The following is a 282,615-nucleotide window of genomic DNA, read 5'->3' on the forward strand; positions in this document are numbered from 1 at the left end:
AAACGCGGGTTTCGCCCTTTTTTCGAGGCGAAGGGGAGGCGGGGGCGCCTCCCCCCGCCGCGCTCCTCCCAGCACCCCGCGTTGCTCGGCGGCGTTTGCCCTGCCACCAAGTTGCCACAAGTTGGAGCCGCCCCTCCCGCCGCCGGGCTTCGGCCTCGGCGTGAGACAATACCGCGGGCTGCGGGGGAGGAGGAGGAGAAGGAGGGGGCGGGCGGACCAGCCCTCACTCGCCGCCGATGGGGCCGGGCCGGCCGGCGCTGCGGGGCGGGTAGGGTAGGTGGCTCCGCGGGCGGCCGCCGGCTGGCGCTCACCGGGGAGCGGCTGGCAGAGGCGAGCCAGCCCCGGCGGCGGCGGGCGCTCCATGGAAGACGTGGGGCTGCGGGGCGGGCGGGAGCGGCTGGCCGTCGGTGACTCGCGGCTCGGCGCCGGGCTGGTGGAACCGGGGCCCATGATGGTGATGGTGGAGCAGCGGGCAGCTGAAGGCTACAAGCTGGTGGAGGTCCAGCTGACCGGCGGAGCTCCCTGGGGCTTCACCCTGAAGGGCGGACGGGAGCACGGGGAGCCCCTCATCATCACCAAGGTGAGCGGCGCCGGAGCGGAGGGGAGGTGGGTCCGGCCGGCTCCATTTTGCCGTGCCCGCGGCGGTGACAGCCTGGCCGCGCTGCCTGCCCGGAGCCCGGGGCGCAGGTACCGCGGGGCAGCGCGCCCAGCGCAGGTGCCGCCGGGCCGGCTCCCTCCGGGGGTGCTCCGGGGCCCCACGACCGCCGCCAGCGCCCGGGGAGCGGCACCGGAGGGTGAGGGGCTCATTCCAGCAGCTCTGGGGGCAACAGGTTGCTGGGCGCAGGCAGCCTGGCGGCTCCGAGCTGCTGCTTCTGGCCGCTTGTATACCCCAGGAAAAAGCCGGCGCCGTCCTTGTGGGCGCTGGTAACTGGCTGGGGGACCCGAAACCCTCTGCTGGGCTGTGCCCTCCCTCTTTTCCCTGCGGGCTCCTGGCGCAGGAGGGTATGGGGAATGAAACTCCCAGCTCCGAGGCTGAGTTTTCTCCGCTGCCGTTGCACTTGCAAATTCTAAGTAATTAGGGTAGCCTTTTGTTTGTCCCTTCTTCCTTAAACAAAAAAGTCTTGTGGATAGTGACCAAATCCATGCACCGAAGACGGGGGGAGGGGGACGTGCTTGGGTATATATGCACTTTCTGGTTGCCTTATTTTTTTCTTTTTTGGTTTTTTTGGTGTTTTTTGTTTGTTTGTTTGGTCCTTGTATACTTGCAGGTTTAATCTCAGTGTATTGGATATGAGTTAAAGAAATGCAATGCGTTTTCTAGAAAATGTTTTTCATCTGGATGTGTTTTGACTTAAGAGCCCCCATTCTTAGTAATTGTTGGGTTTTGCAGTTAAGACAGCTTTCATGTTACACAGTGAAAGCACATTAAAATAGATCCATATGTTGTAGTGGAAAAAAGTCACATTAGCAAAGCACATTTTGCTCAAGATCTGTCAGAAAGTTATATATATGCTTTTGTCTACAAGTCCTCTGGACTCAGCCTGTTCCCGTTTTGAAAGTGCCAGAGAGTGTCAGAGGTCAACAAGTCCTGTTTTATCCGCAGCAGAAATTATACTAATCTTATTTTTCAGTTGGTTTTGTTGTGAGTTTTGTAGTTGGTTCCCTTCTCCCACCCTTGAAACAACTGTGTTACGAACTTTCCAAGTGAGGAATTCTCAAACTATCTGTTTCTAGATCACTTCCCTAGTGCTGTTTTTCGAGGAACAACAGTCAGTGTCAGATGTATATGCTGAAAAATGACTGCAAGGCTATTGGCTGCTTACTACTGTCCTGAATTACAGACTGGGAAACCTGGGAGCATTTGAGGAAAGGAGAAAAGAGCTATTTTGCTTTGTATGTACTAGCTATTAAGTGCCAATTCAAATAATTCCACCTTTCTGGTAATGGCCAATAAGTGCTACATCTAAAGACTGATCAGTGATACTTATTCATAATGTTACTTAGGTATTAAGTAACAGGCTTAAGTATTTGTGGCATGAGGATGTGGCTGTGGTATGTGGAGAGAAGTGTCTGTGCCTGGGAACCTTTTAAACTGGGTCTGTTGCAAGGGACTAATTAAGTGGAACCACACAGCTGTGCTGCTGTGTTGAAGAGAAGTCTGGGTCCATCTGTACAGACCTGGGAAAAAGAAAGAACCTGGGTCCTTGGGTTTAAATTTTTGTGTGTATTTTCATTTGCCATTGTTGGATACACTGATATAAAACTAGTTTTGAAACCAGGGATTGGAACTTGTGTTCAGGACTACAGCCCAGGACTACAGCTCTTAAGCTGCAAAATTTTCCATTTTGATTTGGTCTACCCATGTTTTGTTTTTTTTACTGTACTGTTTCTAGTGGTGGAAAGCTACTTGGAAGAATAATTTAATACTGAGTGGTTAAAACAGTCCCTCCTTGCAGGTGATGTAAAGTTTCTCTTCTCAGCTGAAGACAGCCCTGAACTTGAGTTACCCTGTTCCTGAGTGAGGATTATTGGGCTGCCATGGATGAGGAGATGCCATTTCACCTGTGCTTCTCTCTCTGTGGTGTGTGTCCTTCCTTCTCAGGTAGACTGATGGCTGGTCAGTGGGAGACCCAAGAAAACCCAGTGGACTAAATCCTTCGGGACACCTGTGGAAAAACTCCTGGTTTTGTGGATTCAAACTGTGGTTAAGCACTAGCTGGCTATGAAGCTCTGTCTCTCTCTAGTCCAGAGCATCTCCGGGGAAGTGAGGGTGGATGAGGACAACTGCCAACTCTGAGAGGAATGTGACAAGGTGTGAATGGAGTCTCAGATAGCAGCTGCTTAAGAGGGATTTCTAAAATTCTGCCTGTCTCTGTTTTTACAGTCTCAAAAGCAAGATCAGCCTTTGAAGAAAATTGCATCTTTATGTAAATGCTGGGAAGTCTGTGTTTGTAAATATTTCCCTCTTTCCTTAGCATATGTGGCACAACTGCCAGAGAAGTAGCACCAGAAAATACTGTAATTGAAAAATTCATGAGCAAGCGTGTATGTTGTTCACTTTTCAGCACTTTCTGTGTAATACACTTCTCCATTTCTCTGGTTGTGTGGATATTTCACTTGCTGATAGGAAGGGAAATTTATTTTTTCAGGTATCATAGGGAGAGTCTAGGACAAGTACTAGCTGCATATACTATTTGGGAATTTTTTTAGCTGGAAGTCAAGTCAATTAAAACAGGAGTGTCTTTTGTTCCACTAAACTGCCAATAATCAGAGAAGGGAAGGCATGCTAAAGAGGAGAAAATGTGTCCAGCCTTCCCAAAGGTGTAAGCCTGTGCTCAGCTGCTGCAGTTTTGTCTCTGCTCATTGCAGCAGGGTTGCACTGGGTGACCTTTAAAGGTCCCTTCCAACCCAAACCGTTCCATGACTGATGCTGTGAGGGAAGTGCTTTGCCCCGGGAGAGGTCAGTGCACAGTCACAGTGCTGGTGCCCAGCAGTGGGGCCAGCCCTTGCGGGGTGGGCAGACTTCGCCATTTCGCAGTATCATTTCTTTCTGTAACTGAAAATTGGAGAAATAGTCCAGAAATAGTACCAGGTAGGCAGAGTATGAAGTTCACCTGCCAGACGCAAGCCTTCTTATTTAATTTTTTTTTCCCTTGCCCTTTTTGTTATTGCTGCAATAGGTACAGAGAAAAATGGTGCATGATACAGCTTGCTCAGTCTTTAAACATAGCTGGTCTTCTAAAACTTGCCCCACCCAAGTGCAAATGATTTTGCTAATATTTAAGAAAAAAGTCTTTTAGCATTGTCACTGTGTTGCATACCATTATTTTTTAATGTCCCTTTAAAAAAATGCTTTACATTTTTTCTGATCTCTGCGTGTGTGTGATAACATTCCAAAACTAAATTGCCCAAAGGCAACTTGTTCTTGCCTAATTTGACATCTTGAAAGAAAGGACTTGCTTTTTACAACAACATGTGTATTTCAACAGAAGGTGAAATGAGAACTTTTAGGACATTAATTATAAGTCTCACGAGCCTCAGTTTGTATTTTCCTCTTTTTTTTAAGAAATAACATCTGAAGAGGGAGATCTTACTGGAAATAATGAAAATGAAAAGTCGGAGTGCTCAAGTGTGAATCTTGTGAAAATCTCCCATAGCTGCATTATCTTGATTACTTTTACTTTGAAAGTGCTCTTATCTGAGATGCCCAGCATGCAGTGTCAATCATACTGTTGATTGTGGGTGGTGGATAGAAAGTCATTTCACTTCCTGTACTAACAATATCCTTAGGAACTCTGAAGTTGTTCTGCAGTCAGCTTTATCCATATTACATTAATAAATATGAGAATATTCTAGTTTATGCATTTCAAGGAAGGTTGCTGTATCATTTAAATAAATTTCTCTTTAGTATCATCTTTACAAGAGCCTACAGTTATACATCCTCAACCTATGATCTCATTGCAGTCTAATCGAGGCTGGGCTTGGCTGGTATTTCAGCAAGACTTCCAAGTGAAACCTGGACTGTTGCAAGAAGTTTTGTTGTTGATTTAGTAGATAGTTTTGTCTCCTGATTCAGTGCTGAATTCATGCCCCAGCTGGAGGGGCATGTCTTTTAAAAAGAAGGAGTATCAGACAGGCTCAGAACTTTTATTTTCTTTATTCCACTGTGCTTTCCTAATGTGCTGTCTATGGTTAGGTGTGAACTGTAATTTCTTTAACCTAACAAACATTTAAATTGTATAAAGAAGTGCTTCTCTATTAATTGATAGTTTCCATGTGACTTGTATTAATTTGTTATTTCAGTAGTAAGTGATTGCTGTTTTAGTTAGGTAATTCATCATTCTTTGGCCTTAAACCTGTAACTAAAAGCAATTACTTGCATTGCCATACTGCAACAATATTTAGGGTGGAAAAAGAGCTTTAATGGTGCTGTATATAAACAAATCAATAAAAAAGACATAAACACAAATATCAGTTTCTTCCCTCAAGTTTGGTGTTTGAGGTGAGCTGCATTGTTCGTAGATATTAACAGTTCTTAAACTTGGCTGGGAAGCTTGATGTCCAGAAAACCAGCATTTAGCAGTAATCCTGTGAAATTCCTGACTGCTTCAACTTAAATGCAGCCATTCGTGTAAATAGCTGATTTATAAGGTCTTACGAGGCATTGTACTGTGGCCAAGAAGGAATTCTAATCTAGGTCTCCATATCCCAACAAATTTCATTCACTTCCTTCAGTTCTAGAAAGATAATACATGGAGGATTATTTGCTCTATTTTGTTTTCTACTAATTTTCTCTTGGTCATCAAACCCAGGCAAAATTACTGATCTGTATGGGTCAGAATTTTAACAAGCATATTAATGAGCAGTTTTGAAAGAATGTATCAGATCATGTTCTGTGTTTCTTTTGAAACCTTTATTCATCTTCTTATCTTGCAAGAGGGGCTTATGGTCTGAGTTGGACCTCTTTGTGTTGTTAAATTTGATAGTTGAGAAACATTAAGAAATGTGTGTACATTAAAATGAATGTTTTAGGCTTGAAATAGTATCATGTAGCTATTTATATTTTTTTTCCCCCTGCCAAATATGTTAAGAATTGGGCTTTTTTCAATGCTATAGAAACTATTCTGAGTGGTGTTTTCCTTGGAGCCTGGTTGTTAGAGCCCAGGTTTCTCTTATTGGAAGAGAGGAGTTGGCTTGCTTTGATGCAGGAAGATCTTATTGCTTTTAATTTGGTAAGCTAATTGATGAAGGGAATGCTCTCAATTTTAGTGCTTTAATGGCTGTTGAATGACCTCTTTATTATGACTGTTAATTTACTGGCAGAATGGAGCCCACCACCCTCCTGTGTGGTGTAAATGATCTGGCTGTGGAAGTCTGGTGCTTGAGTGGTTGGGTTTGCAGGTGGTTTTTTTTGTTTTTGCAAGAGCTTTAACAGTTGAAATGGCACCACTTTTGGAAATTGCATTTGAAAGTTATCTTGGATATTGCCACATGTGTTCTAAAAACCGTGTAAGGAGTTGAAAGAATGGATTAAAGGTTTGTGACTCCAGAAGTCTCAAGTCAGTTGCGTTACCTGCTTAGCAGTCGAACAGTGTGAGAGTGGGGTTTAACGGTGTGTGTGCTTGCAGTACTGAAATTGCAGTCTTCCTTTGTGCATGTCACACTGCATTTCAGGAGAAAGATCTTCCAGAGGACTCAGTGTGCTCTTGTTTAAAATCAGAACTAAGCACCTTCCTTACAAGCAAACTTCTCAACTTTTGGAAATACTGATTGCTTCCAAATTGTTGTTTTTTATCTTCTCTGCATTTCCCTCTTTCAGCTACTTGGGCAAAAACTGTGAAATATATCATGATTTTTTAGTTTAAAAGAAAACACAAACAAAATCATTCATGTCTGTGGAGTCTGCCAAAGGAATTGGTGTGTTTTGTGGGAATACGTACTGCAATAGGAGTGAGACAGCTGGATTGACTATTTGAATGTTTATTAGTTTGGTCTGTTTAAAGGACAATTTAAACTTCTCTGGTTGTTCATACTTTTCAGTATGGATTTTGGATGCTATCATAGACATTAGCCTGAAAATAAGAGATCTGCAAGACACCTCTAGTTACTGCTTGCTGTTGTCAGAGGTTTGCCAGTAATGCAGTTTATTATCTAGATATCCATCATGTTTATGGTTTTGTTTGTTTCTTTTTTAAGAGGAAAACCAGTGTGGGTATGTGTGGTGTTTATACATATGCTACATATGCTTTACTCAGTTATTCAATAGTCTGTACTTATTTTTATCTGCAGACCTTGATTCCTTGTATGTTCTCCTGCTTAATGAGTGCTTAAAGTATGGGAATGTGGAAAGAATAAGGTAAATGGGAAGTGAAACGTGGTCACGAATAGATTAGAGGAAACAACTGTTTAGTAGTAACAAAGCCAGTATTTTATTACGTGAGCTTCTTTCTTCTCAAGAAAAACCATTTGTATTTAGTCTTCCTATGCATTTGTAATCTATGCATAGGATACCTGATATGTATATGGACCTAGTTTTGTGGGTCAGTTTGTTATAGAAGTTTGAGACAGGTCCTAGATATTAAGGAGACTTTTTACTTGCTGTGCATTTAAGAGATATAGTGCATGAAGATTTTCACAGGTAAAGTAAAAATTGATGCAGTTGTACTGAGACTTCATTTAATCTCTGAGGACTTGCTTTTGGCTGTCTGTTTTGAACCCATTTGATACTGATGCCTCTATAAAACTTAACATAATTCTGGACTTTTGGGTTTGGGCTTGTTTTTCATTTGGAGGGTTTTTTTTTTTTTCGGGTGGGGGGCGGTGTTTGCTTATAAGAAACAATCTTGGAAGTTTTCTAATTCCACAAAGCATAGTATTTTCAGTTTCTTAAAGGTTATGCAGGAGGTATGCTGTGCTCTCCTCATCCCCTCATACCCCCCCAAGAATATTATCACTACTCTGTGGGGAATTATTGGAAGTTGTAATTTTTGTACAACTTCTAACTTCACAGATATGGTCATATAAAAGCAAGAAGGAATGTACGGTTTATGGCATGGGTAACTGAGTGGTTTAAATGCATTCATTCAGTGACAGGAATAGTCTACAAAGTTTTGATCAGGAATCAGTTTTCTAAAATCAACTTGATGGACTTTTGAATTTGTTTGTAACCTCCATGTATGTTTTGCCAAGCAGCAGACTTCCGCTGGTGTTCATGTGGGTTTTAGATGAATGTTTAATAGAAGGAGATCGTTTTGAAAAGTGTTTTGTAGTGTTTAAATTAGACAGAACTTAAGTGCTCTGATTGCTTTCTGAAGGTGCTTACCATTTGCTGTCAACTGTGTGAGAAGCTGAGGAAACCTGTGGTTCCTCAACACATACCGTGATGCTTACATGGGTACTCGTAATAAGATGAAATATTAGTGAGCAAGATAATTCTCTGTATTTGCAGCATGTGTGCGTGCATACACTGAAAATATTTTTAAAAAATTTCTTTCTCAGATTGTTCCTGAGCATAGCTTTTCAGTTTGGTTTATCAAGCTGATCAGGGGATAGTTGTAACCTACCAAAGACAACAACACTTATGAACTTAGGAGGGAAGTTCCTTCCCTTCTCAATAAATTAATACAATACTAGTGTTCAGTCTCTGATTAATTCAGGGCATTTTTGGTAATCACAGATCTCTTATTGCAGATAAGAGAATGGCATCTGCCACATAACAGATTTTTGTGGGGTCTTTTTAGTGGCCTTTGTGTGCAGGTCATTGTGGTGTGCTGGTCTCCAGGCAGAAAGATCCAACTTGCTGGTAAATGCTGGAAATGCAGCAAATTGCAACTTTGAGAAACCGAATAGCTTTTATCAGGTACACAATTCTTGGGTTGGCTCTTAGAGTAGAAACAGATGGAGTTGAGTGTTTGATGATAGAAAAGAGGTAGTTATTTCAAAGTTCCTCTGAACCTTGATGAAATGCCAAAATCTGCTGAAACCTTTGAGCTGTGTAGTCGAAAGCTCAGTAGCATTGGCACTGAGGGGAATGCCTCACATCCTGTCCCTGTACTTCTCCTACCTCAACCCATATAGAAAGGAAGACTTCCCCTCTGCCACCAGCCCTACTTTCCCCCCCACTTAAATCTGTTCATTTCTGAATTGTTAGATTAATTGAAATGTTTAAATTCCTCTTACTTACTTAGCAACAGCTATTAACTGATAAATGAGCTAGGGAATACGTTGTCATGTTTCTTAGATGCGGATTTTCTGAAGAACTGTACTTAGTAATGAGGGTTTTTTTAAAGATTTAGAGTGGCCTGTTTTTCATTGTGGTACAAGAAAAAATCTGCGTGTCTGAAAGACAGAAATAGGTAGCATAATAGGGAAATCTACTGCAGTGCTTGAGAGGCTGTATCCCTTTGGATAGCTAGTAACAGTGGATGTTCATCCATTCTTGCAGTCATTTCTCTAGCTGAATGACCTTTCAGAAAGAAAATGGATCATGATCAAAGGTGTTCTTGTTGTTGTGATTGTAGGTGGCCTTATTGGCTCTTTTATTTACTCCAGGCTCTTTGCTGTTCTGTCCATCATGTTTCTAAGATCTAGACCATTTCTGTACTCACAGTACAGAAAATACTCTAGACTTCTGCAGTGCATTTGTGTCATCTACAACAACAGGGTGTTTAATGTTCTGGTAATAGCAGAGAAGCATCTGAGAGTTATCTCTGAGCAGTTTGGCAGAGAGTCTAAGAATGCTTTTGCTGGTGTGTGAAGGTGAATTCAGTTTGGTTTTGTGGAAACTAGCATAACCTACTGAGACGAAGACAGCTTTTTATTTTTTAATAATGGAAATTCATGAACTTCATTTTAAGTTGTGATTTGATTGTTTGGGGATTTTTTAAATGGAAAAAGATCATGTAATCATGAAACTTACTTGAGACAATACCCAGAGCCTTTTAACATGGCCAGACTTTTTAATTGTAGAGTAACAAGTTCTTCGTCCTCAGTCCTTCTATCATATTCTCTCTGTAAGAGACTTGCAGTCAAGTTTGGATAGCTGAAGGAGGGAGGGATCTGTCAATGGGGAGCATGAAAATACAGTAAATTTGTTTAGAAATGATGCACAGTTACCTACTGCTTTACTTGAAATTGCCATTTCAGTACTTTTCCTCTTCAGTAAAATATGTGATTGTTCTCAAAAAACCTTCACGAAGCTATACAAACAGATTATTTTGGATTTTTTTCTCTTGAGATAAAACATGCTTAGTTACACAGTTGCTTTGAAGGCTTCCAACATAAATTATGAAATAAAGCAGTGTCTCCCAGTTTCCCAAATACATATAAACTAGTCAACGTTCTTTAGGAAATAAGTTTCTGATTTGGTTCAGTGAATACTGTAAAAAGTTACTGCTTGGGGATAGCAATACTTTATTTGGAAGCTGTGTATTTTTCAGTAAAATACTCTTAATATTTTAGGCTAGTATCATAGAAACATGATTTAATGATAAAGGAAGTGAAATGCTTCCTACACAGTGTCAGTTAGTCATCACTATGTTAATTTTCTTAAACAAATTACATGCAAAAATGGGTTTGTGGGTGTCTAGCTGGCTGATATCTGATGTAGTGAATTATCCAACTCCTGATGAGTATTTGGATTCTAGATAATGCAGTAATTACAGTATTGTAAATGGCTTTATTTTCTCTACAATTACATATTTTGCTGACCCAGAAGCAAGCAGAACATTAGATTTTCAGCAGAAGCATTTGCAGTTGTCTCCTTTTTTTTTAAATGGAATAACAAAACATCCATTTCACAGCCATTCTTTCAAGTAAAAGAAAGATGCAAACATACCATGTTGATATAAAGTAGTGTTCTATTGGGTGTTTATATGTCGAAAGAATTTTAGGATAACAGGGAAAACTTGAAGCTTCGGGTGTCTGTTTAACATAATTAATGTTTAGAATAGTTAATTCAAGATTTAAGAGAACTATATACTTTAAAAACCAGATTTTATAAACAGTTTGTAATCTGTTTCTTACATGAGTACTTCGGTCAAGTGTCTTTATTTCTAAATAGAAAGGCTCCTGTAAAATTTTAATAAGTGTCTTGTTCTGAGGCTGGAAGATATGATATAAATACTGAATTCTCTTAAATGCAACTCTAATGTCATAATGCTTCTTCTAAATTTAAAAAAATTGGTAGAACACAACTTTTAATTTCCAAGGTAATTTTTTCCCTTTAAACTATGTATTCTTAGTATGTATAAGAACTTTTTTACTTCTTACTCTTTTTCCCTTTATCCTGTTTTGTAAAAGGTAACACTGAACAATTTTCTCCCCTGCTTATAAAATGGAAACTACAGTGATATATTAGTAAAATAAGTTTTTTCCTACACTCTTTACCTTCTGGGAACTCGATGTTTTTCCTGTCTGCTGGGGAAGATTGTTATCGCGACCAAGGAGCAGGGCTGTGCCTTTTCTGACACCGTGGAGACCTGAGGAGTTTGTGATTACTCAGTCTCTTGTTAGGGAGGGGTTTAAGACAAGTCTTTTGTTGCTCAACTGAATTTCTTCTGTCTGATTCAGGAAATCGTCATCTTAACAAATATTGTAGCCATGACCTGTTATGTCAAAGGTGTTGGTGCTTAGAATATGCAAGTAAAGATGCATGTGGCTCTTTGGTGGTGGTTTGCTTCCTTGAAGCCAGTAATGGGTCTGGGTTGGCAAAGCTTCAACACAGAATCCTATCAAAGCAAGGAACTGGAAATTTAGTGCATTGAAAATTGGGAGAACTAGTAAATTAATTACCTCTTTAGCCGTGGGTTGCTTCTATACCTCTGTGGAATTGTATGTCAGCTTTGCCTCTGATGATGAATAGAACTAACCATATTTCATGTAAGTCTGTTTCTCATGAAACAGACCTGATGCAGAAGGGCTGAAATATTACAATGACAAAGACTTTATACTCTTTCTAGTAAGACCCAGAACACAAATATTTGAAAGCCCTTGTGGTATACAGAGTTGTGTCAAAAGGCTATAGCTGTGTAATTCTGTAAATTTTTCTTCATGGCAGTTGCAAGCACAAAGTATTGTTTTATCTACAGTGTTCATCATAAATAATGTACTGAAGTGTACAATTAGATCTCTGTTTACAAAATTAAACCCACTACCTACCCAAAACGCACAGATGCTTTCAGTGCCTCAGAAAAGTAGAAGAGATGAATGGAGTGAGGTGAGTCAGCACCTGAGTGTGAGGCAAAAAAATCCAGAATATGGACTACTTATATAGTAGGCCAACCAGCCATTTGAAACATTTGTTGGTAATAAAACTTCATAAGGAAATATATTTTTGTAGCCAAAATGCATCCTTGCTGACCACTTGAATTTCCTTCAATTTCTGATGATTATGACCCACTTACAGCTCTATAATAGAAAGATACTGTCAGTGATGAAGATTGATGATGATTTATAGTTTATAATTGTCTAAGGTGATAACACAGAATACAGGTTTCTGCAGAATGAGGGGAGAATGTGCATGTTTTCTTCTAACTGCAGACAAAATAAAAAATTCAGTTTGCCTGCACTTTACCAGCAGTAATTGGAGACTACTGTCTGTATTGTGTCAATTGGTACAATCACCCTGCAGTTCAACCTAAAGGTGTTGGGCTGGTGTAGGCTCCACCTTAAATCCAGTGCTGCAAACATCAAGTCTTTAGTAACCTGGTTTATTTTGCTGAAAGCTGACTGGGGAAATGTTGCATGAGCAATTTAATTATCTGATTAGAGGGAGTGGAGATGAGCAGCAGGGAGTGGCAACATCGTGGTATACAGTCACATGCTCTGCAGTGGCTTAAAGGCTTTAGTCCAGCTGACTTCCAGTGAAAATTAAATTGAAGTATGGAAATAATTTGAAAATCTTTATCTCCTGTTTTCATAAACAAGGATTTTGAATCTAAAATGTGTTTGGCCCTCTTCTGAGGACAAAATGGACATAACATTAATATCAGAGTGAAAAGAAAATTACTTTGCTTGTTTTATTTTTTTGCTACCAAAAAATACTTGACATTTGACTATCTAGGAGAGCATGTTCTCTTAATCAGCACTAAATTAAGTCATGATGTATTGTAGCTGGGTCAGCCTCTCTTATAGGTACCTCTGCCTAAAACCTTGGAATTTTCTGGTACATTTGATTGATACTGGCTGCAATTTTTCATGGCCAAGTTTTCTTTGAGTTCTTGGGAAATTTCTGTGAGGACTTTTTTTGTACATCTTATTTTGATACTAAATAAAATTGGTTGTATACCTTTCAATACCGTATTGCTAGTAATTACTGCTTTTTAAAATGCTTTGGAACTTTGCAATGAGTTTTTTTTTAATTTTTCTGATTTAACTTTGTTAACTCTGGATGCCCCATCCCTTGGAGTGTTCAAGACTACGTTGGCTGGGTCTTTGAGCAGTGTGGTCTAGTGAATCATGTCCCTGCTGATGGCCAGGGGTTTGGAACTAGGTGATCTTTAAGGTCTCTTCCAAAGCAAACCATTCTATGATTCTATTTATCCATGAAATTTAGCATTAGAATGTTATCCTGTATGGTTGTAAGGAATGTGGGCTAGGATTGTGTATGTGTAACACTTAATTAGAGAAATCTGAAATAATTTTACGGAGTGATTTGGTCTTTACATTTTATATTTTTTTAATAGCTTTTGGGGTTTTTTTTTTTTGCTTTTACTTACTGGTTTTTTTTTTTTTTAAGAGAAGGCAAAAGAAAAGTTGCATCCTAGTGTTGTCTGTGTAATTTTATCAGCTGAACTGCATTTTCCAAGTAATTTTCCTGTGGGAGTCAGCATTAGAAGGGACTGGGGTACCTTGTGCACTGGGTTTAGGTAACATTCCCTTGCCAAAGGAATGTTTGGATTCAAGAACTTGTCTCCAGATTCTGGAGGGGGGTGTGTTGTAATTTCCTCTTTCTGGTGCTTGGGCCCAAGACTTTTCTGAATTTCCTTAACCCATTCGAGTGTTACCTCTTCTTACCAAAAGTCTTTTTCCCTTATCGTTCTCCACACGAGCGATTCTGGATTCAATTAAATAGTCAAAATCTTCTTTATTTACCAGTTTCTTTCACTATGCTATTTCTTACCCTAGCTCCAAAGCTTGTCTTGCCTTTAAAGCCCCAAGCATTCATAATGTTTAGCATGAAGAATCTTCTCTCAGGACTTGCAGTTGATTGAGACTTCTAATAGCTGGGCACTTTTAAAGGTCAAGTGACCTAAGGCATGACATCGTGGATGCTGAATACTCCTTTTCCTGAAGCAGGGGTCACTATAGTGTTTCAAATGTAGTTGCCAGTTTTATTTCTTAACACAAGGATTTATTTTCTTAATTTTATTTCTTCATTTGTTTCCTGGAACTGAGTGAACCATTTCAGTTGAAATGTAAGAAAAATCAATGTTTAAGGTTTACATGCTCAATGGAGAGTTTCTGCCTAACTAATTGAAGAATGGCGAATTCATCAACCACTGAAAGAAAATATGATCTCATAATGAAAGCACTGAATGACTTTGATTAGTGAAGTGGTTAATACCACCTGTGATTAATTACTGAAATGGATCTTGGAGTAAGATGAGGATACAAGATGATTTTTGTAAAACCTTGGCTTAGGTACTACTTTATTAGAAAGGTGTAATATGTAAATAACAGCAAAAAAAAGATGTCTGTACTTTCTGTACCGTAAATTTAAATACAAACGAACAGGAACTCAAGAGCTTGCAGGAAGAGCAGTGATTTTTGTTTTTGTAGTTGTATTTGAAGTTAATCAGTCTGGGTTTTTTTTAATTCAAAGCCAGAGTACACATAACAAACTGTGACCTGAAAAAGTATCCTGTGAATTTTGGTATGCAAGAGAGCACATTGTTTTTTCTCTGTGACTCATGCAGCTAAAACATCTTATCCAGCTTTATTTTTGAAGACAAGAGTGTCTAGCAAGATTAGGGGATTTTTTGTAGTGTTTGATGATAGTTGTCCAGGTGCTGATTAAATTTTAGTAAAGCACTAGAAAAATGTGTCTCCTTTCTGAGATATTCGGATAGTTATTTCCCTTTCTGATTAGGCTGTGAGTTGAGGCAGAAGGACTGTGATATAGTAGTTAGGCATTTTAAACAGCAGAGCTAGCTTTAATGTACAGTGTCAGAAAAGGAATTTTCCATTCTTGAGTACGTATTATTCAAGGCTTGAAGTTTTGGAAGGAAAGCAGGAACACCTTATGACCTCCAGCATATTCAGGGTTTTGATTTTGAGGTTTTTTTCTTTTAAAAAAACCCTGGCATTTCAAATGCATTTTGTTCTTATCTGATTTATGTTCACAGATCCATTTCCTGAACTGACCAAAAATCTGATGATGGATGCCAGTTTCTTCAAGGGTTTCAAAGTTACGTATTAAAATTAAATCTTGAAGTTCATAACCTTTGCTTACTGAATGCTGGACCTCAGTCTCAAAGCAATGGGAAAAAACCCAAACCTGTAAGCTGTACCTTGATTATGGCACTTCTTGTAATGCAGTACAGGTTGTGCACATGAGATGGGGACTTCCCTTAGAAGGCAAGAAGAGACCAAGGTTTTTAATGTGAAGTTTAAGATGCAGTGGCATCAAAAAAAGGGATAGTGCAGGGTCTTGGGTGTTACAGTCCAGGTTGCAGTCACCATAAATAGGCAGGTTTTTTAATCTGGGCATGACAGTGGACACAAGCTTCCAGTTTATTAGAAGTATGGAAAAAATTGAAATACTAGTTGAAAATCTAGTATGGTGCTGGAGAACAGCCTGAGTTACTTAAAAACTGACAACATGTATCTTACTCAAGGAAATTGAAACGCAGACCAAAATTCAGTGGATTTTTAATCTTAACAAACTTGAAGACTTGGCTGTGTTTGAAATAACAGTAGCAGTTTCTAACCTTTAGCAGTATGTCTTGGAACTTTGTTTTTACGTTTACTCTTGCTTGGTGGCTTGTTGTTGGTTTTTTTGTGGGGTTTTTTTGAAAGATATTTGCTTGATGTGAAACAAGTTACTGGCTCAGTGTCGGTGTACCTGGAAGAAAGCAGATCAAAAATAAAGTTGGATTGTGAACTGACAGACCCTTTTAGTATTCTGTCCATTCACCGTTTCTGAAGAAACCAAAGGGTACATTTGGATTCAAAACCAAAACGTTTTGAGTTTTATGGTGGCAGAGTAAATCCTAGTCAATCATAGGATCTGTAATCTATAAAGTTCTTAAATAGTCACAGGGCAACTGAACAATGGAACTTTTGATTGATACCTTTCAGGTTAAGTACAGGAAAGAATGGGTTTTGTTTTGTATTGCATTGTGTTTGCAGGATACTCAAATGAAAATATGTGGCTTTGTTGCTAGTTAAACACAGCTTTGAATCCCTGTTTTTCCATGATCATAAGATTGTTTATATAAGATATGAGATCAGGTCCTACTCTGAAATAGTACAATATTTTCATTTATCAGTTAAACTCCAGATGACTTTTGAGATTATAGTGGACAGTGTTGGAATTTCTTCAGTTGTTCTTTATATTTTATCCCTATTTTCTTTTTTAAAAAGACAATAGCTTCTTCAGTAGCTCTGGAAAAAATTACTGAGATTACTTAGATACAAATTATAATTAAATGATTATACTTAATGTCATACCTCTGTGATTATGAATATTGTATTATTTCCTGCTCTTCTTAGTGATTCTTAGCCTTATGCTTAGTGTCATAGTAGTGTTTGGAGGTAAAGCTTTGTCTGTCCTTCTCCATGGTGTAGAAAAATTCTTAACTCTGTCCATTCTCTTCATAAGGACCACCTTAGCAGTAAAATAAACTCCTTAAAATCTTTAGAGATGAAACCAAAATTATATTTACTTTTTAATGTGGATTCCCTACTTTTCTCAGTACTGTAGGGTGGTTTTAATTCCTTCTCATGGAGTTTGATGCAGTGTCTGATGGTGTGTAAATGTATCTGAGTCATAACCTGTTTTTAATGAAAACAAAAGATTGAACAACCTATTGTAGTGGAAGGTGTCTGGGCCCATGGCAACCCGCATGGCAGGGGGGTTGGAACTAGCCCTTCCAACCCAAATGATTCTGTGATTGCTGTGCACTAGGTAGGAAAATGTTTAAAAGTTCTTTAGTGCTGAGGGTATAACAAGCCTCAGTGGCTATTTCTTCCAAGATACTCCTCTTGCTTGGGGCTGCTTTTGGGTGGAGACATGAGGGTGTGCAGCAGCACTGGAGGTGGTTATACAGGATGACAATAGCAGCAATTTGTGGTTATCTCTGTGGCTGTATCAGTTTTGTGCTTTTAATTCTCACAAGGAAAACTTCCTGCGGGAGGCTGCGTCACACTGATGCATGGTTCCTCTGTTGTAACCTGGCTGGAACCAGCTTGTGACTCCTTGAGCATGGGACTTGTATCAGGGCACGGTTTCTGGTTGCTTGGTAGTTTCAGAGGGAAAGATCTGTGGGAAATAAATGTGGCTAATACACTTGCAAATGTGATGAGGTCTTAAAATGAACATGAACAATAATGATGTATTGGCCATCCCTGCTGATGAGGAAAGCATCTTGGTCTTGCCAATCAAAGATTTCCATTAAGGGCTAGACATACTTTTTCCTGATTTGGGCAGTCTCTCTGTAATGATTGTTGCAGGAACATCTCTGTGTATTCTCAGAGAGCAGCTTTTAATTTGTTTTATATTTAAAATTTCATACATTTAGAGACAACCAGTATTCTTAGGTCTAGAAGAACATACTCTGGTGGTTCACAGAGGGGAAAAAGTAGTTATAGGTTACTTCTGGAAAAGTTAGGAGACCAGTAATTTCAGCTGAAGATCTTTTGCCTAGGAAGATTTCTGTTCGTTTTATTTAGATGTGCATTTATGGATTCACTGCAAGTAAGGAGAAAACTTGTGAATTATTTTTATTTAGTCATAAATTCATGTAATTTTGCTTTCCCATAACTTGGCCTTGGTATCCTGAGGTTTTGCAAAAACTGAGTATTTGTCAGTTTATTTAGGGATTGGAGTTGCAATTTCCTCATGAAACTTTAAAATTCTCAGCTGAAATTCTTTTATTTCATAAGTGGTAACTGTTGGCACCGGTAGAGTCTGTTGGTGATGAGCCTGTGTCAGTATGTGCTGACAAAATGGTGATTCATCTACTGTTCACTCCAAACCAGAGACCCTGATAAGTTAGCAGTGCTTTCCAGTCAGTAATATTGCCTTTTTAGTTTTAATAAATGTAATAAATAGCAATATGGATTTGTACCAATTCATTGCATTTTTCAAAAGCTTCTGTTTGACTTTGGCTTGTAAGTACAGTTAAAATAGTCTTAGTGCTCTGCATGCAATGTTGCTATGAATATTGCAGGCTAATTGGTACCACACAGTTTAAGGATTTTTATATATTGCCTTTATTTTTTTTCCTTTATCATTCAACGTTTGTTCTTGTCTTCAGAGTTAGACCTCTGTTGTTTTTGTAGCTCCTTCATTTGAGATCACGATCCTATGAATATCTGTTCTATGGATGCAGTCTTCCAGTACTGTTTTTCCAAACCTGTTTACTCTTGAAAACAACATCTGTTGCTCCTGACTATCACAATGTTGCTTAGAGACGTCATGACCTTATACCTCTTTCTGAAAATGCCTTACGTGTAATTTTTGACAGTAGCCTCTACTCTCAAATCAAAAAAGAAACTATTTTTTGTTCTTCTCGACTTGCTAACATGGATTTTGTAGTAGCTGCTGTATAGCCAGTTTAATGTACTCTGTGTTATGGATTGATTTCCTCCATATTCCTCCTTAGCATCATGAGACAGGGATATTGTCTGGGTGGACATGTCTGCTGTATCTAGGAACATGAGGACAGCTGTACCAAGTAGGGACAAAGTCTACTGGACCCACTTTCCTGTTTGTGGAAGTAGCTGAGGAATAGTTCTGATAATAATAACTGAGAAATAGTTCTAAGAAGCAGGAGAAGTATAATGTAATTTAAAAAATATTATTTCCCTTCTTTCTTTTACTTTTGATACAGTTTTTTAGTAGAGAGAAAGGTAGGGATATCTGAATTATTTGTGTTTAAATTAATTAACAAATTCGTGGTAGGACAGATTTTTTTGTGTTTTTAAGCTAACTGTATTTTTGAACTTCTGCCTTTGCTGGTATCTACTAGCAAAGTTTCATACCTGCTTTTAAGAAAATGGTGCTATTTTACAGAGCTGTCTAATTGGCTTTGTTATAATTCTGAGAAATAACTGGCCCTCTCCATTTTATGGATTCATGATAGTGTTTTATAGTCTAGTATATAATAATTCTTCGCGTTACATCTTTTCTAAGCTCAAGTCTGTCCTGATTAAATTCACTAATATTTTGGGTCAGTATCTCTGACCAGCCTGTTCTTTGCTCTTATGTTCTAAACTCTGCTGGATTCTAGTTTGGGTGGGATTACATGAAACTTTCAGTTTACCGTAACACAGAGAATTGAATGACACAGGAGCATCGTGTGAGTGAAAAAGAGCAAGCCATTCCCTTTCTAGTAATTCCGGATGTTTTATTTACTTTTTTGGTGGTGACCACTGAACTGCTGTTTTCAGAGCACAGCAGAGCACATGATGCAAGTGATGATCTCTGGCATGCCCAGAGCTTGCCTGTGGGTCATGTTTGTTGTGTGTGGGGAGTTTTGTGTGTGTGTTCCCTTATCTACAGTGACTTTAAGCAATTCAGTCTCCTTTGTATGGCTCTGTGCAGCTTTGACTAAGCTGGGTAGTCTTACATCACTGACAAAATTTGTTCGTCCTCTTGCAGATCACTTAAAAAAATTACTAAAAGCAACATGAACAAAAACTACAACCAAAACTCCTAAAACCAGACAGACTGAACAGCACAGTCTATAGTGTAGATGCCAGTGAGATGCTTTTGGTATCCTTTCAATATTTTAAAACCTTTTTATTTCTGTACCTTGTTTTCTCCTGACTGGGCTTTTAGAGAGGAATTATTTTTAATCCTATGACAGCATAGTTTCTTGTAAAAGTTTTGGTAAGAAACACCATCAAAAAAGTAAGAAATGCTCTGTGGGGAAAAAAAGTATAGTGTGTTGTTCAGATAATTCTCTGTTGAGTTACAAAGAATTTAACTCGGGTACAAGACAGAAGCCTGCAGAAATCACACTTTGCTGTTGCTTGCTGTGTTTTACTAATGCCTTATCTTCTGTAGTGTGTAAGTTGGTAGAAACTAGTAGTCATGTACTTGCCTTCATTTTCTCAGGACTTTTGTGGGGCTGCTGTAGACATTATTGTATTAGCCTTCATTTTGTGAGATAGCAAGTTGTTTTAAATGCGGGATCATACTCTGCAGTAGGAGTTGTTTTAAAACATAGCCTGGTCTTGATTTGTTGAAGGTTGTGGTGGGTTTTTTTCCTCCCTCTTGCTTTTGCATCAGTTTGTGACTACAATTTCTACTGATTCTCCATTTTGTAAGAGATTACTCTGGTATATGGGAATTTCTAGGTTTGTCTCTGAAACTTATTTTCTTTACAATTTTATAAAATGCTCCACTTAACTGTTAGTGTCAATGCAACATCGTGCTGAGTGTGTTTATTGCACATAGATTGTTACTCAGGATCTGTAAAGATTGTGATTGCAGATCTAAATTATTTATTTTGACTTCCCAGGTCAAATACTGAGGCACCTTTTTGATGTCCAAAATTTTCTAGTTCAGTTCTTGACATGTGTTAGAATAGCAGCATTGTGCCTTTAAGGGAGCACGAAAGACTGTATACAAAATGAAGTTGCATGGTCCTGTTTTTTAGAGAATGACCTGAAATAAAACCTGTCTTGCAGTGTGAGCAGTGGGTCTGTTCTCACAGATGCCTGGCCAAAAGCAGATTTTACAGGCAGCCATATTTTCATTATGTAAGTGCTCCTATACCTTGTTTATAAGACACAAACATAATCCATTTTATGAGCAGGGATACTTACCAGCAAAATTTGAGTATGTTTTACTCCAGAGTTTGGGGCTTTTGTGCGTGTGTAGTCTTATGTAAAACAGACCGTAGAGTGTTTTGCTTTTATAAATTATTAAGTATATTTATTGCTTAATTGGATAGTTGACCTTGTCTTTCTAGGAGGAAGCTGTTTCTCAGTATGACAGTCCTATTTGTTGGACTCCTGTCCAGCCAGTCCTGGATTTGTTGGACGGTCCTGTCCTAAAAGCTTTTTCAGATCATATTCTGACTCTGAGGCTTGACGTTTGATAACCGCTAGGCCCAAACCTGTTTGCATGTATTGATAATGCTTTCTGTGTTTCTTCAGTGTGTTCATTTTCTGTCTGTGGTGTAGAATTGCCTGGCTGTATTCGTTTTCTTTCATTTCTCTAAGGGCTTGGGCAACATAGTTCACTTATCTGGCATTGACTGGGTAGGAACATCATTTGCTTTTCTCAGGCGCAAGGAAGCAGCATGTCTTTTGTTCTGCGTTTAAGCCAGAGTTACAGTGTTGCTTTCCTTATTTCAAGAAGAGTTCTGAGCTGTGAGTGAGCTTTTTGAAATGACAAGTCTTTGCTAATTGGGGTGTTTTTCAAGGTAACTTGTGCCAAAATTGAGATTATTGGAAAATAAGGGCATGTAAGGTTATGTTGTGAACTAGATTTTACCCAGGGGCCTGGATCCTGTTTCAGGATTTTTTAAAAAAACCCCACTTCTTTCTTTATATCTCGCTTTGGCAAAGGAGACTTCAGTGTAAGATTCAGGCATTCTTTGTAATCTCCTTTTGCTGTTGTTTTGTCACACCCGTGTTCACTTACAGGAACTCAGCTGTGCTCAGAAGAAAATACTGCTCCCAACATACTGTGTGGGCTGGCTGATTGGAGAACACAGCAGGCTGGCATCTTAGCTCAGCTGTGTGCTTGATTTGCTGTAAATGGGCTGATTTAACCATGAGGCACTATACTGCTGTATTTGTTTGCCGGGAAGCTACATGGGGGTAAGCCTGAGTTGCTTACAGTTTTTGGTTTTGTCCATTGATTTGTTGTAGTTAGAAATAAGGAGGTAACAGTTGTGAAACACAACTTGAATTAAAATGCAGAGAATAGGTAAGACAGCTATTTTGTGAGCTGCTCAGTTTGTGTTCAGCATTTCTGGATGTTTTTAAAGTATAATACAAGCTCAGATTCTTGTGTTTTATTATTAAATAACTGAAAGAGGTTTGTCATCTGTTTTGGAGAGTCTTAATAAAGATTAATTGATATAAGATCTGGGCTTTTTAACCCTTTCATGCAGAGAGACTTAACAAGCTGAGTATTCTGGTACTTCAGAAGAAAGAATAGAGCATCAGTCAATTATTACTATGATTGAGGCAAATTAGGCTGCCTTAAAGGTGTCATTATAAACCCACTCTCTTTTGGTATTTGGGCTGTTTTTTCCTATTTGAACAACAGAAAAAAAAATTTTCAATAATTTTGTAGTTGCTGGACTTCTCTTCTGTAACTGAGACAAGCACTAAAAATCCCATACTAGCAAAATTTGCATATCAGTCTGTTCATTAAAAGACAGAAGTTTGCTCTCCAGCCTTATCATTCTGCTATTTTGTGCCATATGTAGCCAATTAAAAAAAACAAGGTAAGAAAGTATTGCTTGCTTTTTGTTCTATATAAATAAATGGAAGTGAGCATAATAGCAGCCAAAGGAAACATTCCTCTGTGATTGCAGCAAGGTTTGTCCAAAATAATAGGGTTTGTGTTTTGTAAATGTTTGGTTTGCCTCTGATGTTTAACATTTTAGGCTCTTGAATGTATGTGGGTGTATACCAGGCCAAATGTAAAATTTCAAAATCCATTGGTGGAAGTCTTGTAAGACGGGACCACCTGCTGTGTTTGCTCGGCTGTTTCAATTGCTCTGTTATGCAATTTCTTCTGTTGCAAGTTGAAGATGGAGGAGGTCACTCGGTTAAAGTATTACTTGGCATTAAGTGTTTGTGCGGGTCACCATCTTCCTCATTTGGGAACAAAAAGTTTTATACATATGACTTCTAAGTCTTTTGGATCCACAGAATGATGGATCCTTCTTTATGTGGATCCAGCCAACTGGTGTTTTGTGCATATTTATTCTCAGGCTTTAACATTGGAGTAGCTGTTGAGGCTGTGTATGAAACTAGTCCTGTCACTCTAGTCATAGCTGATTAATGAAAATTGTTGAGAATAATAAATTCTTTAGGTTTTTTATGTGTCTTTATGTAAATATTCTTGCAGAAGTAATGGGTACTTTGTTATGGGATTTTAGGTAAACCATGCAGAACTGTATGGTAAATGGTAGTAATTTTGGCCAAAAAGCATCTGAGTCAGCAGGGGAGATAATCAGAAACATTACTTTGTGTTGGGTGAGAAACTTCCTTTCAAAGGACTTTCCTTGTACTGAGAGGACAGTACTGGTCAGCATACCTCTAATTTTACAAACAGTCTTGTGTACTTGTGAAAGAAAATAAGATTTGTGAACATAATCCAAATGATTTCATTGTCTCTGTACTTCAGTGTGTCTGTGACTGTCGACTAAACCAAAAACGTAGTCAGATGAGAGCCTCCAGAGTTCATAAGCAAAATTAGATCTCACCCTGGTCCAGTCCTTCTCTGTATAAGGCCTCTCAAACCTTTGTAAGCGCTGATACAGGATGACTCACTGATGTTTGAGACATTTAAAAAGCTTAGCTCTAGCAGCATTTCAAACAAAAGCTGCCTCGAGGAGCTGTTCTCCAGGGTAAGGTGGTGCCAGTGTGGGAGACCCAGAAATCATCCTGTGGGAACTGCTGTGTGCCCTCTTAGTCACAGTTAATGCTGGGCAAATACTATCAGTTGATGGAATGTGCCCCTTACAAGATGTAGTGAGCAAATCATGCTTTAATACAACTTAAAGTATTAAGATAAATCACAGGCAATTTAATGCCATTTTAGAGGCAACTCAAATGCATTCTGCCACCTGGGTCTGTCACTTAGCATTGTAACGTCCTGGTAGCAAAAGCACTGTGCTGAGAACTCAGTAGTGGAAAACCAGTGGGTAAAGAGAGCATAAAAACTGTATGGAAGAAGCCCTGGGAATATTGACTGTTAAGAATATTTTTAAAGATCTTATTTTGTCCATCTCTGAGCTGGGTTCATATAGGAATGACAGCTTGAGTAAATCCATCTTGAATCAAAAAATTTAACAGATCTAAATAAGAGGCATCTTCAGTTTCCACAAAGAAAGCATCTGTAGCTCATATTTTTTCACACTGAAAATAATGCTGCCTAGTTAGACTGGATTTCTTTTGCAACATTAGTCAGAAAATACTCTAGTGGCTAATGATGTGGGTTAGTGCTAGGATGGGTGATTTAGAAGCCATTAGCTTGTGCATTCCTGGTTGTCTTTTCATAATTTTTGTAATTCCTTATATTTAAAAATCTATCTGAAAATGGATAAAAAAAATTGAGATTATGTCCAGGTGTCCATTTCAGGAATGGAGATGTTAATCTTTCAAAGAGATAATTTTAGTTTAGTTTTGTGGGGTTTTTTTCTTTTTTTTCCCCTGTTTTTTTCTGTGTGTTTTTATTCTTAAGCTCTTAGTTGTAGTCAATCCACGTCCTTTCTACCCCAGCCCCCAACTCCAACACTGAAACGGCTCAAGGTCAAGAATTTGGCTGTTAAAGGAAACTGTTTTGTTTTGCATTAAGATTAATGGAGCTTTAAACTAACTAGGAGGGAAGAATTGTTCTGCTGAAATTATTAAACACATCCACCCTTTTCAGCAGACAGGTTTTTGTCCTCAGTAGCGCTGGAAATAAGTTTTTAATGGATTGTACCAGCAGTAAGATACTCAGTGCAAGTGCATAATGCCATTTTAAAATGAAAGGTGAGATTGGATGTGTGTAAATGTGGCAACCACAATAAAAACCTAATCCCTAGTAGTGCTCAGTAGGAGATAAGTCAGTTAGAAGTAATCTAAAGTTTATACTCCTATGCCTTTTTTCCGTGTGTATGCTTTATATTTGATTGCTCTAACAATGAGATATTTGAAAATGTGAACCATAGTCACTATGATTTGGTGGAAATATGGAGAGAGAAGGGCCAACATGCAAGGAAGGGCCTCTGAGCCTTCCTTATTGTCTATTAAAAAGACATAACGGTTCCCACCTTTTGCTCTAAACATCTTCAGGAATCCTTTTGGGAGCAATATGGGAGCTGCTTAAGTAATTCTGGAACAGAAAAATCTCAAAGTAAAAGTCAAGGGGGGGTGTTTTGTCAGCAGCATATTTTTCGTATGTGATAACTTCTGATGCTTTTTATTCCCCATTGCCTTGGAGACACAGGTTGGTGGGCATTCTGTCTGGCTTATACAAGCCTTGAGAAGCATAACCAGCAACATGGTTCATGCCTTCTCTGTTTAATTCCGTGTGCAGTACTGGAAGTAAAATATGGTATTGCCAGTCCGTTCTGGCTCAACCCTCTGTAACTTTGGCTGACTACAACAGGCAATAACTTGCTAGTTTTCCTGATGAGTAGGAGTTCACTGCATGTGTGCTGACCACAGAAGCCTCCACTGTCATTTTTCACTGAGAGATTATGCAGTCCAGAGATGAAATGTTAATGTTTCAGCCAGATACTTCCAAATTCTTGAGGACATTTTTAGTCAGCTCACTTGCATTTATTACTGGCTAAAGTATTAACAATATCCTCTGCTGTGCAGTACTTTGGAAGTATAATTACCTATTTTTGTTTTCTCCCTTTAGGACAGGAGATAACCTTAGTTGAGTATAAGACAAAGACCGACAGTTGGGGGTTTCTCCTGCACTGAAGTTTTCTAAGGAAAATAAATCAAATCTGAATTTGTACAGGAATGTTTGCCTTGCATTCCACACACTGAGTCAATTTATCTCAGGGGCTCTCTTTTTCCTCCTTCCCACCCTCTTTAAAGGCTTGGTGACTGGAAAAAAAAGGAGGGGTGTATGGTAGATTGTAAAAAGAGATTTTTGTAGCCAGTGGTGCCAGGAATCATCAAGGAATGCTTAAGTAGTGCCTCTTGTGACAGCATCCAGTCTATTGGAAAAGCATCATATGCCATCTGGCTTAGATTTTGACTTAATTAAATGCATGCAGCCGTCTTTAACAACCCGGCTAAGATTCAGCTGTCTTGACGTTTTGTAAAGAGCTAGAGTTCGGATTTTGTTGGGGAAGCTGCAATAGTCACCTGATTTATGTTGTTTAGTTCCCTTTCAGTGTGGTCCATGCAGTTTGCTGATATTTGAGTGACAATTCTGTTTAAATAAACTCTTAAGACTTGCTGACTCTTAGAAGTCTAATTCAGTAGGGGTTTTCCACACTAGATTCTGGGATTTTTCTTAGAACTGCAGTTATTGTGGAATTTTTTAATAGTGAAAGGAGTTTCTTAAGTTCATCCAAGTCATTTGTCTGGGAAAAAGGCAAGCTGCTTTGTAAAAGTTTGGTTACTCCACCCAAAGACTCTATACCAATGGGATTTTAACTTTGTATGGGGAGGGGGGATAGGAGGAGAATGCTTTCTTTGCTGTTAGCCGGTTATTCTTAATGCAGAGAATAGCTAGGAACTACTTTTCATGGGCAAGCAAACTATCTTGCACTCATGAGAGCCTATCTTTTTAATTACCTGTTGTTTCATCTTGCATCTTCAACAGCACCTTACCTACGTGGATAAAGGATGTTGAAAAAATTGCTGCAAATTTCTACCTGTGCAGTTGTAATTAAAAACCACACTTCTGTTGTTGTGAGTGCTAGTTATCTTCATTTTTGAGGTTTTATCACTTTGATCTTTAAAATGTAGGAAAAAAAAGAAATCAAGGGAAAACAAATGCACAGAAATAGTATTTTTATTTAGCATCTAGGTGAGATGAGCAAAGACTCATTCAAATTGGCTTTTCATTTTTGCATAGAGTTTTATCAAGTTGACTAGTGATAATGGTCCAGTGTTAATTTAAAACAAGTCTTCTACTCTATTCCCAATACTCCTCAATGGTCAATTTTTATCTTTTTCATCTAGCTATCAAGGATTACCCCATTTATTCCCTTTTTTTAATCAGTGGAAGTGTTACGTTCTTGAAAGGCCCTTCAGGAAGAGGGAGTCCTTTTAATAGTTATATGTGCAGGCTTATCTAGCCTTTTTCTAGTTCTATATTGGAAGAAATGTTTTTGCTTTTTAATCTTTCTAGATCTCTTATTTTTAGCAAGTTATCCTTGGCTCATTGCCACCCATTGTATGAATGGAATTCTACAGTTCTCATTACGAACATCAGTTTGCTTAGACCTCTTTAGCTGATTCACTAAGTACAATATCCAGATCCCTCCTGCTGTGTCATAACAGCTGTGCTGCAGGCTTGGGTTGGACATTCCCCCCTGCCCCCCCAGGCCCCCTAACCTATAACAGGCACTCCGGCCTGCTTGTTGAAGAAAGAAGCTTTAGGAGCTGCTTAGCTTACCTTCACATCTCCATTTCCCTGTACCCCATTCATGTTTGAAATCAGGATTAATGAAAAATTTGCTATTTTGATGGCCTTGGTGATTGGTTCACTATCTGTAGAAGAAAAATACCACGATGAGATAGCTGTCAAATTTCCTCATGCAATGCAGCTAAACAAGTCTTAAACCTGGCCTTGAGAGCCCTGTTCACAACAGTAAGGGACTGTTGGACTTCTGCTTTCATACATGTTGAATTCTTTGCCTCTGTCTTCAGGTGGCTGAACGAGGTTGCAAATAACATTTCTTGCAAAGGAAGCACTTACCAGTGATAAGGAAGAACATCTTCGTTCTAATGTTAATCTGATTACTGCAGGACTAATTGCCTCAAAGTAGTTGAGAATCAAGGAGCTTTAATTTCCTATTGTCCGCCTGTACATGTAAGCATCAAGATAAGAAGAGACTATGCATTTTTAAAAGCTTGGATTGTTTGGAATTAATTTCTTAAAATCACATGCTAGTATGCATTGCTTGTGCATTGCTATTTATATTTACTGCTAAGTTAAATACTTGAGAAGCCCTCCCAAACTTTCTTGTTGTTGGATATTAATTGATTGTCAGAGCACTAGTCTCTTTCCTTGCTGGGAATGCATTTAGATTGTTTTGCTTGTGTTTTAGTGGGAATGGTGCATAGTCTCTCTGGGCTTGAGGATGACATTGAAGTGGTAGACATGCTCTTTTATCATTTTATGAAAGCATTTGTCTACATTTCTCTGGTTTTGGAGACATTTTAGAGGCGATGTAATATATGCAAACAATGTTGATAGTTTTACCTACCATGAAACAGGTAAGCAAGACAGTGTAAGATGGAGTGCTGGAAATAAATCCCCTTCAGGAAAGCTGTCTGATTGTTCTGCCTGTTTCCTCTGTGTCCACATTTGTTTGAAGGAGACTGTAAGATAGAAACTCGAGCCGGAATTAGGTTGGGATAAGACTAGAGGAAATGATTCAAGCTAGCAACTCTTACTCAGTTGAATTGAAGTTGGCCACAAATTCCTTTGGCATCTCCTGTGAAGTGGGATTGTGGGGCATCCCTTGAAGACCCCAAGAAAACTAGAGAGATGCCTGAAAATGTAGCCAGGTCATGAGTCCCTGATCTGTATGTGCATCCATGCTTGGGAGCCCTTTCACAGCTGGTGGGGGTAACAGAGGAAGCTTTGCAGTTGACTATACAGAAGATCTGACAGTTGAATCTTTTGACTGATTCGTGGCTCAGCTTTAATGTTAAGTCAAGGTGGGTGTAAAGCAGCTGAAACCACCATTACTCGAGTAAGACTCCCTCTCTACTCTTCTATTCGTACATTGCTTTTGTATGAAAGGTAGGGAGCATACCTTCTCTAACCTGTTACAGAGTTATTTGTACTTCACCCACAGTTTTAATTTCAGTTTCATGCTTATTCTAAGGTGTAGCAAAAATGTTTGCTTGTATTGTACTTAGCTTGTAGTAGATGCTCCCTATAAAGGGCTGAACCAGTGCTTAGTGTTCGGATGAATCACAGTGCGTTTTCTTGTGCCCTTCAATTCTAATTTCTCTGGATGGAGAAACAGTCACCTTAAACTATGTTGTTGTAGTGCATGGTAGACAGGTCTTGGTGCTTGACTGAGTGTCTAAAAAGACCCTGGTGCAAGCTTTTCATTGTTTGTATAGTTAACTGTGGGTCTGCATATCTTATCTTTGGCGGAACTGACTTTTGAACCTGAAGATACTTCTGCTGTTTCAGTTTGCTCCACTTGAGGTGTCTACAAGCACATGCATATAGTTTGAAATGGGGGAGAAGGGCCCCCCAGGTGAAGATATTCACATAAAGGTAATCTCCATGACCCCTTTGTATTTCTGTTTGTTCTGTGGAACAAACACACACTTAGAGGAGGGAATTCTGTCCAAATAAACAATAGAAAAACATAAGGTCTCAAAGTTCAGGAGCCTGACCACTACAAAAAATAAGGAAGAGAAGAGCTATATAGCTTGACTTTTCTAGGATTATTGATCTACTTTCATCCAATGTAATTTGTCATGTGAAAATTTGAAGGACTTTACATTGACTACAGTTTAAATTTTATTCAGAGCATCAGCACTGCATCTTGTTTTACAACTGTACTTTGCACTAAGGAAAAACTTAACATCTTTTGTGTGGCACAATTTACTTGGTTGTGATTTTTAAAAGTGCTGATTGGAAGACACAGGACACCTACTGAAAACTGGAAGTTAAACTTAGGTGGAGGTTGAAAACAGGAAAGAAAAAACCTTTTTTTCTCTCTTCACCACCTTTTCACTTGGCTGCTGGAAAAGAAAGGGGGTCAGTGCTTTAATGAACAGCAAGGAAAGGTTTTTGAATAAGTTCTCAAATACTTATAATTTTCAAAGAAATATGCTTTTAGGTATGTTTTTGAAGTAGAATATTTTGAACAGCTTCAGTCCTATGTTTTCACAGTAGAGAATTTTAAGGACAGTAAAAACAGATTTCAGATCCTTAGGGTTTTAATAAGCTTTTGATAAGGAGAGTATCTCTGTGAGAAGAATGAGTTTAAAGCAAGGAGGTCTTATTTCTTATTAAACGTTTGGAGATTTAGACTTTAGAGAAGAATGAGGCTTCTGTCCAGTGTGGCTAGCCCTTGAATTTTCTGGATTTTGTTGGTTGAAACCTGCCTTGTGACACATACCATCTGTGAAGGTAGATTTGCTCCTTGGGTGAAACAGAAGGTAGAGTGAACCATGCCACCTCCAGGATGCAGGTGCATTTGTTGTGGGCAGACAAGTCCTGTGGGGCTTAAGGTGTTCCTTACAGCACGGAGTACTACTCCAGCCCTTGCATCTTTCATAGGCTGTAATGCAGGCAGCTACAACATACAAACTATTTTTGTATTTACCAGGCAATGAGCACTGCGGAAACTGCAATCTCCTCTGAAACCATACAGCACGTGTGCATGTTTTGTAGGTAGGAATTTGGGCTGCAATCAGCTCCTTAAGTTATGTTGCTCAGACGAGAAAGCAAAATATAGTACAGTGACAATAGTTGAGTGTGCATATAGTATATAGATCCCTTTTAAAATATGGGAGGGCTATGACCTCGCATTCCAGAGGAGATTAAGTAGAAAGCATCAGTAAAAGCCATCTGTAATCAGATTCTCTGCACAGTTTTTCCTTTAGTGCTTTTGATCTGAGATGAAGCCAGTGAGTGATGTGAAAGTTGCCTTAGCAGAGCATGAAACTTCTGAGATTCATGCATTTGGCACATGTTCAAATGGCTCTGTGTGGGGTCAGTTGTACTTCAACCTTGAGCTTTAGGCATGCTGCTGGAGAGTCCAAGCGCATTTATTTATCCTCCACTTTCCTCAGTTAATATATTCTGTCTTAAAAGTGAAAATATTTAACAGAATGACTTTTTTTCAGTTTTTACACAAGTCAGATGTTAAATGTCGTAATCCAGATAGCTTTTCTTCTTTTTTTAAACCACTTCCAAATTCAATCTAATATTTCAGTTTGGGAGCTGGCCAGAATTAGCTGAGGAGTTTCTTATCTAGCCTCGTCATTCTGCAAGCATTCCCTTAAAACTCTCCTTGAATCCAGAGAAATGAACTGGTAAAGTCTTGCTGTGTCTCAACTCTGCCTGCCCTGCATCTTGGCAAACTATGGGTTTAATAGAAATGTGCTTTAGCATTACATATCTTGGCAATGATCCTACTTTGGTGTTGCTCAATGCAACAAAGAAATAGTAAATATATCACAGTATTGCTTTCATGCCAATTAAAGCAATAACTATTTAATATTTGTGGTCATGCCATGCTATGGGACATAGCTGGATATGATCATCTGCAGCAGTGTTGTTTGTTTATCCATATTGTGCAATCTGTCCAACTTCTAAAAATAAGAGATTTTGATTGGTGTTGTGTGGCATTTTCCCCGAGTCTAAAAGAAAGCCTGTTAAATGTCAACATGTTTAGGCATTGGCCTAAAATAATTCCTTAATGCTCTCAAATGTTGCCAGTGTGTTCATTTAACAGAGAGGTGTTGTCTCTTCAGCCACAGGACAGCTGCTGACAAGTACACCTTGCTTGACTTGGTTATTTTGCTGTCTTTCATTTTCCCCAGTTGATTAATTGATTTGGACTTTTTTTTTTTCTTGCTTGGCCCAGTACTCAAGTACAATTGGTGTACAGTCACATTCATACTTTTTGCTATGTTTTTTCATGCCACAAAAAAGTGCTTTTTTTTCCTCTAAAGCTCCTTAAAATGCTCTTTTGCACTTCCCTGCTACTGACCAAGCAGACAGGCAGATTTTGAATGCTAGACTCTGTATTTCGTCTCTTCCGTCTATCACTTTGTTTAGCCTCTGGGATGTGATCATTGGCAAACAATGCATAGCCAGTACAAACTATTGTAAATTTGTCAATTGCAAACCAACAGAGAGGATACCTAACTCAAATTTTATACATGGTAACCTCCCCCCTTCCCTCCAGGACAAGCTGCATATTTGATAAGTTTAGGCAAAAAATATTTCAACACTATTAGCATTGCAATGCTGTAAATATTTCAGTGCAATTTATACTTGAGATACTTAGATAAAGGTAGTATTTAGTATGGTGCAGAGTAACAGTCCAGTGTAAAAACTTTGTTTGAAAGCACAGGGAAGGGTCTGTATTTTAGGGTGAAAGAGAAAAACTGTTACCTTTTATGTTCTTTAATTTTTCTACACTGTAGTTTCCTGATGTTAGATCTGAGTGTTTCACCACGGGAATGGCTGGGGTGGGATGGTTGTGAGCGCCTTCAAGGAGGCACAAGGCTGTGTTTGGGACCACCTGCTCAGCACCGTGTCTGCACAAGCAGGAGCACCCATGTTCCTGTGGGACCTCAGGGCCGCTTGGAGCAGCCTCCCCTGCTGGCTCCCATGGGCTGGTGGCCAGGAGCTCTGGGAAGGAGGTGACTGTGGTGAGGCCAGCAAACCTCACCATGGCCTCTCACTGGGGCGAGTTCAGCTTTGCTTTCTGGTCCAGTTCCAGGAGACTGCTTTGAGTTATACATCGACTGATGGAATTGCACTTTGTTTTTCTACCTTTGGTAGCAGGGCAGCATAAAAGCAAAAGAAAATTACCAGGTAAGGGAATATTTTTATTTAGCGTTATTTTTTCAGTTTTCTTTTTTTTTCCCTTGTTAAATTGAAAAACTATCTTTTGGAACAGCTCATACAGTGTTGTAGGTTACGGGTGGAGCTACTCTGTGAAATTTCGGAAGTTGACTTAGGATTTTGGAGTTAAAGTAACTTCTCCTACTGTGTTCTTCAGAAAATTATGATGTTGCAAAATGAAGTTGCCTTAAAGGTGTTTTTTAAATGTATCATTCACTGTACTGAAAAGATCTGTAATGTTGAAATTGAATAAAAAGTGACTTTTCCTATTAGTTTTGTTTTGCATAGAATTTGAGTACATGCTGATAAATCTTATGTAAGGTTTTTTCATCAGCAAATGAGAGGCACTTTTTTTTACTTGTCTCTTATGGTAGAAGACTAATTTTCTAAATGCATGGGGTTTTTTTCTGGCCCTATGCTGCTTACATTTTAAATCCTTTTGACAAGCAGAGCAACTGTTGTGCTCCGTCTGCATATGTATAATTAAGAGGCTGATTATATTGCCTCCTAATTTAGATTATCATCCTGAAGAAAAAAATGTGTTCCGTCTGCAAAAGAAATGGTGAAAGGCAGAGGATGCAACATAATACCAGCATGGAGGAAAGCATTACCAATTAATAACACTACCAGGAGAAGCAGTAGTGTGTTCCTTATCACAAGACCATTTTTTAAGTTGCACAATTTGTAAAACTCAGCCAATTTTTCCTTGCTTTCTCTTGACAGACACTGTAAGAATCCTGAAAATTGGTTTAGGGTGAAACAGGCAACGTTTTTATTGAGGTTTGCGTCGTAATTTCCTGTTTGTGGAAAACTTGTTAAATTACATTTTTACAGCTTTAAGCCATTTTAGTGAGTACACTGTAGCATTATTAAGTACACTAACTCAGTAGTTTGTTCACTGTTTTGTGCTAAGCTCTTGGAAAATTGATACTGAGGTAGCAAGATATAGTTGTGATGCCAAATGATATAGCTGGCTCTGTGGCAGCACACTGTCTGGTCCTTTATCTTTTAGAAGATCACTGTAGAGAATATAGCATGTCCAATAGAGTTTATGCTCTGTGTATACCTCTGGAGATTTGCTTACAGTGAAGTAATGAATGCGGAAAACTAGTAGCATTTAATGCCACTGTGGTGGCTGTGCCAGGTAGCACTGAGAGGGTGAACTTCTAAAGCAGAGCGCATACTCTTTGTAGACTTCCTGTTTTGGTCCCGCTAAATTGCTAAACAACATAGTTGTGTATTGCACCGCAAAAGTGCTTCATTCACTTTTGTCGATAACAAAACTCTCCCAACCAAAAGGTCTTTTTATTGCATGTTCGGCCTCAATGATAAATCAGCACTGCAGAATTAGTGTGTGGATATTTCTCACAGCCTTTAAACTTCGTGGAATAACCACCGTACCAAAAAAAGTTCTAAAATAGGAATGGTAAAACTGAAGTATTCAAAGGTTATTTACTAAAAAGACAGTACTTTCAGAAAATTCACGCAAATTTTGAAATAATCTTGAAATACACTTAATAATTATGGTAGATAACTGATAAAGGAAGGAGGGGAAAGGAATTTGCATTTGTAATGAGAACTATGATTATAAGACAGAAACTTGTGGTTTGGATAACCATATGGAAAATGAAGTGGAAATTTTATCTGTAAACTTAAATTGGATTATGCCCAGCAAGAAAAAACCTATGACAGATAATGGTTATGGATCTGCTGTAGCTCTGAAATCTTGTATGTAGCCAGCCAGTCTCTCCAAGTAACTAGCTAATATTTCAAAGTAAGAAAATTCCTGTATATTCTGTACAGGAACATAAGCCGGTGGCTTAGAGAAGGAAGGAAGGAAGAGGTACTGTCTAGCAGATACCCCATGCTTGCTTTAACTGGTGGTATCCATGCACTTGAGAGATCTTCATGAAATGTTTTTACTTAGAGTTACTTCACGCAGCTCAGAAAATATGTGAACGCAGCAGGAGTCTCTGCAGCTTTCCTCAAATAATGAAATGGGAATTTTAGGTCTTTCACTGCCGAGTTATCTAACTTCCTGCACTTCAGTCTTACTCATGCTCCGGAAACTCCCTAATGTAAAAAACTGTGGTTCTTCCCTCTCTTGAGTGGCTCAAGAGGTATCAACCTCAGCCCACATCAGCACAATATCACAGCTGCTAATATCTTGCTGCGTGGTGTGGACCCAGACCAACTTAAATAGGCTATTGCTTTGCCCATCTCTGCCTTCCTGTATCTTGGCAAGAATAAATGTGCTGTTCTCCACAGTTCACTAGAAATTGAGAGTGTTGTTCAGCTTAGTGGGAGGAAGCTGAGAGTTTTGGGATGTGCTCCCAAAAGGCACATCTGCACTTCCATTGGATAAGAAAAATCCAAGAACACCAGTGCAACTTTCCTCCAAATTTGTATCAGCTGCTTGTATTTCTGGTGTATCTGTGTAGTGCTTTTCAAGTGCTTGTGAAGGTACAGACCCTTGTTTCTGAAACATGAGATGAACACAAGTCATGGGAATTCGGGCTTCTCATAGTGCTTAACTGCTCTTGAGGTAAAGAAACGAAGAGCAACACAGGAAGTATAGGAGTAGCTGTCTAATAAAAACACAGTGGATTTGTACTGACTGACCTGCTTAATAAAAGGCTTGCAGTACATTCTTAATTTCAGCAGTCCTTAATGATGATATTTACTAATAATACACTCTTCTAATAGTAAAAGCAAGCAAACAAAAGCAGAAGCTCCAAGTCTACATTTAGGAATACCATTTTTATTATATGTTAAAAGGACAGTTGTCGTTATTAATAAAGATAACAAGATTCATCTTTTGCAGCTGAGATTGGACACATGCTTAAAAATAATTCATTAACTGGTCTTCAAGTCAATAGCTAGCTAAACAAAAAACTCTAGAGGTTTACAGATTGGTCATTACAGTGTCTGATGTTTAGGTCTCAGAGTGGCTATGCAGTTTATAGTAATTAAGTGCTTGAAATAGGTAATCCAGAAACCTCCCTGTTAAGCTGTTCAAAGAAGTATCCCAACATGAACATCTGTGCAGAGAAACAGTCCAAATTCTCTGAGATTAATTCAAAGGGGAGAGTCAGGACTGCAGTAGCAAAGCAAATTTACAAACCTCAAGCTTAGGGTAAACGTCTACTTCTTCCCCCCTCATCCCTTTATTTTTTCCTTCCTTTTTTTGGGGGATTGTGAATTACTCTCCTTTTAAAACAAAGCCAAACAAGGCAGCTGCAGAAGTGGTGTTTGCTCATCTTTTATGTTCTATTCAAATGTTGAAATGCATGTCCAGAAAACAGGAGATGTTTTTTGGAGGTGATTTGACCTCCAGTCTATGACTGGGAGACTGCCCTAACCACCACGTTGTGTGTTGGGACATGCAGTGCTCCTCAACCACTGTGTGGAAGCAATCCCAGACCAGTAGGGCTGGGGTGAGAGTACAAAGGGAATGCGATGTTTATTTTTTTTAAACACACACATATGCACGCGCTTTTTTTTTTTCTTTCTCTGTTGCAGACTGTGATTAGGATGCTTTTTGGAGAAGAGGTAAATGGACAGTCTTAGGTAGAGATTTCCATTTCCAGCATTTGTAATGAGGAACAAAATGTGTGCTAACACTTGTAGAAGCAATTGGTGATCCAGAATGGAGGCATGAGGCAAAGGTGCAGGCATCTTCAGGAACCAAAGTACTGCTAGAGCTACATGTCTCCAAATGTTGTTTTTATTAAAAAAGTTTTCATCCTAATGATTGAGTTTATGATGCAACTAATGTAATGCTGATCATAGTCTGAGATGCATAACAAAACCTTCACCAGACACTACAGTTTCCCAAATCACAAAATGTCGAATTATGCTACAGAAGGCTGGCCAGCCTCTGACCCCAGAACAAATTATGCAGAAACAGAGTAGCCTGTTAATTTGGAAAGCAGAAGGCTCTCCAGTTGCTACTTTAGCCAGACCTTCAACTTCATTTTACTATGATAAATAAAATTTTAGTAAAAGCTTTTCCTACAGTTTAGAGTGTGAAAATTAATGAATTTGGAGATAATTTAAATACAGTGCAAACAAATTTTTTCAGTATGCCACTGTTGCTGCATATTATGTAACATAGTATGTGATTTAAGTGTTTATCATTCAGAAGAGTAGATTGTTTCTCTGCTGTTTTTAGTGATTGATGCTTTTCTTGAACTTAAGATGTAGCTAAATCTTGCAGTAATATTCCTACTTTGTAATTCAGTCTCAGCCTACATGCATAGCTCTTAAGCATAAAGCAAAATTCAGGGGTTTTGTCTAGGGGATTCTTTGCACTTCTACCCTTTAAAGAATCAGGTTTCTGCTCAGAATATGCTTTTGGGGAAAGGCAGGTTGTGGTGATGAGCTTGAGGAAAGAAAGGCAAGTTTTGAATGGAAGTACTGCTGACAGTGGGCAGGCTCTACAGAAGACTATGTTGCTTTTCTCTGGAGATGGTCATGAGAATATCCCTGTGGAAAATACTTAGGACTATCAAACAGTAGGTTAAAATACTGCTTTGTTCCCAGCTCTTGCATGCTTTGGTGTTAGGCTTTTAAGATGTGTCTTCTCTGAAAGGAAAGCAGCTGTTGCATGACATTCGTAAATACACAGATGGGATCTTGTGGGTCCCACAAAATACTCAAATTCCTTAGGCCTGTTAGTGGCTTCTTTCAGAATGTCAATACAGGCAGTCTTTAAATGGTCTGTCAGTTATCAAGATGAGCAAGTTCAAAAATCTCCAATGTGGTATTTGAACATTCAACCTCCTTCCAACACTGACATCCTAAACGGGCGTGCTCAGGCATGAATTTTTCATTAGTGCGGTTGCATGCTGTCGGAATGCACGCTCCCGAGAAGCGGTTCATGTTCGCTGGCATAGGCAGCAGTGGGAGACAATAAGCTCTGTATATGATGCTTGTGTGCATATGCAGTGGTCCCACCACCAATATCAGAAAATAGAAGTGTAATTATAAATTTTTCGCTCGTGTTGTAAGAATTATTGTACGAACATTTTTTTCTCAAAATTCTACTCACTTGAACGAGTGCTGCACAGTGAAGTTGTGAATTGTGCTGCATGAGCAGGATGTGTCTTTTAATAAGTGCATCTGCACAGATGACAGATACTTTTGCCAAACAGAAATACAGATGTTTGTCAAACTGAGTCGTTTTGTTGTAATTAAATACACGTTTTTAATCGGGAAAAGCAGCTAATTGTGTGTGTAATGTTTTGATAGTCTTTATTTTTTTTGAGCCTTTGCAGTAATGTGCCTGCTCCTAGAGATAATTAGGTCAGTAACATGTGTAATACAATAAAGCTTTTGAAAAAGAGCCGCAAATGAAAGCCAATTTGGAAAATGTCCATTTAGAGTAGTAAGCATACTCTAACTTCTGAATATAAGAATTCTCCAGTACGACAACACAATTTACAGTTAAATCCATGCAGCTTTTTGAAGCTTCTATTTGTGTAGATTTATAATCCATGGTGATTTTAGTGCATTAATTGATAATTCACAGCACAATCCTGTAATTTCCTAAGAAAAAATAACCTTTGTCATTGACCCAGTATAATTATCTTACTGGTTAATTATGTCTCATTAATCCTAGGAAGAATTAGGCCTCTGAAATAGAGAAAAGGTAGCAGGATACTCACAGAGATGCCAAAAATGGTTGCATATCTAATTCAGATGGTAAATTTTTCATGAGGAAGGATTTTCTTCTAATGTTTTGCAATGATATAAAGTAATGAGGTTTTAAGGAATGGTATACAGAATAATCTACACAAAATGAAGTATTTGAAATTAGTGACATCTAGGCTTGTTTAGAAAAAAGGAAAATTTCTTTTAAAGAAAACGTTGGGTTTGCTGGGGGGGGTGGGTTGTTAGCTTTTTTGTTGCTGGTGGTTTTGTTTGGTTGGTTTTGGTTTTTTGTTAGATCTAAAATACATGGTAACAGAGTACCAATGGCTAGGGAGAAAAAGGCATGGCTGCCATACTGTGATTGATGCCTGGGGTGTAAATTGCTACAGATTAGCTCCTCTCCACAGAACTGAATTTTGCTTTTTTCAGGTTCCCAACTCAGAACAGATTTAAGATACTGGTGCTTAACTCTAACTGCATGAATGTTTCATGCCCTGCTCTGCCAGGTATGTGCCCTGGGAAGGCAGATGAGTACTATTCCATCTTGTCAATAAACTGCATAAAACACTGGTGGTTTTTTATTGACATGCTCTTTTTATTACTGGAGCATCATGAGAGATTTACCTTGATTGTATTAACAATCTGTCTTCAGAAAAGCAGCCCCCTGTCTGACTGTACCAGGCAGCTCAGATACTGCAAGCTGACAAAAGTGGACCTCATCAGGTTGAAACTGCCATACAGTCCTTTCCAACTTGCTTTGTGAACTGCATTTGGTAATTTTAGGAGCAATTGCATTGCAGTTTCTGTCCTAGAAAAATATATTCAATGCTGTATTTAGTGTTTGCTTCATCTTTTCATGTTTAAGTTCTGGGTCAAAGTGGAGTGAGGGAAGCTCTTTTCCTTTACTGAGACAGTAATAAACAGGAATAGAAGAGAAACTAAGGGCAAGGTTATCCAGAACTGTTCTGTTTCTGTAATAGTATGCCTTTTTGTTTTCTTGAGGGTCATTCCACTTGCTTCCGAGATTTTATTGCTCTAAGAACAAAGAATTGAAATGGCATGCAGAGTGCACAGCAGAAATACAGCTTTCATACAGTGGGAGCAGACATCTGCATGTATTCAGTTTGAAGTACTACGTACTTAGAGTAAACGGGGTTGTGTAAATTATATAAAGGTTGTAGGTTACGGGGGTTCTGGGGTCCTGTCGGGACGGCCGGACGTAGACGGTGACGGATGGAGACGAGAGATCTCTATAGGCAGGTCTTGGGACACAGCCGGTTTATTGTAAAGGGCGTGGGTATTGGGGCACTGCTCAGAGCTGGTAGACTCAGCTCTGAGCAGGCCCAAGAGAGCAAGAGAGTGAACGGGTGAGAGAGAGAGTGTAAGAGCAAGAGTGGAAGAGAGAGCAGGAGAATAGAATGGAAGAGAGAATGAGAATATCTGAAGTCCTGGTTACAATACAATAAATCATCTTCTGTACTGAATATTCTAATTGTCACTAACCAATCTAATACAAGATACAAATCCTATAGCATTTACATACAGCCTATAAGAGTTCTTATATTACCATAGAGTGTTACATCTTAACTTCTAAAAACTACTCTTTGGACCCCTTCTGCTGAGCTAGTAGGGTCTGCTCTGACCCTTGGACCTGTTTGCAAGCAGAGGGTATTGTTCCATCAAGAGGGGATTACTTCAGTCGGCCATACCATTGTTTTCTAGTTGTTCAGTAACTAAGACCTGGTATTTCAAAAGTGGCTTTCATTTCGATGTTGCCTGTAGTTTTCATATTCCCAAAATCTTTTGTCAGGCAATCATATTTCCAAGGCTTTCCTGTTTCATCTTCCCCAACATCTCCCCCTTTCCGACGGACAATTAAGATATTAGACATAGTCTTATTCGTCATTTTTTGCACACACTGAAGTATACAAGGTACTGCTACTAAAACTGTAATTATTACTACTAGAATAATCAAGCCTATTTTACAGAGTTCCCTTAGCCAAGGTGCAAAGCTCCAACCATCAAACAAACTGTCTAGCCAAGACGGGTTATCTGTTGTAATTTGGTTAGCTAGGTCCCTTAGGTTTTGTAACTGTTTGTGAATGGAAACAGAATGATCGGATAAGTTCATACAGCATAATCCTTCAAAATCTTCACAGCCATGCCCATGTGCTAATAAAAGATAATCAATGTAAGTTTGGTGTCTATGGCTGGAAGTCGGAGAAATGTGATGATTATCACATGGCTAATACTTATCAAAAGTAACATTACTAAAACCTTCTGGAAAAGGCATTTCAACTAAACAGGTTGAAAAAGGTTTGTGTCAGATAGACAGATGGTATCGGAGCCTGCAGATTTGGCTAAAGCAACCCAGACATTTGTCTTTGGTTGATTTACAGGTAAAGCTTCATTATAAAAACAAAAACAAAAGGTTAAAAGCAACATGCATCTACACAAATAATGCTAAAACTCCATTCTTTTCTCGAGCTGTTTCTGGCAGACAATCTTCTCTCAGTGGTTCTGCCGAGTTCACATTTCAGTGCCGGCTTCTCGGCTTCTACTCGCGGGGTCACTGCCTGAAGTGGAACAGACAGTGGGCTTTGATGCGTGGTACAGCTTCACGTTCTTTGCTGGAATCCACTTGGTTCCTTCACCTGTGGAGAGACATGCAAATCCCTTTCCCCACATTATAAGATCATAAGGTCTTTCTATTTTTCCTGATGCTAAATTCTTAATTAAAACTGGAGGGTGCTCTTTCAGTTTTGCTTTTTTGTTGTTTAGGAAATGTCTATAGATGGGGGGTTCAGGCTCTTCTGCAGAGCTGTTCAAGAAATTAAAAACATACAAGGCTTTATTCAACCTTCTTTGAGGTGTAGCCTGGGCTTTTCCCCTTTTCTGTTGATTTAAAATGCGTTTTAAAGTTTGATGTGTTCCTTTTAGGGTACTTTTTGGCAGTTGTTTAAGATACGGTGAGCAAATGCCACTGTATCTTACAGCACTTTTTAGTTCTTTAATTTGGAGAGTGGAGATGGGAGCCCACATTTTAGGACTGTCAGGCTGTTGGCTAGCTATCACAGGCTTAGTTAATAGACTAAGACTTTCATCTTTATAGATTTGGGGTCTTATTTCATGGCAATCTGTTAATTTAGAATAATCTGAGCACTTTGGAGGATTTTTTGATTCAGAAGGTAGCGCTGACAAACTTTCAGAACTCGTTTTCTCTTTCTGGGTTGCAAGATCCCCGCCGCTTGCCGGCGGGACTGGCGCTTATTGCAAACAAATCTGGCTGCTTTTCAGAGTTTACTTGTGTTAGATTTAAAGCATCAGCTCCGGCAGAGGGGCTCTCCGTCTCCCCTGCCACTGGAGCTGCATTATTGCTCTCGGTTCCCCCCTTGCTCGCGTCTTCTGAGGCGAGGCTGCGCTGCGCGGAGGGATACGGCTGTACGGTGTCGGGGGACCCCGGCGGGGGCGGCTGCGGCGCGGGGATGGGACCCGGCAGGGGCAGCAATGGAACGGCAGAGTTCGGGAGTGGTGCAGCCGATCTCGGTGGCGGCGGGCGAGGAGGCGGGGTGGAGCTGCGCGGCGGAGTCGCGGGAGGATGCGCGGCTGGTCCCGGGAGCGGTGCTGAGGTTGGAGAAGTCTGAGCGGACTGATACCACTGGTCCGGGAGTTGCAGCAATTGGGCATGCGCGTGTTGCGTCATCAGGTCCGCGCGGTAGGCTGTAAGGGCAGCAGTCCGTGTGGCGGGCGGTTCGGGCAGAGCGGGAGATGGCAGGACTGCAGAACCAGGGGCTGGGGCTGCGGTCGCGGGAGGCAGGAGGGCTGGTGGCTGGATCGCGGCGTGCTGCTGCTGGAAGCTTGTAGGCTGGGCTGGGGTGGGTGGTGGTGGGGCGGCGGTGCCGGGAGGCGTAGCTGGAGCAGGGGCAGGTACGGGGGAGACTGCAGATCTCCGTGCAGGCAGCGCGGCACCGGCATCAAGTGGCTCGCGGAGCTGGGGCGCTCCCAGCGCAAGCGATGGTGTGCCGGGATCGGGGAACCGCACAGAAACGGCAGGAGGAGCGGGAGTAGACACAGGCGGCTGCTGTGCCGCCACGGGGCCGGGGGACCGCTCGGGGCGTGCTGTGCGCGCTTGAACGGCAAGGTGGGGGGGTAGGGTTCCTGCGGTAACGTGCACAGGGGATGCCGGAGACAGCAGCGCGGCCGTGACCGGCGCTGTAGGCACCGGTGTTTCGGGAGCGGCAGGGGACTGTGAAGACGCAGCAGTGGCGGACGCAGATGGAACAATGGCTATCATCGGCGCCGTGGGGGGGGGGGGGGGACCTGGGGGGCGGGAAGAAGGGTCGCCGCTTGGCTTTGGGGGGGGCCGGCTATAATGGCAGCCATGGCCATAACCGGCGCGGCTGGGGGAGGGGTAACACCCGTAGGTAGCAGGGGGGTAGGCGCTGGTCCCGCTGGGGTACCGCCGGGGGGCGGGGCCATCATGATGTCAGCAGCGGGGGGTGGGGTAGCAATGACGGCAGCGGGGGGGGTGGAGCCGCGGTGACGGAACCGGGGGGGGGGGGGCACGGAGGGGCAGGGGCAAGGGGCGGGGCCGCGGAGACGCTGGCACTGAGGGCGGGGGCCGCGGGGGATGGGGCAGCGGGGGCCGCGGGGGATGGGGCAGCGGGGAGGAACGGGATGGCGGGAGGGGCGGGAGGGGCCGTAGGGTCCGGTGGGGTGGCTGGGGCCGGGGGTAACGGGCGCGGGGGCCGCGAGCGCGGGGGGCGGGGCGGCGCGCGTCAGGCGGACCGCGGGTACCGGAGCCGCGGGGTCCGGCGGAGGGGCGGGGGCCATGCTCCGCTGCGGGCTCGCGACGGCAAGGGGCGGACTAGCAGCTGGAACCGGGCTCGGCGGGGTGACTGCTGCGGGCGGCGCCACCGCGGCAAACAGCTCTACCAGCGCTCTGCAAGCTGGGAGCAGCTGCGCGGCTGCCATATCTCGGTAGGAGATATTATTAAAGAGCTTAACTCCAACTGTGTCCCAAAAGTCTCTTGTAAAGACGGCTGAACGGTCAGCATTTGGGAAATTAAGTCGGGTCCATTCTAAAAGATTTTTTAGCTCGTGTTTAGGCAACTGACTTGGACCAGAGCTTATAAGTAAATGCTTAAGTTGCTTATAGAGATCTCTGTCATGGGCAGAGTGGGTTTGTCCCATTTTTTTTAGACCAGTATGATACTCACTTAGGTGATGTCGCAGGAGCAGCGTCCTTACTCAGATGTCTGTCGTGGGGGGCTGGCCAGGCACTCCACTCAGCACTCAGGACGCTGCTTTTCGGTCCTTTCCCAGAGCTCCGGTTTCAGGCGTCGCTTGGCAACGGCTTTCCGTGCTCAGGACCTCACGGGTGGGTCCGCACTGAGCTCCAGTGCGGGCGGTGCTCAGCACTACTCGCCTGTGCTCGGGGCGTGCGGCAGATTTCCCTCCGCAGAGCTCCGGTCAGTACTGCTTAGCAGCGTGTCCGTGCTCGAGGGGTGATACGGCAGACCTCCTCAAAGAGCTCCAGGGGGCCGCTGCGCAGCAGTGGCGGCCCGTGCTCGAGGACTGCCAGGCAGTTGCCTCCAAGAGCTCCAGGTAAACCCCGTGCTAGAAGGCTGCCTCAGCAGAATTACAGAGCTCCAGCTATTACGATGCGCAGCATCGGTATGCCGTGCTCACGACAAGTTCTAGGTGGCTATAACTGGTCTTTTAGTTACCGTCCATGGAGAAAAGTCCTACAGATGGAGAAAGCTGAACCGGGCGTTCAATCACGTTGTGCGCCAGGCTGCAGGTGCTGGGTGTGGGTTCGGCAATCACGTTGGGCGCCAGACTGTAGGTTTCGGGTGTGGGTTCGGCAATCACGGTGGGCGCCAGACTGTAGGTTATGGGGGTTCTGGGGTCCAGTCGGGACGGCCGGACGTAGACGGTGACGGATGGAGACGAGAGATCTCTATAGGCAGGTCTTGGGACACAGCCGGTTTATTGTAAAGGGCGTGGGTATTGGGGCACTGCTCAGAGCTGGTAGACTCAGCTCTGAGCAGGCCCAAGAGAGCAAGAGAGTGAACGGGTGAGAGAGAGAGAGAGAGAGTAGGAGCAAGAGTAGAAGTGGAAGAGAGGAATGAATAGAAGAGAGAATGAATAGAAGTGAGAATGAGGAAGTGAGAATGAGAATGAGAATGTGAATGTCTGAAGTCCTGGTTACAATACAATAAATCATCTTCTGTACTGAATATTCTAATTGTCACTAACCAATCTAATACAAGATACAAATCCTATAGCATTTACATACAGCCTATAAGAGTTCTTATATTACCATAGAGTGTTACATCTTAACTTCTAAAAACTACTCTTTGGACCCCTTCTGCTGAGCTAGTAGGGTCTGCTCTGACCCTTGGACCTGTTTGCAAGCAGAGGGTATTGTTCCATCAAGAGGGGATTACTTCAGTCGGCCATACCATTGTTTTCTAGTTGTTCAGTAACTAAGACCTGGTATTTCAAAAGTGGCTTTCATTTCGATGTTGCCTGTAGTTTTCATATTCCCAAAATCTTTTGTCAGGCAATCATATTTCCAAGGCTTTCCTGTTTCATCTTCCCCAACAAAGGTGAATTAAGACAACTTTAAGTTTTGTTGACTATTTTAGCACTGTGGGGGGAGGAAGGAATAAATGCCTCTTCTTGTTTGAACTTGGCTTTAAGTATTTGAATTGTTGAGGAGCATGGTGGCAAAGGATGGCTTCAGTCTGTAATTTGGATGCTCTGTGAATGTACATATCAATTCTGAACAGAGATGAAAAGCTAATGTAAAGAACAAATTCTGTTGTTAAAGTTTAAAGCACTCAAATTTTAAGAGGAGCTTGACCCTTCTTTTGAAGTCTTTTGTTTGTTTTCTTTGCAGAGGAATGGGTGAGGGAATCAACAAATAAGACATGTTTTAAAATTCAGCACCTTACTGAGCCTCTTTTTTCTTTAAAGTTGAATAATATTGCAAACCAGAGAAATCTTGCTGAAGAAATTGCTCTCAGTTATTATGAAAGCAGGTCATTCTTATTGTTTGCTAGATTTTTGTTTAGATGTGTAATGTTATGTTCTGTTCACTCCACTACATAGTAGTTGGTTCTTAAATACTTCTGCAGTAACTATTAAAAATAACTTTTACTTTTGGGATAAAATCACATTTTTGGGAGTTGTTAAGAATATTCTTACAAGAATTATTGAGAAATGTTATACTTTCTCACTGTCTGAAAAGTGAGCATTTGTGCTATGACAAAAATGGAAGGTCCCAAACAGCAGCTGTGGTTAAAACCAAATACTGGTATGAGTTAGTCAAGATAAGCATTCTATTAAAAATGGGCTGTTCAAGAGAAAGTATTTAAAATGGCAACCTAACACTCTGTAGAATTCCTCTGGCTTTTGGCAGACTCATCACAGAGCTTTTTGAAACTAACAGGCAGTGAAGCACTCTTTCTGGCACTGGGTCTTAATCAGCGCTACCTGTGTCTAAAAGTGTAGCTTTTCGGTTTGGGTTGGTTTTTTTTTCTTTTTTGAAACCACAGCAATCTGTAGACATAGGCATAGATGTAACTTTGTAAAAGGTCACATTTAGACTGATAGATGGAATGAAATAGGTTAAATTTATTTTTGGTAGGTATACTGTTGCCATCCACTAGGTCTGTTAATGTCTATCTTTCAGGCGTGGTGAAGTTCTTTACAAACAAAGTGCAAATTGATGAAACTGGTCTTTTCCTTTTTTAATTAATGCACAGTCCTATTACATGATCATACAGACACATTCAGGGTAATTTTTAATTTGATTTGTCAGTAATTCCTACCTTTTCCCTAATTATGCAGTGGTTTTGCAGGCATTTGCATTGGATTGCATTCAGTCTGTTTTTGTCAAGGGTGCATTGGCAAACATGACATTATTTTCCTGGGATGGACAGGAAGGCAGAAAGATAAACCAGCATTGTTGAAAGCATATGATAGTTGCAAAGTAAAAAACCTTGAACCTTATGATCATAAAGATTACTTTGTCAGGTCATATTTTTCCTCTTGGAAGTCTGTTCCTGTTATCAGTTTGAATAGATAAAATACAAGTTGTTTCTAGGCATAACCTCTTTATAAGCCATTCTTATCATTGTTCGTAGTAGCTGAAAGTACAAAAATGTAAACCTATAAAAATGCTTAATGGTAACTGCACAGATTGCATATGTAAACAGACTATATATATAATCATCCATAAGTAAACTTGGACATGTAAATATGGATAATCCAACCCTTTCAAACTTGTCTGGTAGGGGGTTTGTTAGAATAAGTAAACTGCATATAGAGAAAGTAGTTCTCTTTTAGCCATCTGGCTATTTCTTTTCATAGCACAATTATTGACGCTATTCTTGTACAGATTATTTTGTCATTTGGAAGGAAAAGCAAAAAGATAACAAAATATGTTTAAAAACAGTGTAAGGTATCTGACACTGCAGATGGGTTCCTCTGGGCTGGATGTGCCATTAGCTTCTGTAAAATCCAAAACCAAACTCATGGCTAAAAGTAAATGGGAGTTATTTCTCAGTAATTTTTGAATAAGTTGTGTACAGATGGTCTGAATGAATGCTGTACCAAACAGCAGTAGGAAGGTGTTTAGATGTTGGTGGTGCACTAGGAAAAAAAATCAAAACTTAAGCTTACGCTTTGCAAGTGTTATTTTGGTGTGAGGGAGAGATGGGATTGGAGTTGTTTCGTTTCAGGATCAACACTACCAGCAGGCTTCTGCCATCACCCCTGCTTCCAGAATCTTTACTCACTTCAATCTTTTCCACTCTTGTCTTGTCCTTATTCTTACTCCAAGTAAGCTGGGTCTCTTTTGGCTTTGCTCTGGCCTGAGTGCCTGTTTAGGATTGTGGGAACTGTAAGAGCTAGGAAGCTTCCCTGATGGTTTTGTGCTGCCGTAGAGGGGCTCTTGCATAAAAAGATTTCCAAAGACTACAGTTTGTCTGTGTTTAGTTGCTCTGTAGAGATAAAATACATGCAGGTGTGCTGCTCTGGGTTATGTGCAAATATTATTTAGAAGTTGTAAAATGTGACTAGTTAAGTTTAGGTACTAATAGCAGAATAACAGCTAAGTTCTTGACACTCAGCAGCCCCACTTTTTTTTTTTTTTTTTTTTTTTTTTTTTTTTTTTTTTTTTTTTTTTGCTACATTGGCTCTATGATTTCCAAACATCAAGGGCTTTTGGGTGTTTGGGATATAAGTTTTTGTTGGGGGTTTTCTTCTAATTATTTATTTCTAGTAGAAGCATTCAGCAGTGATGAAAAGTTTCCAACTTCTGTTGCTGAAACAATGGAATCACTTTGAAAAAAACGTTTAAAAATAAACATCTGTTGTTCAGTTTTTTAAAACCTACAAATCTACGTGAAGTTTCTCTTCCTGATACTTTTCATCTGGAAATTGTTATCATTAGTTTCTTGGGGAAAAGCTTCATTAAATTTTTAACTTCAAGTACTTTAATTGGTCTGCAGTCCATAACAACCCTGTGATTTAAAGAAACAGATAATAACTGTAACCTCTTTAGAAATAGTAACTGATGATTTATAATTGGAAAGATTTTCTCACAGGGTTGTGGTAGGTATTATTTTGAATGTAGGTTCAACTAAAATATTAATCAGTTTATGTATGAATTGTTGAAGAGGGAAGTGCTGGATGTTTTATTATACTTCTTAAACATTTCTGGCTTGAGGAACTTTGAAGGTAGGTTTCAGCCTGGAGTCAGTTTTTACAGCTGTAATAAATCCCCCCCAAAAATGGCCTGTTCTAGTGGAAGTGACGGCAGCCCTTAGTCAAAACAGTGGCATGGACACAATTATAAAAACAGAATAAATACTTAAAGAACTCTACCAACAGTTGGCTTTTCAAAATACTATGCTTTTTTTTTTTTAAAGCAAAAAACAACAAAGAAAGGAAAAGATTGCTGGGCGAATATGCAAATATTTCAATACACTAAATAACAAGCAATTAGAAAGGGCTGTGATAGAACCGTGTGCTATTACTGAACTCTACCCTTTAAAAAAATGTTTCCATTTTGATTTTTAAGAATCACTTGTTGACAGAAGGCAGGGCTCCTGCCAGCTCAAGATCTCTGCAGCACAATGGGGAACACTTTGAAAGAGCAGCTGGATGAGGGGGATTTCTCTGCCTGTTCAGTGGTTTTGTGACAGTGACCATGAACTGTTTCCCTCAGGTCTAGGGAAGAAAGAAACTGCTGTTAGGGAAATACATTGCCCTGGACTAAACATTCCTAAAACTTAATGCGGTTTGCTGTAATGTTTAAAGATAATGTCAGGAAGAGCAAGTATGGACAATGGCTGTGGGGTGTGAATTTATGATACCAGGCAAAAGGGAAGTTCTGGTTTCTGTGCTGAGTTAGTGTCACCAAATGCAGCAGACACCCATCTGCCTGATCGAAGTGCAGTAATTGTCAAGTTAATAATATTGGATAGTATTGCATAGGCCCAGAGTTTGCAAGTTGGTAGTCCATCATTAAGTTTTCTTTTCTTTATATGGTGGTGTTTAAAGTTTGTGTTGGGTAGTTAATGCTGATTGTTTAAGCTGCAGTCTGTGGGAAGAGGTGGTTCAGGGTTACAGGTACCTTCCATTAGCATGAAGCTTTGTGTGGAATTCCTTGCACTGTTGCAGCCATGCTGCATTGTTTTGGGCCTTGTTTCCATATATGCTTCTGAGCCAATTTGTAAAACGGAGCTGGAGCTTCTTGCCTGGCAGGTGTCCTTCCAGCAGTCTCTTTCAAAGTCCAGGTAGAGTGGGAGAGAAAAGATGTGTAGGAATGTAAAGTCAAATGCATTAGCATTGCCCAGCTTCTAGTGTATGCATGCCTGTGTGTGATGCCTTGCATATACACACCCATTGTCTTTGGACCAGTTAGGTCCTGTTGCAGTTTGCACCCCTCTTTTATCCTGCCTCAGTCTGAGCTATGAGTGTTGCTGGTGAATGCAGCCCTTGCCGCTCAAGAATGCATTTGCAGAATGTATAGCTGGAATTAGGTCGGTTCCGTTACTTTTGGTTATTTCTGTTACTTTTCTGTTCATTCCTCAAAGTTACACAAATGCCAGGCTTGAACTGTAGAGGTTTTTCTCCTTTGTTTAACTCTTTGCAAATCAAAATAATTGATACTTTCCACATTTTATTTGTTCTGAAGATCATCTACAAAGATGGTTAGGTTTGTGGAAAAACTGTATTAGATGATACTCATAATACAAACAACCACGGAAACATTTCTTGGCTGTACAAGAAATGAATTATGATAAAATAGTTTATCACAGCTGATAGCAGAATGCTGATAAGTGGTGGTGTTTTTTCCTGTGTTTGTCTGTGGGTTTGGGTTTCCATGCTGTCTCCCACCCTGTCCAAAGAGAGCATGGACAAGAATCTGTTGGCTTTGTAAACAAAACTAGATCTCTCATATGACACAGCGTTTCCCCAACCTGTCTCCTGCTTGTTTATACAGGTGCCTATAGAGGAATGTGGGTATTTTAAGTAAAGCATCAGACCTGATAAACACAGAAGTGAAGGGGTCACATGCTAGAATTGCTCCCCATCTATACTGCAGCAATTCAAAGCTGGAAAGATAGGCCATTATTTCCCCCTTTCTGTTTATTACCAACAGGGGGAATAGAGACTTGTAAGTATTCTTTGAATGTGTTCGTGTATCTAGCCGTTAGACATTTTCTCCATGGCGCAGTTCTTCCCATGTTTCAAGGCTGTATCTTCTTTTTACAGGAAGAATTTCACATCCTAGATTTACGTGTGTGTTGTTTTTTCAATAATTTTTAAAAAAATCCTCATATCAACATTTTTAATCAGTGTCTTCCTGTTTTGTGGATGTGATACAAGTGAAATAAATTTGGGAAGATGTGACAATTAATTTAGATATTGTTATGATGGCAAAGTCTGCGCTCACAATCCTCGCAGATGCACAAAAGTTTGCTTTTGCTCTTGGCTGTAGGGAGGTCATCAGGGACAGCAGGGTGAGAGATGAAGACTGTCTAAGCAGATGCTTTCGGTCAACAAACATCTTTTTCATGTCCTTTTGAAAACACTTTTTTTGGTAGCATACCAACATCACTGCTAAGGATAGGAAGTCAACATGTTTGCACTTGTTAATTTAGCACAGTATGAGGGTATGATTTTTTAGTACATAACAAAAGCATGGTTTGAGGGCATTTCTAGAACCCTTGCTCATTCAAGATAAGCTGTGTAACTATATATGTTTGTTGAAGGCTTATGTCTGTTATTTATAAGAAAATAAGGTGTCGATTGTTTTTCTTCTATGTCTTTTGTTTCCTGCTATTGCTATAAAAATGTTAAGATGTGTGTGCTTACGGGAGTTCAGTTCCTGCTGGGTTACGTCCAGTCGTATCTGCCAGCTGACAGGGGTTGAGGCAGACCTCTTCTTCCTGACTGTTCTTGAAAGGCTTCATCTTAAAACCTCCCTCTGCATTTTCAAGGCTTTATTTTCAGCTATTGATCTAGTTTTTCTGTACACCTGAAATCCTAAAAGAAATCAATTCTAGGTAGGTAAGTAATACAGGCTTCAGTCTTAAAAGTTGGGCTTAAATCCTGAACACAGCATAGCACAGCTGACTCTGAAGATAGTGAGTGAAATACATTCATGGTTGAGGTGTGACAAATACTGACATTTTTGAGTCTATTTGCTAGTTCTAAAATGTTTATGTATTTTGGTTGGTATTTACACTTCTAGTTAAGTCCTGATGAGGTGTAAAGTTACTCAGTGGGTGAATAAATAAAGACAATAAAACTAGTAAACAGAAGAAGAGAAAACCTGAAGTAGCAGCTGGAATGGCATTGTCCATTTTGCACAAAGAAGGCAGGGTGATATAGCAGCATATTTGAAGAGGCCTTTTCCTCATGGATATTTCTGGCTGTGTTTCTTTATATGTGTGCAAAGCCTAATGTTTTTAGTTGTTATGACTAAAGGAAGGACTTCTGGTGTAACAGAAGAAATTGTATTTTTCCTGTCTAACTTTCCCATTTCCACTTAAAAGTGTATTGTCAAGTGGAATCATATCTGTACAGCCATTTGGGGATCTGAGCATGAAAGGTTTATGTTCAGATTTATTCAGCTTGAAAAGACTTCTGCTGTGAATGGATGTGTAGTTTTTATTCTCCCTACCTGCAGGTGGTCTGAAGACAAGATCTTAAAGTCACTTGGAAGTTTTCATGAGGATGGCTTCAGCTTTGTGTTTAGGTTTTGATTTTTTGAATACTTTTTGAGGTTTTTTGATTAATGTTGTTTTGGACAGCCAGTCTCTTTGGAAAGCTTGCTTTGTGTGGAATGTGTAGTTTCCCTGCTGAAATTAAAACTCAGAGGGGGTAACTGAATACTCCCTGCTGTCAGTGCATTGCCAGCCTGAAGAAAAAACAAACACGCTTACTGAGAACAATGAACATTCCTTCAAACCCTAGGAGACAGATTTCCCGCCCACCCCCCCCCCCCCTTTTTTTTTTTTTTTTTTTTAATACAGACGAAAAAAAGATCCTGTTAAGGTGTTTTGGGGCCCAGGGGTGTCTTAGCCTTGTCATTATGTTTGGGTGCCTTGCTTGGGGCATAAGGGCTGCAAATGGTTGACATCTACATTTGGAATTTAAAGTGTGTCCTCCAAGATACTTTCCCTCTCTGCCTCCTGCCATGCGTGTCCTGTCCCATCCCCGCCTCCCCCCCACTTGACCTTCCCCCTACAATTCTAGTGATTTAACCCTCTTTTTCCTTAATGTTTTTTGTGCCACTTTTCTGACCTGTTTGGCTTCAGATACAGGTCCCAGGCTGCCTGTTCTCTTGTTCTGCTCAGCCTGATTTCAGTGTCCCTTATATGGCAGATGCTCTATACTTGACACCTCTGAACTGAAATCTTTACTTACATATAAGCAATTTCCACTGCTACTCCCTTGTTTCCAACATAAATTAAGATTTGCAGTGATATTTTAGTGTTCTGGTAAATTCTTGATGTTCAGAGGATATGTGAGCAGGTCAGAAGACAGGTCATAACTTGAAAACTAGATATATGGGGATGTAGAAACTTGCTCTGTCTTTAATTATCTGGGGGTTTTTTAAGATAAGAAGTTATGGAAATAAAGTTTCTTGATTACTATTAATAAGTGTTTTAGAATGGTATATAAGATTAAGCATTTTTCATAGTATTCTTTTTGGCTTAGGTTTAGAGGCCTGAAAATTTTTAAGAACATCTATCATGAACTTGCATAAAGAGAGCTTTTATATGCCTGCAATGAGATTGAGTGCTCTATGAGATCATCCTAAAGTACTTTCATCAAGAGATATTGCTTTTTTTATTAGGTTATTTAATTTATATTTTTGTTGCCGGACTCTTTCTAAAACCTGTACTGTGAGGTTACTTTCCTCTGGATTTATCTCATTGCTGATTGACTTTGGTGCCTCAGAAGATGGCAGTTCTTTATGAAGCTTTCTGCAGTTAGGATGATTACAAGGAATTACTCTTTGTAAATTTGCTGGCGTTTAATATTGTGGGACTCAGATACTGTAGTCAATGTAAAATATAATGAAGACATAAATGAAAGTCTTTGCTTTGAAGACAAAGTGTCAAATATACAGGAAGATGTGGGATATGGATTATGAGCAAGTAGAGGAGGAATAAAGTTAAATACATAGGTCATTAAGCCAAGCAACTGAGAAGCCAGAGGCTGTGTTGACAGCAAAGGGGATAGGAAGAAGCTAGAAAGCCAAGAGATTGAATTGCAAAGTGTTCAATACCTACAACTGTACTTAGAATCATAGACTTGTTTAGTTTGGAAAACAGCTTTAGGATCACAGAATCTGGTTGTTAACCTAGCACTGCCCAGTCCACCACTAAACCGTGTGCCCCATCTTGGTCCCCACACATCCAATGAAGGATAAAGATTTTCCATAGCCCTCCTTTGCTTGCTAATGTATTTATGAAAATATTTTTATTGTCTTTTATAGCAGTAGCCAGATTAAGTTCTATCTGGGCTTTGGGCCTTCTAATTTTCTCCTTGCATAACCTCATAACATCCTTGTAATCATCGTTTGAAATCAGTTCAAACTGTTGATACTTGTTAATCTGTCTGATCAAGCTTTTGAGATTTGTTTTAAATTTTGAAAATGGGTAACTTGTAATGTGGGGTTTTTTGACTTAGGGTGGGAAGTGCAAAAGCCTAACTCTTTATCTTGTGTTTTTGTCACATGTTATGAGCAATTGTATAAAAATTAAATGCATTCAAGAGATGCCTGTGGCAGCAAAATAATCTTCCAGTGAATTTCTCTTAGTATCGCTGTGTTTTTAAGACAGAGCTGTTAATTAGCTGTATGGATGGTAAATTCTCCTAAATGTTATGTTTCTGATGAAAATACCTTTGTTTTCTAGACCAGCTTGTTAAGCTGGGATTTCATTGCCGTGCCAGATTTTTTTGAGCTGGCTGTGTGTTAATGTTATTGACAAAATGGTTAATATTACTGGTTACCTTCTCTAGGGAACCATATTTTAAGATGCCGGCCTGAAACTCTATTTGCAAGTATGATTACACATTCAGTATTGAACTGAGGTCAAGATGACAGATGCTTTTCACAGAATCACTGAATGGGACAAGTTGGACGGGATCCACAGTGGATCATCTGGTCCAGCCTCCCTGCTCAAGCAGGGTCATCCCAGAGCACAGATTTGCATCCAGACAGTTCTTGAATATCTCCAGTGAAGGGAGACTCCACAACCTCTCTGGGCAGTCTGTTCCAGTGCATGCACAGCAAAGAAGTTTTCCTTATATTCCCAAATTTCCCTCAAGCTTTCTAGCTTTCTCAGGAAGTCTCCTCTCTTTTATTTATTTCCCATTCTAATTGTCTCTGTATAATTACTGTTTCTTTATAGTGATTTTTACTGTGCCTTCTTAATTATGTTAAGCTCTTAATTACTGTATTAATTTTTGTTGAAGCCAGTATTAAAAGCTCATTAGCTTATTTTAAAGGTGTCACTGTGCAACCTATATAATTCTACCATTTGTTACATGGTTTTATTTTTTTTTTTTCCCAGATAGAAGATGGGAGCAAAGCTGCAGCTGTGGACAAGTTACTGGCTGGGGATGAAATTGTTGGCATCAATGATGTGGGCCTGTCTGGCTTCCGACAAGAAGCAATCTGTCTGGTGAAAGGTTCACACAAGACGCTAAAGCTTGTAGTAAAAAGGTAAGCTTGTCTTTAGCTGGAAAACCAAATGTGTTTCAGCCTATAAGCTAGTGGGCAACTAAATTTGCCAAGATTTGGCAAGTTAATGACTTTCATTCAGTGTTATTAATGTGCATATTATGTGGTGTTAACCTCCTCCTTGAACACAGACCCTTTATGGAAGAAGATGGAGAGAGGCAGCCTATTGATCGGAGCAGGACGCGAGGCAATATATTCTGTGAATGCTGTTGTGATGTGATGAGTCAGGACACTGTCTCTGTCTTCCTGAAGTGCAGTGCCCAAAGCAGGCTGTCAGCCCTGCTTCCCTGCCTTTGGTGTGTGGACACGGCCAGCGCTCTTTAGCGCATGTGCTGTGCGGGCCACTTGTGGTGTCAGGAGCAAGTTACATGAGAGGCTTTTGGAAAAGCATTTTCCCACTCTGAAAGTATTTATGTCTCAAGCATTTCATAAGTGGTTTGCTTGAAGAGTCCTTTCAGTTATTAGTGGAGGGGAAAAGTGAAGCAGTTTATCAGAACACGTTCATGGTATGAAAACTTATTGTTTTGTCATTTCGACTTGCGACTTTTAAGTTCACGCTATTTTTGCTAACTTGAGTTAAAAATAATTTTCATGAAGTATTTTTGACAGAAGTGAACTGTTGTTAAAGTAGGTTAAATCTTGTAATTTCTGAAAAAAATTCCAATCAAGAAATCTGAACAACATGATCTTTTGTGGTAATTTCCTACTCTGGTGTATCAGAACTTTCAAAATAATTACTCTTACCAAATTATACCAGCCAGTCTTTCACATGAGAATTTCTTAGAATCAAAAAAGAATTTTGATGCTATATAAGAAATGCCAAGAATTTGAGCTTGACAGGTATGATGATCTGTAAATATTGTGACTGTTTGAGGCTGTCTTAAATGAGGACAGTCTTTTGTGAAATAGCACTGACAGGTAGGACATCACAGTGCTAGACAAAGATAGGTAAGAGAGGTGTACAAAAACGTGCTTTTCACCTTCTGTTTTAGAAGGTATTTTTGATAGAAGGAACTACAGGAACCTGGAGCTCTTTCACAGCTGATAGTTTATATCCTCAACAATAGCTACTTCTGGAAGCTCTTACCAAATTTTTGCAGCATTGAAACTAATAAATGCAAAATAAAATACATTCACAACTACCATAAATCATGTTGATGTTCAGCAGTTCAAACTTGCGCTGGCTATTTCAGTAAAAGCACTTCTGTTAGCAGAAGTTACATCAGCTGTTCCAGTCAGAGAAAGGGGGAACTTCAGGGTTGAGAAGTTTTATAGACACTGAAGAATCTGCCAAGACAGCAAGTCTTAATTACCAGGAAATGCTTCAGAGCAAGTAGAAAGATTCCCTCTTTCTTGGTGCTTTTCAATTTTATGACAGTAATTTGCTCAGAATCTGTGAATTCTGATCTATCTTTGGAAATGGCAGAAGGCTTGGTGCAGAAATACTCTCATGAGAGACACAGCTGTGTCGTTCTTGTTACTCATACCTCATCGCTCTCTACAAGTATCTGAAAGGAGGTTGCAGTGAGGTAAGGGCCATTCTCTTCTACTCTGACAGCACTTAGAAGACAAGAGGAAATGGCCTTAAACTGGGAGATTCAGATTAGATACTAGAAAATAATTTTTTACTGTTAGGGTGGCCAGGCATTGGAATAGGTTGCCCAGGGAGGTGGTGGAGTCACCACCCCTATAGGTGTTCAAGATGCCTGGAGCTGATGTTGGGTTTTGTGGTTTAAGGGTTCCCATGGTAGTGCTGGGTGGACAGTTGAACTGGATTTTTTAAAGGTCTCTTCCAACCTTGATGATTCTATGATTCACTTCATGTGTGTGATTTTGGAGAACTTTCCTACAGCTAGTCAAGTGCTGATTTGCTGCTGGGGATTTGTGGCCATTCTCTGCAGGCAGCAAAGCCCCATTGCTATGTATGCCCTTGAGCACTCTGGTGCAAAACTGATGGATTTTCATCAGTCCTTTATCATCCCTCCCCTTTTTCCTTCCCTAGCTTATGTGCAACAGGCGAAAACAAGCTAGCTGTTCTGGCCAAGAGGCTGAAACAGTGGCTGTTGTTAGAGAAAACATTTTTGTCTGAAATTGATTAAGAACTTCCATAGCTCCCAAAAGAGGCACTAGCCCTTTGGGTCATTGACAAGTCTGCATAATATTAGATAAAATTTCATAAAACTTACTGAATGAAACTAGCTGGGGCTTTTGTCTGTGGTTTTTCAACTTTGCTCTTTCCTTGGAAAGTTGCCTTAGGACATCAGTCCTTTGACAGTCAGAAACCTTTTAACTTCCAGTCTCATTTTATTCTCGGCCAGCTTGTTCTCATGCACTGCTGTTGCTGTGCTGAAATAGCTTTTCTTTTCCTGTTGAAAGTTCAAATGATGCAGGTTCTTGTAAAAGCCTTTTTGCATGCTTTCTTTCAGAAGTTACGGTTTGAACAACAGTATTTTGTTTTGTTTGCCCTAAATCTTAAGCTGAATTTTTATGAGTGCTTTAAACAGCTGTGTTTTTAAGCAAACCAGTTGTTTAGTCTTTGTGTGAGTGATCCTGCAGGTCTGGATTGAATTGGATCAGGGAACTGATCTGACTACAAAATTACTTGAGTAAGTAGGGGTTCAGCTGGGTAAGACCACCACTTCTCAGAGGTCATCTGCACTTCAATCAATTACAGCAATCTTGAAATGGCAGTTTTAGCATTTTTAGACTATTTCAATCTTCAGACCCACACTTACTGTTCCCAGAGGAGACTGTGGGGATAGTCCCACAAAATTCCCTTTCATTGAATTACGTATAAGATGATGTATTGATCTGCACGTCATCATAGCATCTTCTTGTCTGCTTGCCCTGTGTCCTTTGTCTACCACTGTGATGTCTGTCTGTAGCATTGATTTAACATTTTATTCCCTGTGGGCATCAGTGCAATAATCTGAAGCACAAAATAGACAGTTTGAAGTTCAACTCAATCCTTAAGCTTAAGAAAATCTTTGTTTTAATCATATTGTTCTTGTTATCTGTGAGAGTTAATGTGGATAGCCAAGATCTACATTTTGTGTGGAAAACATTTTTCCCTGGGGTCATTTTTACTATCTATTTGTAGACTGATCCAGAAGTGAAAATCTAACTTTTAAAAATCTATTATGTTATGTAAAAATTACTTCTTAACAAAATTCTGGAAAGTAGAGAACTTCCTTGCAATTAATGTCAGTATAATTAATCAAGAAAAATCGGAGTTTGTCACTGCTGAGAAGTGCGTCCATGTGAAATTTCTTCTCAAAGCAATAGAGCCACAGCCTGATCCTATATTGATCTAAATATACGTAGGAAACAGTAGGACATGCTATTGTCTGTTTAGAAGTCTAATGTACCTACAGCGAAGACCAAGGGAAAATGTTTTAGTGAGAGTAATGTGTTTCATTCACAACAATTATTTTGTGTCTGGGACAAAGGTTTCTTAAGGTGCTCATGTTGTTCTCCAGTGGTAGCTGGCTTCCACAAAATTATATTTACCTGCTATTTTTAAAGAATATGATGCTTGACTCAGGGAAGATAACATTGGTTTCTAAATAAAAGTGTCTACAGTACCAATACTCGGCATAAATGTGTTGGCTATCAGCATACATACTTTGCTGTGTTTTCTGGAAACACTGCATAGTTGTGGTCTAAACCAAATCAGGGCTATGCAACTGGCTCAACAACAAACATGATGTTTAAGTAGTTTACATATATTGACAGTTGAACAAGCACAGTGTACTTTTGGTCCTGGATTAAAATAGGACTCAGGAGGCTTAATGTTATTTTCTCAAGTGGATTTGTAGAAACAATACACCTTAATTGCGTGCTAGTTCTTCAGTGTAGTACTGGGTAATTTCTTGTGTAGATTCCTGTCTTAGGAAAATGGAAAGCAAACTGTGCTTAGGACATTTCTTACAGGAATTACATGTGAATTTCTTTTGTTTGGAAACTGCATATCTGTATACAAATGAAATTGGTCTGAGTGTTGATGTTGAGGTGATTGCCATATTCTGTGTAATTTAATTATTTTGCATATACTTCTAACTTAAATTCCTTTATACTTACTACATACCATCTTCATTCCTTTGCATATACTAGACATAAGCATATATCACAAATCCATAGTAAGAGTAATTTTTCACTATGCATTCATGAGACACATTAAACTGTTAAAAACTGGCACATTGGTGAGGCTTTCATGTGTGATTTATTAAAGGCAGGGTGAGATTTTAACCTCTGGGAGTCACCCTAAGAAGTTATATGTGTTGTCCTCTTGGCTGCTTGAGTTGTCTGTTAGGGGCAGTCAAAATGGGCAGGCGAGGGAAGGAGCAGCCTCTTTTCCACAGGGTCTGCCAGTGATGAGAAGCTGGACTTTGTTTATTGGCCAACTCTTCAGGTACTGCCAGCGACTCAGAACAAGCTTTAAAGTTCTGGAGTTTAGCCACATTGTGTACACATGAGGGCTTGTTGGATTTTTTTCTGTTCTACAGCATTTTGGTGTTGTGCCTTCATGTTGCCAAAGTGCAAGCTCTTTTTGCAATGCTGAAGAAGTCCATTGTTAAAGGAAAGAGAGTGGGAGCAAACACACTTGTTATTAGAAGCGTATTATGAATACTGGCATTACTGTGCAAAATCCTAACCAGGGAAGTGATTTCCATGATACTTGTGCTATAAACACCTGGACATGGAAAGTTAGGGTTATCTTGGTTTGCATGGCACTTCATGAAGACAGCCAACTCCTAATTAAAGCACAGAAGAAGGAATTTTTAATGAATGTCTTGAGGGGTCCAAGATTGTACAGTATGGTTTCAGACACCTGAGACCTGAGCAGAAATCTATGAATAAAAATCTTGACAGTCATTTACAATGTTCAGATGGGAGATCACTGAAATTTGTCACATTCTGAGCAGAAACTTGCTGAACACTACCAATGATCTTTCTGTAGTGAGTTTTGTGTAACTTAGCAAGGAGATCTAGTCTTACCTATTTATGATCTGTGTAGCAGCTAACTGTGTACTTCATGGCTCCTTGTGGCTGCAGAAATACTCTGTGAAACTTGGCAATATCAGTTTGTGAGATGACTTGGAAAATTGAGGGATTTTTTTTTTTCTGTACAATTAGGAGATACAGATGGGGGCTGTGAATTCTGTCTCTTACCTGTGTTTAGCCTTGATAGCTCTACTTTCATAAATACCAAAATGGTATGGGAAACAATCTGAAAAATTACATGTATTTTTCTACTTTTAATCATATTGTATTTTGCCCATGGTTATGGTTAAGCATTGCTCAATAAACCAAATGCACTTGTGAAGAACCACTGTTGAGTACAAGTGAAATCTATTTTGTCTTTCAATTAGATTTCATTGCTTCTGGAACCAGGGTTTGTTATGGCAAAACAAGTAACAGTGGTTTCTCTCTTGCTACCCTGTAGCCATAATTCCTCCTTTTTGATGATTGACCTTGGCCTTAACTGACCAAGAATGGATTTTTTTTTTTCAATTTTTTTTAAAAAATTCCTGTATTTTCAACCAGAATTTGGAAATATGTAGGAAACTGTAGTGGGTTTTCTGTGGCTGTATCTGCATACATGTACCATTGCTGTAAGAAGTAGGCAGGTGTGATAGCCCCTTGCTACCTGTGTTTCTTGGAACTGACAGCTATGGAACAGGATATGCTGGTGCAGATCTTTGGGAGTGGGTATTTCTAACAGATGCACACAGCTTTCAGGTTCAAGGCATGAAAATTCCTGTGTGACTGCAGTTGGTGGAAGGGCTGGGCTCTTTTCAACTCCCACTTTGCAAATTCATTTGAGAAGTAGGTTAATATATTGTTGTGGGTCCCCTTTCCTGCTCTAAGCAGGATGGCCAGGTGTAAATGTGTGCCAGGGATGCACACATACACTGCTCCCAGCCAGGTCTGGTGATGGAGAGGGGAACAAGTCACGTGTTTCAGGATATGCGACAGGGCATGACCAGGCTAGGGCGCCTCTTTTTCTCCTTTGCTGCTGCCAGTGAGCTACTATGGCTCACAGTGGGGTGGCAGGAACCAAATAAGCACAAATATGGCACATCATGTGAACTGCACAGCACCTACAGGCCCAGCTCAGGAGAATGTTGGGTTGGATGTCCTGTGCTTTAAGGAATGCCTAGCAGGATCTTTCTGTGAAGAATGTTTAATGGAGCATCTGCCAGATAAACCACTCTGTACACACATGCTCAGTGGGGACACAAAAAGTAGGCCAGCCCATGTGGAGGTCACCTCCTGTTCCAGTTTCCTGTCCACCTTCTCCATGGGCAAACCCAAGGCTGGCTGGGCCTCCACTGTGCTCGTCATCCTTCAGCTGTGTGATCCTGCACTACTGATGGAAGGGGAATGGACATGACAAAAGGAGGAGCACATGTAGAGGGATTCCTTATGGAACAGGGGCATATGATACCCCTGGAAAGATTGGACAACCCAGGGTTGCTGAGGAAAAGCCCCTGAACAGGCCCCTGTCTGCAGGCAGGCCTGGAAAGCACCTGGCTGCAGGCAGCCCTGAAAGTCCTTGGCAAAGTTTTACAGTGGTCGGCTCCCCTGCTGATTAGAGGCCATCTAGAGGGACTGGGCGTGAATCTTTGCAAAAGTAGATATAAGCTTGCATAGTTGAACCATAAAGGGAGAATGATGCTCAGATCGTATCGGTGTACGTGTCGTTACTCTGGCCAGCTCTCCAGCCTCGGTCCCTATCAAGCACACACTTCCATCTTTTCAGCAAATTATACCTTAGAAGAGCCCTGATGAGGACCATTTTCCCTGGTTGCATCACAGTCACTTAACCCAACACATTAATGGTGTGAATCCACATTCCCTTTGCTGTAACCCTAGCAATACCCCCCAGGTGTTTGGATGTTTCCCATGCCAACTGCTTTTTCAGTGGGGTGTACATCTAAAAAGCACTTTCATGTCTTAATTTTCTGCCCACCTCACCCGTTTCTTGGTTGCATTAACATGATCTGTATGTAACATGCTGTTAGTGACACACTGATGGGTGCTTGAGGTGATCATAAGCTTTAGTTCCTCCAGTATTGTCCCTGGTTTCAAAGAGCAAATTGTTGTCTTGTGATTTTGGATGTTCGTCTTATACAGCTGTCAGGCTTCTCTCAAATACAGATGTCATGAATGATACGTTTTCATTTTGTGACAACTTTCATAATTTATTTCTTTGCAAATCTAAAAAATCTGCCCTGTAAAGCTTAAATAACAGAAAGCCAAAATTGCAACAGATGTCACAGTATTTTACCAAGTCAACTCTGTTAGGGCAATATTTGGGCTACTAGAAGGCCATAGACATTTCTGTGTAGGTAAAAGGAATATTCTATAATTTGAATATGCTTATTCAAAAGGTTACTTGTGGCAGTGCTATTCAGTTTTTTAAGTAATTACCAAAATTGGGCAACATGGCTTTTTTTGTGGAATGGGATATCTATGAAACAGTAACAACCTGTGAATCATGACTGGCTTTTAGTTGTGTTTTTTTTCCTGCAATCATGCATGCACTTGTCCAAATGGTTAATTTTGAGCGTGAGTAGTCTCGTCCAATTTAGTAAGAGCACTCACATGACTGAAAATAAAAAAGTATACAAGTGCTTACAGGATCTAACCATAGCTTTTTACGAGGTCATTCTGGAGCTATCCTGAAAACTGCTTTCCACTTATGAATTTCAGTGTAGGTGTTGGAAACTAATATGTAGCCCCTTGGGTGAGAGAGGAAAACAAGTGAGCCTTCTAAAATTTGGGTGGCTGAAGACTTACTCATTTCACATAATAGTTTTGTATGCACACACAGACCATTTTTTGTGTGTTTGATAATACCGCAGATACCTGCAGACTCCTGACTGAAACAGAATTATAAACCCATCCATTAAAGACAAAATAAATAATCTTTTTATATCAGAGATGATCTTTGCATATTGAAGTCATGGTTCTGTGTATGTTGTATGTGTTTTGACATAATTGTTTGGGATTGCTTTTAAGCACTTAAGAGTGTTGGGTTTTTAAACACTAGTCAAGAACACTGAAATGCCCATGTCCAATTTTAGGAGAGAAGGACTAATACTCCTGTTTCAGTGTGTTGCAATTTTCTCCTTGTGGAAATTTTATTGTAGGTTACATATTTCACATCCTGAAAATTAAATGATTGACAGGTTTGAGAACTTGGCACTTCTTAAACATTTCAGGATCAAGTAACTACCATATTGAGTGTAGAGATTTTATGCTCTACTTGCTCAAGTAACTACCTGTAACACCTTCCAATTTGAAAAGATTATAAAGAAGTTTTAAAATAATTTCTGAATCCAACCCTTAACTCCAGAAGTGTGACGACTTCAAGGAAGGGCAGGAATGCAAGTGTGTTGCAGATTTAGTTACTGAATAACTGAAGAAATTTGCATCTTATCTCTTGCACAAAAAACCCGGGGTATTTTATGGTCATTGCTACTGAATCTGCATAATACTGGATCACCTGGCAAAACAAAGTCGGACATAGAGTCACAGCTACCACACTGCTGAGTTATACAGCCCTTGTGCTTTTAGTCCAGCTTCATGCTGAGTGCAGAAGAAGGACAGAATGACAAAAGCCGAAGTTTGGGGAAATATCTGCTGGGTTGCAATCAAAATCAGAGTCAGTTCTTTGATCTGGCTCAGGGAGCAGCCTTTGCCAGCAGGTGGGCTGCTGAACTGAGAGTGGCATCTGATGGGGAAGAGAGCACTGTGGGGCATGGTAACTAGCCTGGCATGGGTCGTGTTAGAGCAAAATAGCTTTCTCAGATAAAACCTGAACCATACCAGCTTGTGGCACAGTTCTTCATGGACGCTCAGTAATTTGCATCATGTGGCTATAGTGTTTTAACCAAGAACAAGATGAAGCAGGGCTGGGATCTCTCCTGAAATGCCCTGGGACAAGAGGAATTCCCTTTCCCCACTCCTGTTTTTGGGTCACCTTGAATGTGGTTAGGTATATTACAGCTGAAATCGGTGTGGGAAAACACCACACCTGTGCAGAAAGACCAGTATTTGGACTGTGGTTTCTGAGGAAGCTCAACTCATTTGGGATGGCTGTCGAAGGGTAAGCTTATTGTGAGTGGCTGGGAGGCAAAACACACCCATTCTTTCTGGCCATAAGCAGCACCAGGGTTTCTGTGGCTGTGTGCCCCAAGGATGTGGCAAGTTCCTTCTTGCTGAAGGCAGCGTGTTGGGCTGGCGCAGGCAGCCGTGTGCTGCTCTGGCGTTCACTGTGCCCATCCTGGGCAAAGATGGCAGGGGGGCATGTGTCTGAAGGCTGCTCTGCTTCCTGCTCCTTCATTTTAGCCATGGTAAGATGGCCTAAAATCCCCCCTGTATTTTGTCTGCTGCTGCTGTTAGCATTAGCTCTGTCAGAGGCTATGTTTTTCTTCAGTGTTACTGGTGAATAACACTTCTTTTGTATTTACCTTAAAGGTTAATTTCTTTAGCACTTTACATGGCATGATAGTCTCCAAGATATTTGAAAATAAACTCTGCCAGAACCAATTTATTCAATGTGTGAAGCATTTTAGATATTTCATAATGATAAATACTCATTAAAAAATGTTTTATTATCCTTCTGAGGAATTCTGATAAATTATGGTAAAAACTGAGGTAAGAGGATGACATCAGGAGTTTAATGCTATCTAGCCATCAAAAAGGTAGCGGAATGTGCGAAAAATAAGGATGGGGGAAAAGTATTTACGTAGCTTATATAATATACCATAAATCCCAAGAGCAACACTTTTATCTCAGACATCCAGATGTGTCTGTCTAGTTCCCCAAGGCAGACCAAGAAAAAACAGTTCCAGAATATGAGAGCTTTATCATGGTAGTCTATTGTGAATTCAGAAGGCAGGAAGATTTATGATGTTATACCTCATACAAATTAATACCTCTTTGTTGACAGTGCATATCTTACTTATAAATGAAATTGCTGTTCCATCCTGCTCAAGCCTGTATAGTTGGGCTGAGGAACAAGGAAAACCAGAGCGAACTGGATGGTGAAATCCTGATTTCTTCAATGACTGAAGTCTTTAAGGGTGCTAGGGTTGGTAATTTATTTGTATTTATTTATTTTCACAGACAGAAGCAGAGTATTTTGCAGGTCTCTTTAATTTCTTTTTATGTAAAATGCAATGTATTAGAGCATGGGGTAGGAAAGGAGCTGCTGTGCTGTGACAAGACAGTACTCCTTCCAGCATGGCTTCTTTAAAAAAAGGCACTGTTGGCTGTAGTGTGGTGGTGCTGTTTGCTCCATTTTTCAGGTGCAGGATGACTGGAAAACGGGAGGTCAGACCGACTGGTTACATGATACATGGGAGGAGAAAACAAAGAGCAGTGCTACAGGCCTTATAGGTCTTGCCATGGTTGACAGCAAAGGCAAAAGGTGACTGTGTAGTCCTTTGTGTGAATTTTGGCATGTGAAAATGGGCATTTAAGGTAGAATATGCTGCTTTGCTGAAATTTTAGGTATTTGTACAGATACCCATATAATAGAATTCTGTCAATAACTTGTCTGTCAAAATACTGGTTCAATTTGCCATTCTAAGAATATTAATAGATTGATTTTATTACTTTTCTCTTTTAGAGCCTTTCTCTCCCCTAGAGGTCTGTAAGTTAAGCATGTGTTTATGTTTTTATTTTATTGTTTTTAAGTTCTAGGTCACTTCTTTTTTAGGGGTACTTTTTGGAAGTCGTTTCCTTTTATGATAAGATACCAGAAACTGAAATTACAAAAACAGGAACTCCTGTTTTGCATGGAAAAATGTGCTGCAGTTCCATTTGCTGCTTCCAGAAAAATAGGCTGACTTTGTTGTTAAGATTTGTTGGCACTTTCCTTGAAAAGATAAGTAAGAGGGGAGTACAAGGTATTCAGATACTCAGTGCACAGAGATCATAAACAACAGCAAAGCCACAGTTTTGTTGTTTTAACTCATTGCATTGAGTTTCAGTCAGCTACAGGCATTCAGGAAAAAAAAGGTGATATCAGAAAAGCTGTTAATTTCAAGTGTCTCAGTTGGAGTGGGTCATTTTAAAGGTACGTAAAATCCAAAACCTGCTGATTGTTTCTCTTAGTTTCAAAGGGAGATTATTCAGTGCTCTATCTGGAATTTCACCTTCAGAAATGGAGACAACCAGAATATCTCCTGGCTTCTGAAGATCACAGCTATAGCAATTAAATGTCTGAGGACTCCATTTAGATGTGCAAATAAGACTGCCTAACCACAACCTTTATTTTTTATTACTCTGTGTCTGAATCCTTTGCTGGTAGCGCTCTCTTGTGGCTGTTACTTTCATTTAAACAACGTAAAGGATTTCAAAAATATGTATATTATTTAGAAATTTCTGCCTTAGGACACAACAGTCTGTGTTGGATATGCGTTCCTAAATTAAATGTGGTAATATATATTTTAATAATGCAGGAAGGTCAGTCTAGGCAAAAGCATCCCAAGTGTGCTTCCCAGAAGATTTCAAAGGGACAGGTGTATTGAGCATTCAGGTTTTCAACCACTTTTTTTGGTGTATTTTTGGTGAAAAGCCCTATGCCTGTGGAGAGACGGAGGGGGAGGCTTGGAGGGGAATGAAGTCTGCCTTGGCAGCCAGAGTCAGGTGGAGAGACAGGGATGGGCACCTTTATTAACGAACTTGATTGCAGATGCTGCTTTTCCTTTGGCACTGCTCTTGGTGATGAGCAAGTTACTTCCCATAACTTTGGCTATTAAAATAAATGAAAAAAAGTATTTGGGAAACTTTTCAAGTGAAACTGATGTGTGTTCCTGGTGAAAGCTTGAAAGCTTTTCACCCTGAATCTGTATTTTCTCATTCTGGGGATGGGAAAGGAGAAGGTGAGGGGTTAACTCTTTACCTATTCTGGTTTTTAATACAAAGTTTTTAGCCGATGTTTTAATTTTCATTAAGGAGGTAAAGCTCTCTGGAAGCTCAGATTGTGATGTGCAGGGGTTTCCTTTGAGCTAGGGTCATACAGTTTCCTCTTTCAAGAGCAGTTACTAATGAACAGTTGTTTGGTACTACATAGACCCGATACTATTGGGATTGCATCCAGTGTCATAGCTTTATAAGCATGTCTGCATTAATACCAAGTGTGTGATGTTGGATGTAGGCTCCTTTTCCTTCTCTACTGTAACCCAACAGCAACTGGAGTAATGATTCCAGGTTGTTTACTTAGTTGGACTCTCTTAGAGCGGCAGGTTTACACTTGAGATAAGGCCTTGAATGAGAGGGGTCTTGGCCCTTGACTGAAAAGTCTCTGTTCTTCTGTAGGCTGAACTCTTGTGCATGGCATTTGTCTGGTCACCCACCTTCATTCATCTTTGGATTCTATATGTCACATAAGCACTTTAGTAATGCTAATTCTTTCAGGAATATTTTTTAAATTTCCACTAGTCTTCTGGGAAGGCTTTCATAGCAATTATTTGACTGTTTATAGCTGTTTTTCAGCAAATGTACTGCCATGCCCAGAAGTCTTTGTAGTGAAGGTAAGATGAGCTTGTTTGCTGTTTTGGCTGCAGTCTAGCAGGACAGCTCAGCAGTATCTGATTGCAGATTAAGACTGAAAAGAGGCTTTTTAAAGCAAATTAAAAATCGTATTAGTCAACTGATTTTTTTTTTAGGCTCAGGTTTTCCTTTTCTTTAAGGAAATACTTAGTTTTCCTTGTCTCTTACCACTGTATCAGTGTAATTCTGCTCGTTTTTTAGACAGCAGATTCTATAGTATCTACTTGATGCAATTTATTTTCTGTTAGAGTGAGGATGGACTTGCTGCTGCAAATTCAGGAAAAAAGTTCTTTTTTTCCCACTTGAATTTCACTTCTGTGTTTTGCCAAATAAGTCACCAAGAATAATATTTGTCAGGTTGACTTTGCATCCTCATTCACACAGCAATAACTCCATGGTTTTTAGACTCTTGCTGAAACATTTTTAGAAAAGCGAGCCATTACATCAAAGTCTGCCTTCCTCTGGACTGCGTATGCACATGCACACACGTGCATGGGTGTTAATATTGATAAGCAAGGCATCATGCTAGGTTTAGCTTACCTTTATTGAAGGCTACTTAGAAAAAACCCTCATTACATTAGCTTTAACATCTGTGAGTAATCTATACTCTCACCTTTATATGAAGTGCAGTTGTTTTTTAATAGAATATATCAGTCTAGCTGAGAAAGTTTTAGCCAGACACCATCTAACTTTCCAGCAGGTTCACACAGTTGAGCTATTGGACATCTTTGTAATTTGTAATTCTGTCATATGCTGTCTTAACTGGATTTCTTATTAAAATCCAAATATGTATACTTGCATAAAATAAGACCTCTTCTTACTCTTTAGCCAACTGCCTTCCTGAAGTTTGAGGATTTCTGTAAATCCATGGAACTTCCAGCTTTTCCTTTACAACTATAAGTGCATCCTGCTTTGACCTGTGAAAAGCTGTTCATTTTACACATGCAGGATGGTGGTCACTTGGTTGGTAAGGATGCTGTGGTGCAGTCTGCTCTGTTATAGAACAGAACCAACAAAAATGTATAGTTGTTGTTTAGTGTGATGGGTCAGTGAACCTAAGGCAAACATGATCGTGGCACATAGGCCAGTGTGTAAGAAGAAAGTTTGTCTTCGTTCTGCTGTGCTGATCCTTAAGGGTACAGCATAATTAATCTTCTTCATTTTCCCCAAAGAAACTCTGCGTAGCGTGTTACTGTATCCTTTATATCCTCAGGTATGATGATGGTCAGCAACCATGGCAAGCTTACATGTGCAAATCTGACTAGCAGAAGGGGATTAATTTTGTGGCTATGGAATAAAGCTTATTTTTTCAGAAGACTTTTAAACTAAATTGTCCTTTGGAAGAACTCCCCAGAATGTGTAACATCAGTCTCCCTAGGGAATGGAAGGATGTACCTGCCACTTTTTTCTGGAGGTGATGATTTCCAATGCTTGCATACTGAGGTAGTTTATTTCTTGGGATATAACAGGCTACCTCTCTTTCAGGGGAAGTGCTGCTCCCTGAGAAGACTGTCTGGTGGTTTTTCATGTGTAGGAAAAACATCTGTAACTCTGCACTACCATTGATGGTCCATCAGAGCTCTTAAGAGATTTTCTTTTAGCTTTGTCATCTCATAGGTGACATGAACTTCTTTACAGTGCAGTGCCCCAGACCCCTCTATTTTCTCAGCCGTGTATTTGCTTAGAAGACTGGAAAAGGCTAGAACAGATAAAACAAATAAACAAAAACAGTTTCAGCAGCATAACGTCAGTGCATTTTCCATGCGCCATGTCAAGCACCACTTCAAACGAACATTAAAGCTCCCCTTCCTTCCTCCTCTGTCAGGGACAGTCCTCTGGTTTCATTTTTTGGGCTTTGCTCAGCTTTTCCCTGCCGAGCTCCGCAGCAGCATTCAGCGGCAGAGTCGCAGGTCTGACTCATCTAAGGCGCTCCGGCCTCTTAGCGGGGAGTGCTAACAAGGCTCCTTTCTGAGTCTAATTATATCCCTAAGCTGGCGGCCTCAGATTAGCACAGGACAGCCGGTGGCAGAGGGCTGAGGAGTCCGATGCTCTGCTCCGCCAGCATTGCCCGCGTCTGCCGGGGACAGAACCCAGGAGGATGCCACCAACACCGCCCGGTGCCACCTCGGCCCCATCGCTTCGCCCTTGGACCGCTGCCGCTCCATGACAGGAGGCTGGTCTCCCAGCTGGGAGCTCTGCCTGGTCCCAGAGGGAGGAGCATAGGTAGGTACCCTAAGGCTGTGCCAGGGTGGGGAGGCTCCTGCTGGGCTGGCCAGGAGGTAGGACACTCATGAGCTCTGGCAGCTCCTCACCCCATCATTTCATTGTTGGGATAAGCCAGTGCTCAGGGTGCCTTTCTCTTGGCTTTTTTGTGTGTTTTGTAACTTGTTGGATGAGGGGGATAAAAAAGCTATGCATTGTTGTCTCAAATGCATCTGATTAAAATTTCATTATAGGATTGTTGAAGTGGAGTCAGCAGGCGTGGAAGAGGGGAGGTGACTTTGAAAAGAGTATTTCGTTGTTTGCTTTCAAATTTGCCTCCCATTTCTCAGGCAGACCTGAGAAATTTGCCTTGCTGAGCCAAAACCATTCATCTCCCAGCCGGGCCATGCACTGGGGTGGTTTGCAGTCGCTACTTTCTAAGAGGTCTGCAGCCATTTATCTTGGGCTGGTCTCTTCATCCTAGTATGGGATGGAGACAAATGGAGTGGCAGAGTCAAACTCAAAGCGTCAAGGCCTAAGGGTTTTTAAGTCTTGAGTTTTTAGTGGTGTGAAAAGAAAATTCAGTGGAAAAAGTTTCCTAGGCTGTGAGCTGTTTGTCAACATGCTTACACAAGGGTGGAAGGGGATTTCTACGGAACAGTGCAAGAGGAAATGAGTATGTTGATGAATGTGAGACCAAAATCGTTTGTTCTTCACGATAAATCTAAAGAAAGGGTTGTAGGATTTCTCCTTGGGAAGGAGAGGAATATGAAGTACTGAGCAAAGGTGAGGGGGGAAAAAAAAACCTAATCTTTTAAATACACTTGTCTTACACAGTTTGGGGAAGGGGGAGGGAGTGTTAAATGATTAATTTAGGTTTGGGGGGTTTTTTTTGTCATTGCCAGGCAGTTACTGCTTCCTGCTTTTCAAGAACATATGCTGTGAAGGTGGGGTGCTGGAGCAGCGTGGGCTCAGGATGTGTTTCTGTCTCTGTCGTCTTAGTGGTGACCAGACAGGCCAGCCAGCTCCATTAGAGAAATCCTTAATCTAGTGAGGCTAATGGACCTTCTCACACTACGGGGCTCTCAGGTAGGATCTGCCCACTGTATTTGTGGGAAGGATCCCAGAAGAGTTAGGATCAACATCTGCAGGTTACTGTTGGTTTATAATAATGCATAATAATACATAACAGAGCACTGGCACATAAAACCCATCACACATTTCTGCTGACTTCACTGAACTTTGAGTAAAGCTATAAAATATTAAACTTCAATTAGTCACTTGGAGCTCATATGTGGTATTCAGTGTGTCTCAGTGATTTTTTTCTATATGAAGGTACCTTTTTTATTCCTTGAGGTTGTTTAGACTTCCCTCTGTGGAGCTCTGTACCACCCTAGAAGGAGTGTTGAAACCCAATTTTGTTTCCCACTGAAGAAGACTAAATGTAGCACATAAAAAGCAAACAGCTGAGTACTCACTGTTAGAGCCGTATTCACTGCTCCAAGTTTAATAATAGTGATGTAGTCATAGTATCTGTGTGATCTGTTGTGAGATTGTCTGTAGATAGCTACCTTGGTTTATGCAGGAAGAATGCATGGATGAATTCAGTTATTAAACTACTTGATCATTTCAGAGGGATGCTGATAGATCCTGCAGCTTTTTTAACAAACTTTGGCAGCAGGAGTAACTATATATGAGTGTTAGCTAGAGCATTTTTTCGTATGTTTTGTCATTCATTGTAACTGATCTGGGCTTGAAAAATTTGGATAGTTTCTGATTTGATTTCTACGTATTCAAGCACATTTTTCAACCTGTGGGCATTTATTATTTTATTCTTGCCAGATTTACTCTCTTGTAAAACTTGCTCTTGCTGATAATTAGGGTGACTAAAGATTGAGATATGGAAGGGGTGGTGTGAGCTGGGCTGGAAGAAAAATGATCTATTGAAGATTTTTGTTATTGCTGTGAAGTTACCCTGTTATCAATTTTGCTTGGAGAATAGCTTTTATTTTGCTGTGAAGTGACTGAACCCAGCTTTCAAGTCTACTGATGTTAAATTGGATGCATATCTTGGCACATTCAGTTTCTGTAAAATAAGCCTAAAAACCTAATTCCCCAAGCAAAATCAGCGCTGCTCCAGGAATCCCAGAAATTAGGGTTTTCTGGTCATTTTTAAACTTCTAGCTCTAAGTGATTGTAAGTGTTTTAGGGCTGCCATGTATCTGCTCAAAATAAGGGTTTGTACTTTTTCCCAGTGTGTCCAAATCACAGGAAACAGCTCTGTTTCTTGCAGAATGAAATGTCAGAAGATAAAGCAAGACATAGAACCAGCCTCAGCAGAGGATCCAGCTTCTTGCACTTGCCTCACTACAGCCCCCATCTTCCCCCTAGGGATGGAGGGTGGCGGCTGGCATTTCTCAGGGTCAGGCTCCCACCCACAGGTGGGAGGTGGAGCTCTCAGAGACAGCATTATACCTGCCCATGCAGATTCTTTCTGCTTCCATTAAGAGTCTCTACAAAATATGTTGGAAATATTTGGCCTGAATTAGTACAGGCATAGGAGGAGAGTAGCTCATGCTTCAAGAAGTTGCAGGAAAATATCTGTCCTTTGCCAATGGAGAAATGGTAGATGGATGTGTAAGTGTTTCAGACTGTCCTGCTGCTTGTTATAATGCTGTTTTGGCTGCAGTCATCAGGTGGAGATAAAGAACGGGAACTTACAATTAACTTCACCTGAAACTTGAGCTGCCCCGGGAGGTAAGGAGGGAGAGGTTACCTTGGGTGATTGTGCAACTGTAACCACCTTATGCCTTGGGCTTCCAACACGTTAAGGCAGTTGATATTTCCTGCCCAAATTAGGAGCTCTGTAATGTGCCGAAACTCTTAATGTCTGTCTTAATCTGAAAATAGTTTTTATGACAGTAAAAATGCTTTTTACAAACCATGCCATGTATCACAAAGTGATTTACAGTTGCATGGCTTCCAATTCAGTGGAAGAAGTATAAATTTTTACATGCACTTGTATGTGTAATCCAGAAGGGGCCCTCAGAACAGGCAGTTTTCTTTTTATCTCTTTTCTTTTTTTTTTTTCTTCTTTTTTTTCCTTCTTTTTTTTCCCTTTTTTTTTTTTTTTTTGCAGAGCAGTTTTTTCTTTCAAATCTCTATAGTCCTTCTGAGACTAAGATGCCTCAAGGAAAAATTTCTACGTGAAAAGCTTATTCAGTTCTTTATCAATGTGGAAAGTACTGTAATTTTTTACAGTATTACACTCATCTTTTGTCTCAGTTATGTCTAAGCTGGAGTAAATGAGTCCTGGATGCTGTGTGATGTGACCAGTATTTATTTGGAAGATTACTTGAGAATTCCAAGTGTTGTGAGAAGCAATACTTGAGTACTTAACAAGTGTAAGCTCTTAAATAGATGAGCAAGAAACCTTTATGTGGGCCCATCAAGTTCTAACCATGAGCTCCCACAGCTGGGTGAGTTCTTCAAATCTGCAGTGACAAGTACATATAACAGCTTCTGGAATGAAAAACAGTTACATTGTCAATTCCTTTTTATTTGAGGCCGCTGTGGGTAACTGCAGCCTCATGGTGGTTTTTTTTCCTGCCGAGGATTCAGAAGACTAACAAAATCCAAAAAAAATGTTTTTAATACATTGAATAAATGATTTAGCAGTTTCTTTACAGTAGCTTTTTGTGCACCCAGTTAATTACATGTTGTTCTTCTAGTGTATTTTAATTTATTGAACACAAGGTCGGTGAACTGCAAAAAAACCCATGGATTGGGAAGACTTTTGTTCCCCCAGACTATACAGATTTACTAAAAAAATTTGTAAATGAAGTATTGGTATGTCTAGCCTACTGTTACTCTAAAGGAGGGGAGGTGAGAAAGCTGAGAACTATGAAGCTGTTTGGGTTTTATAAGCAGACAAACAAGGGCACCTGCGCTGTCACTACAAATTCTTGACATTTTCTCTACATGGAGTAAACCAAACAATGTGTGAGTGGTTTTCTGAGGACATTCCAAAAACGGAACCCCTCCTAGCAGATTTGCATGGCTGGCATGGGGCAACAGTGTTTGTAACTGGTCGTCTGTTTCTGTAGGACAAACAAGTGGAGCATGGTTTGGTTTATTTGGCTTTGAAACAATCTAAGGGCACCTTGTGAGTCGTACCTTGCAGTATGTGCAGTGCCCGAGAGTGCTGCTTGTTTCAGAATGCCAATGAACTGTGCATTTGACCTTTAAGCTTGTGCAGGTTTCCATTTTATCTCAGGACTGCAGCCTTTCTGCATTTCCTTAGCCTTGCATCCTTGACATGTCTTGTAGCCAATTACACTGGGATTTGGCCAAATTTCTGGTTATAGACAAGGTTTAAAATGACTGCCAGTAGTTTGGACCTCCTGCTCAACTTTGGAAAAGTGAACTTGGACTATTTTAAAAACAAAGTTTTTAACAATACAAAGGGTTTGCAGACTGCTGAAAAGCTTTCAAGTTGCATTGTGGTGAATGGAGGGAGAAGAGTTTTATTTTGATAGCTGCTGTTTAGTGTCACTACATTGACTGGTTCCCAAATTCTCATGTTTGTACCTTGAAACGTGGTCTGCAGCTTTCTGTAGAAACTAAAGTAACTGAAAAGGGAATATATTTTTTAAAAGAATCTTTAATATAAATGATCACTACAAGCAGTTTTCACTCAGAGAATTAGGACTGACAACGTGCAACAGTAAGTTAAACCAGATGCTTCTGCTTTGGCGTTTTTTTTTCTGTCTTTGTAGATTCAGCTCAGTTCTGACTGGAGCCACTAACTTATCCATCCTTTTACTTTTGAAAAACTGGGATTTCTTGTCTAAACCCAAGTTTCTTTAGGGTGGGACTCCACCTTGGGTACTGCATCCAGCTCTGGCATCCCCAGCACAGGAAGGACATCAACCTGTTGGAGTCCGAAAGAGGCCACCAAGATGATCATAGGGATGGAGCACCTCTCTTATGTGAAAATGCTAAGATTATTAGGCATGTTCAGCCTGGAGAAGAGAAAGCTTTGGGGTGACCTCACTGCAGTGTTCCAGAACCTGAAGGGAGCCTACAAGAAGCTGGAGAGAGACTATTTTCAAGGGCATGTAGTGACAGGACAAGGGGGAATGGCTTGAAATTGAAAGAGGGTAGGTCTAGATTAGATAGCAAAAAATTCTTTCCTCTGAAGGTGGTGAGGCACTGGAACAGATTGCCCAGAGAAGTTGTGAATGGCCCATACCCTGAAAGCATTCAAGCCAGGTTGGATGGCACTCTGAGCAACCTGGTCTAGTGGAAGGTGTCCCTCCCTGCCTTTGTCAGAAGGGTTGGAACAAGATGATCTTTAAGGTCTCTTTAAGGTCTCTTCCAATGCAAACCATTCTGTGATTGATTCCATGATTTATTTCCTGTCAGCGGATACAGATGAACAGTGGGAGACACTGCATTTGTAAGGACTGACCTCTAATGCCCACTTCTGGTTAGATGGGGAGCCCTGGCTGTCAGTAATTACTGCTGATGTGGAGTGCAATCCTGCGGTCCCAGGGCTGCAGCCTCCAGGAGAAAAAACACTACCGTGTGACGTTCCGTGGTCATAGGAGAGTGTGCCGCTGTGCCGGCCGGAGGAAGGCTCAGTTAGGGTGAGGAATGATCCCAGCAATAGGAGCTGGCAGTCCGGCAGTGACCGTGGCGGCCGGAGCCGCGGCCTCCCTGCGCACAGCGCACGGTAGCCGGCAGGGGGCGAGGCAGGGGAAAAATAAGGACAAGAAAGAAGGAAAGAGAGCCTTTGAAAAGGGATAAACAGCCGGTTTGGCTTCAGAGGAATGGCACATCCAGCCTCTGTCCCGTGCGGCTGCCGCTGCTTGCAGGGAAAGGAGGGCAGCCTCCGGCTTGAGGTGTGAGCCAGCGGCCAGGCCTTCGCTCGTTCAGCAGGGGGCTGGAACGAAACATTAACAGGCAAATTAGATGTTAGGAAGAAATTATTTACCGTGAGGGTGGGGAGGCACTGGAACAGGTTACCCAGAGAAGTTGTGGACACCCCAGCCCTGGGAATGTTCAAAGCCAGCCTGGATGAGGCTGTGAGCAACCTGATCTAGTGGAAGGTGCCCCTGCCCATGGCAGGGGCGTTTCAACTGAGTGATCTTAACTGAGTGATCTTCCAACCCTAAGTATTTTACGGTTCTATGAAATAAATTCTAGCAATTGCTTTTCACCTGGATGCAGGCCCCTGGAACTGCCTGTCACCTTTTAGCCTTGGTCACTCCAAATGCAAAAGCCTGTATGGCAGAGTTACAAAAGAGATGCTATTTGGTAGATAAGAATGAGACAATTTCTGTTGGAGAAGGTGGTGCTGGGGAAATACATGCTTCTGTTGTTGTATCTGCTGGCCTTTTATCTTTTTTCCTTTGTAACCTATCTTCTATGCTTATCAACATTTTCCTTCCAGCAGCTTCTGTAAAAGCACTGGTAGAAAGACACTTTCAGTGAAATGCTTTTAATAATGCTTCCATTAATGCTGGAGGTTTTCTGGGTTGTAGGTTCAGATGATCTCATTCTGTCACTCAGAAGTAATACAGAGGTATTACATTAGAATATAAATGCTCAGCTTCCAGCTTCTTTAGTTGCCTGCAAAATATTCCTGTTTTGAATCTTTTAATCTTTTCTTTCTAGTCCTTCTATCCATTTGCTGAAGTTTTGGAATCAATATTTATGTTGCAGTCCACTTTTTAGAAAAAATTGTTTCTTGAAGTGCAGGACAGATTCTCCCCATGTAATTGTAATTACTATCAGAAAGTATTGTTGACTATGCATGGTGAATTCATTTTTAGTTATGTTGTGAACTTTGCAACAAAAGCAGGTGTCTCCGTGATTCCACCTTCTAGGTATCCCACCAGTATTTTTAGGCTGTTCAGACTATTATGTCAAAAAAAGAGACCCTCTCAAAAATACTGTGTGTCCACAAATACAGAAAATTGACCAGAACTTGTAAATTCTTGTCCACTTGACTTGCCTTATGCCACAACTCAGTTCAGTCTGTTCCTCCCCTTGCTTGGCTGCTCAGGAAGATGAAAGTGGTGGTGGATATTGTAGCACAGAAAATGCCATCTGAAAATGATATTCATGTAGCAAGGAACTATCTTATGAAGATCTTGAGAAGTTCTGTGAGGTACAGTACTGACTTAACATGTGCATCCCTTCTGTTTCTTCCCAGTGATTGGATTCCTCCTACCATTTGTGAAGCCCAAACTGTCCCAGAAGCCCTCTTCCCAACCTTCTTTTCCTTATGCTCCAAACGCTGCTTGTATTGTGCTAATTTCCTAGTCTTGTGTTTCCTTAGTGGTACATCATAGAAGAGTAATTGTCTCATAAAAGATAAACCTTTTTAGCCAAATTGATGCCTAGGAGGTCTGTTGAATTTGCCCTAACAGATATTTGTGGTTTGCTGAGTTGGTGTCAGTACTGTTTAAAGGTGAGCAGTGGGGGGAAAAAGACATCTGATATTCTGTGCAGCTGAACAGTGGAATGATAATTTTTTCCATACCTGCACACAGACTTGGAGCTAGCAAGGACTCTCTGGAGCCTGTCATTGAATGGCTGAGCAGAATCTTTTGCACTTGTTTGTGTTTGAGTACTGGGGCTCCTCCATTCTCAGAATGTCATGTCCTACCAAGAAGGAACAACTAGAGATGCTCTGCTTAACCGTTTTCTCTTTGGTCATGCTGAGAAGAGTAGGCTTTTGTTTATGGAAACAATTACTTCTTTTTTTAGTGGCAGTAATGATGCTGTAGTGGAATTACAGTTTCCCTTTAGAATTGTTATTCTCCTTTTGTAATCTTGCATGCAGAGTTTGGAAAAGCAATTCATCACTGATTTCTTCACATCTTCCTGAATGTACTGTGAAAAGCTATGTACTGAGAGTCGACCTGTTTTGAAGATACTGGCTTTAGTTTTGGTCTCTAAATGCAGTGGTTGTCCAAGGGCAGGATGAATTACCTTCAAAGAAGGTCCTGCTTCATTCCCAGGTGACTGGTCTGGACAAATGGCCTGTACTTGGCATCTGCTCACTAAAACAGAAGTAGCTGGATTCCACCCAGAAGGCTTAGTTAACCTCAGGGGAAAAAGAATGCACTTATTTCATGAGTGCTGAGAGGTGTAACAATCAGCAAGTCCTTGGAAGACAGTACAAGCTGTAGTTACTAATTCCTGAGCAGAAGGAAGGGGGTAGAGGAGTACGGAGCAATTTTGCAAAACAGTTTTTAAGGTGCAAAGCTCTAACAACAATTTACTGTTGTACTTCCTAGAAGAGATCTCTTCAGTTACATGACCAGGAACATTTGGAGGTGATTTCCAAGTAGATATTTGGGTACGTGCATGATTCACTGATGAGATGTATTCTTTAAAAACCAAACCTAGAAAACACCAAAACAAACAAAACCTCCCTGCATTTCTGGGGTGCCAAACATTTCAAGAGCTGAAGCAGAACTTGCTTGGAGTCAGTCAATATGATTGCTTGTATCACTATTACTAACTTGTGTGGAACAATGTACATGGCTTTAATCGTTCCTGTCATTAACTCTTTTCTTCCTAGCTCCTCTCATATGCACCTACCTACAGTAAAATCTTACCAAAGCCCTACTGTTGTCAAGTTGTAAAAGAGTCCTAAGTCTCAGTATTAGCTTTTAAGTATTAAAGTTCTGGATACATGTCAAGTACTTTAAAATTTATCAGTCTCTGTTCCTTGTAAAAACACCCAGCTCACCCCCCATAAAAAAATATTCCAAAAATATTGGCATTCCACTGCATCTCAAGCATTTTAAAGAAATGGTGATATCTTTTCAAAACTGGCATGCATATAGAAAGTGTTGCTGTCATTTAAAGTCATTGTGCCTCTGTCCTATCTGTGAAATGTTTTACTGCTGCCCTGGTAGATTTTTTGCTGTGTCTCACCTTATTGAACTGTTTGCATTAAACTAGCACCCTCTGCCTCTTGTTTTCAGAAGGAATGACCTAGCCTGCAGGCCGCACTCCTGGCACGCAACCAAATTTACCGAAAGTCAATCCGAGGCATCCACGTCACACCTGCCCTCGTCTAATGCCTGCGCCTCCTGGCACTCGCGCTATCATGCAAGGTGAGTCTCTGCTTAAGTTACACACGTTCAGCTCTAACAGCAAGGCAATAATAACAGAGGTCATGTTGTTGAGGGGGGTTTTTTTAAAAACCCATGCAGAATCGTGGTATTATACCTTTTTAGAGTTGCCTGTCCTTTCAGTGCGTGAAGGGGGAGTTTGGGAAGTTTGACATATGGATGAGTGGATTTCTGAAACAGTTTGTGATATGTGCATGTGATTGAAAGGTAAGAAACTAGCTTTAAAGGCAATCACAAGGTTATGCTTCTTGCTCCGCATTTCCTTTCAATGTCCACTGGTAAAATCCTAAGGCAAGCTAATCATCAAAATTAACATTTGTAAAGTGAAATAGGAAGGGGAGAAAAAAAATTGAAAAATACTGTTTCAGACAATTAAAAAGGCTTTTTCTAAAGAGAGGGTGCAGAATGCTTTACTGTTGTCTTTTAAGGTATTACTGGTTTAGTTAAACTGTCTTTCTGTAATCCTTCTCTACATCTGGGATCTTGCTTGTCTAGAGAGGTAATAAGACCAATGATTTTTCAGTCGCTGTTTAAAGCATCTTAATATTTGTTAGGTCTCATTCAACACTAATGGAGAAAGGCTGACATCCAGGCAGTTTTAGCTGTGAAACTCTAAACCTTTAGGTAATGCCTGTTTGTGTCTGGTTACAGGTTCTTGTTTGTTCCTGCTCCTAGGTGACATTCTTTATCATTTTCATAAAAGGTTTTCTTGGCTCTTGGGGTTTTTTTGGGGGGATGGGGGAGGAAAGGGGTGTTATTTTTTTTGTCTTTTGTTACTTTTTCCTTCTCAGTTCCATTGGGCCATAGTTACACTGAGCATTAAAGAACATGAGTCTGGTGTGCAATTCTGGTTTGGGAAGTAGACTTTTGTTTTCTATACTTAGTGCTGTACATTCTCCATCATTACTACTTGAGGTTAATGTTTTTTGGTAGTCAAAACAAAAGCACATTAATACTTTAGTATTTTATTTTATTTTTCATCTAATTTTTGCAGTTGTTTTTACATTGTTTTATTTGGGAACTCTTTACTGTTTTTAAACTAAATTGCTATCTGTCCTTGAATAAAGTTGACATTAGGCAGAAAGGGTTTTTTTAAAATGTTTTTTGTAATACTTTATTAGTAGAAGTTTTAGAAACTCTTGGTTACAGTTTCTGCTGGTCTATTCTGATTTAAAGTTTGTATTTAAATATCATGCAGATGAGTTGATTTAGATTTATAGATTTTAAGACAGTAAAAGTCCTTGTATATAGAAACAAAATTTGGAAATTTCTAAAAACTTCCAAAGAGTTCCTCATTGCAATGCTATAGCTAAAGAGTATTTCTACTATTAATGAGTATTCTACACTAAGCTGTAAATCATTATATGCTTCCTGCTCTTCCTGGTGGTTGTCCTTGTACCTTGTGAAAGTAAAATACTACAAGATGTGTCCCAAGGTGTGTTTTGATATGACCTGGGTGTGTCCCAATACTTAGAAAAGAAAAAAAAAATGGTTCAATGCCAGTTTGAAATGAGGTTTGGTCAGGAAATTGTGGGTGTAAAGGAAGAGGGGAATGGGAATAGAGCAATCCCCTCCCCCCACGGATCAGAAATAGCCACAACTGCTGACAGACACTAATACTAATAAAAACTACAGATTCTTTCTCAGATGCCACTGAAAGATTTAGTGATCTTAGCACATTGTACTGCTACAGTTCCCAGGTCACTGCAGTCCTGAACCCCTTGGCTGCCTGTGCTGCCCACTTGAAAGGTGATGTATTTGGGAGATTTGTCAACCCTAGTGTGTTGTCCAAGACATTCAGCATTCCCGTAGTGGCAGCCCAAGGATTTCAGTATTTTGGGGATCTCAGCTGCAGAGTGGGGTTCTTTGGGCTTGCTGATCTGCAGAAAGAGGTGAGCAGCCTCAGAGATTCCCCACTTGACAAGTACATTTCACAAAAAGCTCAGCTGACAGGAAAGCACAGCAATCAGTACCTGAAAGCAGCAGTATGCAAGGAGATAATGGAAATAGCCCGAGGAGAGGATATTTCTAGCCCAAGCATCCCATCCCTGGGCTATTTCTGGAATTCCGTGTCCTTCCCTGGGCTAAGCATCTGAGATTGGTATTCAAAGCCTAAAATCTCTTCTGAATGTGCCTGCCTGCATTCTCTCTGTGAGTGTGAAAATCGACTAAATCATTTGTAAAAATGGAGAGTTCGTGGGGGGAGGGGGAAGATGGCACTTTTTTGTGTTGGTGGAATGGGGCACAGCTGGCTAAAACCTCGTGAAGACTGTCCATACTACCAACTGCTAGGTTAAGGTATGGGCAGTTTCATTTGCTTTAGGTTGGTTGGTTTTGGTGGGGCTTTCTTTTTGCCAGCCTGATGAATTCGAACCTTTGAGAAGGTGGATGAAGCTAGAGGAAGACAGACCAGAAGAGGCTGTACCTGAGAGAGGGTGGTCCTGGAACCCAGCCCTCCACATCCAGCACTATACGTATGGGTTTTTTATCATGTGACTTTAATGCAAAAACTGTAAGCTATCTTGGGAGCACTATGTTAGGTCTAGATGCTTCTCATCAAGGCTAGAGAGCTAGAATTTGTAAAGCTTTTGATGCCTTCATTTCTCTCTGTGAGTCTTCTGTGAAAAAGACAGAAGTCTCACCTTAACAATGTGGTGCAGACTTCTTCCTAGCCCATCCTAAACTAAGGCTGGGTGCACTTTTCTGGGAGGTGTGTAAGTGAACTGTCTTAAGTTGCTGAAAGTTTAAACCGTGCATTTTCTTGCAGTAGGATATACTGTAACAGATGAGCCTTTGGGTTTTTTTCTGTGCCCCTGGTTGTGCAGATGAACCCAACAACCTGTTCTACTTCATTCTGGTCTTACAGGTGTGGCTGTGGGACAAGTGTACTTTGAGAAGGTTACCTAAACTGAGGTTTTGGGGCAGTTAGGGTCAGGTGCATCTGATTTGTAATCCCATGCAGTTGTTGAGATGACATCATTTCTGTAAGGGCCCAGGAGCAGAAGCTCATGCCCCAGGGTTGGGAGGGGTGCTTACTGGCCAATGTGGCCAAGGGATGGTGTTTGTAGATTGTTCCTAGACTTCACCTGCCAAACTTTGACCAGCAGTGTAGGCGCTTTTATGAATCCGCTCTGAAAAAGCCATTGAGAGAAGGGTATCCTGGAATGCCTGCCAGGCTCAGGCAGAGAACTGGCTTTTGGACTCTCTTCCATGTCAGGGTTCACAAGAGGATTGCCCTGCAGTGTAGGACCACAGGAGGCCATGCTTTGCAGTAACATGCCATTAGAAGCTTTCCTGTCCTTCCTTTAAAGTGTTTACTCCTTCTGTTGGGTTTCCCTTTGGCATTTTCTAGCAGGGCTTTGACCTCTTATGCTGATGATCTCTGTTCCACATTTGATACCAGCAGATTTACATGAGACCTGTAAATTGAGGCTTTCCTGCACAAGTGGCATCTTTTTTTTTAATTAATGCCAAGTATCTGGTTGGATTTTATGATCTTAAAGGTCTTTTCCAACCTTAATGGTTCTATGATCTCCTTAGAGCTGAAGGGGGTGGGAATATCAACAATTCTTAGTAGTATCTAGGTTATATTATTCTTTGACAGAAGAAATCCTAGTAATGATCGAGATACTTTTTACATGAAACACAATACCAGCCTAAGATGACAATTAAGACCTTTTTAAGGATTCAGCAAGATGTTTTAAATACTGAAAATAAATGAATGAAAGAACATAAAACCTTACAAGATGAGGCCATTGCTAGTGCATCTTGTAATAAAATGCTTTTAAAAAATAAGCATAAAGCATATCTTCTCTTATTTCATATAAATTGCTTTTGACCATGTTGTATAAGAAAAGAAGTTTAAAAGGCTGTAGTAGTAGAGGGGGGAAAAAGCAATTCTGTTAGTACTGAATTCCAAAGAACTGCTGAATTGACCTTTGCAATATTTTTGACAGAAGAAAAGATCTATATCAGTCTTTGTATTTTTTATGTGGACTAATCTAATTTCATTGCTAGCTTTCACGGGTCTCTTTACAGCACAGGATTTGATAGATGCTTCTTATAATTATAGCTACAGGGAAGTGGAATAATTCTGGGATTTCTACCAAGGGGCTTTGCATGCAAGGGCAAGAATTTGAATTTGGCATATAAAAACAGGAGGAGCTGCCAGTGAAGTTCAAACAGGGAGATGTGATGAGAGTAACTGGAAAGGCTGTCATCTCAGCATCAGTGTTTTGGACTGACAGGAGGTGGATGCTGTGAGAAAGAAAAGAAAGAAAATGAAACAAAACTCATGGGGTAGGAAAGCAACAGAAGCAGCAAGATTTTGGTAGAGTGTTCTTGGCAAAAGACCTGAAGAAAGTACCAGTGTCAAAGATCTTTTTATAGAGGAAAGAGGGGTAGGGAAAAACTGGTGGCAGTAAGGATTCTGGAAGGCAGGTCAGAAGTTTGTTTGGCCATGCAGAGCTTGTGTTTGTTTGGCATCTCCTCTTGAACTTTTCCTGCCAATGTTGTGGAACTGGGTGGAATTGAATGTTGTTGTAAGAGTGTCAACCTGAGAGTCGTTTGAAACCAGACTGATAAGGTGCATGTGCAGGTGGTATTTGAGACAACTGTATTTAGTGCATCTCTGCGTAAAAGTTAAAACATCAAATGAATAGGCAGATGTGGCTATAACTTTATGGGAGTAACTTAATGACAAGGGAATAACATCATGGGCTGAAGAAGTTTAGAGTCTCATTTCAGAGATGAAGAGAGGAAGTACATGAGTTTAATAGCTGGAAGAATCGGGGTGCCTGGAAAATAAGCTGAAAAATAAGTTGGTGTTTGTCCTGGGAAAGAGGGAGCTAATGGAGCTCAAACTAAATTTTTCTAAAAGCAAAGTCAGCAAAATCAACAATTTGCAGAGGGAAGAGGAAGCCTTCAAGGAGATAAATGCATATTACTTACTGGCAAACTTGCATAGGGAAGCTGAGTTAGTTACTAAGGTTTCAAGCTTTGAATCAGTGGCGGAGTATAAAGTTGGAGCCCTGACTTTGTGTTCAAACTTTCAATTTTGTTAGATTGTCTTTAACTGCTGTGCAGGTGGATCTTAACCACTATTATTAAAATGGGTGGTTACAATTATGTTGTGGCATTTTTTGAGTGGTGTATTTATTCTGACACTTTCTCTTTGTTTGCTTCAATAGTTGGTCTTCTCATGACCTGTCAAATTCATGGGATCAGTCAAGTCTGTATCGCACTTCTGATCAATTCAGCTCTTTGGGAAGTATGGACAGCTGGGACCACACTCCACCAGTAGCCCAGTACGGAAGACTTTCTTCTGCAAGGTCTAATAGTAGCATTGATCATCTAGGGAGCCAAAGTAAGCGGGATTCAGCCTATGGGTCTTTCTCCACGAGTTCTAGCACCCCTGACCATACTCTGTCCAATGCAGACACTTCTTCGACAGAGAACATGCTTTACAAAGTGAGCCACTGGGAGACTGCTAAGCATGGAAGCAAGTCTGGCCAGTTTTTGAATGACAGCAGTGGAACAGAGGACAAACCTGGGTATTTGCCAGCTCCCATCCAGTATGAGAACAACAAAAGTCCAAGAACAGAGGAACACCCAGATGGAAAGCTCACTAGCTCTGGAAGATCCAGTTTCGGACCTGTCTGGTACGTTCCTGATAAGAAGAAGTCTTCATCTCCTCCCCCCCCACCTCCACCTCTTCGTAGTGACAGCTTTGCTGCTACCAAGGGCCATGAGAAAGCCCATGGCCCTGTGTTCTCAGAGAGTGCCAGCACGCAGCACTTTACAGCCTTGAACCGATCTCAGCCCAGGAATGACTGGAGTTTGGAAACTGCAGAGCAGCAGCGGCGGCTCTCCAGACCATGTGACAGGAGGATCAGCAGCTCATATTATAAATCCAATCTGAGTTCAGAACACACTTTTTCTTCAGCTGGTGAAAGGTACAGTAGTAATGCAGGAGCTGTGAACAAACTGCAGCCATCCTTGTCCAGCACTGATGTTAGGTTTGCACAGCCTGCTTACACTTACCACCACCAGCACCAGTACAGTGATGAAAGCACCTTTTATCACAGTGCAAGAATCTGTGCTGCACCTAAAGATCAGCAACATTATCTGTCCTACACTGGCATTCAGGAGTTATCTACAGATCATTTTCATGGCTACAGTCCAAACCAAGCCAGTCTGCTCAACACTTCTTCTTTGAACAGTGCTGCTGAACAAAAGGTGGACAATACTGGACAAAGTCGATATTATTGTGTGACAGCAAAACAGCCTGCTCAGGGAAACTCAAAGCCACTACAATTCAAGGATGACAGCTGGAAACCTGCAGTGGGAACTGATGTGTCCCTTGGACCTCATGAAAATTCTGCAGTTATTACAATGGCCCAAAACCCAAAATACTATCTACCTCAACAATCTATTGAATCTTCACTGACAAAGTGTGAGAACAGTAGTCATTACCCAGTAGACAGAGAAGGAGATGCTAGGTGTGCTGTAGTAGAAGAATCTAAAAAACCTAATCATACTGAAAAGTCTGGACAAAAGAAAAGCTCTGAGAACAGCTCTGAGGAAGGTGAAACTAGGCACAGTCAGCAGGAGTATGTAAAGGGCTGTGTCCTTACCACTGAAAACAGACCTGCTCAGAAAGATTTTAGGTGGGGTAAAGATGAGAGTAGCAAGATTTCTCCTCAGAAGACGCCAATGTTGCACTCTTTAGCTCAGGAAGGGAAAAAACAGTCTGACAACAACCCAGAAGCAGTAACAGAACGACAGACCTCATTTGACACTCACCTGTCTAAACAGGCACGAAGGAGCGATCGTTTTGCAACAACCCTCAGAAATGAGATCCAAATGAGAAGAGCAAAGTTGCAGAAAAGTAGAAGTACTGCTACACTAGTAGGGTCATCTGGAACAGAGGAGTGCAGTGAGACCTGGAAACTAGATTCAACAGAGGATGTCACCACCTCCCCAGACACAAACTTTACCAGCACCTACAAAGATCACCTCAAGGAAGCACAAGCCAGGGTTCTGAGCGCGACGTCCTTCAAACGTCGGGACTTGGAGCCCAGCCCCGCTGAATATCTCCCCAGGTCACCTGAGCGGAAAACTGGTAGTTACAACTCCTCGTTACTGGCTTTGGTTTCTGAAGATGTCTCTGTGTTCCTTGAGGCTACACAAGCCAAACCAAACCCTACAGGGAGTGGCACTCATCACGTTCCTCGAATTGGAGCCAGGAAGAGGTTCACAACAGAGCAAAAACTGAAGTCCTACTCAGAACCAGAGAAGATGAATGAGGTGGGCATGTCAGAGAATGAATGCCATGCTCATTGCTGTGCAAATATATCAGAAGAAGCCCTGGGCTCATTTGCAGACAGGTGGAAATTTTTTGAAGAAACAAGTAAGCCTGCATCCAGAAAATCATCACAGAAACCAGGTCCCCATGGTCTAGCAGAGGGACAGCCTGAGAGGCCAAATAGGAAAGTGCAAGAGGGAGAGGAGCTGTGGTATGAGAGAAGAGGTCGGGTAGCCTCTGCTGGACTTGAAACTGCTCGTGCTTCAAAAGATAGTGTCCACCATAGCAGCAGCAATAGGGCTGCTGAGAGGACTGTGAAATCTGCACAGCCACAGCGCCTGGGAACCTTTGCAGAGTATGAGGCATCGTGGAAGGAGCAGCGGAAGCCAATAGAGCCGAGGAGCTCAGGAAGGTACCATTCAGCTGATAATATCCTTGATACAGGCCATGAACAGCATGGGAAATCCCAATACATTCATGAGAGGTCTAGATCATCCCCTTCCACTGATTTCTACAAACAGGTACAAGTGTCTTTTGCATTATCCTTTAAATTGCCCAAGGTGGTGGGGGACAGTAGAGGAGTGGAGGGGAAAAGAGTATTTTTATGAAGATTTCCAATTTAGGAACACTATGTAATACGGTATTTGCCTTTTGCCAGTAAAGCAGTAAATGTTACAGGTAGCTTTCTTAAGTAAAATGAGGAAGATCAAAGTTTGTACTGCACAAGAGCAATTGGATCAAAGTAATTTCTTGTATGTTGCAGTCAGATGGAAAAAAACATGATTGATTTGCTAATATCCTCTTTATTACAGTAGAAATCTGGGAAATTCAAAGCAATCTTCACCCGGAGTTATTTTTTCATTGATGTGGCTGTATTCCCTGTTTTAAGGTTTTGAATTCTCTGAGACTGTGAAGAAAAGTGTTCCAAGTGTAAATAATACATACTTTTGTCTAATTTTTTAATGGTCTAATAGTTTCCATGGATTTCCTCTTTTCTTCTAAAGTTGCTTCATGCAAAAGCTACATAGGACAAAACTTCTGCCTAATAAAATTTAGAGATTACAAATATGCCTGTTAATGTTAAAACTACAGCAACAGTGAAACTGCATAATGTTTTGTGTCAGTTTGCTTAATTTAAGATGTATACATTTATTCCTTAGAGAGATGCCAAATGTCCGTTCAACTTGCAAGTAAATACTAAGTTAATTTTTAACTGAGCAGGCCCGGGCAGTGGTTGGCAGGTGGCACTGGAAGTAAACAGAGAAACCAAGTCTCTTTAGTTCTCTGTTAAAAGATGTTGTTCAAGCTGCTACAAGATTGCCTGGTATGTATAAGGAGTCATAGTGTGTTCAACCTGTGTTGAACTTCACCTTCTGCAAGAACAGAATTGAAGTAATGCAGTTGTATATTACTTTATTTTTTCCCCTCTTGGTGAAAATATTGCATACATACATACACAGGTCACCTCTGTGTGTGTAGACATGGAGTAGAATGAGAATAGCTAAAAAAGAAACAAAAAGGTTGATCTCTAAAAGTTGTGGACCGTCTGTCCATAAGTTGTGTCTTCTCATTTGGCAAAAGTTATTTTTGAACTGTATGCTTGGACTTAACTATGTGGATAATTTAGGTAGAGATTTCAAGCACTGAAAATACTCACCTGGAAGTTATTTTGAAAATTAAATTCACTAAATTATTTAAAAATTGCCTATCCAGCAGAAAAAAAATCACATAATCTATTCCCTGTATGCATTTCTGGTTTATTAGTCAGTGCCTTTAAGTTCAGTATAAGCCTCCTGGGGCAAAAAGCAGACACCTGTTTAGGCACCTGGAAAATATGGTGGTAAGTGCATTGAAGATGCTTACAACAGACTAGAGTAAATAAAGATGTTGTTTTGCATATATGATTCAGATTATTCCAGTGCTAATGTGCAATTAAATTTCCTGTAGGTTTGGTGTTTGTAATGCAAAGCTATGCTTTGGGTGGGGTTGTTTGAAGATAGTGAGATAATAACGTTCTGGAACAGCACTGTTGGTGTTTTACTGAGAAACTAAAGTACACGCATGGGGATTCACAACCTGGTGCATACTTGCATCTCCTAAAATGTGAGCAACTCTTCTGCAACTTCTGTGCCTCTTTTTTTTGTTTGTTTTTGCGAAATGGAAGTTGCAAACGTTTATATAAATGTTAAGCTCTTCTGTAGATCAGCAAAGCAGAGCAGCAATGTGAGCACAGCCAGGTCGGGAGTGCTACGCAAGAGGTCACAGAGCATACTGTACTGCTTAAAACCAAACAAGCTTAAAACATGCTATGCTGTTGACTTCATGTATATTCAAACAGAGCAAACCCACAAATAAGAGGTTCCATAATCATAGATTTTTTGAGAGTCTGAAACATGATGACTTGGTCTCTTACTTGTACTATAAACCTCTTTTAGGAAGTATCAGTTGAAGTAAGGAGGCAAGCAGAGGATTTAAAGGAAGATGGGGAGTGTATTTTCTCTAATGTTAACAAACTGGATGAAAGGAACTGCACTGTAAGGTAAGTATGTCGTAATTTCTCTCTCTAAAAGATTTTTTTTTGACAAATTTCTCTGATCTGATCTTTTCCTGATTCAAACTGCAAGTTTTGCTGTGATGATTTCAGAGTTTCTGCTGTGCCTTTTTCCTTTGTTTCCCTCCTTCTCCCCACGTACTTCAATAAGCATGATAGAATTAATGTTGGGACTGAAATTCTTGGGGAGCTTAAAGAAATTGTTGTGATGATTTCCATCTACCACGTCCGAAGCCGAGTGACAATTTTAGCGTGAGCTTAAAGAAATTGTCGAGTGTTGAGCATATTATAGTTTGTTTGGAGGCAGTTGATTCTTACTTGTGTGCATGAAATGATAGTTACAGGTTTTTTGGGGGGTAGGCTGGGGGCTTGAGGTTTCTCAAAACAGATTTCTAGTATTATCCTTGGCAAAGACAGCATGCTGCTGAAACATAGTAGCGTTGTAAATTGGACTTTCCTTTTCTTGTGCCTTTAGAGAATACAGTACATGAATAGAAGACACTAAAATTTGTTTTAGTGTTTCATCGGCTCCGATTTTCTGTTAATTAATGTTTTAATTAATGTACAATGTTTTCAAACCATTTTCAAAGGTGTGACTGTATGCACAGTGTAGTTAAAATCCTTTAAATGTCTGGCATGCTGAGGGTGCCCTCGTCCTGGCCCGTTGTGGTGTAAGCAGTGATTTCAGTAATTGCTGATCCTGCGGCTGCTGAAGGCGAGCTGAGGTTGTGCACACGCTGCTATCGCCAGGTCTTGACAGCTCTGGGTTTCGTAACAGTGAACCCATGCACAGGAAAAAAGAACCTCTACAGGCTTTCCTCGGTTCTGCAAGTGGTATTAATCTCTCAAGGGGAGAAGAAATTATGAACTGTAGCAAACATACACTCTAGCCGTGACCATAAAATCTTGTAGAAAGATAGTATTTATTTGTGGGTTTATATGATTGTATTTTGCATTGCTTATGGCTCAGCTGAAGAGACCACCCCCTGTTTTCTAATTTTTTGTAGCCCTTTGTACTTACCGTAGTGATTTCCAACTGAGCAGCCCGGGAGGGTGCGAGTGTGCGCGCACGCGTGGGGAGGGGCCGGAGGGGAGCAGAGGGGGAGGCGGGCACAGTCCGCCGGGAGCGGCCGGGCTGCTGTGGGCGGGCAGCATCTCTGGACAAGTAGAACGATTTCCATCTACCAGCGCCGAAGCCGAGTCACAAAAGCATGTGAATAATACTCCTACGCCAGCATTTTAGCAGTGTTTGTGCAGCACAATTCTTGCTTTATAATCATGGAGTCCATGAAAATCACATGACACTGGGCACCAGCTGCAGTAACTTTTTTTCAGCGGGAGCCTATATTGACATACTATTTCAGATGTAGTATTTGGCCATTTTACCATATTACAGAAGGCTTTGTGAAATGGTCTCTTTCACAGTCTTTCTCTCAACATTGACATGCTGAAGGTTGATATGCCTTTTGTGTTCAAAAAACTAACTAATTAAAATCTCTCATTTGGACATTTAATTCCTGTGTTGTGAACTCCCACTGCATGATAATGAATGGCTGCCTTATTGGAAAGAATATATATTTCTGTGTGCTCCTTTTTTAGTAAGGCATTCATATGCTCAAAAGGAACTGGACCCATGACATGGATTGATATTATGATTTTTGAGCTGCCCTAAAGGCATTAGTTTTCTATTTTTAAATTCTAGCAATCTGCAAATGGCTAGGAAATCTACCTAATTCAGGGTATATGCTAGAACATGAATAGTAACTAAACCTGAGATCTCCCTTATGGTCATATTTAATACTTTCTTTTAAAATTTGTGTTTGGATTAAATTGCTAGCAGCTGTTATTTTGTGCTGCTGAGACCTGTGTGCTGTGGTTGCCTTTGTGCTACCAAAGTCAGTGTGATGCAGCTGAACATAGGAGTGGCCTTTCTGTGTTTGTGGGGGTGAATTTGCAGGAACCCAAGCTGAGAGACAGCTGTGGAGTCCATGAGTGCTTTCTCCAGGTTAGGGACTGTCCTACACTACAGGGTGCCTCTGGCCTTCCTCCCCTTAAGTTGCTTTGAGAAAAGAAAAGAAATTAATAACTTGAAATAAACTTTGAATATTTGCCATATACAGCTTCCCTGATTATTTTCCATAGAAATACCAGTCTTTTTAATGCACTGAATGTAGAATGAAAAAGGGCTAGAATATTGTAACAGTAAATGGCTTTTTAGAAACAAACAAACAAAAATAAATGTACTTGATAATTTTTTTCTCCTGAGCTTTTTGCTGCAGTATTTTCTTCATAATCTAGAATGGAAAAGGGTTAGAATATTGTAACAGCAAATGGCTTTTTAAAAACAAACAAACAAAAATAAAGATGCTTGATAATTTTTTTTTCTTGAGCTTTTTGCTGCAGTATTTTCTTGGCTGTTCTTTTTTAGCACACAGTTGTAAAACCTAAGTTAACACTGCTTTGAAAATGGGGGGGGGGGGGAAGGGTGAATGTTTAGTTGATGAAGATAATTTGTAAACCTCTTTGATCTTTGAGCTGTTTTCTCCCTCTGAGATTACTGAGTGCTTCCAATGAATTCAGGTTGTTTCATCTCCCTTTTTAGAAGAGCTGCAACATGTTCTTCTGAACTGCAGTATTTAATAGCTTAGGGTATTACTTTTATAGGAAGAGAAAATAGTGGTCCATAGAAGCCATTGTCATCTCTTATGGAAGAACCAAACCACTCTTGTTATGAACTTACAGGGATGCAAACAGTCATCTAACATGAGATGAGTATTTTTATACTGAGGGGTTGATGTGATTCTATGGATGTTCTTAACTTTAGGACAGCTTAAAAGGATTATACAATTCTGCTGATCTGTAAAACAAAAAATGGTGCTTTTTTCAGATTAGTTACAAAAGCTTACCTTTTTACAGATGCAAAGTCTGTGCTTCCTTAAACATGTCTCTCTTTCTGCATTTATAAAATGACTTATACTGGTTATATAATTAACTTCGATATAGAAGTCTCCACAATTTCTAAGCGGAAATAGACTTTCAAAAGGTTAAAGAGGGAAATAGCTGCTCTGACCAGTAGTCTGTGGCTTCCTGAAGTATGACATGCACTCATAAAAGTCATTCTGCATCAAAAGAATCATGCTTTATGATCTAATTCTTAAGATAGCCATCTACTAGAGATGTTTACAGCCATTGCTTTTATTTACTTTCTAAGAACATTTGACTCCTAGCTCTATTAATTTGTTCCTGTGATGTCTATTAAAGTTAAATAACTTCAAAAAGTGAAAAAGGATATATGAGATCACAGGTTGCAGAAAATATTTCAACATTTAATACGTGTCAAGTCCAAGAGCATGTGCATGTCAAGGGTAGGACCACAGCATGACTCAACTCTGATTGAACACTTTAAAATATTTATTTCAGTGTTTTCATACCTTAGTAGTTACTCCTATTTGAGTTGAGCTCTTGAAGACAGAGGAAGAGCATTTACAATACACAACCAAAATAAAACTAATTTCTTAATGCCTAAGTTATCCTAAATGCCCAAGTATAATTTTCTAGAAAAATCTTTGATAAGCCTGAAACAGGAGCCTATAGACATGTTCTCAAGTGTTTTATTAGGCTCTTCATAAGGAAACTGATTTTTCAGCACTTGGTGAATGTCTAGGCTCCATGCTCACCAGGAGCAGCAGCAAATTATTGTGCAAGGAAGGAGGAGGACCTTTAGCCATACAGGAATGTGAATGACCTTATGTCTTCTGAATTGAGTCAGATGGAAAACCATTTAAAAATGACCAGTAGTCTATTTGTGTATGTATTTATTTGTATCATGCGTATATGGATGTGTGTGTATATATATATATACACACACAGACATATGAAACATGCATGTGTGTACTGATAGTTGCTTCTCTTAGCTTTTTATGGTTTTGTGACCATTATAGGGTTGGGGCTCACATGGCTATGAGGACTAATTAACAGTGGGGGAAAAAAACCCCAATAATCCACAATACACATTTGGACAAATCAGTTCTTCATATTTATGATGGTAGGTGGTGTAAATTAGTCACTGGAAATATTCTTAGAAACTACAGTTTTTCATGATTCCAGAAATTTTAAATTCTATATTTTGTTTGGGTTTCTCTTACTGTGGTGTCAAAAAAATTAATATAGTACCAATATACAGTGTTAGGATCAGCTTAACTAGGAACTGAGCTACTGAAATACAAGACTTGTAGGCTTGGAGGTTTTTATGTGTAGCAAAAGGGCCATTTCCTTAAATAGTGAGAACTTTTGTTGCTGGCATTGTGTCCCATAGCTATTTTAAACTTCTGTTCTTTATTGAGAATTGTAGAATCCTAGAATGGTTCAGTTCAGAAGGGACCTTAAAAATCATCTAGTTCCAACCCTCCTGCCATGGCCAGGGAACTTTGCACTAGACCAGGTTACTCACAGCCCCATCCAGCCTGGTCACCTCCAGGTTTGGGAAGTCCACAGCTTCTCTGGATAACCGATTCCAGTGCCTCACCACCCTCACAGTAAAGAATTTCTTCCTAATATCTTATCTAAGCCTGCCTTCCTCCAGTTTAAGTTCATTCCCCCTTGTCCTATCACGACATGCCTTTGTGAAAAGTCCCTTTCCAGTTTTCTTGTAGCCCCCTTCAGGTACTGGAAAGTGCTGTGAGGTCTCCTTGGAGCCTTCTCTCCTCTAGGCTGAACAGCCCCAACTCTCTCAGCCTGTTCTAAATGAGATGTTCCAGTCCTCTGATCATAGTAGTGGCCCTCCTCTGGACACGTTCCAACAGGGCCACGTTTTTCTTCTTTTGGGAACCCTAGAGCTGCATGTGGTTATCAAGGTGAGGTTTCACAAAAGTAGTGTAGAGGGGGAGAATACCCTCCCTCCATCTGTTGGCCACACTGCTTTTAATGGTAGCCTTTTTGCTCTCTGAGCTGGGAGTGCACACTGCCAAGTCATTATTGAGCTTTTTGTCCACACACACCCCCAAGTCTTTCTTCTCAAGGCTGGTCTTGGTCCATTCTCAGCCTGAACTTCTCCTTGGGATTGCCCTGACCCAGATGCAGAACCTGGCACTTGGTCTTGTTGACCTTCCTGAGGTTATTCATGTATTGTTGCAGTTAAACAGTCAAACTGTGAGTTGCTTTTCCTGGCTGAACATTGCAGGACAAGTATGTCTCAGTCATTGCAGGACTCACCAAGACATTACCAGAGCTATGTAAGCAAAATGTTTTCACCCTATTCCTTGTGAAGAAGAAATAGTATGATCTTGTGCAACTGCTTCCTTAGAAATCAGTGGAAAAATTACTTTGGCAAACATTTTGTGCATGTGTTAACAAGCTCTGCAGAGCTTTCTCTTCTCCAGGCTGAACAATCCCAACTCTCTCATCCTGTCTTCACAACAGAGGTGTTCCATCCCTCTGATCATCTCCCTGGCACTCCTCTGGACTTGCTCCAGCAGGTCCATGTCCTTAGCATTTCTTTATCATGAGATACAGATTATTAGGGCATTTCTCAGACCAGTTTTTTTGTCAGTGATGTCATTGTGTGTGTCATACAGCAATGACACAGTACAGTCTGGACTGTTACAATGTTTGTATTTTCTCTGAAAATGGAAAAAACATACTGTGGCTCTTCCTGTGCATATAGAAGAGAGTCTAACAGCATCCATTCATGTATGAGAAATCCCCTGTAACCTTTCATCTTCCTTAGGTTTCTGTGAATACTTGTAATTAGTACAAGTTTCATTGCCAGGTACCATTATGTCCTTCCAGTGTACTAGTGTATGTGACTGACTAATAACAGATATATAGGTATCACACTTTGAGACAGTGGAACCTTGAATCACTGGTTATGTGATGGCAGCTGATGGATGTTGATGCTTAAAAACAGGTTAAAGGTCTACTTAGGCAGGTTTTTTTTTCTCTGGGTGAGCCAGTAGCAGGTGCTTGGGGAACAGAAAACCAGAGCAAACCTGGAGCCATGCAGCTGGGTGTCTTGTCAAGCCTCCGGTGGTCTGTCTGTCTTTGAGCTTTGCTTTATTTTGGGGGTTTGGTTTGGTTTTTTACTGCTTTGAAGTACAAAGATTGTATGTTCATAGAATAGTCTGTGAAATTCAGCTTTTCCTTCTTGCATAGCAGTAATTCCTGTTGTACATCATTGTATATGTTGGTGAAGTACAGGAAGATCTCTCCTGTGGGTTACTTTGCATTTATTAAATCTGAATTTCATCTGTTATTTTATGACCCATTCATTCAATGATAGGAAATCTTGGTTTGGGGTCTTTATTATTCAGAATCATTTCCTCATAGCAGCAACTATTGTCACCTGCTTTTTCACCCATTTTGTAAATCATCTATGTCTAATGAGTTCTGATGTGAATGATGTGATGAGACAAGTGAGGACTCTTGTCCTATGGGAGTCAAATTTTTAAGAGACTCAGGTGAGATAAAATTTCATTTTCTAAATCATCTAAAAATCCAAAGTCTGTCATCCAGATCACTCTTGTCCCTATGTGTAGTGACTCTAAGATTAGTAATGCATCTTTTCTACACATGCCCAAATTATTCTTTGTCATTTTTACTCATTAGTGCAGCTGCTAAATCTCTTCATAAAATTTCTTCTTCTGTGCTTAATTCAGATATTAAGTTTATCATTCTGAAGTTCTCCAGATTCGTAATGAGTATTTGTTTTTATTCTTGCTCTATTTCTCTCATTTTCTCTCTTCAGCACCCTCACTTTCCCTCCCCAACACTGGGTGTGTCACTGTGCTCAAGCAGCTGTCCAAGTATCAGAGGAATGGGTAGCTGTGCATCACAGATCCCAGTTCAGCAATTTCCTGTGGAAGTTTCAGGTGATTGTCGTATGGCCCAGGTAGCTTATGACTACCCACTTTTAATGGTGTGCAGCATCTGAGAATAGTTCCTGCAAAGGCTGTTATTTTCTGGAGTTGTGAAGGGGAGATAGTGCCAATATTTTGCTGCAGCCTTATTTTCTTTGTATTCTTACTATTGTACTTCCATCCCTATAATCTGTTTGGCAGATACCTGTGTTAGAATAAGTGCCTTTTTTTCCTTTTTTTTTTTTTTTTTTGTCCTAACACCCTTAAGAATTTGTACCTCAGCTTTACTTTTAAAACTCCTTCTTTTTTACCATATTTTGCTTACACATCTGCTTTGCTAGATTAGTTCTGTTTTTTCCTTGTTTGGGTAGGACTTAAGTTCTCTGGTGGATGTTCCTTTTAATTGTTATTTAATTCAACCTTTGGAGGGGACAGAGAGAGGGAAGGAAGAACAGTGGCTGGATGTTTCGGTAGGTGTTACACATTTTCTCTGAATTTCATATATCTTCAGTTGCATGTTATCTCTTAGCATTATACCATCTGGCTTGTTTTTTTAAAAAGTACTCATCTCGTGTATGTAAGTGCCCTTTTCAAAATTAAATACCACTGTGTGGATTCTTAATCTTTCAAAAAAGATTTATCTAAATGCATATGGCCACTGGCACAGGGCAGTTCTTCAAATAGCTTTTGAAGAACTATAGTTTTGAACCAGATTCTTCTCATACCTCAGGATCAAGGCAGAAGTTGCATCATAAATTGTCCCACTTACAGTCTTTTTCTTCCTCTTGCTGTCCATTTTAAAACTTTCAGGCTGGTTGAGCTGAGAGATGTGTGGGCATCTTCGTAAGTATCACAATTGCATTATTTTGGGATTTGGGGTTGGTTGTGGCTAAATGAAAGTGGTAAAACTTGCAGGCTCCTGCCACTGCCTCCCCATTCCTCACTCTCCTGGCAGCACTCAGCTGGCGGCTGTCAGGTGTGTGTCCTGCAGATTGCTGTGATGCTCCAGTTGGGCTCACCAGCAGCTGCTGGATCTCATTAAATGGGTGCTGGACTGCCTCCAAAACCAGTGCTTGGTTTACAGTACACTGCAGTAATACAGGCCTGTTTCTCCCCCATCCAATTTCTGCATTCTCCACACCCTTGAAAATGCAGACTCTCCCTCTACCTTTATTAGGTGAACTTTGAATCCCTGTTTCTAAACTTGAGGGTGGATATCCCATCTCATGCATCCCCTTTTTTTCTACTTGTAGCTTCTTACTACCAAGTAAAGTTACTTTTGCTTTAATTGCTCCTGGCACATCTGTTCTCCTCACTGTGGATACAGTGACAGCTAGGGGTATGCAAGGCCATCATGGGCTGATAAAAGGAAGTGTTGGAGGGTAATTTCTTCTTACGGAAAGCTTCCTCCCCTGCCTCTAAAGGTGAGTGTTACCAAGCATGAGTAGCTGGAAGAAGTCCTAAACATGATTCTGCAAGTACTCAAATTGGGAGTGCGCGAAAGAACGGCACACAAAAATGTTTCTGGAGAGAGAAACAGAGATAAATTTGTACTCATTAGTTCATTTTTGTATTCTGGTTTGATTTGACTAGTTTCCCTGGAAAGAGGATTAGAATGAAAACCATCTAAAGATGTGCATTTTTGTTGTATTGCTTGAAATCCAGCTATCTTCATATAGCCCTGTTGATGATAACAGCAGTTGAGTAGGGATATTTAGAGCTAATGTAAGATACAGTCTCCAGTGGTTTTAGTTACAAAAGCATCATGTGCTGATGCATTGTAGATTTTATTTTCCCTTAAGTTACTTGATGAAAAGCATAATTGGAAATAGGTGACTGATATGTCTCCGCAGTGCAGCGGTTCATATATTTCTGACGTATGGAGTGGCTTTATGGTGTTCTGATACTAAAAGCTAGCCTGTGAAATGTTCACTTTCTGCTATAAGCCCTAGGCAACATGGTTATGGTTTGCTGTCACGCAGGAGATTGTTTATGTCAGTAAATGTGAGTGAAGTTTTGTGCTAAAAAGTAACGAGACAGCCACAGCTTCCATTTCTCTGGAGGGGCCAACCAGACTTGCTGCAGTCTGTTAACCAGTTGTGTTATGTAAACTGGTGTTTTTTCGTGAAGTCATTCTCACTCTCTATTGAAATCAAATAGGCAGCTTTGGGAAGCAGAAAAATTTTAGGGGAGGTTATTAACTGGATGTCTAACTGCTCTGTGTGATTTTGTGTGCAGTTTAAATAACATTTTCCTCTTAAAAGTGGTCATGTTCGAAATTATCTTTCATACATATTAAAGCCTCATCCACACTTTCTCTATTAAGTTTTAATGTGTTCTTGTAGAAAAATTGAAAGGAGCTTGAGCTTTGCTCTGATGAAAGCCACGATGGCTTCTAAAGATGGAGCGTGGGGGTGGCAGTGTGCTCATGCAGCATGAAAGCATTTAGCTCTTTCCCTGCAGAGTCTCCTGCAAGAGAGGGCGCCTGTGCACACAACACATGCAAAAAAATTCAGGCTGGAGGGCTGTTTATGAAGAAGACTCTCCTCTAAAATTAAAGACTTGGTATTATGAACGCTGTTCAGAAAGAAACCTAATAACACACCGATCTTTTAAAATAATTGTAAATAGTGAAAACTTGCAGAGCTGTAGTTGTGGAAATGCAGATCATGATTTTCACAAATGAAAAGAAAAATCCTTAAAAAATTGAAGGACTTTTAAGTTTTGTTTTGTTTTTTTTTTAATAACCAAATCCAAGGGGTGGGGGTGGGGGAAGGGAAAAGCTTTGAAGTCTCTGAGATCTTTTCCCTGAGGTCAGAAGTTTCTGGTGATGTAACATACAATACAGACTAAGCCTTCACTTATCAAGGTTAAAGTTGACAGAGCTTGTATGAACTTGTCAATCATAGGAAGCAGGCAAAAACAAGCCAGCTGTTGTGAGGCATGGCTTTGAAAATCCTCTGTGTTACAGTAAATGAGACGCAGAGGTTGAGACAGATTCAGTTCTGCAAGGCTTTCCAACTGACTGGCACATTTGCAAGGATGCAAAGCTCACATATCCAGTGAATATGGGTAAAAAGCTGTAAATCCTGGTAAGATTGTCTTGTCTTTAGTGTTAAAAGCATGAAATAAATGGCTAGAGGTGTGTGCTTCATTTGCCATTTTTTGTCAGTTCTGAACAGAAATTTGCAGTATTAATTCATACAGTATTTCTTTTGTTCTTCAGGTCTTTGAGCACAGGCTGCATCTTCTGCCCCTATCAGCAGAAGCTACAGTAACAAATTAGCAATGATGCAATGCTTGGTACAGAATTTTATTTTGCTTACTGTAATCGACTGCTCTGTTCACTGATGTGTTGGGAGAATAGGGGGAAAATGTGAGTTAATTCCAGCTAAGATGCTCTGTGTGCATATGCTCGCACACACGCGCTGTTTTTAGCGGCTTTTGTTTTCACAGTTGGCATCATGTACACTGGAATTAGAAGGCACTGCCTTTCGAAAATACTTGTTTTCTGGACTGAAGGCTGCAGTGCCGTTGTTGTGGCTCAGGGTGCCAGGCTCGGGGTTCCTCTCGGCTAGGGGTGGTGCGAGAGCTTTTCATCTTGTTATTTTCCTGGCAAGCCTGTTACTGTGAGTACAGGCTTGCACGAAGACCTTTTCCACAGCAGCAGGAGCTGTTAGCTGGGAGTGTAAGAGAATTGGATGTGACTATTAGAAGCAAGCGGTGAGTGTGGCTCTGAGTGAAAAGATGGCTATTGAAATGTGTGCATGTGCATGCTAATTAATTTAAATAACTGTTTTAGGATTTTTTTTCCTTTAGAGATGAGCTAGCTATGTGTTCATTTTGGTGAGGAATGCCTGAGAATCCCACCTGACCTAGTTGTTATTCACAAAGTGTTTCATTTTATAGCTTGTGTTTTGTTACCTAATTCTTGTTCAGCTGCAAGCAGCTGTTTTCAGTACTAATAGCAACAAGAAAATAGCAACAAATATTTTCAAATAGCATTATCAGGACAAAAAAGTCTAAAAGAAAAAAATATCAAAGGAGTGGCAACTGGAATGCAGAGGTTTTTTTAGTTAATTGACAAAACAATCATTCTTCTTTGAGCTTTTTTTTAACGTGACTATGATTTCCTCATTAGCAGTGTTGGAAAATACTGTCTTTTGTCTCTGCAATGGTTGCCATTTGTGTAATATGATGGTTCTCGTTATACTGTTGGTATATTCTGATGATTGAATTCAGTGTGTAAGTACTGAACATATTAACTGGTTGACTTGAGTAGAAGTCATTTTAATTCCATGTAGGTAATCCCCTGTGTGCTAGGAGAGGCATGCAGTAGATAAAGCAATAAGAATACAGCCATAAAAATTATCTTTTATAATTTATTTTTGGTGTGCAGCAGAATGGAGAAGAGGCTTTTGTTTTCTGAACTAAGGAAAGGAAAGCATCCCTCCCTCTGCCCTTTCCCACAAGATTCTTCCCTTCTGCATAAAGGCCCTTGTTCTGCTATAAGAAATATAATTTTAATCAGATTTTTTGTTGCTGTTGTGGGCCAGTGCCTTTTGCTGTTACCCATGACTGGCCTACATTCATCCATCAACATAACTTTGTTTATTTACTGCAGAATTAGAGTGGATATGTTGTTATTTATTTATTTATTTATTATTTTCATGGGGAGAGAGGTAACATTTTTAGAGACACAGAATGAGAGATGAAAACAAATTGCAGTGTGTATGTTGCCATGCATTCAGGACAGGAGAGAAATTCTGGTGGGGTCGATGAACTGGCAAGCAGTGTCTGTTATAGTATTTCATTCTGTGATAAAGCCAGGTGATAATGCAAGGGTTGTTAAGCTAGAGTGACATTTTGCTTTATCACATTAGGTGCAACAACTAAGCTGCGTTCAGTGTGACTGACTGAACAGATAGCTGCCACTGAGGCACAGATAATGTTAACAGGCATTCAGAGACAGAATTGAAAAACCAAGACTCACACCATGATAAACGGGTTGTAGTGTACCACTGATGTCCTGTGGGATATACTTGTGAAATATCTTGCTAGTTTTGTACCTTCAGTTGTCTTCTGACAGGCCTTTTTTTTTTTTTTTTTTGAGAGAGAGAGAGAGAAAACAGTCTCTCATCATTCAGTATTCATTATTCTTTCATCTTAATACATGCTTTGGTTTTAGGACCGTTTGCTTCAGTAGTGCTTCTTGGATGCTAGTTGCTATCATCTGTCTCTTCAGACAAGGCAGTGGACATCTCTACATCTTTGTAGTGGCTTATATGCTGTGCGTCTTCATGGCATAACGGTTAGGTTATAGCCATCATGGTTCTTTATGCATTTGTCTTTAAAGATTTCCAAGTCGTTTCATAGCCCAAGCTCTCATTTAGCATCTTTGGAATATGCTTCATGTGTCACTATCTGATGGATAGTATGTGCTGTACTGACTCAGTAGTGATAGCAGATAGAGAGCACATGAGAAAAATGAACAACGGTAAAATAATTGCCCTGGTATTGGATGTCCAAACTGTGGCATTGTGTTGTCAGGGTCTCCTGAGTAGTGCAGTAGTAAAACCAATCTAAGGGCTTAAGTGGTCCTGGACCCTCTGAAAAAAAAAGCATATGGGACTCAGATGAGGGTTCAGATAACTAATAGGAGGGAGACATCTACATGTGAAGTTCTAACTCAAGCTGTAGTCCACAGAGAACTCCGTTTTCATTCTAAGCTGGCTAAACAGTTGACTAAACACAGGTGTCTAGTGGGACCTGAGATAGCCCAGCATATCCCACTTGGCTTCCAGCTGCCATCTCTTAGGGGAACTGATGCCTTTGAACCTTTAAAGTTTCTGAAATCATAGAATACACCTGTGGTTGGATATCTAAATTGATCCCCTAGACAGTGCAACCAATGCATGCTTTGCTTGTAGAGATTGCTGTAGGGTGAGCTGTAGTCTCATGCATTAGTTAGTTTAATCCATGTCAATATGGATTAAAATGTGGCACTAGACCTCAAATTTTTTCCTGAATTTCCAACAGTCTTACCGTATGCACCCCATTCTAACTTCATAGCATTGTGTTGTTGTCTCAAGCAGAACCATTGTCATGGGTTAGCAAGCATAGTCCCGGAAGGGAAGTCCTTGCCAAGGGGTGCTTACAGCTTCCTCTGGGACCTGACAGAACCTATCAGCTGGCCAGTTTGAATATGGACAATTCTTTAAGCCAAAGTTGTGACTGCCTCTGTGATGCACACTTAAGAATAGAAACCCTGAGGCAGACTGTCTCTCTCGTTTCCGGTGCTGGGACAGGTGGCGGCGGGCCCGGTTGCAAACCCAACCCGCTACAACCATACTGGATAGAAGAAACTACCCTTTTTTTGTGGACTATTGCAGTTCTTCTGGATCCCAGTGTGCCACATGCCAGACAAATACACAATGAAAACTTTGTTTCAGCACATAAAGTTCATAGCTTAAAAACTAACGTATTGGCAAGGGCTGTGCCTATAAACAGGATTTTGTCATATGCAAAGACACTATTTCCCAATTGCTTTAAGCCACATAATTATCTGTTTCAAGCCAGGTCAGGTCCTTGATCCAGTTTTCTGTGAGACTGTACAATTCCTACTGCTAGTACACTGAAAAGAGCAGGAAGATGGAACTCAAAGTGTCTAAGAAGGAAACTGTCTCTTCTGGCAGAGTACCTGCATAAAGTCACTTTGAAGGGACTGCAAAACTGTGGATTTGATTTTGAGAGTGTTTTTGTTATTGTAGGGTGAGAACTTTTATGGAGGAGTCATACTCAGGTATGAAGGCCTTTTTCCAGTGTAGCTCGTAGTTCTTGAGAAGGAATTTAAATCAGAAACAGCCACTCCATTTGCTCTTGTTTGCCAGTGAGTTAGTGGAGGACATATTGTTGCTTACATAACCATGCTTATGTTTTATGGTGAAACTTTTGCACAGAGGTCAGGTCTTTAACAAATGATACATTTTTCAAATGTTGGCTAATGCATTTTTGTAAAGCTTATCTAGTCTGGGATTTTGAAGTTGGAGCGTCTCGTGGCACTGTTTGGGTTGGCCTGAAGGGTTCTCAAGAAACTGTAAATCAGACAGATAAAAATCAAACACATTGAGTTTATTGAAGTCACTTTCATTTATTGAGGTACAACATTCAATCAGATCATTCTACCTCTATTCAGATTTAGTCAAATCTTGAGTATGGGGCAAACAAAGAAAGTGGTTTGGAGTTGTTTCTTATGGCAACCAAAAATGTTGTTCTTCTTATAGGCATCTATAAGTGCTAGTGCTCACTGACTCTGCTGGCAAGCTCCTGTTAATGTGTGTATGTGTGTATATGGCTTAACTTTAATGTAAGAGGCACATTACTGTTGCCACTCCTTGGTTTGTTAGAATAGCCTGTTGTATTATTGCTCAGGGTACTGGGGGTGTCCAGGCTGGGGGTGACACTTGGGAGTTTTTTGCCCAGCTTAGTCTTTACATGGCCTTTACATTTCAGTCTTGAGTGTGTCTACCTCGAGCTAATGGAGCCAGAAGGAAACTGGGACATATACTGGTCCATTTAGGTAGAAAATACTTAGTGCCAGTATGGAGATCCACATTCCCATCCCCATGGCAGTAGGTGGTGCTGGCGTGGCTGTGGCCACTGGGAAAGTGCAAGACATAGAGCAGAGCTCCTCCCGCCCTCACTGATGAGTGTTCAGCCTCTTGTCTCTCTACACAGACCCCCTCTGGGAATGCGGAGCCCGCTGCTAAATGACAGCTTCTCAAAAATGTGAAGGACTGGTGTGTGTAATGAAGCAGTTCCTTCTTTTCAGTTAGGAGCATACATTGGTTTTCTGCCTCCTGCCATTTAGATATGAAAGCTCCTATAGCAAAATACCAAAAACAAGTGCAGTAGAAAAGGCTCATGTTAGACTCCTGTACTAGACTCACCCTTACTGAATACCACTTTGTAGCAACAGCATAAGATTCTTAATTACACTTCCTTTGCAGGTCGGGTTAAGTGACTGGTGTAAGTTGTCTGACAGTGAAAGCTGTCATGTGCTGTGCCAGGGGTGGGGAATGTGGTGTGAGCTTTCCTGGTTCTGTCATCTCAGAAAAGCTCTTGCAACTTGGGTAATTGTGGCATTGTATTATGGGGGTGGGGGAGCTTTGGGTTTGAAATAGCTAAGAGTTTTAATGTTTTTGATGTTGGCTGGTTTGTTATCTAGAATGAAAATAGTAATTAAGTCAATTGTCATGTTTTCAGATGATTTAAAACTCTTCTATGTCTCTCACTTTGTGATGTTTGGTTATAAATGATAAGTTCCTTTCAGTGGTATGTTATCTTTGCATAATCCTATGGGCCTCATTTCCAAACCAGCTGTGTTCTGGGCATGATGTGCTGTCAGATAAAAAGCAGCTTAGTGGACCTCTCAGTACTGATAATAATGTAACACCTTTGCAGGTTCTTGCCACTGTGTTCTCCTGGGGCTTGAAGCTTATTTTCTTTTCCTCCTTTCTGAACAGTAAGCTTGCATCTCTCCAAAATCATGTGATAAGCATGTTTTGCATGAAGATCCACTCACACTGAATGCAGTTTAACCTCAGTGTTGAATGCAGCCGCCACCTTTCCTCGTTTGTGTGACCCATTTTGTGTGGCACTGCACACAAAAATTTCTGATTAATTTTGTGGAAGCTGTATGAAGGCATGTGTGTAATCTCTGAATTTTATCTCTATGTTTGCAAATATAGCATCTCTAAATTTCTCTGTGCTGTAATTCTTCATGTCCTTTTGCTCAGTTTTGGAAGGTGACAGGACTGCTAAAGCATTCATAGCTTCTGAGCCAGTTATATATATATATGTACCAATATACTGGTTACATGTTTTGGATATGCACCTGTGTCAGATTGGTGGTGTTCTCTGTCCTGTTTGTTTCCACCAGCACTCCCAATCCCGATGTGCATGCAAAGTTCATGGCATACTTTGCAAACTGGCTGACATAATGCATGTCACTGATGTCTTTGCAACATTTTATGTCACTGTTGATTTTTCTGTGCATCTGAGAGCATCTGTTGAACTGGTTATATTATGGTTTATGGATGTGAAGGTGAATTGAGAGGCCTGAAGTGTTTTTGCATGGGTTTACTAGCAGAAAACAGTGCTCTTCATGGGTTATCTAGACAATGAAAAATGCTGGTTTAAACACAGTATTTCATATGTAAGGCCTTAGTCTTCATTTGGTAAAAATTTCCATTAAAATTAGAAGATCTATTTACCGGCCTGGTTCTGCTTACATTGGATTCACCAGGGAAAATGAGCTGCCTCTTGAGATGCCAAGATGCCATGTAACCAAATCTGAGTAGTGTTGGTCTTTCTGGCCTTTTGTATAATTTTTTACTTCACAAAACTGTCTTTCATCTACTGTTACAAGAGGAGTCAGTAAATAGTTTTGTAAATCAGAATTGACTCTGAATTAGTCAGACAACTTGAAGTTTTTATTGCTCTTAGATAAGAGCAATATGAAGAGACCTGAGTATCAACAGTACTAATCTCCTCATTCATGTTAAATTGAAAATTTACCAGTTAAAGTTGAATTTTGAGGTTTAACACTTCACGAGAGAAAGACTGTGTATGTGACTTCTCAGGAATCCACATCTAATCAGTTGTCTTTCCACAATACTTCATTTAAAGTATTTATTTAAATTTAATTAAAATAATAATGCAGTGTGTAGTTACTCCAATTTTTTTTCTTCTTGAATTTATAATAGACTTTAAGCTATTAGTTATTTTATGTGCTTTTATCTCAATTTTTTTTTCCTACACACTGGTGTTAACTGCCTGTAGACATTCTCAAAACTGGCACACTGATGTTATTAACATGTTTACACTGGAAAATTCAAGTAAACCTTATTTTACAAATAGGCTGGGGAAAATGCCTCTTTCACAGTCACCTCAAAAGACAGATTGGGCAGTGCATGACTACAAGATTACTATTTAAAAATACAGAGTAGCTCTCTGAAGCCCTTGACTTCTTTGTTGCAGATTCTTTTCTAAGCTTATAGTGTCTCTTCAGCCTCCTTTCAGCCGAGAGCAAACCTGTCTCCGCTCGGGCCTTCAGAGGTACTTTTCTCCTGCTTTCTGCTTCTTCCCCAATTTGTCTTTATGTGGTGAGCACAAATGTACTATGTGTCTTGTGGCAAAGGACAACCATGGAGCTGTGAAAGACTGCTTCCTGACTAGAGAAACAGTGTAAAAATGGAATAAACCCAAAAATATTTCTGTCTAAGATAAGGTCCTTCTGGCCATTGTTTGTCATTTGTGCTGACAGGGCAAAAGAAGTTTAACCTTAAAATAAGTCTGACTGGAAAATACAATCCTTTCTAAATTTCCTTTTCTGCCTTAATTCAGTTTTCTCTTTCCCAGTTTTTTAGCTTCAGCAAACACTTTGATTGCACTCATTTCATATTTCTGCAGATATACAAAAATTCAACCTCCCTATTCATAATTAAAGTTTCTATTATTCAGTTCACATTTAAAAGTGCTACAGAAGTATTAATACTGCACCTAGATAAGAAACTTGTTTCACACACTTTGTTACTGACTGGAGCTAGAAGAGAATTAAATTTTAGTATTAGAATTCCTCTTCTGGAGGCAGTCTTGTTTTCTACCAACATTTGGACATTTGGCTGTGCATTTAACTAAGCTGTGCACACTGCAGTGTCTCAGGTTACCCAGAGGTTGTGTTGCGTCGCGTCCGGTGCTCCATACCTAATTTAGCCTGACATTATGTTTTGACTCATCGCGTTAGATTAGGTACACCATGTGTGCCCATACATGAGAGGATGTTTTTGTGCTGTACAATTACCATAGATTGGGGGAGTTGGTGTTAAATGTTGGATGTGATCTTGTGTTCAGGCTCCCTAGATTGGTGCGTTGGCCTTGCACTGAAGGAAATAAATCAGCAGCGTACTAACAGCATGTTCTTTTCTCTAGGCAAGCTGACACAGGGGCCCTGAGGGAAAACCCACGGGACGGGAGCGATCAGCTGGACCAGAATTTAGGCCACAAGTGGAAGTCTTCTGTCAGACCTTTGCATGTGCAAGAGCCTACAGTTCTGCCTCACGAGAGTCGCGGCAGGTCTGGGACATTGCCTAGTGACTACCGATACTCTCAGGACAACGTGACTGAGAAGAGCAAGGATTACAGCCTGCCTCACCTGCCCTACTCTGAGCCACAGGCCTTGAACGAGAACCACTCCTGTCCGTCCTGGGGCAAAGGAGAGGAAAACCATAGGATAGAGCCAGTGCTGCTGAACAAGAAGCGTGGACCTGCTCCTCAGAGGCCACCACCACCTAAAAGAGATAAATACAGGCGACCAGATATTTCTGCACCATCACTTGGCACCTCTGCTGAATCTCTGCTGGTAGAAGCCAGCCGGCCCTTTCTGTCCTCATCCCCCAGCTCTGCCGAAGCAGCTTTCAATGGAAAACTGAAAAGTGCTAATCCACAGCAGCTCCAGCAAGTGTCATCCACGGAGAATGTTTGTCAGCACTTAGAAGAAAAAACACACCTAAAGTCTGAGTCTTCCAAGTATCGGTATCTTCAAAAACCTGGCATGGAGTCATCAAGGTCCCCTTCCCCCCAGTTTGCACCACAGAAACTCACTGATAAACCTCCTGTGTCCCTACAGGATGAGAACCCAGCCAGGTACTAGATGTAACTCCCTTACTATTATATTAACACTTCTTGCCCAGTTAGACCTTACTAATGGTTGTCTGTTCATTTACTTTACACATCATTCAAGTTCATTAAGCATTGAGCCATTGCAGCATATCTTAGAGACCACAGACTTGTGTGAAATTCCTTTTGGTACCATTACTGTCCTTCAGCTGGTCTGTGGTTTCTTTTAGTTGACTTGGAGATCACATCCAACAGTTGATTGGTGCTGCTCAGGTGTTACAGCTGGTAGTTAGTAGAAAATGAAAGGGAAGGTTTCTAAAGGATTTTCCACTGTAAGTTTAGGCAAAGTCAGAAAAGTCCCTGTCATCATTTCCCCTGCCTAAGTCTGTATATAAATATGAATTAGTGCAGGGACAAACCAGGTGTGGGAAGGGAATCTGGATCCTTTGAGAGAACATCTGTTTTGAAAACACACAGAGTAATTTACACTGCCAAATCATGACTGGTTTTATATTGCTTTTATAGTGAAATGTGGCACTTCAGGTTGTCTGTGGAGGGGTCCTCAACACTTTATGTTGACAAGGACTGAGCACTCAGTAGGAGATTCAGTCCTTTCCCAGGGTAGATGAAGTCAGAATTAGACAACTGACTGAAATTAATTGATTGCTGTGTCTGTCATATGCTGCTAACATCATAAAAGGTTATTCTCCCACAAGATAACAAACTCTTTCAGGAAGCTCAGGAATCTTGGTTTTCATAAATCTTTCAGCACTATAATTCATGGTTAAAGAATGAAAATAAAACCTCTAAGCTGAATTCATGCAGAGGTTGCTTCTCTGAGCAAAAGCAGTTGGCATGGCTTTTCTCTAATGTAAATGGTTGAACAAACTCGGGCTGTTTTCCATTGTGCCTTATGACATGAAGACATGAATCACTTTTTTTCCTAAATAGGCCTTGATGTTTTTCCTCTTATGACTGGAGGAAAAAATGAGGTTTCATTCTGCAGTGTTTTTAACACAAAGTAATAATATAATTTACAATGAAAAGTGCAATATGTCATATGAACCCTAGAATCCATGTGCTAAGGTAGATGATGATAATGCCTTCCTTAATGTTTTGCTTTGAATTCCTTAATGTATTACTTTTTGAAGAGATATGAAGATGCATAGAAAGCCAATTGTATTTGTCCTTCCTTTTTGCTAAGCTTTAATGTTGAAATGAGCACTGAGGTGTGCCTAATTGTATGCCTATATCTGAATGATAAAATACTTACCCTGCAAATCTTTTGCTAACATTTGAAATTCTTAGGCCCAGACAGCTCTTGTTTGCACACAATATATTGTCCCCAGTTAATAATTAAATTACTCACTAAAACAGGTTCAGCCAAAAAGGGCAAGTGTGGTGGCCATACCTCTGAACTCTTTATATGGTATTTATTTCATATAAACAAAATATGTTAAGTAGATTTATCTTAGTAGATAATTAATCAGATTTGGCTTATTATTTCTATTGTCTCCTTGCATATGAGCTTTTGGACATGCCACTTTGCATGCCGGAGGCAGCTTATGTTTGATGATGTCAGCATGTAGCTTTTGTACCCTTTTAAGAAAGGTGTCCTGTTCATCAACAGGCCAAGGCGAGTGGGTGTGCAGGATTTCCGCAGTGATTTAGGTAGAACAGTGTATGTGGGGCAAATACTGATGATGTGCACAACCCAGCTATTGCCAAAGACAACTGTTTAGCATCAACAAAGCTGAAAAGAGTGCATCAATAGATTTCCACTAAACCTACAGTCAAGTCAAGGAGGGACTGTTTGTGGTAGGGTTGAAGCTTCGGAATGTCCACGAACAGAGTAGCTGCAAATCAAAATTTCGTGCTGCCTTTCCAGAAAGGGAAAACCTTCAGAAATCAGGAGGGTGGTGATTGCAGAAACAGAATTTTTTAAGCACCTGGTGTTGAACTGTCTTTGCTTTTACTGAAATCAATTGATTTGATGATGCTTTAAGTTTCTGGAAAATCTTTGACTAAGCTGAGAGGAATGTACTCAAAGTCTCAAAACAGATGCTGGATGTTTTAGGTGAAGAATTGCAGTCAGCTCACTTTTCCAGTTGCTCCCAACCTCCCATTTAGACATTCAGCTTACTTCCCCCAAATTCCAAAATATGTTCCTCTTCACATTCTGGTGGCATTTAAAATGTGTGGGCTTTAATTAAAATAAGCAAAATAAAGGGTTGGGGCTGGTGGCTGGGCACTGCCCAGCTCTGCTGCAGTTCAGGAGAGTCCATGTCTGCAGGTAGGGAGCTGGGTCTAAGCAGTGGACACAGGAGTGAGATCTTTAAATGACAGTCCCCTTAAATGAAAACAGCCTGGCCAAATGGGAGGGGGAGGTTCAGCATGGGCTGAAAAACCTGCCCCAGGAGTTGGATCAGTATGTCAAAGCATGTCCACAAAGCACTTGTGGAAAGTAAATCCCTACTGGGGGGCTGCACGTTCATTCAGGGGCAAATATACCTTTAAAATACAAAATACAACTTCTGAAAAATGTCAAACAGATTCTGCTGCTACCAACAGCAGAAAAGTATAAGTTTATTTTAGGGGAAGTGACACACCCACACTTAGAGGAAAAGAGCTGTAGTATGTCTTGCTCACTTATCTGAAAGAGGCAGCAAGCTACCCAGCCAGATGAAACCAGATATTTTAGCTAGTAGGCAATGTTCCTTTCCTTGCTGTAGAGCTTCCAAACCCACATTATGACAATAATTTTAAACTTTTTGCAAACTCAGACTAAACTAGACTTCAGTTTCTTGTATGGTTTACATACAGTACAGATGTTTTTGTAATGTTATTTAACATGTTATTGTCCAATTTAAAAATCTAAGTTAGCCTCCTCTTTAAATAGCTTTCCTTACTGAATGGCTAACGTGGCCATTTGTGCTATGCAGTACAGAACTTCTACTACAAACTTCTCTTAAAAAGAATATCCAGAATTGTATGCTGTCCTCTTCAATGACTGGTTTCTCTTCTTTAAGTGGAAAACTAGGACACTCTGGTAGGATCTATTTATTAAGCTTCTGTGTCATATGTGAAATTTTATAAAAAAAGTTTGGTTTTTTTTAACCATGTAATTAATTAAGTTTTGAATGATTTCCAGGTTTTCAATGTGTGATTATTTGTTATTCTTGTAGCTCAGCAATAACATAGCCTGTGGGATGCTCCCATCTGGTCTGTTGTCTCTTCTCTTGGAAGAGCTGAGAATTGATGTGAGGGTATGACAGACTCCCCAGGCAGCTCAGCTGCCTGTCAGGCCAAAAGCCGAGGCCACTGTTGGATCTGTGTGAGGCAGTGAGGTTGAGCTGAGGGCGCGTTTTCCTCTATAGCTGTGGCAACAAAGGGGTAACAGGCGGTTCAGCAGCACTGTCTGAAATCTGGGGCCTGGCTGCTGAGATTGGAGCCTCACATTCATGGAAACAAACAGAAGCCCTGTATCATGAGAACAGTACAAGGCTGATGTTAGGATACCATACAAATGAACTAATATTACTATTTTAAATTTGTAGGCAGAAAAGAAAACGTGTAGATTTAGGGTTTGAGATGCAATGCTAGGAATATTCCATTACCTCACTCTCTTACCTATATTTTTGTGTATTTGGGCTTCCCTTCTGATTTGAGGATATGAATTGAGATTTAAGGTTCTTCCATTTCTAAAGATGAATTTTGTTTATTTTCCAGAATTGAAAGGGTAATAGACAACAATACTACAGTGAAAATGGTTCCCATCAAGATAGTTCATTCTGAGAGCAGCGCGGAGAAGGAGAGTCGGCAAAGCCTTGTCAGTACTATGGAGCCTCCTGCTTTACCTAGTGGTTTGGAAAAGGACCAGATTAAAACACTCAGCACTTCAGAGCAGTCCTATTCACGATTCTGTGCTTACACCAGGCAAGGTGTAGAGCCAGAGCCAGAAGCCAGAACCAAACCAGTTGAGCCTCAACCAGCTGAAGAACCTGGGAGCAACTTGAAGGACAGCAGTGCTGCCACACAAGCATCCAGCTACGTAAAGGCCAAAGAAAAGACCTTTGAAGACTGGAAGTCAGAAGAACTCGCCAGAGAGATTGTGGGAAGAGATAAATCTCTAGCAGACATACTAGATCCTAATGTGAAAATAAAAACAACAATGGATCTGATGGTTGGTATATTCCCTAAAGATGAACATCTCTTAGAAGAAGCTCAGCAGCGCAGGAAGCTTCTTCCAAAAGTTCCCTCTCCAAAAATTTCAGAAGAGAAGTGAGTATTACTTTCTGTAAGCCAGTATGTCCTTTTATCCAGAGCCTATCAGTAGTCCATGGGGGCTGGATGTCAGAATCTTCCTTCTGTTGAGGGTCTTTTCTAAGACTTTTACGATAGAATAGTAGTTAAGCATATACTACTAATGATACCATTAATGACAGAAACCAGGAAAGTGTTGTACAATATGAAAAATTTCCAAGACATGGTTGAAAGCTAGTTTTTGACAACTTAAGAAATAATTAACTTTTGCCATTTTATAGTGATTACATATCTTACCAAGATCATCCAGTCTAGTAACTGGATGGAGAAGGAACAATATTCTCACCTTTTTTATGTGATGAAAATTTACGAAGCCAACTTGAAATGGGCATGAGGCATTTCCTAGAAGTGAATGAGATCAAAGAAAGAAAATAATTGAATTCCATCCATGTTGATGTTCTGTGGTTTTTTGTTTTCTTGATACAAATTATCTGATAAGTTGTATCCTTCTCAAGAAGTTTATGATTCCCAAATGAAAAAGTTGAATACTTACATTGTACTATCCCAGTCCAAAAGGATGCTGTCTATGACACAGATTTTTTGCACTACTTTGTAAAATGTAACTTTCCATTTTGTTTCCAGATGAGATATCTTTGATCCATTTCACTTCTTGTAATGGTGAAAGGTCTCCTGCATGATTTCAGTTTGTTTTTGCTGAGCATGTACTGAATTCATACAAATTTTCTTCACAGACAGTGTTTATTTATCCTATTTACATAGGTAATGGTTTTCTCTTGAAACCCCTGCTTGCTTGTGAAATGATGGCTCTAAAAGATTCTCCTTTCTTTTCATTAATTAGTCTGACAAGGCAGTTAATGAAAGTTTTGACTTTTTCCCAGGAAAGAGGAGCAGAGTGCACCATCTGCCATCTCCCTGACAACCAATTCTACTTACTACAGCACATCTGCACCAAAGGCAGAGCTGCTGATTAAAATGAAGGACATGCAGGAGCAGCAGCAACAGCAGCAGAGTGAGGATGATTCTGAAGATGAGCTGGATCATGACTTGTCAGAGAAGAAGGTAAAAGACGTTTCTAAAAGTGTAATGGGAGGCTCTGAGTTGTGTTCATTACATTAACTGTGAATTTGTTTGACTAAACACCCCTCAATAAAAGGCCTTCTAGATGTACAGGATCAGTTGGAAAAATCAGCCTCTTTTGGTTCTGGGGGGTTTTTTTGTTTGTTTTTGGGGATGAGTTAAGTGTACACCTGTGAATCTAGGAACTTGATATTAGGTGCTGCTTGCAACTTGTTGCATGTTTTGGAAAGTCGCAAGGGGAGTAGTTTTGGGGAGGTTATTTTAGAATACCATTTTCTATTTTAAGTTCTTCTAGATTTCTCACTCTGTACAAAGAAACAGCAGTTCTCATGTATCCCACTGAAGCTGGTGGTGGTTTTAGTTGTTCCAAATTTTTGAAATTTAGGTCCAGAATTTGGGTTTGTCTTGAGAGAGAAGGAACATACAAATACCTTCTTCTTTCTTTTTTATTTTCCTCCCCCGTTGTTTCCATGAGCAGCAAACTATTTCTCCTGCTTCCCAAATTAATAATGATTGTGGGAGATAACTAATTAGCTTGGTGCATTCAGTAGAAGTTACTCATCACAAGGGAGGGAAGCAGTCTTCTTATTCATCCCCATCCTTTGGTGTTTTATTTCTGATCAAAGGTCACCATAATTCCCTAGATACTACAATGATGATCTGACATTTGTGTGGATGGAGAAAGTGTTGTCCTACAGTAAAATCATTGCATTCATCTCATTAGTGATTTGGCATAAAATATTTTAATCCTTGTTCCCAGTACACATAAGCTGCAGGAAATTTCTGTTTGATCAAGTAAAGTGATGTAGTTTAGCTCTGTTTACCTAAGCCAGTAATGCAGTGGTGTGCAAACCTTTTCTGTCCAAGTCAGCTCTCTGCTTAAAAATCAGCTGCTAGGGCGTACTTGATAATCCAGTCCCAAAGAAATGACTTTTAATTATTAGGAATACATTTAGTTGCTAAGAATGAGAGATTTCCACCTCTGGTTCAGTGCACACGTGGCTGGCACTGCATTTGAGGGGGCTGTTGTGTTTTCTGTTACCTCTGTGTTGTTTCAGCCTCCCTCTGCTGCCTCTGCATCGCACGGTTCAGTGTGCTGTGCACTGCCAGGGGCATGGTGTGGCTGCAGCAGGAGACCTTCCCTCACCCTCTTGCTAGACAGCTGCTGAATCCAACAGCTGTACTACTTAGACAAATTAAGGATTTCGCTTCGTTTTAAATAATTTGGTTTTATCTGGTGCCACACATGACTGTCACGTTCATGATTTTTGCTAGATTTAGTTTCATTCTCATTAATTACAGAGTAGGAGGGAGGTAAAATTAAACCTTTGTTTGCCCAACAAACTAAATACTAAAACTTTTTTAAGCAAGAGCACCAGAAAATCATGTTCACCCTTTTCATACTTCTCCATCCATCCCCCCAGCTTCAGTATATACCACTAATCATATGAGATGGAAAGGTTTTCATAAAGAGCTGTTAGCAGAACCCCTCCCATCTTCTCCTCTAAGTGTACATGTTGTAGCACACACACCATGCTGCTTGCTTCTCTCCCTGCTCTTCCACCTGGGGTAGGATGGAGCACTCAGTTCAATGAGCTTTCATCATGGATCTTGTCAGAAAACATACAAAACTCATTGTAACTGGGTCAAGGCATCTTTATTAAATGGACAGAAGATACAGCTTGGCCCAGCTTCTCATATTTGGCAACAGTTTAATAAGGGATTGTTACGGACCTGAACATTTTAATGGCACACTTTCTGACTTCACTAATTTTAGAGGGGCCATATGCCCAGAACCTGTTTCTTGATTCCTGGAAACTGGTAGGTAGTTCTGAGATTTCTTAATTGCAGTCCACTGTGGAATAATTGCTGTATTTGTCATTCTCTGCTCTGCAAACCAGAAATGTGTGGTGCTTTTTTTTTTTTTTTTTTTTTTTTTTTTTTTTGCAAATCCCTGTATTCCCAGCTAGCAGGAATGGAATGTGTGTGTCCTATGTACTGAGTTTAATGTAGGTTTACCACAATTATGAAATACTGATTAGATGTTGAAGATGCTATAAAAGTGTCTTTTGTAGCAAGGAAAATCCATGTGTGGCTGTGTAGGAAGTTTCACCTTTGCCCTTGGGAAAATTTCAGCAGCTCCTGAAGAATGTAAAAATAGTTCATGTATGCCAGTTTTTTTCTAGTTTGAGGCTTGAATTCCTTAGGAGTGGGGTGGTGAGCTGAAAGCAGAGTATAATCTATGTAAAAGCATGCCAAGCAGTGAGCCACCTGAGCAGTGCTCTGCTGAACCACTTTGTGTTGCTAGTCAGATCAGCAAGAATGACTTTATTGTTTTCTTGCGTACTGGTACAGAATTCACAGCTATAAATTATTCATCTGGCAGTTTCAAGATGTAGACTGCAGCTCTTCTGGCTCAGTAGATATTGAACATCATACAGGTTTTCTGCAAAAGCATGTAGTGAGTTCGCAGTTGTTGCATGCAGAAGCTGCTTCATCTGGGTAGGAAGCAATCAGTGATCATAATCCAATTCTTAATAGATATGACCGTCTTAGAGAGTATTTATGGCCTTCGCACCTGAAAAATTGTTGCTTTAGGGGTAAGCTTCAGATGCTTGGGATGTTATTAAACAGGATGAGGATGTTACTGGGAAAATGGCTTCTTTCTTTTTTTAAAGAAAGAAACTGAGAGCACTGATCTGGACTGGCAGACCAGATCAGTAAATGCTGAGCAGCGTTGTGGCTTTTTTTTTAATTAAAGAAAGTTGTAGCACAGATGCAGAAGTGAAAAAACTTGATATAATAACATAGAGCACCACAGTATCCTGCTGTGTTTTGAATGATGAAACAGCAGCATAGTGCATGTCATCTGAGGGAAATGGGAGTGTAGCACTGTGACCTACATAATCCAAATCAAACTGCATTTGCATTGAGAGAAGGGGGAAAAAGTCAAATCCTGCAGATTAATCAGTCAGTAAAGCAGGCATCTGTAGAACTGCTTACTACCTTAATCTTTTGGGCACCCAGGCTAACAGATAGCCCGGATCCAGATTAACCTGGACTGAGTACATTAAATCAAAAAGGAAAAAACCAGTATGGATAATCCATGGGTTGAATTGCTACTTTCAAAAAGGCTGTTACATTTTCAGGGTGTAGCTGCTTTCTGTTAAGATGGCAGACTTTGTTTTGTATTGGTTTTTGTTCCCAAAATAAATTGGCAATGACTGTTCAGTGGCCTCTCTGAGCAGCAGCTGCTATCAGTAATGTTTCTCAGTAATCATGAAGGCTTGTAATCAGATTTGCATTTAGAAAGCAGAGTTCCTAAAGAATGTCATGAGTAATAAAAAAAAAAAAAAAAGCTAGGGGTACTGTGAAAGAATGATTATTTTAAAGGATGTAATTTTCATTCAGAATTTGCACTGAGGTGTGTGTTTAGAGAATGCTTTGGAAAATTTTCTTACCTGAAATTAGCTGAATGCTAAATAGGCATCTACATTTAAATGAATGAGGCATTTTTAGGGTGTGATTCATCTCAGAGTTGACAACTAGCTGAACTAACTTCCACCCCTTGTGCTCCAGTGAAAGCTTATGGGCATGTAAGAAACAAGACCTCTTGCCCAAATGCAGGGGAGTAGCACAGAGGGACCACAGGTGATCAAAGGAGATCTGGATCCTTGGTCTGGTTTCTGTTGGTTCTGCACCTGACGTGCTTTTCTAAGGCAGTGCATGTGCACCTCAGGCAGTGGGGGCTATAGTACAGAAGCCCCCCAAACTTCAAGTGCGGTTGTGTATTCGCCTGGCCTGAGACAGTGACATGTTTCTTTGGTCTTTTGGCAGAGCCACTTCGCACAGCTTTGCACAGAGCTGCTTTGTACAGTACAGTAGATTTTATTCCCTGCTCTGTGCCATAGGGATTATGACTACCCTACAGAAATGTTATAAGGCACTGTTAATGCTAAGATTTTCTGAGCGTGGAAGGACTGCTATTGGAGGAATGCTAATATCATGCAGAAAGGAAAAGAAAGCTTGACAGTGCCCTTGTTTTAACTGCATCGTGTGGAAAATACAGGATTGTTTTTCTGGTACTGTGTATCTTCCTAAGTGCAGCTCTTCAGCAAGGTGTCATGGACCTGGTATTTAGAGACACAGGTGTGTGCTGTACTTTCTGCTGCTCACAGCAGGCTTTGAAGCTGCTCAAAGAAGAAGCAGGAATGCTTGTTGGTGCAGTGAAAAGCCTTCGTCTTTTTCCCCAAAGGTAATTTGCTTTAACACAGGTCTCAAGCTGAGCATTGTACAGCTATGTCCTGAACCTTTGAATGCAGAGGTATTGACTTTAGACACAGACATGTATTTATTTGTAATGCACTCATTGTCAAAGCCTCATGGAAGTTTGAAATGTATTAAAGTGCTAGCTGACATGACTTTCAGAAGTAGGGAAAAATGCTAATAAATTCTTATCTCCTTTATTTTACGCAGCAAGAACTTATTGACAGCATTAGTAGGAAGCTGCAGGTGCTGAGAGAAGCACGGGAGACACTTCTGGAAGATATCCAAGCAAACAATATCCTGGGGGAGGAGGTAGAGGCCATTGTGAAAGAAGTCTGCAAACCAAATGAGTTTGACAAATTCAAGATGTTTATTGGCGACCTTGACAAAGTGGTCAACCTCCTGCTGTCCCTGTCCGGCCGTCTGGCCCGGGTGGAAAACGCCCTCAACAACCTGGATGACAACACCTCTCCAGAAGAACGGGTGAGAAGGGCCAACAATAATACCCCAACATTTAGGGAAGCTCCTGGGGGGGGGTTTTGCTTGGTTTTGTTTATCTCAATTGCAGTGCTTAACATGAGGGATAGTGAGTGGATACATCTCATACGGCTGTTTTTTTAAGATTTCTTAAAACGTTTCTCCTTGCCTTCTTTTCTTGGAATACTGGAACTACAAGTGGCTTGCTGAGAAAAAGTGGGTTTGGGGTGCAACATACTGGAAAACAGGCTTCTTGGCAAAAGTTTAAAGAAAGAGAGAATCTACTGATAAGAGCATAAAAAGGAGGCATACAAAAATATTGTAACAATTCAAGATGGGAAAAGGAGTGTTCATGCTGTAATGCAGAAAGCTTGCAGACTTCTTTATACTCAACAAGGATCTTGATGCAGATCTCTAAGGTTGTTAGAAAGAAAATGCTTCTCATCTACTACAGCTTCCTTCCACAATGCCTAGCGAGGAACAAGAGCAAGAAACAACAGAAGGACAAGCCTTTAAAAGAAAGGGGTGGGGGGGGACAAGGGGAAGCATTGCAAAAAGAATTTTTCAGTAGAAAACATGTTTTACCCAAGCGGAATAGCCTGGTAGTGATGTGGAGGACTCCCAGCAGAAGTGAAAATTTCAGGAGCAGGAGCATTCAAGGTGCTCTTAACCTGCTTGCAGAAATTTGTTTAACTTGAAATCCCATCAGGCCTTACCTGGAAAGGAGATACATAGCAATGCAGATATGCACCAAAGTAGAGATGTAGGTATGTGTGAAACTTAGGCTAAAATAAATAGAGAGTGTGGAGGGGGGGGTGTGTATTTAAGTGAGTTTAACTTCTACGGTTAAATGAATGTGAAGTAGGATTTTTGGCTTGGAGCTGTGGACTGAAATGCCAGCAGTCCACCTAAGTGTTGTAACAGAATTTTTTCCATGGGCTGTGGCTTCATGTTGTTTCTTCAGCATGTTGCACTGTTTCACACACAAGAACCAGTAAGTGCTGGGACTGATCTGAAGCTGTGCTTTTGCTGTTTGGCCCTAACATACTTGATTAATGGCTGTTCCGACCTCTCTCTGAGGGGGAAAGTATTTGACAGCTTATTAAAAGGCAGATCAAAGCTTTTGACTCTAAGAGAAATTTAATCCCTCATTAGACTTTTTTCTAAGTGTGGTTGCAGTTGCCTAATGGGGAAAGAACTACCAGATGATGTGTGCACATAGGAAACACAGCTTGAGAGCTGTGATAGAAATAGCTTGCTGGCTGGGTGTGGAAAAGGAAGATGGTGAGGAGGTGGTGTAGTAAGGACAGTCAGAAATTCTGTGTGCTCTGATGTCAAATTTATACTGACAGAAATCCAAATCCCTAACATATTCTAATTCCCATTCATCTTCACATGCACTGACACCAGTCTTGCCATAGTAACATCAGGAGAGATCCATCAGGACTGAGACAAGCCCTGGAGGGAAAGACTTGGGGGTGTTGGTGGATGAAAAGCTCAACATGACTCAGCAATGTGGACTTGGAGCCCAGAGAGCCAAACGTGTCCTGGGCTGCATCAGAAGCAGCGTGGCCAGCAGGTCAAGGGAGGGATTCTGCCCCTCTGCTCCTGGGAGACCCCACCAGCAGTGCTGCATCCAGCTCTGGGGGACAAAACACAAGAAGGACATGGACCTGTTGGAACACTTCCAGAGTAAGGCCACTCAGTTGATCAGAGGCCTGAGCATGGCTCCTATGAAGACAGGCAGAGAGTTGGGGCTACTCAGCCTGGAGAAGAGGGTACCAGGGAGCTCTTAGAGCAACCTGCCAGTAACTAAAGGGGGCTTACAAGAGAGCTGGAGAGGGAATTTTTACAAGGGCATGTAGTGATAGGACAAGAGGGAATGGCCTTCAGGTGAAGGAGGACAGGTTTAGATAAGATACTAGGAAGAAATTCTTCCCTGAGGGTGGTGAGGCACTGGAACAGGTTGCCCAGAGAGGTTGCAGACCTGCCCTCTGTGGGAACCCAGAGTGCAGAGAATGTTTCTCTGCCTGTTTTGAGGAATTTTACCCCCCTGAACAACACTGTTTTGACCTCCATCCTTGGAAAAGACTGCTACTCTTAGAGAAGAACTAGAAACTACACTAGTGTAAATTAGGTGATAGACTACTATGTAAGATTGTCACAGGGTGAAAAATTTAGAGATTTTGGGTTTGTTAATGTAGTAAATAGATAAAAGCAAAAAACATCAAAATGGAGGATTGTTGTTGTTCTCCAAACCTCCTCCTTCTACTACTACTCCATATTCTGCAGTAAAAGTAGTTTGGGATGATTGGACAAAGAATTCCACAGTTCCTGGCTGTGTTACTAAATAATTGGTAGAAAAGTAAAAATAATGTACATTTTTAGTAACCATTGGTTAATTTACCTTTAAAAAGGTCATGTAATCTTGATAATTCGGCTTTCTCCTGCATTCTCTGCTCTGTGCCATGTCTGGGTCACGCTACTGACTCTTTTTCTCTGATAAGACTTAATAAACAATGATCAAGAAGCAGTGAAGGCTGAGAGTCCCGTTTGTCTCTGGAACTCCTAGCAAGGACTTTAAAAACTCTCTTCCATCAGGAGAGGTTTGATTACAGCATGATCAGTGTCACCCTCCTTCCTGGAAATATTCAAGACCAGCTTGGATTGGACTTTGAGCAACCTGGTCTGGTGAGAGGGGGGTTGGAACTACATGATCTTTAAGGTGCCTTCCAACCCAAACGATTCTATGAAACCTATCTAGAAGTGTTGAATTTAGACTGGTGCTTGTGGCTTTTTTTGTTGTCCTTTAGTATTTTGTAGGTCAAATGATAACATGTGGTGAACCACTAATGTACCATAGAAACAAACGGGATTTTACTTCCGTTGTTGGGGAGCATATTCCCAGTGATCACCGATTTTTTTTTTTTTTCCCATGCTGATGTTGTCTAATAGACATTGCTGTGATAGCTTTCCACTTTCTAGGAACTTGCAACAGTTTACCAGACTTTCTAAATAAAAGCATTCAAATAATGACTGCTGAGTTAATATTTTGACTATCAGATACTCTGCTATAGGTCTTCTTTTGCCACAGGGAACAGTATCAGATATTTCAAGTTCAGCTTTGAAAGGGCCTTCACCTGAAGGGCTACCAGCCGCCTTCCTCTTACACAGCAAGGCCAGTGTCTTAGCATTGCTTGCCCTTTGTGGCCATGTCCTCTTGCATTCATCAAATTCTGGCTAGTTCTGCTGCTGCTCAGCATACACACACCTGCAAGGCTGCCCTGGGAGCAGTCTAGCCACACTCCTGAGTCTGGGGCTGTCTGCTAGTTGTCGTTGTGAGTTCAGGAGAATTGTTAGTTCCATCTCTTTGCAGTAGATAATTCTGCTTGCAACTTGCAGTGGGATTTTTTTTTTCCCCTGGCATAAGTTCAAAGGAAGATTAAACTGTTTTTCTAATAGTATGTGATTTCTGTGACTTGTCTTTCATAGCTGTCTTGACTCCTGAGTTAATCTAGGCTGTGTATTTCAAGTACATTGAGAGTACAAATCTGAAAACATTTCACTCTTGAGCTTTGGGCTGTCTGTAGAAAGAGAGTCAGCACAGGATGCATGTACAACTCTGACAGGTAGGTTTACTAAAGCTCACTGGTCTGTAGTCCCCTTTGTCTCATCTTCCATCTTGAAAAGACTGTTTTATACTCTACAAAAACACTTCTCTGTAAATCCTTCAGGCTTATTAAATAGCATTTGTAATTTAAAAGAAGGTGCAAATTAAAAAGATGGGCACATTTATTAGAACAGACTGGGGTTTATTTGAAGACAACTTCTCAAAGAAAATTCATCTCTGAAGCAAGGCTAGAAGTTATGGATTGGTACCTCTTAGGGGTACTTTTTAATTGAGTTCAGACATCTGTACAGAATTCTTGATGTCAGAGTAAGCCAGCCATACTCTGTCACTGGAAAAAGACAATCACTTGTAGGCAGACATGTGCAATAGGTTGGATTGATGATGCTCCTGTTTGTGTACTGCCAAAGGAGTGTAGCCCCGTGATTCAGGTGGGGCTGTTGGCTGTGTAGACAGGTGATGCTGGGGGAGAGGAATACAGCTGCTCTCCTCTGCTGTCCTCTTCCTTTGTGTGTTCCTCCATTCAACCTCCCTTTTTCCTATTTTGTCTCTTTGTGAAGGCACAAAGCAGAAAGTTTACGGCCCTTTTTTGGAGAATAATGCTTTTTTGGTTTTGCTTCCCTTTTGCCCTTCTGTTGTCTTGCCTCAGCTTTGACTCTTGTTCATGTCTGAAGACTACAGGACTTCACATCTCATAGGGAAGGCTTGTAGATGCAGCAGAATTGCTAAATACACAGTGTCAGGAGCTGTATAAGAACAAATTGCTCCATTAATTGGTCTGTTTCTGGTTTCTGTAACCACAGCTGTGCCAGTGCTGTGTATGAAAGATGTAAGACACTGCTGAGCAAAGTCTTAATTTGAAGAACTGTTTTTCAAAGGCAACTGTATTGTATACAGCTATTTAGAACTATTAAATAGTAAAGGAGTCTTTGAAGTAATGCTTTTGAGGCCAGTAGAAAGTAATGGTGCATATTTTTTATCAGCTTGCTAATCCATTTTATTAGCCTAAATTTTAAGGAGCATTCTTTTTCCACCTTTCTAAATATTCAGGAAGGTCTCTGCAGATGAAACAGACTTGAGATTCAAACAGTGAAGCTGTTGTCCCATCCTAGTGTACCCAGTGAATTTATAACTGCTTTTCTTCTCTCCTAAGCGGACATTGGTAGATAAGCAAAAGCTGCTGACCCAGCAACATGATGATGCAAAGGAACTGAAGGAGAACCTGGATCGTCGAGAGCGCATTGTCTTCGACATTTTGGCGAACTACTTGAGCGAGGAGAACTTAGCAGACTACGAGCACTTTGTGAAAATGAAGTCGGGCCTCATCATTGAGCAGCGAGAGCTTGAGGACAAGATCAAGCTGGGGGAGGAGCAGCTGAAGTGTCTGACTGACAGCCTCCAACCTGAGCGGCTAAAATAAGGGCACTGAGTCCAACTAAAATGGGAAAAATGGGAAAGAAGAAAGGGATAGAGGAGTTTCCAAGTATACAAATGAGTATATTGGCTTGTCTGAGTGTCTGGTAGAGAAACAAGTGCACAAGAGAAAAATAGCTCTCACAACAGCAATAATGCTCTCTTTCATTTTTTTTGGAATGATGTATTTAAGTTTTTAGAACACATTTTTATTGCTGGACTCTACATCTGTTCCTCATTGCTTAACTTCCAGAAAGCTCCACAGAAGAGGACAGACTCTTAACCTTTCTGCTCAGTATGTTCAAAGTCTGTGGCAGTTGTGCATGCAAACAATGGTTTTTAGAATAGGTTGTATACTTCCTTTATGTTCAGATGCCGCACAGTCTGCTGGGAAACCCCACAGCAATTCATGAATGCACACACATTTAGAAGCTCCAAATTTAGTGGGTTTTTATGTTTTTTTAAAGACACATTAAATAGGGGAAGCGTGCATCTTATAGCTAATATATTCAGATTGCTGAAATGCAGTGTCACTCTGATCCTGTGGCATCAGACACTTTTTTTGTAATATTGTATATAGGATGGCACTTTCCCCTTGCAGAAAACAACTTTAAAATTAGTCTCAGTTAAATGCTTCTTAACCAGCTTGCAAATCACCTAATGCCTACCTTGCTGAAGATTTTTTCTTAAATTATTTTGCAAGCATATTTGTACACCCTCTTAAGGCAATGCAAGTGATTTTCTTTACCAAGTTGTACTTGATTTAAGAAATGGGCTGGAAGTACTGTGCTGATTTTATTCAAAACATTTTTCATTTAAATTATTTAGAAGGCTTCTTTGCTTTTTTTGTGCTTTTTTATGCATGTTTTTATTCTTCTTGTCCCAAACCCGCTACTTCATTGAAATAAATGTAGGTTAAGGACACTGCTTCCGTTTTTCTTCTGGTTGCCCAACATTGTGATGGTTTGATATAGCCAGTTAAGTTCTACTGAAGTTGACCTACATAATGCTGTTCGTTCCTCTTTCTCAAACTACCAAATGTAATATAAACAATTCTGCCATGTAAGTACTGTGCATTACTTGGAGCAACTTTGCTTTGTAACTGTGAACATAAGTGGGGCTGTTTGCTTGTTTTTTCCATTGAACAGTGATAAAGGAGAGGATATTAGTTCACAGTACCAGAACACTGCTTGTGTTCTCCTTATACTGCCATTGACTTAGATAATTTCCAGTAGCTCTAAAAAGAGGTACTAACTCATGTTTTCAGTGCAGTAATGGGTTATGCTGACTTGCTTAGATACCTACAGTGAAATTCTGTAGTGTCTTAAGTGTCAAGTTCTATGTTAAGATAAAGTTTTGCAGGCAAAGAAAGTCTTGGAAGACTGTGTATATGCCATTTCCATTATAGTAAGGAAAACATTTATCTCTCCTCAGACAAATAGGTTCCCCAACCAGAAGCCATTTTCAGGGCTGATGTGAATGCCAGTCTGTAGCTAAGCAGGTTGAAAATACAAATAGTCAGCTGTTGAAAAGAGAGCAAAGAATTCTTCCCACTACTCCTGCAGTATGGCAGCATTCACAAGAGTGTTTCTGTCCTTCTTCTGCAAATCCTCTCTTTTGGGGGAAGGAACTGGAGAGGCACTGATCAGTGAATTCCTTGCGAGCTGGGAACCTCTGGAAGCTGTTCCTTTACAGACAGATGCAAACATTAAAAGGACTGTTGCCCCCCCACACACCCTTATCGTGCACTACTTAGTATACCTGGACCAAATTTTAATTGAAATGATGATGTGCATCAATTGAGGTCAAATGGAGCTACCATTTTGCAAGAGCTACAGCTGACCTTAGTTTTTCCCTCCTAGTTCAGAAATGTAGTCCTCTGGCATCTCACAGTTATTTGCTGCTATGTTCCTAGGGCAAGTGGTCCCTTTGTCCTTAAACTTATCCCTTAACCATAACAAACCCAAAACTAAACATAAATTATGCTTGTCTTTTAGCTTGGAGAAAAGTGTGCATTGTTTTATCTGTGGCATTTTAATAATTTTACATATTGTGGTTACTCTGAAATGTGTATGTGAAATGTGAATAATATAATTACAATGTGTTTGTATACAGTACTTTGATTTAGATCTCTGATAAAAGGTAGCAATATTGTGAAAGCTATATCTATTATCCTTTTCACAGACCAGTTGCATAAACACTATTATCTCCTTTCCTTTTTCAAAACTGTTGAAAATCACTCACCCTGGAAACGTGAAGATGGTGGCCTCCCAATGTTATATGTAAATCTGTAAATAGCTGTACTGTTGCTTTTTGACAAAAATCTGGTGCTAATGTTTTGCCTTTGGCATCCTGGGGATGGCTGTTTCTTCATCCTTTGTTGTTCACAATTCTAGATCTCTTTGTATAGTGAAAGATCTCCACAACGCTTCTCCAGCTGTCTGGATCCTGCAGCCCAGAGTGAAAATGTACAGTTTTCCTGCCTGACACTTAACATGTACCTACTGACAAATGGTATTGCTTGACTTTGAGGAAATAAACCGTATATTTCAATGTAGAGTTAGTTTTTGTGTGCAGTTTTAATGTCAAAAGCTACTCCTTTGCTTTGCTTTGCTTTGCTTTGCTTTGCTTTGCTTTGCTTTGCTTTGCTTTGCTTTGCTTTGCTTTGCTTTGCTTTGCTTTGCTTTGCTTTGCTTTGCTGTGTTGGCCATCTCATGGTGCCCGTCAACAGTGCTCTGAGTTTTTCCAGGCCAGGCCAGTTGGTCTGTGTGGTCTGACATAGTTTGTTGTCTTTGCACAGCTTATTTAATGTGCTGAGTAATCGATCATTCTCAAGTTCCCAGTGTAAGCAAGTACCAGAAATGTGTCCATGTCTATTTAGTATTATAAAAGTGTGAATATGAGATGGCAGAAAGGTAAAATGTGTTATGAGGTCGATAAAATAAATGGGTCTTTCACCACTTACAGAGTACATACCAGGGGGAGCAGTTTAGGCTTTCCTGCTTGGGCAATTCCACTGTTTTAGCTTCATCCCATGTTTAGAATGGATACTTCATATGGAAATGTCTTAAGTCAGTGGTGCACAGGATTTTTTGCAAGAACAGATCACTTGTGAACTCTCCAACTCTAAGACTTAGACTTTCATAGCAACTTCAGTTTAATGAGGGTTCTCAGATGAACTGCAGAATCTTCTGCCTCATTGGGGAACACTGGCAAGTATGCACAAATTTGTAGTAGAGGTGACCACAGATCACAGAACCATGGCTTGATCCTGGAAATTAATTGTCTGTGAAGGTTGTTATAAAATCTGGGAAAAGGGAGTTAGGGAAAGAAAAATACTTGGATATTTGTAGAATTTTTCTAAACTTGTTTTCACCCTTCTTCTGCCTCTCTCTGTACGTGGACCCACCTGTTTGTGCCTGTTTTCGTGAGTTTTCCTGGTATAATCAAGTATATTATACCAGAGGAGTAACAGTCTAGATTTTGTGTACAACTTGAATTTTTTTAAAATTGCCTTTCTTTAAACTGAAATTCAGCTTTTTATTTTCTCTCGTGAGGTACTTGAGATCCTCAGATTTCAAAGGAGTCACCATATGATGTTCTTTCCCAATCAAGTTCTAGTGATTAATTTTGGTGTACTTAATTGACTCAGTTTTTAGAGCTGAAGTAATCTGTTGGCAATCCAGTAGCTCTAGCAAGGCCTTATGATACACACTAGAACACAACTCCTGTTTTAGTGGTGTCCGGTCATTTATTGTGGAATTTCAAAGGCTTATTCTAATTAAGGGCTTCTCAGTTGTGCAGGTTTTTCTAGAGGATAAATTGGTTTTTCTATATACCTGAGCAGATGATGCCCACAGAATGTTATGAAAATTAACAATTACATCTTTAAACTGGATTATATATTGTCAGTTGTCAGCAGTGGTAAATTGGTGATCACATTTACTTACCACAGTTCCAGTCTGCGACTTAACTAATTATAATGATCCATAGACTGTAAGATGGGTAACCCATGTGAATTAGCAACTCACCTGTGAAATCTTGGGTTTCATTCTTCCTACCTACTGTTTTGGTAATGTTTCTATGCATAGAGTTGTTCCATGTGAAGTAGGTTAACTTAATACATTCCAGAGGGAATTTTGAATTGAAATAAATTGGGTGCAGTTCAGTAGGAGAAGGTAATTCTCACTCAGGCTACAGTAGTACACCTACAGGCAGAGCAAGTATCGCTTTAGGACAGGCTACATTAAACACCTTTTTCTTGTTTATAACCATCTGGGTTAGTGGGGCTGTTGTGTATCTTAGGCTGAGTTTTATTTTAGTCTCAGCAGTTGAGCCTTTCCTGAGCACAAGGCTAGTAAAATGCAGATTTTTTTTTTCCTATGTTAAAAATCCTCACAATGGCTTCATTTTTAGATGCTTTGATATCTGTCTTGGAGGCAGTCTCCTAAGTTTTGCACACGGAGGTGACCTTGTGACTAGGATGTGCCTTCCATATTGCCAAACACGTTGGTGTTAGTGAAGCCTGTGTTCTCCCTTCCTCTTAATTCTCCTCCATGCAGCAAACTGCTTCCTGGTAAAGTTAACAAGAAACGTATCCACAAACTGTCATTACCTGTTGCCTGCTGCTGCTTCTGACTACCTTGTGCTGGCTGCTGCCATGGGTGTGGATACCAAGAATATCTGTGCTGATTTCCAGCACCTCTTCTGCAGTGAAGCAGAATGAGGAATTCTGTGTATCTCCTCCTCTCTGGGTGTCATTTATTAACCTACAACAGTGCCACTAGAGAACAACCAGATTCCCAATGCATTTCATCTTTTATTGGAATACTTTAAATTGCTGCTCATGATTGTCTTGACACAGGAGAGATTTTAATTGAAGCAAATGGATTTGTGACTGTGAAGTTGAAGATATACAGGGTGGTGGAAGATACAGAAAAATAATCATACATACTTTCAATAACATAAAATCTCCAGCAAAATGGCATCTAAAAGACCTGCATGCTACATGTCCCAGGTGAGAACTGTCAAGAATTTTAGGTCTATGTTCCTGTATTTTAATGGAGTTAGTGAAAGAAAGGCTTTTCTTAAGTGCATACCAAGCTGCAACTGTGTTAACTAAACTATTCATTCCAAGCAACTTCTGTAAGATGAGCCAGTACTGGCTCTGAGGAAGCTGTGGTCTGACACACGTTGCCGAGGGTTGTTGATTTGCTGCTGTTCCTTGTGACAGCAGCATTTGCTGGGCTCCTTATGGAGCACATGTTCTGGAAACGGGGTAACGGATGTCTGCTTACAAGAGTTTTACCAAAACATTGTTTCAGCGGAGCTGTGAAGTCCAAAAGCCTGAAAGGAATTAACAAAATCTTCATGACGAGGATTATTTCAGGCATTAAGTTTCAACATCTGTTTCACGTCCCAGCTGTCTGCTCTTCACAGTGTTTGTTACTGATAAATTACACTTGTGTCTTTTCTCAAAGCCTCAGAGAAATATAAATACAATGAGCAGTCACAGGCTAAATAATAAGCAATGGAAGGAAGATAAGATTGTTTATCTCAGTATCTAAATATGAAAGGCATGAGTCCTGTGAATACTATTCATAGCCACTCCCAGGAGTTGCAGCTTCAGCAGCTTTCTCACGCAGGTATGGTTCCTCCAGAGATAAAACGGGAAAACAAGCTGTGATGATCGAAAGGGGCCAACACTGACTGGAAAGGGGTGGAGCAGTGATTCTCTTATTAATGGGGTGATACATATCACAAGGAAGTGAAAACCAAGAAAACCTGGAAGGATCAGTGCCCTGAAGGAAGAAAAACTAAACCAGTGGTAAAGTGCTTCAGGACTATGAATTTCCTGTTTTTCTTTCTCCATACGTGACACGGCTGAAGTGTTCTGTCTCCACGTGATAGGGCAGACTTTTTAGTTACTATAATGTAAAAATACCTTAAAGCATCTTTGAAAGTTAAAGATATGGGGAATAACTCAGAATTCCAGAATCTGAGGTCTCGCTGTGTAAGACCGTCATGTTCTGTGTATTCAGTGACACCCCTTTCTTGGCTCAGGAGACGCTGGAACAGCTTTCTGGCACTAAGAAGTCTGGAGGAAGTTACCCTTTGAGGAGGAAGTCATCCTTTCTCTGTGGTCATCCTAAATTCACTAAACAGGCCAGCGAGCTGGACACGCTGAGATGCTGAAGTCACACAAGCTGGGAGATGAGGGTGTTTACAGCACAGCACACAGAATGAGTGACCTGGCTTGTTCTCTGGGATTTTGCTTTTCTAATTGCCACCTCTTCAGAGCTCGATTTAATACCAGGCTTGTGGTTGAGGGCAGAGCAATACCCAATTCCTCTTTAAGCTGATCGTTGTGTTCTGCCAGGAAAGCATGATTTAGACAGCAAGAAGCTGAAGATCTAAATATTCAGCCTTGCCATAAATAGGGAGTGGAGGATCTTGGGTTTCTGTTCCCAGGACTTTCTTGCATAATTCATAGTAGGCCATCAGTGAATTTGAAAGCAGAAATACTCCATGGAGACGTGTGACCAGAATGTGCCCCAGTGTCCTACCAGATCACAGACTGGCCTGGGTTGGAAGGGACCTTAAAAATTACCTAGTTCTGACTTTCTGGCATAGACACCTTCTGCTAGACCAGGTTGCTCAAGCAGTCATCCAACCTGTCTTCAAATATTTCCAGGGATGGGGCATCCACAGCTTCTCTGGGCACCCTGTTCCAGTGCCTCATAACCCTCACAGTGGAGAATTTGTTTTTAATACCTAATCTGAACCCACCTTTTTTCACTTTAAAGCCTTGTCCTGTCACTGGATGCCTTTTTAAGAATTTCCTCTCCAGCTCTCTTGCAGGCCCTGTTGAGGTGCTAGAAGGTCTCCCTGGAGCCTTCTCTTCTCCAGGCTGAAGAGCCCCAACTCCGTTACCACAGGAGAGTGGTTCCAGCTTTCTGATCATCATCCAGGTCTTCCTCTGGACCTGCTTTAAGAAGTCCACATCTCTCTTGTGCTGGGGACCCCAGGGTGGGATGCAGCACTCCAGGCGCAATCACCTCCCTGGCCATGCTGCTTTTGATGCAGCCCAGGGATGCATTTGGCTTTCTGAGCTGCAAGCCCCCTCTTCTGGCTCACATCCAGCTTTTTGTCCCCTCCAGATGCAGGATACAACATCAGGCTTTGAATCCAGCCTTAAATGCTGTATAATTGCAGTGTAAGTGCCAAAGGCTGCAGATCCACTCCTGTCCTGGTTTTTTTCAAGTCTGAGGTGCCTGGGTTCAGACACTGATACCAGAGTCCAACTCTTCAGCATATAATGGGGGCTACACCTAGATCGCAGTTTAGGTGTATGGCTAGTGGCCTAAATAAAGAGCCTGATTGGCCTTGATTCCCTCTATAGCTGAGCTGAGCTAAGGTTGCTGAAAGAGCTTGGTTCAACCCAAATATCTTCCCCTTCCTCACCTCCTCCTCCTCTTGGCAGACAAAGCTAACTTAGGCATTGAAATCAGAAGTGGGATTAATCCATGCCTTGGGTCCCTAACTCAGCACGAAATTCTAAAAGCTGAGGTGTTGCGTGCAGCATTAAGTGCAGCTTCATTTATCAAATGCCTGCACATGCTGAATCCTTTTGATTTTAATACAGAAGATGTCTCTGGCATTTCAGATCTAGGGATTCTTACAAGGCTATGTTCTCCAAATCCTCTGTGTATTTGTATACAATTAGAGTTCAAAAATTAAAAAACCCCCACTTTTCTTCCTATTTTTACACCATAGGGAAGAAAAGAACCTAGATGAGTAAACTTCATTGTCACACTGGTTTTGCAAAGGTGGAGTTACTTAGACCAGCATTTTTTGCAATGGGCAGTTCCACCAAACCAGTAAGAGATGATTACATCTGAAGCCCAGTGATAATGGTCACGGTTTGCAACATAAATGGCAAACAATGAAGAGGAAAGTTGCATAGAGAAAAATCGGTAGTCTGGGTGTGTTCAAACAAATTAGCATTTCATATGGTGACATGAAAAGCAATTAATCAAAGAGCAAATGATGGCGATCACATGGACAATGACACATAGAGCAGACTCTCAAGACCTGTGTGGGATCACAGCGAATGAACAGTTCACATGAGCTCTGTGCTCTAGGAAAAAGCCTGAAACAGAGGAACACAGGAAACATAGTAACTTGTGATGCAATATTGCTGAAAACTTCATAAAATTTCTAAAATATTGTGTCTAATCCCACAATCTATATCCAATGCAAAGGACAGGAAAATGAGAGAAGAGACTCATGTAAATTATTAGAGAGTAGAGAGATATGTCATAACGTAACAAAGAGCACTCATTGGTCAAAACTGGGATTTAAAAGTTGGGGTGTGTGTGCTATTGGGCATCATACAGCATGAGACTCATTTGGGCAGAGAAAGTCCTGTCAGGACCCAGCGAGTACAAGACAGAGACATGAAAATAAAAATCAGGTGCAAATGTTCAAGGGTGTCAGGAGTGCAGTCCTGTTGTCATGAATGATGGGGAAAGTGCAGTGCGAAGGTTGGCCATAAAGCCTCTGGAAGTCAGGAAACTGGGAATGAAAACTTTATGGTCACTATAAATCCACCTTTTGTGTTTGCTGTTCTTACATTACATGATCTCATACCGAGGTATGACTACCTCAGTAAATATTTAGATTGCCTACAGTTTTACAACAGGGGTCTTAAAAGAGCAGCAGTAATTATAACACAGCTTTTGGAGCTGACAGGTCAGGAAAACAGGTGAGAGTTTGCAAGCCCTTGGCTTGCAAATGGGGCTCGAGCACTCTAGGCAGCATGGCTGAGACAATTTTTTTTTCTTCCATTACAGACCCTCTCCACACATGCACCGATAGGAACTGCCACAAACTCTTCTCCTTTTACTGGCTCAATGAGTTACTAAGTTTGCTTTTGTTTTTTCTCCTGTGTTTGGGGTTTCCTACCAGCTTTCCTGTGCTGACCGATTCAGCTGTCCATAAAAGCATTCCCCTCTTCATCAGAACCTCCCAGGTGGTTGTCCCCCACATTTTGAAACTGTCCCAAGCTCCAGCATGTGCTGGAACATTGATGACCTTTCATCTCTGCCTTGTAAGCTGGCTTAGCAAGGCTTTGAGGGAAAGCAGGGGAAGTTTGGCACTTCTTTCCCCCACTGCCCAAGTAAATGACAGACCAGCACAAGGATAAAAAGTAGAGCTGTCCTGCCTTTGAGGTGGAGATGCTGGAATAACATGCTTTTGAAAAGCAGCTTCCCTTCACATATTTAAGGAATTTGCCCTGTCTGGAGCTCTTTACAGAACTGCATCCTTCTGCTCTCCACTGGCACCCAGCTTGCGGCTGTTAAGGTTTTTGTATGAAATCTATTTTGCTTTCTGCAGTATCCTATTTTACTTGTGTTCTCAGTCACCAGAATATTTCTATCTACTTCCTACTGCATTAATCTAAATAGGGGACTGGTCAGATGAAAGATCACAGTCATTGTTTAGTTATTACAGTAACCAGAAATTGGGGCAAAGGTACAGAAACCCTTTTCGGGTGTCAGTAAAGACCCTAAAGATCGCCTACCTCAGATCATGATCATGATCAGCTAATGAGAAACCAGCTATTCATATTGTTCTCCTAAACTAATACTTTAATACTGCCCCAGCTTTTGTGCAGGGAGTTGCTTTGTAAAGCTGTTAAACCCCCATGCTCTGTTAACAGCTAAAGGTTTCTATTGATCTCTTACTTTCATTTCCTTTAATGAAAATTCATTGATATTTGATTTCCTTGTCACTTCTAACAGCTGATAAGAACAAGCTGCTAAAGCAGCTCCAGTGAAGTGGCAAAAGCCTGGTGTTGTAGCACTGCAGCTCTCTCAGAAACGCTGCCAAGGCGGAGTGAAACCCCAGTGTGACGTGTTGATAACGTTCCCATCAGGTGGTCTTTTCCACTGGCTCTAAAATGTCAAGTCTGAGGGAAATGTCTTTGTTAAGCTTTGAATGACCTACTTTTGGGTATCTGGGAGTAACCAGAAGCCTACCCAAACCACAAGAGTGCATCTAATTTTAGCAGCCCTTCGTTTCATGCATGGCAGCTTTTGTGTTCTGTGTCTCTGGGAAAAAATACCAATTTCTTGCTGAGCCAAAGACAAATTTTCTTGGTTTTAAATCAGCCCCTTGTTGAATCACAATCACAGTGAAATCATTCCTCTTAAAATTTTTGTGCCTGCAATAGTCATCTCAATTTTGCTTCAAAAACTAATAGTGAGGCCATTCCAAAGGATCTACAGTTGCTGGTCTCTGAAGAAAAGGTCTAAACAGCCCATGCTGGAGATAGTCTGGGCAGCCATGTTTTGTGTGTCCCTACTTCCCCCTGGGTTTTTAATTGACCAACAGTAAAAGGGTCGAAGTCTTCGTAGGAAGTTTATGTGAGTCTTCTAACTCAGTTACAAGGGAATCTAGGGAAAGTTAACAACAAAAATAAAGGGATGTTAGTGTGTCAGCAGGGGCTCTGAGGACACTACTAATGGTGTAGATGCTGGAAAAAAGGTCTCTGATGTAGTTTGGCTAGAAGAAGCACTAAAAAGTAGGTGACCATTATTAGGGATATTAGGGCTGTGCAAGATTGAAAGGAAGCAAGTTCAGACATGAGTGAAGTACAGTCTCCCTAGCTTGTAGTACCTAAATTGGACATTGAACACCGTCTCTCTCGCTGGGAGGGATAACGTATAATCCCTCTCATATAATGCCAGAGTCCACTGTAATTTTAGGCTAAAACACATGTTTAAATCCCACCTGCACTGGGGGCAAGTGGAACTAACACAGAGGATAGTAGGGTCTGAGCATTGTGCATGTCTATTTGGAACTTCACAAAACAGAAGAGAAATCAAGGCCACCCAAAATACAATTACATAATCACAACAAACCTATTAGCAAGTTCTCTGGAGCCAGAAAACTTCCCAGCCAATGGGATTAACCATAAAAACAAGCAGCACTTGTGGCAGCTATAAACAGGGTCAGTGTCGTTTGGGATTGAGCTGAGTATCTGATAATGTGTAGTGCTTCCTTGTGGAGTCCCTTGAGGCTGGCAGTGGGTTGCCTCTTCAGAGGCAAGCCTTGGGTAGCCTGGCTGCTGCAGACTCCCAGCATTAGCCAGACTTGGCAGGATGGACAGTGAAAACCACTCTAAAAGCCAAAGCCAAGCTGTTAAACAACTGAGCCCTCTGCTGTGCTACGACAAGAGCAGCCGTGCCAGGGTTGTGTTTAGGGGCACAGGAAGGAGACTCCAGTGGCTCATTCATCCCTCCAGCTCCAGCAACCTCCATCTGCAGAGAAACACAGACCCATCCTACATGGAGGCCTCCCAAGCCCCTCTCCTGAAGGCTTTCTTCCCACTTCCCAAGGCATGTGCAATGAAGTGCAGGGGGTTTTAACCCTTTCAAAAACCTGTCTGGGTTTGGGGTGTTTGTTACCGCAACAGCTGTGGAGTTTATCTGTGCAGAGTCCAGTGGGCTCTTTATGGGATTTGCCTCAACAGTGAGGTCCCAGTAGTGGTGAGGTTTTTGTGCACTCTCTGCAAACATATCCTCATCCTTTAAGTGTTGTTGCTTTCCGGTGTCATTTAATGTACTCTTGACAGTGTATTTCTGATTTCTGTGTTTGAAGAGGCCCAGGCAAAACAGGCAGAAGGTCAGCTGCTGCTGGGCTGTGAAGCACTTAATGAGAGATGTGTTGAGTTTGGTAGAGGTGTTTGTCTCATCTCTGAATTTCCCAAGTTTTAAAGGACAACTTTGGCCATGAAGGTAAACAGTTAGGAAAGGTGTTTATGGAAATACTTTTATTAGACTCAAGCGGTGGGTTTAGAGGCCCACACTTAGGTTCAGTGTTGGATTTGGAGAGTTGCTGGTCTGATGATCTGCTGAGGACAAGCAGGGAGTGACCCAGAGTGAGGATGCACCAGCTCTAATCCCCTAATTCACTGATCACAGACTGGCAAGCTGCTGCAGGGAGGCTGCTGTGCTTCCTAGAAGAAGTAACCTTTGTCTCAGAAAGAGAAAGTGAGGAAGTCCTTGTACCTGAGCCTCCACACTGTTTACAGGCTCTCTCAGCTGCCTACGTGGTACCACTTGCTGGGCAATGTGTCTTGCACAGCATCTTGATTTCAGGCTGGTTTTTCAATGTGTAACGAATAAAAGGAAAAATAACTTGAAACAAATATTTCCTGTTCTGTGGTATTTAACAATGAAATTGTAAACCACAGAAGGGACCGGGCTTGATCTAAAGGTCTTTGAAGTCAGCAGAACTATTTCCACTGATTTCAATGTGCTTTGGCCCAGGCCATAGGAGGAAGAAAGCAAATGTTTTCTGCCTCAAAAAGTATTAACCATTGGCATTCAAGGAACAATAAAGTCTTATGTTTAAAATGTGTTCCTTTAAATTAAGTAGTCAGGAACTTAGTTAATTCCTATCTGTTTCCTAATAATTTGTCACTATTACACTAAAAAGGAATATGTTTATAGAACTCATAATCATACACTGAGAAAATAACCACTCAGTACTGTCATTTGCTTCCTATCTTCCTCCATTCCATTTTGTGTGTATTGTATTTCTCACTAATGTAATGATGCTTATGCTGCTGGTTGTTATCACAGATTGAGCACTGTAGATTTCCAATTGAATTAAACTTCACTGTACCGATGGTGGCTGACAAATATCTTGAACTCATTATTTTTCAGTACGGTTTAATCTGTAAAACATCACAGTGGGTTTGGTTTTGTTGTTGTGTTGGTTTTTGGGGTTTGGGGTTTTTTTGTGACTGAGAAGAAATAGATCAGAGGGAGAGAATTTGGTGAGCAAAGAATTGTTCTTCTGAGAGTGGTGCAGGGGATGCCCCTCCTATCGCAGGGTGAGACAAATACGGGTGTGCAGCAGCTTCATGTGTAAAATCAGCAATGGTTTTGTCTGCAAATTTTGTCTCATGCAGTTATTAAATGCAAGAAAAGGAATCTATCTGCCAGCTGCCTACTGCCCAAGGATGCTGTCCTTGTGAATCAGCAGCCCTGTCAGGATGTCAGGAGGACATCCTGGAGTCTGGCAGATAACAGCAGCCCACCGGGGGGTGTGTGTGTGTTGGGCTTCTTGTCACGCAACAGCAGAGCCTGAGCAGCTGAGTTTGCCTGTGCACCAAACCAACCCCATCCAGCTGTGAGCAGCCAGAGAGAAGATCCCAGGCTGGTGACCTGCAGGAGAGAACAAGACTCTTGTCATGGCCAGGCTGCATTACCTGCACAATGAACCAGTGAACCAGCATCAGCTGCAAGATACAGCAGGAGAGGATTAAAGGTGATACAGAAAACAGGAGAATATGAATTAATGACATTTTTCAGTCTTCTTTAGTGATGCCAATGACCAGCCATTGTGTATGTTACAATGAGAAGAATTTTTCAATGAGAAGAATTTTTAATGGGGCTTCCCCATTTCAGGGTATTTCTGTGAAATAAACTTGCTTGTCTTTTAACACCAGGCTTTGAAATGTCACAGAATCACAGAATATTCTGAGCTGGAAGGGACCCACAAGGATCATCAAGTCCAACTCCCAAGGAAATGGCCCATACAGAGATCGAACACACAATGTTGGCGTTGTTAGCCCTGTTCTGTAACCAGCTGAGTCCAGTGCATCATTTGGAGTCTCTCAGGGTTTAGAATAAGCTTCAAAGAGGAGAAAGCAGAAGGGAGTTAAGAACATTCTTCCAATTTGTAAGAGCCATTGTTTACATTCATGGGAAAACCATGAAGCAAGGCAAACATAACAAAATTTTTAAAAATGTATGTGTTTTTTTAAGCATCTGAGATAGCAATAGTACTATTTGTACTAAAGTGTGGGTGCTGCCAGCCATAGAGTCCATCAAGAGAGCCGTTCAGCTTGAATTTACTCCTTGGAAAAACTCCTCCTTCTCCCCTATATTTCTTCTCCAGAGCTGCACTAATTTAAGTTGCATAAGTACAGGAAGAAAAATCTAACAAAAAAGACAGGATTATGACATCACTTTGTTCTCTTTCAGATGGGAATTCTGTGTCCTTCAGGCTGCCCCAGACTGGGGCATCATGGTGGTCTCAAGCTGGAAAATCACGTAATCATAAAGGTAGATTTTCTGAAAGGGTATCTTACAGAAAACTGTAATTTCCATGGAAGTTATCTGTATGCTTTGGTAAGTGTTTTAAAGCAATTAGAATAAATGGCATATGGCAAAGCTTTCATATTTTTATAAGATGTTAATGATTAACTGACTTCCTACATCTATTGACTTAGTGGGAGAGTGACAAGGAACTGTGAGGTACCTGTTTGGTAGCTTAACAAGTTGACCAATTTGCACGGGCATTTCTTTCCATCTCCCTCTTGGAACTCGCTTCATCCAGCTGACACTGCTTCAAAGCCTTAGGCAACTCTCAGACTCAGAGAAGTAAGTCCCCCCCTTTTTTTTTATATTACTTATATTATGAAGTGCTGATAGAGAACAGATGGGGAGAGATTTAAATATTTATTTGTTTTCTATAAAGAAAGCTTTCCCAACTGGGAATTGTAGAATTCAGTTTTCAATCATTAAATCATAGAGGTATTGCTGAGACCTTTGTAATTACTATATTGTTGGGGTTTTTTAAACTCCCTTTCTGCTGCAAGACTTACATTAAACAAAGGATTTGGTTAGTAAACCATGTTCACTATAGTCAATAAAGCTGCATCTAGGCTATAAAACTTTGCAAAGGTAGGATTGGAATGTTAATTAAAAAATGCATGTGATGCCTGGCATTATCTAAAGCAAAAATATTTGCTTAAAACATGAAATAAGTGGAAACAAGTGAATTTCTGCTAACATGGGCTGGAAAAAATAATTTTATGCTTATTTTATATAAGAAGAGTTTATAATGAACTTTCTCTTTAAGCTGGTTACAAGCTGCAGTAGAATTCCTATCTTTTGGCAGGCAAGTGGGTTCAGACAGGGAGACTCAGACATCGCTCTTCTATTGGAACATTTTTTAACCTATTTTATTTTAGCTGTGCTATCACTTGCTAGGAAGCAAGTATAGTCTCCTATCCTTTTGGAAAGCTCTTCTTTCACCCACTTCCCCCCATCTGTGAAGGAAACCTCACCAGCAGGTTGCTGTGTGCAGGTTTTGTGGTCTCCTGCTGCCCGTTTAGCAGCCACTTCCTTACGTGCCCCTGGCTCAGGGAATGCTCCTTCCTCCCAACCGGGTGCCTGTGCGGCACTTTCAGGCTGACATCCAAGGTGCTTCATGAGTTCTTCATTTCTCCTGCAGCTCCAGGAAGCATTAGTTCCCATTCTTTTGGCCGGAAGTTGTCTCCTCTTGGGTGACATCTTCCCATGCCCCAAGTGTGTGTTCAGTGCCCTCATCTTCCCAGTCGTGTGTGAGTTCTCTGGGACCTGGATGTGGTTGCCTTCTTTACACTACTGAACCCTTAGTGCTCTTTTATCTGTGCCAGAGTAGGCAAGCTTTTGGGCTCCCTCTGCTTTCTGAAGCTTCCTGAAAGGATCCCATCTCAACACAGCCAGGTTATCTGCCTTGGTTTTTCAGGGGCTGTCATTCCTGGAATGTCTCTAAACTGTTCCACTTTGGCTCTAAATAGAGCTCCCTTCAAGGCAGAGGCAAAACAATCTGTAGAAACTCTGATAATACGGGGTCATCTGAATGCTGGGTCAATCCCACTGCCATCTCACTGCCTACCAGCCTGCAATGTTTCCTTCTGTAATAAGAGCTCAAGGTGGGGTCAGCCACAGAAAAGTAAATTACAGCGTGAAAAAACAGTGAGGATATATAGAAATTATCAGTTTCATTTCATGCTATTATCAAAGCAAATCAAAACATTTTCCTGAAATAAGCAAAGGACTTTTACACAGCTAATTTTCAGTGTATTCTTACTTGATGGAAGAGAAATGAAGATTGCTTTGGTTTGCTTGTTTTGAAACACAGTGAATAAATGGAAGCAGCAGAGTTCATAACACTGGATATTGACATTTGGAGGGACAGGGGACATAAGGCAAGTTAAATCTGGACATACCCTACAATGACTTTTAAGACTCCAGGCCCCACTAGTTTGTCTTTTCTAACTGAAAAAAAGTATTTTAGTGACAGCTGAAACCTAAACATGAGATATCAGAGTTCAAGACTGAGTGTCAGGGAGATGTATTCAAGGAATGGGTAATAAATGCAGCTAACTTTATTTCTAGGAAAATAGAACAAAATAACTGCCACGCTGACTGTTTGAAATGGCTTTTGAAGAAGGTAGCTATAGACTTGATTTATCAGCCAGTGGTGGCAATTCTTGTGGCCTGGACCACAGCAAGTAGATGACCTGAGACATAAAGCTGTGCTTCAGCCACAGCTGTGCTGAAACGGTGATGGCAGAAGGATAAAAAACATTTCTGAAGTTCTCTTCTATCCAAACTCAAGGATCCTAAGGCATTAGTAGTGTCTTTGAATATCATGTCAAGGATCATGCATTTTGTGTAAGACTTCCACAAATTTCCATGGTAAGACACAGCTCCATCTCACATTTCCCTGCAGTGTCAGAGATCTTATGTTCCAAGTGTTGATGACTGCCCCATCCAGCTCTGCCTGGTGCCTTAGGTGCCAGAGGGGTAAGAGATACTGCAGAGAGGATGCTGCTGCTGTGGAATGTATTACCCAGCACACACCAGCCTTTAAAGAACTTCTGCTAAATGGCAAACTCCCTTCAATGCCTCTGAAAGCCTCCTTCTCTCAACCCATCATATGAAATGATGAATTTAAAGACAAGTCTTGCAGGTGATTGTGTGGTTGGGGACACACTCTTACACCACACTACAAGTTGGACATCCCTGGCACAGGCCCTCATCCCCCACAGTAGCAGCCTGAGACCCAGTAACCTGAAAGGCCCAATTATATTTAAGTGCATGAATTAAGAGAGTTTGATAGCTTTTTTTCTCTCCTGCATTTACCTGCAGGGTTTTAAAGTCATTGTTTCCGGAAATTAAGGCAGGCTGAATTTTAGAAAGCAGATCTGAAACCTAAGGGAAGGATACAGACTACTGAATGTAATTAAAACAGCTTTCTGGAAGACACTGTATTAATTCCAGAAGTGAAATTCATTTGGTGTAAATGAGGTATCTCCGCCCTCAGATTTGATATCATTGCCCCAGCCTTTCATCACTAACAATTACTGGAAGTAAAAGAAGTCTTGACAAAATTTCAAGTATAGCTCCATTTCTGGTTTTTTCCTGCTGCTGAGAATCTCAGGAGGTAGGACTGTGGCCACAAAGAACTGATCTATTCAACTGCAACATTTCATTTTAGTCTTTTTAAAGGTAAGCCTGATGCACAGATGACCCAAGATCCCCTCTGTGAAACCACTTGGCAGTTGTGAGAGCAGCTTGCTTTTATTTTTTTCTCCTTAGAAGCAAGCTTGCAGCTGTAGGAAAGTCAACATGACTCTCAGGTGTCCTCTCTGTTTCTTAAAGCTGAGAGTGGGAAAGTCATGTCTCATTCTGTCCCTGAAGTTCATGTGCAATGGTTTAACATACTTTTCATAAAGAAAAAGAGCTACTCACTGTGCAATGCTTAATTTAAGTAAAAATCAGCAATAAATACAAAAGGATCCTTCAAGTTTCTATTTTTGGATGAATACACTGGCATGTATCATGTTTCACTAGTAGCTTCTGTCTTCTCTGTGCAAATTTGAATTGAATGCTAGAAAATTTACATTTAATATGCACTCCCCTGTGAAGACAGGCTGAGAAAGTTGGGGCTGTTCAGCATGGAGAAGAGAAAGTTGTGTGGAGACCTCATAGCAGCCTTCCAGAATCTGAGGGGGGCCTACAGAAAACCTGGAGAGGACTCTTCATCAGGAACTGTAATAGGACAAAGGGGAATGGCTTCACACTGAAAGAGATTAGTCTTAGATTAGATGATAGGAAGAAATTCTTTACTGTGAGGGTGGTGAGGCACTGGAACAGGTTGCCCAGAGGAGCTGCAGACTCGCCATCCTTTGAAGCATTCAGGGCCAGGTTGGATGGAGCTCTGAGCAACCTGGTCTGGTGAGAGGTGCCACTGCCCACGGCAGGGGGATTGGAACAAGATATCTTGAAGGTTCCTTCCAACCCAGACCATCCAAGGATTTTATGATTCTGTCTTGCTTCACTTTAGTAGGGTATTTAGTTAAAAACACATCTGTGAAGGAAAGCCCTTCCAAATGAAGGAAATAAAAGATGTATTAAGAGAGAAAAGAGGTGAGAAGTCTGTAGAAGCAGCTCTCAGTTTTTTAACTACTGTTTCTAGACTTTTCAAAGACCGTCCCCAGAAGCTGCTGGAGTGGTTGTTGGATTGAACTGAGTAGATTTTAAATGAAAATGAGGATGAAATCATGGAATACTGAAAGATGGCACTGCAGCCACCTCTCAAAACCACTACTCACTTCTTTGGGTGAAAAGGGTTTTCAGTCATGCTTTTCATCCACTGATGCAGACACCACACAGACCTAGCTTGTTCCTCCTGGCCAGATTGCCTTTGTAGGCTGATGCCATGCCATGAAGTAGCTGGTCTGCAAAGTTGGAATGCTGAAATCTGCAGCTCTGAGTGAGCTCCTGAATCAAGAACTGCATGCCAGTGACACCACCTAATTACTCAGAAGATCTCCTGTAGCTGACTGAATATGAGTTCATTTGCCTTAGGACATTTCATCTAGTGATTGTGTTACATTGTTGTATTATTCAGACCATACAGGTAACCTTACTACACTAATTAAATTAATTCAAAATATTTATATAATTACTAAAGCATGAAACCAGTCAATGCTGCGTTAGCACAGCCTGCTATATAATCTGGGCTTTGAACTGTATTTTATCCAATATAGTTCAAAGATGGAGGGACTGAGCTTTCACATTTTTCTCCCAGCAGGCTGAAAAGGGCATTTGTACAGGGACCGAAAGTTTTAATTAAAAAAAATTTGGGGGGGGGGTTTGTTGTTTGTTTTTTTTCTTTTCTTTTTTTTTTTTTTCCTGTGGATGATGACTTGGTGACAGATCAAATTCTTGCTTTCCAAAAGGGATGCCTCTGTCCTTGAAATCTACAGGAATGGCACTGCTGGTGTTTGAGCCAAGTTCAGTACCTGCATCACCCACCTCCTGAAGATGGACACTTGTGCAGGGTCACCCCCAAGGTGTGACCTTTTTCAGAGTCCAGCTGAGGCAAAAGCTGACAAAGCCCTGACCCAGGCGCTGCTGTAAACCCCAGCCTGCTACAACCTACCCCACCTCCCTCCTTTCCTTCCTCCCTCCTTCCGTTCTTCCCTCTTGAGGTCTCACAGCTAGGGAGTCGCTGGAATGGATGAAATCCTGGAGGAAGACGCCCTCTGCAGCTCACTCCCTGTTTTATTTGGCATCTACAAGAGAAATGTCTTGTTTTGGTTTTTTTTAAATAGTTGCCACTGTAGCTCTGAAAAATTAATGTATCTTTCTACAATTGGAGGAAAAGGAGTTTCCCTGATCCTCTTTGCCCAAAGGCTTCCTTTAAAATCAATGCTTCTGGCAAGTGATACATACCTGTTGTCTTTTCATTATACCAGCAAGATGTCTATCATAATGATAGAGACGGGAATCATGAACTAGAACTTTGTTTTAATTTTGACATGTTTTCATATGTCAAGAAAAATCCTGTAACTATTTTATCTTGATCTTTTGTTCCTTATTTTCATGCTGAATCTCAGTACCAGGAGGTCATCAAGTATAGGCTTCTGTTTGATTTTCCAAAACACACAAGTATGAGAACTATAATTTAATTTCATCATCGATCTCAAAAGTACTTCTTTTGAACCTTGGTTTTTCTCTAAGTCACTGATACCAGGTTAGTTCAAATAAGCTCCAGTGGGCAGGGTGTGGAGAAATGAGCCAAAATGAATCATTTCCTACATAAGCAATTTTTTGTGTGTCTAGACACCTGATAACTCACCTAAAGCTCATATTTGATAGCTGGTTATTCTCCAATGTTCTCAGAAATTTTGTATAAGCCTTAAATTCTTTCCCCCTGTGTGGTTTTTTGGTGAATCTTAAAGGAAAGAAGAACTTTCCCTAATTTTTAACTTTATAGTTCAGTTCTGGACACAATTCTAAGTATGTCAGCACATACAGGTTTGATAGTAGGCTCAGAATCTTATTTAATCTCATTTAATTCTGTGAGCAGACAGTTGGGTATGTTCAACCAATGAAGTTATATGCTGATAAAATACTCTGAAAAGCTCTTGATGATAAGGATTCACCTGCTGACATATCTTTTATGACCTTGATCAACAGCAAGTTGTTTAAATGAATGTTTATGTGAAGTGTTACAGACATATGGGCTCTACACAAAATGGCATCTTCATGTGGTTCAGGTTTGGCTTCTGTGTGCTCCACTGATTCCAACAGAAGCTGAAGGGAGTCAGCACAGGACTCCTCTGCTCGTGCTCTTTCCTGTCTGGCACCTTCCCAACACTGGACAGGAACAGAAACAATGCTATTTTGATGTGGAACTGGGACAGAAAGAAAACCATCCAAAATGTCCTGTGGGGCTACTGTGCTCTATGCCTGATAAAAACAGTTAATTAGAAAGGGGGGTTTATAATCACTTTGTAAATAACACAGCACATTGAGAGTGTTTATAAATTGGTTTCCATTTAAGTAGATAAAAATACAAGAGACTCTTCCGGAGCAATATTTTCCATGCTGGAGAGGATTAAATGTACACTTGCAATAATGGAGATTAATATATCCCACAGGAAATCAGTCCTATTGGAGATACATAGATGAATTGGGAGGCCAAAATTATAAAATTGCAGATGTTGCTGTGTTTGTCTGGCATCAAAAATCACTCTATCCCATCCTCTCATGGCTGGCATCACCTTCAGGACTGAAGTAAGTATGTAGTGGGCACCAGTATGAGAAGATGGACACTGTCTGCTTAAGGCCATATTGTTATGAAGATATTTCTTTTTTAAGATTTCCATGGGTGGATTTTTGCAACAAAATTGTATCGCCAACTGAATCCATTTAGCTTAAGATTAGTAAATAGAAAAGTTGTTGCTTTAGTCTTTATGTTTAATGTTTCGTGCACAAAACATTGTGGCAGAGTCACATTAGAGTCTTATTAGAGTCAACTTGGTACAGCATTTCTCCAGTCTTGAATGAAATAGGAGCAGTAGAAAAGATATTTTAGAAAATTTATAAAATATACAGATCCCCAGAACCTGTCAGATCTACACAAAAAAATTGAGGCCACATCTTCACTGATCATAAATCTTTCCTGTAAGTATTCAAAAAAGTGTACAAAAGACATGGGAAGTTAAGTGTTGATTTGTTTCTCTTTTTTTTGTTTTCTTTTTTGAAAAAAATACAATTAAACCCTAATTTGCACTCAGAATGTACAGTCAGCAAACAAATCTTAAATCTTTTGCTAGGCTAAATGACTAAAATGTTTTCCAGCACAGTTTTAGGATGATTCAAACTGGGGAAGCTGGGCAGTTTATAAACAAGTAGGATTTGCAAAGGTGAAACACTAAAAAAAACTTGGATGAAGTTTGAGTGTGGGAAAGTGAAGACAGCATATCCAGGCTCCAGCCCCCACACAGTGTTACATTTCTGATTAATTCAAATGTTTCTGCTAATGAATTCATGGCTAATTAACCTGAAAATGGTCAAAGTTCAGTGGCTGTTGTTAGCCTTTGTGGCCTGGATTTGTTCATGCCTCTGAACTACATTTTCTGTCTGACACTGGTCCCAGCAGCTCTCGGTAAAGGCAGCACAAAAGCTGAAGTCTGTACAGACTGGGCTCCAGCATCAGCTGCCAGGAGAAAGGAGCACAGATTCTGCTTTGTAGGATCTCTTGCAACAGTCAGGGACCTGAGGATTTTCTCAGATTTTGTTCCTGCTAGCCGGTAACTCTAGGGCTCCTGATTATGTGTAATGTGTATAAGAATCTTTGAACATACTGGTTAATTAACAAAGAAAACAGTAACTTGGAAAAACCCATGAATTTTCCTTTTGTGAATGTAAAAAGGAGATCATAAGGGGAGCTTATCAGAAACTTTCTCCTCTGTGTGATACCATGACCCAAACAGAATTAAAACTTCTATGTTATTTGTCCATGGATATTAAATTTCAACAGTTCATTAAAGCTGGGGAAAGATGACTGCTATCCTCCCTCTGCACACACATTCTCTTTTTCACTGACAGGTTCACCTATTCACCCAAATAATAATTGCCTTTGTCATTTTATTTTTTGTTTCTTTGCAGTGCCTCTCTCTCTTCACATGGCAACTGTGTCTGTGACAGAGGAGGATGAGCTCCCTGGTCAGCACCTCGCACCTCCAGCTTGCTGCCTTTGCTCTGGGCACGGTAGGCTGGATCCTGTGCACAGTTTCAATGGGAATTGTGGAATGGAGAGTGTGGCATGTGGACAACACCACCATCATCTCCTCTGGCATTGCCTGGGTGGGGATTTGGAAAGTCTGCTTCATCAGTTATCTTCACGTCTCGCCCGGCTATAGAGAACAGTTCTGCCATAAATTCAGTAGCTATGACTCCTTCATCCCCCACGAAATTTATGCAGCTCAGGGTCTCCTGTTGATTGCCATGTTTGTGGGCTTGCTGGGACTGGCTGCTACAATATTTGCTCTGAGAAATGTGTATATGGGAATCACTCACAAAACCCTCATTGCCCCTTTCTTTCTGGTGGGTGGCTTCTTCTACATATTTGCTGGTCTGTGTGTCCTGATTCCCGTGAGCTGGAATTTCTATTCTGTAACTCACAACCAGAGCATAGCTTTTCCTCCTTCTTACTACATGCCCTCCAGTCCAGCAGCGCAGGAAGCTGGTGCTGCCATTCCTGTTGGGATTGTGGCTGTCATCCTGCTGCTACTGAGTGGGATGTTTTCTCTCTCATACAGATTTCCCATGACTGCAAACACCATCATGAAATCCTGAAAGGACAAATCCCCCTGTGCTATTTCAGAACAAGAGCATAGTCAAGAGATAAGGACAGCAGCATGAGTGGTTGCAAAGTTAAGGAGCTGCAGAATTTGATTTTATTCTATAGTAGCCAAGCTGTTTTCATATATGAACCAGTTGAGTCACCATCTTAGTAGTCACATATTACCAGAGGTTCATCTTTGAGATAATTGCTGTTGAGCAGCAACTGTGATTAAATTTTGCCAGTTGTCCTCTTTTGTATATGCAAACATTATTGATTTTTTTTTTTTTGGTGTAAAATATTTACCATGCTCAAAGAACTGACTTTGAATGAACTGTCCTGTAAGAAAAATGTGAATTAACATGTATTAAATGTGAATGTCTTTCCTTGTCAGTACTAAGCTCTTTTGTCTTTTATTTAGTTTCATCTGTAGCAAAGTATGTTCCGTGACAAGTCAAGACTTTTAAAACCAATAATACGAGTGTCATCATGGTTGTGTCAAATGACTCTTCCCTGAATTGGCTTAAAATGTCTTGCCAGTTTCTCCTCTTCCTCTAGGGCACATAAAGAGCCATTCCTTTATTGCTTCTGTTTTTCTTTCAAGCTATTCGCATTTTATGTTGCAACATGTTTGCCCGTGGGGAAGGTGCGCTCTTTAGTTCCTAACTTAGGGAGAGCCAAAAAGTCTGCAAGTGATTGCTTCTTCATCTGACACTTCACTGAATCCAAATGTATTGCAAAAGCCGGAAATAACTTGTACAAGTTGTTACAAAACTGATGTCAAAATCAGTGCTCTCAGTAACCAGGAATACTCAGTGCAACTTTCAGGTTGTGATTCATCTGATGTAGAAATCTATATCCAAACCGGTCACTTCAGGCTCTGTTTATAATCAGTGTAGAGACAAAGCCTCTTGCCAAGATGCCTAGAATGGCTGGGAGATGGCATGCTCCCTAAAAACTTGTTTCTCTTAACCCACTGTAATAGCCATAATAACCACAGTTGCTAACTCTGGCACATATAACCAAACTTCACCTAAGAAAAAAAGAAACATCCCAAATGCTGCAATAAGGACAATTTTTAAAAATTAGTTTAGAAGTTGAGAGGAATGAGCCAACAGTGTTGACAAACAGATGATCTCTTGAAAGAGGTCCTCAAAAAGTTACTACATTTTTAAAGATATGCTACAGGAATATAAGTAATTTAGTTTTACCCTTTTAATTGTCCTCCATTTTTAAAAATAGTCATAGATTCAGAGAAAGAAAATAAAATTTTTTAAAATGTAATAATTCTTGGACACTGCAAGACAAGGCAAAATGCCAATAAACAGGTCATCTTGCTGGTGGCTGTTACTATCCCAGCTTGTTCTAGCAGTCCAATTTTTCCTATACATCTTCCCTTGGGCTTGACTTTGCTGTACTGTCTGACAATATAAAAACTCCAAAGCACCTTCATTTCCTCTCCAGTCTCTTCTGAAACAGCAGTTTACCTTATCATTGGTAATTTTTTTCATTGCTGCAAGAATCTGTCTTTTGACTGTTTACAAGGCTCTAAAGCACTTTCAAGTGGTGTTTCAATGAAGGCAGTTTAATAGCTTGTTTGTTATATATTGTTTCCTGTTTGGTTTCTAATGTACATTCTTTACAATATTGGTAGGTTTCAGTTTTAAAGGTACAAGTCAATAGTACTGTCAGTATTAGTGTTATCTCTTCCCTCAGGACCTACAATAATATTAGATTATATCATATTATAATTGTAAGGAAAAAAAAAGATCTATTGATGTGTTTATGCCACTAGTAAACTTATTACACTCGTAAACTACCAATATTCCCTGGCAAGGAATTACAACTTTAAGAGAAAATTACTGATTTTTCAATTATTTTTGAGTTAATGTATGCACAGAAATGTCAGCAATCCCAACTGTATTTGTTAACTATATTCACTAAATTATTGGGTTCATTTTACATTTATGCTTCTTGCCTAAAGAAAAAGGAACAAACATCATCAGACACATGCCAAGTTTCTGTGTTGCTGCCACTGCTGTTTCCATTGGGAATTATATTCATCCGTACAGATGTGTGGCTATGAAACATTGGATGTGTGTCAAACACAGACTAGATGGTGAGGAAATTCCTCAGCTAAACAGTGGAATAGGTTACCTAAGGAGATAATGTGGATTTTAAAACAAAGCTTTGTCAAAAAAAAGTTTAGGCAAATAGTGCCAGGAAGACTGAGGCGTGAGTGAGCCCATCTCAGGACAGAGGGCTTATCTAGATGGAACTCGTGGCATCCTTTCCCAGTCTCTCAATAGTCGTATGATCCGCATTATATGTTGATATATGGTAAAATACAATCTATGTTCAAATACTACTCCATATTAAAACTCCCTGTCCTTCTCTGAAGAAAAGATAGGAAAAGAAGTCTTACATAATCATGGAATCATTTAGGTTGGAAAAGACCTCTGAGGTAATCGAGTCCAACCTTTGGTCATCACTTTGTCAACTAGATCACGGCACTGAGTGCTATGTCCAGCTGTTCCCTGAACACCTCCAAGGATGGCGACTCCACCACCTTCCTGGGCAGCCCGTTCCAATGCCTGATAACCCTTTCAGTGAAGAATTTCCTCCTGATGTCCAGCCTGAACCTCCCTTGGCACAGTTTGAGGCCGTTTCCTCTTGTGCTGTCACTGGTTGCCTGTGAGAAGAGACTGACCCACCTGGCTACGCTGTCTTTTAAGGCAGTTGTAGAGAGTGATCAGGTCACCCATGAGCCTCCTTTTCTCTAGACTAATCTTAGCTCAGAAAAAAGGAGAGACAAAACTCCACTGATTTCAATGCATTGAGCCTGTCTGACCTTGATCCATCAGGGCGGTGTGGTTCATTAAAATTTAGTGAATGTTTGTGTTCACTACAATTTTGATGTTGGAGGAAAGTAGAGCCCCTGTGCTTTTACTTCACCAGCAAGGAGGCATAGTTTCTTTGTGTATATTTCCATGACACATTTGTTTTAGACTTTGAGAAGCTCAGTTACCTTTCAGTAGGTCAGTTTGTTACCGTGTCAGTTGTGCTTAATAGGTACTTTTAGGGGTTGTCTGTAAAATCAGGCAGCTGAAATGGTTTTGGTTTAAAACTCAAAAAAATCAAAATTATTTTTGAAGGCTATGTTTAACCTAGATTGCTGTAGAGACCTACTCTATAGCCTGGCCCCACACTCATTTGTAGCAGCACAATTGAGGACAGGCAGGAAGCTGTAATGCAGGCAAGAGTGAGTGGCCAGGGCTTTGAAGAAGAGAGATAGGAGGCAAAAACCTCCTAAGCAAATTCTACCACTGGATAGATCATATCACGAAGCTCTGTCTCCAGCTTCAGTGCAAACTGGGACCTGCTCCCTCCAGTGACAGCACCGCTCACCTTGTGGGCTCCACCCTGTCTAGGAATGTCTCCACACTGGCCTCAGTCTACACATAAACCAGTCTCGCTTTATTTTTTCTGAGCTGACAATAAACAAGTACCTTGTGATTCACTCACATGTCTGAATTCACTGCTGGGGGAATATTCTGAATACCAAGACTCCCTTTGAGTTCTGCTGGGTATCTTGGCATAATGACAAGGCTCCCATCTTTGACCTCCATAACATACTCCATGGCATTAATCTACCACAGGATGCATTTTCTTAATCTTATTTACATGTACCATTTACCTCACCTGTCCATTCACGGCCACAGACCAAAAAAAAAATGAATATACTTTCAATATTCCTCTAGGATGGATGATCAAGTAGAGAATGGAGCTGAACAGTGCCTAACAGAAAAACAGCCCCACAGCACAAAGCCTGTTGAGAGTTTCCCCCCAGATGAATATGCAATTCAGGACAACTGTCATTTGTGTTCAGGTAAAGGAAGCAGGATGAACTGGAGACATTGTAATGCAGAGAAGGTCATCAAATTAGTCAGGTAAACAAAAATTTTATTTGAATCAGCAGTTTTACATGAAGACAGTCTCAGTTGCAAATTTAGCTGATTAAAAACAATGCTAGGCTCAGAAAGAAATGTCTTTGTTATCACATGGCTTATGGTATATTACAATGATGAGAAGGAGGGTGTTTTTCAGGGATATTTTTAGACCTTGGACCATTTTCCCCTTAGAATGGAAAAACTGAAATGTCACAGCCGATTTCCTCCTCTTTAGGCCATTAAATACTTTAGGACAAAGAGTTTTTGCTTTAAAAAATGTAAGTCTGGCTGGCATAGTGTTAATGGCAAATTGTTTTCTTAAAATAGGAAACCAACATACATTAAGGGTTCCCAGAAGAGACATGTTCTCTGTGAAAAATATACCTTTTTCAATACTGAACTGGGATTCCTTTCATTCTTGCCAGCATCTGCATTGTTAAATCCAGTATCGGCTCACAAAAACATATTTTTCAACTGACCTATTTCCCTTTCCACTGCTCAGATAATTTACTCTGTTTCCCCTGCTTGAAAGAGTTCAATAATTAGCCGGGCGCTTTGGAGTGTGCTGGCTCTTAATTACTGTGTTGAAACCGGCTGCATGCCAAACAAGAAAATGTAAGTGAATCTCATCTCAGAATTATAAACCAAATAAATACTGGCTCAAAATTGGGAATGGAGTACAGCATGCACTGCTAATATCCAGTTCACAGAATGTCACATCACTGCCTTCCTCTCAGGTTATATGCAGGAAAGACCAAGTATGAGGTTAATTCCCAGGATGATATTTTGAAGAAGCACACACATTCTGACTGTCCAAGGTTACTTCATGTGCAGGCTGATTTTCAGAGCTGAATACATGGCCCTATTATAATATAAATAGAGAAAGGTAATAAAACCAGATCTTGCTTTGAATCAACATTACCAAAATATTACTAGGTACCTGAGATCAGTTGATGAGAAAATTTTGTACTTGCCCACCCAGTTTGCCCCCCATAGCATCAGGAAGGACACTGCAAGTAGGTGAGATAGCATGTGAGAAACTGAGAATGAGAGGCATTCTTTGTACCCACAACTATGTAGGTGCATTGCAGCTGCCAGCTGACTGAAATTGAGGGCGGGGGGAAATCTCTTGAACAACAGAAGTGCTCAAAAAAACCTGAAGGCTACAGAACTAGAAATGGAGCGTTCAGTGGTTGGGGAAGAGATCTGAAATACTGGTGTCATTGCTGAACAGTTTGAAGGTATGGGAATAAAACTGGCCAATATGGAGATGTTTCATCTACCTCTGAAAGAACTACAAAATACCCAGTAGCTATCCCTGGCCAAAAAAAAGGACTAGATCTTGGGGGGAATTTGAAATCACCTAGAGCCAGATCCTTAGTGATTTATCCATATAATGTTGTGGCCATCCACTTACTAGACTTTCAGAAGTCCTACTGAAAAGCTTCATTGGTCTGCATGCAACTTTCAGAATAATTGATTTCAGTGGACCTCACATCCAAGCTTTAGTATTCCAAATACGTGTAAGATCTGACACATAATTTTTCCTTATGACAGGTACCCATTTGTAAAACAAAGATAGTAGCAACTCACAAAAAGGTAAGATATGAATACATTAAAGTATGATGATTAATATGATGGAAGCCACAGAAGGCATTACAATAGATCTGCTGAACTACTCACTGGGTTTTGTTCATACTCTGAAGCCAGACTCAGGGATGCAGGGGTCCCCTGGGTGTGTGACACTGCCTTGCTGTTACCAACAGAGCAGAGACAGAACAGGAATGGTATCATGCAAGGCAAAGGGGGAAAAACTGGGACAGCAAGGGAAAAGAAGGAAGAAAGAGGGGGAATGAAAGGAAAAAAGAGGCAGATTGTAGGATGTTATAAAAATAAAAAATATTAATGCTGATTGACATTAGGATAATATATATTTGACTAACAAGTGATTTTGTCAAATGTGGAAAAAAAGGATAAATAACAAAGGAGGTATCATGCTTCAAAGAAAGCCAAAATAAACAGAAAAATATCAGATGAAAAAGGAGGTAGATGATACAGAAGGCAACACTGCAAAACAGCAGAGAGGGGCCCACCATGCCCACATCTAACCACAGCAGCTTTGGCAGAGTCCTCCTTGAGTGCAATGACTCAGATGGGAACTACATCCTTTGCAGCACTGTGGACATCAGGGACTCCACTGATGGAAAGCCAGCAGCAACTGTGTGTGCTGAACCCCACCCTGCTGCCCAGGCTAGGAAGTAAAATAATTTGCTGTACTTCCCTCTACCCCCATGTATCCATCCTGGATGTGCTTGCCTATGGCATGGCTGTGGCAGCTGTTAGAGGTGTCTGACCATGCCTTGTTCGGTACCACCCTCAGCTGGTCAGCATGAGGTAAGCTGGGCTGGATGTTGGGTGTCACCTCCTGTGCAGCACTGAGCACAGCTTACCAGGGACACCTCCATCACCTCCTCCAGCACTGCTCAGATGGGAACTGGGAAACTTGAGTGGTCACTGCAGAGTCTCCAGGGACTTTTGAACATAGGTCTGTCACAGAGTCAGGCTCAGTGAAGGCTTTACCTCTGGAAACCCTGGTTGTTCAGAAGCTTTCACTGGCTGCTACAATTCTGGGAGCACTAGGAATGACCTACAAGCTTTCTTCTAAGAAATAGTTATAAGGGCTGTGCTCAAAATCCACATATCAGCTTTTTCCTAGCTGGCGGGATGTGGAAAATCATCATTGGCCCATGTGCGTTAATCCCTGCGAGCTACAGTTTCTGGTCTGCAGTGTAAGCCACGGTGTTCCATTTCCCCCTCTGCCCACACCAGCCTGGGGCACAGGAAGCCACTGCTGCCACTCCTACCGGCATCCCTTGTCCTGCCGCTCGCATTGGGACCCTTTCTTCTTAACATAAACATGCCATTGTGCTGGATGCCAAGGCTCCTTCTGATAAAACAGGCTTCAAATGCCTGGGAGAAATGCGAGGCATGGCTACAGCATAAACATAGCAAACCAGTGACTTCATCTGCCCAAGGAGCTCTCTGGGTCAGCTGTGACTCTTCAGTGACATTCATCCATTCCTGTCGGTTCATTCAAGGGAACAGAAATTCACTGTGTGACAAATTATTTTCACCCAACGAATTTTTTTTTATTAGCTAAATTTGAAACACTGCTGTGCTCAAAGCGAATCTGAGTTCACTTCAGTGTTGCTGACAAATGTTATTTCTAAAGTGACCTTCTGCATAGGCTGGACTTTTGTTTTTCAGAGGTATCTAAATTCAGTGTTCATTTAATTGAATTTTGCCAGTAGCAATACAATGCTGCATCAATGATGCCTGTACCAAAAGGCACCTAAATGATGCTTTTCTAATAACATTGCTTTAGAACTATGCCACACTATTTAGCACAGAGACCATGGCCTACATTACACATGATATTTGCCCTGGTTAAGCATAGCTTTAAATAAGAATAAAATGGGATTGTTGAAGTCATTACACTTTTTAATGTAAGGGTTTCAAACTAACTGGTATGATGTCCCTCTGGCAGGAAGGCACTGAGCACATGCCAGTTCATCCTATCTTTCTGTGAGTGTACACCATGAAAGCATACCCCGTGAGCCTACAATGGCATTAGTTGCAAGAGCCTTAATACCTTATCTTCTTTCTGCTGTTTCTCAGAAATGTTTATATCCACCAGGACATCTCTCTATAAATAGCTTCATTTCCCGTGATAACACAGGAATTCTGAGACTTACATTTTGCAGCTGTAAATAGTAAACAGTGCTGGTGTGCTAATAGTCCAGAATTCCCAAATTACCGTGGTGATGTTCAAAGCCAATACTGATATTCACCAAAGCTGGTGACATCTTCTGTGCTTCCAGGGCCCTTCTAGCTGCCACGCTCAGTCCAGGACTCAGAACCTGCTGTCACGTGCTGCTCTTTCTTTTGAAATGCTGGTTGTCAATCCACTGGAAGAATGAACTGACACCACCCATACTCTATGTCAGAAGGAGTTCGGTCCACAAATTTCACAAGCTTTGACAGGAACATTTAAGCAGCAGTCTCATAAAGATCATTACTAATGGTCAGAAAAATTTGCTTCTGAAGAAAGCATTTCCTGCCTTTCAGAGGCCCACAAGTGCTTCAGAAAATCTCTTCTGTAGGTGAAACTTCGTATTTGTGGCGGCAAATACAAAGTACTCTGGAGTAGACATAACCAAAACTAACCTGAGTTTGAAAAGACAGTTCAGGCTTTTAGCCTGAAACGCGAGTCTTACAGGAATCTAATTATGGAAGTCAGAGGGAGTTTAGGGAAGTACTCAGCATCTTGCAGGATTGCTCTTTAATTTTAGTCTTAAAAGGCTGAGCTCTGATGTGCAATGTAACTGCCTAAGGACATGCTGTAAAAGCTTCTTAGTTTAAACTAAACAAAAAACTAGACGCTTTGAAGAAAACTATCAGAAGTCCATACCACCTGAATTCCCCATTATTCTATTTGCAAATCATGTTTCTAGAAAATCTGACAAGGAACTCCAATTCTTTTTAAATGATCCTTATTGTTATGTCCACTGTGGTACCTTAAGAGATCTAAGATTTTTTCTTGTCTAAACAACCACTGCAGTCTGGATATCACACAAGCATATGAGTAGCAAAGGACAAAACACTGGAGGCATAGTGGAAGAGCAACACTGGACAGAGGAACAATAAAAAAAGTCATGAGGGGTAAAGAAGAAGAAACTTGAGTGAAATCACTGAGGACAAAACTGTGAGAGAGGCATGAAAATGCAAGCAAAGAAGAGAGAAGGAGAAAGGGAAAGTGAGAGGCAGGTGATTTAACAAAGATAGGGAAGATTAGTGATTAAAATGTGATTGAAGTTTCAGAAAATAGTTTTTGTCTGTGCAGAATTCAACCTGAAATCATCTTCTACTCATAAAATGAGAACTGACACTTACTTTAGGGATTCAAATTCAGAAGGAAGACAAAAAGAGTAAGTTACACAGAGAGAGAAGGTAGCTGTCCTGTAACTTCATGGCTGACAGAGCACCCAGCACTCAAATCTGGAGATCTTAGGGCAGGTACATGTGACAGTGAAGACTGCAAGCAACTGCAGATTTATATACCTTGTACAAAATATATTTTGTATACAGGAGCCTTGGCAGTTCCTGTCCTCATACTAGTATTCATCTGCCTAAGCCTTTCTCAGGAATTAACTTCTGAAATTACAGGGATTCATAAACTGATGGCAAACATCGTATTTTATATGACCAGCACCATCATCCTGAGAAAGTATATCCATGTACTCCCAACTAATAGCTTTCTCCAGCCATTCACTGCAGATGAATTATGCTGCAATAGGAAGATTTAACCCCAAAGCCAGTTTAATCCTTTGTTTACATAAAATCTTAGAAATCATGCTCAGTTACTGGAAAGCCAGCAGAGGAAGTCCATATTAACATAGCCTTTTACAAATGCTCTCTCTGATTAATTCAGTACTGTTGAGTAAACAAAAAAAGCAAAAAAGTCCCAATGAAAAAGAGTTCCTGGTCTTTTAAAGCAAGAACAATTTAAAGCAGAGTGGATAGACCAGATAGGAGGAGCTTCTGCTTTCAAGCTTTTACTAATCACAAACTTTTTTGTATCAGTCCACTTCGGCAGATTGGTATTGGTGACCAAAGTCTGGTTTAGGAACCACAAAAATGCTGTTACCCAGCTCCTGTGGTAAGTGATTTCATGCCTGTGCAATGCTAGACACACAACTGTTGGGAGATGCATTCATGTCTGTAGCACTCAGAAAATTGTTTGCATTGCTCAGACAACACCTGGATGGCTGAACCAAGGATCAGTGATTTAATACCATTAAAAGTAAGCAAGTAGCTACAGATACCACCTTGGTGGCTGCCTTTTTGCCAAATCATCACTAGGAAAAAATTATCAGATGACATCATAAAATGAAACCAATTAGCATTAGTTGGGAAACTGAGTCTTATCCTGTAATAGATAAAGATTAAATATGCTTAAAAACTCTACTAACCTTTGTTCAGCCTTCTTGGAGTAACCACCTGGCCATGGGATTATGAAAAAAGACCTCAGCATGTTGTTTGTGATTTCTGTGCTAGTCATTTGAACCATAAAACTTAAAAGGAGCTGATCTTGACTGAGAAACTCTCTACTCCCATGAAAGGCATGAAAGAAAATATTTTTCTTACAACTTCTGCAAAATTGTTTAAAAAGAAAGATGCCTCTTGAAATAATTTGGTCAAGTGTTTTAGACCACAGATGCAATTGCAGGACTGGTCACTTGCAACAAGCATCCATGATACATTTCCTTAAGGGAAATAATCATAAAATAGTTTGGGTTGGAAGGGACTTTTAAAGCTTGTCTAGTCCAACTCCCCTGCAATGAGCAGAGACCCTTCAATTAGATCAGGTTACTCAGAGACCCATGCAACCTGCCCTTGAATGTTTCCAGGGATGGGCATCCACCACCTCTCTAGGCAACCTGTGTTTCACCACCCCCATGGTAAAAATCTTCTTCCTTACCTCTAATATAAATCGATCCTCCTTTAGTTTAAAACCACTACCCCTGGTCCTATCTACCTCCTAAATTCTCCATGTTGTTGAAGTTAAAGTTTTCCAGTTAAATATCTCAACTGAAATCTTAGGATAGTCGTTTGAGGATTTTTTTATAGATGCAGCCCACTAGAGTAAAAACAAGCAATAATATATCACTGCTACAGGGTTCTGAAATTATTCCTTTGGCTTTCCTGCTGGAGGCCTGGGCTAGGCTGGGGAATGAGCTGGTGTCAATTTCAGACAAAAGTCTGGATGCTCACATGCTGGACTCAAAGATCTTGGAGTTTTTTTCCAACATTAATAATTGAATGATTCTATGTAACATGCTCTATTATGTGAATTTTAGAAGCCCAGAAACATTTTATAGCTTTTTTCCCAGCACAGTGAATGAGAATTAAATTCAGTATTTTTCTTCAATCAGATATTAAAAGAAAACTTACCTTCAGACCATGGAAAGAGCAAAATACCACACAGGGTTAAACGTCTGGAAACTCTGGGGACACCCTATTCCTCTGATCCTTCTACTGAAACTGGGTCACCCATAAGCAAAAAAAAAAAAAAAAAAAAGGCAAGATTTTGATCATACAGAAAAGCTTGACTGCACAGCTGGGGGCCACAGAACCTGTCTTGTTGCTCAAGATAAGGAGCAGGTCACTCGCTTTTAAAGAAATGTACTCTTGTGACAGAAAGTGGTGATTAACAGCCTCGTAGGCATTTTTTAATGGCTGTCATTGCATGTTGTGAGGAGCTGAACCATAAAGCTTTGTAGGATACAAAGTAGACTTCAGGTCACCCCAGAACTCAGGCCTCCTTTTCTGTAAATTCATACTGATGCCAAGCATTGGGTTTTCAGTGAATGTTTAGTTTTCTTCATGGCCAGTATTGCACCCGAAAAAGATGCGACAACAGTTGATCACCTTCAGTTAGCAATTTCTTGTCCATCATTTTTATTCTGCCTAACTGGAACTTCTTTCCAGGTATTAGGGTGGGCTTGTATACAGTATTAATGCTGCCTATAGAATGGAAACGCTGGTATACTGAGGTCACTACTTCCAGCTCATTTGTGGATGTTCCATGGTTCAGACTCTGGAAAGCCCCACATTATTTCAAAGAAATTTTCTAAAAGGATTTTTGTGTTTGTAATATAATCCTCCTGTCTCTATAGGAGTTATTGCCCACCAAGACTGCCCTATGCTAGCTGCTGCTATGGAGATAGCAAGGATACAGTTGGACCACTTTGTTCTGTGGAATATCTCCAGCAAAGAGTTTCAAAAATATCTCATTTTACCTAGTGGGAGGAACCCTAACCACTTTTCCTATCAACTCTGTTTTCATGCCAGTAATCTTAAGTTCCATTAGTATTTAAAAATCAACGTATTTCTTTCTCGCCTAAATTCAAATGCTCCTTCAGCCCAGGAGGAGGGTTCCTTCTCAGGCAGCTGGGGATGCTGTTTCTACCTCCTAATGTCCCACAGTTTGGAAAGCAAAACTTAGTGCATAGATTTGTTGTGGCCATGTAAAGTATTTGCAGGTTTTTAGGTTAGCTGTGATTTCCATGGCTTAACTCATGTATATGTCCACTGTATTTGTCACAACTTCGTGTTTATATTCACCTTTCAGAATGTATGAATGTAAGAAAAAAATTTAATAAAAATAATCTTTGTCTATCTAGGATTGTCCTAAAGTGGTTATGTGCATTGCCACTAAGATTCTGCAGTTTCCTTGGGGCTGCCCCAATGGCACGGGCAAGGGGGCTGCAGAAGGGGGTACAAGGAACCTGAGGAGAAATAGGCTCACTGGGCACCCGTGGGGCCTGCAGTGAGAAAACAAAGCTTTCCTGCAAGCAGCTTCAAACCATATGTAAGGTTAGTAATTGGGATGTTCAGCCCAGGAAAAAATCAGCTATGTCTGGAAGAACGGCGTGTGGAAAGGGAGCAGTGCGAAAACCAGGGGCTCTAGCGGTCCGCAGCCCCCTCAGCGTCAGCCGGCTGCACTCTCGGGCCGAGCGCCGAGGTCTGCTAAGCGTGTTTCGCGCTCCAACGCCTCAGACCGCTCTGGTGCAGGTGCAGGGCCTCTTCCCCACCTCCACTCCACAAAAAGGCACCGGGAGCTGCCGGGCCGCGGCGGGAGAGCCCGGGAGAGCCGCTCCCGGCACAGCCCCGGGCGGGGCGCGGGGACAGCGCTGCTGCCGGCGGCCGGCAGAGGGCGCGCGGGGGCAGCGCCGCCCCGCCCGCCGCACGGCGCGTGCCCGGCGGAGCCCGCGGCAGTGTCCGCGCGCGCCGCGCGCTCTGAGGGAGCAGCGGGCAGGGCAAAGGAGCGTGTCCGCCGTGGGCAAAGGAATGTCTGTATCCGCGGCCGTGTCTGCCCTGTGCAGGCCCCACAGACCAGTACGGCCCCTTTGGGATGGAAAAAACATCTTTCCTCGGGCCAGCTGGGAGTGCCGGGGGGAGGTTGGCCGGGCCGGCACACGGGTGCGCTGCCCTCGGGCACCGGGAGGCGGAGCTGCGCCGGCAGAGGGTCGGAGCTGCCTCCTGCAGAGGGTCGGAGCTGCGCCGCTCTGCTCGGGGGCCTGCCGCTCGCCGCTGCCCACAAACACACGGGGAGACCAGAGGCCCTCCGGACAGAGGTTTTAAGGTGATTTATTGTCACCAGGAGTGGGGAATCCTCAGCTTTTCTGGGCAGCCTCTTCCAGTACCTCACCAGCCTCACAGGAAAGAATTTCTTCCTAATACCTAACCTAAACCTACTCTCAGTTTGAAGCCGTTCCCCCTTGTCCTGTCACGACATGATCTTGTAAATTGACTCTCCGTCTTTCTTGTGGGCTCCCGTCAGAAGAGGCTCGTGGAAGATCCCTTGGTGGCCCTTCTCTGGACTTGCCCTAACAGGTCGATGTCCTTCCTGTGCTGGGGACCCCAGAGGTGGATGCATTTCTCATAAGATGTGTGACCAAGGTGCTAGAAAACTGGTTTTACCCCCTACATCCCTTCAGCCCCCAGTTCCAATAATTTAAATAATACCCTACTTTTTTCTTTTCTTTTTTTTTCTGACATATCAATACATTTTTCTCCTATTCTGCTCACTTTGAAGTCCTAGCACTTCTAGAAAATTAATTTCAGGAATTCATCGGACTTCGTTTCTACCGGGCTGAGACTATGCAGGATTTGAACCATGCAGTACTACCATGCTGCAAGAGCTGGAGCCCTCCTAGGGTGCTTGCTCTGTTCCCATACTACCATTCAAAAGGATGTTAGTGTCACTTGAAAAACCTATTTTCCCATATTGTAAGAGATGGTACTGCTGTGTGTGTATCACAGGGCATATTACACACAACACTTCCAGGGTTCTGCTCTGTTACACTGAGGATGAATCTTAGAGGCATGGATCTAACACAGGAACAGCACTGTACCCTAATGCTTGTTCAGTTCTTGTGAAAGCTGCATTTGAGCATGGCAACATGATAGAACACTTTGTCTACTGCAGCCTGAGCTGGGACAGCCACTTCCATGATAATTTATTGATGTAGCTATGAAGGATATGCTTATTTTACAGCAACTCTTTTTTAATGACTAAATTATACTACTGAGGCAAAATAATTATGATTATTGTGAAAGACTTTTTTCTTTTCCAGTTTTTATAGCAGACACTCTTTGTCTTCTGAAGACCTTATTTCTCTAATGCCAGAGAGGTTTTTCTCCTTTTTATCTAATTTTCCTGGTGCTTGACATTGTTTGGTAATCTCCCTTCCACAGCACTCTCACATCTGTGACAGTTCAGGAGATCGGACATTACAAAAACCATGTCCTGAGAAACACATTGTGTATCACATGCCAAACTCTTGCGAATGTTTCAGGTTCACATTTTAATCTGGCTGATGAAGTTAATCTGGAGGAGGGCCTGGACAGGCAGTGATGATATGTTTGGATTCAGTTTCAAGGAAAACCATCAAATGACATCTCTTATGCCAGTAAAAGGAAACCAACCTGTGAAACCTTCTGGTAAAGACTTCCTTCCTTTGGAGAATTTATAGCAAGAAAACAAAATAAACCTAGCTTTTTATTTAAAAATAACTTGTGGTTCTCTCACAGACACAACTAAAAACAGCCTTGACCAGGTAAGAAACACCTGATTTTTAATATCCTGTCTAATTTTAAATCTGTAATTAAGGTATGTGGCTAGCAGAGTATAAAATCCACTTTAAACTCTACGATAAACATTCAGAAGGATTTATATAATTAGACATTACAGAACTAAGATAACACGATGGTGCAAAAATCTTACAGCTATCAAAGCCAGTTAATAAGTTGCCCTTTGCTCTACCATTTAAACACATGCTATTTGAGCCCATGTCATTCGACACTGATTTAAGGAAGCTGGGAGAGGGGGCTACCTGCCCAGTACACTGTGCTCAGACAGTTTGGGATGGGATTTTTCAAAACATTCATGGGTAATTGATCCTCACTTGCTTTTGACTAGAAGCTTTCCTTTTTCTTGGTCTGCAAGTCAGTATTGGACACCTAAATATATAAGTTGCCTTCCACTCCAGCTTTAGGGATTTTATCTAAATGAAAAAATCAAAATTCAGTTGGGGTGGAGAAGAGAAACTCCTTACCAGGTAACATTAATAGGTAATCCTTAAGACAGAAGGCAAAAACTAGATATGCCAGAACTTATTCTGCCCTCAAAATGAATGGTGCTACACCTACTTTAACTGCCATGACAGCTCTCATTTGGATCAGCACTACCCATAAATTGGCTTTCTAATAAAGATCTACAAAGCCAGAAAAAAATTGCAATCCTGTGCAGCAAGAGGGAGTATTTGCATTTACGTAGGTACATGTTGTGCCCTGACTAGTAGCATAAACATTTTTTCTGGCTGAAACTTTTCATGCTTGGTCTGGGTTCCAAAAAAAGAGATGAAGATGGAAAGAAGAAACTTAAAGTAACATGAATTCTGGGAAAAGATTTTAGATCTATACATAGGCAGCTTTCAGTAAATATAATTATACGAAAGATGACAAAATACATAATATGAAAAACAGAATTAAAATAACAAACAGAACCATGAAAGAGGCAACATTTATATTCTTTGGTCATAATTTTCAAATATGAGTGGGTTACCAAAATGCATCTGCCCTGTGAGTGGGTAAGTAAAGTTCCCATTGAACAACTTTTAGGACTGCGAGTGATACTGCAAACATATTCAAAATATTTTATTTTCTTGCAACCAAGAAATAAATGCCCATAATCAGTATTAGTAATTAAACTGGTTTGTATTTAAGTGGCATGTGTATGCCAATTAATGATAATAATTAATGTGCTGGTTTTTGCTTCAGTACTGCCATAAAGTATCTGGCTATTCAGTTTTCATAAAGACTTCTGAATGTTTCCTTGCAATACAGGCTATTTCCTTTGGAAAGATAGCTAGTTACCGTGCTGGCTCTTAACCTGCAGTACCAGGAGCAGCCGAACTGGAGGCTGTGGTTTGTGAATCATACCTCTATCTTTGCCTCCAACATCGCTGGAATAAGAATATGGAAAGTCTGTTTCCCTCCAAACTAGAGGTGCCTGTTGAATCTAATGTAGTGTGTTGTCTTGATTTTCATGTCAATGAAATATTCTTCCCTCTAGAAATGCATTCATGTTTTGTGCACGTTTTGTGGGGAGATTAGGAATACTTTTCAGCTTCTCCTCCTGGAAGGTATTTATGAAAATGTTTCTCAAAACCAGTTGTATTTGAACACGTGAGGCAGGAGGAATTATGCCTTCTCAGGCCTTTGCTTCTGGTCCCTTCAAGTTGGAATTTCTATTCTGTTGTAAACAATGGAAGTATCTCCTTTCCGCCTGCCCTCCATCCCAGCCCGGCAGGAAATCGGGTTTGCTCCTCCTCTAGGGACGCTGTATGGCTTTGTGTGGCTTACATATGGGATCTTTCTCTGATAACCAGCCAAGTCTTCTGTCGAGGTAAATCCTGTGCTCGCAGCACCCTCTTTATTGATCAGTGGGGCACACTCGGTGCCAGCAGCTGGTTGCAGGAGTACTTTGGCCTGTGATCCTGTGTGGATAGGTAATATTTGAGTTAGCTGAGAACAAATAAAACTGACAGTTGGAAGTCACAAAAAGAAAACTTGTTTTTGCTAACCGGGTAGCATTTGCAGGGATTTGGCTGTGTGATTTCCAGCTCCTGGAGCTTGTGACTGAGGTCACCTTCTCTTTGTATATAAACATTAGTCATTTACTAAAGAATGTAAAAAAGAGGTGTTCAATGTTCATTAGTCATCTGTTCGTTCAAAGGAATGCTGTAAGATAGCACCTGACACAGAACAATTCCTTGTATGCCTGTTGTTATTAACAAAAACACACTTGTACTGTTACTTAGGCAGTTCTACTGGTATGCACAGTACAGAAAAGATAAACAAAATGACAGATGCTTAAGCCAGATGAAATTACAATTAAACTAATGACAGACAGAAATAAAGGAAGTATAGCAGGAAAATGCGAAAGAACATAGAAATCATTGCAAGCTATACTCCCTAATTTTTTTGTTTGTTTTTTTTTTTTCAAAGAGGCAGTTCTGCATTTTATGGCCAGTATGGTAATTGAAGATTGAAGCTGCAAACTATTATCCATATGGATTTTGAAATGCAGGAGTGCTTTTCCCACATGATGAGAGAAGATATTGAAGACTAAGAAATTTGCCTGAGAAAAACCACAGTGATTTGTGGAAAAAGGGAATCAAGCTGTCATCCGAAGTTGTGCCCTCTGGACCAATTTATATTTAACCTTCCTATCAGCTTTTAAACTTAACCTTCCTATAAGCTGTAAAATGTAGCAGGACTTCTGATGCTATGGTCCTGTCTACACTAAAATCTACACATTTAGGTTGACCTGACAGGAAGAGATTTCATTAGATAATTTCAAACTTACGGGTAGAGAAGTCCAAAATTAAATTAAGAAAGCATTTAAATAAAATACATCTAAATAAAATGTATTAATTGTCGCAATGACCGCCACTGACCACTGCCCAGGCTAGCCCCTGCGGTGTTCGACAGGAGTGGGGAGCAGCTGGAGGCTCTTGGCTTTAAAGCTGCTCCTCAGGAGTTCAGCTCTGCCCAGGGGAGCTGAAGCTCCAGGCACAGCGGCTGTCAGCAGTAACAAGGAGGCTTGCCACACGGAATAATCCCAGTTTGGCAGAGGCAACTCCCAGGAGACAAGACTCGAGCAACTCCCGGGAGCCTCTTATAAAGAGAGGTGTTACAATGGGGATGGCTTAACTGGGGACCAATAGAAATCTCTAAGGGAGGGATATGGACGAGGATAGACATTTCCTTGGGCCAATAGCCTCAAGGGGAGGAGGGAAAGGGATCACATGCCCCAATGGGGCATCCAGGTTTAAGGGATTTCCAACGGCGGAGGTATCTAGAGGGGTAGGGTCTCGGGGGATTGACGGGGACCATATAAGGGTAAATTGGGAAGTTTCAGATGATGGACACTGGACCTTCGGGAACAACAGGAGGGGTTTGGGTGATTGATAAGGAAAGAGCTAGAACAAGGGGAGGAGAACAACCATGTAGGGAGCACCGGGGGAGCGGCTTGGGTCTGGGGCAAACCAAGTGGGAATAGGAGTGGGGAAGGTAGGGATGAACCATTGGGGTACAGAAAACTTATATAAAAATACAGTAAAGGTATCGCATCACCACAATTAATAAAAGGTATCCATTCTTCTACATTGGACTTCAAATTTCTCTAAAATCACAGTGTTTTTTGTATTTAGCAGCTTTGGCAGAGCAAAGACTTACTAGAGGAAAGTCAGGTCTCCCTGCTTTCAATCCATGGACCCACTGAGAATGAGATTCACTATGTGGTGCTGCCCCACATCTTGCAGCTCCTGCTCTTACCACCCCCCCGGTGGCGCTGACCAGCTTTTGGTTCCCCACCTCAGCAGTGGCACACAAGGTAAAGGGAAGGGGAAGGGAATGTGTCAGCAAGGGGGTGTTGCGTTTCTGCAGGCCGCGTGTAAGAGGCTCTAGCCAGAGGGTGCTTTATTCAGTGTGGCATCACTGGAGCAGGAGCTGATCCTGTTCCCTTTGGTTAGGATTTAACAGCTGTGACAAGGAGTGATTGGTTCAAGTCATATCTTCACATGATGTGAGACATGGACGTTTCACGTATGTTGACTGTACCCTAACAAAGGACTGTCCTGTCTCATGTTAATTCCAATGGGATGATGTGATTTATGGCACCATTGAAAAACACAGTATAGCTCTAAACAGAAGATACTGGACTTTCGTTTTCCAATGCAATAGGGGGATGCTAAAAATGAGAATGAAAAAACTGTGGTTGCTAATTATTCTAATTATGTTCTAGTATTTATGAATGGCAGGAGCCTGTTCTGCTGAAGAAGGAGCTTGAAAAGTCAAGAAAGACACGTGTAAAGAAAGCGTGATATGGTATTAGCCAGTGTTACACACAGGCAGCACAGTGTCAGTGTAACTGCAGTCTGACTTAGTGCAGGTATTATCAAATTGTGTTTTAAAGATTAGTGGAGTTGGTTTGAAGATGTTACTGAAGCACTCCTCCACTTCAAGACAAGTTACACTGGGATGATGCACACTCAGAAAAAACAATGATCCCAATGCAAAGTAATCTCAACTTTCATTCAGGTATGGTGTTCACAACTACATTTTTTAAATGTAGGAGACAGACAACTACCAAAGAGTGGCAAATTTTTAAAAAGTTAAGTTGTTCCAAGAGTGTGAAACAGTCGGGGTGAGCAGACAAGCAGCACCCTAGCAGAGCTAAAACATTTTTCTGCACTTGTGACAGCATCATTTTCCTTTTGTCACAAATTGTTGTAGCCTTCCAGCCAAAATTATTGGAATTTTTTCCATCGTGCATGAAACATTTTTACACAATAATTCCATATATTCTTAGCAAGATGTTCTTTAGTGTGAATTCTATCTATTGTTAGAAAGTGTTATTGAGAAAATATGATTCTAATCTTGTGACTTTTTGCCTTGATATCAAGAGAGTTACTGCCAAATATGCAGTCATATCTTTTGTTAATAAAAACAAGTTACAGGATCTATTAATAGAGTGGTAATAAATAATGATGTTGCTAGGGGGGAGGATTATATGTCATTTTACTTCTAGTAAAATGGTACTCCCAAAGGGTCATGATATTAGGAAAATTAGCTGCTGTTAACCTAGTTCATCTACAGACTCTCTTGTAGAAAAAAAAATAATGTGTTGGAATAACTGCTGTGGAAAGGAAAATGCCATTTATAAGTTTTTCCAGCCAAAAGAAAAAAAATTTATTATTTCAGCCCTAAAGCATACCACTGACCTCTGCTTCAAGGGACATCTTTTGTACAGTGCAGACTTTGTCATAATGTTGACAATCACAGCAAAGAAAGAAACCACAGTCAGGAAATTCACAGCAGAGAAGAGAACAACACCTGAAGTAGTCATTGCTCATTGTCTAGATTTTCCTTTATTCTCACAGCAGAACATAGGACATCCTAAACATGCTGACCAAAACTTCAGCAGAGCTAGTGGTTACAGAAAAGTTCATACTAACAATGTATGTCAGGTGGATGGCAACACAAAGATCCAATGGACTACCATGGCTTTCATGCACACAATTATAATGTTCTGAATAGTATTGTAAATTAATGCTTTCTTTTTTGCTTTCTTTTTCCCCTTTTTTCCCCCTCTGTGTGACCTCTCTATTGTCTTACCAGATCTGATAATGAAATTAAAACAGCATAATCTATAATCTTCAATTCAGGCATAGACTAAAATTATATCTCACCAGACTTAAGGCACATCATACATACTGTTCCATTTTGAGCTTTTTATGATTTGGTTTGGTTTGGTTTTTCTGTTGATTTGATTCCATGAAACATTTAATGGCCTACAGATTTGTTTTCTCCCAGTTGTGTCAGTTATTGGAAGAAGTGGTTTCTGAGACCTAAAAGCCAAGGAATCATTTAGTAGGCATCTTTAGGACAGCCAGGCCTGGAAGCTGGGCATGGCAGCCTCCCTTCCATCATTCCATTGGATATCTGCAGGATGATGGCAATGGTTAAAAGGAAAAAGAAGCAGTCCTTCAACTTTCCCCAGTGGAAATTTCCCTCTGGCAATCTCAGTGTCAGCATTTGTGAAGGAAACACATGCAGCCCTTAGACCCACAGTCTGCTGTAAGTGGCATTGCTCAGTGCCATTCTGGTCATACAGAAAGGTCTCTTCAGCTGCATACTCAGCATCATTTTAAACCTTTCAACTTTTGATTTTTGTAGGACTTTGCATTTTTCCCTTCTGCATCCCAAAACTTGGAATTGTTTAGTGCATGAGGCAAGACACTGTGCAAAGAGAAAATCTGGTGATTAAATCAGCTGCCTCCTGAACCAGAGAACTGGATTGCAGCCCTGTCTTTGCCACAAAATTCTTCATTCTTTGCGATGATGGACACATTTATAACAGATATAGGACGACAGTCATTTATATCAGATAAAACCAAAAGGTAGTATCTTCATTATCTGCTTAGGCAATTCACAGTGTGCAACTCAATTACAAAAATCCAGAACTTCCAAAGCAAGAGTAGAGTCAAATAGAGGAAAATACATTGACTTTGCTAGAGGGGCATGGAAAGTAAGTTCTTTCTGTTTGGAGTCAGACCAAATCTGCAGAGTAATATTTGCATGACACAAGGAGTAACAGCACAGATCTCTCCAGCATCAAACTGTTCAGAGGGTGGGACCTTGACATAAGGATTTTTCTGTTCTAATGAAACATTGGATCAAGTAATGGATAAAAAAATAGATTTTTAACCTTGTGCCAGATTGCTGTGTTTAGTGTCAGAAGCTCATTGCTGGACACTGGTCTTAATTCATTATTGTGAGCTCAGCAGATGCTTTTCTTAGGCTGTATTATTGCTATACCAATACCAATATTGCTATACCAACTATAGAAATAAGTTTTTTACAATACTAGGCATTACAGAAACTTACTACTTTTCCTATAGTAAAGGTAAAATAGAGAAAAAGAGCCTTTATTTTACAAGGTTGCTTTCAAAGGGCTGAGAAATCTTAGATATTGAAAGCTATTTACATGTTGTTAAATACTGGGAAAAAACATCTAAGCAGCATATATGATCATTTAAACTTTGCTTAATATTATATGTGATCCAGTGAAGATATTAATGCACATATATTTAAAATATAGTCTCTGGGGGTCACTTTAAATTTAAACATTAATGTAAATTTGACAAGAACTTGAGGATATCTGAAGTTTAAGGGCTCTCAGAGCACACTGAAGTCTGCCTAGCTAATTTGTCTAGGTAGTTTTTGTGAGGAGATACTCACTAGGGGATGATTTAGGACAAAAATCACAAAGGAAAATCATCCAACTATTTTTTTTTATTTTCATTTTGCTGGTTTTAACCTTTGGTCAAAGGTTGGACTTGATGATGGTCTTTTCCAACATTAATGATTCCATGAAATTAAAAAGATTGGAAATTCTTTGCACATATATCCTACACCTAGCAATGATGTGTACCACTATAAAATATCACCTTCATTTCTGTGAGGGCTGTTAGCTTAAAAGAAAAATAAACACCCAAATGGGTTGGCAATGCTGTCCAGAATAAATTAAAATGAAAACAACAAGCTAAACTCAAAAAAAAAAAAAACAAACCTGAAAAAATATTGATGGTTGCTATATAAGAGGAGCTTTCTGGTTATGAATGTAATATTCCTATAACATTAATATAATAGTATTATGATTGTATTTTTCTGATCTGGGCGTGCTGGGGAATTCTGTAAGGAATAGCCTTTGGAGGTTCCGATACTCAGCACTTCTGTGCATATCCACAATACATGAAAAATGGACTGAAGGCCAAAATAAACCATGAAATTGCATTTTTGCCTTCATTTCAGATAGGACTGACAAGTGGGGACTATTATCCAACCCTGTTCTCTAATTTGTTGATCAGCCATCATGATGAATGAAGGGAAGTGATCACGTCAGTCCAATTTGCAAGAAATTAAGATGAGATTTCTTCCTCCATAAGGCTGGGAATATCACAAAACCACATCACAGTGAGGATGGATGGGAGATGTGATGCATCTCCATTAAGAGGACAGAAAATCATCACAGTTTCCTTTAGTACAACAAATAGGTGGCATCAAACTGGTAACATCACGAAGGTTCAAAAGATAACAGTTCTCCAAGGGTATAGATAAAGGTCTCTGCCATATATATTGTGGATGCTAAAACAATTTGATGAATTTAATAAAGAAAATCCCTTGGAAACTGTTGGATACAGGGGTAATGGCTCTGGGCAAGAACATCCTGAGCTGGAATTCACTAAAGATTGGAAGACAGTTCTTGAAAAATTTCACTGTATGTCTGATTTGTTCTTAAACTCCTTTAGGCAACTGGGAGTGGCCACTGTTAGAAACACAGTACTGGGCTGGATGGACTTTGATTTGACTTGCTAAAATCATCCACATGTTTCAGAGGTATTATACATGTGTGTATATGTTGCAGCGGGGATTACTGCAACAAGCATATTTCAAACCAGGAGTCCCGTGGAAGCGAAGTATATATGGACAGATTCGTGGTAGATGTTTCAGAGATGTTTATTTCTCCAGCCGCATGGCCGGGGCTCAGCTCAGGAACTCCCCAGTCACGGGACCCGAGGGTCCTTGGCCACACCGGGGAACACAAACCAACCAATGGGGAAATGAGACTGACCAGGGGCAGGGAAATCCCGTGTCTCCCCCCCAGGGCCCCTCTCCCAGGGCTCCATGGCAGGGGAGGAGACCCCAACATCTCACCCGTTTTATTTTAATAAAAGGAGAATGAAAACGACTGGATAACAAGAACAGTTTCAAAACAAAACAAGCCACCCTCCTGAGTCTTTAAATGTCCAAACAGATTCTCTGGAACATCTTAGGGCTGACAGAAGGGAGACAGAACTCTCCAGGCATGCTTTGTGGGGAAACTGAGGCAGGAGAGGGTTTAATTTCTTCCCTCCCTCTTTTTATCCCCCCCTCGGCATCGGAGAGGAATTGTAGGGAAATGGAATTGTATAGGGAAGCCATAGGGTGAAAAATGGATTAGGAATAAACTGGGGATAGGGTAAACTTAGGAAGGGGTTCATATTGGGTATAGGGTAAAAGGGGAAAGTAGGCTGTGAGTAGGGAAATTGCTGGGATGGATATTGTTTATAATTCTGTGCATAACAGCTGCCTTTGACTGGAATACCCCCAGGCCCAGTAACATTCGCTGCTTGTAAACCCTTCTTTCCTTGCACTATATCAAATTGTACAACTTCCCCATCTCCTACACTTTGCAGGTAATTTTTAGGGTTATTCCTTTTAATGGCAGTTCTATGGATGAATAGATCTCCCCTTGTATCATCTCGTGTTATAAACCCATAGTTGTTTTTGACATTGTACCATTTCACAGTTCCTGTGACTTTCGTGGCTACAACTCCTCCTATCACGTGCTTGCGTGTTCATCGTGGCTGCTGGTCCCACGTGGCCGCCGCCTCGCCGGCTCCGACGTCTCGGCCGGGCCCCCGCCTTGTGGCTGCTCCTCGCTCTCCGAGCGGCGCTGCTCCGGCGCGTGTCTGGGCTCTGCGGGGCCCCGCGTTGCCATCGCCGCTGGCCCCGTGCCCTGTGAGCGGTTCCGCTCCGCCAACTCCACGCTGCTTTGGTTGCGGCCCCGTTCCGGCTCGGCGCTGCGCTGCGCGGCTTCTCGTGTCGCTGTGGAAACCGCCGCTTCTCCCTCCGCAGGGCTCTCCGAGCCGTGTGCTCAGAGCGGCCTGCCACGCCGATGCCCGGTTCCTGGCTGCTCGTGGCCCACGGCACCCGCAGCGCCTGCAGCGTCGCTCCCTCACTCGCGGCCGCGTGGCCGGGGACCCCGAGACAGGGATGGGGTCCGCGGTAAGGCGTGCGCTCCCGAGGGGGCTGGGCGCATCCAGCGCAGGCACCTCCACGGGCACGGCTGCAGTCATGTGCTCCTGGGATGGCGGCCGCGCGGCCTCGGCCACGGGATAAGTATGATCCTCTGCTTTAGGGGTAATGGGACCATACAAATGCTCCTCAAGAGCTTCCCTGATTATAAGGTATGCACGGAAAGCTTCTCTTTGATCCCATACTTTATCCCATATCTCGTCCCAGAAACACCCCTCACAAGATACAGGAGGTTCGATATCAAAAAGTAAGTCTTGAGAAATATAGGAGAACCTTTTGAAAAGCCAGATGAAGAAATGTTCTAGATCTCCCGGTTGCATTACTTTTTTGTTTTGTTGTTCAAGGATTCCTTTTACTTCTAGATAAATTTTTTTCTGTGGCTCAGAGAGCCCCATTTCCCACGATTCTTCCATAGTCCAGAGAGAATATCCAAACCAAGATGAGAAGAGAGGTCTAGAGTGGTTATTTTACTCACGAATCTTCCTCAGGGATCAGTGTCTTGCCCGCATTCTTCCACCAGTTTGTTGCAGCGGGGATTACTGCAACAAGCATATTTCAAACCAGGAGTCCCGTGGAAAGCGAAGTATATATGGACAGATTCGTGGTAGATGTTTCAGAGATGTTTATTTCTCCAGCCACATGGCCGGGGCTCAGCTCAGGAACTCCGCAGTCACGGGACCCGAGGGTCCTTGGCCACTCTGGGGAACCCAAACCAACCAATGGGAACGAGGCTGAGCAGGGGCAGGGAAACCCTGTGTCTGTCCCCCCAGGGCCCCTCTCCCAGGGCTCCATGGCAGGGGAGGAGACCCCAACATGTATACACATTTATGTTTCCAGTATCCAAATCACAACACACATTGCCAATGACACTTGTCTTGCTGAACTGGAATGTGTACTTACTGAAACACATGGGAGCTGGCATGTTTCTTTTAGATGGGAAAAAAAAAGGGTGTTGCTGGGGGGTTGTTTTGTGTTGTTTTTTTCTCCTAAGAGTATGCAATGCCACAGACGTCTTTCAATTAAAATGAAAAATGAACTGTAATAATGTGCTTATGTAAAACAAAATTGGACATATTCTTCACAGCAAACATCTTGTGTTGGAATAAATGTCTCTCTGGTGATGTCAATGTGAGAACAAGCACTCTAGTGTTGTTGAAGTAATTGGGAGTCACTGAGCAAATGTGCTGGGGAATCCTGCATAAAGGCTATATATGGTAATTTATCTAGAATGTTCTCTATTTCTGTTTTGTAAAAGCTGTATGCAGGACAGTGACTACATTTACTGTCTTTCAAACTGGCACAACACACACACCAGTCTTCAGGCCTTCCCCTGAGCACCCTGCCCCAGGAGTGGGCAGCACCAGCAGCAGAGAAGGGGCCTCCTTGCTGTGGGGTGGCACAGCACCATGCTGGCTCCAAGGTCAAGAGACAAAAAAACATCTCCTGTTGGAGCTAGGGTGCAGAGGGCTGTGGTCACTGGGTGTATAAAATGCTGGCATGAGAGGCTTCTTTGTTAAATCTAAGAGGACAAATAACTCTCCCTTATTTTAAGTATAAAGTGAAATGAAATTCTGGGGAATAACTTTTTTCCTCCAAGTTTAATCTAACTATCATTTGAAAACAAAATCAAGCTAACTTCAACAAATTTTTGTAGAGATGTTGCTTCTAGCAACTTATGATTATACAATTAACACAAAACTGTCATTGCAATCACTGAAGTTAGTATACAGTACAATAGGCCTTAGACTGTGAGAATCTCATTGAGTTGAAATATATTTTTCTATGCTGGAGTTCACAGTTGTCTCTGCTAACATCTCCACAGGTTCTCCCTAGCACCCACCATCTTGTTCTCCAGCCTTTTGGGTCCTCTAGAGCAGCTCCACCCTCTATTCCACCATCCCATTTTATTTTGGGCACATGACAAGTCTGAGCTCAGACTTAATCTGTTCCTTCACATTATTTTTAAAATAAAAATTAATAGCAGCATGAATAATGAAGCAAAACAAATAATGTGCCAGTATACAATCATATTGCAAATGCATAGCGCAAATGCCATTAAAGCGTTCCAGGTCCCCTGTGGCCAATTGCAAAGAACTGGATGGAGGAGGAAAAAACAATTGCATTCTGCCAGGAGAAGCTGTTAAATTCCTATGAGTGAATGTGGTCCTGACTTAATTACCACTTCCAAGAGACTATTTATAGTTGTCTGGGAAAGCACTTAAGTGAAATAGGCTTAAGTTTGCAAATAGAATAAGTGTGTGAGTATTCAGGGTTAAGACAGAGTTGAGAGAGAGGCATTGTGGGGTAACTACCCCCTACCCTCTCACCCTGCGGGAGCATGCTGGAGCAGGAGTTTTATATTGACTAAATGAGCTTGACAACTCATCAGATCTCTACAGAGAATTTTAAAAATCTGAAATTTAAAATATTGTGCAATTTATACACAGCATTTCATGATGAGCTTCAGACTTGAACGTTGGCTGGGACAGAATGTACCGCAGGAAGGCACATGAAAAATTTCTTGTGTCTCTATGATAAAAAAAAATTAACAATTTTACATAGCTGTAAACATCTGAAATGTTTTAATAGATAAAATGCAGAATCTAGGCATTTAAATAGTTGGCAGGAAGAGGTGTAGCATAAAGAATGGGATTTATCATGGGGAACATGGTCAGTGGGATTTCCTGAGGAGAGCACTTATGATGTTTGAAGAAAATACTACTCACAGCTGATAAATAAGTCAAGTGAAATGTTATATTAGGAATGATAAAGAGAAATTCACATTATCTTTATCCCAGGCCTTTCAGAGTCAAATGAGTAGGTGCCATGACAAAGAGGATTAGAAAGGGAGATGCAAGCTGAACATTAGCAGGCCTGCACACTTAGGGAATTGATCTATATTTAAATCTATTGCTACAGTTGTTTAGTATCTAACTTCTGTACATTTAATAAATTTTCTGTTTGTAGCTAATACAGTCTTATTAAGCTGTGAAGCCTAGATGAGTATCATATCTTACTATTTCTACATAATTTGGTTTATTTAAAATTTGCTGTTCAATAATTCGTCCTGTACATGGTGTATTAAATCAAAGTCACCCCAAGACAGTAATAAAATAAGAATTTTGGCATGCCACAGAATTTCAAATGTGCATTATAAAAGCATATTATATACAGATTTCAGTGGTTTATGGGCATAACGATGGAAGGAAAGGATAGTCATGTATACATTTCATTGCAGTTAGTATTTAAGCATTTGAATGGCATTTATTCAAAGGCAAACCACAGCCTTAATGCTTGAAGGAAAAAAACTGTAAGGGAGTATTTTCTTAATATGCCCAGATGTGCTGTCCTCTTTGTCATCTACCTCACGTGTCATCTACACACACTATGCACTATGGCAATGCAACTCTTTGTTATTTCCCTACCAGGAAGTGAAGCACCAACCAATAACTTGTTATTATTTATTTCTTCAGCTGGATGTGGACTACTGACCCAAAGACTGTAACTACAGACCTTCCATACTCTGTTTAAGTAGAATTACTATGAAGAAAAGAAGTAGGGGAAAAATATTAATGATTACAAAAGGCTCATAGGATCACTTGTTTGTGAAGTCTTTCAGTAATACTTCATGTTAGGTTCAGACTTACTCTCTGTGTCTTTTTTCCCCACTGATTTGGAATTTTCACTCTATTTTCCATGTGGAAATACCCTTTCTCACAAAAAGTGTGAGACCTGCTCGATGTATGGAGGGAAAGACTTGCTTCCTTTACGTGTACACAGACACAGCTCCTTACTATGTAACCCATACTGGAAAACCCTCAGGGATTTTACACTCCTGTTTTCCTTCCTGGCACCCTTCACACCTACAGCTGAGCCAGAGAACGAGAACAGGCCCTCTATTCCTGGAGCCCTGCTCTTGGCTGCTGACAGCAAGTGAGAGTTGAGGGTTTGCTACTTTTTGGTTCCTCTGAAGTGGATGACTGCTGAAAACCCTTCCTACTACACACCATATCTGTCACCTGTTACACCATCCCCAAACCCTATGTAATCCCTGGGGATTGGTTCTTGTCCAGTTCCCCACCATCTCAATCAGTGCCCTCAGGAAGGGACAGCGTCCCACCTCGTTCCACATATTTAAACCCAAGTATCAAACCTCTGCTTTGCCCAGCAACCTTCTGAAAGAACTTCAGACGCCACAGCAGCTCGAGGCTGCAAAAGCAGGGCAGCCACTATGGTTTCCACCATGCTGGAGGATGCTTAAATCTCTGTAAGGCAGCCCAAGGAGAGCCTTCACCTGAGATAGACTTCTCAGCAGTGAAGCCACTCAACCAGCTAATAGATTGTCATAGTGTGCAGATTTGTTTGCTCTGGAGAGATGGGCCTTACAACATATCTTTCTGTGTATTTGTGTACATGTGTATGTGTGTACATATTTCTATGTCCTCTCTATCTTTAATCTATCTTTGCATTTATATTTATATTTATATTTTTGCATACATGTGAATGTGTGGGGAACAGAAATGACCCAAAGGAACACAGCTAATGAGAAATTATGTCCCTGTCTCTTATGATTTTATTCTGTTGGATATGGGAAGAGCAGCAAGCCCCAGCTTGCAAGATGAGTGTGATAGATGGCCATAAGGACAATGATGATGGAGACTTTGCTCTGCTGTTTCAGATGACATCTGTGATCAGAGAGAAGTGACAATTTTTAGTTAGGTGTCAAGACAGTACAAAGGTCCTACAGAGGTTGGAATATCTGGGAAATAGGAAATAAATTGCAAATAAGTGTTCACAATTAGAAGATGGGGATCGAGTTGTTGTTATACACAATGAGATCAGTTCTGATGAGCTGCCATTTTCCAGTAATTGTGAGAAAGATGTGGACTGCCACAATGAGGTTGTGATTTTTATTCAGAATTAATGACTTTTGCTGTAGACAGCAAGAAAACAAGAACTTGTTATCTACAACCTACAGTGGGAAATGTTACTTACATTTTCTGTGGAAAATGTTGTCATATCAATCAAGACATGTGTATAAGAGCATGTATAACAGAGATGTGTAGGTAGAACCCATGATTACAAACACTGAAGATGGCAAGGAAGGGCACATGAAGAAAAGCTTCTTATGTAATTTTGAGTTAATGGGTATAGGTGTGCCTAAGGAATGAGTGAATGTGTGAGCAATGTTTGTGGGTGGAAAAAAGTGGAAGGAAAGGAGAACAGGTGTGGAATGAAGGTGTGTGAAATACATGAGAACTGAGCTGTGTATTATGTATACATGGAGAAGATATAAGTGAGACAAGGGACTGATGTAAATTTATGTAGCTATCGCTTTATAGGAAATACGATTTATTGTCATTTATGCAGATTGATTAAAATATTTCCAGCAAGCATTTAATTTCCTGTGGTGGACTTCTATCTGTTTTAAATCAAAATTTTACATGTTCCATACTATGCAGGTCATTGTTCCGTGGCAGAGTGTTTCTTTCTGCAACCCAAATCAAAGATATGCTATGTTGCACCAGGTTCTCTGTCCCTCTTTTTCCTTTTACCCTCTGGACATAGGACAGACATTAAAGAGGTAGGAAAATAAAAGGGAGGGAGCAGCCATGCAGGCCTGGGAGGGTTTCATTGGACAGGACAAAATGCATTACAAATTAGTACTTTGGCATGAAAACTACAGTGACCTTTTCAGGTTCTTCTCTTCTTGACTTTTAATGTTGTTCAAAAATAATCCTTGGCTCCTGAATGCTTGTTCATTTCCTCACAAGGAACGGGCAGAAGGATGAGGTAACATCCGAGGAAGGGTGCTGTTCTAGCCTGGAAAATAATTGAGTTCCTGCCTAGCACCTTGGCATGGCTGTGCTGCAGACAGTGGGAGTTTCAGTTCTGGTGAGGCAAGTGCTAGCCCTATCATATCCTACTGGTTCCCGTAGGCAGCCCTGTGCACAGTTGGCTGGACTCGTGGAATCAGGTTTTTCAACACTTTTATTCATGAGTGTTTAAGAAACTTCAGCTCCTATCTGAAGCTAATGATTTTTCTAGATACAGACAGCCTAAAAGTTAGACCTGAAGTCTAGGATAATTTTAAATCTAAGGTTTTTTTAGGACATGTTCTCATATTTAGCCTGAAAACTCTGCCCAGGCGGAATCTTGCTCAAGGTTTAGGAAGATGCAACCTGTCAGTTGCAGAAGCGGCTACAATGTACCTGAAAATCGTGGACGTGTGCTTTACATAGTAGCATATGCATCTTCAACAGCTTTTACAATGAATCCATGAGATCCAGGACACACTGGATATACAGATCATGTTTTACATGGAACATGTGCATCATAATTCTGCCTGAGAAACCGCAGCCCAGCCAAGTCCTTTTCTGGCTCTAACCTGTAGCAATTTGCCAAAGTAAAGACAGGAATTTAGTTGAAGGGCTATGACCGGAAGGAAATGTTCCACACTCAATCCTGCCAGTTTCCCTCTTGCTCACTGCTGTTGAGCTCCCTAACTCCTTTTTTGCTGCTTCCATGCTCAGTCCCACACTGTTTCTGCAACTTCCATCTACAGGTTTTTCACTGAAGCTTGATCTTTTGGGACTCTGGGGAGTGATGAGGAAGAACCAGCCCATGTTGGAGGGCAGTGCTGCACATATCCTCAGCAGGGCTCATTAGTCTTGGTGGACTATTATAGCAACCTGGCTGTACTGCTTCCAGGTACTATGAACTAGTCCAGTGTCTTGGAATGGTGCTGAGCTGTGCAGCTACTGTGCTAAGGTAATTGCTGCAAAGGCATTCAAAGCAATGAAGGGAAAGTCAAACTGTGGTGCACAGTGGACAGCTGTTTGAGCTTTTTCTGAAACAAAAAAATATCCAATGTCCCAAAAGGTTAATATAGACATGGGCCATTTAGAATGCCTACCTCTTCTAAAAAAAACTTCTGAAAATCTGGGAGACATACTTAAAAAAATAGAAGCTGCAACCACCAAAAAATAGTTTGTACTGTGCCTTAACTGTGCCTGCTTTGAAATACTCTTCAAAAACATCTGTAGCACAGAAACAGCACCTTGCTCCTGGAGATACTGCTGAACTCTTGGGACCACATGAGACAGCCTGACAAGTGTTTGCTGAAGCAAACTGTTGAGATGAGCTGATCCAAACATAAGCTGTTCTGCTTTTGAAGATCACATCTATCGCCTTGCATTTGCTAAATTTTACACCATTACCACATTTTTAATCTACTTCACCTTTGCCCTCAGAGCTTCCTACATTGCTTTGCATTCATCACTAGACCCACTTATTACTCTATTGCACCTCACATCTGACAGTAACCCCGGTAAGAAAACTACAGTCTACTACTGTTGAAATAACCTACAAAACATAAGTAGAAAGTCAGATCTATTCTATTATCTATGCTGCCTCTCTGATGCACTGCTCTTGGATAAGCAGTGTTTTGTGGAGAGGTGGGGTAGGGTGGGAGAGAAAGACCGAAGAACTCAGGAGCAGAAGTCCTCTAATTTCCTGCACTTATAACCACACTGCAGCAATTAATGTTCGTAGAGATTTAACTTAAAACAGTGAATGCAAGTGAAACATAATTGGAATTGCAATATAATCCCTGGCAGGGTATTGCCAGTTTCAAGGGGCTGAGTTAAGGTTGTTTGAGAATACATTGTTAACCCCTTTCCTAGTTTCCAGAAGCTTAGCCTGCATTACCTTAACTCTTTATGTCCAGATTTTTAAAGGTTTGCTAAAGGCAGCATCCTGCCAAGGCACAGAGTCCCACATGCCAACTTTTAACCCTGTTCTAACAAAGTTTTGTGGAATTTAGTTCTAGATGGTAGCCAGAACTCTGTGTTGTGCGCTCCAGCGGGCTCGGATCAAATCAGACACAGCTGCTTTCTGCTCTACAGAACGGGGTTAAGGGACCAGGTTGAGATGTCAAGCAAACCAGATGTATAATTTTCCATCCTCCATTATCCAACCATGGATACAGCATCATCTCCGTGACTCGTGTGGTCTCCGGGACCTCTCCTCCAATATCTTTTGAGCCTCTGCAGTGGACCCCCATCTCTTTCCCATGTCCCTGTGCACATCGAGATTGCTCAGCACCTCCGAGGCATTTCTGGCGGGCACCAGAAAATGGATGACACAGCGAGGGCCAGGCATGGCTCCCCTTTTCCTTCATCCCCCTCCGTCCCCAACGGGCCATAGCAGAGCACAGGCCCCGAGGCAGGACAGGACGGGCCCCGGCGAGGCCTCAGCCTCCTTCCCCCGGCCCGGGCCCGGGGCGGAAGGCAGCCGCCCTCTCCCAGAGCCGACGTGTCTGGGTCTGGGCCCGGTTTCCGCGGCGCGGGGTGCGGCCGGGCCGGGCCCCTCTGCTTCCCTCGTGCCCCACCGAGCGGGCCGCGGCGGGAGGGCTCCGCGGCCCCGGCGTGGGAACAGCCGGGCGGGGCGGAGGGAGGGAAGATGGCCGGGGCAGGCGCCGGGCGGGAGGCGGCGGCGGCGGGGCGCTGCTGAGCGGCGGGGCGGGGGCACTCGGGCCGGGATCGGGGGCTGGGAGCCGCGGCGGCGCGGGGGCTGGGAGCCGCGGGGCAGGTCCCGGGCGGGGTTAGGAAGCGCGGCGGGGCTAGTCCCGGCTTGGAGCGGGGCTGGCGCGGGGGAGGATGAGCTCGGCGCGGTGCAGCCGGAGCCGCCCGAGTCCCGCTCCCTGCGGGGCCGCCTGTTAGTGCTGGAGGAGGAAGAGGAGGAGGAGGAGGCGGCGGGCGGCCGCGGCCCGGGCGGGACTGGAGCTGCCCCGGCGGCGGGCGGGGAGCGGCTTTCGGCCGGAGCAGGGCGGCGGCGGCCCGGCGGCGGAGCGGCCATGCCGTGGTTGAGCGGCGGGCGGCGGCGGCGGCAAGCGGCGGCAGGACAGGGCGGCGGGCCGGCGGCGGGCGGGCAGCGGGGCCGGGAGAGCTCTGAGCTGCCGCTGCCCGCCGGCTGGGAGGAAGCGAGGGACTTCGACGGGCGAGTCTTTTACATCGATCACAACACCCGACAGACCTCGTGGATAGACCCCCGGGACAGGTACGAGTGAGATCCGGGGGGAAAGAGGGCCCGAGCCCGGTTCACCCGGGGCCGGGCCCGTCGGCGACATTTTCCTTCCCTCGTCCGCGGCCGCCGGCAGGGTGTGGGCGGCGGGGCCGGCGGTGCCGCTGCCGGCGGGGCACCCCGGGGCGGGGGGGGGGCTCTGTCACACCGGCTCTCCGCGGCCCATCATGGGGGTAAAGCCCCTACCCGTGCTGCTGGTGGGTTTGTCGGCAGTGTTAAATGTTAACTCTGATCCAGAAAAAAAGAACTGAGGCTTCCCCCCGCCCCCCCCCCCCCCCCCCCGCACTTCCCTATGGTGGGTGCTCGGACTAAGCGTTGTCTCAGTGCGGGGGGACATGGAGAGGCAGGAGCGGTGACACTGCCTGTGTTTGTACTCTTCGCGTACCGGAGCAGCCTCGCTGTAACTGAGCGGCTTGGCCATCCTGATTTATTAGCCGGGCTGAACTAATTGGCAGCAGCAGGCTGGAGGCATGCTGGAGTAATTTGGTAGATTACCTCCTCATAAAAGATAACGCTGCGTGGAGGTAAGCAAACCGGGAAATTCCTGCACTTAATTTGACAAATACGCGGTCTGCTGCAAATTAGCAGCAAAAATCTGCAGCTGCGTGGTGTCCAAGCAGCGTCTGCACGGCCCGGCGGTGCGTGGGGAGACCGAATTAGGCCTTTTCTTCTCATTTAGGGTGAATAAATACGGACAGGTCTTACGGCTTTTAGCAGAAATACGTTATAAGCAATATTTAAGCGTCGTAGCTGAAATCTGGTGGAAGCGTGGGCTCTGTTGCAGGTGCTGCCCAGTAAAAGACGACCTCGCTTCAAAGTGGTCGCCTAAAAATTTCCACGCGGGGTTAGTGAACACAAGTGTCAGTATTTTAGGTGTCTGCGAAATAAGAAACATATGTCTCTGTGTATGCTTTTCTATATTAAAAAATGTTTTTATAGTAAGTGAAAGTTGGACAAGGACAGTTTGAACCTCAGCCAGAGCTACCTTGCCAGAAGTATGCCTGGAATGTTAAGCAGGCCACAGAAACATTTAAGCACAGTCTGGGTTAAAGACTGTAGTAATTTGAGAGATTCCTGTCGTTTTGCACGACAATGCATAATTGTTTAAATGGCCTAAATATTTACCTACCGGATCAAGATGTTTTGTCTCATTATTTGGATGTACTTATGCATACACGTATTTTTTTTGCTGAGATGTTAAATATTTGTTAATATGCTTTAGATAGTACATATTTTTCTACATTGAAATGCATGTACACATTGTTAGGTTCCTTTTAATACCGTGTTGTAAAGGTAACCGATGTTTGTTGCTTCCCTGCATCTCATCCTTTCCATTAAGTATCAGAGAGTATGCGGTTTTGTCTTCTGCAATATCTTCCATACAGAAAATAACAGAAAAGATTTAGTCATTTACTACAGTGTTAAAATTGAGTTACTGTTCAACTTACATAGTATTGCTAAAATTATGGCTCAGTGTTTGGAAGAAATAATTGAAATGCCACACGTTGCTTGAAGTTTTGTCTAAATATTTCACTCCAAGGTTTAAACTTGGATCTGTTTTTCACATTGGGTAAGAACAGGCTGTAGAGCAGAGATTGAGACATTTACATTGGGGCAGGTAGAAAAGAGATGTTTTCACAAGCATGTTATCAGTAGTTTGTACAGAATTCAAGTAGCAGGAGCTGGTTCTGTGACTGCAGAGTTAATCTCTGGTTGAGAATAGACCACTCTTGTTATTTTAGCGAGATGTCTGGGTTTTGCATGTTGGAAAGTGACCAGTCTTTTTGAGTTTCATTGCAGCTATTCAGATTCCCATGGGCAGCAGCAAAGTAGGAAAGGATCAGGGTAGTTGTTTTCTGAGAAAGTTTGGGAAAGAAAGGTGAGAGCAGCAGTGAAGTGGTATTGAAGCTGTATTTTTGCAAAAAGTGGTTTAAGTGGAGGGCAGAATAACCTACTTGTGGCATATGTACCTCAGGATTATGAGTTAGGCATAGAGTGACAGAGTTCAGCCCCCCATTTCTGTGTTTGGGTTATTTTTATTTCTACCCAGGAGGAACTGGACAAAGCTATGAGACCTCAGGCCGTGCTGCACTTGATCAAGGGCTCTGAGAATCAGCACCTCTAAGCTTTCCTATGGGTAGTAGTCTCTAAGCATCCCCACAGGCTCCTCTTTCTATTTAGCTGGCACTCAGTAGTTTGTTTTTTTTCTTTTCAGGATTCCCCCTGAGATTTCGGAGCCTTTTGGATAGTTTGGTTAGTGAATTTGATTTGAAATAATTATTCAATTAAAAATGCCACCACAAAACAAAACAAATTTCGCTCCCTTCCCCCAGTGTTTTTCCCACTGAAGCAAAAAAGACAAAGAAATGCTAATTGGAGAAGTGCTCTATAAAGGATTTTGAAGTTGGAAAGAGAAGATGATGAGAGTAAGGGAGACAAGTCAGAATAGTAAAGACTGAGAAGGGAAAAAGGACTCAAGTGGATACCTTATGATTTTCTGTGGTGAGAAAAAAGGTACAAGAGTGATAAAATGAGCAGATTTGAGAAGGATGTTATCTTTAGTATCAAATCAGTCGTTAGTTTCAGGAAGATACTGTGTTGCTCTGTATGGATTGTGTTTATGGATAGATTGCAGAGGGTTGTCGAGCAGATCCTGTGGATCTCAGAAGGGAGCCATTCAGTGCATGTTTTCATCTCGTGGTAGTAGTCGTCTTTTATCTTAATAGATCATAAATTCTTCAAGGCAAGGAACTGCCTTTTAATCTTGTGTTTGCACAGTACTTGCTACATTGAGATTCTGTTCAATAACGGGATTGTAAATGAATTTATAGAAGACCAGCTATGTTTGTGGTTGATATTGATGATCTGTGTGGCACCAGAGATCTTATTACTGTTGCTGTTTGTTACAAGACTGTTTTCAAATGATTAGAGCTTAGACAAAAAACTCTTGGAGTTTGGCAAAAACTTTCCAAGCTCATGAGTCTTGCTAGATTTGCTGTATGTGGAAACTTCACTTAAAATACAGTGTTGGTTTTTTGGAATAACTCTAGGGAAGAGGGTGTCTTTCAGCTTCTTAATGTGAGTTGTCTTGGTGGTTTAAAGATTTGAATCATGTTGGAGTGAGGATTTTAAACTTGTAAGGTGTAGGAGTGTTTTTGCATGGAGAAATCATCCATTTGGACCAGTTGGGGAGGAATTAAAAAATCAGTGTGGGCTTGGTAAAGACCTAGGTTTTAGCAGCTGTGTGTAACTTCCTGCAACTTGGACTGCTGGTACTGGGGAGTTTTTCTGTCCTGTGTCCTCATTAACATCTTAATTCTGAGGCCTAATAGCTGAATAATGTGAGCACAGGAGAAAAAACCTGGCCTTGTAGAAGAGGTGGGTTGGAACAACGAGTATGAGATCAAATGGGGTTGGCCCTGGAATTTGACAGACAAGGGGGGGAAATTTGGTAGGTTTTGAAAGCAAAGCAATCAGGAGCTAGAGGTAGGGAGAAGGTGGATGGCACCTGAAGTCTGGGAAGGAAAAAGTAGGGGAACTGGACTGAAAACCAGTAGAGCAGGGAAAAACAGGTAAGGAGAAACTGGTCTGGTGAGGGTTCAGGGTGTGAGGGTGTCAGCTCTTTTCTTGGCTGTACAGGGAACCCTGAGGGGAAAGAAAGAACACTGCGTTTGGATGAGGAATCTTCAGGGTGAGAAAATACCACGAGGGGCAGCATGCAAAGTCTAGGTGAAGAAGGGAAGATGGTTGGAGGGTGAAATATAAGAGCTATGTGTGAGATGTGAGTATGGGGGTCAAGAAATGTAATATGTGCTGGACAAGGAGATTACTGAAAAGTCAGAATTGTAGAGACTGGAAATCAGCAGGAAAGGCTAATGGGCTTAAAACAAGGAGTCAGTTTGGCAAAGTTGCTAGGAGCAGGTATCTGTTGTTAGTGCAGAGCAGAAATGTTTAAGTGTGTACTGGGCAGGAAAGTGCAGAAGTTCAGCTTTTTGCTGAACTGTTTCAGGACTCTATTGTCATCATTTGATTTTAGCAAGTATCTGTATTATCCAATTAGTTGACTTCTTCTGTTGGGTGAGACAAAGTCCACTACTACTGTTGTTTCCTCTGCTATGGCAAGTGGCACAGCAAGGTGTTCAAACACATGCTGGTGTGATGCTGCATAATGCGATTTCTCTTTCCCCAGACTGGCTTTATAAAGGGGTAAGAAATTGTAAGTAAGAAGCCTAAATAAAAAGCATATTCATGTCAGATATTCAAATCTAGAAAATTTCAGACTTAAAGTCACTTAACTACTGCTTGTTTTGTATGAAAAGAGCATTTTTAGTGACAAATTTTCTCATCTATTTTCTTGCCTTATTTGATACATGTAGAGGAGCAACTCTGAGGGCAGATGGGAGAGCTGATGAGAATTACTTCTGAAGGTTTTGCCCAAATTGGAAGATGGGCCTTTAGTGAGGCAAAGGATCTTTTGACATGCCGCCACGTGATAAGGTTAGAAAGTCAGTGGCCTCATTGTCAAGGCAAGAGAATATTTCCTAGAGTATTGGAATTTATCTGTACAGTTGGCAGTATTCAGCAATCCAAAGACAATCCTAAGCATTAATTTTTTTTCAAAAATAGCATTTTTCAGGGTTTGCCTTAAACCCCTACACTGAGAGTTGCAATTAGTGACATTAATTATTAGAATTCAAATACTTCTATTCCAAAACATCAGAAAGATGAAGGCAAAAGTATAGTTAGTATCACTGCCATTTTTGAACATTTTCTTCAATTTTGTATATGTTTTCAGACTTTTCTTGTCTACTTCCTGTTTGTTGTATTTTGATGTTCAACTCTGTCAACTCATAGTTTTGTTTTGAGCTAATGCCATTTGTGGAATGGGAAGAAAACAAAGTGATTGCTGATCGTTACTTCAGTCTTCCCTCAGAAAATATTTCAATGACTGGACAAATTTAAGTCATACTCTGTATTTGACTGTGATGCAGATTGTTAATATAAAACATAAAATAAAACCTGTAAGGTACAAAAATTTATTTCTGGAAGTGATGCTTTGAAAATGTTTAAAGTGGAGCAGAACTGTTGAAATAGTAATTTGGCTGTGATTTTATAAATTGGCTTTTTAGGCTGTTGTTACCAAGCTTGCAAGAGATGAAGAAGCTTGTAAAGGAAAAAAAAAGAATTATTGAATGAATTTGGATCTGAAAAATATGTTCTCCCATGAGAGGAAAAGAGTTGAATTTATTCAGTTGAAGAGGTGTTTAAGAAGTGATTTGAGTACCGTTCATAAAAAGAGATGATAGCAGAGACTTCAGAACTCTTTGCTTTGGTAGATTTGTAATAGCATCTGATAGTCAGAAGTTGAAACCAGAAATATGGTATGTTTTTAATAGTAGTAGATATTAGATGTCAGCGTAGTTTTTCCACTCCTTTAACTCTCTAGATGAAATTACCTAAGTTTTGCCTGATTTAAGTCGGCTATCATTTGAAGTCTCATTGTTTATGACCATCAATTTTTACTGTCTCCATTGCATGATGTATCATTTGACCTGTATATAAAATACATATAGCTAAGTATATCTCATAAGGACTGGCAGAGCAGCCATCCTTTCATTAGAAAGTGGAGAGTTGCTCTGTTTGGTTGTTTCTCTTGATGCACCCAGGAAGAAATCCTATTTATCCCTGTTGTGGTGGTGGCTGCTGCTGCCTGAGTTGTTGGTGAACCACAGGGCTGAGCTGCAGCATTAAACTCATGGTGGGCCGGCTCAGGGGTTTGATATCTCCCTTGATGGTTAGGGTGAGCACCCACAGACCCTTGTGTTAACTACTTAGTTGCAATTGGTTCATCATTTCCCCGCCCCATTTTGTGTATGACCTCTTGAATACGCATCACGCTGTTGAATATCTGTAAGTTCTAGAAAGTTCTCTGGTGTTCGATACCCCATTGGTCCCCCTGCACTGCTCCCTCCCACCTTGTCTCTGGTTGGTCCGTTTGTACTGTCCCCTCCCCTTTGCCCAAACCTGATTGGTTCGTTGCACCCCTATAAAACCCCTGGACCCGCTCTTGTTAATGTCTTTTGTCACTAGAGCCTGTGCTGGAATTGACTCTTCTGAACCCGTACAGGAGATCCCTCTCTAGCTCTTCATCTTCAGTGTGCAGGCCTGGATATAGCCGCTTGCATTTGGGCCTGTCATTGCTCCTGGGACTGTGGGTGTTTGCGAGGTGGCTCTACAGCCCCTCCTGAGGATCGCCAACCGTGGATAGGGACTCCAGAGGTCTCCAGGTCTATGGCGGACACTTGGAGAAGGTGCAGCACTGGTCCTCTCCCAGATGCAGTGGCTTGCATCATATCCCCATTACTTCAGGCATCTAGGTCACTGCTGTTGCACTGTTTGATTACCTCAGGTTGGGAATACAGTGGAATTAAAAGCATTGCATATAAAACAGTACTTGAGATCCAGATGTTTTGGATTTTCTGTGCAAATGTCAAGCCTGGATGCAGCCATGGTGTGGATGGGAAAGCCGTGCAGCTGTGTGACTGCTCTCCTGGCATGTGACTGGGAATACATGCTGCAGCAAATGGTGTTGAGAAAGGGCTGCAGTGCCCTAGGCCTCTCTGGGCAATCTGCACATATTTGTACTTTAGTTCTTGCTCAGAATAACTAAGTAATATTTTTAAGGGCATGCTGTAGCTGACACTTGTTTTGAAAGCTTCACACATACATATATGCCATGATAGATCTACTTCTCTGCCTTTCATGAGGGAGGTACATTCATTTTTTTTTTTCATCCTGTCCGGTAGGTCTTCAGACCGATATTTAACTTCATATTGTATGTGAATTCCAAGAAAATGTTTATGATTAAAAATGAGTGAAGACAGAAGCATCCTAGGTTAACGTTACTTGGTATTAGGTATGATCTTCAAGCTGAGTCTTTTGTTTGATTGGTAGATTCTGATTAGGTGTTAACACGTTACAATGTTAATTAGCTGATTCATGGTAAATACTGCTAAATTACTGGTTTCCCCCCTTTGCCGCCTTGATCTCACCTCTCTGATTTAAATGTTTTAAAAAAGTAACTTAATTTCTTTTCAGATTTATATTGCTGGGGGAAAAGCAGTGCCTGTATGAAGTGAGCATTAATGTTTTCTTGTAATTCAGCATTGTTATAAATGAGTGCTACATCTCCAGTCATTGAGTATTAGAAATGTTTTTAGTAGTTTTTCAGTGTCTTGAAGTGTAGAGGTGGAAGGCATCCACTGATTCTTTCTAAGATGAAAGGTTTTCCTTATAGTACAATAATAGTGATTTATGGTTTATTTAACTGGTTTTTACTAATTAAAATACATATCCTTTGAAAATCTGGCTTAGGCAGCATAAAATTTCAGGACCTAATGCATGTGTGCTAAAGCATCAAAACATCTTTTGAGCCACAGAAACCTCATTAGCAACAAAGCCACCACTGTTAAGCTTCTTAACATTTCGTTAAAGGTGAAGGGGTTTTTTTTGTGTGTGTGTAGTTTTTACCTCTTAATGGAAGTATTTTCAGCAATTAGATATGTATTGTAGACACCTGCTTTACTGTATTTGTGTGCATGCTAGAAAGGACTAAATTAGCAGTTGTGACTTGAGTGTGTTACAGCAGTGTGATGGCACGTGTTACGAGAGCTGTTTCTTGAAGGGTGCTGTGACATGGTATTGATTCATATCTGCGTTGGGTCTTGCAAGCTGAGAAACCCTGATTTGTTGGAACTTGTCTGTGCTTGAAACTGTCAGAGAAGGTACCTTGCTATTTTTATATATATAAATTAGTGTGTATCTGAGTTGGTATAGACACAGTGGTTGTATTTATTGTAATTAAACAGCACCAGGCAGTGTGAAAAGAAAACTGGGTGTTTGCATTAGTGTATTTTCTAAAGGGTTATGGGGAGGGAAATCTCTGCTTTTCAGGATCTGCACATGTGAGAATGCAAGATTTGAAATGTCAGAAGTCTAGGGCTGGGATTCAAGTTCTATTATTTGGGGAAATATTCCTATTCAGGCTTGGATTCTAGTGATTAGTTTGAGAGATAACAACTTCATGTTTTTAGCAAATATAAATATAGTGACAACACTGTGTAAACATAAGAACAAATGACTCGTAGGCAATAAAAAACCCTAGAAACTTATCTATAGTAGAGCCCTGTTAACAAGCTTCACAGACATGCCTGTTAAATGTAATGTTGGTTTATAATTTTGTGTTGTTTCTTGGAAGGTAGAGCTTTGTAAAGTTGTATGTGAAGCCAAACAGAAGTATTTCGTTGATACATTGTTGAAAAAAGTAAACTAATACTTTTCTGCCTACAGTTAAAAATTGAACTTCCTGAATATCGTATCTGCTGCAGGATGTGACAGTTCACATTCACTAGCAAAGTCAGCCAGTATTGCAGCTTTTAAGTAATCTTCAGCTTGTTTCTGGTTGAAAAAAGCAAGCTAAAGAAAACATGCTCTAGGTATTTTTCCTACCTCGTTGCCTGCTGTGGCAGGGCAGGGAGCACGCTCAGCAAGGTTTGGCAATACAGTGCTCTTGAGCTAATAATTCGCTGCTGCCAAAACCAGTAATGTCCTCCCTGCCAAACCACATGGTCTCACCCCTCTCTTGCACTGGTACCCTTGCTTATCTGACCTTGCAATAAGAAAATGAGAAAAAACCCCAACCCTATGCAGTATTTCATGTCTCCTTTTTTTGGGGAAGGGTAGTGTTCAGCTGGTTGAGTTCCCTACGCTCAACTTAACCTTTGGGGCAGATGGGTATTTGAGTGGTTTATGTCAATTAAGCTTGATTCAATAAGGAATTGGATTAGGGAAAAGTGATGAGTCAGTTTAAAACCTTCTTTGAGTAAATCCTCTTTGTGAATGGCAGCCTTGACGACTGATTTTTAAAATACTCCCATAGTAAAACAACACATCTAATCAAGTTATGTTTCAAAAGGAGAGAATCAGTTTTCTGACATAAGATGGATGTTTAAGGATGTTTAAAGGCCAACAGAAGAAAAATAGGTGTCAGAGTCAGTTTTTTAGTCGAGTAGCAGCACCAAAGTGGGTATCAGGAGGCGAGAGAGCTGCAAATAGTAGAAATGATTTGGGGACTGAGCTTGTGGTATCATCACCAGCTTGGAAACACAAAATGCTTGGTGAAGTCAGTGGTGAGTGTTGCCATGGGTGACAGGGAACAAAGTTGGTGTGTGAGGAAATTAGACCAAATGTGTGCTTGGGAGGTGTATGTGAGGGAAGTGAGTATAAGATCAGGTAGATGTGGAAAGTATCTTGACAGTGGAGCATCTCCAAGGAAGATCTCAGTTGGGTGTAGAAGTGTAGGGTGTGACTGAGGAAGGGATGGAGCGTGAAAAGGCATGTCAAGGTACTAAGAAAAACCATGGAACAGCTATTTGGGTGACTTAAAAGGTGGTTTTGTCACCAGTGTTTGGAGCGAGAACTTGTCAAAAGATTATTCCAGTGTATCTGGGGAGTTTTTTGAGGGAGGTTAATGTGTATAGGTAGAAATTGCCAGGTCATAGAGGAGGAGGTTGTAATATTTGGATTAGATGAACAAGATTTTTGTCTCTGCTTATGGAGAGGGGCAGGGACTTTGATGATGTGTTCTTTTTCCTTTATACCAATCTAGCCTATTTTGTGAGAATAAATCCTTCAGTTCTTAACTAGTCATTAATAGCAAGGAATGGGGGTGTAGGCTTTGCTCTGCCATGCCACAGGGTCTTGATCATTTCTTGATTCTGTCCCACATAGGAAAGTTAATTTGGACTTAATACAATGAGAATGTGCTAAAAGCTTGGTAAGATGTGATCTGTGACTTTTAATAGCTGAATCCTTCGAGTCAGCCATTTAATACAGCTCCAGTCCTGGCAAGGCTTGCTCTAGGTACATGTTGCATGATCAAATAAGCTAGAATGTTTCTCAGTTTGTTTCCCTACTTTTCTGTGGGTGTTGGCTGGAGTAGGAAAGGCTTTTGCATCTAGTGATGAGCATGGTGGTCTCCCCGTGGTTTGCAGGATGGAGGCAGTTCTGTGCTGTACTGTTCACCCTTTGGCTGAAGGAGCTGACTGCCATCAAGGGCTGAGTTAGTAAATATCAAAACCTAAAGCAACTACATTTTTTATTTTTGTTTTCAAAGACTTTTCTATTTCAGTATATTTAATTGGCAGTGGGTCAAAAATAAAGTTCAGTGATATCAATACCCTTGAACCAGCAACAGAGAATCAAAGGCTATCTTTCATAGCGTTCTGAAAGAGTTATTTTTGAGATGAAATATCTATGGAGAATCTTGTTGAAACTATTTTGACTTATATTGTACTTAGGCTGAAACTCTTTCTCACAGAGAGTGATTAGGATTCTTTACAGCCAAATGCAGAGTTTGGTATCAAAGCTGAAAATGCTTAATATTTCAAAATTGATTTATTTAATGTTGGACTGCAGTTTAAACAGCTAAAAATAAGACTTCTAAAAAGCCTTAATGCACAACATTTTCTTAGAAAGAGTGGCCTATCCATGTTTGGGAAGGCAGCTGAAGTACTGCATAATTATCTAATTCTATAGCATAAACAAATCGTGACCCACTTCTCAAAGGTGGATACTGTCCAAAGTTACTTGACTTGAACAGCAATTCTGTGAGTGCTTAAAAGAGAATTACAGAATAAAAAGTACACTACCTTTTTTTTTCTTTTGGGCAGTGTAGGGATAATTAGGAGCTGGAGAAAGAAGTGCATGTGTTTTGAAATAACTGTTTCAACACTTCAATGTCTTTTGCTTCCCCCAGATTACATCTTTTGGATAAGACTAAGAATCACAGTATTAAAGATATGATAAGGCACATAGGTAAAAATCCTTGAACCCCAAACTTCAGAATAAGTTAACCACAAAACCCAAGAAAAAATTGATTTAATGACCATCATGCCTGTTGGATCAAAGCTCTGTTTTAGTAGCGTCTAAGTAGCCTTTAATACTATAATTGATGATGTTGTGGTTTAGCATAGCTTGGTTTTTAATTAAGGAGAAATCCATCAGAAAGCCGTCCCACAAGTTAACCTGATGATCGTCTGTTAGAGATAGCATAACTGACCTCTACTTCACATAGTTAAAAAAAAATTGGAAATGGTTGTAGATGGAACTGCAATAGGTAGTTTGTCAAAATTTGGTTAAAAACATGTATATTCATATTATATATTTTTATATGCTTGTTTTCAACTGTATGCAGTGTTCTGATTCGCAGCATTTGAAAAAAGTCTACGCTACTCTGTGTTGGTTTGAGTTGTCTTATTTTTGCTTTTCTGCCAGCTTGTAGTTTATTCAAGGGAAAGCCTAGTGGTGCTCTTGTGGTTATGGGTGTACTGAGATTTGTGATAAACAAGCACCATGTGCTCAAGACTCTGCACGGGCATTTGACTACTACTTCTGTGCTTAATGTAGCTGCTCAGTTGGGACAATTAAATTACAGAATTTTTTGTTTAGAAAAATGGTCACTAGTACCAGCTTGCAGAAAGATGGTTAAAAATGCTCTACTTTGAAATGATGGACTTGTTTCTTGCTTTTCTTTGAGATTCCTCTCAAGCAATCAAATACAATCCTTGCCTCAATAGACTTACATCTGTGAACTTCCAGGCTTTTCATTTGATAATGCTTCGGAGGCTGAATTTTTATATTAAAAGTACTTCAAAAATCCATTGTAGCCTACTTCTTAATTGCAATTTGATTTTGATGCTTATGTCTTGTCTGTATGGCAGAAGACATTGTTTTAACTGAATCTCCATATTTCACAAAGGTTTAAAAAAACCCATTTTCCTCAGAAGGAAAGCAAAAGCATTTTAATTAAAAATGGTCAGGTATTTTTTGATCAACTGTATTTTGTATCTGGACTGCCTAGTCATCGTTTTGTGTTGGCTGTAGGGGAACTTTGGGAGTAAATGTCATGTCATAAAGAGGAATATCTGTTGTGAAAACTTTTTTGATTTCACACAGTTCTCCACCCTTGGAAATGCAGCTTAATGCATGCATGAGCTAGTATTTTAATGTTCTTCCTTATAGCCAGGATTGCAGAAAGAAGCAACTCTTCAGTTATCTGCACTACTAAAAGGCAGCTACAATGTGTATAGGACTTAAAGAAAGATTTTTTTAAGCCTTTTGCCTTAGTCAAGGGGAGTGTGTAGAGTGACAGAAGGAGAGATCCTAGAGCTTGTCCTTATCCTTTCTTTTGTGTTGTTTGTATTTAATAATTCTTTGCATATTGAGTCATGTGTACTGATTCAGCTAAACAACTTCTTGATTTCTCAGAACACTGTGTAATGCACTGAATTAAAGAAGTGTTTTCTTTGATCTTAGTGAACGGCTAGTTTCACCTAAGTTCCTTGGAACTGATCTGCAGTGTGAAGTATGATGACTGTTCTTGAAGTGTGTTACTTAATGTTTTCTATTCAGGAAGATGATGATGTTGTTGAGGGAAAAAATTAAATGCTGAACCCTGCATACTTGTCTTAGGCAGAATTAAAGTGGTAGGTTGGTATTTTCTTGTGTGTTCTGTATGGGTTGGTTTGGTTTGGTTTGTTTTTTAATATGGTACAGCTACAATTTTTTCCCCAAGAAATTGTGAAATAAACCCTTTAACTTTTGGTTTAAACAAAGTATTTCCCTTTAGCCTATTTTTGGAGTAAAATGTCAAGAGGTTTATGATCAGGCTGACTCTTGGATTCTGATGGATTGATGGTGCAATGAAGATACTGTATTTCCAGTTCTAGGAATTATTTTCTTACTGTAAAATAAGCTACTTTGTAAATTCCTAGTTGTCTTCTTTAATAGTTTTCTGTATGCACTTACATGAAGTTTTGCTGAAGCGTTACAAATTTCTTCAGTTGGGCATGATAGAAGGCTTTTGGAGGAAAGAGTCTTTTTAGTCCATGAGTAAGTATCCAAACACAAATGTATGTGAATGGTCTGTACCATGTCATTTAATCATCTGAAATTTCAGCCAATTTATAATCTGCAATATTTGTTTATGGCTATAGTCTCAGTGCTTCTGTTAGTAAACACTATTCTGATTTTACATCTGGAAGGTTGGAGTTGAGAAATGTTTGTGGGGAGTGATCTGTGGAAGATTTGCTGAGCCACGATTAGTTTCGTGGTGGTTTTTTCCTTGGTTTAAGTTTTTAAAGAAAAGTCACAGTAGTGTTTCCTGTCCTTGTCTGTAAATGTCACTCAAAACCTCCTTACTCTTTGTACTGAATCTGTTCTTAGGGATTCAAGGCCTTTTAGGAAATTATCAACTACCTTAATTTTTAATTTTCAGAAGTGGCTTCTGGAAAGTTTGGCACAGATTTTGATATCCCAACTTTTTGTCTTCTTGGAGTGTGTCATGTGCTTAGAAAAAACTCTTTAAGTTTTCTCAGAAGTAAATATAAAAAAACCTTGAACATTTCATAAAGCTCAGATGTAAACCTGTTTTCATGCTAAGCCATTATAGAGTATTTTTTTATGACTTAGTAAAAGACAAAACAGCAGGTGATTCATATGAATGAAGATATATGTATATTTTTTTCAAACCAGTGTTCATAAAATTTGTCACAATATTCAGGAAATAGGCTAAATAAAGCTCCAGTGATTGTGGAAAGTAGTTCATTTGTGCAAACTTTTCCCACTGAAATACCAATACTTGTATGTAGAGTGAACTCTCTTGTAATATTGTGTTAGGGAAATTATTTCTGGGAGTAATCTTGTAGATCTGTCTGTGCCTGTTCAGTGCTTCTGTTCAGTTACAGTGATGATGTAGCTATCTTGTTCTCTGGACATCTGCCTGCTAGGAGTGAGACGTGTCCTCTGTTCTGTCTCATAATATCTGCCAAACAGCTTTAAGGCAATAATGCACTTTCATTACTATTGATGGGACTCAGTTTGGATCCTTGAATTAAAGTGTCTCTCTTTTTCTGTTTTCTGACTTGTACAGAGGTTTTTACCATTACCTGTTTCTTTTGGAAACAATATCTGAAAGGGAGTATTGGTAATTTTTTTCTTCTAACATGTAATGGGTTCAGAATTTTTTAAAAGTTTTGTTGTTTTAAAATACAGCTGCCTCATTTTATCATTAAAACATACTGTAATAAATTTCTGGAATATCTCCTTTAGGGTAATTATGTTTGGTATGTGAACATCTGGAGTTTTTGAAGTTTTGCACATATGCCTGTTTGCCTACATGGTTCTTAAGATATTTGTTTTAGTCTTTCTGAAGTGACTTCATAAAGAAAATCATATTCATTTTTTACTCAAATCACAACTGTAAGTTTATTTTCTTTACATTTAGAATCTATGGAACATTTATAAAAGGCTTTTCTGTTCCATTTAAAATACAAATTACCCTGTGTCCAAAACTCTTGTTCCATTTGGAACACCCCGAAACTAGGGGTAGTGTCCTGACTGTGGAAATTTTTTCCCCACTCTCCAGTCCCTGAATACGGTTCTTTAAAATGCAAGTCTTTTGAGATCCTATGTTCATTTTTTCTGTCTTTCGCCTTTTTAATGTATGTGCTCAAAAGCTTATTTTTCAAAGTGGATGAAGATTTTAGCACTAATACCTGTATCCAGATATTTCTAGGTTTTCTGTAAAGAAAAAAACCAGATGTTATACAGAATAATAGGCTCTTAATACAATGTCAGTACATGATGTTAAAAGTGAATTAGTCAAATTAGGAATACATTTTTTTTTCTTCCCATTAGTGAAGATAGTCACTTGTTCAGATTTTTACAAGGATGATTTCAAAATAGTTGTGAGAGCACTTTGCTTAAAGAATTTTTGAATGTTTTAAGATACTACACTTGTATTTAAAGTACATGAATTTTGTTGTGCTTTTGGGGGTTTAAGTGTTTGGGGTTTTGTTTCTTTTAGAAGATGGAAATCTGCGCTATGAATAGAGTTCTAATACAGGAGATTTTCCTTGAGTCCACATTTACTCATTTTATATACTTTCTGTATGCTAGGCAGGCACACTTTTTAAATGTTGGGGTTTTTTTTTCATGGCAAAAATAGCTTGCAGCTTACTGAAAAACAAGGCAGACCTGTGCCTCAAAATCCAGAGGAAACTGCTGCTTGGATGAGGCTCTAAAGAGGGCATTTATATGTTGTGGAATGAATGGCATGCCTGCACTAACTCCCGCAGGCCGGATATTTCCAAGGTATCAGACAGAGCTGTATATACTGCACTTTTCCCCCTTAGGATCCAGAGGTTTCTCCCTTGGCAAGGTCTGAAGGACCCTTGGCAGGAGGATGAGGTGGGGAGTGGGGGCTGGCAGGGGAAAAGTAAAATGAGTAAGGTGACTGTATGTGTATGATGCTTTTTTTTATTTTCACCCAGACTGCCCTTCTTGTGCTTTGTGAGCTTGTGTTGTTTTTCTAATCATTGTTCTTTGAACAGTGTAGTTAGGAATTTCCTGTTCACGTTTTACTACAATGGTTTGTTTAAAATGATAGACCGCAGTCTTTCCTGACCTAAAACTAGATTAGCCTTGAATGTCGAAAAGAAGTCGGACAAATAAAGAGGATAGGCTGTATTTGCTTATGTCATGGAGAGGGGCCTTTTAACCATGGTCTCAGTTGTATCAAATACCACAAGTCATGTTTCTTAAATATTTATTAAGACAAATAAACATAGTTATTGTATGAACTGGCAGGTCTCCAAATTTCTGTCTCTTTGATTCTCATGGGTGGGTCGCTTTTAATCAGGAGAAGTATATTTAGTCAAGACTCTGATATCTACTGGATTACTGAATCCAGCCATAGCTCTCAGTTCTCCCCTCTCCCCTGCTTTGTTACATTTTTAAAATGCAGCAAAATAAGCCTCAGCAAAGTTGAAGTTTTAAAATACTAAGCAGCAAATTTTGGGAAATGCATTGGGTGCCCGTGATAAGAAAGGTTTAGTATAGTCTTTGTATGTACTGCCGTATGTTTGCTTTCAGATTTTGGGGGAAAAAATCTCCAAAGCCCAGCGGTGTTAGATGTACAATGAATTGTAGCATCCTTATTATCCAATTTATGTTTATTTAGAGCAGGTTCCTTGTAGAACACTGCTAATCTGTGTAAATAGAGCACACCTATAATGATGGAACAGTACAGGTAATAAGGCTATTGATTTTTGTCTGGAAAGAGATAAAATTTCAGTGTTAAAAGCAATATATGACCTTGACTTTGGACTTTTATTTTACAGAAAAAATACTGTATCATAAATCATATTATGGTGCGGCATAAAAGTTTTATTCAGTTTTGGAGGAATGGCATACTGACCTTCCTGAGTTCGGTACTGAAGTCATTAGTGACAAGTGTCAAACTCACTAATATACACTTTATACAATGCTCTTGGGTGTTTTTAATACAAGATTGTCTGTGACCATGCACATGTGAAATTCTGGTAAACCTGCTAAATGACTCTTTCAAGATGGGAGATGTCAGATTTGTAAGGTTGTGAAGCCTCTAGCTGATACGACACACAGGCATGTCATTACAAGGGTGTTGCCAGTTAAAATACTCAGCTGTTACGGTATTTCCAGCTTAGCATCTAACTTTGTTCCACCCAGCAAATAGTCACATAAATAGGACTAGCTGTGGATTTTTAAAGGAAATATTTAATGTATTTTTAAAGAAAATAACATTTGGAAGGAAAAATATTTGGGTAGCTTGTCTAGGGTAGGGCAGGGAGATGCCTTGCAGGGTACAGAGTTTGATGTGCTGAAGAAGCTCTCAGTAGATGTTATATGGAAAATGTTACCATTTATAGAAATCAGGTATTTCCATGAGTACCGGAACTGGTGAAGCCTGGTTTCCTGTGGGTTTGAGTCTTACGGCTGATTGGTGTCTGGGAAGGTGAAAGTTCTGCTGGATGCTTTTTGCCTTGTGTTTGGGCCATTTGCATTTGCTTGCTCCTGGGCAGATTTTCTGATACTTGATTAGGTGTGAACCATGTGTTTCTCACTTTCCATTAGGCCTCCTACTTTCATAAACTTTCATAGATATTTGAATTATCTAGGGGGTTTCCCTAAAATTAGAAAACTCATCAATAGGAAAAAGTCAAAATAGACTTAAGTCTATTAATTGTGTTATTAATAATCACATATCCATATTTTTATAGGAGATGGGACTATGAGCACCTGATTTTTTTTTTTTTAATGACCCTGTTGTCTACTAATTTCTAGTAGCCAGTTTTGTTTGAAAAAGGAGCCAATTCCTAAAAGCCAAGCAGTGCTCTTACCTATTAAATGGTAGAAATAAATTTTGAGATTAGTGTGCCAGATTTTGTGGTACAGACTTGGACTTCAGTCATTCTGTAGTGTGTGTGCAGTGGATACACTATTCATGCACAAATGAAACAAAGCATTAGATTTAAGTTTCCAGTGTAGGTGTTAGGCTGAGCTGTCTGTGCTTTTAGGTTTAGTTTCCTATATGCATGAACAAAAAGTGTAATCTTTAGTAGAGAGCCAGAGTCCTGCTGAAGGTTTATCATTCCTGCTGTTAATGTACCTCCTGGAGCTGTTAGCAGTCATTTTGTTGTTCATAAGTATCAGAAATGCTTTGTGTGAAATACTGTCAAGGGCAGTGGATGCCATTGGTCCCACTGTCAGCAAAAATTGTTCACTTTGGTTTTGACCTTTGTTAAACACAGATTTTTCTACCTGGAAAAGATCAGTAAGTTAAGGTGTGAGTAAACAGGGCCCTCAATCTTCCATGTGAATGCTTTTTGTGTAGCAATATGGGTGATTAGTTTATTCCACTAGATGAAGTAAGTGAGGTGAATAAGGTGAGTTAGCAATTTCATTATGAGACGCTGTCAGTTGTGTCTAAATGCTATGTTGCAAATTTGGCTCATGCTTTGAGCTGGTTGTGAGCCAGTGGCTGTGGTTAATTCATCACCAAACCTGAGCTAACAAACCCTGTGTAGGCTAGATTATATTAGATGGAGCTCTGTGCCACACTGCAGTAGCTGGAAGCTGTACTCACGGGAGCCAGAGCAAGGCTGCTTTGAGTCTGCTGGAAACATCCTGTGTAGACAAATGCAGAAGTGTTTGTGTGGGGTAGATAATTTCTAACGTGAATTTACAGTACCTTTACTGTCATGTTACTTTCTTTACAGAAATCAGTTAATGTTCTTTTTGTGTAAGCTGTAGGCTCTAGTTACTTCTTCTGGGGTTGTATTTATAAATTATGCATAAAATCTGTATTATCATAGGATGTATCACCAGTGTTAAATGGATTGATAATGTTCTTACCTGTTGATTTGCAGTAATACAGCATCTTGTATATAATAAAGTTATTTTAAACAAAGATCTTTGAAATAAAGCCATGACTTCAGGAATATTTCTAATATGATCCAATCACTTGGAAGGCTAAGTTAAATCTTCCCACTCCTGCGCACTGAAAGAAGCTGGAGGAACACGTGCCGTGATGCAGCACAGTGACTCTGCCGTGGTGCTCACAGAGATGCTGCTGAAGCTGGCCATCCTTTGGTGGAACAGGCTGGCTGTGGCTCTGGAGGGCTCAGACTGCTCCCAGTACTGTGAGAAGGCCTTTATGTGCTTACAGGAAAGAAAAAGGAGACAGTACTAAGAAAGCATTTTTGTCATTGTTTGGATAGCTGTATATTGTGTACAGTCAAAATTTACACTTACAGAAGCTTGCAATGGGCAGGGGAACAGCGCAATCTGTGCCATTAATATGTGTGTGCATGGGAAAGCATATGCCTGATCTAAAAGGTGTGTTTGAGAATGCTTTTGTAGTTCTCTTGTTTTGGAAATTGGAAGATCAAGGCAATGTAGGTTTAAAACAATGGAACAATGTGCTGGGCTTAATTGTACAAAATACACGAGGATGAACTGTTTACTGAGGGCAAGGCGAGTTCATTTTCATGGTTACTTTTCAGAGAAGCAAGAAATGAATTTTGTTTTTATGTTGGATCTCTGAAAACAATGATTTCTTTTTTTCTTCTCAACATTTATGTTTGATGGATGCTAAAAGTTGCTGGAAGAACTTGTCCATTCTTATTTAATACCTATTAAATAAAACCATGTGTTAGAACAAGCTACTATTAAAAATGGAATTTGTGTAATTAGTTTTCCTTTTTAATACCAATTAGAGTCCATAAACTTTTTTTTTTGTTTACTTTTATGCTGTTCTTGGATTGTATAAGTTGTTACATTATGAAATTGTTTTGGGTCAGTTGTCAATAAATGATGTATTATCCTTTTAAGTATTCTGGATTTGTATTATGGCAACAGCAATGTCATCCTGTCCTCTGCTTCTGGTGAGGACTCATTTTCTACAAAGAAGAGAAGTGCCCCTTTTATGTGTTTGCTGGAATTTTGAGAAATACAGATTATTCAGTCAGAAGAAATGCGCACATGTGCATTGGTGTCTGCCCTCAGCATCACTGTAGTGCCACGTCAGAAAGCAGTGTGGTCCAGAGTGTCTTTCTTAGCTGATATGTTGCCTTGCATGGTGCTCTCTTTAGAGAGTTTGGGCTTTGGTTTTTGGGGAGCGGATGGGATCAGTATTCTTGCCCAAATCAGCATTCCATTTGAGACTTGACTGGTGTCTTAAATGGGTGTATTTATTGCTGCTTTTTTGTTGAGAGGAGTTAGGGAAAATTGTCTCGGTAAAACTAATTTCTGCAGGAATCAGAAGCATTAAGTCATTGTGAGTAACATGTATTGCTCAATATATGGCCAGTGGGTAGGAGGGGGCCCAGACCAGTCATATCTGTAAAATTCAGGCTTCCACTAAAATGTAGCACAGCAACAGGGTTTAACGGGCTGGGCAATGAGGTTCCTTGCCTCAGAAGGCTGTTGTGAAAAATGAATAAAGATGACTGGATAGGCTGAAAAGCCATGCTGCTGAATGGTTGTTAGAAACACCTTGTTAATTGCATGGGGGAGGAATAGATTTAATGCAATATGATGATAATTATTTAACCGGTGATACCTTCATTGTATTCTAATCAGAATTTGAGAGCAAATTGTCAGAGAAGTTAACCTGAGGACATTAAAAATTTAGGTCTTTAAACTGTGATGAAGAGTAGGAGAAGGGATGGACCTTTGCTCTTCTGACAGCTTCTGTCTTTAGTAATTCCTTGTTGTGCTGTGGCAGTATGAAATCAGAAAACCGAATCCTGTGAATAAGAATCCTGAGGATTTCATGCTGGGAAGAGCAGAGAGTGGCTATGTATGTAAGCATCTGGGTTCATTTATGGGGAAGTAAGACCTGCAGAAGGAAGCTGGATGAAGCGTGATGGCAGAAGACAGGCTTTCCTGGCAGCAGCAGTCTAGGAAATGGTGAGAAAATATCTTCAAATTATTTGTTCAGTTGTGGCATAAGTACAGGATGGGGGAGGAAAGAGGGAGTACTCTGGTTTCTTTTCCACAGCTGTTTTGGAGAGGCTTTCTTCTTGCTTAATAGATAATGGTAAAAGGTTTTTGGAAATGACAGAACATGAAATTGTGTGGAGAAGGGAATGTAAGAGTCATTACCATGTTTTTCTGGGATTTTCCTGTCAGGCTTGTACGCTGTCCTGCCTTCCCATGTACCATAGTTTCCCTTTCAGTTCACTCAGGTTTCCTAATAGAATTTGAGAAGCTAGTGGTAAGTTTTGAAGTCCTGCTCTGTTAAACACACTTGAGTCACAAATTTTTCAGCACACATCTGGAATAGCAGTCGTGGTTCAGTTTGCTTCATGCCCTCCTTTTACTGGACCTCCTGAAGCATTGCTCATCAGCCCAGCTAAGCAAGCAGGCTTACAACACTTCTGAAAACTGTGCATTTTTTTTCTCTTTCAGGCTACTCAGAGATTGAATCAGTAGATCTTTGAATAACTGGAAACAGCTAGTATTGTTGGGAAAAGTTTGTTACCTGTCTGAAATTTTGCTGATGATCTCCTGAGTCTAGGGGACAGTTCTGCCTGCCATCCTCACTTCAGAGACTTGGAGGGCCCCATTGATGTTTAGGTCTTGCATAATAATAGTTTTGAAGAAAATAGGTGCATTGGAGTCAAAGAAACTAAAACTTTATATGCTTCCTCTGTTAGTAACACAAAAGGCTGTGAAATGCAGGGAACAGTTACTCTGACAAGATTTTGCATAATTTCCATGGGTAGATATTTTTCTGTATTTTAAGTAAAGGAAACATATGTCCCTTCTGCTAGAACTTAGAATTCTAATATGTCAGATATAAACCCCATTTCTCTTCTGAATGCGTCTGTCCAGCCTTCTTGTTATTTAGTACCAGACATGCCTCATAGAAATGCAGATGCTTTGCTTTTCCTAATTCAGTTTTTTCTGCAGTTCATTTAATCTGCATTTCTGATGTCTTTGTGGCTTTTCTGTGGTTGCATGTGAGCGAGTGCTTTCTGTATCAAAGATAGACTTGATCTTATATGAGAAAAGAGAAGCTGGGAAGAGATTTTAATTGCAGTTACTGTGGAAAAATAGTTTTTAGTGAGTATATGGTTGAGGATATGACTCAAAACACAGTAACTTGTTTCCTTCGCACACTTTTCTTTAATGGTTGCTTGGTCAATCAATCATTTCACGTGCTTTAGCAGTTAATTTCCTGCATGAATATCTAGTTATTTCCTGTGCAGCTCTGGTGTGTGGGTTTGTGTGGTATTTTTTTTTTAACAATGTTAATAGATAAACAGATAATTAGTTGATTCCCAAACATGTTCTCCGTGTCAATATCCTATGTTGTTAGGTCTTAACCTTTCATGAGCACTGAAAGAAGTATTCATATTGGGGATTATTCTTCCGGGGGGCTACAGTACCACTGTCTAGAAGTGGATATTCAAAGGTGCTTTTGAGGTTTTAGTTTTTCATTTGCTGTATAATTGAGTTTCTCAGAAACTTTTAAAATAGGCTGTGTTCTTGCTCCAAACTTTAGAAGGCTCATATAGATCCTGGTGCCTCAATGCTCTCTTCCAGAGATGCTTTTATGATGCATCCGTGTGTTTTTTTCATGTTTATTAAAATTGCATGGCCAAACATAGACCGAGCACTGTAAAATGCCAGAATTCATGTCTGCATTGTCATTGTTGTGACACTTTCTTTATGTGGCTGTTCTGATTTTGTTTGGGTGGGTTTTTTGGTTCTCCTTCCCTCTCCCCCTCCCAACCTGTGTGAGGCTTAGTGTACCCATAGTATACTGCAAGTTAGGCTGGTAGTTTGCTACGAATGGTAGATATTATTCACCTCGTGCCTGTTCTACATTGCCTCTTTGCTCATCTGATAGCAAAATAAACTCTATTCAGTACCCATGGGAACCCCCCCCCAAATTGCTACTTTCCCCTTTCTCTATTACTTTTTTTGAAGTTCTGGTGAGTTGAAGCATACTTAGTTTACTGTATGGTCAGATGAGTGTTAGAAGTAGCTGTGCTATGGAGTGATGGGATTGTGCAGGTCATGGCAGCAGAGGGGGACACACTGGAAGGTAGCAGGGATCTCTGCAGCTCAATGGTACCAAACTGTTAATTGAGCTTTCATGCAAAACCGCAGGTGGGATTTACGGTATAGTTGGAGTGGAGAGCACAGGGGAGAACAGAGCCATGTGCAGTCTCAGAGCTGAGGGATATAGAGGCTACTTTCTTTCCCCATCCAGCCAGATAGGCTGTGGTCTGTTCACAGTCCTGCTGGCCAGTCCCTTCTGCTTGAGCTCTGCTGTTAGTCCTTCTCCTTGTGCTTATCCTACTTCTGTCTGTGCTTCCTTGGATCGTTCACTGCTTTCTGATTGCCACTGCCTCTTCTTCCAGCACCTGGTTCCCATGTTCCTTATTCTTTTGTATCCCTGCTGCCTGCTTCTTTCTTTTCCTCCGTGATGTTCAGGTGCTAAGAGAGGCTGCATTGAGACTGGAAGGAGAAACTGACTTCCTAGTCTCTTGCCCTGGAAGGAGCAGGGCTGTACTGGAATTGTGTTTCTAGAGCTGCTCCTTGCAGCTGGAGCAATCTTCTCAGATGTCCTGGAACGCTGGAGTTTAGTGAGTGGCTGTGTAGCCAAGAGAGGTCCTGAGAAGCTGGCATGTGTTCAGTGGAGATTAAATCTGAAAAGACCCGAGCTTCTGTACTTCACAGTTATGATGAGCATGTGCAACAATATTCCCCTCTTCAAATCTCTTGTACCTTCACCAAACTTGAATGGTTTTCCTCCGGTATAGCACGATACCTACAAAATTCGGGTCCCGGGGTTAGCAGTGCTGAGATAATCTAGAAGACTGTTGTAAGAATTTAAGCAGGGGGGCAGGGAGGGACGGGACAGCATTTTTCCTGTGCTTCATTGTTTCAACTGGCAGAGCGGTGTTAATGGAGCTCTTACAAGAGATGAGAAGGAGGCACACACCCTTGGGAGGGAGAACTTCAGCCAAGGCAACTCTACTCTAGCAGAATAAAGAGCAATAAAAAAATTCCGAATGAGGAAATGCCTAACGAAGCATATCAGACTTCCTAATGAATGGGTGGCATTGCATTACAGTAATGTGCAGATGATACAACATCATATTGCAGCAGACTTTAGATACCTGCTACTTCTTGTTTGTGGATACGCAGTGCTTCCAGATAAAGAATTCAGATGCTTATTCTGCTATGTACGTCTTTTCAGTGTTTATAAACACTGCTCTTGTCACTATGGAAGATATGCTCTAGGTCACCCATGAGGTTGGGCTACATGCAAGGATTACCAGCTGAAGTTCTGTGGCTTGTATTATGCAGGACTTGAATTAGATGATGACAGTGACTTTCTAACCTTAAAATATGGACCTGGACAACTGAGACCACTGTGTGCTGCCATGGTGGAAGTTAGGGGCTGTCTGTGGCTGACTGCCTCGAAGGCTCAAGGCGGGGGGGGGGGGGGGGGGGGATCTGAAGCTGTCTTTCTACAGCTCTTAAGATTTCTGTCCTAGTACTGGAGCTGCTTTTGGATATGGAGATTGAGCACTGTGCACTGAAAATATCTGCATTTACTAACTGAAAAGGAATGCATAAATATAGAAAAATATGCCAGTACAGCTTATTCCCAAAATATGTTCCTATTGTGGTGCAAGGGACCTTTGGGTGAGCAATATCCAAAAGGAAACTTTGGAAGAGATACCTACCACTTCTAGAGAGACTTGTCATTTACGAGTGATAATAATAATGCAAACCACAGAAGTCAGCTTCCTGAGTTGCTGTAAATGTGTGTTTTTAACACTCCTTTTCTAACACAAATGTAGGAAGCTGGCAAAGTAGCTATTTCAGTGCTCTAGAAAAGTTTAAAGCGAAATAATCTAAGGAAACGGAAGCCTCTATTTTTAACCTTCTCCGTCATGGGAGATGGGGAGGAAGAAGAGGAGGCCATCTACTGTTGAAGTCTCTTCAATATCTTAATATAAATTTAATCTGATTTCCACTGCTGTTTTAATGAAGAGGTATTTGTTGATGTTCAGTTATGTTCAAATTAGGATCACTTTAGGTTTGATGGCACAGTCAGTCTTCTAGAACTGAGCTTTATCTCCTGTTGACTGGTTTTTACTTTTTGATTTTCTGGTGTTTGTGAAATTTTCTACTGTAATATAACTCCCAACACTACTTGTGCTGTTTTATGGTTTGATTTATTTTCTTATGGCAAAAATTATTTTAGTGAGAGTTCGAAGTGTTTTTTATATTGAGTTTGAGCAGATTCTTCTAAGACTTTTTTTTCATACTGCATTCTTATAATTCATTAGAAGTATATTATTTATCTGGATTTCTCTAGAATTTTTTCCCAAAGTATTTTTTATTCGTGTATATATGTAAAAGCATGATGGTGAAGTTATGAGTAATTCCTCATATTACTTATTTGGAACTACTTTATTAGTCTAACTGGAAGCTTAAGTATAATACATTGTACAACTACTGGCAGCCAAAGAAGTAATAGCATCAAACTTCATAAGTTCAACCTCTTAAAAATTTCAGATGAACATAAATCTGTAAAACTGATTTTGGGTTATATTACTAAATTACTAATATTAATTGGGGAATATACTGTATTAATTTGCAAGGTCAGCATCAAGGAAGACTGTAGGAAGCAAGTGTATTTGGGGAATGATAATAATAGTAGGATAATTGCATATTGGGAAAACAGGGGCTGGGCTAAGTTTTCCTAAAAGCTTGAAAATTGCTGTCTGACAAGGGTGTTAACCTGGAGTGTGGAAGAACTTCTAAGAGTTTAAGTGCACGTTTTAGAGAATCTTCTCCACAACACCTATATTAACATTAGATGTATGTAGGTAACATGAATTTCTGTTTGTGACTGGTAGATTGAGAATGTTGAGAATCAAAAGTTTAGAAATCATATAAACTAACATGTCATAAAATCTAAATAATTTGACAGCTATATCTGTAATTTTAAAGGCAGAGAGTGAGCTGTGGAGAAGGAAAAGTAGCAAGGCTGGAAATCATTGGAGAATCATTGCTTTTTACCTTAGGCAGTTATTTGGCTTAAAGAAATTATTTTACTTTGCAGGGAGGTTGGTCCTCCATTGGTATAAAAGCAGCAAAGATTTTAGGGAGATGAAATTTCTTCTGTTAGCTCTCCTGATAAGTTTGGAAAATAAGATGCATTTTAAGCACAGTTTTCTTTAATGGATTTATTTTTAGACCACTTTTAATACCTTATAGGTAGTCATTAACTGTTTTTGTAATACCACTTAAAATATGGAGCTTTGAAATAAATGGGTAGATTGAGGATGCTGATGTATACAATAGTCACTAATGCCTTGTCCATCACCACGTCTAGGCAGCTGAAACATGCATCCATTTATGCTTGACTAAGGATCTGTTACTCCTGGAAGAGAGGAAAAGCCTTAAATAATGAGGTGACTGCTGTAGATCAGTGCTTGCAAGAAAGGACTCTGAAACCAAAAGCATCAAAGATCCTGTCAGCATACTTCCATTTCAGTTGCTTAGTGCTAAGTCAAGCTTAGTAACTGTTCAGGCAAGTGATTGAAACGGTGCCTTTGGATGCAGTGTGCGTCACATTAGTTGCACTCTTTCACCCTCACATGAAGTATTGCTTTATTAATGTAGTTCAGAAATTTAAGAAGAGGAGCAGTCTGGAAAGCCTTCCTTACAGATCTGCAGTGCAGTTTGGGCAGGGGGCTGCTGGAGTGCAGTGTAACGTCCTCTCTGGTTGCAGGTTTTCCTCCATGCCCATGGGCACCCACTCCACTGAGAGGGCTTTGGAGCCAGAGCTGTGGCCTTTTACAAGGCAAAATTTCTCTGTTTTACAGGTGAAGTCCGTGCATGACAGCTTAGTAGCATGTTAGAAGACATTACATAGAAATGGTACAAAAGAGTCCATAAAATTTCCAGGAATGTGATAATTGAACATGTTTGAGAAATGCCATATGTGGTACTTTTAGGAAAAATGCAGGATGAGTATAAACACGTTTTCAAGTGTGTTGGAAGAAGAAGAGAAGAAAAGCTCTTTTGAAAGATTAAATGAGAAACTCTTGTCTTGAATTTCTAATATTAGCTGGCATTGTAGACTTTTCTGGGTGTGAGGCCTTTGTTTACTGTTTTACCTCACAATTTGTTTTGAATAGGATGTATGTGAAGTCATGGTATGCGTATTCTTTTGGCACTTATCTACACATCACTTTGTTCCAAGACTTGAAAAGAATGGTCTCTTGAATATGTATTTTTTCAACTCTTTTTTTTATACTCAGTCCAGTTGCATTTACTTTTTCCTCCCATTGTTTGTCAGTTTCTGCTTAATTTCTCTAGAAATGGTTTCTGGTAACTTTTAACATGTGTTCTCTTTTTTATTAATATAATTGAATAATACTTATTGGTGAAAATAGTTTCATGAAAATAATTTCAGTAAAATTTAATTGAATGTACTCCAAATATAGTAAGTTTTTGGAGGATTGGGGCTTAAAATATTTTAAAACATCAGATGAGCTAAATTTTCACTGATGATAGTGCTAGGCTTGTTTGTGCATATAGGCATGACAGATGTCTGTCTCTGGTGTCATTAAACTTCCAATTTATATGTAGGGGAACGTTAGCTATAGCCTTTTCTAAAACACTGTTTCTCTTAGAGTACAGAAACAAAAAATCCCTTTAGCTGTTGTTTGTTGGCATGTTTTCTAGAATGATGGACCTTCTTAGTGTATGAGAGGGATTTTCACAGAATCGTGGAATATGCTGAGTTGGAAGGGACCCACAAGGATCATAGACTCCAGCTCTTGGCCTTGCACAGAACCATCCCTAAGAGTCACACCATGTGCCCAAGTGCATTGTCCAAATGCTTCTTGAACTCTGTCAGGCTTTGTGCTGTGACCACTTCCCTGAGGAGCCTGTTCCAGCGCCCAAACCCTCTAGGTGAAGAACCTTTTCCTAATATCCAACCTAAACCTCCCCTGATACAACTTCAGGCCATTCCCTTGGGCCCCGTCACTGATCATCACAAAGAAGAGATCAATGCCTGCCCCTCCTCTTCCCCTCATGATGAAGCTGTAGACTGCAATGAGGCCTCCCCTCTGTCTCCTCTGCTCCAGGCTGAACAGAACAAGTGCCCTCAGCTGCTTCTCATATGGCTTCCTCCAGGCCCTTCACCATCTATGTTGCCCTCCTTTAGATTCTCGCTAATGTCTTTCTTACATTGCAGTGTCCAAAAGTGCCCCCAGCACTCGAGGTGAGGCTGCCCCAGTGCAGAGCAGAGCAGGACAATCCCCTCCCTTGTCTGGCTGGTGCTGCTGTGCCTGATGCCCCCCAGCGCACGCTTGGCCCTCCTGGCTGCCAGGGCACTGCTCACTCATGTTCAACTTTCCATTGACCAGGACCCCCAGGTCCCTTTCCGGGCACTGCTTTCCAACCTCTCATTCCCCAGTCTGTACATCCAGGGTTGCCCCATCCTAGGTGCAGAATCTGGCACTTTCCCTTGTTGAACTTCATGCAGTTGGTGATTGCCCATCTCTCCTAATTTGTCGAGGTCTCTCTGCAGGGCCTCCCTGTCTTTGAGGGAGTCAGCAGCTCCTCCCAGTTTTGTATTGTCTGCGAACTTGCTTGTATGCCTTCCAGTCCTACATCCATTGGGATGTAGTTCCATATATATTTCAAGATGCTAATGTTAACCTTTATGCATCTTCAGCTACTTGCCTTCTAGTCAGCCCAAAGACTACCAGTTAATGTCAGATTCTCTGTTTTGCTGAGATGTGTCTAAAGTGGTTTAAAGTGTTTCACAGTGCTTTCTTTATTGAAGAATGTCTAAGTTAAGCTCCAGTCATTTGTCATTTGCATGGTATTTAGACTAATCAATAAATTGTGTAGACAAATCACTTGCGTGTGTGTATGTGTGTACATATATGTATATGCGCACACACACATATATATTTAGTTATTTCCAATCTGGATAATTGGTAAAGAAGAATGATAAATTTAAGGGAGGGGAATACCTTCAGTGGTGAAGAGATAACCAGTACAAACCTACAGAAACTTGAATTACCATTGTAATGTTACCATTTGGCTGTTAGAAAGTTGTAGAAAAATCTCTGCTATAATGTTCGGGATAGTCACATAGACTTCAAAATTTTGAAGAAAAGTTTAGTCTAGCAAGGTCAGGCTTAAAGGTAACAAGATAGTTAAGGCTGGCATAATCTTTCTGGGTGTAGGACATCTGAGGTTAGCAAGAGAATGTAGTAGATGGGCAGACACTTCCGAAGAACTTTACACTTTTGCGTCTCTGCTGCTCTAGTGAGCAGTGATAGCCAACACATTTTAATAAACTGGAAGTGAAAGAGGCAATGTAATAGTGAGGATGTTCTAATCTTTTTTGATATGAACTTCAAGTGATCATGCAAGAGTCCTCAGGAAGTATTCGACTGCGTCATAGTGTCTTGCAGCTTTTAAGACCATTTTACTTTTTACTGAGATGTAAAGCTTCTTTTTGTGCCTCCTTTTCTAACACATGGAGCTTCACGGACTTGAATTTGGAGTTTTATGTCCCATTTTTGTTCCTCCTTGTCTGCTGGGGACTGTTTTCCTGTCTGCTGTGTTTTTTCCCTGCTCTGAATTCCTCCCATGATTCTCGTTCATGTGCAAAATGCTTATGACAAAGAACTTGCTGGTAAGATCTTGCCAGATGCACTTTTTCACCCTTGCTTGGGTGACTTCCATTAGGAAAGTGCAGGTGTTTCCTCCTCATCTGATAGTTGCGTACAGAAGTTGTGACCAGCAATCAGAGGTGAACAATTTTTTGTGTATAGGCATACACTTACACACAAGCACATATACACTCCTCTGTGTAAGGGTGAAGCACTTACCGCCTCTCCCACTGACTCTTCTACAGTGCTTTAGTTAACTGGTGGGCAGGATCGTGGTCAAATAAGCTAGCCGGAAATTTATATTCTTAAACCAGAGGAGTCTTTGCAAAACTGAGGTTACAACTTGTTGCTGCCTGCTCCGAGGTTGCCCTTCCCCCTCCCTGGTCAAACAAGCCAGGATTTGCCTCTGCCATGTGCTCTGAACTCCTTTGTTCCAAGCGCGGGCAAAACCAAATGTAACTCAGACTCTTCAGCAGTGTCTGATTGGCCGCTCACCCCGGGTCCGCCCCCAGTCCTCCCCTTTCCCCTTCTCCGAATAAAAGAAGGGCCCAAGAGGGGGCTTGTCCTTTTTGGCTTGCATCCCTTCTGTGAACATCTGCCTCTGTCTTTGAAAGCTTCTAATTGCAGGAATTGGCAACCAAAGGCTATGTTTCTCCCTCTTTGCTTCTACTGGTGGTATCAGCTTTGCAGCTACCATTTGCTGCTTTCAGAGCTGCTGAAATGGTGGTTTGCCCGTGCTACCTCTCTAGGCTTCCTGTGGCTTTCTAAAGCATTGAACTACGAGCTAGCCGGTAAAAAGCTGTGAGTATTTTCCACAACTGTCAAGCACAGTTCTGTTGTTAGACAGAACTGAACATAGAAATGGGTTTTAGTATATTCTGAGGATGTAGAAATCTGGCAGCTGGATGACTTGCTTGCATCCAGTAGAAGGTTGCAGAGTTGTAGTTCGCAGGATGGAAGAAATAAATGGATAACTACATGCATGGCCTCTACTAACTAGGACCTTGATTATCAATCGTATGAAGTTGGAAAATGCTTCTATGAATGGATGTTGGTTAAAAGTTATAAATGTTGATTCAGAATCAGTGAAACTATAGAGCACTGCGTACTTGCTCACTCTAAAGCTGTCCTGTGTCTGGACACGTGTAGTGTCATGTTAGGCTTCTTACACAAGTGGAAGAATTCAGCTTGCTTCTCAAATTTTGAAATTCTCTGTTAAATTTTCTTTATTGTTTAGTTTAGGCTTTTGATTCTTATTCATTTGGTTTTAGGTATTCTTTTTTGGAGTCTCACACATTACGGAAGTCCTTGAGAAGATCTTGTAAATATTTAGAGACTTTTGAGTCGCATTGGCAATAGAAAAGTTGTAAATATTTTGCATGTTACTCTTTCTAGCAAAGAGCATATTCAATACGAAGGTGCAATTTGAAATCAGTTTTGGAATCAGTTTGAAGGTGCAATTTGAAATGAGAAACTGTAGTTTCCAAATTCCTTCTCCTTAACTGTCTTACCTGCCACATATCCCTGCTGTTTTCCGCTTACAGTTTATTCCCAGCTGCCGTATATAATTTTGTCTATTTTCTGCTCTAGATATCGAGTCATCCGCCATCCAGTCTTCTTTTCTTCAGCCAGTCCCTCCAGCAATTGTCTTTGCCCCACTGCTTGTCTTAGGTTTTAGCTGGTGGCTTTGTACAGTTGCTGGTCACTTTGGGCTATCTATGCATACACAAACTAAATAAATTTTAAAGCATTCATGGACAGTCCCACTTAACCCCTCTGCCCATTTTTTTACTGTTTATCCTCTGTAAAAAAACACAGTAAGTTGCAGAAATAAAGATAGTTCTCTTAAAAGCACTGATTTTTAACTTGGCTGTGATTTTTGAGGCAGGCATTTTCATGAAATTTCATGTGTACATGAAATGTGGGTATATTTTCAGCAAGAATTTCCCATAATATTTGTGTTCTGAATTTGGATACGGATCATAGCTGCTGGTAAGAAATGGGTAGCTGCTGGAAGACTTGGCTGCTTGTGTGGAACTGTTTCAACAGTTCTTGAGCAGCCAGACAAGTTATGCGAGAGCTACAATTGGACATAGGATTTTATGTTTCAACATACTAAGCCAGTATTTTTCAGCTGTTTTGGTTTTGGGGATTATGATAAACGGTAAAAACAAAAGTATGTTATTTGCCTATTGTTGCTTGTTAGTAAATGTTTATTGTTTCTAGAACAGTGAAAGGTAAGAGGGTGTCCTTGGGTACATTTCTTAGAGATGTTTATAGACCATGTAGACTGCTATTACTTCTTGTAAGTCAACAAATAGGTTTTCTCTTAGCTGTGTAGCTTTACATATATTTTGCATCACAAAATCTAACTGTTCAGTGTTTAAATTAAAAATATGGTCTGATAGTGATCACACATTTTCCTCACACTTCAAGATGTTGATTTATTACTGTACAAATGGCTGGCTAATGCCATCCTGTGCCTTCTGTTCTGCTCATTGATGTATGCTGTGTTGGCTTGTGTTACTGTAAATTGAAGCAAACACACTGATCAGAGAGTATTAGCACTGTCTTCAGTTTATTTGCTGTTGAGAAAAAAAGAGAAAATAACGAAATATAATAATAATAACAACATAAAAGATGCAAATACAGTGTGATCTTAAAAAGACTGAATTTCAAGTGACCTTTAGAAGAGTTGGTGCTGTTATTTCCTTGCTGTAGGGTGCAATTTTTTTTTCCAAGGGAAATGTATCCCAGCAATGACTCTGAACACTTTTTAAGATCTTTGTCCTGAGCACAGAATTTCATTTGTGTAAGTTTCAGTCTGGCCATCTGTATTGTGGATTTACTTTAATGAAGAATCGAGTAGATGTTCAGTAAGTCATTCAGAGTCTGAGGTTAAATTACGTAGTAAAATGAAGATATATAATTTGGATTAAGAAAAAGGTTAAAAAAACCTTGTATCTTGAAAAGATACGTATAGTTTGGTGAACTTTGTTGTACTTTTGACTAAGCGGTTGGTATGTAATTTGCCAAACTTTATTTCAAAATCCAGTTCACTTTTATGACTTGGCTGCTTGCAGAGAGCTGAGTGGATGGAGGACAGATGAGGAGGAAAACCATGGTGTACTCCAGAGTGCTGTAACTGGGGATCTGGAGTACATGGTGGCATTCTGTGAACAGAACGGCCCGTGACTGACTGGCATGTGCTGCCCTGGAGTGAGGCTGCATGGGTCTGCCTGTTTCTGCCCTGAGGAGGAAGCTCTTTCCTTCAGCAGCTGGGCAGAGTGTGCCTGCCGTGTCGCTGCCCTGCTCGGGGGTAGTGGCTGTTGGGGAGGGCAGCCTGCTCAGAGTCATGGCACAGCTGGGTGGCTACACACCCCTCTGTGTCTCACAGAGACAGTCTTGCTGCCCAGGCCAGAGCTGTGTGGCGAAAGATGTCAAAGAAATGCCTCCTGGACTGCAGTGTGACTTTTAAAAACAATATAGTAACAATCCTCCCATTCTCCCCCTGGTGTAAGCAGCTCTTCTTACCAGTGTTGTGAAACAACAAAAAAATGATCTTCCCTTCCTTCTCAATTTCTTGGTTTGGTTTGTTTGGGTGTGTTTTGTTGGGGCTTTTTTTTTGGTTTTTTTTTTTCCTCTACTCTGTGCAGTTGGAAGGAATAAGAGCCATGGTACAAGAAAAGAGGGTTAATTGAGCTTTATAACAAAGTCTGTAACTTAAATTCATGTTTTAAAGGAGCTAAGAAAAAACACTGAAAGCTTTAAAGTGTGTGTCTGATTTCTCATTTTGCCTTTTCTCTTTATTTCCTTGTGACACTTCAGTAATATACTTGGCATAATACTTTCCTTGGATAAACTATTGTAGATTTACCAGATTGCTAAGTCTTTTCTAGTTATTCTATTACTAATTTTTAAATTGCATGGTGTTCTTTAGATCTCTAATGTGAATTTTTGCAGTTTCCTAATAAATTAGTAACACAGTTTCTGTATCCACATTTGTCAGGCAGAACTATCTATCCCCTTAGATGACAATTCAGACTGAGATCATGTTTGAGGAAATTTTTCTCCTAGTTGTCTGTGGAGGTGTATCAAATTTTATTAGATATTTTTTGCTGCCATTGGACCTGACCAAAATCAGGAACAAAATTAAAAGCACTGTTGATAGCTTCTATTCTTGCATCCTTCTCTCTGTCTCCTACAGACAGTGACTTTTGTTCAGAACTTGGTGGTTCTTTTTTATAATTAGCCCTCATGGTTAGTGCTTTCCTCTTAATCCAGGCCCACTTTGAAAGGTGGGGTACCCTGTGTGTAATTTAGGTGTCTAGGCATTGTTTAAAGGAGGGCACCTAGTTTACAACAGTGTTTCTACTTTGGAACACCTTTTCGATTTCCTGTTCAAGATCTTGGAAAAACAGGCTCTGTTTGTCTTTATTTAGTTCCTCCCAGGGGAAGTTTTACTCAATTAGACCTAGGGATTTCAAGCAGCCAGGGCCCTCTAATGTGGCATCAGGGCCGGGAAGACTGAGGATCTTATCCAATATTTTCCAAAGCCTTGTGTTTTTAGTGATCTGCTTTTGGTTTTGAAGGTGTATGACAATGAAGCTGCCCTACTCTATCCGTCAGACTGTGCTTTGGAGATGTGAAGTACAACTCTTTTTTGGACCCAGAAGCATTTCTTCTATTGTTTAAAGGTTGAGGGTTTCTGTGGGTTTTTTTTTTGGGGGGGCGGGGGGGGGTGGAAGGGGAGGGTTTAAATTAGATGCTGTTAACAATGTTTCTAAAGCTGAAAGCCCTTTTGAAATAATTTATCTAAAATGGAATGTATTGTCTTTTAATGGTTTGTCTTCTTCCCATCCAGTCCCTGCCATGAACTAATGCATTCAAGAAATACTTGTTTTGCTGCTGCGTATTCAGAAGGCTGTACTAATGTGTTCTGGAATCCTTCTTTGTATCATAGTGGTTAAAGATATGAAATAAGTATGCAAGGAGGAGAAAAAACTTAATCACTTGTTTGGTTTTATTTTACAGTTTAATTTCCGTATTCTAACTGCTTAGCTTGGTAATTAATGCAGAGAAAATGTGAATAAAACTTGGGTTTTCAGATGTGGTGTTCGATTGTGTGCAGTTACCAGACTTCTGTTTCTTCTTAATGAAAACATAAAATTTGGGCAGAGTTAGAAGTTACAGATCTGAGGTGCATGACATTGCTCAAAGATTTTTCTCTTGGCTTGATAAGACTGGATTTGGATTATGGAAGCTTTCTTATGTGATTCTGTATTTGCTTCTGGAGGGTTTCAGAGTCACAAAAGATTGGGTGCCTAAGGACTGAAGAGCATCATTACTTTTGGAAAGTATAAAGTCAGTTAATCTGAAGTTAAGGTTGGTTTTTCGATCTGTGCAGAATTTGCCCCCATGGAGAATTGTTACTTGTACCGGGCCTTGTAGGTCCAGTGGCCGCAAAGAATTAATGCTGTAAACTGGTCCCAGAGGATTTTCATCTTCAGCTGAAAGTTCAGAACCTTCTTGTTAGAGTCTGCCAGTTGTGTTGGGGGAAACAGAAGGTGATCTTGGGTGAATTTATTATTGTTTACTACTGCGATCACAGATAAATGCCCTAGTTTGTCTTTACTGTGAATAGCACAGTTTGGGACAGCCCTGGTTTTTGTTTAATTAAAGATGGCCGCATTTTTGTTGTGTCTTTGTCTTGATAATGCTTTGGAAAGTTTTTTTGTCTTTATTTCAATACTTTGAAATGTTCTAACAGATGTACCTTGTACAATTCTTTGTAAACAAGTAGAAAAGATCTGTTCTATTTTATAGAACTTAAGCTAATTAGAAACAAACCCAGAAGGTAAGCAGTGTTTCCAGAAGATACTTAATTTCAGCAGTTAACTGCTGTAATTTGTGGCTGACCTCCAGTGTAGATATCTGCATATGTTCCATTTTGTCTTTGTTACTCTGAAAAACCCTAACAGTTTCCTTAACTGCCAAGAAAGTAATCTTGTCCTCAGAGTTGTGCTGGTTAAACCAGAAGGTTATTTTTTCAGTTCACTTAGTCAAAGCAGTGCAAAACACAGGCAGAAACTTCCAATTCTTAGTTTTGTGTCTTTGGCTGAAGGTCCAACTACATAGGTATAATAAATGTGACTGAATTGAGAGTCAATGTGACATTATGCTTTGAAGGGAATCCAATTTGGAGCAACTTTGATTGTAGTTTAAAATGAGCAACATCAACTTAATAATGGTCTAAATATCTGGTAGACGGCTTTTTATGTGTTGGGATTTTTTTGCTACAAGTTTTCCCTCAAAACCATTAATTAAACTGTTCACACATGCTTTTACAACACTGTAATGAAAACTGGTTAGACCAGATGCGTTGGTTTTCTTGTCTCCCTTTTCCAAAAACTGAACATCCTGCAGGTCTGAGTCCTGGCGGGATCACAGAGAGCATTGAATTAAAGTTTTTGTAGTGTGAAAGGTTAGAGTATCATGTGCAGGTTTTATTTATGAATAAAGGGTGAGGGTATGTTTGTGTAACAGGCAAGCAAGTCTCATAACTCATTCCAAAGAAAATCTTGTCTATAGTGTGGTAATTTAGGAACTGATGTCTAGACTACTTTGAGAAATTGTAAACATGATGTCTTCAGAACAAGACCATGGGAGTTTAAGAAAAAACACCACACGTTGTATGTTTAATATTTGACTGAATTCCAGGGAGATCAGGAGTAGTTTGGCAATATCTGGTCTGCCTGACTGCTAGATGAATTAGTGAGAGTGCATATGTCAGTTACTAGTAACATCTTTCTTGAATACAGCATCTTTAGATTTGCACGATTACATGATGTAAACTACGTATTTGTCAGTAATGGAAAATCTTTAAATAGTGGTGCACAAGTTTACATACATCTTCATCTTATTAAATTGTTTGTAAGTGTTGGAGAATCCACCAAATAGGATCAAGCTATTATTTGACCTGAATAGCTTGATCTTTCTACTGTTGTGCAGAGCTGTTGAAACATTACATTGAAACTAGTAAGGATATTTTTTTTTTATTCTACTACAGTTCATTTTGAACACTAATCTCAAGAATACTAAAATAGTTTCAGGAGGAAGGTAAATGCGGGTTTTCTGTTGGCTGTGTGCAAAGTTTTTTGCTGTTGGGGGTTGAATGGTGCAAGGATATTTTTTTTTTTTATTCTACTACAGTTCATTTTGAACACTAATCTCAAGAATACTAAAATAGTTTCAGGAGGCAGGTAAATGTGGTTTTTCTGTTTGCCGTGTGCAAAGTTTTTTGCTGTTTGTTGGGGGTTGAATGGTGTGCTTACTGCACCATTGGACTAGCTAGAATGTAGCTGTAGTAGTATTTCCATGATTTGAAGTCTTTACCATTGGATTGTCTGCTTGGTTTTATTTTGGGGTGGGAAAGGACTTCCAAGTTCAAAGACAGACATACTTTAGTTCAGACAAAGTTACTGTTTTATACAGGTGTTATCAGATGAAGTGAATTATGAATCCTAATGATCTCTCCATTCCTTAGTGTATTTGTAAGCATAGTCCAAATCTGGTGTCAGAAAACCTTAATTGGGTATTATAACATACAAACGGAATTTAAACAAACAATATTATGCTATAGATTATGCTCAATTTAAGTCAGTCCCTAAATTACAGTATATATTTTATGTTTGCAAAGTTGTCATTGTTCTAGGTATTATAAATGCTGCAACAAATATGTGAGGAAGGTATTGTGTCTATATCCCATGTATAATTGAAATTACTTTATTAGTAGCTTTTCAGTAATTTAATTTTGTGACAGCTTTTAGAGGAAAACGTTATCCTAGGGGTTAAGTAAAGATTAAAATGAATATTCGGGTAATAGACATAATTAGACTGAGCGTAAGGGCTTTTATATTTATATAATTTATTCTTTCTAGTTTTTTATATACCTTGCTGTTCTAGAGCAGTGTTGGTTTAGAGTCTTTCTGTATAATATGGAACCCAGTCCTTTCAATGTTCCTGTCAACACTGACATGGCTGTTTCAGTTTTCTATTACCCACTGATCTATCTTTGCATAGCAAGAGTTGTGATATGTTAAGCTGCTAGATAGTAATGCTGTTACTTATTAATTACTATTTCTGCTCTAATTGCTTCAGAATTTTTCAGAGACATTTGTTTGTCTCTCTTCTTTTTGAGGGAGAGGAAGTAATTTGGATATGTCTAGACCAAGAGAGTATCATTAATATTTGGAAATGTATAATTGAAAAGAGGAAGTCTGTTACATAGTGCTGTCTTGAATTCTAAGTTATTTTTTTAAAGACAAGCAATTTGTCACCCAAAATAAGTTAAAACCTATGAAGCTTCTAGTAGTTTCAGCAGTGGTGTACACCAGCTTCACATTTGTGTTCTTTGCAGTATGGGAGAAGAACTGGCAGGACTGCATGCCATTATAATTAAATTGTTATACATAGAAACTAGAGGGGAGAAGCTTGTCTTACCTGCTTGGGGAGTATCTGTCAGCATATTTAAATGAAAATTTATTTTGAAACTGTATGTTTGTAATTATCAGCACATTCCTAAGTAGTGTAACTAGTTTTTGATCAGCTGGCAAAGGTATCTTCAAAATATGTAATAACATTCATTGCATTGTAAACTCTGCACCTTTTGTATTTATTTGTGTTGTTTTTATTTTTACAGGATTACAAAGCCATTGACGTTTGCTGACTGTGTTGGTGATGAGCTTCCTTTAGGATGGGAAACAGTTTACGATCAACAGATTGGAGTTTATTATATGGACCACATAAATCGTGAGTAGATGTATGCTTGTTTTGAGGAAGCTGGGGTTAACTCTAGGCATTAGCTTTGCTTCCAATACCATTGATAACACCTCATGCTACAGTGAGAAAATGTATGCAAGTAATTTCTCGCAGAATATGCTTCCTTATCTTTCATATGGGGGCATAATTGTAAAACATTCAATTTGTAAAGAATTTTACAACCTATGATTGAGTTATAGTGTATACAAATATTTTGGTTTGCTTGGTCATACTGTGAAGTATTAGTAATTTTGTTTCTGCTTTTTGTCATATGTCAGAAATATTTTTGTTTTACACTCTTATATTTCCTATTTTTCCAGTCATGCATAGTTCACTCTTCTTTATTGAAAACCATAGTGCATTCTGAGAGAAATGTGCTGATTTTTAATCAGAAGCATTATGAAATACAGTACTTTCATTCTTGCTTAAGCAGTGCATGTTTTATGCTTTAATACAGTACAAAATGCTGTCAAAAAGACAACAGATATCCCTTTTGGAAACTAATTTTGAATGCTTTCTCTTTTGGACTATTGCTGAGCTTTGTATCATCACTGTGGCACATTTGCCAGTTCTACTTTTAAAAAAATGTCTTATCTTTATAGCTTTGTACTGCTGCTGCTATTACTGTTGTGCTGTCATTAAGCCTCTTATCGCCATTGAGTGAATGCTTTCAGTATTGTGGGAATTGGCAGTTGGTGGGGGCTAAGAAAAGAAGAAAGTAGTTATATGGGCTATCACAGCAATGGTAAATAGTATAATCTGAAAAACCAACCTCAATACTATCTACTTGAAATCTAGTCAATTAAAAAATGAAAGTGTAGAAATAATTTTGGGCTTCCAGCTGTCACTGGAATTACTTGTGTGTTGTGGTTTCACAATTACTTGCTTTAAAAAACCCAAACAACAGAATAATAAATGTTCCCATGGTATTGTTTGACCTACACAGGTACTTATTTGTTGTGAAATGTAACAAAGATCATTAACTAAATGATAAACTTTAAACAGCTTTTAATACATTAATCACAATGATAGACAAAATATTCAAAGGCAGTAAGTACAGACCGTTAGGTAATTCTTACAATAACTCTGTTTAAAAAAAGTATTAGTTTAAGGATTGCTGTCATGGTAACTTCAGTAATGTTGAAATTTAATAAAAAGTGAGGATTACATTGGAGTACAGTAATGGAGTGCACTTGCACCAAAGTATGTGTGTGAATGCATATATTTAAAAAAAAAAAAAAAAAGAAGATATTGCCAACTCTTTTAAAATTTTTTTTTTAAATTTGCAGGTGGTTTTAAGAGTCCCTACAGAAAAGGAGTAGAACATGAGCTCCTACTGCAGTGCTGTGACTTAAAAAAGCTACTGATAGGCCTCTGTGATAGGAATAGCAACCACCATCACACGCAAAAAAAAAAAGGCTCCCTTTGCTTTTTGAATTGTGTTATTAGCAGCTTTACCACAGACTTCAAGTTTGAACTTACAGAAGGGATATTAATCATTGTAGGCATGTCAGATCTGGCTTGCGTTTTTTTCTGTGCAATTGAGAGCAAAAATTATACAAGAGAGTTTTTGCAAAGAGCAGTTGAGTTCCCAAATGATCAGTAGGTAGACAGAAAGAAAAGATGAATATTGATAGGTCTGGAAAAGTAAAGCTAATCATATTAGATATGAAATAAAGTTAATGTATGAACAGAGGGATAGGAAGCTTCATGGGGACAGTGCTGAACTGAATAAAAGGAATCATTCAGCAATTAACAAGGTTGCAAAATTAGTCTCTTTCATGATAACTAATTACTTGCAGCCCACAGATATTATCCTAAATGGTAATTCAACCATCACAGTAAAATGGGTTTGTCACCCTTAGGCTAATACAGTGCTTTCAAATACCAGCAAGATTTATAGTAAGAGGGAAGACAGAGTTGATGATATAGCTGGATAATTATTATTTAAAAATTAGTAGGATACTTGATCCAGTTTTTAAACTGTGGACAACAAAGGTACCAATCAAGACTGCATTAACTTCCTTTGTAGAAGTGAGAACTAATGAGTAGACAATCATGTGCATTGTGAAATGGTGTCAGGCAAGTGGCAGAGATGGTGTAGGAGCTGAAGAAATGTTTTTCTGAAATGAGTATGTCTAAACCACTTGGAATGGCAGCTTCAGGAGAAAACATTTGGACTGCCTTTTGTGGCTGACTGGGTTAAATCCTTTATGCAACAGAGAAGTTCTGTGTTAATTGACAAAACAGTTAGAAGTGCTTCGGTGTCAAGAAATACTGCGAGAAAATGCAAGGGATAATTCAAAGAGAGTATTTCTATGCTTACGCTTACCAGGGACCTCTCATGCTTTGTGCACTCTCTCAAGCTTTTTGCCCTTGCACCTTCTAAAAGAAAACAGCAATACATCTGATTTTTTTTCTAAGTCTTTTGCTATGTTTGTTTACCCAGGAAGCAAGAAAAAGATTTCTAGGCAATAGCTTTCCATTTATATAAAAAAAAAAAAAACAAACCAGGAACAGAAGAATCTTCTGTAAATCTCAATGGTGCTTCCAACCCTGATCTCCATCTTGTTCTGTAAATTCAGTACTTTGTTGACACCCTTACTAAGCTGCTCTTGGCTGTTGTCCAACCATTGCTTAAAAACCTTGGTGGTTGCCAGCCACAGAATTCCTTTCCCTCCTCCTCAGAGTCTTGGGAGCCTTTGAAGTCTCCTCTAAGCAGTTGGGCATTCCCCAGTGAGGGAATAATATATTCTCTGCATTTGTCTGGGACTGTTCTTGAGTTACTATAGTGTTTTTTTAATTGGTTGTACAGAAATGAAGGAAGTTAATTTTATCATACAATGTAGCTTTAGTCTTGTTATGTGGCAAACTTGTTTAGGAATCCAGGGGAAAGATCCATAAACCTGAAAAAATGTAACTACTGCACGAAAGAAATTTTCTACCTCAGACGAGTGCTGCTGGCATTTCAGGAGGCTTGTGAAATTCTAATTCTGTCACAGATGCAGGCCCTGAAGTATAGGACTTCAGAAGCTTAATGTGTAATAGAACGTAACATCTTAGCCTGGGCTGTTTATTGAGATTAGGACTGATAATTTCCCATTCAAAGAGAAAAACTGGATCCTAGTAAGCCTATCTGTTTTATAAATATTTACTTCATAGTATTTATTATTTATATTTATTTCATAGTTTCTTTTGGGGATTTGCAGCTTTAGGAATATTAAAATTTGCACAGATTTTAGGGGTACTTATGGACAGATGAGGTAGCAGTGGAAATTGAAATGCCCTCAGTGAAGGGTGGTCAGTAGTCAGAACTCTGTTTCCTTCTGCTTGCCCTCCATGTAGAGGAGGATTTATGGCAACTCAGCAAGCCAAAGCACATCCTGTCCTTGGCTGAGGAGATAGTTTGGGTTCATGGGAGCCAGAAGGGAATCAAAGGGGTCTCTGGGAAGCGGGGAGAAATTGCAGAACTGTTGGCACTATCTTTATGCTGTTTCAATGTTAGGAGTTGCAGAGAGAGAAAAGGTACAGCTGTTAAGAGAAAAAGTTATTTAGGAACCTAATCTGCAAATCTGTTGGAAGCACTGCTCTTTGATGAGCTTTCTGTTTTTTGTTTATATACTTTTCAGATGGCTCTCAAATGGTAGAGCTGCTAGCATGACCTTGACACTATTAGAGTTCTTAATCTGTTGGGTTCAATCTTCTACAGTTTTGTATTTCATCACTGGCACCAATATACTGAATTACGTACTCAGGATTAATGCAAAACATAACTGTCTTTCATCTCTTGTGAGAACCCAAGTTTGGAAAAATTGCTAGGTGCTTACCTCCTGACTGTGCTGCAGGTTTTGCCACTCCTTTGAACACTGACCTTGTGTCTGTAGCAGCTTCTTACTGGTAGTGCTTTGATCATCAGAAATTAACACTACACTTAAACACAAGGCTTTACATGGACATCCTCAAATAAAACATACTTGTTGACTCACAAAACCCCCCCAAATGAACCAATAATATTTGAGGATTTTAAGGTGTGTCATCCTTAAATGCCTTTGCAACTGCAAAGAGATTGTTTTGCAGTAATAACTCTAAAAATCAATAGATATGGGAAACTTGGTTTTGGTTTGTGTTTAAATAAAAACTGTTCTGAACCCTGGCAAGGAAAAACATCAGACCACTGTTTCTTAAGACAAAAAAAAGAGAAGTGATTTAAATGCTTTATGGATTTGAGACAAAGATGCTGACTGCTCTGTTGAATTGCCTTATTCTTCTTAACTATGCAGCGGTAGCCTCATACAACTTGCCATACAACTTGCGAAGTTGTATGTAGTATCTTAAGGTAGTTCCAGCTATCTATGGACTCATGGGTTAAGCATTGAGATATCTTTCACATTTCCTTGTGGTTCTGGGTTTTTAGGTAGTTCTTGGAATTTTCATGTTGGCTGCGAGGGAAGGTTAGAGCCAAAATACTGTTTTCTTTGGGTTTGCACTTCTTTGTAAAGAAAAGACTAACATTTAAATGCCTTTTGTATTTGAAAAGGCTTTTCCTGTTCTTTCACTCTGCATCCTTCCTTCTTCTCATCCTAGCTGTAGTGTCAGGTGTGCTGGTTGAGAATGAATATTAACAAAAATAATTTGGACTCAGTAGCACAAAATGTCATATAATTTTATCTTAATGCTTTTACTTTTTTCTCCTTAGAGCTCACACAAATTGAGGACCCAAGGGAACAATGGAGAAGGGAGCAAGAACGCATGCTAAAGGAATATTTAATAGTTGCCCAGGAGGCACTCAATGCCAAGAAGGAGATTTACCAAATAAAGCAGCAGCGTTTTGAACTAGCCCAAGAAGAATATCAACAATTGCACAAAATGTGTGAGGATGACAGCCGTTCCTATGCCAGCTGTGAGTTTACTATCTTTTCTTGATTTTACCCACCTGCCCTCACAAGATGTGGTGTAAGAAATAGTGTGAAGTATTTCCATCACCTGATGAGTGAAGGTCCTGACTACAGCAGTGAGGTGCTATCTGTTGACTTTGCAGTTCAGTATCTTCCATTTCCTGTTAGGTTTATTACAACTGAGATTTAACATTTAATAGGGATAAATGTTAACATTAAAAAGGGATGTAACATTAAGCAGGCATATATCCCAGCTAGCATTTCTACCCATCTTGGAGCCAGCTGTAGTGATGCTTCTTCCAAGGCAACAAAGGGCTGAATGTTGCTGGATCAGCCACCTACCTACTCTCCTAAACTAAGAGATTATTTTCCACTTAACATGGTAGGGAGCCATCACCTTCGGGGAAACCTTCTGTGGATCCATAGTCTGTTTAGTTAATTCATAATGAGTTAAGGACAAGCTGTTGTGTTCAAGAGTACCTCTGACCATGAGCTAGGAAACTGTATTTCATTAGTTCATCTCCTCCTTGAGTGCCAGCCAGTGATCCTGATGTTGGTGATACAGAGCTTTGATTTCCTGCTCTTTTCATTCTTCAGATGTCTCTGGTAGCTTGGAGTAGATAATACACTTTTCCTGAATTCTGAAGATGTTGCTCCACTGTCATGGCTGTTGGTTGGTGCAGTAAGAAAAGGTGTCTTTGTCAAAGAATCATCCAGTCTAGTTAGAGAAGTGTATCAAATGGATATACTCAACAGCCATGTGGAAATGTAGTGGAGTTTTACTGTGCTGATGGCTTTTCAATGGCTGTAGAGTCATTGTTTTAACTGCAGGTTTGCTGTTAAATGCCAAGGTTTTAATAAGAATGAGAAGCTCTGCTCTAGCCTTTTCTGCAAATGTTTGAGAAACCTGACTGTGGAAGGGGGCTTAGAGCAGGTGTCTGGATAGAAGTGTTTAGCTACTGATTCAGTGGTATTTATTAATCCAGGGTAATTCATACATATCCCAAAATCCTGAATAAAAGTTGTTTTCTAGAGCTGAGGTGTCCCAGATGGTTTGGACCAAGTATTCTGTAACTGTTGAACTGGGATTCTCATGTTTTTGTTTAGTGTATATATATGTATTCTGTGATTCAGTTTGTGACATAACCGAACAGTTGTGACTAGTCTTATTTCCCCCTCTTACATTCAAGTTTCTGAAGAAGTAGCAAGATATTTTCCTATTAGGAAAGCACTTTTTTAAAAGAAACTGTTGTTTAAAGTGTGTTTAACTTCTAATAAAGACTTGGAATAGAGTAAAAGATAGTGTCATCAGTATTTTTTGAGATTGTAAAATCTAAATAGACATTTATTACAATACTGTTCCAGGAGCTTGGGCTTTTTGTTCTTTTAAAATTTGTAATAGTTCTGTGGGATATTTTGTTGAATTATTTCATGTGATACATAAAGAAAGTTTCTTGAAGATGAAAATATACTAGCAAAATATAATCTTTTACATATTTTTTAAGCTCTTAGAAAAACACGTTGTTTGAAACAGCAACAAAATATGACTGAAAATGACAAAATTGTAGGTTATCTGTAATGAAAGCAAATGCTAAGTCAATTTACTTATGTTTCTCAATCTTCTGATGGTTTGGGGTCTTGTAGGTATATCTGGAGTTAATAATGACAATCTGTAAGAGCAATTAAATAAAACCACTTACTTATTTTGAGGTGGAAAAATATTTTCATTTTCTACAGATGTGTTAATATGTTTTATATTGTTTTAAAGTCATATGCATCTGTTTTGAGAAAATGGGATGGGCTGATCAGTCAGTTTTTTTTTTTTTTAAACATCCCTTTGGGAATTAATCATGTTGTCAACTCAAGATTACCCAAAGCTTCTTCTCCACTTGTTTTTCTTAATTTGACACCTCCACTCCACTGTGGGATGCTTGCTTCTTCTTTTATTGTACAGAAATATTAGACTTCTAATTCAAGTGCAATTACATGACCAAAGTTGGATGCTTTTATTGCGAATATCTTTGCCTCCACCACCACTTGTTTGAAGTTGTTGCATTAAAAGAAGTAAAACTTCACTGAGTGTTTTCCTCCACTTTGCTTGTGGGTGCTGCCATTGACTCAGTGTCGTGTGCTTACGAGTGGGAGGTGGTGTGAGCTCAGTGGTTGTGGGTTGGCAGGGAGGTGCCTGTGCAGCAGTTTTGTGACTCAGTTGTGGTCAGCACTGTTTTTACAAAAAAAAAAATCCATAGAAAATCCTGGATTTAGAGAATTAGTCTAGGCATGACTACTCATTTTGGCAAGTTTCTGCACGCTTGATATCACCTTGGCATTGCAGTATTCTTTCAAGAGTTGAAAGACTCAGTGCAGCCCCAGACACGGATATGGGTTTCAGTGCAGCAGCCTTCAGCTTTGCAAAAGGATGGAAGGTCTGACAGCACAACCCCATCCATTCACATACCAGGCATTTTTCAGAGTGGCTCACTCTGTAAATCATGGTTGCTCTTGCCCAGTCTATCCTCTAGGACCTTTACTTCATCTGTGTAGGCTTTAGCTTGTAATGGCACAGCTTGAAATCATTGCCTGCCTGTAGATACCCTGTGTTAAGAGCTCACTTGCCAGGGCTGATTTGTAAGTCAGTTCCCTACACTGTTGCTTTAAGAGGCAACTTCTCTCCCTAGCTGATATAGTTTTGTTCTGACAATAATTTTTTTTTAACTTTAGTTTCTATCATACTGTTAATTCAGCGTACCTAGGAAACAACTAGCAACTAGTTAATATTACATTAATTGCTTGCATCAGTAGATGCTGCCATCCTATCATAGAAGCTAGTTGCTTTTAGGAAATATGCGGTGCTGCTAATATGCAATTTTTGGTGGTGTTCAGGACACAAAAAAAAAGTTTCAGGTGGGCCGAATGGAAATCTTCAGTTGTACTTCAGCACAGAGGATTATTTTAGACTCTGGTGACTTGTAGGAAAGAACTAATACAGCGGTTTATTAAATAGTGCCACATCTTAACAATTGTGTTAAAGAAGGGGGGGAAAAAAGTAAAATACTGTTTTCCATTTGTTTAGCATTCTCTGGATTTTCAGCTAATACCAAGTATGACCCATATCAGATTAAAGCAGAAATAGCCAGCCGTCGTGACAGAGTGAGTAATCTTTTTTCATTTTGTAAAAATATGAATTAGCATGGGGAAGGGAGGGAGGGTCTGTTTTACTTTAGCATTTACACTGAATGTTGCATTCGTTTATAGAAATACAGTATTAAAAAGTGGTTTTTTATTCTAACCTGTTGCTGTATTAGAACGGCTCTATATTAACTGCATTTCGGTGACTTGTGAAGTGATGCTTTTTCCATGTTACAAGTGCAAACATTTTTGTCACAAATGTTGGAGGCAAGCTCAGCCAGGCTTTCAGAAATTGCTTTCTCTCTACGAACTGCCACATGTAGTAATTGCTCTGCAGCCAGATTCTTTCAGTTCTGAAACTGAAAGAATCTGAAATTTTCAGATTCTTTCCACTGTCTTCATACTATTTACCCACTTTCAGTGAGGTTCCGCTGAACTGTAAATTTAGCCACTTATTTGGAAATCTCTTCACAATTCAGTAGACCTATTCACCAAATAGAATTTTTCAGCTGATTGGCCAGAGTTCCTTTATGAGGAGAGGGAAGTTCAAGTATTCTGACAATGATAGGCAGTTCTGTAACAAAAATGTTCCATATTTATATATTTTTAAAAAAACTGGACTAATGGTTTTGATACTATTTTTGTTGAAGCAAGAATAGTTGACTTCTTGAATTTCTCACACAATGCTTTAGCACAGAGAAGTCTGCATGTTGTTTTCAAGCAAATTGATTATAAGCAATTATAAAAAGCAGTTTATAATATGACACTCTAGAGCTGGTTAAAAAACTGTACATTTCTTTTTCTTAATGGATAAAATGGGATTTAGCATTCTAGGCACTCAGCTCACAAAATAAATAAAAAATACTTATCCTTGCAGGATAGTGTTCAGTTTTTGTTGTAGTGACCACTTTTCACATGAGTGCCTCTGAAAATAAATCCTGTTTACCACCCTTCAAAGGCATTTATTCTATCTGTATATATTTATTACATGCTGACTAGTGTTTGCCTGATTTACATACTCTAAATGTCAGCATATTCTGAATAAGAAAATAAGCCTTATTTATTTAAATAATATTTAAAGAAAATAAACGAGGATTTCACTTATGACTATTTTCCTCTCTTCCTCCATCTTAAAACAAAATGACCTACTACATGCGTAGGATAATATGTTCAAGTGACTGTGTGCATAGGCATTGAATTGTTTCAGGAAATAGAGTGAAATAGGCACTATAAAGTTTCTGTGTACATGATATTAGTGATGCATTTTTTCATTTTACTTTTGGTGAGTGTTAAAGTTCCACCACATTAAAGGAGCTGGTGAGGGTATAGGAGTGTTTAGGAGCTGGTGCCATGAATTTTGAGGAAATGGAGAGAGCCGTGCAGGATGGTGGGACTCTTGACAGTCCTGGTTTGCGTCTTGGTACTGCTGCAAAGCTCCTTGCTCTTGGAATAGAACTGAAGAAAAATTAATTTTTTTATTCTCTTTTTTAAAAATTTGTTTTGTAATGATTTTGTCATTTATTGATGTACATTTGAAAATCAAGAGCACTCTGTGTAAATTCTAGAAAATATTCTCAGTTTGGTAGCTTAAGAAGAGAGAGCTTTTTTCTTCCATCCCTGCCCCTCTTTGGGCTCTCAGTTCAGTCTTAGCCTCACTACCACACACTGAAACACCCCTATTACCCCCCGTTTATCTGCAGTCCCTTGCATTCTCCTCCTCTGTTGCCTTCAGTTATCTGTCAGCTTTGGAGGGGAAGAAGCTCTCTTTTCAGATCATTCTTGGCTCTTCCATGGTCTGCACAACCTATTCAGGTAACTGTTTCCATAAAACCACAAAAATAGGGTTTTGGAGATATCTTTGCTGTGTCACTTTCGATTTACGCTCACTAGTTTGGTCCAGGTAATTGACAAGGGGATTGAGAAGGCAGGTTAATATGAAAATAACTGTAGAAAGCCAGGCTACCATTTCTGGGAGAGAGGCCAGTTCTGCTGCCAGTAATTTTGTTTTCCTGGATTGAAAAATTAACAGCATTGAATGTTCTGTCTTTTTTAAAGTTGACTAAAGAATTGAAGACAATTGAGAGGTGTCTTTGCTATGAAGGGAGAAGAAAATTTATTAAAATTATTAAAATTAAACTTGCTAGCTGTTAGCATAAGCTATTGGAGAAAGAAACCTGATAGAATAGATGAGGAAGTTGATACTTTGAAAGTATTGAGTGCTTTGATTTGGTCTTATGATATTTGAGAAAGTCTTCTGTTATTTTAATGCAAAATTTTAAAGCAAAAAAAAAGAGATCTTAAATGACCACTTCCAGCTCTTTAAAGTAGCTTAAGATTTTGTATTTAAAAACCAATTATTTTTAATGTGGAAGCTACTGTTACTTATTATTACTTTTAATTATTTTATATTATTCAGCTTTCTAGGCTGAAACGAGAATTGGCACAGATGAAGCAGGAGTTGCAATATAAAGAAAAAGGAGTGGAAACTCTGCAAGAGTAAGTTAAAAGTTTGTGGGAGGATCTTTTTTTGGGGTTTGGTGTTTTTGTTTTTTTAATTTGCCTTGGAATGAATTTCATAGAAAAGTGATGTTAAAAATTAAATGCTAAATGCTCTGCTTCAGACTTTCTGCTGTGATAGTGATGCAGGGTGAGAACAATGTGAAATGATGGAAGAAGGGTTGGACAGAATTGGTTGGAGTTGTGATTTCATAGGTTCACATGCAAGAACAGTTTTACAGGCCCTGTTCTTTGACTCTTCCTTAAGATATTGCTTGAAGTGGAATTAGATTTTTAAAAAATATTTCCCAGATATTTTTTCGAGATACCTACTGCCTGGAGCACAGCCCAAAGCACCATGCTGTAGAGTAGTTTCCCTGTGGCAGTACCAAAGCTTTCCAGCTGGGCATAGAACTTTCCTTAGGGGGAAATCTCTACACCTCAACACTGCTTCTCCCTGTTACCTGATGACTAGGCCATCTCATTCTGCACTGTATGGCTGATTTGTGCTTGTACTGTAAATCTAGTGGTCTGTGAGACCTTGGATTTTGTTGCATGTGTGCAAAATGACTGCATATAAATGTGACTCTTTGTCTCCTTCCAGTAAGGAAAGGAATCTCAGGGCAATTTGCCACTGCTCCCAGGACTACTAGGCAGCCCTGCTCTGTTTCCTGTGTGCTCAGTGGTGTCAAAGGTTGTGAAATGTTGTGGTGACCCTCTCCCTGCCACTCTTCCTGCAGGCCATCTGATGGGAACTGCGTGACTTCCATCTGTGTGCTGCTTAGTCACCTACACACATAGCTCATACATGGGATGCCCAGTGGGATAGGGAGAGAGGTTGCCAGGCCATGAAAAAGATGGCAGGTAAACACAGGTTGTTGTGGCTTCCAGATTTCTTCAGCAAGGCCAGCAGCTAGACCAAGAGCTTGAACAGCACTTGGATCTGCCTTGGATATGTGGCTGTGCATTTAGAAACCTTGACCTTTTTTCCAGCATGCATGTGAACAAACTGTCTAATGCAGGAGCTTCCTGCAAATATTGGAACAACGTTGCATGTCTAATGCATTTTGCAACTTAAGTACAGCAGGTGCAGGAATATTTTGCAGCTTTGGATTTATTGCGTTGGTGCTACAAAGCATGAGCTTTCACTTCAGGAATTCTGGTGAAATTCCAGGGATCCTGGCGCAGTTAGGGTACTTATTTTCCAATTTTGATTGGTAGTACAATAACAAAACAAGATAAAGGAAGATTCTCAGATTTAACTTTTAAAAAAGGGGTAATCCATGCACTTTATATTTTTGGTATGTTTGGTTGGTTTTTCTAATAACAAAATTTTCTATTTTTTTTTTTAATAAACAAGGCTCTTTTGTTTTATAATGCATTTAAAAAGTTTCATGGAAGAAAATTTGTTCAACCAAAATACCAACATTCTTCATTGGCAGATACAATGTAATTGTTTTCAGGCATAAATGTATTTTTATTGAAGCATTTAGAGGTAGTTGGGTGAATTGGTAATGTATGATATTAACTGAAAATTAGTAAAATTAAGCACTCAAAAATACTTGCAGTTTCAATATACTAAGTAATATTTTAAATATAGTCAGCTTCTCAGTATGGTGGCCTAGGTATGTAAACAGTAACAGAACAAAAGCAACTTTGTCTTTTGATTCTTAGTCATATTTTCTCTGAGTAAGAATTGCTATGCCTTTTCTACTTTCTTTATTTGTTTTCCTTCTTCTGGTTATTGGGTTATTTTAAGGGTATAGGTTCAATTATTTTATAAAAGGACTAACCACTTGACTAGGATGATGAAAATATTTGAAGGCCATTTGAAACTCAAGATCGTTTTAATTAGTATAATTCATTTAAGATAGTCCAGCAAAGTAGTGCAACTTTTTGAAAAGTAAAGTCTGCAAATGATTAAGAATACAAATGTTAGTCTTGGATTATAGCCCAAGTGAAGTTGCCCATGCTCCAGGATGGGGTTATAGGAGAGACATTCAAGAGAGGAATTATTTTAAAGCATATCTATTAGTCAGTGGTAACTCCATTCATGTAGTTTAAGAGTTCAAGCACGACAGCTCGGTGCTTCAGTGCTGCTCAGTGCTGCTGTTGCTGCAGTCACCCTGTGTCCCGCACTGGGTGGCACTTGCTGTTGCCTGCTGGAGCTGGGCAGTAACGCGGTTCAGTGCTCGAGGCTCGAGCTCTGCGTGCCCTCGGTCAGAGCGAGCCCGGCTGTGTCACCTCTGTGCGTCGCTGAAGCGACCTCGGCATCGGGAAAGGCGCTGCTGGCTGAGCTCGCTGGCTTCTTTACAGAGGAGACACGGCAGGAGCCGATGATACAGGCCCACGTTAGTTTGGAGGTAGAGACAGGACGTTCTGGTCTGGCTTCTAACAGGTTTATTGTCAGAAGTTCTGCAACCAGAACATGGCAATGATCTTAATCTGGGATCCCGCTGAGAGGCTTTCCCCTCAATTTTATAGGGGGTTTGAAAACCGCGGGGAAAGGGGAAAGCAACCAATGAGTTACAAGGCAGGGGGAGGATACAATTCAACAAGAACCAATGAGAAAAAACTGAGAGGTGGGAGTTCTAACAAAGAACCCAAGAACAACCGAGTATCCGAGAAATTTCCCGAACACGGGGAGGTATCTTGGGATTGATTGGCATCTCGCTGCCCCAGCCCTGCAGAGGGCTGGGTCATAGCAACAGGGGTGAACCTTTTGCCTGTGTTACCTGGAGCTGAGCTCTGCTCTCTGCAGTGACTTCTTCACTTGTGAAAGAGACTTGTGGTTTTGGTTTTGTTTTGTGTTTTAAGTGTTGGGGTTTTTTTGGAGTGAGATACAAGAGATACATGCGGGGTTTTTTTGGAGTGTTTTGCTTCTAGGAGGAAGTGAGCCAATTTAGAGAGTACTTAGACTAACAACTGAAGAGAGGAGCTTCTCTCACCTCCATGTGTAGTCAGTAGACAAATTAGCCTGAAAGCCTAACTGTGCTCTAGCCTGTCCCTGTGCAGTCTCTCCCCTACCTCCTGTATTTGTTGGGAGAGAAGGGTCACTCAAGTCGAGTACCAAGGCTGAAGGAGTTTAGTTTTCCCATATCCTCAAAGTAAGTATATTGTCTATAAAGACATCCATTGCTCCTTCTTTAACACAAAAATGCTGGGGTTTCCCCCCTTTCACCCCTTCCCCTTAAAAGTTTATTGCACTTCAGACATTTCCCACTTCTGTTACGTTTTCTAAATTTTTGGATTGCATCATTCTTCTTCCTTCTTGTGCTAAGTCAAAGCTTCAAGTAACTGCCAAACTGCAAATGGCATGCATCCTGTTCAGGTTTTTTAAAGGCAGGTACATCACTTTATTTCAAGTATAAGCCAAGAACAACATTAGGAGCCATCAAACTTTGGGCTTTACATTTTGGCTGAATGTTTGCTTTGAAAGTCTTACCAGAATAGCATAATGTGCAGAAACTGGAACTTGCTGCCAGGTGACTCTCTGTGCAGCCTTTCCTGGGTATAGCTTTCAGAGAAGAGACAGCTTTTATGGAGAGGGCAGTTGGGTTGCTCAGTATTTCCATCATTTTATGTTACTGTCTGATTCAAATGCCTTTGTTAAATGCAAGTCTCTTACATTGACATTTTCCATGTACAGTGTCTGCCTTGGACTGTGTTTTGTTTTCTGTTCTTTTTAATTTTAGCAAAATGGCTTAGCCATCTTTGAGGAGAATGAAAAGAAAACAAAACTACAAAATGACTATAGAAGTAGGGTTTTATGAGGGGAGACACAATTGGAGGGGGGTTTTGATACCTCTACAACTTCAATACTGTCAGAATTCCAATCTCCTTAGAGCTGCAGCTTTTTATTGGGACGGTACTTTCTACAGTTTCATCTAAATTTGGCAATGTTGTGTGTGATAAAGCTTTGGACATGGGTCTGTGTTTGCCCAGTGAGACTTTGTAGAGCTCACTGTTTAAAGCCTGCAAAGATCCCCACCTTGCGGGATGGTGCACCTCAGCCTCCACCAGCACCTTTGCCCCAAGGTGTGTCTGATCCTGTCACGGTCCGGACTTACAGGGTTAAATATGAGCCTTTTCTGGAACAAATTCCTTCCTCTGGCCTGACAGCAGGGACCGAGAAGGAGGAGCAGTTCCTTCTCCCCTGTGTTTTCAATGACCCTAGTGCTCCCCGGCAGGAATTTTGGAGGAAGAAGGCGTTTAGCAGCAAAGGAAATGAAAACTTGGCCAGTTGGCCATGAGAGCAGAGTGAATGCTGTGAGAAGTTGGGAGTGACAGAGAATTAGGACTGGCTAAACAATTTGTAGCTACAGACTAATTTAGAGGTTAGGAGACCTGACAAAAGCTTTAAAATTAGATTTTTGCTCAAGTACAGGCCTGTGCTTTGGTGAGAATGGGAGAGTCTTGTGCATTTGAGAGCATGTGGAGGAAAATGGAGGAACGCAGAATCTGCCCTATAGGACTGAAACGATGACAAGCATATTAGTAGTCCGTGTATCCTAGAAACATCATCTTATCTTCACAGTCTTGTATATTAGCTGAATATTCTTGCTATTCATACAGAGGTCCGATCTATATTTGTATCATGTTATTTTCCATTAATAAAATGGAAGATTCCTGTTAACTCTATGGCTTTCAGAAACAGATCTTTATGAAGAAAAGGAAAAATTAACAGACAATAAGTAACAAGTAATTTGGTAAGCTATGTTAGTCACTTTGGGTTGACAGCAATACTGATTTAAGCCTAAATATTTTTGGCAGTAGAAACTTCTCTGATTCTTTCCTTAAACAAATATCAGTTCATAAGCTGGGCTCCAAAGTGGCATCCAGGAACATGAATATGTGGATAGCTGGACAGAAATCTGGTTGAAATTAAATAATTTCCTTTTCCTGAAATGCCACCTTAGTCCTGGCAAACAGTATAATGAGCAGTTGTGTAGAAGGCATTTTTGTGTCTAATATTTGAACATAGTTCTTAATATCGCAGTTAACTTCAGATATAAATGTGTTATCTTTTTAACGGGACTTTTAATGAATTGGATTAGTTGTTTTACCATGGTTTTATCTGTTCAGGATTTTAACTAAAAATAGTGAAGACTAGAGGAAACGTCTTGAAAACAAAAACAAACAAACCCCCAGATTAAATACACATGACATTTAAGTCCTTTCTTGTTCTTGAATTAGTATTCATAAAAGATTATATGTTTTGTTATGTAATTTGGGGAAATTTGTGTTGAAGTAAAAATCCTGAGATTCAGACTTATTTTGTGTTGTCTCCAAAACTAGGAACTATCAGAAAAAACCCAAACAAATCAAAACTGTAGGAATCAACCTGTTTTTTTACCTAAATATTGTTAGCTATACAATAAAACCACAGCGTTTTCATTCACCCATTTTTTCATTTTAATGTTTTAACTTTAAAGCAAGTAGTCAGATGTAAGTGGAATTGCACTGCTTGTGCAACTGGCAGAACATGCTGAGAGACTGTTGTTGGCACTCTTAGTTTAGTATAATATCTATATTGAAACTTCTTAGTTAGTCTCAATATTTTAAATAGAGTTTGGGTATTCTTCTCCTATATATACAGCATACCCTCTCCTACTACATCTTTTTCTAGATTGAGGTCCTTTGTGATGAACAATGTGGTTTTTTATCTTTAATTCTGTTAACCTGATATGCCTTTTCCTGAAGGTATTTGTTCTTAGCATTGGCTTAATGACCATTCCACTTACCACCTTTTCTCTATATGCATACTTTCTGTGCTAGATTAACAGGAAAACTGAGTTTTCCATATTTTAACAGGAACTTTGCATGGTTTTCAATTACTGTAAATAACGTGTTAAAACCCCTTAGCCATTTGTTGTAAATCCAAGACCAAACAGTTATTTTGGTAAGTTCACTATAGTCTTTCATCTTACTCTTTATCAAAACAAATTATCAAGATGATACACTGGACTAGTCTTCTGTATCCTGATACGTTGTCCTTTACTATTATGAATTGTTGGAAAAAAGGTTGAAAACTCAGCCAGTGGATGTTCCACTTGAGAGTTTTTAATATGTCAAGATGGAAACATTAGTATTACTTCAGTCTTATGTCATGACTCGTGCCCTTGCTTCTTGCTTAAAGATTTAAAATCTTCTGGGATGTTCCCCTATCATGTTTTTCAGTGCAGAATGGTAACGTCTTACAGATAACTTATGGAAAAGACATTCAAAGAGGCCTAAATGGCAGGAAAGCATTTGCAATGAAATTTTAGCATTAAAAATTTCTTCCTGAGAAAATCAAATGCCTTTGTTAGAAACTTCTAAAGCAGGATCAAGTAGAAGGCCTGGAAGAGATACTGCACTGTGTGATGCTGCATGAAAAAATGTGACAGCTAGACTGCTCATCGTTACCTTTTGAGTTACGACCATCTAGGTTAGTTTTAGGTTCATTTTACTTTTGGTGCATGAAATACCCCACAGACATCACTCATAAGTAAGCTCTGCATTAGAACATTAAACCCAGGAAATTTGTTAGTTCTGCAGAACCTCGGTCGATAATTGCTTTGCTTTGTCATTAGAGTGGGCTTGGCACTGAGTGCTGTGTTAATTCTGAGTAGAGTGTAATTTTATTCCTGGAAATGAAGTCGTACATGAATAAACAAGAGGTCTTAAAAAGTCTGTGCTTTCTAATTATGTGAAAATTCCTGAATTTTTCCTAATATTTTCAACAGGATTGATCGTAAGATGTCAAATGCTCATACAAATTACAGACTGGATGAAGCACAAGCTATAATGAGTGAACTTCGAACCATAAAGAAGGCTATATGCACAGGTGAAAAAGAAAGGCAGGACCTTATGCAGGTAAAAAATATGTTGATAGCTGCTATGGAGTAATTACACTGGATGAATAAAAGCCTTTGTGATGTGCGGTATTTGTTTTTCTTTTTATTTTATGTCTCTTTGTATTATCTATAATGAAGTAGGATTGAGAGTTCATGTGCTAAAATGTTAATAATTTTGTCAACCATGTTTTTCCCTTTGGATCTGTCACGATGTTACTTTTTGCCCCAAACTCTCAAGTACCCATATCAAGGCTCATGTTAGTTTCATACATTCTCACAAAATCCTCAAAGAGGATGATTAAATACAATGTATATGCAAGCTTGAAATTATTGAGGAATTAGAGCATGAGGATTGAGGGGAGATACATGCCTGAGTAGTGGTCTAACTTTTGAATGGTTTCTGTGTCCTGCCTCGAGCTCTCAGTTGCCTGTCTGTGTTATTAACATGATAGGAGCTTGATCAAAGAACAGTGAGCCTCTACCACCACAGGGACTTCACTATAGACTTGCTAAAATATGCTGCATATGCAGAGAGGTGGTAAGGACAATTCTCTTCACCCAGTCTTCAAACATTTGTTTGGAAAAAGGCATGTTTGTTACCTAAAGTTGTGGTACCATACTAAATTAACATTGCCACACAAATATTTTCTTTCAGTTTTCTCTGCAGTAGTGTTTTTCAGTTTTTTTAAATTTTTCTTTTTAGTTGTTAAATGATATGGAGATCTTATAATTTACATATAATGAATTTCCATAGTCATGCAATTATTAAGTCTCCAATGCATTACACAAAGATCATCTGATGGACCACAAATCCTTGTTCAAGTAGACAGAACACTTAAGTCACTATGAAAAGTTTCTGCCTTGGCAGCTTTTAACATATTTGTTATTTTGGGCTGGCCAAGTTTTAAAGTGATTCTCAGTCTTCCACATGCCTGGCTAGCAAGAAGTGATTAGAAAGGCAGTTCTTCATGGATGCAGTAACACACATTTTAGGAAACCAAATGGTAATATAATGACTTACGTGTGAGATCTTGGAGCAGTTCAACTACTGGCCTTGTTTTTACTTCCCCAATAGGTTCTGTTTTACCTTTTTTCCTTACATTTACAGTCCTCAGTGGCAGTAAATACAGCTGTAAACATTGAGATGCTTTGAAAATCATTTTTGGTAAACCAACTTTAAGTGTGCTCGCAATTTCTTTACATACACTGTTGCAGGAGTTAGAATTCTAGGATCAAGGATTGGGCAGTGCTGGCAGGACTAGAATGTAGAGATTGCATAAGACAGAAGCAAAAATGGAAAGTGTTTCATCCTTCTTCATGGCTCTGTGTGATATACAGGAAATATGAATCTAGGAAGTATTGTTTTTTTAATTAATGACAGTCTGTTGCGATAGAATCCAATAATTCTACATTAGACTACGTGTAGTCAAGAGAATCTAGAGAACAGTTGTTCCACACAAGTGTAGCATACAAAACAGTTCTGCAGGTTTTGTTAAAATGGCTATACAGGATTAAATGCCATAGTTTACAAGGTCTAGAGTTGTAAAAATCGTGTATTTTTGCCAACTTATTGAGCTCTGCAAAAATATCCAGGTATCTTTTTTAATTTTGACCAAAAAAAAATTACTTTCAGTGTCACCGAAGTAATCTATGCTATGCCTTTTTATAACTATGTGGAGATTATTGTCATGGATTTAGTTAGCTTTGTCAAATAAATGCAAGTCTATTTTAAATACCTTCCTAATGAGTTTAGAATTTGATTTTTATTTTCCTATCAATATTGGAATATTTTTGTCCCTGAAAACACTACATTTTAAAGCTATTGCCGTTTAGACAAACTTTCTTATGTAATCTTCTTTATTTTGAAATTTGTTAATAGAGGAGTTAGAAGTATAATGTAAAAAAGTATGGGGGTTTATTTCAGAGAAAGGGAGTAGACAGTTTCTTACTACTTTCTAATTTAAATATGGCCAATGTAAGCAACAGAGCTAAACATAGAAGTGACTCAGTCTTGTGTAGGTGCTTGGAAAATTGTAGCTGTTTTAGAATTATGATAATTGGTTTAGTTGTGTGGGAGAGGGTAGTCAGATTTAAATTGGATGTTGTGATTACAAATAAAGCAAAATATGCAGTGCCACTGCTCCAAAAAAGTGGGCAGATTTCTCATGTAAGGTTGAATAATAAAGGTGTGTGGTTAGGTTCCTGAAAGCAGTGTGTCTCTCCTCACCCATTGCTTTCATAGTTTTGTTTGTGTTCCCATGTGCATATGCTTTTAAAACGTTGTCGTCCTTGGAGAGCACTGGACTTTGGGTTTTGTGAGGTCTCTTCTCTTCTCTTCTCTTCTCTTCTCTTCTCTTCTCTTCTCTTCTCTTCTCTTCTCAATAGGTTAGATAGGAAGTGCACTGAAATTGTGCAGAGCGCTCCCAAATCAGATGGAACAGATAATGGTGAAATGACAGTGCTCATTTCTCTCTTTTTGGGTGAGTCTGGGCTGGTGTGCCTAGAACTTCACATTAACAGTAGGCTGCTTTGGCAGTTTTCTGTGGGACTGCAATAAACAATCCTTAAACTCCAGCTGAAAGATGGATTCCTCTGTGTAGCTGGGGAGGAAATTACTCCTAGCTGTTTATGTAAATTGTTTCTATCTGAAAGTGTGCTAACTCAGGTTGTAACTTTCCGTGTTAGGGTTACTGGTGCCTGTGTTTTCACTCATCCAACTGGAAGGACTCAATCTATTTATGCTTTCTCTAGGGCATAGGCACCTGTTCATGTAGATGTAAGTTAAGGTGATGCTGCTTGGTGATTGCCACCTGTCAAATGCTTTCTCATTTTAAAGTAGTGACCAGGATTCAGCAGCTGTGCCTGGATAGGAAGCCTGGCCAGCAGCAAAGTAGCCCTTCATTACCTGCCAGGGAGAATGCTAGAGGGAGCATACCAGGAGTTCATAAAGTAGCTGAAATACAGGCAAAAGCTTAGATTTAAGTTCTAGCATCAGGATCTGTGGTACTGCACGTACCTGTAACATAGTATGTGTTAGCCAAAGAAGGCTGATGGAGCATAACTTATTAGGAGAAACCTCAGGCTTTCTGAATCCTGAGTTTTTTTGTTTGTGTGACTGGCTATGCTTTACTGGGAAGAGGCCATGATCTGAAGTTATTATTTCCATGTTACAAACCCATTAGGGATCCTTCTTGATCCTCCGTACAGCAGGAGTCTTGACAGGACTGGATGATTTCCAGTGAGTTTTGAAGAAGAGAGTTAGACAGGAGTCTGCAGATTTCATAAAGTAAAAGTTGTTTTTTTTCCCAAAGTTGTGGAGCAGTTCCTTTCACAACAAGTCTTGGAGGATAAAGGGACACTAGCTAGGGATCTCTTGGCAATGTAACTTGAACTTGAATTTGCTGTTTCAGGGCTGAGAAGAAAATATGTTGTTTGTCCTTCATACTAAGATGGCTCAGGTCAATTGGGAGGTGGCAGAAGAATTGGCTTTTTTGGAGGACCCAAGACAAGTTAAGCTTCTGGAGGCAAGTGCTGGTAGCCTTGTCCCACTGCCAGCACATGTGGCATTGCTCTGCACTGTCCTCTGTCCCTGCCAATGCTGCTTTTGTAATCCCAGACCCTCTCAGACCTGTAGAGAGCAGGCAGAGACTGAAGAGGGAGCAGCATGTGCTGTCCGATATGTGGCATGTACCTGTGCGTCTCCTTGCCATTCCCTAATAGGAAAGAAACAGAGTGTGGTTTGAGGAGCTGTCAGGGAGGAACACAGGCCCCGACTCTTGTGGTTAGGGAGCCCACTTGTTCACTCATTCTCTACCAGGCTGGGAGTTCTCCCTCTTTTTCATCTCTGGTGGAGGCTGGCCTGAGGGAGGGGCTGGTATATGAGAGCAAAGGGATGGACCATGTATGATGGAAATGGAGGCCATCAGAAAAAGCTGGTTTTTCTGGCTAGTTTCAGGCCTACTACAGTTCCATAATCCTGGATGCTTCCTAGGCTCTGAAACCAGATGCGTTCATCTTCAGGGTGGCCTTGCTCTTCCTATCAGCAGCAAACAGTTGCTGTTACACAGGCTCATTTCTGGACTCTACTAATTGAATTTGGTGTAAGAAAAAGCAGCATTGCTGTGTTATCCTTTTTAAACTACACTTTGAAGACTGAGAAATCTTCTGATAATTGGATATGAACTGTAACCTTGGCTTGTTGTAAATCACCAGTGGTCAGAGCCACTGAAATTCCAGAGGACCAGCCTTTTCCCAATGCAGTGCTTCAGGGTTGTCCCTGATTCTGTAGTTCAGACACTAGAGTAAGCAGTTTTTTATGTGCATTTTTAGAACCAAATTGTTTGATTATGTTATGATTTATAAATTACTATAGCTCTTCAAATTTCTGATAATTTTTTCCCCCACATTTTTAGATTGTCCTTTATCCTGTGGTGAGAGGACAGAATGTTTTTAATTTTTGTTTGATGTGTAATGCTTAGGGTCTCTGTCATACATAACAGCTGGCACAGTGATTTTGTTACTAATGCTACATTATCTGTAATTTTTGAAAAAGAGAGAATGCACAATGAGAAAATAAGTGATACTAACAATTTTGTTCTTTTTAAGGCATTTTAAAAGCCTGTCAACCAAGCTTTTATTGTCAGAAAAGTTGTTTTTGTTGTTTTGTGTGATTCTGTCATATTCCCCTTTCCCCTCAAAGACTGATGTTTCTGCTTTATTCTGACAGTTTGTGTCATTGTCTAGACATTTCAGCAATGTTCCTTGCTTAACCCAAAGTGTAAAGTATCTCTTAACTATGTGAACCCTGGGTAAGAGAGCAAAGGGGTGATATCTGCTGTCATAAAAGTGCAATCAATACAAGGTATTCATCAAGTTGGATGAGATAACAGTAGTGACTAAGGAATGTAACCTGTGCAGAACATGGCAAAAGGGCAGGTGAATCACATTTGTCTTCCATATCAGCTAGCATGAAGTTGACAGCTGCTAGATTTAAAGAGCTGCAAGCCATACAGAAGATAAAACATTCATAGATCTAAAACAACTACTATTAAGTCTGTTTACTGTTACATTCATCTTTTAAAAGGAGAGGTTTATTCCAAAGCAAACCTTTTGCATGCTAGTAACACTGCAATGAATTTTGCTTTCTGTAAATAGCTCTGTATAGACAGGCTGCCAGTCGTATTCCTTAAATACAATTTTAAAATTTGTTTTCTGTTATAAAAAAGTATTATAAAACCAATTTTTTCTGATTTTTAAAAATATGTCTTCTCCTTTAGAGCCTGGCGAAGTTAACAGATGGATTCAGGAATAGCTGTTGTATTACGGATTCCCTGCAGGATCTCCAGCACAATTCTAGTTCACTCAGTGATTCCTGTTTACCTCAACAACACTGCGATGCTTGTTCTCAGACTGACATCACTGGCGAGGTATGCGAGTGTTCCTATGTGAAACATTTGCTGTACAAAATTAGCCGCTTTTGAACTACAGCGATACAGTGCTACTTTTTAAATTTAAGAGGTGTTGGCTGGAGTGGAAGGAAAAATCTAAAGCAATACTGGTGGTGAGGAAGTTGCATTTGCTTGTTTCCATCGTGTGTGAGCTATGGGCTTGGTGGTTCTGCTGCTTAAGCATGGCAGAGGGATGCAGGAACATGCTTGTGGGCTGGTAAAATCAGCTCCTGGACTCAGCCAGCCCAGCAGAGCACTTCTTGCATTACCACTTCAGTGACTACAGACAGGTTCATGCTGGAGTAATGGCTCTTGCTTAGGTGTCCATGGAGCTCTTCTCTTTATATTCCCAGCTCTGAATTACTGATACTTGTAATGAGGCAGGAAGGAAGAAAATACTTTAGCCAGGTTGAAGTTGCAGTAGAGACATGATTTTGCATGAGATGTTAGCATTGTGGTAGTAGTGATAGCTGTGTATTTTTAAATTTTTTTTGTAATCCTGTTTTTATCATGCTCACAGTCATTGTTAATATACACTGAAGATGTGTAGTAGATCTCTGCTCCTTTCTTCTGTCTAAGACAAGGAACATATTTGTTATTTTCAAAGTATTTTTTGTAATCAACAAAACTTCTGATGTAGTCTGTTATACCTTTGTGCTCAAATATGCCTTTAAATATGATATTTGAGAAGAACATACTGGCATTCCTTGGAAATGGTTCTATCTGAATGAAATTGTGTACTCCAAATAATAGTAAGTAAAAATTTGGCTTGCACTAGTACTATGGCAACCCAGTTGTTAATCAGTAATAAAACATATGCCTCTGGGGATGACTGACACCAAAGCAAGAAGGCAACTTGTTTGTAGTTTGTTAGTATGTTAGTTTAGATGTTACTTCACATTTAGTTAGAAATCATCTCATTATTGGCTGTATCATCCCGTTTCTCCTCTGTTACAATCTTCCTTCACTGCCGGCTAGTTGTCAGATTGGATGTCTCCTAGAGGGTACCTACAGAAGAGGAAATCTTGTTTTTGAGAACATAGACTCTTCAAGAATCTGAGAAAATGGAGCTAATGCTAGGCTGTCTTTCAGGGTATTAGGCAGATGGTGCCTTTGGGGTGTCATTTTTCAGATGGATGGTGGATGGGATTATTGAATTCTGAAATTAATTACCAAAAGGAATGGAGGAGCATTTTCCCATTTGCAGTACGCAGTCCAAGACAAGTACACTGTAGAAATTGTTTTATCAGGTATAGGCTTTTTGTAAGGAAAACAAAATTACATAATTGTCTGAATCGTTTCACTGAACTGTTGTAAGTGACGTGTGAGTAGTAAAGAGGTGGAGTTTTTACCCATGTGTGATGATGGAGACAGAAGAAGCAGCAGCTAGAGGAGAACTCCGGAGGTGCAGCAATGCACTTGTATAGGAACCTAGGTGTTAACTATAAGACCATACACGAACTTCTGAGGAGGGAAGTGCTAATGCCCTAAAATAGAAATTGCTGTAGAAACACTATGCAGTAGGAGTTGCAACATAAATGCGCTTTCTACAACTGCTTCAAGGATCAGGTGGTTTTTTTGTACAAGTATTTAAAATGCACTAATGGTGTACGTGCTGGGTAACACATCACAGTACAGGGAATGTAATCTGAATTGCTTCTAATAAAGCTATTCATAAAATAGCTGTATCAAGTAGCAAAATATTTCAATTAAAACACTCTTTGTCTTTTAGACTTGGATAAAGTTGAAAAGCTTTGACCATTTATCAGTGATTCAATTTGCTAACCCTTGATTTCCAGGTTAATAAGTTATTGAAAGGGCTTATTTATCTTCTCCGCTTTTAGCAATAGATTTTTTATTATGTTATTACTTAAAGCATAGAGGTTTCTTTAGTGAGTCCAGTAAGGAAGACTAATTATCCCTTTCTTTATTGTGATGAGAGTGTTTTTAACTTGTTTCTTCTTTTTTTTTCCTTCTCTCCTTGCTCTTCAACTCTGCAAGTTTGGATTTGATGACAAAACAAGACTTGTAGACAAAGTAAGGCTGAACTGGCAATATGAAGAGGCCAAGAAAAGGTAATTAAAGAGAAATCTATTGGGTTTTATATTTACTTTTGTGATTAAAGTTTTCAAAGTGGAACTACCTCCTAGCTGAAATATCTTTGGGAAGACTAATTTGCTCGCTATTGAGTAGTTCACAGATAATGAAAGTTTAGGTAAACATAAGACTTTATCATAAGATTATTATATTTATTTGCAGAGATAAAGCTAAATGTCAGCCCTGTTCTATACTTGTATAAACACAAAATTGTAGTGGTCCAATTAAACTGTTTTAGATTTTTTCACCCTCGTTCTCAAACCTAGGTATAAACAGTCTTTAAATTTCCACTTATCAGCCTGGTCTGTCAGTATATCCAAAGCTTTGCATACCTGTGTCTTAAGTTCAGTGTACTGAAGCCATGAAGAAGAAAGAATGCAGAACTTCATGTGAGATAAATGAAGATGTTCAGAGCTGAACAAAAGGGTACATAAAAATAAATGTTGAAATTGGAAAAAAAGTCTTGATAAAAATGATAAAAAATATTACTTGAAATAGATTGATTCTTCACTAAGTCCTTTGGTCTAATTGCTTATTGTAAGTATTTCTCTTGTGGAGGCCAGTCTTGCAGTGTTTTTTCATGGGTTTATAGTAAAGTTTTAAAAGTACTATCTACTTAAGTAGTTTAGCCGGTCCTCATTGAACCTCATTGTTTTCAAACTATTTGTCACATATTCAGGACAATAGTTTGGGTACAGATGATGACTTGAACTCAGTAAATTAATGCACTTATAATTATTTTGATTTGTGCTAGTAGAATATTCTGTTACTGAATTTGACAGTCACTTAAAAGAGTTAATATTAACTTTAAAAACCATAGTTTTAAAATTTTTATAAATTAGGATATTTTTTTTCTTTCCAATGCGTTCTATTCTACCAGTTTTTTACATCTCTCATAAGAACAGTTAAAAAAGAAGTTCAATTCTTTTGCTTGTTTTTTTCATATCAAGGTGACTTTTTTTGTGGGGGAATCTGTGATGTCTTGGCAGGAATAGGAAGTTTGTAGGCAGTTCACCATTTTGTTGTTCTTGGAAAATTTACCCACATTTGGACACAATACAGGCTTCAAAAAATTAGGTTGGTACAAGCAAGTTAGGTAAACACAGCTAAATCTTCAGGATTTGTAACTTGAATGGAAGTCTGCATTGTACATATTGCGTGTAAATAGCAGTGACTATTACCTAATAAAGGTTAAATAATTGGGGAAAAAAGAACAGAACAAAAATGTGTCAGTGTCCTGTTTGCTCACAGGCTAACTTAGCACTTAATAGTCCAATGATAATTTAGTGATTTACAGTTGCTGAAAGAAGAATGATAGAATTTAGTTTTATACTGTTTAGTTTAACAGAGCCACTGATGCTGTGATAATTGTATTAAAATGGTTTCAGTTCAGCTTTCTGACATACCTTTCCTGTGTTTTTCAAAACAATTCTCTTCTTGTGTGTTTATTACAGGGAAAGGAGGGAGTAGTGTTTTTTTGGAGGGGTGAAGTGGTGTTGAGTTTTTATGGGTTAATTTTTTTTTAGTAGCAAAGCATTTCTCAGCTGGAAATGCCGAATATTTGTTTCTGCATGGAATGCAGTATTTTGAACATCAGAAGTGAGCTGGTGTTTGATCTTAATGAAGTGTAGAAAATCTGGGTAACTAACCTTCCAACTAGAGAATGGTAATTGCAGTAAGAGTAGTTTTGCTTTCCCAGGATAGCAGCTCTGACAATGGTCTGTTATTTAGCAAAAGCATGTTAGTTGCTTTAAAAGAGTAGCCTTATTCTGCCCAGTATGTTGTACGGAAGTAATCAGCTTTCGGCTTTTGAGTGGAACTGCACAAAGCTCATTGCCCCTACCAGTTATCTCTGTGGTTGCATTCTTCATTTATCATGCATTCCTTCCCCTTAGTTTGCTGGCATTTCTGTAGGGCTTTTGTCTCTGCTAAATATCTTTGTGTTCATTCTCCCTTGGCTGGTGAAATATCTACTGTTACTGCACAGTGTGGGTGACGGAATGTGCTGCGATGGATTAAATCTACAAAGTAGAAAATTAAAATGCTACAGTATGTCACAACTGTAAGGCAGTATATTGTGACTGCTTGCTTGTCAAGCGGGTGTGGAAACATACTGCAAATAAATACAACAGACAAACTTTTAGCAGGAGACTTTTAAAATGCACTCTAGGAGAAAAGTTCATTTTCTCCTAAGATATAAAAGTTATCTTTTAAACATAAGAAAAAGTTATCCTTTCCCTGAAAGGAAAGCAGGAAAAAAGCCCCACAAACTGAAGGACAGAGTGTTTTAGTTGCTCTTGTGAATCTAGCCAGATATAAGCAGAATATCTGATAGATGTAGTAAAAAGTCTTTAAAAATTAAAATATGTTCTCTGTATCTGGAATCTAAGCAAGGAAATGTGGTGCTGGGATTTTTGAATGAACTATCCTGAGGAATTCAGGCGATGAGACTCAGTGATTGCAGAAGAGTTGGCTTGCACTCCCAAAATATCTCTCCTCCCTCATAAAGGATAATTTAATTTTAATTCCTGCTTCAAAAATCTCTCTGACTGCTGAATGGTTTGGCGTTTGCATAAATTAAGACATTCACATAGCTTCCCCCCCCCCATCACTTTCCCACTGGAAGGAAGTTGGATGATTTGCAATTTAATTTTTCCCATGGGTATTTCAGATGTTGTACACTGTGGGTTCTGACATTTCCAGCATGCTGGGGAAGAGATCCTCTCCCCTGTTTCTGATCCAGGCTCTTGGAGGAGTCTTGTAAATTCTACTTTTTAGCTCACCAAACATGCTGAAAGGAGGCTCAATCACTTTTCTTCCGCTCTGTACTCTTCCCCCTCCCCCATTATTTCTAAATAAACTGTACTTTATTTCCATGAAATTTCTTCTCTCAGATCTGCCAGTGTGGCCCTCCAGAGATGCAGGAGGGGGAGGGAGGACGGTCTTTTTGAACAGGCAGCCCCAAGCTGCCTGGGTAAATAGGGTTTTTAGTTTCAGTTGCTATTTCAGTGAGACCACCTCCCATGAAAGCATTTGCACACTGGAAAGTGTACCCCTCAAGCACTTTCCTGAATAGGCTGCTTCATAGCACGAGAAATCAAAAGCAAATTGTTTTTCTTTGATAACTCTTAAGTTGTGAAGTTCAGTATAATGACTACATGAAGTATATTAGCAAATGTTCATGAAATGTCATTGCTGCAGTGCCTCATATCCTGTGAAGTGTGTTAATCAGTAGACGAAAAATAATCCCTCCAATAAGCAACAAAAGTTTTAGCTGTGGGTTTTTGGTTTGTTTTTGTTTTTTTAATAGTTCAGTCTGATGGTAGCTAACTGTAATGAACTAATACATTCAAACATCTTCAACCAGTTTACCTAGTTTGGGTGCAAAAGCAGTAATTTATTTGCATCTTCCATAAATTTGAATTCAAAGATGTTATTTTTCCATTAATTTCTTAGAGGCATGCAATGGATGTCAAGAGATTTATTTTAGCCTTGAAAAAACTCTTCCGCAGATATTCTTAGTATTTCCACATTTAAGTATGTTACTTCCTTCTGCTCATTATAGTTTGTTGCAAACTTGTCTCATTTCCAAAATTAAATTTCAGTTTAAAATCACTAGCATAACCAGAAGTGTGTCAGTGCGATTTGTACTTAAAGTGACAAAATACATGTTGAATGGATATTGATAGCAACATTCCAGTACTAATACAACAACAAAGTCAAGTGTTTTCCTTTTAAAGTTTATCTTGTATAGGCAGGTTTCAAGATTTAATTACCTAATCTCCAGTGAAATTCAGTGGATTTGTATGCTTTATTCTGCTGAACTAATCTGAAAATCTGATTTAAGGATGAAGTAATTTGTTTGATATCACATAAATTCCTGGCTCAGCCAAACCTAAATCTTCCAGTGTTGGTTTTTAAACATAAAACATTTTCTTTGGGTTATAAAGAGAGCTTAGATGTGCTTTTGAACTTCTTTAAAGTTTTATACTATTTCACCTGTGCATTTGGGAAAACTTGCTTTTAGCAGATTTTTGCAATTTTCCTAACATCTGCAAAATGCCAGTGGACTCTAATGGTTTCATGAGTTTGCTAAGCCAATTTAAGACCTCGTTGTTGTTGAACAAATTGGGTTGTCAGGAAGGCTGGGTATTCTACAGAGCATACTTGTGTTGTCTGCCAAAGCCACAGTGGCACATACTTGCAGGAACAGCCAAAATAGACACGGTGGAGAAATTTTGTGTGCGTTTGGCCAAGTTCCCCAGCTTCTTGTTCTTTCCATTTCTTTCTTCATCTTTCTCTGGTGTTCCCTCTTTGAATATAAATCATAACCCACACTCAAGAGGGTCAGTAAATACCAGAAATTGCCAAGTTCTTACACCCTTCATTATGTCTTTAGTCCCACAGCCACCTCCTTTGGGTATTGCATGTGAGAGATATTCCCTGTTACTTGAAGTGTCAGAGAACTGGGTCCAATATAAGCCTGGGGAAGAGTTAAGCAGGGCTGATTTATGTGATCTTAGCCACTGTTCTCCTTCGAATAGGAACTGGAATATTTTCTTTATTTTATCCCCATTGGTCTTCCCATACCATAGGTAACAAAGGCCCCAGTCCTAGAGTGATGTGGTATGTCAGCCAAAAGCCTAGGCATTTAAATGGAGAGGAGTATTGTTTGGTTTCCTTTTTTTCTCCTTGTAAAATTCAAACCATGTTAAATTTGAAGAGCAATTGCCAGCTCTGGGATACCCATAATTTGTCCATTTTATGCGCATGAGTTAATACCTGTGAACCTGGTTCAGAGCATTTCCCTCCCCAAGACACCTGTCTTGTTCATAGTCCAAGTAAGGATCTAACATGGGGTAAATTGTAATTGTAGATTACTCATCTCACAGAAAGTGATTTTTACTCACTTCTCATGCTATATTTGATAAATACCCTCTTGAGTTCAGCAGTATAACTTCATTAGTGCTAGGTTCAGATATCACCCTTGAAAGTGATTTTCTATACATTGACAAAGTCTTCAAGGTTCCTCAGGTATTTTTCAGTGACGGAAGGGTTGCCCTGTTTTGTCAAGGGGAGAGAGAGCTGTGTAGAGCAATAATGATTCAGACATGCTACTAAATTTAATTAAATTGTGTCTAATTAAATTTTGGAAATACATGCTTTTTTCCCCCCTTATGATGTAGTTTGTGTAGTAAACTACTGACTCTGCTGATCTCCATCCTCATGCTGTGTCTGCATTATTATGAGTGAGACATCATTCTAGATACATTGGTATGGCCATTTCAGAGCAAATGTGCCATTTCAAGTCAGTGTTTGCTTAAGATCATCATCAGGTTAAACCTTTGTCATCCCATCTGTGCTGCTCCCTTACCAGGAACTGTTATGTTCATCTCCATTCGAAATTTTTAAATACTGAATTAAGAAGCAAGTCAGCCTGCCTACCTAGGGAACCAGTCATTTGATACCACCTACTCCAGTGTGGAATGCAAGCTCCTCAGCACTTGTTATGCAAGGATGGGAATGGGCAAAATGCCTGGAATGTTGATAGCTCAAAATTAACTGTTTTTTCCATAGGAATATGTTAAATTGCTGGATCAGTAGGGACCTCAGTATCTGGCATTAGGCCAGATAAAAGCACTCCTTTGCAGTGACTACAGTTAAAAATGTATCTTAAAAATACTCAGTAGGAAGGAAAAATGCATTTGAAAAGCAGAGGCTTCATAAAGGATCCTAAATATTTCTTTTTCCACTTTAGGTTGCAATCTATCTCAAGCCATTGATTTATTTAAGTGGATGTTTTAAGGCAGGTTAATATATGCACTGAGTTTGAAAACAGCCATTTTCTTCTAACAAATCAGCAGTGAGAGTGGCTAGTGTGGTACAGGCATAAAGTCTGGCATAGGCAAGCATAGTGAAATGGCTTATTTCTGTGTTTACTGTGTTTGGAAGAAAAGTTCATGTTTGAGGAGACAGATTGCAATTATGGAACATAACTAAGAGGATTTTTTATTAAGTTCTGAGCATAACTAAACATGACTACTCAGATTTTTTTCTTAGTTTTGAGTGAATGAGACCCTAGAAGCCTTAAGGTTGTCTTCTAGCCCAGGAGATAAATATTAAAAAGTTTGTCACTGGTAGTTTTTTGGAACAGCTTACCGTACAGAAGGATTCCTCAGTGGAAAGCAAGCAACAAAATTGCCCCAAAACTTCAGTTCATGTGCAGGAAATAGAGGTTGCAGAAAACTGGCTTATTGGTGCTTCAGCAGATACCTATATTATATAGTGTTTTGTGCCTGCTTTTTTTTTGAGTAAAGGGAAAACTGTAGAAACAAGAAGAGCTAGCTAAGAGTGTCAAGGGAATCAAAAGTAAATACCTAATCAGATTTTGGAACTCTTCAGTGATACAAACCTTGTCCACAGCAGTACTTTTCCCCCTTTAATAACAGCATAATTAAGTTATTGTATGAGAACTTCCTACTTTGAAAGCATCACCATAACAGAAATTAAAGGGAAAAGCAAACTTGAAGCTGGAATGTCATACACAAAGGAAGTTACATGCTCTCAGCAAGCTCAAGTGTCTAAATTAAAACCTCTTGTATTTAGTGGGGGTGGTGTTTTACTCCCCAGTCAAGTGGAATCATTGATTTGCTAGCACTGAAAGAGGGGGATCTCTCTTCCCTGATGATACTTCTCTCTTCCTTGTTGCCTTTATTAGTGTTCATTTGCACCTGTGATCTGCTTCTTAGCAAGCTCACCCTGCAATGTAAAAATAACTAGCAAAACAATTGTGAGTGTTAAAATGAAGGAAAGGGTCAGTGCTTCAGCTGTCTTATGAAGAAACACAGAGACTTCAGATGAATCTCATCTTCTTTGGTCTGCAAGCTGTGTAAAAGCTTATGAACACAATCACTCAAATAGTCCAGGCTCATCTGATTCACACTCGCTTGCCAAGCTATGATAACTCAATTGTACTGGAATTCTGTGATTCTGTTGAAGGGATCTTGAGTCCTTATTTGTTTTATTTGGCACTGAACACCTGAAAATCAAGCTGTATGTGTTCAGGAGTGTTTACTGAATCTTTAACATCAGAGCAGCCTGGATAGGGGAGAGAAGGGATCCTGACCCTGCTTGCTCTTCCTGGCCCTGACATTTGGTCAATGGTGCAAGGTGTTCTTCAGGAAGCTGCATCTGGAATTCATGCACAATGGCTGAAGTGTGAAATATGTAGGCTGTATGGATTGATTCACAATGGTGCTTTCAGTAGCTATTGGCAGGAAGTTGGTTATTAATGCAAGGAGGAGGAAATGGTATTGAAGGGCTTGATAAAGTATTCTGCTTTAGACAAAAATATGACATAATACCTAATTTCTTTACTTGCTGTAAATGAAATCGAAGGTGGGGGGGGGGGAATGACAGTGAATTTCCTGTTCATATATGAATGCAGTCTTTTGCAGCACTGCAAAATGACTTATATTGATAGCTTATTTCCCTTCCCCTGATAAGAAGATGGCCAAATACTTCTGAGATGTCAGTATGAGATAAACCTTATTGCATGAGGTTTTGTTTTCAGATGGGGGGAACCCTGCTCTTGTCATGTCTATGCCTTTTCTTTTACTCCTAATCACATGTTATCACACTGTGGATCTTCTCTTTGTGTGTTACGTGCTTTTACCTTTCTTTGTTTCTTATTAAATTTCTTTCTTACCATATATTTTTGAAAAAGATAATTTTAACCAAAACCAATGAACTATATATCCCACTTCTATGGCTGGCTTAAACACGCCTTTATTTATTTAGAGGGTAGTAATCTTTTAGAGGTACTGATCTTTGTTTGAATGCTACCATTTCAAAGTGAAGATGAAAGTGAGGTGTAAACTGCAGAAATGTTGTACAGTTCTTGAGTTTCAAATATTCAAAAATCAGAAAGCTAGATTTTCTGTTATAATTTTGACTGTTACATTCTAAAGTGTCTAAATTGTCGCCGCAAGACAAACATAAATACCGATCAATAAGTGTTCTCCCTCTTATGCCAAAAGAAACATTTGTGAAATGTCTAGCTTTAGTGTTCTTGGTAATACTGATAAGAGTTCAAAATTCGTTTTTAAAAGAACATTTTGTTAAAATGTCAGCTGTGGAATTATTCTTAAAACTGTTGTTTCATGTAATGGTTCAGCATATTGAGATACAGGAAACTACTTTTAACTATAAAGCATGCTACAGAAAAAAGATCAAGTTAGCTTATTTAATTGCATATTTTTATGACAGATTCATCTAAAGCCACTTGTATTTTGTAACCAGTAAATCTTGTCTTTCTCTTCTGCATTTTTACATATATTTATCCTCTTTTAAAGAGTTTCGAATATACAACAGCAGCTGGCCTTGTTAGATAATGAATCCTGGCCAGGAATGGCTGAAGCGGACAGGGACCGTCTTCAGCTCATCAAAGAGAAGGAGGCTCTTCTTCAGGAGTTGCAGCTCATCAGTCAGCAGAGACGATCCCCAGAAGATGTTGCACGTTTGGAGGAAGAAAAAAGACGCTTGGAGGATGAAATTCAGCGAGCTCGAGCAACGTCTGCTCATGGGGCCACTGAAAGGTTTGGGAACTTGAACTGTTTTCTTCTCTATTGTGAGATCCATATAGGTAGCTTGAAAAGGAAGTGTAGGGAATTTCATTGTGTTTAAGGAAAAAGTAGGTTACTACAGAAATTTACTTTCAGAAAAAGAGGAGACTGCTCCTGACTGTCACTGTTCAATTCTGTTTGTCTTGAACTTTTCTGAAGCAGAGTTGAGGTGATGTTGACAAGTTAGTTTTCCTTTCATTCACCTAAAAAGTCTGAATAGGAAGAAGAAATCTGAATAGAATCCCAAAAGATGCTTGGAATAGGTCTGAGTGATACTGTCTGATAATAGAGACCTGAATAACATTACCTGGATATTGAAAGATTTTTCTGTTACTTGCAGTGGAGTAGTACTCATCTCCAAAAGCATCAAAACGAAGATTGTTTGCTATATTTAGTTTCTGCCTTTCAACAGGAAAGTTAAATGATTATGTTTTTGCTTTTATATACAATATTTCCTTTTCATTTGCAATCTCAGCAGTGGGAACACATCCCAATTCTGACATTCAAAGAACACAGTAAGCAGAGTCATTCTTGAAAACTTAAAAATCAAGTTATATGTAAAATAAACAACCCCAAAAACATATTAGTGGAAACACTATGTTTATTTCAAAGTTGCCCAGCTTTTCCTGTAGCCAGAGAAAAGGACAAAACCTCTTAATCTCTTTTTACCATAGACTGCTTCCAGTGAAAGCAAGAAACTACTTGTTCTTGCTTCTCTTAAATAGTGGTAAAACCTCAGCTTTGACACTTCAGCAAAAACCTACATGAACCGGCTTTGATGTGATCTGTGTAAAGGTTAATCTTTACACATTTAAGACACTTTAAAAATACTTGAAAGTGCGTTCCATATACAGATTTTGACAACTTCAGTTTCTTTGAAAGGGCTTACTTCAGACAGTAAATTCAGGCAATAAATAGAAAATTCACAGCCAACCTACAGGTCAGTGTAATGTATTTTGCAATTTTTGCAATATCGTTACATTGGCTTTCCAGCTTAAACTGACAGAAAAGGGAGTTCACTTTACACTGTGGTGTAGTAAGTTTTATTTGTTGTTTTTGGGCTCTCATGTTAGGTAGTGCATACTGTGTTGGCAAGAAGGCCAAGCTATTTTTCCATGGAGTTCATGCTGTGGAAACCAGCATTCCAGTGTGGTACTTGATACTTCAAATGCTAGCAGAAAGTTGAGCAGAAGTTAGAGTAATACTGATGGGCTCTCTATTTTTGTATAAAAAATTGGAGGAAAACTTAACTATTGGTAGCCCTAATTTTTTGTTTGTTTTAGACTCAGCAATAACCAAAAATATTCCTCATTCTGCTTTTGCACTTTGTTCTAGTTGTGAAATACAAAGGTGTTTCTTTCTTAAATAATTAGTACATCTGTTGCTGAGTTTTAAAGGCACTGAGTTATGTACAGATCAAAATGAACTTAAAATCTCTATGACAGAGGTGGGTGTTTTATTGTTGAGGTTGTTTTGTTTTGTTTTTGTTATAGTGTTACTTTTAGTAAGATTGGCTGACAGCCTTAGTTGGAGGCACATCTTACCCTTTAGAGCAGATACCTACCCTGCAGCATCTATCACTGTGGAGTGTAGGTTCCTAAGTTTGTTTTTTACAGTAGATGGTGTGAATATCTCTGCTTTCCCTTGCAAGCTTTTGAATCAGTTAAGTTTCTTATGTCCATTTGTCCTTTTCTTTTGGTTCCTGTGTGCAGTGCCTATATGGTGCAAGTTTGCATAGCTGAGCTGCAGCTTTCCTCCTGCTACTTGGTTAACCTGGCCTGGGGAGCACTGAGGCATGAGAAAAGCCTGAGAGCTGCTGTTTTATCCAGGAGAACTCCCTTTCTGATGATTTTTAAACCCTTTTCATTAACATGTTGAATTCTAACATCTGTCTTCACAGCTGAGGAAGATCTGAGGCACTCTAATAAGTTTGATCTGCTTTCTCCAAACTGTCTGTCAGAATCCCCATTTCCAGCCACCTTATGATGTAGGACTGGAGCTGTAACTTTCCTGGACATACAAAATATACAACTCAAACCAGAATACGACCCTGATACTATCTTGAAGTTCAGTGGTTGGGCTTGGAAAAACAAAACATCAGGAATATAATTCTGGATCCAGAAAAAGAATCCAGTAGATATAATCTATTATTTGAAATTCTAATGATGTCAGAATACAGAATTTAAGATATCTTATAGGTGTATGAGATTGACAGCATTAAAGTTATATTCCATTTGTGTTGTGGCAGTGGTACTGAGTAATTCAGCTGCTTGTTACTAGAAGGGGCAAAAAATAAGTTTCAGCCTGAGATTTTTCTTACAATGTAGTAGTGAAAATGCCTGCTTAAATATAATGACAAATATATGCACCTAAAACACATAGACTAAGAGCTTAAATTTGACATTGGTGGTTATGCTTAACAGAAGTCCTTCAAAAATTGTCTTTTTATCTTTGAAACTTTGCACTAATTATCTTGGATAATAGGGCTATTTGGAATTTTTTTTTTGTGACAAGGTAAAAGGTCATAGTATTTTAATGGCAGAATCAGATTGATGCAAGGGAAAAAAAGAATCTTGTAGAGTCTGATATTTTTACCTAGGGCTTTTTGACTTTGCTAATTGCTGTACTATATTTTCAGCATCATGGCTCCTACACTGCTTCAGTTACTTTTCTTGTCTGGGAATTCTCCTGGAGTCTTGGTTCTTGTGTTCTTGCTGAAATTGCCATTGCTGCATATGAGCAGCATAAATTAAAACTTTTCATTAAACAGTGCAACTTTTTTTTAACATTCAAAACTTCAATGCATTGATGTTTTTATGTGCTTGGGAAGCTAGCGCATTTTGAACACTACTGTGATGAAGAAAATAGTAATATGTATCTGTTTAATTATAGGATACTGTTACAGGAGAAGAGAAATTGTTTGCTTATGCAACTAGAAGAAGCTACACGTTTAACCTCATATTTACACTCCCAGTTAAAAAGGTAAGTTATGTAAAACCAGCAGGTTTTGAAGTAACTACAGCAGAGAACAATAATAATAATGTATGAAGTTTACCTTTTTATACTTTTATGTATGTGTGCCAAGTAAATGAATTTTTTACTACATTTATACAATTTGCTCTGTGGAATGTGGTGATTTGGATGGAGTTTTATAAATAGTATTAGTGACAACTATTTGGGCTACATTATTAAGTGTATTTGGGAATTTTATATGTTCCCGTACTTTCTGAAAAGGAGATAAGTTCTTAAAATCTGTTGTAATGTTGTTACAGTTTTACTAATGGGAAGATAGCATTCTTTTAAGTTCTGTGAATTGTTAATATTCTGATACCTTCAAAGGTAGGAGGTTTTGGTGAGATGACAAAATTTTGCTATTTAAATACAAGAATGTGTTAAGACCCACACAGAAGTCCAGAATGCTTTGCATATTCACACTCACAGCTGCCTTTTGAGATGCAGCTCTTGGGAATTCCTCAGTTTAACACCGCACCAGCATCAAAAGCTCAGTTCCTGCTGAGTTCCTGTCTCACTTCATCTCTCTCTGGCACTAATATTCTTCTCCCCCTTAACTGAGAATGGTAAGAGGAGCTGGAATAGGATTCATCCTAGAGTCTTTTTATTTTGCATTGAAAAAACCTGTGAGAGTGACGCTTACACAGCAGTTTGTTAGAACTTTGCAAATCCCTTTGCACTTCTTCTCCCTGGATTGTTTATGACCAATCATTTATGTAAATTTGAACTGGATCATGGTAATCTGTCATTCCTGGTTTTACATTGAGTCTGCTGATCCAGAGCCTGCTCTGGCCTCTCTTCTGCCAAATCACAGCTGCTTACATGTTGGAGGAAAGAGCAGGCTCATCCTGTTAGACTGTTGTCTTCAGGCACCGAAGCACTTAGCCCTGATTTGGTTGTCACATGTGCTGCTCCGGTCATGGTTGTGCCTGAGACCAAGGCAAGAGACATGAGCTAGACTTTAAAATGCCAAATCATCTTTCCACGTCACCATACTGAATACATGTGAAATTGCTTTTGTAATCTGGATTAGTGTTTTAATGTCTGCATTGGTGGTTCTGATTATATTTGAAAAGGCATTTTTGTGTTTTCTCTGTCTTTGCATGTCATAGTCTGTCAGCTAGCACCCTCACCATGTCCTCTGGCAGCAGCAGGGGATCCCTGGCCTCCAGTCGAGGATCCTTGGCCTCCAGCAGAGGCTCCCTCAGCTCAGTCAGCTTTACGGACATCTATGGCCTTCCCCAGTACGACAAATCCGACAGCGTTACAGACTACGGGCAGCACTTGCGCTTTGACATCATTCCCTTCGAGTCTCTCACAAAGGATGTGCCATACGCTGATCCCATCGGACACTCGAATTTCAATAAGCAGCGGAGGTCTCTGGATACCCCGCAGTCCCTGGCATCCCTCTCATCGCGGTCCTCCTTGTCATCGTTGTCCCCTCCAAGCTCGCCTCTGGACACCCCATTTCTCTCTGCGTCACGAGATTCTCCGTTGGCTCAGATGTCAGAAGGTTTTGAGGAGATGGCAGGCATAGGAGCCCTGGAAATGCTCAGGGCTCCGACCACAGCCTTGGGTGACGATGATGCACAAGGCACGAGTTCATCTCAGACGTCCGCTTACCCTCTCGACAGTGAAGGGCTGAGAGAAATGGGACCACACCTGACTGCTATCCAGACTGGTGGAGGTGAGTTTATGGATATTACTATTTTGTCACATTGTCTTAGAAAATGTCACACAGACCTAAGCATGCCAGCACAGTAGAGATTGTTCCTCAGTTAGGCTTATTTACTTCCATCAGTTAAAAACTGCATGGTAGATGTTATCTGTTAAAAGCCTGACAAAAACACAGGAAAATCCCCCAAGCCCAAACTCTAATTTTAGGGCAAAGAGGTGAAATAACAGAGAAATCCTTGTCAATAGATCTTAAAACAGTGGTGAATTGACTGGAAGAAAGGGAATAGAATATAGACTTACATTGGAGTGTAGCCTATCAAGGACCTAGCAAGAATGAGTAAGGTGTTAGAAAAAGTATGGGTTAATTGCTTCTGAGGGCCCCAGTTGTGCTGATGTTGCCTTTATTCTGATAATGTAAAGCAACACAAACCCAGGAGAGATAGGAAACAACCAATAACCACCCCCTACAAAAAACCCAAACACAAAATGTGAGGTGATGCTGCTGACAGTGCTTGAAGGCTGGCTGACTCCATGCTGAATTTGTACATATTCCAGACCAGATTTCCTTGTCCAAGTTCTGTGATGGAGCAGAAGCCACAGTGGCATGGCTGTCAGGAGTGCGTGGTACAATCATGAGTAGGTGCTTCGTCAGCAAAGGAGCATCTTTTGTAGGGAATGTGCGAGACATTGAGTATCTGTTTGGCTGGTTGTGTCTGAGCAGCTGTGTGTGCTGTGATCTCAGAGGAGTGATGGGTGCAGTTAGCACAGCACACACACTATTGAGTTTTCCTTTCCTGCTGGACTGTCAGATTGATGGACTTACTTTAGCTTGCATTGGCAGAAGCTTCTGAAGCACTGCAGTTGAGAAACATAAATTAGAGAAATCAAAAGAGGAAACAGAAAACCTGAAAAAATGAAACAAAATTAAAAGCCTGAGCATACAGGAACGCGACAGATTTATTTTCCTGTTTTGCTCAACCAAATGGAGAACTGCTCTTAGTATGAAAAAGAAAATCATGATAACATTTTTGTGTGTTGACTTGCTCTTTTTTTTAATAAAACCATACTAGTAAAGAAAGATATTTAGAGTTTATCTTACTGTTAAATTTTGTGATTCCCATCCAATTTCTATATCCAGAATTGTGTGTTAGCAGTTGTGTAGAATGTTGCGTTCGGGACTCATGACATCAGGAGTAATACAAACTATAGCCAGAGATTGGATCATATTATCATACCAGAATCTTATTTGTCAAGTGATAATACAAATGAACATGGACAGTATTTACGGAAAACCGTTCAGGTTTTCATATTAAAAAAGATAACATTGCCACAGTGCTAAAAAGCCTGTATTGTTCAAAAGCATTTAAGTCTAGACTCACCTACTTTTCTTAATACAGCTAGCACTGCCAGAAGATACTGCAGCAGAATTTACTTTTACTAGCTGTAAACATTTCTAGTGCCCTTATTGTAGCTTTCAGACCAAAATAAACAGGATTCCAGAGACCAGTGTGAAAACTTGTGCTTAAATTAGTGCTGTGAAGAGGCTTCCTGAGGTTTTCTTTAAACCTCAAATCAGACCACAGCATGTCTTCACCCATTGTGGTAAGTGAAAAAATCTAAGTAGTTCATTTATAGCTTGTATGTGTTTCCTAGAAGTGAAAGCCTGGTGTGAGGGCCTAGGCAGCAATACAGGATGAAGGGCAACTTCCTGCTTTGATTTTCCTTTTTTCTGTTCTCTGCTGTGTTTCTACACATTTCACATTTCTCTGAAAACCTCTGTGCTTAACTTGCTGTCAGTGCTGCGGTGTCCAGCTCCTAGTCCAGAGGTTACAACTTTTCTCTGTGTACAACAGAGTATATTGTGTTGCTTTCTGAGGAAGAATATATGATTAAAAGGTGGCCAGGCTGCCTTCTTTTGAGACTTTTTTATTTTTAATATTTGCATTTGGAAACAATTACTTAAAATTAACCTTCCTGATTTTTGACTACTTTGAGTTCCACACTCACTAGCCGGTGGTTTGGAATTGTAATGCAGTTGTTTGCAAGTAGCAGTTGGAAGTTTTGAAAGTATGTTGGTTTTGTACTCTTTTCCTGGAAGAATTGAATGGAGCATCCAGCTTGTATGCCAGAGTTGGGAGCTTGCAGATACCGGGGGTTTTGGATTTCTCTGAGGTAGCATGCAGTGTGCCCTGCTGCTGCCACCCGATGGCCTGGCAGCAGAGTGCCATGCTGCAAAAACAGGAGGCCTTGGTTCTGGCAAACCTTGGCCTGTTCCTTCACTAGACAAAGCATGAGGTCATTTTGGTAATTTGCAAATAATGGGGGCTTGGAGGATTAACACTGAATAAACTGCATGAACTTTGCACTGATGCAGCACTTGAGCAAGTTCAAGGGGTTCTTCAGGGACTGCAATTTTGATGTCCAGTTGCTGATCTGCTGTTTTATTGTTCTGCATGTCACATGGTCATGTTGTGAAATAAATTTGCCTCTGTGAATGGAGGGAATATGCTTGAAAAGTTAAATCCATCATATTTATAAAGATGGGAGTGGGAGGAAACATGTAAATAAAATACTGGACTTTAATAGCTCGACTATCCCTTCTCTATACTAAATCTTTCAAATGCTAAATTTCTTTTAATGCCTAAATAATCTCTTGTTTATAAAATATTGTCAGACATCTAAAGGGTGATTTATCACTGTATGCTTTTTGTCTTGTTTCTCATGCGGCACAACAGAAAAATTCACTGTAAGTGAACTGAAATTTCTTATTGTGTGTTTTTCTGTGTGATGTGTTGGTTGTTTTGTTTTGGGGTGGGTTGTTTTGGTTTTTTTTTTTTTTGGAGTTGCATGAGAAGAAACAGATTTTGCTACATTTGGTTTTGTTTGGTATTTTGCTGTATCTGTTTAATCATTATGGCATACTTAATTTTTTTGCTATGTCAACTAAACACACATTTACAGCTGTAGTTAAATTCCTGGGGAAAGTATTCTTTGACCTTCAGCTTTACTGTATAATAGTAATGCCTGACTGTGTTATGGTAGGTAAGGTCTGTTTGTGTCTCTGAGCAGTTTTTATGGAGTGTTCTCCTCTTTTATTAGTGTATTTTGAGCTGACATGCAGTATTTGTAGTCACCCAAGCCTGTGAAACATGCTTTAGATTTATGTGTTTTTGTAGTGAATGAAAGTTTGGGCAGCAAAATTTCCTTTGAAGTTCACTTTTTCAACTAATGACAATGAGAATATTCTTTCATTCAGGGCTGTCTTATATTTATCAAGCTTTGGCACTAAGTAGTTCTGGAAAATCATATATATTGTTTACTGATTTTGTTATTTAAATAAGAAAATGGAAGGTAATCATCTGTCTTAGAAACCTAGTTTTTAAACAATTCCTTAGCTTCCAGCATTGCAGTCTGTAATCTGTGCTAAATATTTTCTGTTTAAACCAAAATTTGGTCTTTGATCATGACCAATTTTTCCTGCTGATTTTTTGCTCCCACAAGTCAAGGGTATATTCTGGTGTTTGCATCTCTCCCAAATTTTCTGTGATTGTCCAGAGGTTATCGAATGCTTCTATGGCCTGCAGACGGTGAGCAAATCATTGTCAAGTTACAACACTGTTGTAATGTGTCAGTTTTTAATTTCATTATATTGGTGCTTGAGACCAACTTTTCCATCCAGCCAAACTGGGAACCTGAACCTCCCAAGGACAGAGCCCATGAGATCTTTCCTCTGCTACGTTTATACAAAGTGTTCACAGAGGGGGTGAGCCAAGGGCTTATTTATGAAAAGAAGTTGTCCTAGTGTAACTTGTTGAAATTAGTACAGAAATTATAGAAGCACTTAAAAAAAAAAATTATACACTTTTGTGAAGTTCAACCTCTTTCCAGAGATATAAAATTTTTGAGAAACTTAATATGTAGGTGTCTGTACAGATTGCTAGTTTTGATTCTTCATTAATACCAGTGACAGAACTGAGGTGGGCTCACCAATTTGAAAATCCTTTAAAAAACAAAAGGAAGGAAAAAACCAAACAACCAAGCAAACAAAAAAATACCCAATCAAAACAACCCCACAAACCCACTCACCACTTTTGTACAAGTGATATAGAGGAGAGCGTGGTTCAAATGCTTTGTGTGTGCTCATTTGAGCTCATTTGGCTCTCATTTGTGGTGAGGATGTAATGAATTGTACTGCATGATCCATGGGTTGGATGCTGTAGCTGGAGATGGGAAGGAGTGGTGGTTCTTTCTCTGGGTGCAGAGACACGTGCAGATTGGGCTGTTTCTACCCTGAAAATAAATTTCCTGTCTACCTAAAGCTGACAAAATCCTTCATTGAATTTCATTGAGAGGTCCTTAGGGCTTATGAATCCAAAGGACAGAGAACTGGCTATGCTGATATATAGGAATTTTAGCTCCAAACAGGACTGGGTGATTTTTGTAACACCTTTGGTAACTTTGTGCTGTTAGTGGCCTGGTAGTAGGAATGTGTCTTGGGCTGGCGCAGAACCTGCTGGGCTTGGTGCACCTTCTCTGCCAGTTCCACAGTGGGTTGGTTAAAGCTGACCTTAGAGCATTTTGTTGATAGCAGCAGCGTGGTTGTGTTGATCTGGAAGACTTTTAGCAAGTTCTCATATCCCGATGTCCTGTCCTGGTGGTACTTGGGTGTGAGGTGAGGTGGGTACCGTGCAGGGGGGTGGCTCACCATAGCTCATCTGGGTTCTGGCAGAGGCTGGTATTCTGTGGAAGGAAACTTACTGAGTAGGTGTCAGCAATAAATTCGGATGCCTAACAATAATGTGCAACAGAGGTACTTAACAAGCTGTTACTTTGGGTAAGACATGCTTCATCCCTAGTTGGGGCAGTAAGCTGTAAATGTCAGCTGGTGCTTGTCTCCCATGCATTGTGCTACTGTCACACTGCTGAAACTGTCAATGCTTCCTTTCTGTCTTAAGTTTGTAAGCATGAGCAGAAGCAAATAAAATGCTTTCCCCACTTTTGAGGTGCCATCTCTTTGCCATTGCTTTCCTGCTTTGAGGACAGTCATTGAACTGTAAGCAAAAGGGGGTAAAAGTTCTTCCCTGTACAGTGAAGAAACTGCACTTCGCATGTCTGTTTAGTGTTCTTCTCTAGGACTCAAAGGAAAACAACCTCAAGTTAGGAGCTCTTGTTGAAGTGTTGAAGCCTTCCCTATGCAGTTCTTGAATGTTACTGCTTGTGCACTTACTTTAAAGGATTGGTAGCTGCTGTACCTACTTGCCTGTGCAAAACCCCATGTATAACATAATTTTGTTGGTATTACAACATGAAAATGATTGCTGAGTTGCTATTTATCGTGTGGCTGGTGATTCGGGGAAGAGTGGCAAAGGGGGTTGAATATTGCTTCCTCCTTCCCCCAGTCAGTTTTCAAAGTAATTCACCAAGAATTTGAAAAAAACAGTGGTCTGAGTGAGCTGGAAAACACTGGTTCTTTTTGATAATGCCTCTCAGACTGTAAATAAAAGCTGCTATTATGTGATGGTGTAAACAGTATGCTTTGAGACTTTGTATTAGGAAACAAATGAGAACAAAACCTCACACTGTGTTATCAGATAACTTTAAAAAAGAATTAGTCTCTGTGTTTGTTTTCAACCTATTGTATATTCAGTAGGTAAATCTGAAAAGCTTAGGATATCATGTGTACATATGTGAATTAATGTAAGTCTTCCTTTAGGAAGGAATTATTCTACCAGAAAAACATTTAGTAACAATGCAGTTGGTTTATACTTAGTCTCGTCAGAGAGCAATTAGCCGCAAACTTCCTTCCTTCTCCCACAGAAAATCTCTGGTCAATCCTATTCTAGGTTTTTAACTTCAAGTTAGATGAAAAATCAGTGAACTGCACTTGTGCTGTTTTGCTGCTAGTTTTGATACAATACGTTTCTTGTTTAATTTTGAAGAAATTGCCTTGAGCTGATGTTGTTCTCACTTTTTTTCTCCATGGCAGCTGTAACTCTGCGAGGAGACAGTGGTAGAAGATCGGAGAGGAGAGCCAGGCGAGTTTCAGCATGTCTCTCAGATCATTCACTGGCTAGTGACAGTGGCGTGTTTGAAGCTTTAAGCAAAAGGTCAGGTGTATAAATGCATAGTTAAGCTGGAAATATTCCTGTTCTGCCACATGGCCCAAAAGAATTAGTTGTGAATTTAGGAGTAGGCTTTCAAAATCGCTAGTTATTAGTAACATAAAACTACTAGATTGCATGTTTTAAAGGAAAGAAGCTTTTTACATGCAGTCCACTGTCATCTTCAAGTGCCAAGTCCCTTTTGCTGTATTGTCTCTGATATTTTAACATCATATCTCCCTTGAAAGTTTTCTCATCCGATTAGTCATAAATCAGTAATTTTATTTCAACCATCTATAACAAAATAAAATTATACAGTGTGACTAACAATTCTGAGTATCATGTGATAAAAGTATAACTGCAAGGAAGAAACATACAAACTGCCAGAAGTCTAAAAATGTGTAGGTTCACCAAGCGATTGAAGGATGTAGAAAGACGTGTTACTTAATACAATTGTTTTAACACAGGAAGCAGTAACTGGGATGAAGATAAGTTTTGGAGGATGCTAAAGAGAAATGGAAGACAAAAGAAATAACCTAAATATCTTGAAAGAGTAATTCTAAAACCTCAATTTTTACAATTGTGAATTACTGCTACTGTGTGTTTTTAAACAGATGTCTCAATTCCTCCTACATTACCACTCCCTCCTGTATTACCAAATAATTGCTTATATCCACAAATCACAAAATAATTATTAGTTCATAATTTAGCAGCTTAGGTCACTATGTAGTTTACAGTACCTTCTGTTCCTGCAGGAATGAAGATCTGGAAGAGCCTGTTTATGGTGATGCTGCCAGTAATGAAGAACCACAAATACATGTTGGATTTCTGTGAGTAATTACTCCTCTTTCTCCCTATCAACTCTGCAGGAATTGCTCACTACTTTTCTTGTTTATGATTTTTAACTTTTTAATAAACTGAATCGTGGTGGATATTTTTAAGAAGTTTCTGAACTGACAGCCAAAGTTCAGTGGATGTACAGATTAGTCAGTCATGTGCCGCTTTGTGTTGGGGAAATGCCTTAACCACAGTTCATTCAATGTCCTTTCAATGCTGACTGATAAAAGGGCCTTCGTTACTACTTTCAGTGGCATTTATTTTCGCTGTCAGGGCCATTAATGTGAGTATGGCTATAGGGATATGTCTCTGTAAGCGAGATCTTTTTCTGCTGGATAAAGGAGGATTACCTTAGGAAAGTCACAGGTGAAGAGACACAAATACAGCTGTACAATACATCTTTGAAATCCTGTGCCTATGGCATGCTATTGTTGGTAGTGGGAGTAGTGTGGGGAAGGGCAGATTATTGCTGTGCAAGACAGGATATTTTATTTTAGCCCTCCAGAATCATCTCTGCCCCTTGGAAAACTAATTCCTAAGACTGAGAGTTTTTAAAATATCAACCAACTTTGTTAGTGGCATTTCAAAATTCATGTTGATGTGAAAGAGTAGAATTTTTTTATTTGTTTTCAATGGCCCATGAAAATAATGCAGATGGATTTGTCTAATGTAACTGATATGTTGTTACACATGCACACACACATGCATATGGCGTAACTGTTTAAACTAAGGAATGTATTTGATAAAAGCTGTTTGCTGTCAAGACACATAGGAAGGCCAGTTGTTATTTTCAAGCTGAATAATGTTTAATTCACTTAGTTCTATTAACTTTGTTACTGTAGCTAATGCTTTTGATTGAAACTGATTTGTGCAAGAAATGTGTTTAACAAATGTGCTTTTGCATTCTTTAAATCTGTTTAGTCTTCATCTTTATTTCTTAAGCAAAGTATTGATGATTGGTGACTAACACAGGGAATTTATTTTCCAGGCATGACAGTGGAAGTGAATGTCTGCTGGTCCATGTGTTACAGCTGAAGAACTTTACTAGTCTAGTTGTTAAAGAAAACTGCAAAATGTAAGCTTAAATTTCACCCAGAGTCTGATCATTGCTTGTTTTATGCTGCAGTTATAGATACCGTAGATTTATTTGGTTTCATTCAAAATTAAGCCATTTCTGGAGAAGATGGTATGTCTTAATTTCCATGAGGAAAGGGTTAATTTTATGGCCATATCCCTTTTATAGAACTTGTGTCACACAAATGTAGTCTCTGTGTTCTTACATGTTTATTGTGCAGAGGAGAGTTTGTTCAAAAATATCTGAGATATTCCAGAGTAAGCTTAGTGTATTTTTCTCAATTCCTATGGCAACGTCTGTATTACTCAGTAAGACAGATACCTTGCCTTTTATCTTTAAGAAAGAAAACCACACCAGGAAACATGCAAACAACAGCAAAGGATCTGCAGGCTTTTGTGGCCTGTACAGCTCTCCTTGAGTATCCGTGAAAGACCTTCTGAAAATAATGTTAACACAAGTACTAGCTGAGAATCAGTACAAAAGATTAACTTTTTTTTAACCTCTGACAGCTTGTGCTACTTTTTTCAAATTTTGTATCACATATAGAATATATCTTAGTTTATTCTAATAAATGTTTCTTAAATAATCACAGTGTTGTCATAAAACACTGTTTTATCTAGAGATATGTATCTTAGCATATTTTAAAGAAATTCAACATGTAAAAGTTGTTGATTCTTTATCTCTGGGAGAGGTTGTTTGAAAACTGGAAAATGAAGGTATGATAACATTGTATTGTAAAATAAGTAATTTGGTGGGAGCTGTTAAATTGACATACATCTCCCTGAATGAATTGATCTTTGTTGAAAACTTCATCTTGCTAATGCTGCAAAACTGCAGTGGAAATTCTTCATGTAGGTCAGTACATTAGTGTTGGTCTTTTGCTCTGTTTGGTGTGAGTGCAAGGGCACATGATAGGGAAAAGTGTGAGTATTGTGTAGTACTCAGCCATGTTGCCTTGTCATCAGAAAAAGAAATAAGCATCATCTGAAGAAGGTAGTAATGTAGAGTCACCAAAGAAAAAGGTTAGTCCAGAAGGTTTGCTGGACGTTGTCGTCAAGGCAACCAGGCATCTAAATGACTCAAAATGCAGTTCTGTTCTTTATCCTTCTCAACCCTACCTCTGCTGGAACCAAGAAATTGCATTGCTGCAGAGTGAATTGATTGGTCTAGTCAAAAAATAAGTTTCTATTACCAAAAAGCAGAAGCTTTTATCAAGTTTAATTAACTCCTCCATGCATCTGTACATTATTTGAATCAGGTGCTGTGGCAGCTGGGGGGAAGTTTGCCTGCAGCAGCCAGTGAGCAGAGGAGCTGAATCTCTGCCTTTTTACAGCACGTGAATCTGTTTAACTGACTGATGCTCCACAGTCCAGTGTGCTGCAGTTCCACCATAAGGAACTCTTCCAGTTGTCCTCTAGCCATTTATTTACCTGCCAGTGTGAGCCTCTCTCTGGTGATGGCATAAGAGTTCTTGCAGCCATGTAGTCAACTTGAGTGAACCTCTGAGCTGGAGAGGGGTTTTTTAATCCTTAAGCTTTTGTGGGGTTTTTGCTAGGTTAGCTTTTTAACCCAGATAAATTTTCTAATCTGGATCACAACACAGTTGCATGAAACTGTTTGCTGGCATGAGGAAAGGAATAGGATATTGCAGGGGCTTGGCAAGCAGTCAGGACAGGGAGAACGTGGAAACAATTCTCTAAGTAGCTCTGCTGCTTATGCTGTTAGCTGAAAATGGTTGTTGATTGTTTTTGGCTTGGAGTCGTAAATGACATGGTACCACATATTTAAATTTGTCTTTTGAGACTGCAGATAGATGCAGTGACTGCAGATTTCTTTTGCCATCTGAATTTCTTAATTTCTTAAGGAGGGAAAAAAGGTTGCTTAGTGGGTAGAAGGGAGAAATGGATCCGTGACGCTTACGGGATAATTCAATTGCCTAAAACACAGGCATGTGTTTCCATTTGAAATAGCATAGCAAAGCACCTGGCCTCCAGCTGCTTCTGCTCAGAGGGAGGCTCTGTGTAGATCTCCCATAGATCCTCTTATAATTGGTAGCTCATTTTAAATGCCTTGGATACCTCAGGGCAGCTCAAGTGCCACTTGGTGCCTCTGCTTAAGCACCAAGTTTTAAAAAAAAGTTTTAGTTAAAAAAATACAGCATTTTGAGATCAGCTTTGCAGATCTTCTGTGTTAAGGATGCAGAGTAAATCTGGTGATGAGATCATCTCAAGGTAGATTCTTAATGTAGAAGGTACACTGATGTTTTTGCTTAGCTTGATTTTGAGAAATGCAAAATGGCTTTCTTTTTCTGAATTGTGCTATTTGTCTGTTTTGCTGTTCCCAGTCATGTGAGAGTTTATTTGCCACCGCTTGAGTCAGGCACACCAACCACTTACTGCTCGAGAGCTTTGGAATTCCAAACTCTGTTAATATTTAATGAAGTGTTCCGAATCCCCGTGCACTCAAGTGTTTTGAAATTAAAATCACTGCAGCTGTATATCTGTTCAGTTGATCATCAGCAACAAGAAGAGCTATTGGTAAGTGGTTCTGTTTCTTAAAAGCCATGTGGTATGAGAAACTAAAGTTACCAGAGGAATTTCTTTTTAAGTTTAAAAAGAGATGTAAAAACCTAACTTTTCCCTAAGAAGTTCTGATAGAGTTACAGGTTAATGTGTTCATTTGTTCACATATGTAAGTATAATTCTGTAAGTAAAGAGACGAGATTTTAAAAAATACTTAATCTGACTTTTAAAAAGCTTTTAAACTACAGCGTGCTCAAGACTTAGGTTTCTGCAGGGTACTATAATGCCTGTGTGAGGAATCAGTACCATTCAAACAGGTTCCTACTAAAAAGATAACAAATACAGACCCCTTGTTACCATTTAGTAGTGGGTGAAGAGGACTACATTATTACATAATTACATCAGTCTTAAACCTTGTTGCAGGGTAACAGTGGCCCTGGAACAGTTCTGTTACCTCAGCCTTTTACTTTAAACTAATTGAGATATCATATGCTAACTTCAGGTGTGTTAAGTGTTAGCTTCATTTAGCTGTTATCAAATACAAATATGCATAACTAAATCTGCCTTGGGGCTGATGTCCTGGCTATTTTGAAGTGAGTGGGTTGTCTTTGCAGTGGGGGGGTTTGAATGGGTAAGTGAAAAAAATTTTTAAGCCTATCAAGCTAAGAGGTACAGGCATCTCACTGTCAAGCTGGGCTGTGGACAAGAGGTGTTTATTTGAGCAAATGTGTGTTTGTTAGTCCACCTTTAAACTAAGTAGCATCTTATATACGTAGAGTGGACCCAAGGTCTTGTCTGCAGTAGGAAGTTTTTTCTGCAGTGTATGTAATTAAAGAGAAAGCATCTCAATAAGAGGCTGGATATAATGGTGTAAAATGCTTTATACAGGTATATCCTGTTGCTCTGGGAAGCTAAATAGCTATTCAAGTGTAAAGCATCTTTCTATTGAAACAAGTGCATCTAAGTTTAGGGTGCTTTTATTCTAACTGCTGTTACTGAGTTGCCAAAAAAAAATAGGTCGTCAGGTTATATTGGTAGGGATTTTTTTCTCTTTCATGGTCTTACTTTGGTTATGTCAGAAGTATCTTTGTCAACAGTAATTGGTAACATTGTTAATTTAGCAATACTCAAAGACAGAGAAACAATGCCAGTTTCTTAAGATAGGTACATTGAAGTATTTAAACATCATGGTTGTTGTTCTCTTCAGCTGTAATTTGAGATTGAGCATTTTCTCAAACTGAGAAATCATGTGCTACGTGCTACCTCTCTTTGAAACTGCCGTGATGGTCCCTGTCAACAAGGCCTTTGTCTTTCAAGATGTTTTCCACTGAGATTATAGAGTTTTTCCCACCTATTTAATAATGCATATATTTCTCAAATTCTTAATGACTGCTTTCTTTTTAATTACGATGTGCCAGTTTAATACTTTCCTAAGTGCAAAAGCCAGACTGGAGTTTATCCTAAATTATATAAGTACTTATACCTAACAGGGAATAAAAAAAAAAAAAGTGGGAAATAGTTCAATTATAAAGAAATAAATACACTACACTTGTGGGATGGTCTTAACAGTTTCCTCAATCTTTTACCCTTATGCCCTGCATGGCTGAAAGATTTTTTTCTGTCTTAAGTTGGCTTATTTCTTCCCTGGTGGCCTTGTCAATGTCAAGGTAAGGGAATTGTTATTTTCCATGATTAGCATATATAGTTCATGTTAAAACATAAAAGAAATATTAATGCCTTCCTTGCAATTGCCTGGCATTGCTGCTTCACTTCCAGTTTCTCATCTTTTACAGCTCTGACCAATTATTCCCTGTGTCTTAATTTGTTTTCTTCTTGAGTGTAACTTTTTTTTTTGCATTTTTTTGTTTTTATTTCAGAACATCCGTCCCATTTTTTTAGCATGATTTTTAAATCCTGATTGTTTTCTTATAAAGAGACGTGTCTGTCAGACATCACAGAGATATTCATAAATACTTTTACTGTTTTGCCATCCAAGTTGTTAACAAATGCATCAGAGCAGGCATGTCATATACCTCTATCAGACCCACCTTGGTTTCTTCATCCTTTTGAGTAAGCTTCAAATCTTGAGGTGGACATGAAATATTAATTAGTCCTTTCAGTACTGATAATTCTTAATTGAGTTTCATGGTGATTCTCTACTCAATTAGTGATTCCCTTTGTAGAGGCAGCTTCTTTGGCAGACTTGCTTAGCTGCCTAATAAATGCAGTGTCAGGCATCTTAAGAGTCAGCCTATGCTTTTTCCAGTATTGCTGGCAGGAAAACAGTTTTCCTCTCTACCTCCTAAACTAAACTCAGTGTGTCTTAAACATTTTCCAACTCTGATGCAAAAGTGTGAGTATTTGATATACATTTATATCTTCCACTGCATCAAAGCAAGTAGATAATTAGAGGACATCTGGGTTATACAGAAAAAAGAAAAGGCATCTCTGTAGCCTCTGATATACTGCCATGAAATGACTTTCTCAGTAACATGCTGTATCCCCATATCACATTATTTTTTTAGTCTCAAAAACTTTTCTCTATTGTCCTCTATGCACCTGTTTAAACAGAGCCCCAGGGAGCATTTGTCTTGGAAAAACAATGCAACTGTTTTTTTTTTTATTATTGTTTTCTAATTAACAGTTTCTTTACCTACTTAAAGTTGAATGCAGTTTCTGTCTGCATTTCCTACTTCCTTTGCTGTTAGAATCATTGTATACAGTTATTTGATTTATGAGAGATGAAAGCCATTTTTACAGGACTTCTCCAGTGATACAAAGAAAACATTCTTAGCACGTGGCTCATTTAGGATGGAAATGAACAGGTTGTAGAGATAGCCAGAGAAACAAAAAGCAGTGCTTAAAGGCTGACTGATACAAAATCATTGGTAGAGTCCAGCTAGTGAACTGATTAAAAAAAAAAAATTAAATATGCAGCATGGATTTGTTCTTAGCTGTTCTTCATTTAGGTGAACACCACTGAGAAATTTCTTATGTGAGCTCTCTTTGATGGAGTAGGGCTACTTCAAAGTTTGAAATACTTTTAGTGAGAAGCCTCCATTAAAACTCTATTTACCTGAATCTGGAAGAGGCAAGGATGGCCTGGAAAGTAGGAAAATAGCCTTATACCCCATTTGACTACCTTGTGATATAAATAGGCAGGAAAAAAAATTGGTTTACACAACAGTTTTATTTCCATTTGAAAGTGCCTCTGAGGGCCAGAGAATGGAAGGGTATCAGAATACAGTTATCTCAAAAGACCCTCAAATTAGAGTAATATTATTAAAGTGGTATTAATCTAAGGAAATATAAAAATCAGATATATAGTTGGGAAGGCTTTAAAAATAAAATATTCATAGCTATCAGGTGTCAATTATATCTACATCAGTCACACAAATTTTATTTTTCAACTTTAAAAAAATTACTATCTATTGCAGTTCTTCCTGGTAGTAAAGAAGAGGCAAGAAATTCAGAATCTTAGACATCATAATGCAACAGAACAAAACTGTCTCTTTTTAAGAGGCATTAGTATTTGGGGAAGTTGGGGTTTTACACTGTAAGTAAAATACTCTTTAAATGGGTGTCTGTCCTGCAGAGTATGTGCATCTTATTGTGGTCAATGCTTTTTTTTTTTTAACAGGGCATTGCCCAGATAAACCTGACTGATGCAGAGAGTTCTGGTGAGATGCAGCTTCACTGGTACCCTGTTCAGATCTTCACTGGTTCAGAGCCCCAGAGAGCAAAGACCAAAAACCAATGTGAAGACAGCATTCCTCAGTCTTCTGGAAATGTAACTACAGTTAAAACAGTATGGCTCTAAAAAAGTGATTTGTTTACTTTATTTGACTGGCAGGGTGGTTGTGATCTTACCTTGGGTGCAGGTTTTCAAGTTATCACAGGAAGTGATAACTTAATTTAACTCTTGGGGCAAGAGCTAGATTTCAGAAGACTAGTTGAAAACTAGATCATGTCTGGGCAGGTGGTTGAAATAGTGCCCTGTATATATTTGTATGCATGTTTCCAGTCCAAATAAAACACATTAAAAATTTCTGCCACTGCACTTGAGGAGATTGTCAAGAAAGGTTGTGCAATGTCCATCCTTGGAGATGTTTTCAGCCCGTGACTGGGCTCTGGACAGCCTGACTTGGCTATGATGCCTTGCTTGCTGTGGGCAGGACATCAGACTAGGTGACCTTTGGAGGTCTCTTTTGACCTAACTTTCTGGATGATGCTCCACAGTCAAGTAAAGTCTGCCCAGTTTCTGTGACAAGTTGAACACCACGTACTTTTGATTGGTAAGATTCAAGACAGATATTTTTGGTTGTGGTTTGGTTTTTTTGTTTTGTTTTTTAAAGAACATATGATGGCTTTGTTTTTATTTTTTCTCTGAATAGTATACATTAAGTACATTGGTTTGTTTAAGCAGTTTTATTTAAAGACTTATTTACCTTTCAGGATGCAGTGACAGCCCTGTTAGCAAGGACCACTGCCCAGCTGGAAGCAGTTGAGAGAGAGCTGGCAGAGGAGAGAGTGAAACTAGAGTACACAGAGGAGGAAATCTTGGAGATGGAAAGAAAGGAAGATCAGGCAGAAGCCATATCAGAAAGGTAAAAAGGGTTTAAATACCTCATCAAACAGATAGTAACTAATACTTCCTCAAAGATATTTACATTATGGGTATAGTGTGAAATAAAGCAGGAAAAGCAGCAGGTCCTTATTCTGAGATCTGCTCCCTGTTAGTGCTAAAAGTATAAAATTGTCATGTCATGATCTGCAAACAGGAGGAAACCTTATTTGAATAGCTGGTTGAGTTTAGGGGACTTGGAGTTTGGGGAGTGGGAAAACATTACATCAAACAGAAACTTTGCCAAGGAGGCAACTGTAATGGGTTTTAACAGCCCTGTATTAAAGAAAGTAAATAAAATTTAGTGGTGACCTGGGACATTGTTAGGGTTAGGGTTGTGACTTCATTCCTAATGATACTCCTAGTTTGTTATATAAGTTGTGTTGTTCTTTTGTTGTTGTTTTCTTAGTATTGTTATAAAGACCAGAACACATGCCTTAAGAAAATTAGGGAAGGTGAATTTTTGCAATGAAATGTATTTGCTTATCTGCATTTGCAGAAATGCAGGTGTGCTATGTTCTCCCATTGAAAATACTGTATTTTATTGGAGAAATAATACTGTAAAATTATAAACTGGCTTACATAATGTAATATGTAAATGTAATGCATAATGGAATGGGGTTTTTTAACACCTGCAAAATTGTTGTGATGTTCTGACTTTAGGAGTTGGCAAGCAGAATCTGTTGACAGTGGATGCAGTAATTGCACCCAGACTAGTCCTCCTTATCCAGAGCCATTTTGCGGGGATCCATTAGCTGGACACATGTTCGCAACTCAAGCAGGCCAGTATGGTTCTGGAAAAATGCAGCCTCCACCACTAAAGGTAATGAGAGAAGACACTGCAGCACGGAAACTGCCACCCTGCCTGGCACAGTGAGCTACTGCTGTGCCTGCAGTTTGGGTCTGAATTGGCCAGGAGAGAAAAGAATCATCAGTGACATTAATACCCTGTATGAGTACTGCCTTTGTTGCAGCTGTATGGCTATTGAGTTGGTAGAAGTTCACTCTTTAGGGCTGGGTTTTGTTTGTTTTCTTACTACTTACTTCTGAACAGAATTTGGTTCTTATATCGAAAGACAAACTATTTTTACTGTGGCCGTTATCTAATCTATAAATACGCACTTTTATCAATTTTCTGCGTTTACGTAAAATTGTAACAGAAAGATGATAATCAAATTCCAGTGCTCTTCTTTCTGTAAGAATTTTGTAAGGAATTATGAAGAAAGAAATTTCAGGACTTGCATTACTATTTCAGTTTTACAATAACGTGGAGTAATTGTGCTGAAACTGAAGTATTTAGTCTTTTGTAGTCAAGATATGAGACACTGAAAATAATCCTTCACAAGCTGAAATCAGCAGACCTTCATTGAAGTAGAGGAACATAAGCTGTTTGTGTTGCCTTTGGGGAAGATCACACCTCTTATTGAGGAGTGAATTTTCTAAAAGTTTGGAAGCTTTGCTAGAGTAGCCTATGTTTTCTGTCTTTCTGAATATTTTAGTGTTCTTGTGTAATTGTGTGAACAGTCTTTCAGTTCTTTTTTCTTCCTTCTCTTCATTTAACTTCCTCTAGTTTTAAGGTGGTTACTTGCTTCAGAGTCACTGTGCTTATTGAAAGGTGACTTAGTTTTCTTCTGTTGAGGCTGGAGAGCAGGTGGTAGTTTGGTTAATGCCCAACTGCCAATCCTGAATGCAGTCCTTGTGCTCTGCATCTCATAATTGTTACTGTTCCAGAAAAGGCTTCTGAAAGGTAATTTATAATTTTGAATGACCTAGTTTTAAAACTTTTACAGAAGTGAAGTGATTCATCCTCACAGTGCTCATTAAAATTTGAATCTAGCTAGCAGGGCAAGTTGTTTACTTTTAATATTGTTGAAATGTCTGATTCTCTTTGCTAGGAGAGAGAAAATAAGGAAGAAATAAAAAAAATTCCTTTGTTGAAATTCTAGGTGGATAAGGAAACTAACACTGAGGATCTGTTTCCTGAAGAAGTTGCTATCCTTCCAAAAGAGAGAACCGGCCGCAGGCCACGGGGTTCTGCTTTTGTTCGTAGTAGCACAATTGTTCGTTCCCAGACCTTTTCGCCTGGAGCACGAAGTCAATATGTTTGCAGAGTGAGTAAAGCTTGAAAAGGAGGAGGGGGAAGGGGTCTCCGCACACAAGTGTATTAAATGTTTTTGATAATCTCTGTAAGACTTCATTGCATTTATAAGAAACATGCATTACTATTTAATGCTAATGAATAATCTTTAATTGAATTTAAACATTGCAGTGGGGAAGAGCTTCTCTGACTCTTTTTAAAAGTTATACCTGGATGAATTTGATATGAAATGTAAGAATCTATGATAAATTAGATATGAAGCTCTTTTCCTTGGCAACCGTAGATGTTAGGTGAGGGTGGTCGATTTTACAGTGGTTCAGTGCTATCTATTGAGGTGTATAAGCAGTTAGCTTAGAAGCCATGTTTAATTTTCACATACATAAAAATTTGAAAAATAGGACTGAATGCTTAATCTTAGGGTTATTGCATAAATTTTCATACGACTCTGATTGCTGTTCTGAATATCAGTCATAAGGTGCCTGTTACAGTGGGATGTAGGATTCCTGGGTGCACTGGGGCAAGTAACTGAGGATCAGCACAGCAGTTTTCAAGCTCACATTTATTGTTTGCTGCGTTCAGTGGCAAACGACTTATAAGCAGTTGGCTCATGGTATTGCAGATCAATACATGAGTATTGGTTTTGCAATACTGGTGAAACGCATGTAGCTTTGATCATACCCTTCCATAAATTTCTGAGAGCCTGAATTCGAAAATTCAGGAATGATTTTTAAATTCTGTGCTTTTAACAAGGATCCTCTGGTTTTTGCTCTCTTATTTATTTACATTGCGTGCAGTTCATCTATGGACCCCTTCAAATTCTTCAGTTTGATTTATGGATTATGAATCTGTTTATAATTGCAAAATATGAGTAAAAGATCCTCACACGCCAAGGGTAGCACCAAAAGGAAAAGATGATTAAACACTCTCACTTAATCTGCACTTACTTAAAATCAGATGTGGGGAAAAAGTGGGAGACTATTGTTTGTACCCACGACAGTAAATGCTTTAGGATGAAACATTACTGCTTTTACATCCTTCCTCCCTCCTTTTTTCGGTTACATTGTCTTGGATAATTAGTAGAATGGTTGGTGAAACTTACCTGTAAAACACTGATGGTTTTTAAGTTTTCTTGAATTATTGTAACTACCATATGAGCACTATTACATATAAATGTTTATAAATAACTAAAGCTGAAAAAAATCAGTTCCTTAAAACAAGATAGTTTGTGTGTTTTAAAAAATAGATTTCAAATGCAAAAGAGAAAAAAACCAAACCAAATTTCTTAATGAAGATGATCTTGCCAGCAGCCTTTATTTTCAATGTCTTTTCTACTCAGCTGTATCGCAGTGACAGTGACAGTTCAACTCTGCCAAGGAAGTCCCCTTTTGTCCGGAATACCTTGGAGAGGCGGACTCTACGGTATAAGCAGGTATGCCTAGGAAAATGATCTTTAGATTTCATTAAGTTGCTAAAACAGTGGTACTTTTATACATAAGAGCTTTAGATGTCTGCAGGTACATTCCGATCCTTTTAGGAAATGTACAAAACTTCTGCAATGTAATTGGGGAGGGAGGGGGTCCAAGTTCTGGGTTTGTTTTGGGTTTTTTAAGCTAAAAGGTAGACTTAAAGTAGTTAAATAAGGTTGTGAACAATTTTAAAGGAGGGGGAAAAAAGTGTGGCAGACAAAAATTACTTTAATGGGGACTGAGTTTATATTTAATTAGATGCAAAGTTTGATAAATCTTTCAAATCTAGTATATGATGCAGGGTGCAGGTTCAGAGACATGTGTGTGAATGTGTGTAGTGGTTTGGTCCGAAATACTCATTACTGTTTATCTGCTGTGAGATAAGAATTAGGAGAAATGCAAAGCAGGCACTAAACTTGAAAGAATATAAAGAAGTTTATTAACAGACCTAAAAGAAGGAAAAAAAAAATTATACCACCTTCAGAACTCTCCTCCTCCCCCCACCTTCCTCCCTTCTCCCACTGACAATGTGAAAAGACAACCCTTAAGATGTTCAGTCTGTTTACCACTTCCATAATAACCTTGTTTAGTCCATTTAGAAAGAGAAGTCTCTTCTTGCTCATGCTATGAAAACATTATCACAACGAGACAGCCGCCCACTTCCAAATATCGTTCAGTCCATTTAGGAAGAGGAGTCTCTCTGCCTGTGTGTGAGTCCTTTCCCCCGACTTGCAGCTTTTCCCGCAACTGCTTTCGAGGGTCCACTCTTGAAGTTTTTTGGGGTACAATTTTAAGGTTGAGCCGTTCAGAAACAAAAACAGAGGCCCTTCTCCTTCCCTGGGAGCAAAGGGTCTTCCTCATCTTCATCGTTAGGACTATCTCTGGGAGCATCTCTAGGAACTGAGGTTTTCTCCTTTCCCATTTGGAGCAAAAGTCCTCATCTGGTTCATCTCTAGGGACTGAGGTTTTCTCCTTTCGCGTTTGGAGCAAAAGTCCTCATCTGGTTCATCTCTCCCTGTCCAAACTTCTCATGAAATTACAGCTGCGTCAGCATCTGCCTATCCCAGCGCAGGTGCTTCTGCTCACGAGTTGAACACTCCACCCCCCATATCTTCATGAAATTACAACAGGATACTCTGATATATCATAGCTTCACAACAGAATTCCAGCTTTAAGCATCTCCTCTCTCTCTTCCCTCAGGTTTTCAGCTCTTCACAGCAATAAAAAGGGTTAATCTCACCTCGGCCTTGCAGCTTTGCAGCTGGAATGTTGAATTTTTCTTATCGCAGTGGAGAGGGGGGAGAGCCGAGCCGCTCCGGCTGCCCACGGCAAGGCAGTGGGGGGGTTCCATGGCTGGAACAGGTCCATGGCTTCAGGATGGCCGTGGCCTGGCCCGAGCAGGGCCTGGCTGGGCCCGCTGGCCCCCACACGGGGCCCGCAGCCACCTGTCCCAGCACCAGAAACGAGAGAGAGCTTGGAGGGGGAGTTTGTCTATTCTTAAATGTGGATCACAGAGGCGGTCACAACTTTAAGTGGCTTAGAGAATTGTCCATATTCAAACTGGCCAGCTGATAGGTTCTGTCAGTTCCCAGAGGAAACTGTAAGCACCCCTTAGCAAGGACGTCCCTTCCGGGACTATGCTTGCTAACCTATGACAATGTGACATTAAGACATTCATCTCCCCTCCCATGCAGCCTAACAAATAATAGTATTTGAGACTCAAGTATTCAGGAAAGAATAGGTTAAGCTCTCCTTTTGCCCCTATGCCATTCCTCAGGCTGTCAAACAAGTTGGCAGAGAAGGGCAGATGAGGCATTAATGTTGTGTATATAAATTACATAAAATATAGTCTGGTCAGCAGAAGTTAATGCCTTGCTGGTATAGGCAGGCAGACAGCCATGCCTCCCATTTTGATTCAGAATGTATCTTAAAACCAATATTGAATGAAGCCCTTTAAGAGGTGTCTTGCTCAGTACAGTATTTTTCCGATGTCATGATGTCATTGAGTTTTTCTTATTGCATCCCTTTTATTATCATCATAGCATGGAATTTTAGTCCATAAACTTCATTAGGTAAATACTTTTAAATGGAAAGGAAACTGTAAAAGGAAGTAGTAGAAAGTATTAATTGAAAAACATAATGTATAGTACAGAAAACCCCTACAGCTATCTAGACTTTTCTGGGGGATGTAAATAATCTCTAAAACTTCATGTGGAAAAGATTTTGTGTGTGAAGTAAGTACAGAAAATGTATGGTCTATAGAGCTAAAGACAGACCAGTAAACTATGTTGAGAGTAATATATTGTGCATTTTGTTTGAATCCTAATAACTCAACAGTCCTGCAGATCATCTTTGGCTGAACTTATGGCAAGGACATCCTTAGACCTGGAGCTGGATCTCCAGGCATCCAGAACTCGACAGAGACAGCTGAATGAGGAGATATGTGTTTTAAGAGAGTTGAGACAGCGTCTGGAAGATGCCCAGCACAGAGGGCAGACAGATTTACCCCACTGGGTCCTTCGGGATGAGAGATTCCGGAACTTGTTGAAGGAAGCAGAAAGGCAGGTATGGTAATATGACATAAGCACTCCTCAGAAACTTCTGGTTTCAAAATGTCTTCATTTTGATAAGATGTCTAAAGAGCTGTTTGTACAGAATCTCAAACAGTGAATGTTTTTTCTTTATTCTTGAAGTTAGCACAATAAAAATTATTACATTGAGTATTACCAAACTGTGTACTTATTTGAGGACAATTTTTGGAGAATGGCACTATTTGCCAGTGGCACTTTTTGTTTTGGATTTTTGTTTATTTGTTGTTCATTTGTTTTTGTTTAGGTATTTGTTATTGGAACTTTAATAATTTTCTTTCTTCTGGTATTTGAAAGAAACTTTGCTGATTTGATATTTATTCTTTTACAAGTATTTGGAATATTCCCTAAGTATGTGATTTTTTTTTTTTTCCCCTGTTCTTGGAGAAAGAAGTTATGGACAAAGGTGGCAAAATTGCACAACAGACAAAACTGTCATTGGGTTATCAGAGACAAACACTGAGCCTAAATTTATAGTAAGATCTTGTTTCATGGATCTTTGTGCAGTAGATTTTGTTAATTTATTATGTGTCTTTCTGAAGAGCATTAATAAGTGAAACAACTCAGTCGTCTGCATTTATAGTTCTTAGATGATTTCAGACAATGTACTTATGTGGTTTTGCTGTGGTGAGTGGGGTAAAAAATTGGGGTATTGTTTTAGTGTGAATATTCTTGTGTTTTATTTATTCACATGCCCATTTTAAGCATTATAATCTTGTTTTCAGACCAGACAGACCAAATTTGAACATCACCAAGAGCAAGCAGCTGAAAAGATGCTAAAGAAAGCATCAAAAGAAATATACCAGTTGCGTGGGCAAAATCAGAAAGAACCTATTCAGGTGCAGACTTTTAGGTAAGTGGTAATGCGTACTGAAATAGCGTAGCAACAATTCATTAGACAGGTTAAAGCTTTCTGAAACATTTAGCTTAAATTTTTTGTGTCTTTTGATTTTAATCAGAAGTAATTAACCAGTAATTTAACCAGTAATTTTAAACTGTATCTGGATTTGGACATGAGTTCCCTTTGAATGCTTTGTTCTGCAAAGAGCCAAAGCTAAGGTAAAATTGCAGGGTTACAATTCTAGTACACGTGAAATTAAAAAAAAAAAAAAAAAAAGGCTTCAAATGCAAACATAGCTTAGGTGATTCTTCCAACTTAGCCTAGTTGCTATGAAGTCCAAATGATGTGTCAGTTCTTCAGTACAAGCCTGTGGGCATAAATAGTCTGTTTTATGTAATACATATAAATTACGAGTAACACTCTCCCTAAAAATTACTCAGTAATATTGGAACTTTCTTTCAAGAAGCCTTTTCTTTGGACTCTGTTTCCAGAGTTGCCATCTTTTTTTGCCATCTTTTTTTCCCCTTCTTTTTTGTAGACGTTATTTGCAAAATGTACAAGGGTGAACTTTGCATTGCAGAACTTGTCCTGTGAAGCCTTTTTATGATTAACTATGGCTGAAGTTCAGTGAGTTGTATAAAGCTTCCACCTAGGTTTTCAAAAATAGTAATTGTGTTCAATGGAAAGTTGACAGAAGTATATAGTGAGGTTTAGTAGTTTTTGGAACTTTGTTGTACTCAAATAAAAGACCAGTTCAGTACATAAGTAACAAATACTAACCATTAACCTGAGTAAAGAAACCATGTTCTTGTGGGGAGGAGGGGGAACATAGGCATAATTTTATTTACTTCCTTTTTCTCTTGTTTTGATCACAGAGAGAAGATAGCTTTTTTTACAAGACCAAGGATTAACATACCTCCTCTGCCAGCTGATGATGTATGACATGTTGCATTGTAAACATGAAGTATTTATCGCTTTTATTTTAATGAAGTTCTTAGATTAGACAAGTTTCTTTAAAAAAATTGTGCAAAAGCTAATATACACGTTTTGTAAAAAATAAAAAAAAGTAAAAAAAAAAGTAAACATAAACAAAAACATATATATAAATATATATACATATATATTTTATAATAGCGACTGCAACAAGGCTTGGTTTTTCCTTGTTGTGAAACTGACATCTCTGAAGACAACTTATTTTATAAAAGATCGACTATCCTGTTAAGAGCGTGTACAGTTTTTATGCTGTTTTATTTGACTTAAAGGCTGGAAGACAGAAACAAAGTGAGTTCAGGCAAATTCACTGTAGTGTAATTTATTTATAGTGCCTTTTTTCCTTGAAGGAAAATACCTACTTTAAGATGTATTTTAAGACTGAAATTTTGTTCCTCAGTATTTGTCATACAGTAGAATGGAACCATTGAGCTGGTTTTGTTTCTGATACCTGAAATGAAAATACTATGTTCTAAAATTGTCACTTTTTCAGCTTTATTATCTGTAGCTTATTATGTACATTGTATTCTTTAGCACTGTCTGTTATAGCAAAATATTATCACCTGCAATATGTTTAACACTAATTAGAAGTGAAGTTAAACATTGCAGAATTCATTTGCATGTTCTTACTGTGCACTAATAGATTGTTTTCATTTCCGTTGTGTCTAAAGTATCTTTATATTCTTAACTAGATCCTCAGTTTAAACGGGGGAAGGAAAAGGGTGACAGGTCTTTGTTTTTCTGTTTAATGAAAAGGGAATTAAAGTAGCAGTGTGAGCTAGCTGTGTGGAAAGCCTGCTAATGGACTATTACAGTGATTTCTACAGTTCTACAGATTCTCATCTGATTCAGGAAAGCCACATGTGTTCTGATTTCAGAAAGCAGCTGCTTTATTAAGGGTGCTTAAACACATGTTCATCCTAAAGGATGTGCTTTGCGATTACTGTAAGCAAGTTCTGTTGAACAGTGACACTTTCCAGGGGAAGGTGTATAATTCTGGAAGGTACAGCTCACTTGATTGCTAGCTGGACCAGCTAAAATCTGGTAAGAATTAATTTTATTTGTAACCATCCGTTTTAATGAAAGACTGTCACCCTAAATTCCCGAGAATGCCAGTTTTGTGTCCTTGCATCCTGCAAGTATGTAAAAATACTTCTTTACTAAACTACTATAATAGAGTTTCTCATATTTTTCTAATTATACATTACCTACAAAGAGAGGTGCCCAACACAAGATTGACTTTGCAAATTACTGGAATCTCCCCGAAGGAACATGATGTTGTCTTTTAATTAAAGATCAAATTGGTTCCAGATTTTTATATATCAGGAAATCAAAACAACAAAGGCCACAAACTAAACAGACCTATCAGAATATTTTCAAATATTTTGTAAGTAAGTTTTCTTTGTGAGTTTCAACAACTTAGACTCTGTTACCTTGTCAAAGGTCAGGAAAACATGGAAGAAAAATTGAATTACTTTTACTTATCCATGCTGAGGCAAAAATTAATGGGGAAAAAAAAGATTGTAAGCATAAATATTAATTAACACAGACATTTAAGGTAGTATTTGCTGTTTCCTAATATGGCCTATAGTCATTACAGGCATCAAGTGTTGCAATCATATAGCAATTTATGTGAAATTGAAGTATATTTAGCATTTATCATGCTATTCATCCTGAAGCCTGTTTTGCCAGTAAGTTTTAGGGGTGTATATTGGGTTCCTTGGGCACAACTAGATGAATTCAGAAACTATGCAGATAAAAACCAAATCATGTGAGAAATTTTTAGTGTTTGGGTAAAAGTCTAGGGCCAGCAAGCTTTTCAGTGCTCGTTACTTTAAAAAACCAGTTAGTCAGAATTTCACTTCTCATTTCCAGGGGAGGCTGTCACACAGCAGTGTTTATGCAGAGTTACCATGCAGTGACACCAGAAGTGCTTGCTGCGTATTAAGAACAGACAACACCATGTGAGTCTGGTCAGGTACTGGAAGGGGTTACCCAGAGAGGTGGAGCACTCTGTCCATACAGTGGATGAGGACTTAACTGGGTGTAGCCCAGAGCATCCCAGTCACATTAGGCCTGCTTTGAGCAGGGGTTGGGGTAGGGACCTTTTTTCCACCCTAAATTGTTCTGTGACTGTAACCAAGGAGCAATGTCCGGTGGTCTCTCTGTCCGGGGGTTTTTAAATTGTGACTGCTGTGAGATGTTGTTGGTGTATCTTGTGGGTCTGTGATTCTGACTGCTGTAATGAGTTCTGTCTTGATGTGGTAATGAGTTATCATATTCAATATTCATCTCTCTTGTTTTTGTCACAGTTCTGTATGATTGTGTCATTTTTGTATTATTTGAAAGTATTTCTTCTATAAAATAAAATAATTTGCCATAAACAGAAAAAGGGTTTTCTTGTATGTCAAAGACATTTTTGAGTCTTTTATATTTGCTGCATTCCTGATGCTTTCATGACAAAGATCATATTTTGAGTAACACTATCGTTTAGGTTAATGTAATGAATTTTCAAATAAAGGTAAGAGAGGAAATCTGGGAAACTGAAGACTTAGAGGCGTTATACTAAAGAGCTGAAAGAGATGCAGAGTAAGGAATGGCAGGTATGTTCTTCTGAGTGCTTATTACTCATGAGAAGTTGACAGCTGTATCAGAAGCTTGTAGCTGAATATTCCCAGAATTCTTGGGTAGCTCCACTTACAACATGTTGAACTGCCTTTTTTTCATAACAAACGTTTGCACTTTCTAAATTTGTATTGAAAGCAAGCTGACATTATTAGTTCTGTAATATCTTACTTGTGATTAATTCCAAGGTGGAAACCACTCAGGAGAATACTGGTTGACGTTTTTTGGCTGGAGTTTACTGCTGCTTTCACAAAAGAAACATTAAATCTGCATAGTTACAGAAAGACCATTTCTCAGTTTCCCTCTGCAACCCTAAGCTGCAGGAGCACAGGCAAAATCATAGCAAGGACATGTGACTCCTGTCTCTCCAGTATTTGCAAGGCATCAAGGGTATGACAGAGTTTAGGTTATTTTTAAACTGTCTTCTAGAAATAGGCATTTGGAACAGCAACCGTGCCTGTCTTGCGGCCGTCAGGAGCAACAGCAGAAGCTGTAATGGGTACGTCAGGTTGGGTTTTCTCTTGTAAGAACAAAGTCTTATTTGTATTTCTTCCTGCAGTCCTTTTAAGCACTTTGCAGGACTTAAAGATAAGTGCAGTATAAGAAGAAATTTTTTTAAATGAGTTAGATGAATGTTTTCAGTGGATATAAAACTGAAGTTTGAACTTCTAGGGAGGAGGGCCCATCACAGCTTGTTTTGACCCCAACCTCCTTTATAACGATAGTGGTGTACATCTTTGAGAGGAAGAAGCATTTACAGAGGGACTTGAGAAACTGCAAGCTAACAAAAGCAAGAGCAGCCTTTTCTAAAACATTGTGTGAAGAATATATTTTTTTTCCTGAGATCACACAATTGACTGAGTATCATTGAAAGAAAATACCAAGGAGTAAAGTTGATTTGATTTTGGAATCTGTAAATGCCAGTTAAATAATTTTCTTGCACTTGGAAAATCTCCGTATTCTTGGATTTAAAAGCTTCTTAGGAGCTGGTTCTGGTTCCTTACGATTTTTGAAAATCTCTTACATTTGAGCATACATATTTATTGTATTTTCAATAGAGAATCAGGTATTCTGTCCCTTTAGTTTGTCTGCAGTTTGACCATCCAACTAAAAATGTACTTCCAGTAGGAGATTTAATGAGATCATCTGGTAATCACAGAATCACAGAATAATAGACAAGATAAAAAGAGGAAATTAATTTAGGAAAGTCTGTCCAGGAAAAAAAATGTAGGATTGAGACCCTTACACTAATTTGTTAAGTGTCTAGGGCACAGTGTTTGTGTTCAAGTGTGTGTCTGGCATAGAAGTTCCCAGGTGCAGATGTTTCACCAAGTAAATGCTACTTCCTGTTTTCCGTATTTTCCTCTCATAAACTGATTGAAGGAAATTGCAGTTGTATTATCAAGAAAATAAATCAAGTGCTCAGTGTTTAGCTTCCTTCACAAATTCAATTGGCCTATTAATACTGATTTTAAGGGGCACAAAGAACAGACGCTGGCAGGAAGCTGGGACTTGTATCACTTTTCCACATTTCACTGACATGGTTATAAAGGCCTGGGGCTGTTACTGATCTATGAATGGTAGAGGATTATGATCTGCTGTGCTGTGTGTGAAGGGCATAATCAAACCTTTTCTCTAAAGCCTTGCTTCTTGCTCCAGAAGAAAGGTGTGGGAACTTCCGATGAAGCAAGCTAAGTGTTCAGATTTCACAATAAAATCCCATGTGTGTGGGTTTTGCATGGCGAGTCCATGTCAGAAATACATGGCACATCCATAAATTACTGCTCAAACACACTGGGACAAAAAGGTCTTCCAGAACTGTGTTCCTTCGACTTTGAACTGAGTGGGAGTCACTTATGTGCCTTCAGTTACCCGTGAGTATTTTCATGGGTGCTTGTGCAAGACCTCCCTCTACCCAGCTGTTGCATCTGCTTGGAAAGCCCCTGCCTGGTTACCTGTAGGGGTAAAACCAGTCTGCACAATACTCAAATGCAGGAAGGTGAGCAGTAAGGTGAATGTCCTGAAGTACAACACACTGCACATATACAAACATGCATAGGGTCTTCAGAAAGAACAGTTACAGCCTCTGCCTTGCAGAATAAAGCCCTAGTGGCTTGTACAAAATCTGTGCAAATCAGAACTTTGGAAATTTTTATCTCGTAGAAATCAAATACATTGCTGAGTATGATAAAATTCTTAAACACTCCCCTTGCCCCTCAAAAAAAGAAAAAAAAAATTACAATTGAGATGCTATATGCAGTTAACCAAAATGTGAAAGTCAGGCTAATTGCCTTTTCAAAAAAATATTTTAGGAAGTTCTAGCTTTTCAATACTTGGGAAAGCTTAAGAAGATGTTTTGAAAAGGAAAAGTAGACTGGCATGTAGGAGAGGGTCTTTCAAGAAGTGACAGTTGCATTGAAGAAAAGGCAGAAGGGCTGCAAGTGGATGGATGGATGGATGGATGGATGGAGAGAATTAAGAAGCGAAGGTAACAAGGATGAAACAAACATTTGAGGGAGGCTTGCAGAGCATGAGTATGACACA

At 40.0% G+C, this 282,615-nt stretch overlaps 3 protein-coding genes and 1 long non-coding RNA gene across 10 annotated transcripts; all 4 read left to right on the forward strand.

Annotated features, from left to right (window-relative positions):
- Positions 1-346: 346 nt before the first annotated feature.
- Positions 347-124,117, forward strand: SHROOM2 (shroom family member 2). 5 transcript variants are annotated; one of them, XM_048328962.1, is made up of 11 exons: positions 347-580; positions 53,923-54,074; positions 75,940-76,044; positions 77,876-78,007; positions 83,215-85,852; positions 87,767-87,870; positions 105,729-106,442; positions 110,145-110,696; positions 111,578-111,758; positions 116,253-116,525; positions 121,301-124,117. In XM_048328962.1, the coding sequence occupies exons 1-11, from the start codon at positions 362-364 to the stop codon at positions 121,565-121,567; spliced, it is 5,337 nt and encodes a 1,778-aa protein (XP_048184919.1). In that variant the 5' UTR covers positions 347-361; the 3' UTR covers positions 121,568-124,117. The 5 variants fall into 5 exon arrangements, with proteins under 5 accessions (XP_048184919.1, XP_048184928.1, XP_048184936.1 ...); XM_048328971.1 differs by having other exon boundaries at positions 77,879-78,007; XM_048328979.1 differs by lacking the exon at positions 75,940-76,044.
- LOC125338343 lies at positions 98,373-104,815 on the forward strand. Of its 2 annotated transcripts, none has more exons than XR_007208252.1 (3): positions 98,373-98,459; positions 103,200-103,260; positions 104,791-104,815. It is a non-coding gene; the product is annotated as an uncharacterized LOC125338343 (long non-coding RNA). The 2 variants fall into 2 exon arrangements; XR_007208251.1 differs by having other exon boundaries at positions 104,778-104,804.
- An 11,480-nt stretch (positions 124,118-135,597) lies between the features above and the next one.
- On the forward strand, positions 135,598-144,955 carry CLDN34 (claudin 34). 2 transcript variants are annotated; one of them, XM_048329020.1, is made up of 3 exons: positions 135,599-136,022; positions 142,367-142,502; positions 143,880-144,955. In XM_048329020.1, exon 3 carries the CDS (start codon positions 143,925-143,927, stop codon positions 144,567-144,569), a length of 645 nt encoding a protein of 214 aa, XP_048184977.1. In that variant the 5' UTR covers positions 135,599-136,022; positions 142,367-142,502; positions 143,880-143,924; the 3' UTR covers positions 144,570-144,955. The 2 variants fall into 2 exon arrangements, with proteins under 2 accessions (XP_048184984.1, XP_048184977.1); XM_048329027.1 differs by lacking the exon at positions 142,367-142,502 and having other exon boundaries at positions 135,598-136,022.
- Positions 144,956-177,903: 32,948 nt separating this feature from the next.
- Positions 177,904-277,506, forward strand: WWC3 (WWC family member 3). Its single transcript, XM_048329050.1, has 23 exons — positions 177,904-178,121; positions 215,970-216,079; positions 220,785-220,988; positions 224,057-224,133; positions 226,529-226,608; positions 233,337-233,466; positions 238,724-238,873; positions 240,896-240,969; positions 249,346-249,588; positions 252,508-252,597; positions 253,740-254,314; positions 260,291-260,411; positions 261,161-261,235; positions 262,231-262,317; positions 264,662-264,854; positions 268,480-268,647; positions 269,295-269,446; positions 270,127-270,286; positions 271,410-271,574; positions 272,898-272,990; positions 275,365-275,592; positions 276,341-276,468; positions 277,332-277,506. The coding sequence occupies exons 1-23, from the start codon at positions 177,919-177,921 to the stop codon at positions 277,396-277,398; spliced, it is 3,573 nt and encodes a 1,190-aa protein (XP_048185007.1). The 5' UTR covers positions 177,904-177,918; the 3' UTR covers positions 277,399-277,506.
- Positions 277,507-282,615: the final 5,109 nt, after the last annotated feature.

Source organism: Corvus hawaiiensis, chromosome 2 (genome assembly GCF_020740725.1).
Source record: "Corvus hawaiiensis isolate bCorHaw1 chromosome 2, bCorHaw1.pri.cur, whole genome shotgun sequence".
NCBI classification, from domain to species: Eukaryota; Metazoa; Chordata; class Aves; order Passeriformes; family Corvidae; genus Corvus; species Corvus hawaiiensis.

Excerpts from the sequence above, each read along its gene's own strand:
- SHROOM2 (XM_048328962.1), top strand. The coding sequence starts at position 362 with ATGGAAGACGTGGGGCTGCGGGGCGGGCGGGAGCGGCTGGCCGTCGGT. Across the intron at positions 76,045-77,875 it reads ATCTTGAGAAGTTCTGTGAG|AAGGAATGACCTAGCCTGCA; the intron begins GTACAGTACTGA and ends TCTTGTTTTCAG. Across the intron at positions 111,759-116,252 it reads ATGACTTGTCAGAGAAGAAG|CAAGAACTTATTGACAGCAT; the intron begins GTAAAAGACGTT and ends TATTTTACGCAG.
- CLDN34 (XM_048329027.1), top strand. The coding sequence starts at position 143,925 with ATGAGCTCCCTGGTCAGCACCTCGCACCTCCAGCTTGCTGCCTTTGCT.
- WWC3 (XM_048329050.1), top strand. The coding sequence starts at position 177,919 with ATGCCGTGGTTGAGCGGCGGGCGGCGGCGGCGGCAAGCGGCGGCAGGA. Across the intron at positions 262,318-264,661 it reads GTTAAAGAAAACTGCAAAAT|TCATGTGAGAGTTTATTTGC; the intron begins GTAAGCTTAAAT and ends TGCTGTTCCCAG. Across the intron at positions 269,447-270,126 it reads GCAGAAGCCATATCAGAAAG|GAGTTGGCAAGCAGAATCTG; the intron begins GTAAAAAGGGTT and ends TTCTGACTTTAG.